The following is a 245,834-nucleotide window of genomic DNA, read 5'->3' as shown; positions in this document are numbered from 1 at the left end:
TCTAGTCGAGGCTAGATCTTGAACTCCGGGACCCGGTAGCGACCCGGTAGCGATAATTCACTTACATGGGACGGAAGGAGTTCTCTCATGTCTCCTGGCTCCTGGCTCCTGTTGGAGTTACGGCCCCACAACCCTCACAGGAGAGGCGTGGCTATCAGCCACTTAGGAATAGCACCAAGCCCTCCCACATGCAAATAAGGTTTCCCCCAAACCCCCAGTCCAAGCCAATGAGAGGGGCTTGCTGTCAAACCCTAAATCACCGCCAGAACTGTATATAGGAGAGCCATGCAGGGAATTAAAGGAATGCGAGTACTATTCCATTGTCTGACCCTTTTGTTCCAAGAGCTGTAACACTTGGGAAGAGATCTTCTCTCCCAAAGAGCTGCCCAAGGCCCCACCACATTCCTCACTGGATTGCTTTTTGACCCAGCTTGACTTGACTCAGTTCAGGGAGGCTCAGAGTTATTGGAGTTAGCTAGCGACCTGGAAGGCGTGGCAGAGGCTTTGTCTCCCTGCCTGTACTCACTTCCCCTCACTGGGGCCTTCCCACCCGGCCTGGGTAGAGATCTCCGTGGAAAACCTCTGGTACCCAGGCCCACAACACTTCATCTGGCTTCTCAGACCTTTTTATCTGAGACATAACATTTGAACATCACCAGTGGAGAACAGCCGAGAGAAAGATGCGTTTAGGGAATGGATCTGGGTGTAATGGCTCAAATCCCTGCATCCAGGTTGTCAGGCTTGGCAGCAAGGGCCCTTACTCACTGAGCCAACTCACTGACCCCCTTTTAAAAATTGCTGTTGTTTCTAATATATGTAGTGTGTGTGTGTGTGTGTGTGTGAGAGAGAGAGAGAGAGAGAGAGAGAGAGAGAGTGCACAGTCTGTGGATGCCCATGGACTCAGCAGAGCGGACTGTATTTCCTGAAGTGCTTAGTCACTGAGCCACCTCTCCAGCTCCCTGTCAGCTGATTTTGATAAGGTACCAAGACCTTCAGTGGGTGAAGGGATAATCTGATAAACAGATGAGTCCTCTAGTGGATATCCACCCGTGTTATAGAAGCCAGTCTTCCAAACATCTCCAACAGATGAGCAGTGCAGATTTGCAGGAGACCTCTAGGGTCAGAGACCACAGGAGTAGACCTGTTAACAATGCGGAGGATTCATCAGAGAAGAAGGGGTTAGGGAAAGTCAGACTTTCACCTGAGTTGGCACCTCCCACACATTTGTCTGCTGTTGTGCCCTAATTGTGAGTGGCCCCTGGAGCAAACAGTGGGAAGTCAGTGTGAGTGAACTCCATTCACAGAGATTGGGGGAAGCCATCATCTAGCTAAGTGAGACTTCACACTACTGCAGGCTCCTGTCAGCAGTCCCTCGCCCACGCCCTGTAAACAAGCCCAGTAAACTCATGGGCTCCCCAGCTTGAATTTTGTTGAAGTTGTGATTTGGTGCATCCCTCGGACCATATAGGTGGCAGATCGTAATATCCCTTTAAGATGGCTGTGTGTGAAGAAACCAGGTCACACCCTTCTCTATTCTCTCCCTGGTACAGAATTAAGAAGCAACCTTCCTGTGGCCAACAGCTCTTGATTTGTGATATTTGGCTCCCCCGTGCTTTTTGCTGTGTATACTATGTTGAACTAAATCACATGGTAAGAAACCTCCTAGTGAAGAATGAAAAATTACTGGCCTCTTGTGAGAACATGAACTTTCACCTCGGAGCCCACCCCCTCCCATCTAGAAAACATTTTTGAGATAAAGGCCTCCTAGAACAACCTCAAAATGAACCGGGTACATTGCCAAATGATAGGACATGACTCCTTAGTTGCGTAGATTCCTTGATAGGACATGACTCCTTAGTTACGTAGATTCCTTGATAGGACATGACTCCTTAGTTACGTAGGATCCTTTGGCAGAACCCCTTGTCCCTTGGCAGAACTCCCTAGTGATGTAAACTTGTACTTTCCCTGCCCAGTTCTCCCCCCTTTGAGTTTTACTATATAAGCCTGTGAAAAATTTTTGCTGACCGTCGAGACTCCTCTACCCTGTGCTAAGGTGTATGAGTTTCGACCCCAGAGCTCTGTGTGCTTCCATGTTGCTGCTTTATTTCGACCCCAGAGCTCTGGTCTGTGTGCTTTCATGTTGCTGCCTTATTAAATCTTGCCTTCTACATTTTATGTATGGTCTCAGTGTCTTCTTGGGTACGCGGCTGTCCCGGGACTTGAGTGTCTGAGTGAGGGTCTTCCCTCGAGGGTCTTTCATTTGGTGCATTGGCCGGGAAACAGCGCGACCACCCAGAGGTCCTAGACCCACTTAGAGGTAAGATTCTTTGTTCTGCTTTGGTCTGATGTCTGTGTTCTGATGTCTGTGTTCTAATGTCTGTGTTCTGTTTCTAAGTTTGGTGCGATCGCAGTTTCAGTTTTGCGGACGCTCAGTGAGACCGCGCTCCGAGAGGGAGTGCGGGGTGGATAAGGATAGACATGTCCAGGTGTCCACCGTCCGTTCACCCTGGGAGATGTCCCAGGAGGAACAGGGGAGGATCAGGGACGCCTGGTGGACCCCTTTGAAGGCCAAGAGACCATTTGGGGTTGCGAGATCGTGGGTTCGAGTCCCACCTCGTGCCCAGTTGCGAGATCGTGGGTTCGAGTCCCACCTCGTGTTTTGTTGCGAGATCGTGGGTTCGAGTCCCACCTCGCGTCTGGTCACGGGATCGTGGGTTCGAGTCCCACCTCGTGCAGAGGGTCTCAATTGGCCGGCCTTAGAGAGGCCATCTGATTCTTCTGGTTTCTTTTTTGTCTTAGTCTCGTGTCCGCTCTTGTTGTGACTACTGTTTTTCTAAAAATGGGACAATCTGTGTCCACTCCCCTTTCTCTGACTCTGGAGCATTGTAAGGAGGTGCGGGTCAGAGCCCACAACCAGTCGGTGGAGGTCAGAAAGGGTCCGTGGCAGACCTTTTGCGCCTCCGAGTGGCCAACGTTTGGAGTGGGCTGGCCACCTGAGGGTGCTTTTGACTTGTCACTAATCGCCGCCGTCAGGCGAATTGTTTTTCAGGAGGAAGGGAGTCGATGTGGAATCCGACCCCGTCAGGCTTCTTTTTCTCTGTTGCTATCTTGTTTTTGTTTGTGGTTTTTGTCATGAGACACAGACACTGTACGTCGGAGATAAAGTGGGATCCCTCCCTGTCTGTATGTCTGTGTTTCTGTGTGTCTTGTTCACTTGTGTGTCCTCCATTGGACCACCTTCTGATTCTGTTTTGTTTTTGGTTTGTCTGGTTTCAGGTCTGGTCTTGGTCCCAAGGAGTTGACTGATTATCTTGGTTTGGTTTTAGGCCGGTCTCAGGTTCTGGGGCCTTCCCATGGAGACAGGTCCATTTGGGTTGGTCATAGTGACAGTAAGCTTCTCTGGAAATCGCACTTGCCCTGTATTGGTCTTGCTTGTGTTTGTCATTTCTGTGGTACTGTGATTCTATAGTGGTTGCCTGAAAAACGGTTTCTGTGTGTGTCTTTTGTGTCTCTTTGTGTTCGGACTTGGACTGATGACTGACGACTGTTTTTAAGTTATGCCTTCTGAAATAAGCCTAAGAATCCTGTCAGATCCCTATGCTGACCACTTCCTTTCAGATCCTCAGCTGCCCTGCCTCCCACTCCAACTCCAGGGAGCAGCCAGCGGGTCACAGTGGTCCCGCCCATGGACCTGGAGCCTAGAGAGAAATGAGCTCGAAAATCCGGAGCAAAAGAGGAGTGGTCCCTAAAAAGTCAGTGGCCTGGATGTTGTGACTGCTGAAAAAAAAAAAAAAAAAAGAAGAGGAGGCTGTGCGAGTAGCCGGCCAAGAAGGCTGCAGGTTCCCAGGCAGCTTCTCATTCCCCTGTCCCTTACATCCCGTCTCTTGTTAACAGAAAAACTGCTTTCACTTTGAGATATGAGTGGCCCGATACAGCCAGCTGTGAGAGCTGCACTCCCTTCCCTGCCCCACGTGTTTTCTCTTCTCAGGCGACCCCTCCCTGAGCTGCTGACAGTGAGTCTGTTCTAAGCTCCAGTGAGGGAGGCATCCGCCCACTTGGGGCTTCTGTCCAAGGTAAAGAGCACCTGTGAGTCTAACTGCCAGGCTCTGATGGGGGTCTCGTCTCTGTGGGACTAGAAAGTCCCAACAATCTGACCAAGGTAACAGGAAGTTACAAAAGCAAAGAGAAGGACAGGTTAAGTTGGTAAAAAAGTTAGTGTAAGTAGATAAGAAAGTGCAGAGGAGGAGAAACAAAGGAAGGACAGAGGTCTGCAAAGAAGTAAGCTAAAAGCAAATCTTCAGCAGACTCAGGAGAGATAGATGACAGTGGCAAATAGAGAGGTTAACAGTAAAGAGAAGTGAAAATAAAGATGAAAGAGATTAGAGAGGTCTAAAATGAGAGAGATACTCTGAATAAAAAAATATTTAGAGGAAGAACCAGTAAATAAGAGTCAGACAAAAAGAAGAGTTAAAAAAACATGAGGCTGACAAAGACAGAGACCAGAGTCAAAATCAGAGCTGTGCTGTGAGACAGAAAGATAAGAGAAATGAAATGTTGGTCACAAAAGTCAGGAAAATTAGAAAACTTAGATAGTACCTGGCAACAAAAGAAAGCTTTTTGGCTAAAGATCAATGTGTTTAAGAGATAACAAAAGGGGTGCTAATACAGAAGCTGAGTCCTTAGAAGAGTCCGGTGGCCTACCTGTTGAAGCAGCTAGAAAAAGAGACTGTGTTTCATACTCCTCCACCGACCAGTGCAAAACAAGCTAAAAAGTTCCTGGGCACTGCGGGCTTTTGCAGATTGTGGATTCCAGGTTTGCTGAGTTAAAGAGATAAACAGCCCTTCGTATAAAGAAAAAAAAAAAAGAACAATCTTAGATGGCCTTGGATGCTCTTGAGACTGCCCTAATGTTATCCCCAGCTATGGGACTCCTAGATGTGACTGAGAACAAAGGTATTGCCAAAAGAAGTTCTTACTCAGAGATTGGGACCCTGAAAAAGACCTGTGGCATACTTGTAAGAAATTAGACCTGGTGGCTGTAAGATGGCCTGCTTGTCTGCACATAGTGGCTTCTGGTCAAGGACGCAGATAAATTGACTCTGAGACAAAACTTGGCACATGTCCTAGAAAGTGTGGTTCAGCCCCCATGACCGATGGCTGACTAACGCTCTTAAAAGCATTATCCAACTGTTCCCCTGACCGATGGACACATTGTCAGAGCTTTGACTGAACGAGTGACCTTCGCTCCCCCTGCTATCCTCGATCTCACTACTGCCTGAGACTTCACCTACTCATCATTGTGCTGACATTCTGGCAGAAGGAACTCATACTCGAAATGATCTGAAAGATCAGATCAGCCTTGGCCTGAGAGTTTGAGCTGGTACACGGATGGCAGTAGCCTCGAGGTTAAGGGTAAGCGGAAGGCGGGGACAACAGTGCAGTGGTGGACAGAAAGCAAGTGATCTAGGCCAGCAGCCTCCCTAAAGGGACTTCAGCCCAAAAAGCCAAACTTGTGGCTTTAATACAAGCTCTATATATATAGACAAAGAGAGCTGTTGACATCTGCAGAGAAAGACCTAAGATGCTGTGGCTAAAAAAAAAATCAGATGGCAAATCTAACCGCCCAGGCATCCTAAAGAGCAATGATCCTGACAGTCTAAAGACTATCAAGTTATAGACAAATTAAGACTGGTAAAAGAAACCCTGTATAAAATAGTAAAAACTGAAGAAAGAAAACTAGTCCTCTCATGAGAAGACAGACCTGACATCTACTGAAAAATAGACTTTACTGAAAAAATATGTGTATAAATACCTTCTGGTTTTTGTGAACGTTCTCAAGATAGATAAAAGCTTTTCCTTGTAAAAAAACGAGACTGATCAGATAGTCATCAAGAAGATTGTTAAAGAAAATTTTCCAAGGTTCGGAGTGCCAAAAGCAATAGTGTCAGATAATGGTCCTGCCTTTGTTGCCCAGGTAAGTCAGGGTGTGGCCAAGTATTTAGAGGTCAAATAAAATTGTACAGACCTCAGAACTCAGGACAGATAAAAAGAATAAATAAAACTCTAAACAGACCTTGACAAAATTAATCCTAGAGACTGGCACAGACTTACTTGGTACTCCTTCCCCTTGCCCTATTTAAAACTGAGAATACTCCCTCTTGATTCGGTTTTACTCTTTTTGAGATCCTTTATGGGGCTCCTGTGCCCATCACTGTCTTAAATGATGTGTTTAAACCTATGTTGTTATAATAATGATCTGTATGTTAAGTTATAAGGCTTACAGGTGGTGCAGAAAAAAGTCTGGTCACAACTGGCTACAGTGAACGAGCTGGGTACCCCAAGGACATCTTACCAGTTCCAGCCAGAGATCTGATCTACATACACCTGCGTCATGCTGAGACCCTCAAGCCTCACTAAAAGGGTCCCTGCCTAGTTCTGTTTACTAATCTGCCTTATTCTGTTTCTGTTCCCATGTTAAAGATAGAGTAAATGCAGTATTCTCCACATAGAGATATAGACTTCTGAAATTCTAAGATTAGAATTACTTACAAGAAGAAGTGGGGAATGAAGAATGAAAAATTACTGGCCTCTTGTGAGAACATGAACTTTCACCTCGGAGCCCACCCCCTCCCATCTAGAAAACATTTTTGAGATAAAGGCCTCCTAGAACAACCTCAAAATGAACCGGGTACATTGCCAAATGATAGGACATGACTCCTTAGTTGCGTAGATTCCTTGATAGGACATGACTCCTTAGTTACGTAGATTCCTTGATAGGACATGACTCCTTAGTTACGTAGGATCCTTTGGCAGAACCCCTTGTCCCTTGGCAGAACTCCCTAGTGATGTAAACTTGTACTTTCCCTGCCCAGTTCTCCCCCCTTTGAGTTTTACTATATAAGCCTGTGAAAAATTTTTGCTGACCGTCGAGACTCCTCTACCCTGTGCTAAGGTGTATGAGTTTCGACCCCAGAGCTCTGTGTGCTTCCATGTTGCTGCTTTATTTCGACCCCAGAGCTCTGGTCTGTGTGCTTTCATGTTGCTGCCTTATTAAATCTTGCCTTCTACATTTTATGTATGGTCTCAGTGTCTTCTTGGGTACGCGGCTGTCCCGGGACTTGAGTGTCTGAGTGAGGGTCTTCCCTCGAGGGTCTTTCACTAGTAGACCCTCAAAACTTAAAAATGCCAGCTATTTATTTCCCTACGTGATTTCTCAGAAGGTTTTTCTCTCTCTCTCTTTCCTATTTTCACTTTTTTTTAAAAAAAATTTATTTATTTATTATATGTAAGTACACTGTAGCTGTCTTCAGACACTCCAGAAGAGGGCATCAGATTTCATTACAGATGGTTGTGAGCCACCATGTGGTTGCTGGGATTTGAACTCAGGACCTTTGGAAGAGCAGTCGGTGGTCTTAACAGCTGAGCCATTTCACCAGCCCCCTATTTTCACTTTTAAAAACATTATTTTTTTGAGAGGTGAGAGAAATGCCTTGGCAGGAGTGTACGTTGTTCAGGCAGCTTACACCTACCTGTAACTTTAGCTCCAGGAGGTCCAATACTCAAGAATATATGTGTGTGCGTGTGTGTGTGTATGCTCGCGTGTGTGCATGCACACACAAGCACGCACACACAGGGACACACAAATAATCACATCCCAAAACATAATTACTTTGAAATTTTATCTGTGTGTGTGTGTGCAAGTGTTTGTATGTGCACCACATGCATGCAGTGCCCATGATGGCCACAAGAGGGCACTGGATTCCTTGGAGCTGGAGTCACAGACGGTTGTGAGCCTCTAATGAGGGTGCATTAGGGACCTCTTAGACTCAGGTTGTTAGCAAGAGATCTTAGCAGTTGACTCATCTCCCCATCCCTCTTTTCTCACTCGGAATGAAGCTCTTCTATAGACTCTCCTTTTCCTTAAGGTCATGATGAGCCATTTTAAAATATATTGTTCTTTCCAATAATTCCCTGTTCAAGGCCCAAACATGGTCTTGAGGCCCGTTTTCCTCATAAACTTGGAGGGTAACTATGGGTCAGCTCCTTTCCCCGAGCTAACAAAGGCTGATTCTCTTTCTTCTATTTATTAACGAGAGGAGAGAGGTAGACATTGTTTGAAGTGTTATGGGTATGGGGTCATTCAGAGATTTAGCAGCCTGAGCACAAATACATTTGAACAAATAAGAAACTTTTTTGTTTGCTTGTTTATTTGTTTGTTTGTTTGTTTTTTGAGACAGGGTTTCTCTGTGTAGCCCTGGCTGTCCTAGAACTCACTCTGTAGACCAGGCTGGCCTCAAACTCAGAAATCGACCTGCCTCTGCCTCCTAAGTGCTGGGATTAAAGGCGTGTGCCACCACGCCCAGCAAATAAGAAGCTTTTATGCAGATACTGATGCTATGGCTGACTGGTGCCTGGCACCTGGACTGCACCTGAGAATGCTCCCAAGAAGTGGCCCTCACGTACGTCACCCAGGCATGTCACCCAGGCATGTCAGTTAAGGGTTTATAAAGGCAAACCCCACCAAGTTACAGCTTTTGGGATCGGGTTAGCGCATAGACTGCTTTGTGTAGGCAGGGCTTTCTGTAGATATCTGGAGACCCCCCTCATTTATCTTGAGCAGGCAAGCAGTTTTTTTTTTTTACAAGAGCAGAACTAGCAGTTATCGCCTACAAACCTTTATATCCTGTAAGAACAGCCGAGGCAGTAAAAGATTTGATAAGATTGGACAGTTTTTAAGACTAGCCCAGCAATTCCAGGAAAGAGGAAGTGAGCTGACAGGGTATTTATACAATATTTAATATATATCATATAACTTGATGTTCTTTGTTTTTATAAGCTCCTGACCTATGTGGCTGCAAGTTACACTTGGGGAATCCCCAGTCTGAGTCTAGAGTCTAGACCAGTATCTCAATAAAAGTCCCTTTATTATTATTATTATTATTATTATTATTATATTATTATTATTATTTTATATTTATTTATTATTATATCTAAGTACACTGTAGCTGTCTTCAGACACACCAGAAGAGGGCATCAGATCTCATTACAGATGGTTGTGAGCCACCATGTGGTTGCTGGGATTTGAACTCAGGACCTTTGGATGAGCAGTCAGTGTTCTTAACTGCTGAGCCATCTCTCCAGCCCAAGTCCCTTTATTAAATAAAATATATTCATGGTCATGCTGGTGACTCTCTGGACCCCAGACCCATAAGACCACTACTGATATATGATATTTATATGATATGTTAATATGGTATATATTAATATATATAACACACATACACACATTTTAAGCATAGTAATTAAAACCATAAATGTAATGTTTTTGTTTTTTGTAAGATTTATTTATTTACTTTTAAGTATGAGTATACTGTAGCTGTCCTCAGACACCCCAGGAGCGGGTATCGGATGGCATTACAAACAGTTGTGAGCCATCATGTGGTTGCTGGGATTTGAACTCAGGACCTCTGGAAGAGCAGTCAGTGCTCTTAACCACTGGGCCATCTCTCCAGCCTCCCGTAAATGTAATGTTAAGCATCATAGCATCTCCCTGGGGAAGGAGTCCTGACTCCAGCACCCAGTAATCTGCAAAAGAACATGGTGTGAGTTTTCTCCAGTACAGTGTGCAAAAAAAAACCTAAAACTGGTCCCAGAAGTAAACGTGTTAGAATGAACTGTAGTGGTCTTAAGGACCTGGGGCCCAGAGAGTCACCAGCGTGACCGTGAATATACTCTAGACTTAGATTGGGGTTCTCCAGTGTAGCTTGCAGCCACATAGGTCAGGGGCTTACAAAAGCTAAGAACATCAAGTTGCATCCTGTTTTGCACACAGAGGCCTTTCAGGTGTCCTGGTTATCTCCCGCAAAACAAGATTTTCTTTACAGCATCAGAAACCAGGACTAACTTCATGACCTATTATCTTAAATAAAAAACAGTTTCATTAGAGTTGTACAAGGCCAGACACTTACAAAAAACACCCTTACCAGTTCTTAACCATCCAAGTTTGCTTTGTAGTTCTCTTAAAAACATTTATTTTACTTATTTTATTTCATTTTTATTAATCATTCCATTCGTTTACATCTCAAATGGCACCCCACTTACCAGTTACCCCTCCACAAGCCCCCACCCCAAAACCTCCCTCTGTTCCCTCCCCTTTGCCTCTACAAGGGTGCTCACCCACCCACCCGCCCTCTCCCACCCCACACCTCTAGCATCCCTCTATGCTGGGGCATCAAACCTCCACAAGACCAAGGGCCTCCCCTCCCATTGATGTCAGACAAGGCCTTCCTCTGCTACCTATGTATCTGGAGTTTACTGTTAACCTGGTCTACCAGGAGAGCTCCAGGCCAGAGAGGGTTTTGTAGACCAGGCTGGCCTTGAACTCAGAAATCTGCCTGCCTCTGCCTCCCGAGTAGTTGACCATAGTTGACCATTTTTTTAAAAAAAAGATTTATTTGTGTTTATTTATAGCTGTCTTCAGACACACCAGAAGAGAGCATCTGATCCCATTATAGATGGTTGTGAGCCACCATGTGATTGCTGGGAGTTGACCTCTGGAAGATCAGTCAGTGCTCTTAACCTCTGAGCCATCTCTCCAGCCCTTGACCATTTTTTTTTTTTTTTTTGGACAAGGCATCTCCATATAACCCTGTTGGAACAAGCAGAGAAGCATTTGCCTCTGCCTCACAGATGTTGGGGTTCCAGGTGTGTGCCACCAGACCTGGTTCTTTTCTTTTCTTTTCTTTTCTTTTCTTTTCTTTTCTTTTCTTTTCTTTTCTTTTCTTTTCTTTTCTTTTCTTTTCTTTTCTTTTCTCTTTTCTGTTTTTTTGTTTTTGTTTTTTTTCCAGACAGGGTTTCTCTGTATAGCCCTGGCTGTCCTGGAACTCACTTTGTAGACCAGGCTGGCCTCGAACTCAGAAATCTGCCTGCCTCTGCCTCCCAAGTGCTGGGATTAAAGGTGTGAGCCACCACGCCCGGCTCAGACCTGGCTCTTAATTTAAGAAAATTATCTAGGGACAGCATCACAGCATAGAGCCCAGGCTTATTCAGTAGCCCAGGCTAGCCTTGAATTTAAGTTTCCGCGCTCAGCGTCCACAGTGCAGCGATCACCGGCCACCATGCAGGGCTGAAACTGTCTTCTGCTTTTGTGACTATCCCGAGTGGAGGGATGAATCTGGAGCTTAAACACCTTCCGGCCTCCCAGTGTCCTCCGTGACAACTCAAGTCAAAATGGGTTCTGTAGAGTTGCCGCGGGAGAGGATTATCCCTTTTGGATTAGGGAGGGTTTGGGCGCGGACTGATGATGTAGGTGTGATTTTATTTAAATTTCCAAGTTCAGCATCACTCAGGGCACAGTCTTGGGGGGGACTCTCGAAGTGTTCGGACTGGTCGAGAAATCTGCTGCTTAGAGGAATTCAATGTCAGGTGAGCAAAGGGCCGAAGCTGCGTGGGGATGGGGTGGGGGTGGAGCGTGGGGCGTGGGGCGTGGGGGTGGAGTGGGGTGGCGTGGGACCGGTGGCTGTGGCTGCTCTAAGATGGGAGGTGTCCAACTTCTCTCGGAGTTCCACAGCCCGATCCCATCAGGGCTACAGACTCCGTTCTCCCCTTCCTTCCTAGCTTCTGGTACTGTGTTGTCTTCTGCTGCTTCTGCTCTCTGAGGCCGGGGCTGAGCAAGGATTCTACTGCTGAGCCATGGGCCAGCAATCTGTTCAACGTTTTAATTAATTACATGTATTTGTCTATGGGTGCGTAATTTGGAGTGTACCTGGAGACCAGGAGAGGGTTAGAGAGATCCCTGAGACAGAGGTCGTGGTTTCTGGGACTCAAACGGGAATTTTATTTGCAAGAACAGAATGCAATCTATTAGTTAAAGGTTGGAATCAGCTGGTGTGGGTGTTGGGGTCAGAACTGGAGTCTTCTGTAAGAGCAGCAAGGGCCACAGAACCATCTCTACAGTCCCCCAAAATATTTTTAAAATACATTTTATTTAAAAAAAATACATTTAGCCAGGCAGTGGTTACATGCCCTTAATCCCAGTCCTCTGGAGGCAGAGACAGGAGCTCTGTGTTCAAGATCAGCCTGGTCTACAGAGCTAGTTTGGGGATAGCCAGGGCTATATAAAAATTCAATTCCCCCAAAGAAACAAGCAAGCAAGCAAACAAACAAAGACATACATTTATCTCTCCATCTCCTGCACTTCAATTTTAAAAACTATTATGATATTCATTGGTATATATTAGTTGTACAAAATAACGAGATTCATACTTGTATACATGTTAGATAATATTTACTCCCCCGCTGCGGCCTCCAGGACACCCTCCATCTCTTTTGAGTGGTGTTCCCTTTTTTCTTCCTTTTTCTCTCCCCTTCCAAACTTCCTTCCCCTGTCTGGCAGGGTTTCTCTGTGTAGCCCTGGCTATCCTGGAACTCACCATATAGACCAGGCTGCCTGCCTCTGCCTCCCTAGTGCTGGAACTAAGACACGTGCCACCACTGCCTGGCTCCTTCCTTCTTCTCTCTTCTTTCTTTCTCTCTTTTTTTTGGGGGGTGGGGTGGCTGGGGAGGGATCAGGGAAGCAGGATCTCTATGTAGCCCTGAGTATCCTGGAACTTGTTCTCTTTGAGGCTGGCCTCAAACTCTTAGAGCTCCACCTGCCTCTGCTTCCTGAGTGCTGGGATTAAAGGCACAGTGCCAACACACCCTGCTTATTCACTCTAATTTTTAGTTTAGCTCTCAGAGGGAAGGAATGCGGTGTTTTTGTGAGTCTGGCTTACCTACCCTAACAGAATGATCTCCAGTAATTTGCACATGACAGTTCCCTCTCGTCACTGAAAACAACTTCCCAGCGACTTAGACCTTGTTTTCTTCACCCAATGATTCATCGATAGACCTCTTGGCTGATACTATCTCTTGGCTACTGTGAGTGTGGCCACAGTCGTCACGGGTGTCTGGGTGGCTCTCTGGCATTCTGATTTAGATCCCTTTGGGTATATGCTGAGGAATGGTACAACTGGATCATATGGTAATTCTAATTTTCATGTTCTGAGGACTTTCCATATTGGTTTCTATATGGCTACACTAATTTATATGTTCACTGATAGTGTGTGAGTAACGGTCTCCCATAATCCTCACACCTTTCCCTCCCTCCCTCCCTCCCTGCCTCCCTCCTTCCTTGCCTCCCTGCCTCCCTCCCTCCCTCCCTGCCTCCCTGTCACCCTCCCTGCCTCCCTGCCTCCCTCCTTTCTCTCTCTCTCTCTCTCTCTCTCTCTCCCTCCCTCCCTCCCTCCCTCCCTCCCTCCCTCCCTCCCTCCCTCCTTCCTTCCTTCCTTCCTTTCAGCGATTATCAGCTAGGTGTGGTGTATATTTGGTATATATTAGTTGTACACACTTTTTTGTTGTGGGGTCTGCTTAAATCCAACATAAACGACAAAAAGTTATTGTAATCAAGCCACTACTGATTGATCAGGGCCACGGAACAGACTCGGGAGCTGAACTATGACCCTGAAGGGACATTGCACAGCATATTTAAAGGATAAGACCATAAAGCAAGGAAGAGTAGGGTGGGCTATAGCACTGTCCAGTCATATTTTGACATAAAGAGTTGAGGTAGGAAGTTTCCATTCATCGGGATAGGAGTAGATTCCTGGGCCTGGGAACATGAACTTGACCTTGCCAAGCAAGATGGAGGAGTTGTCCTTGAAATGTCTGCAGTCAGACAACTGTGTTCTTACAAGTTGTCCCTGAGACGTATGGACTTCGACAACTGTTTCCTTATATTGGGAGCTGTTCAGCCACTGGGCCGTCTCCAGGTCCCCCTGGAACCTTGAGTCTAGTCTCTCCCTGTGATAGGCTAGAGCCTGAAAAGGAAACGGCAGAACTAAGAATCGTTTCTTTTGCTGGTTCGCAACGTTTTAACCCCTGTGCTTCTGAGGCCGAGACGGGGCAGATCTTTGTGGGTTCCAGGTCAGCGAGGACTACAGTGGGTAGAGCTCAAAAGGTTCTGTTTGCCTCTTTCTCCAGAGTGAGGGAATTAAAGGCTTGTTCCACTCTTACCTGGCCAGGATGAGGTTTCTAACCTCAAAGGATTTGGACTTAGGGTGGGTTTTAATATATCTAATAATCTAGAAAAAAAATCATCTCTTGAAAGTATGCCCAACTGCTTGGGTTTTAGTTAAAAATTCCAAATATGGTCAAGTTGACAACCAAGATTCTAAGTGTTTGCCTGCGGCACTGTCTGGGCCCTACAGATGTGAAGGACCCAGGGAGGCCAGAAGAGGGCAGCACATCCTTTACACTGGGAGCTACAGATGGTTCTGAGCCATCATGGTGGTGCTGGAAGCCAAACTGGGGTCCTCTGCAAGAGCAGCAAATAGCTCAGTTGGCAGAGTGTGTGCCTCTCTCCAGACCCCCTTTTTTAATTATTATTTTTAACTATGTTAATAAACATGTCTGTATAAGTACACGTGCGTGTGTGTGTGTGTGTGTGTGTGTGTGTGTGTGTGTGTGCTCGAGCATGCATAGGTGCCCAAGGAGACTGGAGAAAGGCAGGCAGTATGAGTGTTAGGACTGGAAACTGAATTCTGGTCCTCTACAAGGGCAGCAGGTACCCTAAACCACTGTGAAGTCATCCCTCCATCCTTCTATTGTGGTTTGTATTTGCATCCTTCTATTGTAGTTTCCCGATGGCTAGGATGTTGGAAGCTTTTTCTCTTGATTCCCAGTCATATACTCCTTTTGATGTGCCTGCCTCAGCCTCTCAAATGGTATGGCTCCTGGCTTGTCTCACCATGCTCTGCCCACATTAGGATATCTAAGAATACAAGGGTCCAGATTGTGAATAAGTATGTTGCCACTAAGTCTGGGGGTTGATTCCTATATTCTCCCGTGTGTAGTGTTGATAAAACAGTACTCCGGAGATTGAGTTGTTTTTTATTTTATTTTATTTGAGACAGGGTATTATTTTGCCCAGTCAGGCCTCAAACTTATATAGCTGAAGATGACCTTGACCTCCTGACCTTCCCATCTCCACCTTCCAAGTGATGGGCTCAAAGTTGTGTGCCACCACACGTCTGAGAATGTTGTCCTTGGTAGTCCAGAGCTGTCTTTCCTTAGTGTCTTGTGATCTCGGGTTGGAGCAGTCTGCCTGTTCCAGTCACAGAGGAGAGTCTCACACCACCTCCCTTCCTGGATCCAGAGTGAGGAGTCTAGAGGGAACATAATAGATAAATATGAGGAGACTAGGAAGCAGCTGGTCCCTCACCTGAGGAGAGTGCATTTCCTCTGGGTTCACTCGTTCCTTATCCTGCTCTCAGGGCAATGGTGATGAGGGGCAGCTGGTAGACCTGACTACCTTGTCTCAAAAAGCAAATGAAGAAAAGATAAATTGCTGGTGCTCAGTAGTTAAGAGCACTGGCTGCTCTTGCCATAGGAGTGGGTTCAATTCCCAGCACCTACATGGTGGCTCACAGCCACCTGTAACACCAGCTTGAGGGCATCTAATACTCTTTTGGTCTCCATGGGCACTGTATTCATGTGCACAGGAACATAATTAAAAATAACAATTAAAAATTTGTTTAAAATCCTGCATGGTGGCATATGCCTTTAATCCCAGCATCCAAGAGGAAGAGGCAGGCAGATCTCTGTGAGTCTGAGCCCCTCCTAGTGTACAGACTGAGTTCTAGGATAGCCTGGGCTACACAGAAAAACCCTGTCTCAAATATATATATATATTCTGGCAGGATCCAACCAGGCCACACCAGTGAGTGGTGCATGGTTCAACCAGACCACGCCAGTGAATGGAGCATTGATGAACCAGGCCACGCCAGTGAATGGAGCATTGATGAACCAGGCCACACCAGTGAATGGAGCATTGATGAACCAGACCACGCCAGTGAATGGAGCATTGATGAACCAGGCCACACCAGTGAATGGAGCACTGATGAACCAGGCCACACCAGTGAATGGAGCATTGATGAACCAGACCACGCCAGTGAATGGAGCATTGATGAACCAGACCATGCCAGTGAATGGAGCATTGATGAACCAGGCCACACCAGTGAATGGAGCATTGATGAACCAGACCACGCCAGTGAATGGAGCATTGATGAACCAGGCCACACCAGTGAATGGAGCATTGATGAACCAGACCACGCCAGTGAATGGAGCATTGATGAACCAGACCATGCCAGTGAATGGAGCATTGATGAACCAGGCCACACCAGTGAATGGAGCACTGATGAACCAGGCCACGCCAGTGAATAGAGCATTGATGAACCAGGCCACACCAGTGAATGGAGCACTGATGAACCAGGCCACACCAGTGAATGGAGCACTGATGAACCAGGCCACGCCAGTGAATGGAGCATTGATGAACCAGGCCACACCAGTGAATGGAGCATTGATGAACCAGACCATGCCAGTGAATGGAGCATTGATGAACCAGGCCACACCAGTGAATGGAGCACTGATGAACCAGGCCACGCCAGTGAATGGAGCATTGATGAACCAGGCCACACCAGTGAATGGAGTATCAATTAACCAGGCCATGCCAGTGAACAGAGCATTGATGAACCAGGCCATGCCAGTGAACAGAGCATTGATGAACCAGGCCACGCCAGTGAGCAGAGCATGGTTCAACCAGACCACGCCAGTGAATGGTGCATCGATGAACCAGGCCATGCCAGTGAACAGAGCATTGATGAACCAGGCCACACCAGTGAGCAGAGCATGGTTCAACCAGACCACGCCAGTGAATGGTGCATCGATGAACCAGGCCATGCCAGTGAACAGAGCATTGATGAACCAGGCCACGCCAGTGAGCAGAGCATGGTTCAACCAGGCCACACCAGTGAATGGAGCATCGATGAACCAGGCCATGCCAGTGAACAGAGCATTGATGAACCAGGCCACGCCAGTGAGCAGAGCATGGTTCAACCAGGCCACGCCAGTGAATGGAGCATCGATGAACCAGGCCATGCCAGTGAACAGAGCATTGATGAACCAGGCCACGCCAGTGAGCAGAGCATGGTTCAACCAGACCACGCCAGTGAGCAGAGCATGGTTCAACCAGGCCACGCCAGTGATAGGAACATCATCCAACCAGTCCACACCAGTGCATGGAGCATCGATGAACCAGGCCACGCCAGTGAACGGAGCATTGATGAACCAGACCACACCAGTGAGCAGAGCATGGTTCAACCAGGCCACTCCAGTGATAGGAACATCATCCAACCAGTCCACACCAGTGCATGGAGCATCGATGAACCAGGCCACACCAGTGAATAGAGCATCGATGAACCAGGCCATGCCAGTGAATGGAGCATTGATGAACCAGGCCACGCCAGTGAATGGAGCATTGATGAACCAGGCCACACCAGTGAATGGAGCATTGATGAACCAGGCCATGCCAGGGATAGGAACATCATCCAACCAGGCCATGCCAGGGAGTGAAGCATGGTTTAACCAGGCTATGCCAGTGAGAGAACCATTATCCAACCAAGCCACATCAGTGAGAAGAACATTGTTCAACCAGGCCATGCCAGAGATAGGAACATCATCCAACCAGGCCATGCCAGTGAGTGGAGCATTGATCAACCAGGCCATGCCAGTGAGTGGAGCATCAATCAACCAGGCCATGCCAGTGAGTGAAGCATTGATCAACCAGGCCATGCCAGTGAGTGGAGCATCAATCAATCAGGCCATGCCAGTGAGTGGGGCATTGATCAACCAGGCCATGCCAGTGAGTCAGGTATCAACCAACCAGATCAAGCAAAGGAGAAGAGCATCTTCCAACCAGAACCCACCAGTGAGAAAAGCAACTTTCAATCAGGCCAAGCAAAGAAGAAGAGCATCCTCCAACCAGGCCATGCCAGTGAGCAAGGCAGTGATCAACCAGGCCATGCCAGTGAGTGAAGCATCAATCAACCAGGCCATGCCAGTGAGTGAAGCATCAATCAACCAGGCCACGCCAGTGAGTGGATCATCATCCAACCAGGCCATGCCAGTGAGTGAAGCATCAATCAACCAGGCCATGCCAGTGAGTGAAGCATCAATCAACCAGGCCATGCCAGTGAGTGGATCATCATCCAACCAGGCCATGCCAGTGAGTGAAGCATCAATCAACCAGGCCATGCCAGTGAGTGGATCATCATCCAACCAGGCCATGCCAGTGAGTGAAGCATCATCCAACCAGGCCATGCCAGTGAGTGAGGCATCATCCAACCAGGCCATGCCAGTGAGTGGGGCATTGATCAACCAGGCCATGCCAGTGAGCAAGGCATCGATCAGCCAGGCTATGCCAGTGAGTGGAGCATTGATCAACCAGGCCATGCCAGTGAGCAAGGCATCGATCAGCCAGGCTATGCCAGTGAGTGGAGCATTGATCAACCAGGCCATGCCAGTGAGCAAGGCATCGATCAGCCAGGCCATGCCAGTGAGTGGAATATTGATCAACCAGGCCATGCCAGTGAGTCAGGCATCAGTCAACCAGGTCAAGCTAAAGAGAAGAGCATCATCCAACCAAAACCCACCAGCGATAAAAGCAACATTCAATCAGGCCAAGCAAAGAAGAAGAGCATCCTCCAACCAGGCCATGCCAGTGAGTGAGGCATCGATCAACCAGGCCATGCCAGTGAGTGAAGCATCAATCAACCAGGCCATGCCAGTGAGTGGAGCATCAATCAACCAGGCCATGCCAGTGAGTGAGGCATCATCCAACCAGGCCATGCCAGTGAGTGGGGCATTGATCAACCAGGCCATGCCAGTGAGCAAGGCATCGATCAGCCAGGCTATGCCAGTGAGTGGAGCATTGATCAACCAGGCCATGCCAGTGAGCAAGGCATCGATCAGCCAGGCCATGCCAGTGAGTGGAATATTGATCAACCAGGCCATGCCAGTGAGTCAGGCATCAGTCAACCAGGTCAAGCTAAAGAGAAGAGCATCCTCCAACCAGGCCATGCCAGTGAGCAAGGCATTGATCAACCAGGCCATGCCAGTGAGTGAGGCATCGATCAACCAGGCCATGCCAGTGAGTGAAGCATCAATCAACCAGGCCATGCCAGTGAGTGGAGCATTGATCAACCAGGCCATGCCAGTGAGTGAAGCATTGATCAACCAGGCCATGCCAGTTAGTGAGGCATCATCCAACCAGGCCATGCCAGTGAGTGGGGCATTGATCAACCAGGCCATGCCAGTGAGTGAAGCATCAATCAACCAGGCCATGCCAGTGAGTGAGGCGTCATCCAACCAGGCCATGCCAGTGAGTGGAGCATCAATCAACCAGGCCATGCCAGTGAGTGAAGCATCATCCAACCAGGCCATGCCAGTGAGTAAAGCATCAATCAATCAGGCCATGCCAGTGAGTGGAGCATCAATCAATCAGGTCATGCCAGTGAGTGGGGCATTGATCAACCAGGCCATGCCAGTGAGTGGAATATTGATCAACCAGGCCATGCCAGTGAGTCAGGCATCAACCAACCAGGTCGAGCTAAAGAGAAGAGCATCTTCCAACCAGAACCCACCAGTGAGAAAAGCAACATTCAATCAGGCCAAGCAAAGAAGAAGAGCATCCTCCAACCAGGCCATGCCACTGAGCAAGGCATTGATCAACCAGGCCATGCCAGTGTGTGAAGCATCAATCAACCAAGCCATGCCAGTGAGTGAAGCATCAATCAATCAGGCCATGCCAGTGAGTGAGGCATCATCCAACCAGGCCATGCCAGTGAGTGAAGCATCAATCAACCAGGCCATGCCAGTGAGTGGAGCATTGATCAACCAGGCCATGCCAGTGAGTGAAGCATTGATCAACCAGGCCATGCCAGTGAGTGAGGCATCATCCAACCAGGCCATGCCAGTGAGTGGGGCATTGATCAACCAGGCCATGCCAGTGAGTGAAGCATCAATTAACCAGGCCATGCCAGTGAGTGGAGCATCATCCAACCAGGCCATGCCAGTGAGTGGATCATCATCCAACCAGGCCATGCCAGTGAGTGGAGCATCATCCAACCCGGCCAAGCAAAGGGGAAGAGCATCATCTAGCAAGGCCAAGTCAAGGAGAAGAGCATTGTCTAACAAGGCTATGCCAGCAAGAGGGGCACCAAGCAAGCAGACCCAATCCCTGAAAGACGACCAGATCCCAACACCCACAGCTGACTGTGCTCATCTGCTGAATCCCAAGAGCTCAGACAACAGTGTCCAGGAGTCACAGAAGAATTTTGGAGCAAAAAAGCCAGAGGAAGCTGGTACCTCTGATTCTCAGCTTTTAGAGGTGGACCAAATCTGCCTGGGACATTCCCCACCTCCCTGGGCATCTATGCCCTTTGACATAGACACACTACTGGAAGACTATGCCTTGTCTGGGGATGAAGACTCCCAGAGTTTTGATAAGTATCTCTACCCAGGGTGCCTTGACTGAGGCAGAGAGGGTGGGATGAGTTGCAAATGACCTACAAACACATCCATAGCTTTGGAGAAAGATCTGAAAATCCAAAGCCCTGAGGGAGGTTACTAGAATCCTTTTTTTTTTTTTTTGGACAGGGTTTCTCTGTGTAGCCCTGGCTGTCCTGGTATTCACTCTGTAGACCAGGCTGTCCTCGATCTCAGAAATCCACTTGCCTCTTACTAGAATCCTCCTAACATGTTGTTTTCCTGAGTTTCCAAACTGCCTACTTCAGGGAGTGAAGAAAGCCGGGGAAGTCGAGGCCCTGAAGGCCTGAGCAGGTGCTGGGTATTTCCTATAATTTCTTCCTTGATTAACTCACACATTCAAACAGGCACGTTGATTAGACACACTGGTGGTTTAAATGAAAATGGTCTCCACAGGCTCATATGTTTGAATGCTTGGTCCCCAGTTACTAGAACTGTTTGAGAAGGATTAGGAGGGGTGTCACTGAGGGTTGGTTTTGAGGTTTCAAAAGCCCATGACAGCCCGGCTCCCCTTGAAAGATCCTGATAGAATGTAAAAGTCACAGAAGCCCTGAAATTGGCAAGATAGATTTCATTGTTAGCAGAACTAGCTTCACTAGTTTAGGAACATAGAGGTGCACAATGCCCTGGCCACTCCTTGAACCTGTGTGTCTGCCAATGTTTTGACCTTTCCTTGACCCATGTGTGTACCCACCGATGAAGCCCATTGCCAGGTGTTTGTGATATTGGTTGCTGAGAAAGACTCAAAAAATCTCCCCAGCAACCACAGCCCGGCCAATCCTGAGTTGCTACACCTGCACCAGACTCTTTCCTTGGACCCCTCCCATACCCATTTCTTGAGAATAGACATTGTTTAGATCTGGAAATCCCCTACTCCACCCCCTTCTCCTTTCTCCCCTGAGGGCCTATAAAAACTGGGACCCCTTTTCCCTCGAGGTCGACTCCTCTACCCCTGCGTGGGATACGAGTCATCCCCAGAGCTCTGGCTTTCCCCGAATAAAGCCTCATGTGGTTTACATCAAGCTTGGTCTCTCGTGAGTTCTTGGGTGTCCGCTATTGTCCTGAGGCCTGAGCAAGAGGCTCCTCTTGGAGTCTTTCACCCTCTGTGGGGCAATGGGCTATGCACAGACAGCCTCCAGTCGAGCTGAGGTGTGGAATCCCAGTGAATCCTAGTGGTGATCATTTTCACCTACATGGGACGGAAGGCGTTCCCTCATGTCTCCTGGACCCCTAGCTCCTGTTGAAGTTACCACAGCCCCCACAACCCCCACAAGAGAAGCATGTGGCTAGCAGTCATACACAATGATGTTCCAAGCTTCTGACCTTCAGGCTAGACTCCTTCCAGTTAAGATAACATGCCCACTATAAGAGGGGCTGTTTGGCTCCTCCTTGCTTTCTGTAGTGGCTATTCCTGGTTGTCGACTATATTTGGAATGAACTACAATCCAGAATTGGAAGGCTCACCAGTGACCCTAATCTGGAGGCTTGGAGATAGAAGTTTCTGATCTGGATCTTGGTATGGAGATCTTGAGGTATAGTGGCTATGGATTACAGAAGATTAAATCTCTGAGCTCAAGGTCATCTGGGATTAAAGGTGTGGTGGAACACACCTTTAATCTGGGCTACACCTTCTGCTGGAGACAATATAAGGACATTGGAAGAAGGGAGTCTTGCTCTTGCTCCTTCGCCTGCTTGCTGTGTGAGACTGAGTAACTGCTAGATCCTTGGACTTCCATTCACAGCTACTACTGAACTGTTGTTGGGAATTGGACTGCAGACTGTAAGTAATCAATAAATACCTTTACTATATAGAGACTATCCATAAGTTCTGTGACTCTAGAGAACCCTAACTAATACACTCTCTAAGCCCTCTCCTTTCTCTAAGCCTTCACCTTTTTTACTCTCTAACTCTTTCTCTTTTTCCCTTTCTCCCTCTCTCCATATGGCCATGGCCTGTCTCTCTCTCTTTCTACCTTCTCTCTATCCCCCTGCCTTTCTACAATAAAGCTCTAAAACCATAGACTGACTCTGTTCATCAAGGCCTGCTGTGCTTGCACAATGGGATAGGCTTTCTCCTAAGGAGCCCTGCCTAATCTCTGCTCTCTTCTCATATCTCCAGGGCCAAGAGTGTCACCCCAGGGCCCCTATTACTGGAGGCTGCCCCTTGTCTACCCTCCACCGTGTGGGGTCAGTGGCTTCACACATCCAGATGCCCACCAGAGTCCTCCCACATCTGCCTGCCCAGAGCACAGGAACTCTGGTGGGACTCAGGCTCTCTACCTCCCCCCTCTTCCCTTACACCCACAGTCCCACCCCCACCCTGTTTCCTACGAATCAGGACGTAATGCTCTCAGCTACAGCTTTCTGCCATAAACAAGCCCCAAATAATTGGTTTCTTTTATCAGTTGTCTTGGTTATGGTGTTTCTTCACAGCAATAGAACAAGAACTAAGGCAGCTGCCTTCAATTTATCTTTTTCTTGTGCTAAAGCTAAGGTTCAGAGGGATTGTAGCATGCTAGACATGGGTATACTAATATGGAGATACACCCCCCAGCCCCTCCCTGGGGGGATTCTAGGCAGGGGCTCTACCCTGAGACACACCCCCAGCCCCTCACTGGGGGACTCTACCCTTGAGCCATGGCCCAATACCCATACATTATTCCTGGAAGGAGTGCCCTGGCATTTATAGCTTCTCCCTGAGGGATCACATCCAAAGATTCCTGGATCTGAAAGGGGATAGACCCATGTGAGGAGTGTGCCTACAGTGTGCAAGATGAGATGTTTATAGAGGGATAAGGAAACACTAGTAGCTAGTGCTGAGCGGTTGCTGTAACCGGTGGATTCCAGTTTCTCCATGGGAGGAATAGCATGACTCTCTCACCCAAGCTTCGAGATTGTGCTGCAAACTCACCTACATCCTGGAGTTAGCTGGCCAGAAAGTGGGGTTCCGGAGGCCAGACTGATATAGTATGAGGTCATCTCTCTGAGCAACGACTGCTTTGAATGGGAAATAGGTTAGATCATCCCATCCCACAGTATGAAGACAAGATTAACAGTAAGCTCTCCAGGAAACATGGCTTCATCTTAAAGGTCACAGAGATGACAGAAGATATTCCTGTTGAACTGTATAGTTGAAGAGTGTACGTGTAAAATGTGCGAATGCCTAACCTAGCCTGTCCTCCTTCAGGGCCAAAGGCACACAGCGTGACTGGGGCATCTCACTGTCAGCTTTTCTGATGTCCTGTTCCAATCATCCTGGAACCTGTAAGTCTCCAGTCATTATCCTAGGCCTGAAGTCACTTTGACTTTGAGGAACAAAGAGTCTTGAAGACAGATTACCAACAACCCCCACCACTAAAGCAAGAACAGCCATCTCCTGAGAACCTGTTTTTTTTTCCCTGTGATGGTGTGTATATGCTTAGCCCAGGGAGTGGCACTATTAGAAGGTGTAGCCCTGTTGGAGTAGGTGTGGCCTTGTTGGAGTAGGTGTGCCACTGTGGGTATGGGCTTTGAGACCCTCCTTCTAGCTGCCTGGAAATCAGGATTCTGCTAGCAGCCTTCAGATGAAGATGTAGAACTCTCTGCTCTGCCTGCACCATGCCTGCCTGGGTGCTGCCATGCTCCCATCTTGATGATAATGGACTGAACCTCTGATCCTGTAATCCAGCCCCAATTGTAACCTCTCTTGGATTCAACTAGTTTCCTTTGATGTGACACTGTCTGCCACCTGCCATGAGGCCTAACCAGTTCGCCAAGATTTTCTGCAACCTGTGAATTTGGCAACTTTCTGCTAAAAGGCTGTGCTGACAACTTAGCATCTCAACATTAAGAAATTTGGCATGGTGGGGGATGGGCCTCCCCCTCTTCTTTATAAGCACGATCCTCATTGAACCTTTGAGCCTTGAACAGACTAGCTTGTCTTGGTTTCCATTATTTCTTGACCCGCCTAGGTTCCCCCTTCTCTTTCAGCTCCGGTTGCCTCCCAGGCTGGAACCTGGACATGAGAGCCACAGGCCAGCCCCAACAATTTGGCATACCAACGCGGGGCCTGGGAATGGTAGAAGACGCTGGAAGAAACACTGCTGGGATGGAGCTCCACAGATAGGAAAGAATTAACGTTGTGTTGGTTTGTTGTCTGTGTTTCGTCCCTTGTTTCTGAAGCATGGTGCAGTCTGAGTTTGGATCCACCTGAGTTTGGTTTCTCTGGTATTTATATAGGCAATGGGGTTTTCTGAAATGTGCACTTGGTATTTGCAGCTGTCCTTTCGGACCGTAAGGACCGGAGAACTATGGTCAGCAGATGTGCTAGGAAGACTGCTGCCACCCTGGGGGACACCCTGGGAAGTGGGGAGAGCCAGGGACCCCTGGTAGTCTCCCGAGATCCGTTGGTCAGAGAGACAAAGTTCTGAAGTGGAAGCTTACCCTTCCAAAATCGCCTAATTCTTTTGCCTGCTTGTGGAGGACGAGAAAGGTTCGAGTGTGTCTGGATCGGTTGGTCTCTGTTTTGTGTATTTTTGTGTATGTGTTTAGAGCTATGTGAAAATCTAGAGAAGTGAAGGTAATTCTCATAGGTGCCTTATACCCTGACTAGAGATAGTTACACATGAGAGAACAGGCTTAAGAAAAGCAGTACTCTGGACTATTTGGGGATAATTTGGTGAAAGAGAAAAAGAAAAAATAAACAGTATTAATTGGCCTTTGGAGCCCTGCACCTGTAGTTAGAAGTCTAGTGTGGCTGGAGAAGCCCCTGCTAGGAACTGATGGATGTTTTTCCTACAAAAATCTCTGTGCTTGTGATTATTGTGTTTAGCTGTATACAAGGTGCTTTTTATTTTATAATTATAGCTAGAAAAAATAAAATTCTCTGATTGGTCTAAGTGTAGCCACTTCATTTGGATTTTTACTGGTAATGTGCTCTGCGTGTCTTCACAAGAGTATCAGCTCATAAGTTATTGATTAGGATTAAATAATTGTAACATTGATAACAGAAGGTTAGCATTAAATTGGCAACTCAGGCCAAAAAACTAGGCCTCTTAGGGATACTTCTAGTTGAGATAATATCTAATGTGATTCTTATCCTAGAAAGTAGAAAGATAAGATTAAAGATAAGATTTAAAACAATGTCTCTTTAATGGAGCATTAAAATTCACACTGTCATACTTTCATAGGTATAAATTGGCAGCCAAATTACATAACATGACAGTAAAGTTCCTAATATTGGTTCTAAAGTGATATATTGCTTTGAAATTGGGTATTGCTTTCCCAAGGCTGTAGATATTATTCTAACGTTGTGTAAGAAACTTAAAAATTATGGTTAAAAGTTGCCAGTGTTCCATTAACTGCAGCTGGCAGTTTGATCGCAAATTTAAGATTTTATACTCACCCATATATTGTTAGTTAAGATTATTATGAGTAATCTGCTTATGAGAGTGCTACAAAACTAGACAGAGTTATCTAGATATGTTTGTTTTTTGAATTAGACCCTTAGACAGTAGATTTTGGCTATAATTGCTGCCTGGCAAGAAACTGCAGTACAGGCAAATTTTTCTCAGCACCAAGGTTATAAAGAAGGTTAACTATAAGTAATCTTAAGAAAGACTGTCCAAAAATTAGAAGCATAGACAGATAGTCAAATTGTTCCCCAAAATCTGTCCTTATTACAGGAGGGCCAAAATGCTTGGGTTAGAAATTTTTTCTTATGTTTGAGTTAATGCAAGTTCAGAGCAACCTCAGGGAAGTTGGCACAAAATCTCCTTTGTTTCACAAACTGTGACTAGGGAAGTTCTGAGAACCTCTCCCCTCCCTGCCTTCAGGGAAAATTCCTGTTAGCTAAAAGAACATTGTTACAGATCTAGCCAGATGCTGTTCTAATAAAGTTTTAATTCAAGATTTATGAAAGGTCAATCAGGCTGTAGAATTTATTAGGACATTGCGATTTGACTTGCCTACTTTATCTAAAGTTATAGATTGAAAAGTTTGTTTTTTCTTTTGCATCTGGATAAATTGTAATGGGTTTGCTTCTAGTGAGCTTGTAACCACTGGAAAATTTTGCCTCTAGGTGTGGCTTAAATAGCTTTACCTCATGTAGAAAATTTCTTATGGACTCTCCTTCAATACAAAAAGCTAAGAGTTTGAATCTTTCAGTGTATGTTGCGCTCACCCCTCACACGATCGGATTCTTCTCAACAGCTTTATTGCAGGAACGCCTCGATGCTATGGGAACCCCGGGAACCCAGGGAGGACTGCTTATATACACCCCAGCACTGGGGAGGGCTATGTGTCCTCCTAGGATTGGTCAGTCTGCTGGCACTTTAATTTGCATGCACCTGCTCAGGAGGGGTTGGCGCCAGATTCGGGCTAGCGCCTGCGCAGAGGTGTTGTTTACAGCGATGGTGTACCGGAGACCGGCACCATCTTTTAGGCGCCGGCTGCCTACATCTCCCCCTTTTTTGTTTAATAATATGATGCTGGACTAGGTCTGGGCAAGTCTGTCCATCAGCCACGGCTCCTGTCTTAGGTCGATCCTTTCATGTCACAGCCTTACCTGTCCTAGGGTTACCCTATCGCCTCCAGGCCCCATGTCTGTGCATAAGGAAAGTTGCCTGTTACTGGATACCGTGGATCTGTGTGACTACAACTGCCAGATGACCTAGGGTGAACTCTTAATTTTTTAAAGAGGCCAGCCAAACATTGGGAGATGTGCCATCTTTAATTGCCATCAATGCTTGGTACACCACTGCCTTATACTGAGAGTGCTCTCGGTTGAATCGACACAATAGTCAGATACAAAAGACACAACCCAGGAGGACTACTGCCCCCCAGGCCAACATTCCCGCCCATTCCTTAAAAAATGAGAAGGCATTGGTGATCCAGGAGGTGAAGTCCCCCAAGGTGACAGGGTCCAGTCGAGTGCTGTTGAGTTTGGCAATCTGGAGGAGCAGCTTTCTGGACAACTGCTCTGCTTTAGCCGACCAATTTCCTACTCAGATAAGAGGTGAATCTGTTCAAGAGACTGAGAGAAATTAGCTTGTACAACTTTATACAATTCTTCAACCTGTTCTTGAACTAAGTCTATTAAATAAGAGAGAGTCCCATCTGCTTTGATATGACTGAGGAGGCATACATGACAAAATGTGGCCTCAGCTTTTGCTACAAGTGTATTCATCAGAGTTTGGAGGACAATAATAGATGTCCCAAGTGTAATTATGTTGTGGACAATATTGACCATCTCTATCCTAATTTCTTGGTGAATGAACTCATTCTCAAACAGAAGCAAAGATTTGAAGAAAAGAGGTTCAAATTGGACCACGCAGTGAGTAGCACGAATGGGCATAGGTGGCAAACATTTCAAAATCTACTATAGGCAGGAAGGTGGGAAGTTTCACAACCACACAGTATACCCTGCCAATACTCTGCTAAAAAACATGTCCTTCTGGAACTATTACAATCTATATCTCTGTTGGGGGGAGCAATTTTTGCGTCAGCCTCTCTGGTACCCAAATCGGGTGTTCTTGACCCTGTGGAAAAACACAAACAGCTCCCCTGGATCTCAAAATAACAGGATCTGGGCCATATCATTTTCCAGTTAGGACATCTTTCTATTTGACATCCTGTTTAAGGATAGGTGAGGTCATGGCATGCCTATCTGCAGCCGAACGACCATGTTCATCCAGAATTTAAAAATTTAAAAAATTTAAAAATTTAAAGTAAAGAGGGCTAAAGATAATTGTGGCCGGCCATCAGCGATTCCCCCTTTTTGTTTTTATAAGAGTTATTTTAAGGTTCGATGTGCTCTTTCCACAATGCCTTGGCCCCGTGGATTGTAGAGAAGGCCAGTAGAGTGACTAACCTGCATTATTTTGCAAAAGGTTTGGAATGATTTTGATGTATATGTGGGGCCATTGTCTGTTTTTAAACTATCTGGCCTTCCCCAAGCTGCACAGGCTTCTAGGCAATGGCCAACCACATTGCGGGATTTCTCACCGGACATGGGGGAGGCAAAAATGACATCTGAACAGGTGTCAATTGAAACATGAAAATATTTTAATCTTCCAAATGCTGAGACATGAGTAACATCCATTTGCCACGGTTTTAAAGGAAGCAATCCACGAGGGTTAATACCAACATGAGGAGGGTGGTGAAATTGTACACACTGTGGGCATTGTAACACCACATCTCGTGCTGAGGCTTGAGAGATATCAAATTTCTGCTGAAGTGTGGCAGCAGGAACATGATACAATCGATGAAAATCTTTTGCAAGCTCCAGTGGGGTGGCGTGAAAAATAAATTCCATGCAAGTGCTAGTGTCCACTAAGGCATTTCTTTCAGCCATAGGGCCTGGCAAGGTAGAGTGAGCTTGAATATGTTGAATAAAGAATTTATGTGTTCTTTTCCAAGTCAATTTTTGTAACTCTAATAAGATGGTGCACACAGGGCTGGTGGGTCTAATGGGTTCTGCAATTTCTAATGCACGCACTGCATTTACTACATAAGCTGAATCAGAGACTAGATTAAAAGATTCCTTAAAAGCTTTGAATACTTCCAACACAATTTTACATTCAGTAAGTTGTGGGGTGCCAGGATTGTATTGAAAAAGAACGGGTTTTTGAGAATTAACTACATAGGCACCAACACCTGTTTTAGAACCATCTGTATAAATATCCAATGCACCCAATATGGGTTTAGATGCTGTGACTTTGGGGAAAATCACTGGATGTTCACTAAAAAATTGTAGCAAAGGATCTTTGGGATAATGATTATCTAATTCCCCATCAAAATTACAGCACAATAGGGCCCAATCATCTATCAAAGAACTTAGGATCTGTATTTGATTAGCATTATAAGGTGTAATGATTTTCTGAGGGGGTGCTCCAAAATGTTTAATACATGATTTAATGCCCAAAATCGCTAATTGAGCTACAGCAATGGGATAATATTCAAGGGTTTTATTGGGAGACACATGAGGATAAGTCCACAATAGAGGACCTGACTGCCACAACACTCCTGTTGGTTGACGGAATGTCTTCAAAACGCATAGGAGGATGTCCTCTCCTTCTTTCCATCTATACAGCTTGGCCTTTTCTAAACACCTTTCTACCTTTTCTAATGCTACTCGGGCCTCAGGGGTGAGAGCACGAGGTGACGAAAGCTGTGGATCGCCCTTCAATATATCAAAAAGAGGGATTAATTCAAAATTTGATAGCCTCATATATGGACGAATTCAATTTATATCTCTCAACAACTTCTGGAAATCATTCAATGTTTTCAAATGATCTTTACGTAATTCTATCTTTTGAGGTGTAATAAAATGTGGAGTAATTCGAGCACCCAAGAACTCTCCTAAATTTCCCATTTGAACTTTATCAGGAGCTATAAATAATTGTTTCATTTCTAATTCTTTTACTAGCTTAATATAGGCTTCATCTGAACTTTCTTTATTCTTTGAGGCAAGAAGGACATCATCTATATAATGTACTATCCTTAATTTTGGGAATGCATTATGGACAGGTTGTAGGGCTTCTCCTACAAAAAGTTGACACATAGTAGGACTGTTGGTCATCCCTTGAGGTAAAACTATCCACTGATACTGTTTATCAGGCTCTTCATTATTTACAGAAGGAAGAGTAAAGGCAAAGCGCTCGCTATCACACAATGCAAGGGGAATAGAGAAAAAACAATCCTTAATATCAATGATTATAATAGGCCACTCTTTGGGCAAACTAGAAAGTAGGGGCAGACCCCTCTGTATGGGGCCCATAATCTGCATTTGATTATTAATGGCACGAAGATCATGCAGGAGCCTCCATTTGCCTGATTTTTTCTTAATCACAAATATGGGTGTATTCCAAGGTGACTGGGAAGGTTTAATATGTCCTAATTTCAATTGTTCCTCTACTAATTCTCTGGCAGCTACTAATTTTTCAGAGGAAAGAGGCCATTGAGGAACCCATACAGGCTCCTCTGTTTTCCAAGTAATGGGTATACCACCCTCAACGGCCCCTAGGAAAAACCCAATCCCTTTTTATCTTGTTTGAACTTTGCAGGGACTGGCATAGTCATGCCTTGTAATGACTTTCCTAACCCTTTTCCTGGAGTGTAGCCCATACTAGACATAATTTCTCGGGCTTGTGGGGAATACTCATTAGTTAGTCTAAGATACATTTTGGTTAAGACATCCCTACCCCATAGGGTCACAGGAATATCCACAATATAAGGAAAACATTTCCCTGACTTACCATCCTCATTTTTCCAAGTCAATTCCTTAGCACTTATAAGGGGAGCAGTCTCATAACCTAGACCACGGAAGCTTTGAGATGATGTTTGTGAGGGCCACTTTGATGGCCAATCATGAGTGGAGATAATACTGCGATCTGCTGCACCTGTGTCTAACAACCCCAGAAAGGATCGTCCTTCAACCTCCAAAGTTAACATGGGGCGATCTCCTAATTCCATTGATAAGAAAGTGAACCTAGAACCTGTAGAACCTAGTCTACTCTCTCCTCTTATTTTATTATTTGCTGGAAAATATTTATGCAAACTTGGCAACAGTAATAATTGAGCAATTCTATCTCCTGGGGTGATAGCTGAAATGCCACTGGGGGAGGCCACTAAGATTTTCACAACCCCCATATAATCTGGATCAATCACTCCAGGGGTAATTTGTAATCCTTTGAAAGCAGAAGATGAGCAGCCAAGCAATAGTCCTACAGTATCTTTGGGAAGGGGGCCTTTAAAATCTGTATCTATGGGCTGTACCCCCATCTGTGGGGTTAATACGAGTCTGGTGGTGGAGTGGAGGTCCAATCCTGCGGAGCCAGTAGTGGCTCTCCATGGTCTCTCAGATGACGGAGAGACGGCCAAGGTTTCTTCTGGTCTTTCTGAAGAGCCCCATATATTTGAGAGCCCTGTGGACATGGGCCCCGCTGTCCGTTTTTTGGCCTAGTGCCACCATATCCTGCTTGTAATGGTTGGCCTTTTATGTCCTTTGTTGATCTGCACTCATTAGCCCAATGTTTTCCTTTTCTACATTTATGGCATATTCCTGGTTGTCTAGGTTTATCTAATGGAGTCCTTTTCTCATTTTCAGGGCATTGTCTTCTAAAATGTCCTCTCTGGCCACATTTATAACAAGTATCATTATTAGATCTATTTAATTGTATTACAGCTGCCGCTAGGCCTGCATTGGTTAACGGGCCCTCTAGTTCTCTGCAAACCTTCATCCAAACTTCTAAACCTTTATGTTTATAGGGTGTAATAGCTGCTCTACACTCCTTAGTGCATTGCTCATATACTAGCTGTTTTACCAAGGGCATAGCTGTATCAGGGTCTCCAAAAATTCTAGTGGCTGCTTCAACGAGGCGTGCTACAAAATCTGAAAATGGTTCTGTGGGACCCTGCAAGATTTTCATAAGATTGCCTGAGACTGCGCCTTTGTTCGGCAATGCCTTCCAGGCTTTGGTAGTTACCTCATTTATTTGGGCATAGATTGCTTCAGGATAATTTGTTTGATCTAAAGCAAAACGTCCTAAACCCAGAAGCATGTCTGCATCCCAATGTCTCTGAGGATCTTGTCCTGTGGCTAAATTTGCTGCTGCCTGACTGTTTGCATATTCATAGGACAAGGACTTCCAGTCTAAATACTGTCCAGATGACAAACAAGCCCGAGTAATATTATTCCAGTCCCCCGGGGTGAGGCAATATCTAGCAAGCGCCTCAACCTGTGCAACTACAAAAGCTGCACTCACCCCGTAGGTATGGACTGGCTCAGTCAGTTGCTTAATAGTTTTAAAATCTATTGGTTCATGATACCGTCGTCCCTGGCCATCTAAGAAGACAGGGAAAGTCAGTCCAACTTCCTTCCAAACCTCTGGGCAAAATGAGGTACCTTGTTTACCAGCTTTTGTGGATTCCTTTTTTCCTGTATACTCAGGGTTCAGAGGTGGAGCTGTCGGCACTTTCGATTTTACTCTTTTGCCAGCCGAACCCCCTTTTTAAAAGGATTGGTTTTGTATGACCAATCTGGATCATACCTATCCCTCTCATACCGAGCTGCCTCTTCTTCTAGGTCAGCTTCCTCATCTTTATCAAGCTCTGAGTCACTGGAGTCAGAACTTGCTGAACTTATTTTTAAGTCTTTTAATGAGGGATATATTTTTGCTATTTCCTTTTCTTTCTCATTATTTCCTTTTCCTTTTGAATTTGCCTTTTCTCTCTCTTTTTCGCCCCTCTTCTTTCTTTTGCTTATGTGTTTCCTATCTTCCTCTGACATACTTTCTTGTTCCGTGAGAATTTTCTGACCTGCCTTAACTGCTTCTATCAAATAAAAACAGAGGCCAGAAATTACAAAAAATGAAACAAAAACGCTAAGAGCTACCCACACTGGGTCCACGGGTGAGAAAAACATATCCCTCCTTTTAACCGGGGATCAATTTGGGAGACTTACTGGTACTGCCGTTCCTTAGCTGAAGAGTTCTGAATCCACGAGATCCTCGGGTCCCTGTGCAGGCCACCAATTTGTTGCGCTCACCTCGTCCGAAAAACGCAACACAGTCGGATTATTCTCAACAGCATTATTGCAGGAATGCCTCGATGTTACTGGAACCCTGGGAGGACTGCTTATATACACCCCAGCACTGGGGAGGGCTATGTGTCCTCCTGGGATTGGTCAGTCTGCCGGCACTTTAATTTGCATGCACCCGCTTGGGAGGGGTTGGCGCCAGATTCGGGCTAGCGCCTGCGCAGAGGTGTTGTTTACAGTGATGGTGTACCGGAGACTGGCGCCATCTTTTAGGCGCCGGCTGCCTACAAATGTATATTGTTTCCTAAGTGAAAAGTATTTTATTAGCTAATGATTTTTTAAGGGAAGTTTACTTTAAATCCTTGCTCTCACACAATGAGCTTTTTAATTCTGGAAAGTAGCTGTTGCTCCAGAAAAGATTTAGAGGCAATATCTTTTTAATACTTAGGGAATCGTGGTACAGAAAATCTAAGAAGGAAAAACTGATTTGCTTCAAAATTTTATTTTCAAAAGCTTCCAGGAGATGTTAATTGGCTGAGACCTCACCTTGAGGCCTTAAAGCAACTTAAACCTCTGTTAGGTGCTATCTAGTGAGATTCAAGATGACTGGTGAGAAGCAAAGAGGCTTTACAGAAGGCAAAAGAAACTTCTGTGATCAATTGTTATCAATTAATCATTGGTAATTAAGTATTACCTGCTTATTTTATTTAGGTGCCCACAGCAATTCCTTGGCAAGAGAAAATATTGTTGTAAAATCATCCTTCTTCACCTCAAAGTAAAGTTTTAACACCTATTAAGGCTACTGTGGTGCTAACAAAGAATTGTAAGATAAATTCATTTAGTTTGAGATAACCATAACAAAAATTGTGTCTTAAGAACCTGACTAAGTGTCTGTTCCTTCTTCCAAACAGCAATTAATTTGGTTATTACAGAATATTAATAATTGATCTATCGCATACCATCATTTTAAATAATAGATAAGTTAAAAATTGTTTTTATACATGCTTCTGTGTCTTCTATAAATTCATGCTGCATGCATCCCAGTTACTGTGTTTAAAAACAACCCCTCTATGGGAAATAAGTAGATGTGAATTAGATCACACGTTTATTCTTTTGAGTTTCCTCCTGTTTCAGCACAGATAATTAAGTTGTGTGCTGTGGATGGTGTTTTAAAACGCTGAACAATCAAACCTTAATTTGTATATTAATAGGCAATATTATATCTCAGAGCTCACAATTGCTTAAGATTGTTCATCCCTCGGATGCTATTAATTCTCAAATTTGCAATTGCTTATGCATATACAACTCATAAGAAAAAATGCTGTCCTTTTAAGAAGGCTGTTTTTGGACATTTAATAAATTGTTCTGGATTGCCTGGACAAGACATCTTAAGGCAATGCCATGCTGGATTTATATCTCAGGAAGTCTATAGGTCCTACATATAAGACGGATTGGATATATAATCTCGTTCTTTGTATATTCAAAACAGTTATGGTTTAAGATAATATATTGGTATTCTTGGAAAATGTGCATGTCAAATTGTAAAAAATTTTTTGTTCTTAGTGTCCTCAGTTCCTACTTGTTTCCACATAATAGTGTTAATTCTTGAGGACTTATACTTAATAAATTGCTGCAAATAAATGCTCTTATTTCTGATTTAATAAATAAATAAATTATACACACGTGACTATTAATAACTTTTCAAGCTTTCTAGTTACAACTGCTCTTCAAGAGAAACAATTGAAAGTGCAATTAGTCACTGCCCAAGTTACATTAATACTGACTATAACAGTCAAGTGTTTGAGGTGTTTTGTCAAGAAATTATTAATTCTCAAGGACAAGGTATTGTGGAACTTTAAAACTCTAGCTTCTTAGAAAACACAGAAGCGGGTGTACTGGCTAGTTTTGTGTCAACTTGACACAGCTGGAGTTATCACAGAGAAAGGAGCTTCAGTTGAGGAAATGCCTCCATGAGATCCAATTGTAAGGCATTTTCAATTGAATCAATTGAAAATGAAGCAAACCAGTAAGGAACATCCCTCCATGGCCTCTGCATCAGCTCCTGCTTCCTGACCTGTTTGAGTTCTAGTCCTGACTTCCTTGGTGATAAACAGCAGTATGGAATTGTAAACTGAATAAACCCTTTCCTCCCCAACTTGCTTCTTGGTCATGATGTTTGTGCAGGAATAGAAACCCTGACTAAGACAGGGGGAATTATATCCCCATGCACATTATTTAAATCATACTTTTAGAATTTTGAAATTTGGATGTCAAAGAACTTAATAAATGCCTTATAGTATCTTAAAAGGATCTACTTATTGACATATGGCCTGATCCTGGACAGCTACCTTATTGGTAGGGGGAAAAGCATAGGTTCTCTTCACAGAATGCTGCAGAAGCATGACGGCTAATTCATGTGACGAGCTGACAGATGAGTTCACTCAGTGCCCTGACTGTAGTGACAAGAAAGCTTAATTGGGTACATGTTTTTGACCCATCCTTGCTAATTAATTCCTAATTAATTCCTAATTAATCTGACTTAGAAAAATTAGTCATATAAAAAGAGTTATAGTGATTCTTCTCTTTCCCTCATGTGACTAGTTATTCTAACTCAATCTTAGACTGGTCTAATAATAATTCCAGTGCTAGAGATTCATATTGAATATAGCTAAATATTCTTATTTACCTAACAAAGTTAATTTGGAGCACAGCCTCCTCTCCCAGAAAGATTGCAGCCTTTCTGTGATTCTCAAGGCCAGCTCCTCCACACTGAGAGCTCAAGGTCTAGGTTGGTTGTTGTTAATTTGCAACTGAATAAAGTACCTGGACTTCTCCAAAGAAGCTTTTATACTGTTGCTTTTCACTGCCCCACCTTTGTTTTTCAAGCAGGTCAGTCAATGCCCTTCAGCCTGACTGCAGCAGGTGTACAGCCCCGCCTCCAACAGCGCAGGTGGCAGTTATTAATCAAGAAGCATTCTAAGTACATATTGTGGCTTTGGTCTGAATTGGGAATAAGGTGAGCTAATGAGGGCCGGACAGTCAATGACGGGCACCCAGATCTCAGAACCATACCAATCTAAGACAGAGGTACATGCCAAAAGGCCGTGGCTGTTGATAACACACCACAGAGCCATGTTTGTGTGAAATATAACACAAACTAGCTGCATGTAGCCTCCAAGACGGAATTGGATGGTTCGGGAAGATCTAAGATTTCCTAAGACAGGCGCAGCCGCCAGCCACCCCTCCCAGGCAGGACTATAGAGCATAAATAAATTTTATGCCTCAGTCCAGTTTTTTAAAAATATTATTTACAGGGGGGAAAATGTAACCTCCTTCAGCCTTGGCAGGCTGGTTCAGACCTTACAGCACTGAGGCTGGGCCACCTGCAGTGCTGCTTCTCAGACTCAACTAGTTTCCTTTGATGTGACACCGCCTGCCACCTGCCATGAGGCCTAACCAGTTCGCCAAGATTTTCCGGAGTTAACTGCAACCTGTAAATTTGGTGACTTTCTGCTAAAAGGCTGTGCTGACAACTTAGCATCTCAACATCAAGAAACTTGGCATGGTGGGGGATGGGCCTCCCCCTCTTCTTTATAAGCACGATCCTCATTGAACCTTTGAGCCTTGAACAGACTAGCTTGTCTTGGTTTCCATTATTTCTTGACCCGTCTAGGTTCCCCCTTCTCTTTCAGCTCCGGTTGCCTCCCAGGCTGGAACCTGGACATGAGAGCCACAGGCCGACCCCAACACCCAATTAAATGTCCTTTATAAAACTTGCATTGGTCTTGGTGTCTGTTCACAGTAATAAAATCCTAATTAAGATGTCTCCTTAAACAAATACACCTTGGATTTTTGTTTGTTTGTTTTGTTTTTGTTTTTTTTTTTCGAGACCAGGGTTTCTCTGTATAGCCTTGACTGTCCTGGAACTCACTTTGTAGACCAGGCTGGCCTCGAACTCAGAAATCTGCCTGCCTCTGCCTCCTAAGTTCTGGGATTAAAGGCGTGTGCCCAGCCCTACAAATACTCCTTGTTAAATCAGTGGCTATGTGTGCACATACACACAAAACACAAGCAAACTCCAAATCATGACTCCAAAGCATCCAGAGGACAATTTCCACCCTTTTTTCTTCCCTGTCTGCCTACCTAGTGTGTCCGTGTTAAATCTCAGCAAGCCTCATCTCTACTGAGCATGCTCTACTGAGCATCCTGTTCCTGTTTCCTTCGCTCTAATCTTTCTCTCAGTTTCTGCATAGAGTTTCTAACTACTCCTGTATGATCTGCATAGAAGCAGCATTCTTCTTTAAGGGCAGCACACAGTCCTCCTTCCTTTAGGAACAACAAATCAAGACCTCTCCTGTTCTGCAAAACTACCTCAGACAGGGAGGTCAAAGATTTTTCTAAAGCGTCAATGGACTTCTCTATTGCCACTAGGTTTTCATTGACAGCATTCCTCAAAGACTAAATTCCCTGTCTTCCTTCTATCAAAGCTGACACTCCTGTCCCCACTCCTACTGCCATACCTATTCCCATGAATGCAGCCAGGGTCAAAGTAATTGGTTCTCTTTTTGACCGCCGGCCAGCATAGCTTTCTTCTAAACTGGATGCAGGGTGATAATATAAGCGGGGTAACAGCTGGATCATGACACAAAAATCACGAGATGAATTAAAAACCTTAGTTGATACACAGGGAGTAAGTCCTGTATTGCAAGCCCACCAGCCAACCGGGGAAGGTACAAGATAGTAATTAGCTTCCATCCTGGACACGGACTGAATTTATCCGCATAGGTGTTTGTGGGTGGAAGGTGGGGTGCCTATACAGAGACCTGGACTCCTTGCAGATACTTCAGTCAGGGTCAGTTTTTGTCCTGTTCCCCAAGAGCAGGAAGTATGGCTGCTGGTTCTGTTGAAATCGCCATTGAAGGCGATTCCTTCATAATAAGGCGGACCCGAGGACAGGCATAGCCAGCAGTCCTCAGTAGCGCTTGGATCAGTTCTGTTAAGGGCATAAAAGGCTCCTCTCACTAGGTTAAACATCCTCTGTCTTGAAGGAATTGCGGGGGTAATAGTTAGAGGTACCTGAGGAGTGGGAGGTTGGTTGGGTGATAGCGGCCATATTAAGGGGGTCTGCAATCACCAGAGTAGGCTGAGCAATAGTATGGGTGAGGGGTGTGGACTTGGTTGGGGGGGCCTAAAGGATTGTAGGGGGTCTCTATTTTTAATCTGATAGTGAACAATCATCCTCATCATATCTTTCCTTGTAAATCCTAAGACCTCAGGTATACCCTTTTGTCCATCCCAGAGCTCTTTTCCCTGGTTCAGTGAAGGTGACACAGAGCGGATGGCACCAGTGAGTACACTCGTCTAGGTCAAATCCTCCAGTTATATAAGACGCTAGGGAATAGTTGGCTGTTACTCTAATATAGTCCCAGCTCGAGGAGGGCTTCCAGCGGGCTGTACCTGAAGTCTCGCAACCCTAGCTCTTGCAAAAGAAGTCAGCCTTGTTGGATTGAGGGACTTACTTCGGTGGGGCCCGGGGCAGACATAGAAGGGATGGGTTCGAAGCATGCTTCTATCCCTTTGGTTAGAGCAACCACCCCATGGGTCTCTCGAATGTTTTTCTACGTATGGAGGGGGTGTTAAAGGTGCCCTCTGAATGTCAGAGTACCCCTCCAAGTCCCATCCAGGAGGGGCTCCTATAGCCAACTTACAGATGTCAGAGAAAAGATCAGGCCACCAAGTCCACAGAGGGTGTACCTCGGCGATTGTCCATACAGCCCTACCCCCCTCATTGAGTACCCCCCACATTTGTTGAACAGGAAGGACTGTGGGGGTTGAAGTCCTTTGGGATCGCTCCTACGAAGCAGGCACAACTTAAAAGGGTTAGTAGTCTTCTCCAAAGTCCACTCATCATGGCTGACTCCAGGGGGTGCTCTCTTGACATGGGATGCGTGGACCCAAGTGGGGATTCCTTCCACTTTGACCGCGGTGGGCATTGTCAGTAGCACCAAGTAGGGTCCCTTCCACCTCTGCTCTAGGTTCCCTGCTCGGTGTCTCCTCACCAGGACTGCATCTCCTACTTCAAACTAGTGCGGCACCTGTGTGTCACCAGCAACATAGGTTTCTTTTAGCTGTTCCCAGACCTCTTTTCTTACTATTTTGAGAGCTTTTAATCGAGCCAAAAGACTAGAAGAAGGAGAGAAAGACACATCTGGGCGATTCTTATCCCCTACGGTCATAAAAATGGGCGGGGGACGCCCCTTACATTAATTCAAATGGAGTTAGGCCAAGGGGTCCAGGTGTATTCCGAACCCTGAACAAGGCATAAGGGAGAATGGCTGTCCAATCGCTCCCGCCGACCTCTAAGGCTATTTTAGTCAGAGTATTTTTTTAGTGTTCTATTCATCCTTTCTACCTGTCCTGAACTCTGGGGTCTGTATGCACAATGTAATTTCCAACTTGTCCCCAGTTGTCTGGCCAATCCCTGACTTACCTGGGAGACAAAGGCAGGTCCGTTGTCTGACCCCATTACCTTAGGTATCCCAAAGCGGGGAAGGATTTCTTCAAGTATCTTCTTGACCACTACATTAGCCGTTTCTTTCTTGGTGGGGAACGCTTCGACCCATCCTGAGAAGGTGTCTATAAAAACTAGGAGATATTTATTTCCATACCTAGCCGGTTTCACCTCAGTGAAGTCGGTTTCCCAGTAGGCTCCAGGTCTGACTCCCCGCAGTTGTTTTCCTTTCTGGAGCCTGCTAGACCCAGTGTTGGTAAGTGCACAAGCACGGCAGTTCTTTTATTGATTTCCTCAGCGGCGGGCTGTTGGGTTCCCACCACCAGAGTCATTGGCCCTTGGGCTGCTTTATTGGCTTCTTGGTCTGCCATTTGATTTCCCTTTTCAACGGGCCCAGTTCCCTTCTGGTGTCCTGGGCAATGGATAATTGCCACCCTACGGGGCAGATGGACAGCTTCTAATAAGCTGAGAATTTCTTCTTTATTTTTGATATCTTTGCCGGCAGACGTCAGCAGTCCATGGTGTCGGTATATTGCTCCCTGAACATGAGCCATGGCAAAAGCATATGGCTGTCGGTATAGACATTAAGAGCCCTTCCTTCTGCCAGCCTTAAGGCTTGAATTAGTGTGATTAGTTCTGCTTTTTGAGCTGATGTACCCTCCGGCAGGCTGCTGGCCCATATGACAGACTTTCCATCTACTACTGCTGCCCCAGCCGTCTGCTTACCTTCTACCACAAAGCTGCTTCCGTCGGTGAACCAGGTAATCTCCCCTGGCCAAGGTTGGTCTGTGAGGTCTTGCCGGATTCCAGTCTCTTCTGCCAGTATTCATTCACACTTATGTGCAGGGGCCTTGTCAGCCTCAGGTAGTAAGGTAGCGGGGTTGAGAATGGCTGGGGGTGCAAAACTTACTCGCTCTGTCAGCAATAGGCTCTGGTAGTGCGTCATTTGGGCGTTGGTCATACAGCGGTCCGGTGGTTGCCTGACAATGCTCTCAAGAGAGTGTGGGGCCACTATGGTAACATTCTGGCCCATAGTCAGTTTGTCAGCATCTCTTACTAGCACAGCCGTGGCTGCTATCGCTCGCAGGCAGGAGGGCCATCCACTGGCCACAGCGTCCAGTTTCTTTGATAAGTAGGCTACCGGGCGCTTCCATGGTCCCAAAACCTGGGTAAGGACTCCCCTTGCTACTCCATTTTTTTCATCAATGTATAGGGTGAAGGTTTGTTTAAATCTGGCAGGGCCAATGCTGGAGCCTGCAGCAGTGCCTTTTTGAGAGTTTCAAAGGCTAGCTGATGTTCTCCTGTCCAGGTGAATTCTCCTTTCTCCTTGGTTAGTGGATTCAAGGGAGCTGCCAGTGTGGCAAATCCAGGAATCCAGAGTCTGCAAAACCCGGCAGTCCCCAGGAACTCTCTTACCTGGCGAGCAGTGGTTGGGGCTGAGATCTGCATAACAGCTTATTTTCTGACTTCTGTGAGCCACCGTTGTCCATCTCTCAGGACATATCCTAGGTAGGTCACTTCTGTCTGGCATAACTGAGCCTTTTTAGCAGAGGCCTGATACCCCAGCTTACCTAACTCACCCAGGAGGTTTTGGATCCCAATTTCACAGTCCTCGTGTGTTTCTGCAGCTAGGAGGAGGTCATCTACATACTGCAGAAGTCACCTGTGGGTTATTGGCTCGGAAAAGGGCAAGGTCTCTATGTAGGGCTTCATCGAACAAAGTGGGCGAGTTCCTGAATCCCTGAGGCAGCCTCGTCCATGTGAGCTGTCCGGATTGTCTACTCTCAGAGTCTTGCCATTTGAAAGCGAACAAAGGCTGGCTGTTGGGGTGTATGTAACCTCAAACAGAAAAAAGCGTCTTTGAGATCCAGGACTGTGTACCATGTCCAACCAGGTGGCAAGGTGCTGAGGAGGTTATAAGGATTTGGCACCATGGGGTGTATGTCCTGAACTCTCTTTTTGACTTCTCTAAGGTCCTGGACTGGACGGTAGTCACTGGTCCCTGTTTTTTTTTTTTTACTGGAAGTAGAGGAGTGTTCCAAGGGGATTTGCATGGGACCAAAATCCCTTGTTGGAGCAGTTTGTTGATTTGGGGGTAAATATCCTCTTGAGCTTCTCTGCTCATGGGATATTGTTGGATCCCTATAGGGGTGGCCCCGGACTTAAGTTCAATTGCCATGGGGGGGACCAGTTTTGCCATCCCCACTCCTCCCATCTCTGCCCATGCCTGAGGATATTGATTCAATCAGTCCTGTAATCCCTCAGGGGGCTTTACTTTATTTTGGTAAAGTCGATATTCCTCCCCTAGTTGTAAAGACAGCTTTAGAGTCTGGGACGCTTTTATTCCCCAGAAAACCTCTGGTTGATGAGAGGTGAAAGTTATTTGTGCTTTTAACTTGGTTAGTAAGTCTCTCCCCAATAGAGGCATAGGACACTCTGGAATGACTAGAAATGAATGAGTTACTCGATTTCGCCCTATGTCTACTACTCGGGATGTGTTCCATGGATACAATTTTTGTCCTGTGGCCCGGATCACCAAGGCTTTTTTCGTTTTACTTCACTTTTTCTAGAGGTGTTTTGAGTACTGAAGAGTCGGCTCCTGTGTTGAATAGAAAGTCCATGGGGGTCCCCTCCACTTCTAAGGTTACCCTAGGCTCGGGGAGGGGAGGCCAAGCCCCGTTCCCCCTAGTCTTCATCTTCTCCAAGAGAAATCACCTTCACCTCTTGTTTTTTATTCAGACAGTCGCTCTTCCAGTGGCCCATTTCCTTGCAATATGCGCATTGGTTCCTCTCCGGGCGCTGCCCACCTTCTCTGGTGCCACACACTCCGGTCAAGTCAGCTTGACAGGCCGAGAGGCCTGGAAGCCACGCACGAGGCAAAGAGTTTCACGGAAACTCACCTCCTAGAGTCTGGCGTTCTCTTTAACTCATATACACATATTCCAATCCCGCGTTAGTCTGGTGTATGGATCCACGTGCTCTCTTTTAGTATTATCTTATTATAAGTGCCCTTTAAGATTGAATTCTGACATAGCTAAGCCTTCACCAGTGTTCCAACAGTCCTAGAACGTCCTTGAGCAAGACCATGGGCTTAGAATTCAGTAAGAATGTTGCCTATTCAGTGACATTCAGAATTGCCTCTGGCATTACACTATCACTTTGAATAAAAGCTAAGTCACTGCACTACACAGGAATTTACCATCTTCTAGGAAGAAGGAAGTTTGAGACCTAGAGAGGAACCAGAGTAGATACTTAGAACTTTAGATAGCTGAGTTACACCCATACACACGTATTTACAATGGCCTAGGGGGAAGGTGGACTATACAATAGACTAAAATAGGAACTATGGCAAGGGCATGAAGCCCTTGACCCTGGCTTCTAAGATTAAGTGAATCTTAGGTGGAGCTCTTTTTGATCCCAGTTGTTAACAATAAATTCTATCCCAGGTGGTTCCTGTTAGAATTTCTGTGTTTGTATTCCTCTGTTTTGTGTAAGAATCCAGTAACCTTTTTGTACCTTGCTGGTGTGTCACCCAACTTCCTGATTTTCTTCTGTATAAAAAGTTTGATGCTCAATTTGACAAATTACATTCAGATTCTATACAACCTCTCCTGTGTGCATCTGTCTGTCATTCAATCCAACGCTTTGCCCACCTGCGACTAGAGACCCATTCCATGCAGACAAAGGGGCCAAGAGGGTCTGCGGCACTCTGGGTCTCCTTGGTCCCTGCTGTCTTTTGTCTCCCAGGTTCCCTGACTGTCTACCTCTTCTTCCGTTATCTCTTTCTCCTACTGCAGCCAGGATTCTAGTCAAAACCTTTTCTTGTCTCCTGTCTCTCTTATCTTCATCCTCTTTTCTCTCTCTCTAACTTTTCATCTTCTGTTTCTCTCCTATGATACACTTTCTCTGCCTCTCTAACTACATCCCTTATGGTGTAATCCTGCAAGCCCTCAATTCTCTGTAACTTCTTCCTAATGTCAGGAGCCGACTGGCCAATGAAGGCCATAATCACTGAGGCCCTTTGACCCTCAGACTTGGGGTCGAATGGGATATATCTCCTGTAAACCTCCATGAGCCTTTCGAGGAAGACTTAGGGGGGCTCAGTCGCTCCCTGCATAACCTCTCTTACCTTGGCCAGATTCGTGGGCCACTGAGCAGCACCTCTGAGACCCGCCACTAGGGCCCGATGATAATTGGACAGTCGTTCCCTACCTGGTGCTGTGGGGCTGGGTTAGCGGGAATCCTTCATCTATCTCAGCTGGAGTTTGGACGGGGTGCCCAGCCTCCTCTCGGACGTTTTTTCAAGCCTCGAGGAGAATCCTCTCTCTCTCCTCGGTTGTGAATAGAGTCTGCAGAAGCTGCTGGCAGTCATCCCAGGTTGGGTGGTGTGAATACATTAATGATTCAACCAACCCAGTGAGTCCTGCAGGGTTCTCTGAAAAGGGGGGTGATTAGCTTTCCAGTTATAGAGGTCAAAAGAGGAAAAAGGCCAATACTGTAGGGGCTGTAGACTATTCAGATCGGTAGGGGGAGCCCCAATAGCCCTGAGGGGGAGCGCCACGGTTGAATCCGCAGGCTCCTCAGGGGCAACTCCTCGCCGGCTCCTTGTTCCTGTGGAGGGAACCCCTCCTCCTGCCAGGGCCTGAGGCAGAGGTCCCGAGGGAGCTGAAGGTTGGGGCTGGGGAGCATACGGTGGGGGTTGAGGGGTGTCGGGCCACTTAGGGGGTTCTTCAATCTCTGGATAGATCTTGGGGGGTTTCGTCACTGGTGTGCTGCATTCATCATCTCCCCCGAGCGGTGGTTTCAGTTTCTCTTTCTCACCATTTTCTTGGATGGCTAGGATCTTGGTGCCAGGGTAGAGAGGCGGGAGGAATGGGTGAACCCATGGGGGTGGGTAGTGTGCCAAGTCCTCCCATACTGTGATGTACGGTTCCTGGTCTGGATGCGACCCTGGCCCTTCCTGAAAAACAATGAGCTTCACAGCCCTTATGGTGGGTAAGTAAAAAGTTCCTTCCAGTGGCCAACCTACTCCAAAAACAGGCCATCCCAAGAAACAGAAAGTCATCCATGGCTTTTCCTTCACTATTACTGACAAATTTCGTCCTCTAGCCCTAACGTCTGTCCAATGGTCCTTAGTCAAAGATAAAGGAGTAGACACGGTCTGTCCCATAGTGAAGAATAAGAATAAACACAACACAATGACAGAGATGGAAAACACTAAGACATCTAAACACACTCGTCCGTTTCTGGACTTATACAACCAGCCAAACGCTACCTCTGACAAAGTGGGATTCCATGTCCACTCCTTCTCTGGCAGGAAGAGCACTCACTCTTCTTCACTCTGCCAGGCAACAGCCAGGTCCTCCTGACTGTTCCGTACCCCGGGCACTCCCTCCAGGGTTTCCCTCGGAATGTCTCCCAGGGGTGCAGCCTGTTGGGAAATAGACCGTCATCTTCCCACAGCCACTAGGGTCCTTACAGTCCACAGTGGCAGCTGCCAGAATACAGAATACCAGAACTGGTAACACAAGTGGGACTCAAACCCACAATCTCAGAACTGAAAAACTAAGACACAAATTCAGTGGTGCCACACTTAGACACTTAGACAACAGACAACATACAAGACTCACACAAACAAACGTATCTCCAAGGGGTCCTTCGGGGTTCCTGGGTGTCACGCAGATCTCGGTGGAACCTCCAAATGAAAGAACCTAGTGGGGAAACCCCCACTCAACTCCTGATTCGGCATGCACCCAAGAACCACGAACAGAACACAACACCTTGATGTAACAACACGAGGTATTTTAATGGCGGAGCTCCGGGTCGAAACGTATCTCACACAGGAGACAGTGGATTCGACCACGAGGCTTGGAAGCTAGGGGTTTTTATAGAAAAGGAGTGGGGCTGGGGGAGGAATTGGCGCGGTTTCACATGATTGGTTCATTTAAACATTAGCAGCCTGTTAACATTTAACTTAGGTCAGAGGGGTGGGAGATAGGGAGGCGACGGGCCTGCCCGGGCATGTCCTGGTCTGTTCTGCTATGTTCTCAGCCCCAGGTTTCAAAGCTCATAAACAACTCTTTGGGCTATTTGACATACATTACATGAATCACAGGTCTCAAGTTTTATTTCCTTTCACCTCTGCCTCCCAAGTGCTGGGATTAAAGGCGTGCACCATCTCGCCCTGCTGCAGTCAGTGTTCTTAACAGCTAAGCCATCTCTCTGGTCCTTTTTTTTTTCCTTTTCTTTTTTGGACAGGGTTTATGTAGCCCTAGCTGCCTGGAACTTTTTCTGTGAACCAGGCTGTCTTTGAACTCAGATTCCCCCTGCCTCTGCCTCCTGAATGCTGGGGTTAAAGGTGTGTATTACCATACTCCGCCTAAGGTGGAATTTTTGTGTTACAACTCCAGTAAGTCTGGAAAGCATCTCAGTGGTTTAGAGCACTGGCTTATTGTCCCATAGGCACCAGGTATCCATGTGGTGCACAGATGTACATGCAGGCAAAATACCCATACTCATACAACAACAAAGTCTAGGGACCAGAGTCATGGCTCAGTAGTTTAGAGCACCATTTACTCTTGTAGAAGAATTAGGTTTGATTCCCAGTAGCCATATGGTGCCTAGGAATCATCTGTAACTCCACTTATGTGAGCACTAGGCACACACCTATGTAGAGAGAATTTCTTGTACAGAGTATCACCTGTCAATAAAATAGTGTTGGCCTATTAGCTTAGGCAGAACATAGGAGATGGAAGTTCCAAAGAGGATTTCTCTGAATAGAGTGAAACACAAAAGGAATTGGCCCTCAGACACTGGAGGACTGCAGTCACATGAAAGGGAGGACCAGGTGATCAGGTGCATGGCAGATCTTAGAAAAGAATAATGGGGTGATAGATATGAGCTAGTCAGGGGGTGACCCAGGGCTTTGGCCTAGGCAATTAGTCATGAAATATTAAGTCTCAGAGTCGTTATTTTTGGGAACAGAGAGAACAGGTGGAAAAACACGAGGTTACAGATGACATTAACTACACACTTAGTGTACACAAATACATTTGGGCAAAGGGTGGCACACACCCTTAATCCTAACATATTGGAGGCAGAGGCCCTCTGATCGCTGAGTTTCAGGGCAGCCTGGTCTACATAGTGAATTCCAGGCCAGCCAGGGCTACATAGTGAGACCCTGTCTCAAAAAGTCTACAACTTGCCAGGCTATGGTGGTGTACATGTTTAATCCCAGCACTCAGGAGGCAGAGGCAGGCAAATCTCTGAGTTTAAGGGCAGCCTGGTCTACAGAGCAAGTTCCAGGGCAACCAGGGGTTCACAGAGAAACCTTTAGTCTCAGCACTTGGAAGGCAGAGGCAAGTGGATCTCTGTGAATTTGAAGGAAAGCTTGTTTACAGAGCCAAGGTTTGGAACAGCTAGGGCTACACAGAGAAACCCTGTCAAAAAAGCCAAAACAAAAATCCAGTTTGGGATGGGCTGGAGAGATGGCTCAGTGGTTAAGAGCACTGACTATTCTTCCAGAGGTCCTGAGTTCAATTCCCAGTAACCACATGGTGGCTCACAACCATCTGTAATGGGATCTGATGCCCTCTTCTGGTGTGTCTGAGTACACAGTGATGGGGTACTCGCATACATAAAATAAATAACATCTTTATTAAAACAATTTTTTAAAAAATTAGTTTTGGGCTAGTGAGATGTCTCACGGATTAAGAGCCCTTACAGCTCTAGAGGAGGACCAAGGTTTGGATCCCAGCATATACATGGTGGCTCACAGTTGCTTGTAAATTTAATCACAGGGGATCCAATGGCTGCCACAGACCCTCTGGGCCCCTTTGTCTGCATGGAATGGGTCTCTAGTCACAGGTGGGCAGAGCGTTGGATTGAATGACAGACAGATGCACACAGGAGAGGTTGTATAGAATCTGAATGTAATTTGTCAAATTGAGCATCAAACTTTTTATACAGAAGAAAATCAGGAAGTTGGGTGACACACCAGCAAGGTACAAAGAGGTTACTGGATTCTTACACAAAACAGAGGAATACAAACACAGAAATTCTAACAGGAACCACCTGGGATAGAATTCATTGTTAACAACTGGGATCAAAAAGAGCTCCACCTAAGATTCACTTAATCTTAGAAGCCAGGGTCAAGGGCTTCATGCCCTTGCCATAGTTCCTATTTTAGTCTATTGTATAGTCCACCTTCCCCCTAGGCCATTGTAAATGCGTGTGTATGGGTGTAACTCAGCTATCTAAAGTTCTAAGTATCTACTCTGGTTCCTCTTTAGGTCTCAAACTTCCTTCTTCCTAGAAGATGGTAAATTCCTGTGTAGGGCAGTGACTTAGCTTTTATTCAAAGTGATAGTGTAATGCCAGAGGCAATTCTGAATGTCACTGAATAGGCAACATTCTTACTGAATTCCAAGCCCATGGTCTAGCTCAAGGACGTTCTAGGACTGTTGGAACACTGGTGAAGGCTTAGCTATGTCAGAATTCAATCTTAAAAGGCACTTATAATAAGATAATACTAAAAGAGAGCACGTTGATCCATACACCAGACTAATGCGGGAATGGAATATTAATGTATGGGTTAGAGAGGACGCCAGACTCCAGGAGGTGAGTTTCCATGAAACTCTTTGCCTCGTGAGTAGCTTCTAAGCCTCTCGGCCTGTCAAGCTGACTCGATCGGAGTGCGTGGCACATGGCCTCTGTGGACACCAGAACACATGGACACACAAGGAGACACACATACACACAGGAAATAGCAGCTGTCAGAGCTTTTGTCTGAGGTGAATCCTCATGGGCTTCAGTTTTTCCAAGTGAAAGATCTCTTGGGTCTCCTGGGGCTTTGTCATTATACTGACTCTGGATCCCAGCCACAGCTGACCTGTGCCCGCAGGCTGTTGGGGAAGCATTCTAACTTCCTGCTCCCACCATTATTCTCTTTGGGATTAGTTGTCGTTGCCAAGGTCTGTGCCAAAGGGACACTCCCATGTCCAGTTTGCAGAGCTCAGTGACCCAGCGTCTTCCCGCTCATAGATACATATTGGGGGTCTCATGTAGCCCTGGCTTGTCCACTCTGTACGTAGACCAGGCTGGCTTGGAATGCACAGAGAATCCTCTGCCGTTGTCTCTCGAGTGCTGGGACTAGTAGTGTGCACTTCAGTGCCTGGCTATTGGATTTTGAGATAGGGTAGCATGTAGCCCAGGCTGGTCTCAAACTAACTTTCTTGCTTCCACCTGAAAAATATTGGCATTATAGGCAGACACCACGATGCCCGGTTTTGTCGCTCTGTTTGGGCTCCTTGCCACTGTCAGCACAGGGCCAAATATGAGCCCAGTCTCCCAGAAATGTCTGTTCCTGGGTGTGTGTTTCCAGGCATGGCAGGTGAGTTGTTGACGTCAGTGGCTCCTGGTTTCTGTGACTCCCGACTCCTCTGTACTCTGAACACTTTTCTCATCCTAGATGTTGGTTTCACCTTGAGTAACAGATTTTCTTGGCTAATGGTGCTTCTTCTGGGTTCACCAGGGTCAGGAGCAACCTATATCCTTAGCCCTGGTCCTGATTCCTTAGCCCGCTTTGGGAAGTGACTGGGGCTAGAAAATCTGCAGTGTGCAAAGCAGCCGCCGGGAGGCGACAAAGGGCAACAGGGGACTAGGAAGCATGCACTCTGAAAGAGTCAAAGGGCCGTGAAGGAGATGGCTAGGTGGCTGTGGGTCGTTTGGCACCCTTAAGCATGGTGGGGTGAGGAGCCATAACTGACTGGCGTACGGCGGTAATCCCAGCCCAGGGAGGAGGAGGGGGTATCACCGGTTTGAGGCCAACCTGAGCTACAAAGCCCCATCATGTTTCTTCTGGCTGGAGACATGGCTCAGCGATTAAGAGCATCGCCTGCCCTTGCAGAGGTCCCTGGTGGGATTCCCAGCGCGCGCGCGCGCGCACACACACACACACACACACACACACACACACACACACACACAAGAGTTTACAAGCGTTTGTAACTCTCATGCACACAAATAAACCTAAATCAAAACAAGACCCACACACCAAGCAAGGGCTGGGAGCGGCGAGGTGTGGTGGTGCTTGTATGTAATCTCAGCACTTGGATGGCTGAGGCAGAAGACTCACCACGACAAGTTCCAGGCAGAAAAGCCAGGGCTACAGAGTCTCAAAAAGAAACAAGTAAGCAACCAAGCAAAATGAAAGGTCGGAGATGGAGCTCAGTGGTGGCGCCTGGCTTTGGGTCCTATTCACCACTCAAAATAGCAGACAACAAAATACCACAAGTGGGTCTGAGAAATGGGTCTCTTGGTAAAGTTTGTTCTGCAGGCATGAACATGTGAGACTGGATTCCCAGGTGTAGTTTGCACCTATGGTTTGCACCATAGCTGGGGAGGTGGAGATAGGGGGACCTTTGGGGCCTACTGGCAAGCTAGGCTAGCTGAGCTGGTGACCCTCTAGGTTCAGGGAGAGAGCTGTTAAAGATGGCACTCAATGCTGAGCCCCAGCCTACACTTGCATGTGCATATATGTTCTCCAGCTGCCCACCATGCATGTGTGCATGCATGCTGCATGTGTGCATGCACGCTGCAGTGGCTCTTCCTGGTTGTCAACTCGACTATATCTGGAATGATCTACAATCCAGAATTGGAAGGCTCAACTGTGATCCTAATCTGGAGGCTGGGAGATACAAATTTCTGACCTGGATCTTGGCATGGAGATCTTGAGGCATAGTGGCTATTAATCCTTGGCATGGAGATCTTGAGGCATAGTGGCTATTAATCCTAGAAGATTAAGACAGGGAAATCTCTGAGTTCAAGGTCATCTGGGACAAAGTATGGTGGCACACACCTTTAATCTGGGCCACACCTTCTGCTGGAGACCTATGGAAGCCATTGGAGGAAGGTAGATTTACTCTCTCCTTTGCCTGCTTGCCTTGTGGGACTGAGCGATTGCTAGATCCTTGGACTTCCATTCACAGCTGCTGCTGACCATTGTTGGGAGTTGGACTGCAGACTATAAGTCATTCACAAATTCCTTTACTATATAGAGACTTCCCATAAGTTCTGTGACTCTAGGGAACCATGACACATGCTTTCCCCCACTCACACACAGGGGAAGGCAAAGGGAGAGAGGGAAAGAGGGAGGGAGGGAGCATGTCATGAGATTGTCAATGGCATCATATACTCTCCATCCTTATGGAGGCTGGAGGCAAATGGACCCCTCAGAAGATGTCCCATCCCAGCAATAGGTGTTCCTGTCCAAGGCCCTAGCCAACCCCGCTTATTGGAAAGAAAAATCCTGAAGGATTCCTAAAGGTATTTTTGATAACAGGACAACTAAGCTTCAATTTCCACTCTTCCCAGCTGGATGATGTTGCTTCCTGGCCAGGGGCAGGCTGGGAGGTTTGCAGACTATGTTGGCTCTGCCCTGCACTTCTTCGGATGGATTCATACTGTGTAGTCCAGTCTGGCATCCAATTCATGATCCTTCTGTTCTCGGTAGAGCCCCTGCCTAGAATCCCCCAGGGAGGGGCTGGGGGCGTGGCTCAGTGAGAGTACTTGCTTATATACAAGGTTCTGGGTTCCATCCTTAGAGCCATGGGGATGTGTGTGTGTGGGGGGGTGAAGAACGGAAAAAAAATGTCTGAAATTTGACCTCTTGTAGTTTCCCCACAATGAACCATGAGCTGTAGAAGATTGCAGAAGTTTTTCAAGAATGAACCATTAGCTCATTGCTCTTGAACTTGAACTAGAGCTTGGTTGTTCACATCTTTTCTCTATGATGGGATTAGAAAGGACCCCTGTACTAGCAGCGCTCTCCATAGTGTGTGTGTGTGTGTGTGTGTGTGTGTGTGTGTGTGTGACAGTTCAACAAACAGAATCAGGAGTTGGGGAGCTCCTGTTTCCACTCCTTGGGTAAATACCTACATATAAATCTTTAGGTCCTGAAAGTTCTTAGATGTCCATGGATGACGTCATGGTTTTCATTGTGGTTATGGTTTGGCAAGTGTCATATATAAAAACTCATCGGATTTTATGTTGTAGCTATAAACTGTGTGATTTCACCAAGGTGAAATGTGCAGAGGAAGGGAGATCCACACAGAGACACGGGTATGTGGTTTGGGGGTTGGGAGCTGGCAGTGACTGGTTCAATGAGTCTTAGGGTTTTTTCTTAGTCAGGGTTTCTATTCCTACACAAACATGACCAAGAAGCAAGTTGGGGAGGAAAGGGTTTATTCAGCTTACACTTCCATGTTGCTGTTGATCACCAGAGGAAGTCAGGACTGGAACTCAAGCAGGTCAGGAAGCAGGAGCTGATGCAGAGGCCATGGAGGGATGTGACTTACTGGCTTGCTTCCCCTGCCTTGCTCAGCCTGCTCTCTTATAGAACCAAGATTACCATCCCAGAGATGGTACCACACATAATGGGTCCTACCACCCTTGATCACTAATTGAGAAAATGCCTTAGAGCTGGATCTTGTGGCGGCATTTCCTCAACTGAAGCTCCTTTCTCTGTGTTAACTCCAGCCTGTGTCAAGTTGACACACAAAACCAGCCAGTACAGGTTTCCTTTGGGTAAGAAGGGAACAGGGGGAATGACGATGTCTGGAATTATGACTGATGGCTGCAAGACACTGGGGACATGTGCAATTACTGAACTTGTGTGTGTGTGTGTCTGTCTGTCTTTGAGATAGAGACTCATTCTATACCTGGGGCTCATCTGGGATGCATGGCAATCATCCTACAGCGGCGTCCCAAGGACTGGAGTTACAGGTGTAGGCCACCATGTCTGGCTTTCAAGAGTGAATGCTACAATACATAAATTATGTCTCAGTCTGTGCCACCAAGACGTTTCCTTCAGATATGTGCAGTCTATGATATATCAATCACATGTGATAAAGATGTGTAAATCAGGGCCAGGCGAGATGGCCATCAGTTCTGTTAGCCACTGGGCCATCCTGTGTTTTCTAACATGTTTATCTCCTGGGAGCTCACTGATCTTTGTGGGTAGGCCTCCTGAAGAGGGTGTCAGATCTCATTACAGGTGGTTGTGAGCCACCTTGTGGTTGCTGGGATTTAAACTCCGGACCTTCGGAAGAGCAGTCAGTGCTCTTTCCTGCTGAGCCATCTTGCCAGCCTGACCTTCCTCTTTAAAAGATTAGTTTTTCAAGATATATGGGGTGTTTTCAGCTATGCTCATAAAATAGTGTTTTGGGAGGTAGGGTCTTGCTCTATAGCCCGTGCTGATCTTGAACTGAGGGCAATCCTCTGGCCTCAGCTTCTGAAAATGTAGGATTATATGTGTGAGCCACCGTACATTTTCTGCTCACTTTTCTCTGTCCACTACTGGCGCTCCCACAAAGAGAATTTGTAATTCATATGAATGGATTTGTTCATTTTTTTCATATTCTTTTCTCTCTCTGTTCTTTATACTACATAATTGCTACCTTGAAGTTTGAATAACACTTTCCTGTTATTTTTGGATCGACTGTTGCTTCTCTAGGAAACTTGTGTGCTGGCTAAAGAAGCTCCATTTTAGGCTAGGTATCCATCTTGGTATTCAGTAGCCATTTGTCTCCGACTCCAGTCCCTGGAAGTTAAGTTCCCATAACTCTGTGATGCTCGCCCAAAGTGTACAGCCATGGCGAGCTGCTCATCATGATATGACTGACTGCTTTGTTTTGCTTCTGTAACTTCCTTACACAGATACCAAAGATTGTTCTGAGTCGCCTTAAGCGCTCAACTTTGTAGAATTGAACAGTTTTTTGCTTGCTTGTGTAGATATTGAAGGTCTGCATGTGGCTTTCCCCTTATTTATTTATTTTTAAGATTTATTTATTTTATCTTATGTATGCGAGTACACTGTAGCTGTACAGATGGTTGTGAGCCTTCATGTGGTTGTTGGGAACTGAATTTTTTTTTAGAAACTTTGCTCACTCCGGTTATTCCCACCTACTCAGTCCCTGCTTGCTCTGGCCCAAGGATTGATTTATTATACATAAGTATAATAAATTAATATAATAAAAGGATTGATATTATATATAAGTACACTGTAGCTGTCTTCAGACACTCCAGAAGAGGGCGTCAGATCTCATTACCAGTGGTTGTGAGCCACCATGTGGTTGCTGGGATTTGAACTCCAGACCTTCGGAAGAGCAGTCAGTGCTCTTACCCACCGAGCCATCTCGCCAGCCCAGCCTTCCCCTTTAAAAATCCTTCTCCACCTCCTATGTTTTTGCAGTTAGTCGAAAAATCTTAGCCCGGCATGGTGGCGCACACCTTTAATCTCAGCACTCAGGAGGCAGAGGCAGGCGGATTTCTGAGTTTGAGGCCAGCCTAAAATCTTTTAATTATAATGGACTGTGTCTCTGGTCTTTTCCCAGGGCTCACAAACTTGGACTTGACTCTGTTTTATTTTTTGAGCCCCACGTTTGCACATTTGTTCTATTTTTAACATTTTATATATTTTTTTAAGATTTGTTTTGTTTGGGTGTGTGTGCGCGTGCGTGCACGTGAGTGCACATGTGTGACTATGTGTATCTGAATACAGATACTCACGGAGGCCAGGGACATCAGATCCCCTGAAGTTAGGTTCTGAGTAGTGAGCTTCTCCGTGTGGGCCCTGGGAACTTCAGCTCTGCAAGAGCAATGTGCACAATCTCTAGCCCTGAGCAGGACACACTCTTAGCTGCTCGACCGTCTTTCCAGCCTCTTTAAAGGTTTGTCTTATCGTCAATTATGGGAAGTGGAGGTTTCTGGTTTCTTTGGAGATTCAGTTGTGTCACGTGGTGTTTCTTCTGGCGCTGTTGTGTGAGAGAATGTTTTGCTGAAGCAGATGCTTGAGAGAGCGCATGACGTTTGGAAAGAGTGTAAGTAGAACCCACAGTGAGAGCATGCGCAGTTCCGTTGCAACACCGCATGCGCAATGCTTTGCTGCTCCTCGCTGCTCTTCACTTTGGAGAGAGAAAAGCGCCAAAGAACTTCTCATGAGTGATTTCTTGCTGCTTCCGCTGACTCCCGCCGATTCGGTGGCTGGATCTGCTGGATCGAGTCACTGCTACTCATTCGTGTTTGGTGTTTGGGCTGGACTGCTGATAACCTGACCACAAAGATTGGAATCACCCCAAAGAACTACTTCTAATCAGGTCCACAGCCCCCGTTTCCTAGCAACCTCTTTCTCCTCTAACCTCTGGTTGGGGTGCTAGAGGGCAGGTTGAAGTGTTTAAGAACCATAAATAAAATAGGTTTAGGAAAATCTAAGCCTACAAATTTTATGTGTCTCCTGGCTTGTCTCTATGTGGAGATGTGCAAGTAAGCACAGGCATTTGAAAATGCCCGAGGGTGTTGGATCCCCTGGCACTGCGGTTACAGTGCTGTCACCCATGCGAGTGTTGGAAACTGCACGTGGGTTCCGTGGTAAAGCAGTCTGCACTTTGAGTTTCTAGGCAGTCTCTCCAGGTCCCCATCTGTTCTATTTCCTAATGTTTCTTTATTGTTACTCTGGACTTGATCACATTTTCTTTTTACTATTTTATCCATTTAAAGAACCTTAAACACTGTTTAAGATGTACAGCTATTCTGGAACTCAATCTGGCTGTTTCTCAGAAAACTGGAAATAGTTCTACCCGAACACCCAGCTATATAGCTCCTGGGCACATACTCAAAAGATGCTCTACCATACCACAAGGACAGGTGCTCCACTATGTTCATAGCAGCTTTACTCATAAATGCCAGAAACTGGAGACAAGTCAGATTTCCCTCAACTGAAGAACGAATAAAGCAAATGTGGATCTTTTACATAATGGAATACTATTGAGTGATTAAAAACAAGGACATCAGGCTGTTGAGATGGCTCAGCGGTTAAGAGCACTGACTGCTCTTCCATAGGTCCTGAGTTTAATTCCCAGCAACCACATGGTGGCTCACAACAATTTGTAATGAGATCTGACACCTTCTTCTGGCACTTCCGAAAACAGCTACAGTGCACTTATGTATAGTAATAAATAAATCTTGTGTCAGAGTGAGCAGGGCTGACCGGTGCGAGCAGAGGTCCTAAAAATTCAATTCCTGTCCGGGCAGTGGTAGCGCACACCTTTGATCCCAGCACTTGAGAGGCAGAGGCAGGTGGATTTCTGAGTTTGAGGCCAGCCTGGTCTACACAGTGAGTTCTAGGACAGCCAGGGCTATACAGAGAAACCCTGTCTCGAAAAAAAAAAAATCAATTCCCAACAATCACAGGAAGGCTTACAACCATCTCTTCAGCTACCCATATACATAAAATAAATAAATCTTTAAAAATAAAACCAAAAAATAAAAATTTTGCAGGCAAATGGATGGAACTAGAAAATATCATCCTAAGTGAGGTAACCCAGACCCAAAAGGACAGGTGTGGTGTTGAGGCCTGCCCACCCTAGCATAGCTGTAGCCATTTTGTTTCATGCCTGCCAGTCATTAACACAGAAAAATAACTCGACTCAGAGCAGGGTCATGCTGACCACATACCCTGTTATGTTCTGTAGGTTATGAGGTTTGTTAATCTTAAGAAATTCCACAAAGCTTTACATAAGATCCATCAAATCAAATGTCAATATGAACTGTTAAGTCTGAAATATCCTGAGTTATAGCAGACTACCAGGCAGCACTTCCTGTACCCATGGATGGCTCATTGTGGGTTTTGTGGGTTTTGTTTTTCCTTTTCCTTTATAAGCTGACAGAGAAAGATGTTCGGGGACCAGAGCCTCAGCTACAACCCTGATGGATCAGAATCAGGGTATGCATTCAATAAACCATCCCTGTCTGACTGAGCTCAGTGTTTGTGTGGTTTGTGGGGCGACTTACAGACCCCAACACATGGTACATACTCACTGATAAGTGGATATTAGCCATAAAGTACAAAATACCCATGATATACCCCACGGACCCAAAGACATTAAATAAGAGGGAAGGCCCAAGCAAGGATGCTTGGATCACAGTTAGAAGGGGAAACAAAACAGTCATAGGAGGCAGAGGGAGGGAGAACTGGGTGGGAGAGGGGAGTGAGAGGGGAATGGAGAGGCGGGATCGGGTGCAAAGGGAGACAGGAGAGAGGCCCAGAGGGCCAGGAGAATGAATAGAAATCTGCAGCTGTGGGGGTGGAGTAAAGTATGGGGGTATGGGGTGGAGTGGGGAGGGGAGAATCTCTAGGAAGTCCCAGAGACCTGGGATAGGAGAGGCTCCCAGGAGTCAGTGTAGGTAATGTTAGCTGAGATGCCTAACAGTGGGGACATGGAGCCTGAAGAGGGCACCTCCTTTAGCCAGGCAGGACTCCCAGTAGAGGGATAAGGACACCATCTCGCCCAAAAAACTTTTGATCAAAAATTTATCCTATCTAAAAGAAATGCAGGAATGGAGCAGAGACCAAATAAAAGGCCAACAAATAACTGGACCAATAAGAAACCCAAACCATGGACAAGCATCCATCACTGCATTGTTAATAATATTCTGTTCTGCTTGCAGACAGGAGCCTAGCATGACTGTCCTCTGAGAGGCTCCACTCAGCGGTGGGCTGAAACAGATGCAGTTACCCACAGACAGACACCAGATGGAGGTCGGGGACACTTATGGAGGAGTTGGGGGAAGAACTGAAGGCCCTGAAGTAAGTGGGAACCCTATAGGGAGACCAACAGAGTCAAGAAACCTGGACCACTGGGAGCTTCAGAGTCTGAGCCACCAACCAAAGAGCATACAAGGGCTGGAACTAGGCCCTGGGCGTGTATGTAGCTTCATGGCTGCCCTGTCTGGTCTCAATGGGAGAGGATGCGCCTAACCTTTCAGAGACTTGAAGTGCCAGGATTGGGGAGTACCTGGGGGAGGGCACCCTCTCAAAGGAGAAGGGGAAGGGAGATCAGAGAAGGAGCAGCATTTGGGATGTAAATTAATTAATTAATTAATTTTAAAAAAGAAATTTAAAAACTGTTAGTGTGTGTGTGTGTTCTGGGACTGCAGGGTACACCACACCAGGCTTCATGGGTGGTTCTGACACATACCACACATACCACAATTTTGAAAGTGATTTTCTTTAAATATAAGGAATATGCAGAAGAGAGGCTTGAAAAGGTTCTAAGAACCAGGGGTGGTGGACAGTTTTCAAGAAAACAGCATTCCAGACACAAGGCAGGTGCACATATGAACTCAGAGACGGTGACAGCATCCACAGGACTTGTGCAGCGTAGGCCAGACAAATCCCTGCATGGAGGAGGGACAGTGGGCACAAGTCCCATCCCTAGCCAAAAAGCTATTCATAAACTACAGCCTCTGGGAGAGGGAATTTCTTCAATGGAGAGACAGAATTCACATCAACCACACCCTAGGGCAGGCCCCATGCTCAGTAAGTAGTAGGCTAAAACAAATTCGACTCTCATGTTTTTTTCAGTGCCTTTTTTTTTCCTGTTTCCTTCCCCCACCCCCACCCTGCTTGAAACAGGGTTTCTTTGTGTAACAGGGTTTCCTGAACCTTCACTTTGTAGGTCCTCCTGCCTTTGCCTCCTGAGTGCTGGATTAAAGATGGATGCTACCACTGCCCATGGGATGGGTCTCAATTTGAGTCAATTATTGATTGACCATTCCCCCAGTGTCTGCTCCATCCCCAATCATTGCATTTGGACACACAGGGTATGTTCTCTCTTGTAAGTGGATATTAGCTATAAAATACAGGATGCCCATGCTGAACTCCAGACACAAGGAGGCTGGACAGGAAGCACAAGCAAGAATGCTTGAGTCTCACTTGGAAGGGGAATGGAAAGGTGGTGGAAGGCAGATGGAGGGAGGGAGCTGGGTGGGAGAGGGGGAAAGGGAGTGTGTGTGGGGGTTGGGGTTGGGCTGGGGAGGGCAGGGGGATGGCCTGATGGCCATGAGAATGAATGGAAATCTGCAACTGACAGAGGTGGGGAGGCATGGGACATCTCCAGGAAGAGATGGAGACCTGGGATAGGGGAGGCATGGGACATCTCCAGGAAGAGATGGAGACCTGGGATAGGGGAGGCATGGGACATCTCCAGGAAGAGATGGAGACCTGGGATAGGGGAGGCATGGGACATCTCCAGGAAGAGATGGAGACCTGGGATAGGGGAGGTGTCCAGGAATCAATGGAGGTGTTCTTAGTTGTGATTCACAGCACTAGGGACATGGACCCTGAGGAGGCTGCCTCCTGTGGCCAGGCAGGAACCCCAGTGGAGGGATAGGGACAATAACACACACACAAAACTTTTAACCCAGAACTTACCATCTTTCTTTTTTTCTCTTCTCTTCTCTTCTCTTCTCTTCTCTTCTCTTCTCTTCTCTTCTCTTCTCTTCTCTTCTCTTCTCTTCTCTTCTCTTCTCCTCTCCTCTCCTCTCCTCTCCTCTCCTCTCCTCTCCTCTCCTCTCCTCTCCTCTCCTCTTCTCCCCTCCCCTCCCCTCCCCCTTCTCTTCTCTTCCCTCTCCCTCCCTCCCTCCCTCCCTCTTTCTTTCTTTCTTTCTTTCTTTCTTTCTTTCTTTCTTTCTTTTCTTTCTTTCTTTTTTTTTTTTGAGACAGGGTTTCTCTGTGTATCCCTGGCTGTCCTGGAACTCACTCTGTAGACCAGGCTGGCATCAAACTCAGAAATCTGCCTGCCTCTGCCTCCCAAGTGCTGGGATTAAAGGCATGCGCCATCACACCTGGCTCATCTTTCTTTTTTTAAGAGAGAACATGGAGTTGGGTCAAAAAGGATCTGGGAGGAGTTAGGGAATGGAAAAGAATATATTACAAAATACTATATAAAATTACCATTTATAAGATGATATAATTATACTATACAGTAGTATAATAGTATATATTATATAAAATTATAAAATTCTATATAAAATAAACATTTTAAAAGATTAAAAATTAAGCAAACAAACAGCAAAACAAAACGAGGGATTGGGGGGACAGTTCAGCAGTTAAGAGCACTGACTGCTCTTCCAGAGGACCTGGGTTCAGTTCCCAGCACCCACACACGTGACAGCTCCCAACTCTCTTATCTTCAGCCCTAGGGCATCTGATGCCCTCTTCTGACCTCTGCAGGAACTGCATGCACTCATTGTCTAGACATATAAACAGGTTTAAAAAAAAAAAAAAGGAGCGCGCGCACACACACACACACACACACACACACACACACACACACACACACGAGCCAAAGACCACTGTTAGGCAAAACCTCGAGTTCTTCTCACAGGTCCACACATTCATTCCACCCCCAACCCGACCCCAGTGACCCTTGCTCATGCTCTGCTCAGCCACACTGACCTTTGGGTCCCAGCCAGGAAGGCCGAGTTACACTTTGGAAGAGGTTTAATTGGCTCTTTATTTAAGACAGCTCGTATTAGCAGGTCCCCTGGGGATTGAGTAAGGACTTGGGTGGGACACCTGGGGTTCCAGGGATGATGTGGTAACTGCAGCTCCCCAGGGGTTGGGAAGAAAGGCAGCTACTTATATAAGAAAGCTGGAGCCATTTCTGAAAGGCGCCAAAAAAGGAGCAGGAGCGGTGGAGAGAACCATCAATCAGGTGCTCTGAACAGGTGGAGGCTGGGGCGGCTCGCAGCCGAAAGCCCTGCTCAGAGCTCCAGTTACCAGCTGTGGGAATCTAAGCGTGACAGCTGAAGCCAAAGGGGAGGGAGAAGGGACAGAGGCCTGAGTCAGGGGAAACATCGACTGTGGAGCACCTGAGGTGAGGAGCCACCAGGCAGGGAGCTGAAGACCAGTACTCACAAGCATCCCGTGCCGTGGGTCAGAAGCAGCAACGTGATCAAAGGCTTCTTAGAATCGTGTTCTCGAGCTTCCCCTACTGAGTGTCTGGCAGGGAAAAGAAGGGACACCAACCTTCTTCAAAATCTTCTTCTTGGTCTCCCCCAAGCCCCATCTGTGAGGGCTGAACACAGAGCCTCCTGAATATTGGTCAGAGTTCTACCACTGAACCACGCCCCCAGCCCCTCACTGGGGGATTCTAGGCAGGGGCTCTACCACTGAGCCACGCCCCCAGCCCCTCACTGGGGGATTCTAGGCAGGGGCTCTACCACTGAGCCACGCCCCCAGCCCCTCACTGGGGGATTCTAGGCAGGGGCTCTACCACTGAGCCACGCCTCCAGCCCCTCACTGGGGGATTCTAGGCAGGGGCTCTACCACTGAGTCACACCCCCAGCCCCTCACTGGGGGATTCTAGGCAGGGGCTCTACCACTGAGCCACGCCCCCAGCCCCTCACTGGGGGATTCTAGGCAGGGGCTCTACCACTGAGCCACGCCCCCAGCCCCTCACTGGGGGATTCTAGGCAGGGGCTCTACCACTGAGCCACGCCTCCAGCCCCTCACTGGGGGATTCTAGGCAGGTGCTCTACCACTGAGCCATGCCCCCAGCCCCTCACTGGGGGATTCTAGGCAGGTGCTCTACCACTGAGCCATGCCCCCAGCCCCTCACTGGGGGATTCTAGGCAGGTCTTCTGATGCTGAGTTGTATATCCAGTCTTTATTTTCTTTTGGGCCTTTTTTTTTTTTTTAATTTAAATTTCTTGAGACAGGGTCTCACTATACAACTCTGGCTGGCATGGAACTTGATATGTGGCTAAGACTGGGTTGCAATTCAAAGATCCACTTGCTTCTGTCTCTCAAGTGGTGGGATTAAAGGCATGCACCCCCATGCCCAATTTTTCTTTTTTCTATCCTCTTTTTTGTGTGGGTGGGGAGGAAGGGTTTGGTACAGGGTTTCTCTGTGTAGTCCTGTCCTGGAACTCAAGGTCTGTAGGCCAGGCTGGCCTTGAACTCATAGAGATCTGCCTGCCTCTGCCTCCTGAGTACAGGGATTATTAAAAGCACGTGCCAAGGCTGGTGAGATGGTTCAGTGGTTAAGAGCAATGACTGCTCTTCCTGAGTTTAAATCCCAGCAACCACATGGTGGTTCACAACCTTCTGTAATGGGGATCTGATGCCCTCTTCTGGTGTGTCTGAAGACAGCGACAGCGACAGTGTGCTCACTACGTAAAATTAAATCTTAAAAAAAAAAAAAAAGAAAAGCATGTGCCACTATGCCCAGAATTTTTGTTTTTAAATAAAAAGATCACAACCCAAAGCAGGAAAAAAAGTCTCCTTAAGTTGTTCAGGTTGATTTTGCGTTCAGAAATTCACCGTGGCTACAGCCAGGTAGACTTTGAACTTGAGGTCCCCAAGTACCCGGGATTACAAGACTGTACTAATAGGGCTGGTGGCTTTTGTTCCCTTTTGCTATGTAATAATTTCTGTTTTTGTTTTATCAAATTTTGTTTGACAGTTTTAAGCAAATCTCGCATCTTTGGTTCCTCGCTCCTCCCCGTCCTTTACTCCCTCCCATCCCCGCCTTTTTCTTTTTGACTCATGCTTTCTCAAACTCACAATCCCTCTCCCTCTGGCACCGAGGTGCTAGCTAGGGTCACAGGCTTGCCGCACTATGCCCAGTTGCAACCAATGTTTTAACAAGCCCTCTAGTTTGAGTTCATTGTTCAGTGAGTCTGAGAATCACGGGTCTCACATGGAACTTGACTCTAAACAAGGCACCGTTTGGAGAGTTTTTAATCTGTCGATTCATCAAGTCACATAACAGCACTATAAAACAGAAGTTCCCCTGGTGAGTGGGAAAACATAGGGCAAGTTTAGTGTCCTAGGACTCCACTTGGCTTGGGCTGTAACTAACTGCAGGCTTTCCCACTAGTGCCCAAGTTCCCAAATAACAACTTGGAGGCTTATTATTTATGAATTAATGCCTAGGCCTTAAACTAGGCTTGTTTCCTGGCTAGTTTGTACCTGAAATTAGCCTGTTTATACCATTTTATGTCTGACACACGACTAGCTACCTCTCCTCAGCTTCAGGTCTGACTTCCTCAGTCTGATGGAGAATCTTCTCAACTTTCTCCCAGAGTTCCTCTCTCCCTGCCACATCCCACCTTCTGATCCTGCCTCAGCTTAGCTGCCATCAGCTTTTCATTGACAGGTGATGCTTCCACAGAGTACACAAGAGAGGATCCTGACATATATCCACACTTTTTCATCCAATGGGCAGCCTGAGATGCTTACTTACCATCATTTGTACTTAGCAACACAGGGCTCACACCTGCATCCAGCTACAGGCACACCCCTTTTCTGAACAAGGGAGTAAGTTTTCCCTCCCCTTAATAACCGTCATAATTAGATTCTATTCAGTTGTCTTCTTCTTCTATCTCTGTATGAGACCAGAGAGGCCTATCCAGCCTGAACTGGTTCTGGGTGCATGTGGTAAGGAAGAAGTGTCCTTAAGTGAGTCCCGAGGGAGCACCTTCTAGCTGCTTACAAATCTGCACAATTGGACATGCATATGATTAAACTCAGATGGCACATATGCAGTAGAGAAATTATCATTTTAATCAAAATAGAGGACCAGTAAGATATGGTGATACAAGCTGCTTTTTATTTGTTTCTTGAGACAGGGTTTCTCTGCGTAGCCCTGGCTATCCTGTTCTGGAACTCACTCTGTAGACCAGGCTGGCCTTGAACTCAGACATCTGCCTGTCTCTGCCTCCTGAGTGCTGGGATGAAAGACATGTACTACCACCACCTGGCTTGTGGCACAAACTTATGGTCCTAACAGGAAGAGGTAGAAGGATTTAAGTTTGAGGCTAGCCCAGTCTTCATTCTGAGTTCCAAGACAGCCTGGGCTACATAGATAAACCCTGTCTTCCCTCTCCAAAAGACCACCCAAATCATACCTCTTAGTAACTAACCTCTCCTTCCTTTAGACTTCATAAAAAGAAGCCCTAGGCTGTGATCCAGGACATTTTAAAGTAGTTATTTAAAAAAATTAAACATTCTAGATTTCAGTGTATGATTGTTTTGCCTGTATATGTATACCATGTATGTGCCTGGAGTCTTCTAAGGTCAGATGGCGGCACTGGAACCCTGGAACTGGAGTTATAGGCAGCTGTGAGTCACCATGTGGGTTCTGGGAACTGAACCCATTCTTCTGTAAGACCAAAAAGTGCTCTTAACTGCTGACCAATCTCTCTAGCCTCCATTTAATTATTTGTGTATGTGTGTGCGTGCACATGGTTGCTTGTCTGTAACTATACTGCGTGTCCTCTATCTCGCTGGGTAGAGGAATGCATTTTCTTTGGTTTGAGTCTTTTGGAGCCAGGTTCTTCTATTTACAGCCAAACACATCTTGACAGATGTCCACAGGTGAGTGCAACCTTTTGGGGGAACTTGTATCAGGCCCTGTATTGAGGCTTGAAGACTGAGCAGGAAGACTGCAATTTGAAGGGAAGGCTATGTTACATAGTAAGTTCCAGGCCAGCCTGGGCTATATAACAAGCACCCAGAAAATAATAAACAAAACCCAAAACAAACCATCATATAGTAGTATGCAGGCATGCATTTCCATTACCTCGTCCACACAAGTGCTCTGTGGCACTGAGGGGACCAGCCAGCATCACTCAGTCCTCCTGGGAAAAGCAAATGTGTGGATCCTGCCCCAGTTCCACCCAGTGCTTCTGGAAGCCCCGGGTTGTGAGGTCAGAGCATCCTTTTGGAAATGCGAGTGGTGAGATGTCCCACTAGGTGCAGATCTCTGACTAGTGCAGTTGCTGGTGCTGGTCAGGGTTTGAGTTGGGTGTTTCCAGGTTCATAGGCTTCTCAAGAATGAACTAGGGGGCTGGAGTGACGACCCAGTGATTAAGAGTACTGCATTCACTCTTCCAGAGGATCTACATTCAGTTCAGCACACACCAGGTGAACCTCCTGACCCTCCAGCCTTGGGCTCTGACACCTCTGGCCTCCATGGCTTCTGCACTGGTGCCTTCTCATGCATATTATCCTCCCATAAACAGAGAAATGAAAGCCCACACAGATCGCAAAGTAGCAAGGCAACTATTCAAAGCCAAGTGACAGTACTGCCACAATACACTGCATGACAGCAGAGGGCCACAAGAGCTAAGACACCTAAGGGCCGGGCTGCTGACAGCTGAGCTCTTGCTGAGGACCTAGCACCGAGATCAGGTGCCTCACAACTGCCTAACTCCAGTTCCCGGTGACCCAATGCTGCCTTTTGCCCTCCACAGTCACATCCACATAAATAATAAATCCTTAAAAATAAGGTGGACAGCACGAGGTACAGCACAAGTTGCCTTTTAGTCTCACATGTATGCATACATGAATGTGCACGCACACACACGAACACATGCGTGTGCACGCAACAAGCATATGAATGTAACTGGAGATACACCAATATTGCTTTGTGTGTTCTGCCTGCACATATGTTTATGCGCTACACATGTTCCTTGTGGTGAGAAGAGGTATCAGCTACTTTGTGCTGCATTTACAGAAGGTGGTTAACAGTCACATGAGTACTTGGGGCCAAACCTGTGTCTTCTACAAGAACCGCAAATGTTCTTATCCACCAAGTCATTTAATCAGCTATCCAAGAGGAAGATTTTTGGTGATTTTAAACTAGGTGGTGGTTGTAGCTGCCTATATTCCCAGAAACCAGTAGGCAGGTTGGGGCTCCCTGGAGGAAGCTGGCTAGCCAGAGTAGCTGTCAGTGAGCTGAGTTCAAGTGAGACACCTCAATGCCAACTCTGGCTTCTACACACATGTACATAAAATGCACAGACACTCCACATGTGAGTACTTGGGGCACACACACAGATGCTGACAGTGGCCAGGGGAACGCACAGAGCTGTGGAAACCCCACAAAGCTCCTGGAAGCTTCCTTGAAAGGACCACGGGAGAAATCTCTGGATGAGACCACTTGTTGTGAGACAGGATCTCATGTAGCCCAGGCTGGTCTCAAAATTGTGGTCTTCCTGCCTCAGCCTTCCAGAGGGCTGGGAGTATAGGCGTGTGCCACACCTACCTAGGAAGAGACATACCAACAGCCAATCCAGACACCTGGATTTGGTTACAGGGAAAAAGGAGAGGAGGATGTCGCATAGAGAGGGCAGTCTTGAACGCTGTGATCACAACATGGAGTTCAGAGCGCCCTGGACTCAGACTCAGCAGGAGTACATCTAAAACACAGCAGCCAGTGCAATTTCAATTTTATTATTAAAACTTTATTGCATTAAAAACGTATTCATGCCCTTCTACCCCTGCAAAAACCAAAACCAAAACCATATTCCTCTTTGTACGGATGTTTGGCACGTGCCACAGCACCTGTATGAAAGCCAGAGAACAAAGTGAGGGGCCGAGTCTCTCCTTTCAACATGTGGGCTCTGGGGCTTGAACTCAGGTCATCAGGTGTGATGGCAAGCATTTTCACTTGCTAAGCCATTCTGATGGCCCGAGTTTAAACTTTTTGTTTGTTTGTTTTTTTCGAGACAGGGTTTCTCTGTGTAGCCTTGGCTGTCCTGGAACTCACTTTGTAGACCAGGCTGGCCTCGAACTCAAAAATCCGCCTGCCTCTGCCTCCCAAGTGCTGGGATTAAAAGGTTTAAACTTTCTAGTAGCCACTTAATAAAAACAAATATAAATTAATTTTAATAATATATTTTATTTAACCCAAGATATCCAAAATATTACCATATCAACATGTGAGCAATATAAAAATTATTTTTTGTACCACATCTTTCAAATCAGGTGGGCGTTTTACACTTAAAATATATCTCAATTCACACGAGCCACATTCTCAAGTGCTCTAAGACACTGGTCCTGGTCACTACTGACTGAACAGCACATCAAGGCCCTTGCTGTCTCAGGCCATCACATCTTGGGCCCCTTAGAAGTGTGGTATCTTGGGCCCTTCCCATGTCCCAGAGAATTCAAATGCACATTCAAGGCTGAGGAAATGGGCCGGTTCTGCTGCACACACTTCTGTGGCTGCCTATTGCTTTCATGGTAAGTGGCTAACTTCTGAGCTTGACAAGCATCCATCCATCCATCCCACCCAGCCACCCACCCACCATCCTAACATCACTCATTCTGGACATGGCTCCTGAGCACTGAGTGCTGGGCCCCGTGGTGGGTGGTCTGGGTGGTACTGGGACACAGCAGGGCAGACTGGCCTCATTTATTCCCTCTTGAAGCTCCCAGCAGGCAACGGCCATCATTCATGCTCCCTTTGACTAGTATGGATGCTGTGTGCTCTGCACAAAGTTACAGCGGGCGAGAGAGCGAGCAAGCGAGGTGCACCCCAGGAGGCCTGACCTGGCCGGAGTGGACAGGGATCCAGAAACGAAGCCAAATAAGGGAAGAGGCCACAACCGTGGCAAGCCGCCACGGGCAGATTAAATGTCCTACTCCAGGGGACATGACTGCCAAACAACCTGGCCCATCTTTAAGAAGGATCACTTTCAGCAGAGAGTCGAGGAGACAGGCCCTGAGTGTAAGGTTACAGGAAGATCTCCAGGGCGACACGACACCATGCAAAGAAAAGTAGGAGAAAGGGAACCGAGGACTAGGAAGGGACTCAGCTGGCCAGCAGATGAGTAACTTGGGTCAAAGAATCACATCATGGTGAGCCTTTCCTTAAAAAGCCCTTCCAGTAGCCAGGCCTGGTGGGACACACTGTTAATCTCAGCACTTGGGAGGCAGAGGCAGGTGGAAGCTCTGTGAGTTCAAGACTAGCCTGGTCTACAGAGGAAGTTTTAGATCAGCCAGGGCTACACTGAGACAGTCTCAAAAAGGAAAAAATAAAATAAAAAGCCCCTTTATTAGACATACTTGAGTTTGCTAGGACAGCAAGCAGAGGGGTTGGGGAGGGGTGAAGTCAGCAGTTAAAGATGACAGCAGGATTTATATTAGGACAGGAGTATATTAGGGCTTTCTGCTTTTAGGTGTTTAAACTTCCCTGAAATGAAGAATTCCTTTTTCTTCAGGACAACTGAAGACAAAGGAAAGTTTTAGCCGCTGGTGAAGGAAGGCACTGAAGCTCTTCCTAAAGGGAGAAGTCAAAAAAAAAAACCAGAGCTCCAAGGAAGAAAGTGGTTAAAGGCACGCCCAGAGGCCCAGGATGCCTGCCTTTCTATCTGAAAAAGGCTTGAGCCTGGTCATAGGCGCAGGCCTGGAGACCCAGCAGGCTGGGAGGTGGAAGCAGGAGAGTCAGGGGTCAAGGTCAAACTACAGTGAGTCTGAGGTAAAGCTGGGCTCCCCAGCCTTGCCTTCTCTCTTTTTTTTTTCAGACAGGTCTCACTGTGTAGCGCCCAGGTGCCCTGGAACTCTCTCTATAGATCCAGGCTGGACCTGAATTCAGAGCTCTGCCTGCTTCTAGCTCCCAAATGCTGGGATTAAAGGCTGATCCACTATACCTGGCTTTTAAATAGTATCTTTTGTGTATGAATGTTCTGCCTGCATATATGCATGTGTGCCTGGTGACTATAGAGGTCAGCAGAGGGCATTGGAGTCTCTGGAACTAAAGTTATGGATGGCTGTGAGCCGCCACATAAAGAGCTGAAGCTCTGTCCTCTATAGAGCATCAAGTACTCTTAATTGCCTAGCTGTCTCTCCAGCTCCAAGACTCCTGTCTTAAACAAAACAGGTGATAAGTTTAAACTCCAGATGCCTTATTGAGAGCCTGTTCCAAGGTGACTGAATCTTGTCTATGGTATGGCTGAGTCTCCAGGCCCAGGCCCTATCCCCAGCACATCTTCTGGGAAGACTAAGCAGTAACTGAACACAAGCCTACAAAGGCTCAAGCCTGTGCCTGGCTTGGGGAAGCTACTGTGACATGGTCGGCAGTTATTGGTATACTTTGGGCTTCTGAAACCAGGCTGGCCTCAAAACTTGTGATCATCTGCCTCTCAAGTGCTGGGACAGGTCTGTGTCACCACACTGGTCATTCTAAGATGGATCAAATGGCCATACTGACAGCTCATGGTCACCAACTTGCTGTCCTCACAGCCAGACTCCACAGTGGCAGACTTGTAATGTGGCCAACACCCAGAGAATCTGTCAGCTACTCTGGATGCTGTGACACACAGCAGAGCCCTGACTCTAGGCAGGGATGGTGACATCTGAAGGTTCCTGGAGGGGCAGCTCCAACATGTATTAAGAGACAGGAGCTGTGGTGCAGATGTGACTCAAGAGGACACCCAGGGCCGACCATGACAGACACAGAGGCAGACCTCCTTTCCCCCCACTCTATAGGGCCTCTGCAGGAATGAACAGACTCCTGGAGGTCTGTTTCCTTGTGGCTACACACTGGGGAGCTTCTGAGTTAGTGGTTTCCCACAGAGTTTAACAGGGCTGAAAATGGGGGTTGGGAGTGGGAGGACGGCAATGGGTGAGGCAGAGTGGCAGAAGGGAGATGCAAGCCCCTGTGGACAGGCTGGGTGAGCCGGTGGCCACTCAAGGGTCACTCTGAGAGAGGGCAGGGTGAGGCAGCATACAGAGCTGACAGCCCAAGGACTACCAGGGGCAGAGGGTGTTTCACAAGCCTCGAGAGTAGGAGGAGACGAGGAGACATACCAGCACAGGTAGGAAACAAGACTGTGATTGTGAGACTGCTAGAAGTTGAGGCGAGCGAGGAGAGCTCCCAGACAGTAAGTAAATGGTGAAACACTGGGACTTGCTAGATGCTGTCTCTGGGGTCAGCAGAATGGCAGGCAAAGTCTGGCTGCAGAGAGAAGTGCTTCACATGCAGGCCTGGTCATGCTGCTAGCTTCTGCCAAGATGACCAGACAAGAACGAAAAGCACACAAAGGAGTTTGCTTGCCATCTAGAAGGTCCCAAGGAAGCAGGAATCTGTGTGGCTCCTAGGTGCTGACCTGAGTCAGAGGCATGAACAGAGGGATACAGAGATGTGCGTGTGGGAGGCTACAGATGAGTGATACCCTAGGCAGCACCAGCTAGGACAGGAAGTAGTGGCACACCCCATGCCTAGACCTGAGTCTAACACTGTTCTCCAGTAGAAGGGATCAGAGCTGCCTGGAAAAAAGCCCATGAATCTGTGACACGGTGCAGGGGCACAGAGAAAACACAAGGAGAGAAAACAGGGAGGATGCAGGAGCCTGCCCGGAAGGCAGCAGCAGCTTGGACAAAACAGTCAGAGCAACACTGGGTCAGACAGCTACGAAATGGACACCTTGAGTTCATGCCAACACAGCCACTATAGAAATAAACTAACAACAACAAAAATACAATAATTCTTATTAGAATGTCACAGGCCAGAGCCACTGGTGAGGAGTGCCAGCAGTGGTGACACTCAGGGGCAGGGGACAGTGTCACAGCCCCAGTGTCCTCTGAGTCTGCCAATTACTGTATATTAGCCCTGGAAGGTGTGAACAGTGCTCAGAGGGGCATTTACTGGAAGCTTCATCTTCACCGTAACGATGTCACTGGGGGTGTGCTCTCTATGAGACTCCAGTTAGTCCCCATGAGCATTATACAAAAGCAAGCCTGGCCTTTCCTCACTGTCTGGCTGCCTGTCTTACTGCTGACCCCTTTCAGACATGGTGGCATCTACCTCAAGTCTGAACTGAGCTCTTTATACATGACCTAGTCTCAGGTACTTTGCTATAGTAACAGAAAGCAGGCTATTGTGCTGGAGTAGTTTTAACATATGGACACAAATCCTCGTGACAGTTTTCTCTCCAGGAATTAGAGCTTAAGTGTCCCTTACTTTGAGTGTGAGATGAAGTTCGTGACCATTCTTACAGAAAGACAGTGGAAGTGGACACAATAATCCTAGAGCCGGGGAAACCTGTAGACACCCTGAATGAAGGCCAAGGTCAACTACCTTAGTAGTCTTTCCAGCTTTACATTCCCTATGCAACCCTGAGGAAATGCTTAACAAACGCAGACAGAGCGGCACTCTGACTGCTGACTGCCACCACTCAAGACTGCCCTAGAGAAGAGAAGGCTGGAGGGATCGCCCCGGAGTGGGACTGACGATCAGTGCAGTGTGGCCCCGGGGCCAGAGCTGGAACAGAAAAAGCATGTTCAGAGGCAAATGGGAGAGATAGGCTTAGAAAACGGGAGCAGGCGCGGATGTCCTAGCTTTGGTGGGTATGTCCTAGAAGACACTGACACCAGGGGAGCGGGGTACATCTGACACTGACACCAGGGGAGCGGGGTACATCTGGGGACAGTTTCTGCACAATCTCTGACACTTTTCTACAAACCTAAAATTACTGAATGACAGTTTCCTCCCTACTGACTGGGCTTCAGTGGTCCCCAGCCACCATCTGACTCCTGTACGCCTCACTCCCATCTCCTATCTCAGATACCTCGGACTGGGCCAGGCATGGCCTCCAGGTTCCCATAGCCCTTTGCAACCTAAAGATCTTGCCACCATGACTCACTCAAGTCTGTTTGCCCATCTCAGCCTTGACCACTGTCTGCAGACAGCCTGCCTTCCCACTGGCTCGTGTGTTTGGTGAAGGCAGAGGCTGGCCAGGCCTGCCATCACTATATCTGGGTCACAGGAACACATGTGGGAAGAAATGCTCCTGACCTAACTGTGAGCCTTTCTCAGCTCAGAGCCTGCTAGACTATGTTCTACAGGCATGCCTACCACTTCTCAGATTCACACACATAAGAGGACCTCCCCTGCCAAAAACAACCCCCCCCCAAAAAAAAACCAAAAAAAATAACCAAACAAAAAGAAACAACAACAACAACAAAAAAAAAAACAGGTTCAAATCTTTGACCAACTGTCAGTACATTGTAACTGAGACTCGGGGTCACAGAGCCCTTTGCAGTAGATATACATCAGCCACTGCAGACCTGAACTCCTGGCCCTTGCAATTCAACCCTGGTTAGCTGAAGTGGGACCAAGAGTGGAAGAGTAGCAGGGAGCAAGACAGGAAGGCCACACAGAGCTGGGGCAAGAGTTTTCCCCAAGAGCAGCTAACCACCTGCTCAGAAAGAGGAAGCAGTAGATGCTGAGGCAGGGGCCAGCCTCAGTCTAGCAGCCAGAGAGTCAGGTGCTGTCCCAGGTTCTGACTCAAGCTCTACTCCCAGGAGGGACTTCTCTTGCTTTCAAAGCTCAGGACCAACCAAGAAGAGGTAGGGAGTTCTGAATTCAACACTATTCAGACCCAGAAAGCTCCACACTAGTCATCCTACACAGAGGTTAATGTGGCTTTCCAGTCCTGGGCTCCGTCTTCCCCTTCGGCGACCTCTCAGGGATTTCACAGTAGCAATACGGTGACCATTGTCAAATGTGCCTATACCTGCTGCTCTTTCCCATTCATAGGCCAGCATCGTTCCTCCTTCCTACACTCAGGCTGCTGTTCCATCCCACACCTAACTGACCACCTCTTCTGCTACCACTAAGGTCAAAACAAACCACATGCATCAACACCAGCTGGACTAGCCACTGGGATGCTTCCAACCTCTGCCCACACCTCAGAGCTCAGTGCTCAAAGAGGCTGTTGCTTTCCATGTTATTCAGTGCCAGAGTCAAGCCCTTATGACATCTCCTCATGGACTTTGTCCTGGTCCTCTTCACTCTTGTCCAATTTCTGTTCTCTCTAGCTTTCTTTTCCTAGCGGGGATGTTTTCCTTCCCTTTGGCCTAGTTCTTTAACGTTTTCCTCAAAGATGCCCCCCTTATAGAGCTCTCCTGTCTCCGGCCCTCCGACTCTCAGTATCCATGGCTCTTTGCTAACATTCCTCTTGCCTCTGGGATGCAGGCTTTGGAATGGCAGGGCACTTGTCTGCTGTAGCACTGGCATCCCCCAACAGTGCTCACAAAATGGCACTGTGATCTGAAGAATCAACGAACAGGAGCAACAGTTCACTAGGACATCATGGCTTCCCAGTAACAAGAATCCCAATTTAACTTGGCTCTACAACAACCTGCTGCATTCCCTATGAGCAAGTCAGAAGCAAACTGACTCCATGGCATTACGATACCACCAAGGATGGGCTGCTCTTCCCATCTTGCCAAGGGAACAGCCTACAACTACTCTCCTAGGACTGCCGCTCACCCGCCCACCACCTCCTCAACACCTATAAAGACCTTAATGCTGACAGATGCCATGTTGATAGTAATGACTGAGTCCTTGGGACTTACTATGGATAAGGATCTTGCAACACTTTAGTGACACCTGTTCTGTGCCTTCATTTTTCATCTGTAGGATGGATATGACAACAGTACTACTTAGTTATGAGGATTCAGTTAGCTATCATATAACATTACACAATCTTACCATTGTATGACTGGTTAGCTAGTATTGAGAAGCAAATCATCCTGAACAGTGTAATAAAACCACAATTGCTTATTTCATGATTCTGGGATATGGGCAAGGCTGAGGAGTGGCTTGAGGACGACTCACGTCTATGCTCTAGGGATATTGTTGCCTAAGTTAGAAGATCCACCATGCCATGCACATGCCTGGCACAGCTGAAATAGGTAGGGCAGATGCTGGACCTCTATAAAGAAATCAGGGAGCCAGGTGGTGGCGCACACCTTTAATCCCAGCACTTGGGAGGCAGAGGCAGGCGGATTTCTGAGTTCGAGGCCAGCAGCCTGGTCTACAGAGTGAGTTCCAGGACAGCCAGGGCTACACAGAGAAACCCTGTCTCGAAAAACCCAAAAAGACAAATCAGGACACCAGGAGTGACACAGAAGGCTGTCAGACCTGCTAAGGACACTTGGCTCAGTGTTCTTGTGTTGATTAATACTCTGGCCCAGTCATTACTCAAGAGGAAGGGATTCCTCATCTTGAGCAGAAACACCAGACAATAGGGACTGTCTTTAAGTGTAACCATTGTAATACCCATCCGAGGATACCTTTAAAAATATACAACTGGGGCTGGAGAGATGGCTCAGTGGTTAGGAGCACTGGCTGCTCTTCCATAGGACCTGGGTTCAGTTCCCAGCACCCACAAAGAAGTCTGCAACTATCCCTAACTCCAGGTCCAGGGGATCCCATGCCGTCTTCTGACTTCTGAGGGCACAAGGCACAAACACGGCAAAATATGCATGCACACAAATCTAAAATGAACAAAATGCCAACACAGCTAACCTTACACTCTGTCCCACTGATTAAAATTCTGCTGCAACTCTCCACACATGGGGCGAGGTAAGGTGGGGTTGGTATGGGACAACGTGGGGATGGGGATGAGGGAGAACACAGGGGAGGGGGGATAGATGAACACACAGGATGGACAAGGTATGGCCCCATGTTCGATAGCCTCTGGGTGCCAATCATCACATACACGCACACTTCTCTCTGAATAGAGCTGATGCTAAGCCTATGGTCTAGACAGTCTTCCCAGGAGCCAGATTAGAAATCCCTAATCCAGACTTCAATGCTTTTGATCCTAGTCACTCCCCACTGCTGTGCCACCTGACTCTACCTTGAGACTGAAGTCTTTCAAGGCAGAGCCAACCATCCTTTCTTCTCTGTTGTGTTTCCACATTGTTCACCACTGGAGTATTCAGCAACGTTCACTATATAGAAGGGGATGTGGGACATCCCAGGAGACTGGAATCAGGATCTACTCTTGAAAGTACTCATCTGACAGTGAGCCTGAGGGGGTGTTACATATTCTTCAAAGTGGGAGATAAAGCATAAAGTGACCCAAATACTTGCTTCCAAGAAGTTCAAGGCCTCCCAGAAGGGGAGACAGTTGACAAGATAAATTTTAACATGTGCCACACAATATAACTGATACAAGGAAAAAGTTAAAGGAAGAATGATCAGGGATGTTAGAAGTGTAATTCAGAAGAGCAGTCAGGCAGTGAGTCTGGGCTGTCTACAGAGAAATGATCCAGGCACAGAATACCACGTGCAAAGGCTGAGCCCATTGCGGCTGGAGCAGAGGGAGCGTCAACTAATTCAGACAGGTGATGAGGGTGGATGGTGAAGACCCACCCAGTGGTCATGGAAAGGATGGACTTTTACCCTGAGTGAGATGGAGTCCAGAGGGATTCTCAGTAGGGAGGGAAAATAGGTGCTCAGAGTCTCTTTGGTTACATGGGGGATGGTGAGGGCAGAAGACCAATGAGGAGGATGCCACAGACTTTCACCTGCCTGAACTTCTCAAGAGTACCCTGCAAATACCAAGGAGGTATCAGCTAGTCAGTCAGCCTGGCGCTGGGCACTGGTGCTCAACCACAGTATAGACAACACCCATGCCCATCCCACAGTCCTCACAGGGTCCGCAGGAACCAGCCCTGCTCATGCCTCCAGGCTCAAATACACCTTGTTCAATTGACAACTAGATCTCTCTCTCTCTCTCTCTCTCTCTCTCTCTCTCTCTCTCTCTCTCTCTCTCTCACACACACACACACACACACACACACACACACACACACACACACACACACACACACACGAATGCACGCACACATGCACAGCAACCTGAGCCTACTTCCTAGTTGTGTGACCTTAGAAAAGTAACTTTATTTGCCCACATTATCCCCAAATTTGGAAAGGTCACTGCAGTTCCTGTCTTCTAAAACTGTTCATTCAAAATCCTTTTACTGGGAGGCTGAGTACGCAGAATACTTGTCTAGCATCTGGGATTTCCTGGATTCCATCCCCAGCACCAAGAGAACACATAATTAAAAAACAAAACACTAACCAAGACTCTGTTAATAGGGGCTGGGGTGCTCTATATACTGGAGCCCTCCCCTCCTCTGCTTGTCTCCGTCTCTTCCTTCACCTCAGGTGTCTGGAAAACACCTGCCCTTTCCTGGTCTTCTTAGCACCCCCCCCAACCCATGGCCGTCACATCTTGCCTAGGGGCCTGCTACAAGCTACCTTTTCCTGGCAACATACTTCCATGTTGTGGCAAAACTGGGCTGTGCACCTTCCTCTCATGGTGTCTCAGTCCCTGTGAAAAAGTCCAGCTTTCTAGATAACAAAAGATCTCTGATAAATCTTAAATGGCATTCTCAAAATGACCACTGCCATCAGTTTCCACAACAGGCTCTTGCTCACCAGAGTTCTCTACATGGAGCCTCCACTGCTTGGCCCTGTAAGGCTGGCTGACTACTCTCTCTCCCTACCCATCCTACTCCTGGGCACCAGCAGCATCCAATCAACCTGTACTATGGATCCTCCAACATCTAAGCAATAATGCCCTACAGCTTATTGAACACCAGTCCCCAGCCATGTGTGCAGAGACTTCTGGGCTTTGTAGTTCCCAAAGAAAAGTGAGCAAAGAGCTGGCCTTGTAGAACTCCATCTCCCAGGAGTCACCACACCCTCCCTTGTGGGAGAGCCAAGTGAGTCTTACAAACTGGTTGGGAGACAGTTGGTTCCAAATTGCCATGGAAACAAAAAAATCACTTACCTGGAGGTCAGGGAGCGTCTTTTTGCTCGAGAATCTCAATACTCGAAATGACTGCAGAGTGGGGCTGGAAACGGGTTGGGTAAAATCTGTACCCACTGTCTGTCTGCTCCCCCGATGGTACCTAAGGCAGCCTGCTGAATATACCCACAACCTACCGAATGCCTGCCTGACAGGAAAAAAAAAAAAAAAAAAAGAAAAAAAGCCACTTCTGCGTGGACTCTGTGGAAGCCCTGACCGATGAGGGCAGACCATCACATTTCCTAGCAACAGGCCAGGATTCTTGTATCCAGGCTTCTCAGCCCACCAATCTCCTGCTGCCCCATGCCTGCACCAAGAACTATGATGTCCCCAGAAGGGATATACCCACACCACAAAGCACCCCTTCCCCACACAACCTTCCCCACCATGCCTCTGAGGGTCAGGGGAGGGAGCCAAGGCCCTGCAAACGCTCAGGCAGGCATGTGAGAAAGCTTTTTACTGGGGGGTACAGCGAGGAGGAGCAAGGCCATCTCCCCCTACCTGCCCCCACCCCCTCCTAGGGCCCTGGGTAAGGGGGAATCTCCCCTCTACCGGACCACCACTGTCTTTGGTACAATAAATAGAAAACAAGGGGGGAGGGGGAAGAGAGGGGCCAAGGGTCCAGTCTTAGTGGGGAGGGTGCGGCCAAACTCCTCTCCCTTGACCCCCTGCCCTGGGCCCCAGTCAGTGCAGGCCTCACCCACCCCAGCTGGGTAGCAGCAAGTCCAGTCAAGGGGAGAGATGAGGATGGGAGCCCAGGGCCCCCATATGGGGGGGTATGGCTTCAGGAGGGGCCCCAGGGAGGGGGCAGGGTCATGAGCTGGCTGCTGTGCTCTGGGGTACACCATGGAGACCCAGGCGAGGCCCCAGAGTGGCAGGGTCATCAGGGGGTGGGAGAGGTGGTCGACCTCCTGTCATCCGAGTCCGGAGGGCTGAGGCAGCCGGGTGCTGGGGGGCAGGTGCTGGAGGAGGTGGAGAGCAGTCTGGAGGGCTGCCCACCAGGCTCACATCCATCAACTCTGGGGGTGGTGGTGATGTTGGTGATGGGGGTCGTCCAAGGCAACGGGGCAATGGGGGTAACTGAGCCCCAGTCCCCGGCAATGTTGAGGCAGAGATAGGGGCTTGATGTGTCTTGTGGGGCACATCACCCCCTGCCCAGGGGCGCAGAGGCTGGGAGGGTAGGACCTAAAAAGGCAAAGGAGTCATGAGCAGTGAGATCAAGTCCTAGGCACCTACCACCCTCTTCCAAAATTTCACAGCTCCAGTACCTGGGGGCTGTTCATCTCACAGTCAGTGATGGGGGGCCCTGGGCCCCCACAATATCGGTTGCTGTATCGGTAGGCTCTGTTGTCGTTGGAGGAGCCACTGGAACCTCCTAGAAGCACCAGGAAGGAGAAAAGAGGACATAAGTGGTAAGATGGGGGCAAGTCTGTCCTCCACCCCAAGCTTAGGCTTTGAGACCAGAGCAAGTGTGAATGACGGCTGTCAACAGCCCAAGTTTGAAATCTAGGGTCAGAGTTGTGTGGGAGGGTGGAGTCAGATCTAGGGACCGAGTCTCCTGCCCCAATTCTGAGAACCTGTTGGGTCATGTAGGACTGTCCCACCCCACCTCAGAATCTGGTAGTTCTAGGGGCTCTATGACAGAGGCCCAGTGGTTAGGCCACCCAGGCTGGGCCCTGTGGTACACATGTGACATGGGGCACCCACCAGAGCTGGAGATGGAGCTGGCGGTGCTAGAGGAGGGGCAGGTGTCAAGGGGCGCCGGCGAGGTGGAGGCACTGCTGCCTGCCGGGCCCGTGTTGGTGGCCTCGTCGGCCGTGCGGCGGAAGAAGCCATGCTGCAGAGCGCCCAGAGGGCTGATGCGGGCGGCGGGCTCATATTCCAGCATGCGCAGCACCAGGTCCTGGAAGCGGAGGTAGTCGGCGGGGCTGTGGCCGGGCTCCCCCGCCCGCCGGCCCCCGGGCCCGCCCGTCTGCACGCCCAGCACCTCCTGCAGCCGCCGTGTCCCAGGGCCCTGGTAATCCTGGCAGGGAGGGGGTGGGAGGGGGGGCAAGAGAGTGGCCGTCAGTGGGCAGGAGGGGCAGGGAGACACACACGGGGAAACAGAGGCACAAGAAAGAGAGAGGGAGAGAAAGCTAGCAAGAGCTGTGGGGTAGGAGGGCGATGGGGTGGGCAGGGGAGGAAGGAAAGGACAGACAAGGGGGAGAGGAAGACAGGGAATGACACCGGGAGAGGGGAGCCCCAAGTGTGAGTGAGGGGACACCCAGGGAGGGAGAAGTGGCACAGGGCAGGGGCCGCACCTTCCTGAGTTCCTTTGTCCTTCGTAGGGTCCAGCCACCCCCAGGCAGCCGCTCAAAGTACTTTCGAGCCTTGGGTGCCTGTTCCAGCATGGGTGCGGGAGGGATGCCCAACACCTCCACAATACGGCTCATCTGGTCCACCTACGGGCAGGCGGCGGTCAGGGGAGCCAGGTGGCCGGGCTCCACCCCTCCACCTCCAGTACACCCCTTCCAGGGGCACACCTCATTAGAGCCACTGAAGAGGGGCTCTCCGGTGTGCATCTCCACGAGGATGCAGCCCAGGGACCACATGTCAATGGCCAGGTCATAGGGTGTACCCAGGAGCACCTCGGGTGAGCGGTAGAAGCGGCTCTGGATATACTGGTAGATCTGGGGGAGGGGACAGTAGTCAGGGCACCAGCTCCCCTGCTGGTTCCACTGGGAGAATCAACTGAAGACAAAGCCCCCGCCTGAAAACAGGATGGAACCTCTAGGTCGGGAGGCTCTGAGCAATGTTGCACAAGCCACCAACACTGTCCTGCCCATGAGCCTCCAGTCTTCAATGGCCTTTCTGCCTTAACCCGCCTCCATTCCCAGCTCTGGCCCTTCTTGTTTAAGAGAGGCTGGCCATCATGCACCGTACTATATGAGTATAACCACAGGCTTCAGGGCACTCTCCCTGTGAGCATCAGCAAAGCAGCCTGAGGCTCAGATCACAACTCCACTCCTCTGAGATGGCCTGGCCATCAGCTTCATCCTTTCTCTTCCTTGCTTGGGTCATCTTTGCCCCTTCACCTCCCACCACCTCTCTCCAGGTGGGCCTTCCTATGAACAATATCATCCCTTGGCCATCAGCTTCCAGGGCCAAAATGAAGCCATCCCACCCCATCCCACCAAAGACATCGGCCCTGCCCACAGTCAGAACCGCACCCGCTGGCCAAGCTGGCAGGAACTGCCGAAGTCCACGATCTTGATGGCACTGCGCTTGGGGTTGCAGAGCAGGATGTTCTCAGGCTTGAGGTCGCAGTGGATGATGCTGAGCTCGGGGGTGGCCAGAAAGAGCAGAGCTGTGCAGAGCTGCTGTGCCAGCTTCCTCGTCAGGTTCAGTGAGACACCCCGAAAGTGTGTGTTGCGGAGGAGGTCGTACAGGTTGTAGGACAGCAGCTCAAACACCAGGCACAGGTGATTCCGGAACATGAAGTGCCGCTTAAGGTGTACTGCGGGCAACGGTGACAGTGGGGAACAGGTTAGACACACTGATGGCAGGTGGCTTGGGACTTCACAGTGACCACCTCTGGTAACCTGCAGTGAGCCCTCAGGTGTTTCTACACCAACTCACTGGACTTCCAAGGCATGTTAATTCTCTTGCGTCTCTCACACCTTCCAGTTCCAAAACCCCAAAGGATGATATAATCTAGGGTTACTCTAGCGTAGATTATGGGATGACCAAAGGGCAGCAGCACGCTTGCCTAGCAAGCACAAGGCCCAGGGTTCAGGCCCCAGCACTGCAAAGGGAAATAAAAGGTACTGTTCCCTCCTAATAAAGCGTCAAAACAGCTCCACATTTACTCACTTCATTTGACAACACTGAATCAGGCCTGGGGTGTAGGCATGGAGACCCAGGTCTTTGTACACTGATGCACGAAGACTGTTAGCTCAAGGTTCATCTGGATATATTTACTGAGACCCTATCTCAAAATAGTCAAGTAACAAAAGGTCTGGAGATGTTCTGGGGTGGGGATGGTTGAGGGGAGGACCTGTTTGCCTATTACATATAAAGCACTGGGCTCGATCCCCAGAATAGCAAAGCAAAACCTCCAAAAGTATCACCATCACCAAAACCCGAACTACCAAAAGAGCCTGCTCTCGTCTTTGCTGTGTCTACCCATGTGCCAAGGGATACTGGCTGTCCTCTACAGAGTCCCTTTCCAGAGGAACTGAAGACTGGGACATATCTCAAGAGCCAGAGCTCTAGAGGCCACTGCTTTTCACATCCTCAGCTGTTGAGTCTGATGTGAGAGCACTGAGTGCCTCAGTCTCTCCAACATGTACTCAGAGCTGCCCCGTCCCTCACCAGCTGCGGGGAGGTAATTCAAAGCAAGGGTTTGCAACACAATCTGGCCCTCAGTGAGCACAAGAGAGAAATCCTGAGCACAGCAGGAGAATCAAAGGATGAGAAGCCCAAAGACCCTCGTGGAGGTCTCTCTCCCACAGGCACCCTGCACCTGCCCAAGCCCAGGCCTCACCTATGTAGTACTTCATCTCTGTATCATGCTGGTTCATCAGCTCCAACAGCCGTAGCTCAATCTGTGCCTGGTTCAGGAAGGCCTTTTTGTTCTTGATGATCTTGATGGCCACCAGCTCCTGAGTCTGGTGATCATAGGCTTTCACCACCTGTCGAGACAAGGAGAGTTACCTGGGAAGGTGGGAGGCCCACCAGCCACACCTTTCTAACAACTCACAGCCCAGTGCTCACATCCCTTATACTGGATACAAAATAACAGTTTTCTTACAAGAAGCCTTGTGATTTATACTCATACAGAACTAAGAGGGAAACTAAGTGGCTTGACTGGCTGGTCCAGGACAGAACTTGCAGCAAGTGAACCAGTGAACCACTCGGGGAGGAGGGAATGTTGGGAATGTTAGTGGTTGTCTGCATCCAGATACTGGATGAGTGGGGAGTCCCACACCTGGCCAAAGGAGCCTTTGCCAATAAGAGAGTCAATCTCATAGCGCTCTAGCCAGCGCTCGCCACTGCGCACAATGTAGTCGTGGTTGTCGTCATCATAACCGTGGTTCAGGACCTTCTTCTCCTTTTTGGTGCTCGAGTCCTGGGGTGGCGCCTGTTGGGCCCGCCGCTTCTTCTTCGCATAGTATACCTGCTCAGGCAGCCAGGAAACCGGACCCTTAAGTGACCCGGGCAAGAAGCCAGGACCCTTTGCAACACCCAACCAGGGAAGTCCATTCCCCGCTTTACCTCATTGATGTGCTTGTAGGTCTTGATGAGGTCCACCGAGAGCTTGCGCAGCGGGGCTGAGGCCGCATCCCGGAAGGCCAGGGGCAGTCTCCGGGGCAGGAGCCGCACATCAGGTAGTACCTGTGGTAGAGCGGAGCAGATGCTGAGCACAAGCCTTCACCTCAACTTCCAGGGAGAGAATGGGAAAGCTGACGACTCACTGACCATGCCTACATTTCTCTAGCTCCGATCCCACCTGTAGAGCACAAGCACACTGTGTGGGCTCCCCATTCATCTGTTCATTATGTGAAATGAGTGATTTACCTCTGGCCTTCCATTCTGCCCCAGGTCAGCTCTTTTGCTCCATATCTGGGTGTTTACCCCTGAATCTTTGCACCTGAGACCACCATTATGGGGAACCATGCCAATGAATTCCCTGTATCCATGTCCTCACTCTCAAGTGAGTGTTTCTGCCCAGTTACAAAGCTCCTGGACTGGGTTAGTCTCCCTGGTCTCAGCTTATTCTCATTTCCACCCCCCTCGACATCTCTCTCATGCCCCTTACTCCAGACCTCGTTCTTGTTGTGAACCTTCAGACCTGTGTTCCTGTCTGCTCTGTGCCAGTGACAGTTCTGACCCAAGACACACATTACACTTCAAAACCATGCTGTGAGAGGGCAGGCCACGGAGAAGCTCAAGGATTCCGTCCTCAGCAGGAATGAGGGTGGACTGTGAGGCCTCCAAAGTCCCCAGAGATCCTCCAACAATCATGCTCTTGTCTGGAGACCCTTCAATCCTCAGGCAGGTGAGAAGCCAGCTGAATGCCTACCTGTGTGTGTTCCTGGGGCCCCGGAAAGCCAGAGAAAGGACCATGGCCTGGTGGGACGGCCATGGTGGGCTCAGAGGGCCGCAGGGGCGTGAGGCCTGGAGCGGGAGCCCGGCCGGGGGGCGCCTTCTCGCATCCTGCACCTCGGCTGCCACCGCCGCTGAGACCTGAGAGCAGGTAGGAAGTGGGAAGACAACATGGAACAAGAAGGCATGTAGGTCAGGGTCAGTCAGAAGAGGTGGGTATGAGTTAGGGGCAGGACCAGGGGGAGACAGGGGACAGGGCAGAGCACCAGCACCAGGTAGCCATGTACAAACAGAAAGGGTAGCAAGTGGGTTAGCACAGCGTGTCTCTCAACAAATGAGGAGCCAAAAAAAATGAATGAAGCATCACATCCAGAGATGTAAAAGGGAGCCATCAGAGCCAGACAGGGGTGGGAGAGGGTGGGTACAAGGCCAGGGCAGGAGGGATAGAAAGAGGCCAGGAATTAGGAGAGCAAAAGAAGGCAGAAACCGTGTAGAGTCTGGGCAGTAGAACTCAGTCCTTCAAAATTTTACTGGTGGCCAGCCTGAGTCCCTCAGATAAGGCCCCGCCCTCACACCGTCTTCCCTCAACACCAAGGGCCCAATTTCAAGCCCAGTCTACCCACTAGTTTCTTTCTATTCTAAAGAACATAGCAGTCCTTATGGACCTCCCAGCAAACCCAAGGTTATCTGAGAACTCCTTTACATGCAAGCTATAGATGTTTCAACCACCTCGGCACTTTCCCCTGGGACCGACTCCATACTCCAAGACCGCTCCCTGCTCCCTATATGAGGTCTCTGGAACCAGAGATCCTTCTTTTAAGCAGTCTATATTTATCCCACTAGGATTCCCCCATTACTCCAAGACCCCTACTCCTCAGGAAAACAAGGGAGAGGTGTCATTTTTCAACATCTAAGAGTCACGGTCTTTTTCTTCTTTACCCTGAGGTCCTTGCTAGCTCCTCTATTTCTACGCTGGGTCATTCCACAATTGAGCCTATTCCTAGAAGGGCCTGACAGCCAAATCCCTAAATATCGCACAAGACTTCACTCACTAAAAGTGTCCTTCGGAACAAAATCCCCTTCTTAGGAGCCTCCCCCTTGTCAGATCCCCTTCTATGCTATGTCTTGCCACTCCAGGTCCCCTTTATTGGGGCTTCACAGATAAACAACCTCTTCCCGAGCCCTCCCACACTAGGACCAGCTCTTACAGCTCCCACCCCTACCCGGGTCAGGGATGGCGCTGGGCCCACGGGGGGCTGGAGCGCGATGGGGACCCCAGTGCGGTGGGCGAGCGGCCAGCATGGCGGCGGTGGTGGTGGCGGCGGCGATGAGGAGGTGGCCGCCTGTCCCCGGCCCGGCTAGCCTAGCCAGCCCCGCGGCGGTGAGGGCAAGCGGGACAGGCGGCCCGGTGGGTGACAACAGCAGCCGCCGCCACTGCCACCGAGGGGGAGGGGCGGGGAAAGGAGGGGACGAGGGTCAGACCAGGGCACGCGGGGGAAGGGGACAGCAGGTGGACGGGGGAGGGGCGGGTTAACCCTCGCCCTACGGCCCAGCCCCGCCCCGCGTGGCCACCCGCCCCCAGGGACCCTGGCGTCCCGCCCCCCACCCGGCAGGCCCGCCCCGGCCAGTGGAGTCCCGGCGGGCGGGGCCCAAGAGAGCCCGGCAGGCCGCACCTCCCATGGCAACAACCGCGCCATTGGTTGTTGCTGCCAAGAGCTTAACCAATTAGCACTCAGGGCAGCTGTTGCTAGGCGACAGCGAAGCGGCCAGCGCAGCCGAGCCCAAACAAAGGGCGGGAGTGGGGCCTGGCTGCCCCCTCCCCGACTCCCTCTCAGGACGGCTCCCTCGGGCTCAGCCTCTTCCAGGAATCCAGCTATGAAGAGCCGGACTCCGCTGCAACGGCCCAAAGCCCCCTCCTTTCCCTTGCTAAATCTCGCGGGGACGGGCAGGGCGGTTCCCGGCCTGCCCCCCACCCAAGCGTGCCGCCCCGCCCGTCGCAGCACCCTTACCTGAGGGCGTGGGTAAGGGGATTCAAACTGCTCGGGGAGCCCGAGCTCAGACCTGCCCACTGGCTGAGGGTGTCCGGTGGACGCGGCGAGCCAGGGCCCCGATTACCCAGTAATGCAACCAGCAAAATGGCGACCACAACAAACCGGCCCCCCTGCCCCGGCTCCGCCCCCACATCATTCACGTGACCTAGCGGAGCACAGTGCGCCTGCGCCTTAAGGGTGCTGAGCCGCGCACGTGCGGAGCAGCCACCAATGGAGCATGCACCATGTGACCGGATGAAACTTTCCAGGCACCACCCCCCGAAGCACACAAAGTTGATCAAGGGCGCATGCGTCTCGAGGCCACTTAGCAATAGGCACCAGACAGGGGAGACAGATGAGTCTTTTAATAGAAAAACAAAACAACTCCCCCGCCCCCAAAAAATCACAAGCCACACGTGCAACAGTAACAACACACATCTCTTCAATCCAGACAGCTCTGAGTTTCAGTTCTTCACCTTGGGAGGTGGCCTGTGAGGAAATCAGAGGGGGTCGAGTTGTAACCACTTTTGGCTTCTCAGGGCCACAGGTAAGGGAGAGGTCTGTTGTGACACTCACCTGTACACACCGACAACCACGGCGTGGTCTCGCTCATAAGGCTCTAGCGTCAGCTGCTCCTGCGGCTTCATGTTCTCCTGCTGCATCTTCTTCACTTCAGATGCAAACACAGCCTCTGCTGACGCAGTGGAGTCAATGCAGTTGGCCTAGAAAGGAGTCAGGACTAAGTTACAGATTTGGAGACCCAGGCTTTCCCAATTTTCTAACTTCATTAAAGAAGTTTTAATTTGGCTCACATTGGAAACAGGTTATTTCATTTATCTAAGGCAGTGTTTAAGGTCAGGAATTTTCTTCCATATCCTGGAAGCCCAGCTGGCAAAAACAGAACAAATGTAGCAATAGCAGCCTGGTCTACAGAGTTGAGTTCCAGGACAGCCAGGGCTATACAGAGAAAACTCTGTCTTGAAAAAACAAAAACAAAACAAAACAAAAAAAAAACCCAAAAACAAGTGTAGCAATAGGTTGGCCAGTTTTGAACATGGTGAGGATGCGCGAGAGTTTTCCCTATTTAAAATTAAAATGTTTTGAAAAATGTACCTGCTGCAGTTAATATTGTACCCCACAATCTGCTCCAAATGCTTAGCAGCTATCAGTCTTTATTTCAGCCATAAGGAGGACTAATAAACAAGTCAGATAGGCTAAGGCGCCATAACCTGCTCAGCCACAGAGACAAAGCACCCACACCACACTCTAGGGTTACTCAACCTTACATGGCAAGACCCATACCTTAATGGAAATCACAAAGTGTCCTCCATTCCGCAGGAAGGTGTGGGCGTTCAGGGCCACAATTCGGGTTTGGTCTGGCTGGGCCACATCGGCAAAGATGACATCCACCATTGCTAAGGAAAAAAGGGACAGCGGTTACTACAAACAAGGCAGCAGAGAGCTCCCCAGAGCCTCCCAACAGGGCCTGTGCTCCTTCACCACCAGGTTCCTGGGACTCTCTTGCCTCCAGTCTTACCCCCCACCACACAGCCTCCCTCCAAAGCACCCCAAAGGTGGATCCAGAACACGAAAGTCACATCACTCATCCACTCCTGTTGTAAACCAATGGTTGCCACCTACTCTGTGGCCAGCCCTGGGCTGGGCGTGGGGGACACAGAGACGAGTCAGACCCGGACCCTGCCCTCGAGATCCTCCCGGGTCTGGGGGGAGACAGACATGTCATCAAAAAGACAAGTAAATGTGAGCAGTTAAAGACGAGTCGTGGGCAGGGCTGTCAGATGACAAGGACCAGAGGTGCACTGAGAAAATGCACAGGAAAAAAACCAAAAACAAAGCCAAACCCCATAAAAAACCAAACCAAACAACCAAAACCCCATAAAAACCAAACCAAACCAAACCAAACAGTGCAATGGAAAGGTAATGCTTTAAGGTAGCGTGACTTAAAACTACAACAAAGAGTGTGATGGAGTGAAAACGCCCTTTAAGGATTTGGAAAAGCAATGACAAGTACCGAGTACCTCTGGGAGAACTCACACCCTCTCTACTTTTATACTAGACCTTAGAGGTGTTTTTAAAAAACAAAGCCATTGGGTTATACTTGCTGTGGTCAGGGCTGGAATCTCATCAGACAATGGCTTTAAAACACAAACCAGGGCAGTGTAAAAAAGGCGCCAAGTGTTAGAGGGGAACAAAACTGATCCTGGACACAATCTCCACCTGCAGGTCCTCACACTGCCGCAGTGAAGAGGCCTGCTCGCCACTCTAACTCCACCTAAGTCAGGCTCCATCAGCATCCTCCCCGGGGCCACTCCCGGGCCCTCACCGATAAGCATGCGGTATTTGTGTGGGTGTCGAGCATCTTCAATTACAGGAATAATGTTAGTCCTCTTCTTGGCCAAGTTGATGAGGTCACGGCCAGAGCGGTGGGAGAACTCAACTGCGTAGACCAGACCATCCTAAAATTAAGCAAACATCTGTGAGCACACACTGGTGCTCCAGCACAGTTGCTAACACCGTGCTTGCGCCCCTCCTGTAGCAGGTTCTCATACCAGCAATCAAAACCCTGCTTTGAAATAACTATCATTATGTCTATAGCCCAGATGAATAAATGGTCCCAGAGACAAGTCATGAGCCACGGTTATTCATAAGCAGCAAAGCTTTAAGATCCCAATTTATCTGACCCACAAGCCCAGGCTCCCAACACAGGTAAAAATCCCGCATCCAGGGTAGTTAGAGACAAAGGAACAGAGCTCATGGCATTTGCAATGGACCAGTACTTGAAATATGGGATCCTATACTGCCACAAAGAACATAAGCTCACTGTAACTCAGTGTTAGCACACCTGCCTAGCCTTTCAAGAAGCCCTAGGCCCAACACCCAATACTGGATGGGGCTAGGGCAAAAAACTACATTTGGGGGACATTGTTTTGTCTGTGTGGAAGCCAGAGGACAGTGTGAAGCGACAATCCTTCAGGAACTCTACCCATCCTTTTTTCTTTTTCCTTGAGACAGGGTTTTTGTGTAGCTCTGGCTGTCCTGAAACTCACTGTGTAGATCAGGCTGTCCTCACGAGAACTCATGAGATCTGCTGCCTCTGTCTCCCCAGTGCTGAGATGAAAGGCAAAACCACCGCCTTATTTTTGAGACAAGGTTTTTCATGCGCTGATGGCTGGGCAGGCACCAGAGGCTGGCCTGCCACTGCACTCTCCTGCTGTCACTATGAGGGCATACTGCCACACCTGCTTTGTTGTAAAAGTGGATTCTGAGGGTCAAAATCAGGTCCTCATGGTTATGTGGCAACCAATGACTGAATCACCACTTTTAACCCTTGGACATAAAATTTTCTACCAAAACTGTTTGGTATTTACATTCCTACCTCTGGGTTACTTTAACACTGACTACACTCTCTGGCTCACAACGAAAATCAGGAACCCAGGAGTGGTATTGAAAGAAAAGCTCTGCTTCAAGCTGTCCCTGCCACAGAATGAGGGATGAGTCTGGCTCCATCGACATCACACAGTGCAGGGAAATGGCCAGGCCCAGCTCCCTCATTTCCACCACTTGTCCACTCACCGGGCCGACAATATCAGAGACGTGGGAGACGGTGGTGCCTGAGGCTGCCCCAAGGTAGAGCACCTTGGCTCCTGGCTTGATGTGGATCTGGTCTACGCCGCCCAGGATAGCTGCTGCCAGCTTGGAGCGGAAGGGGTTCCAGGCTCTGTACTCAATTTTGTCATCTCCTTCCTGAGCCAAGAGAGATGGGGACAGAATCAGTGCTGGGTTCTTGTGCAGGACACCATTCCTGGTAACCCTAGGACCCTCAAAAGAAACTGTGCAGTCAAATCACTAAGTAAGAACCAAATGCAGATGTATAGCAGAGACCAGGACTGAAGCTGCCCTGCTCTCTCATGAAGGCTGCTGACTTGGGGAGGGAACAACAGAAAGTAAATACAGAAGTGAAAGATGGAACTGGGCACTAGGCACACACAAGTGCTGGAACAACAGTGAACGGGACACATATCCTGCCCTGAGAGAGAAGTACTCACTGAACTAAGTACAAACCGACACAGGAGATGGTGACAGGCTATAGAGACCACACAAGGAGAGAGGACATGAAACCAGAACAGGGCAAGGAGAATGTGAAAAAGAGAACACGGACCAGGAGGGTGGTGGACACGTTTGAACCAGATATGGAGGTGGAGAGGGAGCCACCCACACCACCCTGGGAAGAACACTCAAGGCACAGTGTGGGAGGTGAGTAAGGAGGCTGACGTCTGGCCACAGAGACAAGGACATGGGAGAGGTAGGGCTGTGGCAGTGAGGACCGCTTAGACAAGTGGGCGATGTCACAGAGCCTCATCAGAAGGAACAGGCAGTACCTGACCAGAGGCAGGTTACAAGGACAGTTTAGTATGGAGCTGGGAACTGGGACAGCTCTGAGGCTACAGCCTGACTTATACATCAAGACATCCATAACAGCAAGAAGACTGGCAACGCTATCAGTTGGGACTTGGACTCACTGAAATAGAGACTCTCTTCTCTCCATACACAGACTCTCCAGGGACCAGATTCTTTGTGACAAGGGCATCCTCCTTTCCGCGACAGATAAAGACACCTGGTGAAGGGAGGAGAGCAGAGTGTGGCTGGGGACAGTGCAGCCATGGCCCACCTCTGGCTTCAGCCAATTCCCTGCCTGCCTCACTCACCTTCATGACGATGCGGCTCCACCATCACATTCTTCCCTGACTGGTTTCCTCTCTTGCCTCCCCGGCCACCACCTCGACCCCGGTTGCCCCCAGACTGGAAGCCCCCACCTGTAAGAGAGAGCTGCAGTAGGAGAGGGAGGCCCCCACATCTTCCCTCCCTTCATCCTTCGAGAACCTGCTCCAACCCCCATGTCAACCTCACTTACCTCGGCCACCGCCACCTCCTCGTCCCCTGAAGCCACCACCCCCTCCGCCTCGACCTCGACCTCCACCGCCAAAGCCTCCTCGTCCACCGCCAAAGCCTCCTCGGCCTCCTCTTCCACCTCCTCTACCGCCTCTGTCACCAAAGCCGCCTCTGCCACCAAAGCCACCCCCACGGGGGCTGAAACCTGTAGCAGAAATGGAAATGGGGATCAGGGCAAAGGAGCTTAAGAAGGACCCTTACCTGTCAGGTCCACAAATGTGAGAAATCAGCAAGGCACAGGCTCTGTGCTCAGGGAAATGTCCTCCACACCCAGAACCCACCCGATGTCCACCACAGAATGGACACATAAAGGAGGCGCAGCAATCAACAATGGAAGTGACCCTCAGTTCTACAACACAGACGGATAAACGGGAACCTCCCAGAAGTGAAGAAACGAATCCCAGAAAACTAAACCCAACCAGAGTTTTCTTGAAAAATGGTATCAAGTACCCTAAGCTGGCAATGAAGTCACCACATGGATCCCGGTTCTCCTGCCGCACTCGCCAAGTACTGTGTTTACAGGCCCAGCACTACAGCCTTATGAGGTACATCAGCGCAGGGCCGCTGAAGGCAGAACACGCCACAGAGCTTTTAATTAGGGGTGAGGTAGAATGCAGATATTCTAGTTTTCTTGGGACAGCGCCACACAACTCATTTTATCCCTTGTGTTAGTGAGCCCCGCACACGCATATGCCCTCACAGCATCTTCCAGACCTCTGGATAAAAGTGCCCCCGAGTCTGATGCTTGAGCTCTGCTCAAGACTGCAATACTCCTCCCCGCACAGGGGGGAAATTAAGGAAACCCCCAAACTGTCCTCTTAAGGATGGGCACTAGTCTAGATGGGCAGGCTAGAGCACACCAGTACGTCAGCTTGGCCTTAACCCCAGGTGTAGCAGACCATGCCTGGGACTCCGGTACTCTACAAGGTGGAGGCAGGAGACCCCAGTGGGGCTCATGATGAGACCTTGCTTCAAAAAAAGAATGGTGGGGCTGGGGGTGCAGCTCAGTAGAAGAGTGCTCAAGGGCTTGCCCCTTACCCCCAGCTACAGGAAAGCAAGCACTGTCCACAGAGCAGTGAGTGGGACTGGACCCAATGCTGTTACCTTAGCTTTTTCATGATGGTTCCCAAAAACTTTTTGGTATTATTGGAGGTGGGACACAAGAGTTTTCCTGAGGGCTGGAGAGGTGGCTCAGTGGTTAAGAGCACTAACTGCTCTTCCAGAGGTCCTGAGTTCAATTCCAGCATGCCGCATGGTGGCTCACAACCATCTGTAATGGTGATGCCCTCTTCTGGTGCATCTGAAGACAGCTACAGTGTGTATGTATGTATGTGTGTGTGTATATATATATTTATATTTATTTAAAAGTTTATCTGATAACACAGCTTGAAGATTAGGGGTGGTTCAAAATGATCTCACTGGATGTAAACTGTCAGGTAAAAACCTGCTCAAATTTTTGTCTCAGTCCTGTAACTATACCCCATCGACAGCATCAAACATTTTTTTGTTTTGTTTTGTTTTTAAAACGTTTATTGCCAGGCCAGCCATGGTGGCACATGCCTTTAATCCCAGCACTTGGGAGGGAGAGGCAGGCGAATGTTTGAGTTCAAGGCCAGACTGGTCTACAGAGTAAGTTCCAGGACATCCAGAGCTACAAAGAGAAACCCTGTCTCAAAAAACAAACAAACCCTTTATTGCCACCTTTTAAAAACTTTGTGAACATTAGTGTTTTGCCTGCACATTTATCTGTATGTGGGTGTCAGATCCCCTGGGGCAGGAGTTACAGACAGTTGTGAGCTGCTATGCGGGAATTGAAGCCGGGTCCTCTGAAAGAGCAGCCAGTGCTCTTCACTTTCAGCCTCCTTTAGCTGTGTTCAGAGTCCAGGTCTCACTACCTATCCTGACTAATCTGCAGCTCCCTAGGTAAACCAGGCTGGCTTCAAACTCAAGGACACACAGGCTCTCCTCTAGGTGCTGAGATTAAAGGAGTGTGCCACTGCAACAGTACTCCTAATGGTATTTGAAACAAAACAAAACAAAAAAAAACTTTGTTCTTTTCACTTTTTGTTTGCTTGTTCTTTGTCCTTTCTAACACACTTCACTTGAGGGGGGGGGGCACTGCAGCTCTAATAGGCCAGGCCCTGAGTTCAACTCCCCAGAATTCAAAAACAAACAAAAAACCCTGTGCAACTTGGTATCTATTTCAAACTAAGTTTTTGATTGTTTGTTTGTTTTGGGTTTTTAAAGACAGGGTTTCTCTGTGTAGCCCTAGCTGTCCTGGAACTCACTCTGTAGACCACGCTGGCCTAGAACTCAGAAATCCGCCTGCCTCTGCCTCCCAAGTGCTGGGATTAAAGGCGTGTGCCACCACGCCCAGTTCTAAGTTAAGTTTCAGCTTCAAAACTCTCAGACACCCCCAAGCCCCATCTCTACCCTCCCTACCTCACTATCCACAACAAAATCAGAATTCTTTTCTTGACCACGATTCCCTGAGAAGGGCATTTTTTTTCCTTTTTGAGTTCCCTGCAGGACCTTAATGTATAGCCTAAATTGAGATTCATCAACCCAGGCTGTCCCCCATCTGCAAATGGCAGGCTTTGAAATCTCATGCGAGCTGCCCCTCTTCCCAGCTCCCGCAGGCAGGCACAGCACTCCCGCACTTGGGTGTCTGACTAAGTGGTACAGACTCAGCCCACTTCTTGTCACGTTACATTTAACTGTCAGTCTCACTGGCACCCACAAGTTCCAAATGCACAAAAGGCTTTGTAATTATTCTGGTTACAGCATCTCAGCACAATCCAATGCTGACACCAACAATCAGTCAGCAAACGTCTGCCGATGACCTTGAGACAGGGTCTCCAGCTGCAATGGTTGATCAATCTGAATTTTTGACCCCCCCCACCTCGAAGGCAGGAAGATGGATGTTCACCACCACACCTATCCCTAGGTAGCACAGGAGAATAAAGCTATTGTCTCCCGAATGCCAGGAAGCACTTTATCAGCTGAGCCATATCCACAGCCCTGGATTCTGCCTCAGAGAAACCACTTGTTTTCATTCAGAAGAGAATGGTGTCCTGTAGCTCATATGGGAGGATGGCTATGCTACTGTTACTCAAGACCCTAAAGTAGCAAAGGTCTATGGGAATGATAGAAAAATCAAGGAACTGTATACACAAGAGTACTGAGGAGAAGAGCCACTAGCTCCAACCCTGGGCCTGACAGAACAGAGATCTGGCAAGCTGTTGGCATCCTCATGGCGACCGGTAGATAGCAGGGTCAACTCAGACACATAATACTCAATGTGTTATCAGGATCCATTTCTGGTCCTGGGGTTTTGAGGAAAATGAACCGAAAGGACTCACTACTCAACAAGACTTTTATGTTCACACACAGTCTGCTGTTTTAGAATCTGCTTTTCTCTACAAGTCTCCCCACCTCCAAACTAGCAACTCCAGCAACTGCTGCAATCACATGCCTGCAACCCAGCCACTTGGGAAGCCGAGTCTGAGGCTAGCCTAGGCTATTACAATAAGATGCCATTTCAATACACAAACATGAAAATAAAGGACCTTGTTGAGAATCGTCCACCATACTTTGTAGCACACCTCTGTTTAAAACAATCTCCCCCAAAGCTGCTTCGTATTCAAGACACAAACTGTCACAGAAGATTCGACTGTTCAACAATTCTCATTCTATCGTGTGATGGAGAAAGGTTGAGGGGAAAGCACAAATCACAGGATGCCAGGAGAACATCCAGACTAGCAATCCCTCCACCTTACTTCCCCAGACATCCAGAACAGAGCCCCAGATAGATATTCAACATGTCTGGGAGGGAGAGATGGGTCACTATCGCCTGCAGTGACTTACTCTCCATCTGTCCACAGGAACATGTGTGTCCACGCCAGACAAAAACCTGCAGTGGTGAAAACTGATCCTTCGGCAACAGGAAAAGCTCATGCTATCACGACTAATGTAGAACAGACTGGTGTTACAAACTCATTATCTAACTGTCTCCGCTTTCCGAGTGCTAGGATTGACAGCCCAGAGTAACCTATCACCAAGAAAACCACTTATCCATTAAGAACTCAAGAGAGAAACGAGAACTTTCTATTGTCAAAGCCAGAACTCTCGCCATCATCCACCATACAGTGGGCTCATCAGAAAAAAACGCGGGAAATAGGTGAGATGGATACATTTGTCAGGCCAGCCGTGGTGGCGCACGCCTTTAATCCCCGTACTCTGGAGGTAAAGGCTGGTGGATCTCGGCCAGCTAGGATCACGTGACAAGACGCTCTCAAAATCCAAACCTAAACCAACCCCTCTCAATTCCAATCACCTACCCCGCTAATAGCCGGGCTAGTAAAGTCGCTCTCACTACAGAGCAGGGACTCCCAGGTCCCCAGAGCCTCTACTCCTACAAGCCTTGGGTCCCGCCCCTCCCGGAAGCGCGGCGAGCGCCAGCCTGTGCACGCGAGCGCCGCACACCACGGAGCCGGAGATCCTCATTTACCCGGGGGGAAGCTGGGTTGGGGACCAAGGTATCGTTGACAGGGAGTGACAGTGGGTGACGGCGGCAACAGGGAAGGCTTGGGGTGGAGACAGGGGCCCTTTCATCTGCGACCCAAGTCGGATCCCCTAAAGCAATGCTCGGAGATCCAAGCCCCAACTCTGGGTCAGGGTCTGGAGGGCCGCACCGGCCGCTCTGAGGCGGCAAGCTTGTAGGCCGGCCGGTGAGCCGAGCTCACGGCCACATCCCCCGGCCCCGAGCGGCCGCGGTCCCCGCCCGCCGCGCCTAGAGCCCCCGACTCCTGCCCGCACCGTGGTCCTTACCTGGCTTCATTACTGCGTTCTGGTCGCGCGATTCAGGCAACCTGCGGCGTCCCCGACTCCACGAGTCTCAGGCTTTCGCACGTGGAAAGGAGCGCCTGCGCGCGGTGACGCACGGCGAGTGACGGAAGCGCGTAACCACGCCCCTTAGACGCGCGTCCCGTCTCCCGGAAGTCGGAGTCGGCCCCTTGGGTGGGAGTTCTGAATCCTTTTCCGGCTCTGTCGTGTCTCTACGCTCCTCACTTTTTCCTAGAGTGGCAAATTTTATCACAAGTGCGCTGCGACTTTTCCTCTCACTTATGCTAGCACTCCAGGAATCAGGGGTTATACCGATTTTTAAAAATTTATTATTTTTCAAAGACTTTAAATTTTTAAAATTTTATCCTTAGAAGTGTTTAGCTTGCATATTCGTCTGTCTGTGCACCACGCATACGCCATGGAAGTCAGGAGAAGGCGTCAGATCCCCTGGAACTAGAGTTACCGGCAATTAATTGTGAGCCGCCAAATAGGTGCTGAGACCCGAACCTGAGTCTTCATCAAGAGCATTATGTTCTCTTCACAGCTGAGCTATCTCTCCAGCACAGCCTTATGTTTCTGTTTGTTGTTGAGGTTTGTATTTTATGACAGGGTTTTGCAGTGGGGTCCAGGCTGAGCTGGAACTCGGGATCTCCTATGGTACACTTCGCTTTTCTATTTCTCCTTCCTTTTCCTTTTCCGCTCAAAGAGCTCCCTCCTTTACAGCGAAGAACAGGCATCTCACTGCTTCTGCTCTCTACCCCTGGCCTCTTACTGGAAATCTTCACTCACCCAAATGTTGTCGCAGCTGCTCCCAGGCCACTGCTGGTTTGCAGTTGTTTCTGCCTCTGTTCCTCCTCTTCAGGTCATGAATTCAGCCCACCCTACTGATAAAGATCACATCAGTCGAGCAACAACTGTTGCAGAAGGCCCAGTGTTAATGTTGCACCACCAGGAGGCAGCACAGGAGCGACCGGTCTCCAGAAGAAGCGTCCTAATAGCCAGAACTTACAGCCTTCCGTGCAACTGAAAGATCATTTGCACTAACCGCTGACTTTTTGTTGGGTTACCAGGGGAAATGGTTTCCCTCTGGCCTTGGTGAAGTGGCTGCCAAGGATTATAGAGGCTTCTGATGGCAAAAAGTCCATGTTAAACTCTTGGGGATAGTCAGGGCCAGGATAGTGCCTCCTAGAGCAGGAGTTGTCTTTTAGCATTAAGTGGTGGTCCATGCAGTATAGCTTCCTGGAGGTGTCTGTGGAGCATTCAAGAGCTGCCAGGCTGCCATGACAGTAGACCAGCTGGCTGCCAAGAGGGGTTTGCTTGGATGGTAGTCATTCAAGGCAGCCAAGTGCCAGGGAAGGGCTGGATGGTTGCCAGGGTGACAAATCACCCTAGCATCCAGCACTGGTTTTTGTTTTGTTTTAGACAAAATAAGCATTAAAGGGGATTCTTACAAGCCTGTAAGACACTGAAATGTTTTAGTGCTTACACATTGTGTGTGTATGTGTTCACGAGTGTGTGTGTGCCCACACACATGCAGGTATGCAGAGAATGGAGGAGGATGTACGGTGTTCTGCTCTATCACCCTCTCTCTTATTCTCTTGATTTAGGATCCTCACTGAACCCGGAGCTAGGCTGGTGGCCAGAAAGTCCCCTGTCTCACCACTACCACCCCAGCCCTGGTGTTACAGACACACAGGTGACCACTTCAATTTTTTAAGACAGGCATTAGGATTTGAACTCAAGTCCTCATGCTTGCTCAGCGCAAGATTTCTTACTTGCTGAGATACCTCCCAAGCTCCTAGGATTTCTTAAAAAATTAATTTAAATTCTTTCTTTCATTCTTTTTTTTTTGTTTGTTTGTTTGTTTGTTTGAGACAGGGTTTCTCTGTGTATCCCTGGCTGTCCTGGAACTCACTCTGTAGACCAGGCTGGCCCCAAACTCAGAAATCCGCCTGCCTCTGCCTCTCAAGTGCTGAGATAAAAGGCGTGCACCACCACTGCCTGGCTATTTTTATTATTATTATTATTTATTTAAAAAGTTCAATAAGGTCTGAACTTGGCAAGTACTATGTAAGAGTCAGCTAGGAAGTACTAGTTGTGAAGGTATGAGAGGGGTCGTGGAGAGCAGCTGAGATTTGGTAACATATGGCGGTGTTAGAGTCCCTGTGGAGAGGTCACTCGTGAAGGTGTGGCCTCAATTACAAAGGAGGTCCCAGGTTACTGCAGATGCCAAGACTGCTGAATGTCCACCAAGAACAGCGGCAGGTGTGATGTGGAACCAGGTTAAACCTGAGACAAGCTGTGTGCTGAGGACTGCAGAGTTGGAGAAGCTGGACTACCCAGGCTTTTGGGTGCTGGTGGGACTGATATAGGGCTGAGCCCTGCACTAGTGCTTGGAATTTTTAAAGAAACCTTGGACTTTTAGACTGCTGAAAAAATTTAAAGACTTAAATGTTTGACTGTGTTTTAAATTATGACATTCACACAAGACTTTGGGGGACAAGGAATTAAATGGTTATGCTTAAGGTGAAGTTTTTGTGGATCAACTTGATAAGGGATGGAGTGTCCTAGAAGAGTCCACTGGGGGTGGTACCATTCCTAGGCATGTGGTTGTAGGCTGTATAAGAAAACTCGGTAAGCACAAGCCTGGAAGGAGCCAGCAAGCAATGCTCCTCCAGTGTTTCTACTCTGATCTTGCTCGGGTTCCCAACTTTCCTCAGTAATTGATGGCAACCTGCAAAATGCAGTAAAGTCCTTACCTCTCCTAAGTTGCTTAGGCCATGGTATTGGACATAGCAACAGAATGAAGCTAGAATATAAGATTGGATCCTCACTCTCCTCAGTGCCCTTTCTCTCTGTGACTCTCTCCACCCTTGGGGATTGTCCAGCCATATTGGTCCACAAGGTGGGGTGTGTGTCAGAAGCCCTGTGAGTACATATGGTGAAGGGTGGCACTGCCACCACCAGATGCAGGGAGACAGATCAACTTTACTTGGGGTGATCCAAGGCTTATATAATTTTGGAGACTGGGCATAGGATCATCCAGGTTGGGCAAACATCACTGGCTGAAGGCTTAAGGTACCGAAATGTCTCATTAGCATGGGGAAGCATTTCAGGAATCTAGGGTGCTAGCTAACCAGGTTCTTCACAGGAGAAAGGAAGTTGAGCTTAGGCTATGTGATATTCCACAGGTAGAGGGGTGTGTGTGTGTGTGTGTGTGTGTGTGTGTGTGTGTGTGAACTTCCCATGCAAGGTCAGAGAAGGAGAATCCCTGCCAATGAAGGGAGTCCTCCATATTTCGCTGAGCTCCAGAAGGCTCTCCGGTCAATGGTGGACTTCAACCTTAATTAGCAGAGTTTTCCTGCACTCTCTGCCTCTTGGCTAAGCCAGTAATTTTGAAAGCTACTAGGCTGTGCTTTCATTTCCCTCACCAGAACTATCAATTTCCAAGTTATGTCTACTCTGTTGGTGATTTTTAAAAAAGGTTTATTTATTTATTATATGTGAGTACACTGTAACTGTCTTCAGACACACCAGAAGAGGGCGTCAGATCTTATTACAGATGGTTGTGAGCCACCATGTGGTTGCTGGGATTTGAACTCAGGACCTTCAGAAGAGCAGTCAGCGCTCTTAACCACTGAACCATCTCTCCAGCCCCCTGTTTGTGATTTTAACTTGCCCCAAACTCCAGCCCAGTCGGAAGCTCAGCTCTGTGTATCCCATTTTCCACCCATCCCAGGCTGTCTCTCAACCTTACGCCTCTAGTGGGGAAGTTCCAGGCATCATCAGGCCCATCGACCCACTGACCTGCTTACCTCTTCATCATGCCTTACCCACTTGGGACCACACTGCCCCCATTGCTATCAATCACACAACTTCACTCCTACTCAAATTGTAGAACTGACGCCCAACTCTCCAGTCACACTGCCCCAGCATCCTAGAAGCTGAGGAGACTGGATGGTTCACAGTAAAACTCTTGACATACATTTTTATATTTACCCCTCCATCATTCCACCAGAAACTCAGTAAGGACTCAAACCAGTGGTGTCATCTTATTCTGATACTTCACGTGATGCAGCACGACCTTGTTCTCTTTAAACCTGGCTCTCTGAACTCTCCTATGTTCTCCGTGGTGGGTTGAATGGGAATGTCCCTCATGTGCTCAGGAATTCGAACACTTGGTTCCCAGCAGGTGGCGCTGTTTGAAGCAGACTTGTGGGAGGAAGTACCTCCCCAGGACAGGTTTTGAGAGATGAGATCTTTGCCCAGCTTCCTGTTTCTCTGTTTGTATTTGCAGCTGAGATGTGATCTCTCAGCTTCCCACTTCAGCCTCCTATGGTATACTGCTTCTCCTGTTACGCTTCTCCCCTCTGGAGCCATAAACCAATAGAAAATCTTTTTTGCTATAAGTTGCCTGTGGTCATGGTGTCTTCTCATAGAAACAGAAAAGAACTGATTCATTTTCTTAGTGTCATCTCTGTTCACATTTTTCTTGTTGCAGGGTTCCTACACTAATCTTCACTCAGACTCCATGAGAGCTCATTCTGTTTAAAGGTCAGAGAGAGACTGGGCGACTCACCAGGCTTATAAACGGTGAGGCCAGAGTCTGCTTGTCTTTCTTTCTCCACCTTTATACCTCTTCTCCCATCCATCCATCCATCCACTCATCTATCCATCCATCCATCCAACCATCCATCCATCCATCCATCCATCCATCCATCCATCCATCCACTCATCTATCCATCCATCCATCCATCCATCCATCCAACCATCCATCCATCCATCCATCCATCCATCCATCCATCCATCCATCCACGTCTCTAACCATCCATCTGTGGCTCTCAGTCTCCCATGTCTCTCCCACTCTGGCCATCTGACCCTTCATCTGCTCATGTACCCACACATGCACCTTTTGTCTTCTAATAAGGACTTGTCACCATCCATGTCCCCCACAGCGGGGAGAAAGTTGGGGAGACAGCAGGAGACACACACTCTGTGTCTAGGTATTTATTTACTCGATGCTTTCAGGTTTGCCTCAGTGGCTCAGCAAAGGGGGAGGGACAGGGAAGGGACACACAGGGCATCTTCCAATCACTGTAACTTCTGGGAGGGAGCAGGTCTTGATGCCTTCAGTGCCAGTGGTGACTGATCAGTTGGCACTGCAAGAGACAGACACTTAGCACTTGATCCTGCACAGTAAGCATCCACCCACACTACCTCTTTCTCTAATTCCCAAAGTCTGGCCTCCATTCTCCATCCTCACCATGGGGAGAAGTCCTGTGCTCTCCACGTCTCTATTGAAATTGTCTTCTGATTTTTATGAACATCATTATTCCGGTCCCCATCAAAGTTTCCACAGGCCCCACACAACATGGCTGCATGGTTATCACCAACCATCACATCCAGAAGCCCGTCTTTTCCAAGCCACACCGTGACCCCAGCCTTCTGGTGGACAAGCATGGAGCCGTCGGGCATCCTCCTCACAGACACAGATGTTAACACAGTAGCTGGGAGATCCACGCGGAGACCATTCACCTGGTGGAGGGGGAGGGGAAATGAAGAAGTGAGACTTGAGTGACAGAAGAGCTGAGGGATCACCAAGGCTGGAGTCCTCGTGCACAGCAAAGGTTCAAGCAAAGGGGCAAGTGCTGGGAGAGATGAGGGTTACATGGAGGGACAGACAGGTGGGAGAGAGCTGGGGTGTGTCTACACACAGCTCACTATTCTGCTTATGCCCATTGCATTATGACTCTCAGATTAACTTACTAATATTTCTTTGTTGTCAGAGGGTGGAAGGATGGATCCTCATGGTATTCCGAAGGTAAGGGGAAAGCTCCTCAGATCAGACAGACAAGGAAGCAATTGAGCGAATCTGGGGCCACTCTTCAGGTTCTACTTTTTGGGATGTAATAATGACTTAGAACTTGTGTTTGACTTCTTTTTCCCATTTGCATCGTATCTTCATAACCTCTCATTGTAATAATTCTTGGCTATCAGTACAACTATGTACTGAGTTCTTAGTGGGGATCGTGTGGCCTGGAAATTGGCTTGAGAAATCCCAACACTTCATGTGCTGCCAGCCTGGCTAAGCACAGCGTCCCACCCCCAAGACTAGAAGTGGACAGGTAGGCCAAACTGGCTTAGTGGAATTCAGGCCTGGAACTTTTGTTGGACCAGTTTCTGATAAGGTGGTCAGGGTGGGACAGGGGGTACTTTTCATGAAAACAGAAACAACTGTCTAAGAATGAAGATGAAAAGCTAGGCATGTGGACTCTCCCCTTTAATCCCAGCACTTAGGAAGTAAAGTCAGGTGAAGGGTCTATGTGAGTTTGAGGCCATTCTGCTTTACATAGTGAGTTTCAGGACAGCCAGAGCACACAGATACATTCACACATCCTGGAGAGAGAGAGAGAGAGAGAGAGAGAGAGAGAGAGAGAGAGAGAGAGAGAGAGAGAGAGAGAGAGAGAGATAGATTGACTTCAGAGACAAATTTGAAACCTAGAGGTGGAAACTCTGACAGTATAGCTGGACTGTCTGGGTCCAGACACTTCTGGGGACCATCTCTAGGTTTCCCAGATGTTTCCCGTCACTGCTAACCAGTGGATCAAAATCAATAGCAAAGCTAGCCTATGACTCGAATGTAAGAACTCAGGCCAAGGTGAAGGACCCAGGCTGACATGGAGAGACAGGTACAAATCCAGAGAAAAGTGTAGAGACCTGGATGGAGAAAACAGACTTCAAGGTCACTTGGGGAGACAGGATGTAGGACATCATGACAGGGAGAAGGAAAGCCAGGGAAGATGGCCCTGCCCTCTGTGCCCAGGCTTACCCATGTGCCCTTGCTTGGGATCACAGTCACCATGCCATCCTGGAAGAAGATGTGGACCTTGCTCACGATCTTGTCATTGTCATGGCAAGGCTGGACATCAGCAAGCACTCGGTACCAGGGCACATTCTTCAGGAGTCCCGGGCATCGAGAAGAAAGCTCATAGACACCAGGGGAGCTGATAGGATTGAAAGCCCCATCAAAGGTGATGAGGTTGCCACCCACAGAGAAGGTGCAGAGACCTTTGGCTGGCCAACAACCCCGGACTCCAGCCTGGATCTCACAGACGCGACCAGATGGGCAGCCAGCTTCATGGCACGTCAGACCGTTGTTTGGGGAGCAGAAACAGCGCTCGCTGCAGTCTGAGGACATCAGGGAAGAGTCCACCTGTGCACAGAAAGTGATGGATGCTATGCATTCACACAGAGGGAAACTCTAGAGTTCCCAGTAAGAAATGGCTTGTGTGTCCTCTACCCAGGAGTCTCAGTGACCCTCAGCCTGTGATCTGCAAATGAAACACAGCAGAGGCCAGGCTGAGTGGAGACAGCCCACCCTGTCACCACTCTGTCTCTGCCTCAGACTGTGCCCAGTTACAGTGAGCACAGGCCTGGGCTAGTCCACTGAAGGATGAGTCACCACGTGGTACAGACAATGGTCCCAGCTCAGGCCACTTGCTTTGACTTGAATATGACTTGTTCCTCTAAAGCATGCAGGACTTTAGTCCTCAAGGCTTTGTATTCATGGTATGAGGAGGGCAGAGACTTTATCCGTCTATGGAGTTTGTAAGTAAGGACTCTGGCTATGTTGGGGAAGTATGAATGATCCTAAAAGCTCTTGCAAAGCTACTCTTGGCCAATGGCATGTGATCTTTATAACAGCAAGATAATCTAGGTCATAACGACTATTCGTGAGCCACAAAACCACCTTTATCCACAAAACAGTTCTCCTCAGGTATTATCATGCGATGGCAAAAGGTTTAGTGGCCCACAGTAGCACACTTCAGCTGTCCCATTAGGTAACAGATGAGCTCAGAGGACCCCCACCCCAAACTGCAGTCACAAGATTAGAAACACAAGCAGTGATTGTTTTAACCTATTACATTTTGTAGTGATTTGTTAACATGAATTATATGAAGATACTTATTACTACACTACATAAAGAACTTACTGGAGTAGATAAGGTGGGTGCTGGGGACATCTCAGCATCCCTGTGCCCGTGGCCCGGAACGAATGGCCCTGGCAGTGCCTCTCCCTGAACTGAGTGTCTCTTTTCTGATCATCTTCTCCCGTTTTCTTGCTTCCCCAGACAGAGGCCCCTCAACCTGTGCTCAGTCCTCAGGCCTAGGCTTTCCCGTTTTCTCCCTGGAGGGCTCAGTAGAATTTATGAACAGAAAACAGTGTCTGCCTCCTCACAGTGCTGGGTCAGAGAGGGTAATGATTACAGATGCTTGTGTTGAAATAACCGGTGAAATCTGGGTGAAGTCACCTGATAATGGTATGGAATAACTGTGAATTTCCTGGTTTTGATCATTATCCTCTGTCACGTGATCGAATTCCTTATTGTCACAGAACCCAGACTTAGTTGCTTAGGGATAAAGGAGCCACTGTGTTTGCAAGAAAAGGTCAAATGGTTGCTAGGAAATAAATAACAGGCACACACACACAAACAGAAGGTGGTAAAATGGGCGTGGCTTCCGTGGAAGAGCCCCAGGAAAGGGTACTCCTCCACACACTTGCTTACAAGTGTCCTAACGTTAGATTACTTAAAAGAATAAAAGTTTGAAAGAAAACCATAAAACGTTGAAAACTTTGGAAGAAAAAAAAAAAAACCCAAACCATCACAAAACAGTCACCCCTTGATCCAGAAGCCCTGGAGGGTACCGGACTGGAGGATGCTAAATCCATTCTGTACAGTGGTATCACTTCTGCATGCAAACCACCACATCCTACTGTACACCTTACAGCACGCCTAATGTAATGCACATGCTACAGACATACTTAGACAGTGTGGCACTGACTAGGAGATCATGACGATAAAACAGTTCTGTACATGACCAGGACAATCGTCCCCTAATAATCTTCATAGGGTGGAATCCATTGACATGAACTAAGGTTCAGTGAGTTGAGTGTCCTACTAGTACCCCAAGGTCTCGAATGCTTGTATCTCTCTGTGGACTTTCCTCTAGGTGTCTGCTTCACAAATCCAAAATGGCTGAGCAGGGCAGAGGTCAGGGATGAGGTGGGAAGGCACAGAAGGAGTCAGGGACAGAAGGGAAGGTGTTGGACTGGAACAAGAATAGGGTCAGGGGCTGGTGAGATGGCTTAGTGGGTAAGAGCACCCGACTGCTCTTCCGAAGGTCTAGAGTTCAAATCCCAGCAACCACATGGTGGCTCACAACCATCCGTAACAAGATCTGACTCCCTCTTCTGGTGTGTCTGAAGACAGCTACAATGTACTTACATATAATAATAAATAAATCTTTAAAAAAAAAAAAAGAATAGGGTCAGACGGCTTTCAGGAGCAATTGAGACCTGAAGGAAAGTGCAGCGCTAACCACACAAGTTAGCACCGGTTGGCTACTGAGTAGCTGTGGGATGGCTTCTGTTTCACAACCTTTGTGTGCAGCCTGTTTCAGAGGGATGCGATCACAGGACAAAGGAATGTTTCAAACAGACTTATGCACACAACGCTTTCAAAAAGCATTAACAAAGGATATTAACTATAAAATCCCAAATCACGATGTTGAATGATTGGTAGCCGAGCCACCTACTGCACTATTGTGAATTCCATTCTTTTGGCTGAATGGGATGCACAGGAAGATGAGGCAGACCCTCACTGGGTACCAGCTGTCCTGAGCATCAGGATGCTGACTCAGCCATTCTGCAGGTGAAGGAGTTCAGAGAGGCAGGGTAGTGGAGGATTGGCCACACAGCAAAACAGCAATTCCCACTTTCTGAGAGCAGGTGTACTACCTTAAGTGGAAACATGTTTGCAGTGTGACTAATACTGTTTAGATGGAGAATTTATCCTGATTATCTAGGTAGGAAATCCCATGGGTGTTATGCCATACAGAGAAGTGATGACAGAGATTGGAGTGGAGTGACCAAGGCAAGGACTGACCGAGGCCACATAAGGGGGTGGGAGAGACAAGGACTTGATTGTCCTCTTAAGACAATCCAGTGTCCCCTTTCATCACTTTGATGTCAGTGCAGTGAGTCTGGTCTTTGACTCCTGGCCTCCAGATCTGCTGGGAACTAAGCTCTCACATTTGACCTGCTGAGCCTGGGGTGATCAGTACAGCGACCACTGCTGCAAGCAGGTGGTGTCCTTCTGTGTCCCAGTCCTTGAACAGAAGCCCAGAGCACAGCAGCTCTGAATGTCCCTCCAGTCCCTCTACCCACACTGCCTGTTTAGAGACTGCCTCCCATCCCCTCCGCTCACCGGCATATATTGGTCATTGTAGAAGCAGCCACAGTCCTGGGCAGGAATGCACACACCCTGGGAGAGCAGGAAGTGGTCATCGCACTCACACCCTTCAAAGCACTGCGTGGTGCAGCCAGTGAAGCCAGAGATTGCAGCACAGGAGCCCTGGCAGGAATGTGTACAGATAGAGTAGTGGCTGTGGGCAGGACACTCGGCAGCTGTTAGGGAGAGGAGACAAGGTGAATGTGGCAGGCAGTCTCCAACCCTGTCTTACAAAACTCACATCCAGGTATACAGACAGTTACAGCTGCCATACTGCACTGGGAGAGAAGAGGTATAGGGGCTGGGGAGAGGAGACATCTGAGAGGAGAGTGTCAGGCCTGGGAAATGGAAATGCTAACGGAAGAAGGCGAGGCTTGGCCTTGAAGGACCAGCCAGGAGACAGGGATGGGATGAGGAGGCTGAGGATGGGATGCAGCGGACAAGCAGGCTGTCAGGATGGGCCAGGGAAGTGAGGCAGAAGATTCGGATGCACTGGGAGGCTCGGGCAGATGGGATGGATGACCCGGGGAGGCTCTGACAGGGTTCACTTGGGACAGGGGAAAGCAGAGTATCTAGGTGAGCGGATAGGTGTGTGCAAAGGGTTGGGATAGCACAAGAATGGGTTTGAGGATGGGGCAAGGGAAAGACAAGGATATGTGAAAGACACAGGAAGACATCAAAGATTAGGCTCTGGCTTAGTGCTGCGGACGGGTGTGGCTACCATCAGATAATAACTGGGGCAGGAAAGGAGAATCAGGTTTGGGGTGAAGTTTGATTTCAGTTGGAAATCCGGCTGGTGCAGAGACCTTGAGGGCCACCAGGGTAAGCTCAGAGAGCACAGAGTGCATGACCTAGCCTACTGTTTGAGCTAGTGATGGTGTCCACAGTCAAACTGGGACTCTTTCAGTTCCTTTGGGTAGCTGATGGGACTCTGGGTCTAGGTATTAATAGGAAACTGAAGGAGAAAAGGCTCTTTACTAAAGTGCTAAGGACCATTGCTTTGGCACGGGGCATCTGAGGGGACTTGTTGTTATCCAATAATTTGGAAATAGGTGTGTAGTTGGGGGGGGCATCTATTGCCTCTGGCCTTGCACTGAGGATGTGAGAAAATACAGAGTCTGTGGGAAGGGCCAGTGACTGTGAGACTCAGGACTCCCGTGGGCTCTCAGTCCACCCAACTCCATTTCAGGTCAGTATGGAAAGAGCTGGGAACAGCCCTGGGAAAAGGTGAATGTCGAGGCTGGGGAGTGTGGACTCTTGACTGGAGTCTGAGACCCCAGAGCCAGAAGGAAAGGAGGAAAGCCATAGAGGATGCAGGGCAGGGCTGGAAGAAACCCTGTTACAGGCAGGGACTTCTACAGGAAAGGAGGGCCTGGGGTCACCCAAGGGGTCAGAGACACTCACGGCAGATGCTGTCTGTCCTCCAGGGCTTCACTGCTGCCCCAGCTGCCTGACAGGCTGCAGTATAAGCAGCCAGGCTACGGCAGAGGTAGTCTCTGTCTCCGTGATGGGTACAAAGGTCAAAAACACATTGGTGGAAGTATTCCGAGTGATTCAGAGCCTTGTGGCAAGCTGCAAAGGGGCCTTGGGGGTCTCGGATCTTCCCACAGGCATCGTTTTCCTCATACAATTCTCTCTTTTCTGCCGAGCACACTGGGCAGCCTTGGGGCCCGCAGCCTTCACCACAGCCCAAGGAGGAGCCGGGAGCTCGCCATGCAGCTCCAAAGGCCTCCACGTTGGGGGCCACCACTCCGCTGGGCAGCACAAAGTCGTCACTCTGGTTCCCATTGAAATTCCCACAGAGGCCACAGAGACGCCCACGGAAGGGACTCGGGATGGATATAAGGATATGGTCATCGCCATCAAAAAGAAGTTTTAGCCCACTTTTTGTCTGCAGAAATACGTTTCGGTTTTCAGCGGTTATATATATGGATCCTACAACCATGGGTAGTGCCACCACTTCACTGTCCACGGTCACCTGGATGCAAAGGTCAATTAAGTTGGGGGGGGGTCAGAGAACATCCATTTAAGGAAGGCAAAGAGCACTGTCTCTCTTAAACCCTCATGGCAGAGCTAAGTGCTTTTTCGATAGACTGGAGTGAGGTCATTTTAATCTCCCAGGGTAGGGATAGGGCCATGTCTCCAACAGGCTTCAGGGTGGTATCTTTGCCTTCTAAAACAGCAATTTCTGGGTGCTTCTCTACTTCATGCTCCCTACTGTGTGCTCTCTACTGCATGCTCCCTACTGCGTGCTCCCTACTGCGTGCTTCCCACTGGTGTTTTTCAGTGCTCTTAGGACTCTCAAGTTGGTCAGTGTCCCCCCCAAGACCTTCCCAAAAAAGGGGGCATGACTTCAGATGACCTCATAGGTGGGGCTGTGTCCCTGTAGAACCATGGGCAGGGTCGTGTGCACTCACCTGTGGCCCTTTCGCCAGCACCACGACCTGGCCTGCCACGGTCACCACCACCCGCTGGGGGTTTCCAGCTAAGTCCTTCTCGAGCACAATGGAGAACGCCTCCTCTCCATGCTTCGGAAAACAAACTTGGGCCAAGATGTAGGAGCAGGAGCCATAAAGGTCATAGACCAAGCCATCAGGCGTAGCATAATGGGTACCATGAAGGACCAGCATTAGTTTAGAGCTTTTGGGATGGCAGGACCGGATGCCATCCTCTATCCGGCATTCCTCATGGATCCCACAGGTCTCTATCCTGCAGGTGACCTGGTCATCAGGCCCGCACTCACAGAACCACTCACACTCATAGCCGGGGTAGAAGGTGGCACCTAACGCATAGTAGCGCCCTTGGTGGAGGCAGCCACACTGGCCCACAGGGACACAGGTGTCACCACTGAGCACGAAGCCAGCATCACAGACACAGCCCTCACGGCAGATGGTTTCACAGCCCACAGGGGCGGAGAGGCTCGGGCAACTCACAGGGCAGGAGTCACCACAGAGCTGGTAGTGGCTGTGGGCAGGGCACTGGAGGGCTGTGGAGAGAGAACAAGGAGGAGTCAGGCAGAGGCGATGGTGGGATCAGGAGGGCTTGGGGGTGAGAGCCTGACTGAGGCCTGCTGCCTCTGACTTGGCATGTGACTGGACCTAGAACATATGACAGGGGCACTGGTATGGTCTCCCTGAGGAGAGTGTATCACCCTGAAGAGTACTTCTGAAGCAAGTGTCTGTCTGGGGATATGGCCACACACCTATGAGCAGGACAGTCTAGAACCGACCAGGGCTTTACTGATGTGGGTGTGTGGGAGGCCAGTCATCCTGACTGAGGACAGTGCAGGCATGACTGGAGCACCCTCGGGCCTCTCTGACGTGCTCTGTTTCAGGATGCCACTGTGGCAGTGTGTATGTGATTGGGTGACACTGACAGGTTGGACCTGACCCAGCAGATCTGCCTGGAGGAGCTGTCCCACCACTTCTGAGTCAGAAGTCAGCTTGGATCTGCTGGGGACAGGTGCTGATCCCAGCGGAGTGTCTGATGTCTGACCTGCATGTGGCAGGCCATGTAGTGTCTCCCCAGACACCACTGGGCTATCTGACCACCTCTGTGTGGCTATCTCTATTCCAGTGTGGGAGATGGTCCAGGGGCTTGAGATGTGGCCTCTGACAGGGGTTCCTTGCTGAGTAACTGTCACTATCCAAGTCCGTTAGGAAAATGAACCTCCAGAGTGGTCTACACGCAGGGTTTCTGACTTTGGGTGTGCCCTGGGTCCTTCTGTACTCCACTGGAGTTTTTCCGTAGTAGTGCCAAGGTGTATCTCTGTCAGGAGGTGGAGGGGATGCCTTGTCTTATGGAGCTACATGGGTCAGTACTCACGACAGAAGTCTGGCTTTCTCCATTCTCTAAGTCGGACCCTGGCATCCTGACATGCTGCCACATAGGTGGCTATAGCAGGACAGAGGCCTCCTGAATGTCCCTGAACCTGACAGGTGTCCAGCAAGCAAGCCTCGAAGTACTGCGTGGGTGGCACAAAGCTGTGGCAGGGCGCTAGTGGGCCTTCGGGGGCCGTGATAATGCCGCAGGCATTGGGGCCACCAAAACGTTTCCGTTCCTCAGGTGTACAGGGTTTTGGGCAAGTCCTAAGCTGGCATTGGTCACAGTCTGGAAATCCGCCCACTTTCCAGCCCTCAGGTTTCCCGCCCACTGCAGTCAGGTCATCGTTGGGATTCTTGTTGTAGTTGCCGCACAGGCCACAGAGGGTGCCAGCATAGGCTGCGGGCACGCGCAGGCGCATGAAACTGTTTCCATCAAAAGTCAGGGAGAGCCCCCAGGAGGTGTGTACCACCAAGCCCATGCCACTTAGGTGAACAAGGAGCCGTGATTGCAGCTGGAACGGCAGCTTGACCATCTCTCCATCCACCTGTGGATGTGGAAAGGGGAACCAGCTGAGTCCAGTGTGTTTGTGCTTCAATCTTACCTACACCATTCAGAATCAGTTGTATTAAGACACATGATTTCTGGTTATAGTAATAGCACAGACTAGTACATTGGCTCTTTGTGCTACCCTTAAGCAGGTACCTTTTAACAATCTACCCTACAGAGGAATACTGGAAGGCTGAGCCTGGGGAAACCACTGCCTCCAGTCTTCCTGGTCCCACAGGCTCTAAGCTGAACCGGTCTCACACTCCCGCCATGCTGGGAAAGATGCTCTGTACACCAGAGACTGGAATGGATTCTGTGGGGCCACAGCCCACTCACCAGTAGGTTCTTGGGCCAGTGGGCACTGAGGGTCAAGCTGAGGCCATAGATTCGCAGAGTGATACTTCGTGTGTAGCTGACAGCCTGGCTGCACCTATGCTCATTAACCACGGTGACATTGAAGTATTCAGTCCCTGTGGGTGGTGCATGGCAGGGTGCACTCAGCAGGTACTCGCAGGTGCCTTGGAAGTCAAACCGGTGCCCATCTAGGGTGATGTATGTGGGATCACCCAGTATTTGACATTCAGCTATGCTTATAGGTTGGCAGCCGATCTCTCCAGAGGCCAACAAGGCACACTCCTCACCCAGCCCACAGCTGGCAGGCTTGCAGACCAAGGAGTCACCTCCAGGTCCACAGTGACACCTCTTAGAGCAGGTGGTATCAGCCCAAAACTCAGTGCCTGCTTCATAGTATGTGCCATTGACCCAGCAGCCACAGCCACCATCCAGGGGAACACACTGATCAGCACTCAGGACGAAGCCCTTGTCACACTGGCATCCCTCCACACAGGGCCCATCACATGCAGTTGGGGCTGTGTGTCGTGCAGGGGGTGGGCAGCTGGCTGGGCAGGGTGGGCCACAGAGCTCGTAGTGGCTGTTGACAGGGCAGGTGATCTCTGTAGATGAAGGAGAGAGAAACCAAGAACAATGTTGAACTGGCCTATGGGGACAGAGTGGGGAGAGACATCAACAGAGACAGAAGGGGACAGAGAGACTTGCAGATCCAGTGACATAGTCAGAGAGGGACGAAGTGACAAAGTAGAGCTGATGGCGTGAAGGGCAGACAGAGAGAGATGAGCTGCAGACCAGACAGACACAGCCAGGAAACAGGCATGAACAGAAACCAGCTGAAAGACTGCAAAGGGTGAGAGTGAAGCCAGCCCAGCCCAGCAGAGCCAGTGTCACGTGCCCAGGCCTTGTCCTGCTCCCCACCACTCACCACAACCGGCCTGAGTCCTCCAGTCCTCGATTTTGATGCCAGCAGCTTGACAGGCAGCAGCATAGTCAGCCAGTGCCTGGCATAGTATGTCTTTGACTTGACCACCCAGGCAGACGTCCAGCACACAGCCCTCAAAGAAGCTTTCAGGAGGCACATGGGCATGGCAGCTGGTAAAGGGACCCACTGTGTCGTGGTCCAGAGGTCCACAGAAGCCAGGACCCCTATACTCCTCCACTCTGTCCTCTGGGCATGTGGGACAGGACCCCTGACATTCATTCCAACAAAGAGGGTCCCACCCTGGAACTTGCCAGCTGCCACCCCAGGTAGGTATTGAGGGTGCCATTGTGCCATTAGGGAAGACTTGGTCATTTTGGGGGTTTTTGTCCATGTTCCCACAGAGCCCACACACTGCACCATAGTAGCTGCTGGGCAGTGTGACGTGTACCCTCCACTTCCAGTTGTAGGTGACCTGAAGCCCAAAGTTAGTCTCCAGCACAGCCTTTGAGCCTCCATTAATCACTGAAATCCGCCCACCAGCCAAGTACACAGGCAAGGCCATGAAAACTCCATTCACCTGGGGAGAGAGGGAGTCCAGCAGGGGTCAGGGAGCAGTGCGGGTGGAGCTGTATCCTCTGTTGTCCCGCTTCCTCCATTACCCTGGCCAAGGGCTTTTCCTGGCTGACATTCTAACCCACTATTTCAGGCTCTTGGGAAAGAGATCTGCCATTGGGGTTTATTTTAGATCTCTTGATTGATCAAGGTCTCTCCCAACGCTGGCCTTCTTAGAGTCTTAGGTCCCACTAATCATACCTGAACTCTGCCAGTCTTTTTCTCGTGGATGGTGATGCTGGTGTTGTAGGTTTTCACGGTGACCTTCCTCACGTAGGACACCTTAGGGTCGCTCTGGCTCTCATGCTTGGTAATGACACTGAAGGGGGTCAACCCCTCAGCACCAGTGCCAGGGCAGCCAGTTCCTGCCATCAGGTAACTGCAGGTCCCGTGGAAATTAGTGTTCAGGCCATCAAAGGAATGGTAGTGAGGGTCTCCCCACACCCAGCACTTGGACTCATAGTTGGCTCTGCATACACCCTTGCCATCTTTCTCTGTGCATGTTTCCTGTGACCGACAGGTAACACCTTGGCATGGGTCTATGGAAAGAGGAGACAATATTCTTGAGCTGCTGCCTACCACCAACACGGCTGTTCCCAGAATCTACCCCACGAGGTACCGGGCATATTGGCTCTGAATGTGCTAGGAGGGAGACCAGATTCCAGGCAACAGTGTTGACACCTAAGTCCTAGGTCCTAGGGTTGCTCTGGGGAAAAGCCAGAGAGATGGAGTTCAGCAGTTATGAGCATGTGTTGTTCTCATGGAGGGCCTGGAGTTGGCTCATTACAGCCACATGGAGGCTCACAGTCGTCTGTAACTCCAGTTCCAGGGAGGATCAAACACCTTCTTCTGGACCCTATGTCTCTATGCTCAAGACCCCAGTCCTGGGATTTCCTGGTGAGATTTCCGTGTCTGGGGTCCCAATGTCTCACACTTTGAATTGGTCCCCAGTCTACATCTTATGGCCTGAGGCACTAGCTCCATTTGCAGGTGGCACTGTGTTCTGCCTCAGGAGTCTCAGTACTGATGATTACGTTGGAGAGCTTTCATGTCCAAGACTCCGTGTTAGTGCCTCTATACTTCCTCCCCTAGGTTTCTAGTTATGGGGTGCACATACAATCTCTGTGTGTCATCCTCAAGCCTTCAAACTTGCTCCTCTGTCTTGTTTCCTGTTTGAAATCGGTCTGGAAGCTTTGTCAGCAGAGGGCGCTGGGGAGTCTGCGGGAGGCAGGGGCGCCTGTCCTCACAGCCTGCGCTGCTCATCTGGCTGCTGCTGCTGCTGCAGTGGGGGTGACTCCGTGAGGCCTGAGGCAGGTTGGATACTGGCTCTCTAGCTGGTCACTTAGATACATAGCTGGCTGCTTCCGGCTGAGTTTTCTCAGCACTTCAGCCAGGCTTTCGCCAGTGAGGTCTGAGACAGCCTCAGGGTATGTCACTTCCCTATCCCTGCCTTCTTATGTGGTGAAGGAAACCCTGCAGGGGCCACTCAATGAGTCGTCTGTTGCATGCGCTCTTCCTTACCCTATAGCAATCGGTGTTGGCAGTGCCCTTCCCCAGCCCCAGAGCTGTGGGTGGACTCCAGGGTGCAGCATATGCTAAGCAGGGACTTAGCCGCACACATCCTCAAATATGTGAATCCCTTGCCATAGTAAACTTCCTTTCTCCTGCTGGGACCCTGATCAATGCAGACTTTCCCTCAGCGACCCTGCAGTCCTGCTCATCATTTCTGAGAACCCCAGCCCGGCCCTTAACTCTGGAGTCCTCCTCCTTCGTTCGTTGCACGAGAGGGTTGCCTTCCTGAGAAACCGTTTTGAGGTTAAAACTGTGTCCCCAGTTTTGAAGGAGGGGCGCCTCTTCTGAGACCTGCATCTCCAAAATCATGAGCCTCTGCTTGGACGGTACCATAGTCAAGGTTCTTCTTTGATTTTGTTTCTGCTTCTACCCTGGGGACAACCACCTTAGAATCTCAGAGCTCTGATTAGCCCAGCGATTCCTGGACTCCGATGCTGGTTTCTGAAGCCCCATGTCCAACCCAATGAGCCCCTGGGCAAGAACTCAGAACCTTCTGGTGCTTGCAGTTGTAAATAAATCTGCTTTTCAGTGAGAAGTTTTACTCCAGGCCATGTGGCCTGCAAACTTAGGTAATTGTCACTGCATTTGAGAACAAAAGATCGCCCAATCCTGCAGTACTCCAAGGGCCTCTGACCTCCACCATCAAAATCTTGCCCCAGGGTTCCCGCAGCCTTAAAGCCCCCTGACACCCAGCCTGCATGACCTCTGCCTCTGGCTCCTAGAATCGCAGCCTAAGGTCTGGCATCTCAATCCACAGCCCTCTGAACCTCTCACCATGAAGCTTGTCACCCTCAGCTCCCAGCCCGTGTCCTGTGTCCCCCTACACCAGCCCAGCCACACAGCCCGTGTCCTGTGTCCCCCCACACCAGCCCAGCCACACTGCCCAGCACCTTTGGTGACGCAGGTCAGGACGCCTCCTGAGGGCTCGCACACCTGTCCTGGTTTGCAGCTGTGATCCTGGCACATCATGCCTTTGCCTGGTTGGCACACACAATGTTGCTGGCAGTTTTCAATGAGAACTGACTCCTCTGGCTGTGGGGACAGAGAGCATGCTATCAGTAACCAGAGGCGGAGGCCGATTCCCAGTGTTTCAGGCACAGAAGGAACTGGAGTATACAAAGCAACTGCAGCAGTGTGGTCCATTGCCAGTGAGGCTGAGGTACTGCATGGCTTTGGGGCTCAACTCATCCATCCATCCATCCATCCATCCATCCATCCATCCATCCATCATCCATCCATCATCCATCCATCCATCCATCATCCATCCATCCATCATCCATCCATCCATCCATCCATCCATCATCCATCCATCCATCCATCCATCCATCATCCATCCATCCATCCATCATCCATCCATCATCCATCCATCCATCCATCATCCATCCATCCATCCATCCATCCATCATCCATCCATCCATCCATCCATCCATCATCCATCCATCATCCATCCATCCATCCATCCATCCATCCACTTCATTCATTCATTCATTCATTCACCCATTCATTCTAGAAAATTCACTGTTTAGGAGAAGCAGAGTTTAACAGTCAATGCAAACAAAGCATGCCGGGCATATTATCCTATCACTAGGGAGGCTGAGGCAAGAGGATTGTTGAAAGTTTGAGGCCAGTCTGGACTACATAGTGAGTCACTTAGGGCCACATGCCAAGACCACCAAAAAAGAAAGAATGAGTAACATTTGAAATGTAAATAAAGAAAGTATCTCATTAAAAAAGAAAGAAAGAGAAAGGAAGGAAGGGATGGAGGGAGGAGGAGGGAGGAAGGAAGGAGGGAGGCAGGAGGGAGGAAGGAAGGAAGGAAGGAAGGAAGGAAGGAAGGGAGGGAGGGAGGGAGGGAGGAGGAAGGAAGAAGGATCAGGGCAAAGGCTCTGGTGCAGGCTCTTCCCAAACTCTAAACAACGCAGCTCAGTTTCTTTATGTGTCATTTTTCTCATTGGCAGACAGTAGATACTTAATGATAGGACAGAACTAATAAAGTACAATGAGCGGGGTCGTGGTGATGGTGCACACCTTTTAGTCCCAGCACTTGCAAGGCAGAGGCAGGTAGACCTCCGAATTCAAGGATAGCTTGGTCTACAGAGAGAGTTCAAGGACAGCCAGGGCTACACAGAGAAACCCTGTCTTGGGGGAAAAGTGGCAAGTACAGCTGCCTTAATACAATGTGTGAAGCACAGGTGACAGTAGAGAGACAGCTTTTCAATAATCCAGGCTGCTTTGTAAAGGGGTGAAGGTGAAGCAAGAACAGATCATAACTGTGCAAGCTAAGCAACAAACAGGTGTATGGCGGACACTTTCTCTCATCTCTTGACATCACACATTTGATTTCATAACCAAAAGTCTATCTGTGTACATCACACAGGTCCATGAGCATTGCCACACACCCACACATTTGCTTTTATTACTACACACACACACACACACACACACACACACACACACACGTTAAGGCAGTCCTCCGTGTGGGGGAGCAAAAGGAGGAAGCAGAGGAAGTGAACAGCTGCTATAACAGACAAGGCTCCTCTTTGTGGTCATGGGGCAGAAGATGGGGTACGTCTCTCCTCGAGGCACTGGCTAGTTGCTATAAACCAGGGCTAGAGAGGTGGCTCAGTCATTAAGAGCCCTGACTGCTCTCCCAGAGGACCTGAGTTTGATTCTCAGGACTCCCATGGCATCTCACAGGCACCTGAAGCTCCAGCCCTAAAGGATCTGATGCCCTCCGTCCACAGCTTCTTTGACGACACCCACCAGGAACACTCATGGTGTGTAGACATGCATGGATGTTCATACATAACATAAAAATAATTCTTAAAAACTATTATAATCATATTGTTACGACTAATGCTTTGTTCTCAGAGCGTAAGCCCCGTGTTCACTTTTCCTGTAAGATATTGGACGGTAAGGATATTTGATTCCCTACTTGGCAGCTACTGGACTCTCTTGTTGCTGTGGCTGTCTTGAGCCAAAGGACTGTCCCTCAAATGAGCCAGCCAGATTAAGCTCACAGATCAGCATCCGTGGTTTTGAGCAATCCATGGATCTGTGGAGAAGACTTTTGGTTTTCACTAGACTTTATCACAGATCTCTGCGAACTCTAGATGCAAGCGTTTCTAGGCAGGAGCTGAAGTGCTCCCCCTGGTGGCCTGGCAGGGAATGTTGTTGACTGGTGCTGAACAGGCAAAGCTAAGATAGGTCTAAAGACCCCTGCACTGTGTGTGGTCTCAATACCCCTGCACTGTAAGTATGCTATTCAGCTCACCTCCTGAGGCAGCTGGGAGACAGAGCCCTGTGCCACCTTCCATGGCCTTACCAGTAGGCCCAAAGAAAGGCTGCTTCTGGGTGGTCTTTTCCTGCTAGCTTTTTAGTATTGAGGGCTGAGCAGGCAACACAAAGAGAGTGAAGTGAGGAGGAGGGGCGGGGAGTGGCCGGCTGAGCATTGGGAAAGAGCAACTGGGGTGAGGATGGAGGGGATGGCGGAAGGATGAAGAACTGAAGTCAAGGAATGGCAGGAGGCTGTAAAGAACCAGAAGAGAAACAACAGGCTCTGTTTGTTGGGAAAATTCCACAGAACTTTACGTGCACAGGACTCTCGTACCCCAGGCCTATGGTGTAACACTGGCTGCTGCTAAGGGCTAAGGAAGCCTTGGCCTCTTAGGCCTTTGTAAGAGCTGTGACACTTCTTGAACCAGAGCTCTGACATTAGCAGCTCTGGCTTGTTAGACCCCTACCAAATACCTGTGGATACAAAGTGCCCAGGATCAGCACTTGAAATGCTTTCCCTTTCCTACCCATGATCTTTATCTTAGCAGAACAGAAGGACTCCAGCTGTATGATTCACAATAGGGGAGCCATCTTTGTCCAGATGTGACACACAAAGGTAAGTCTTGACTTTGGGAGCCAGGGAAAGAGTTTAAAACATCAATACCTATGGTGACATTTGGAAAGGTCTTTTCTACTCCTACGAGGATGGTAGACCAGAGGGAGGAAAATTAAGGACTGGACGAGGTGTAGCAAGTCAGGGTGAGGGGAGGGGACAGATGTGGGCAGAGAGGTATTCAGAAGATGGAATGGTGGGAAGGCTATAGGTCCGACAAGCAGTGAGGGCTGGGTTCAGGAGGAAGTCCGGGGCTCTGTCAAGAAGGCTGAGTTCCTACCTCATAGTAGACTCCGTTGTAGTGGCAGCCACATTTCTCCATGGGCACACAGGTTGTGATACTCTGCAGGAAGTCAGTGTCACATTCACAGCCCTCTGAACATGGCGTCAGGCACTGCATAGGAGTGGTGATTGCTGAGCAGTCCAGGGAGCAAGTGTCTGCGCAGACCTCATAGTGGCTGTGAGGGGGGCACTCCATTGCTGCCAGGGAGAGAGGGAGGGCTGACTAGGACATCAGGGTGTGTGTTGGGGTTCTACTCCTGTCTCCCAAGCTTCCCCTCTCCCTACCCCTCAGTGTCCCATCACTTACGACAGAAAGTCTGGTTTCTCCATGGCTTGACAGTGCCCCCAGCCGCCTGGCAGGCGCTCACGTAGGCATGGATGCTGCTGCAGAGAATGCTCTGGTTCCCACCACCCAGGCAGAGGTCAAAGACACAGCTTTGCAAGGGACCCTGGGGGTCCAACAGTTTGTGGCAGGCAGCCAGTGGCCCCGTGGGGCTGGTGATCAGCCCACAGAACTCTTTCCCGCGGTACTTCTTCTCCAGAGTTGGGTAGCACTTCGGGCTGCAAGCCTGTCCCGGTTTGCAGGAAGGCCGCGGTGTGCAGGAAGAACCTGGCACAGCTTTTTCCCAGGAGTCTCCCAGCTCATTGGAACTGGCTGCCTGTGAGCCATCGGACTTCTGGAAGTCATTCTTGGGGTCATCATTGTAGTCCCCACACAGGCCACACATGTGTTTATAGTAGTTGTGGGGAACCTTGACACGCACGCTGTATTTGAGATCGTAGGACACGAGCAGGCCAAATTTGGTCTCGATTACCATATCTGTGCCATGCCGGAAGGCCTGAACTCTATCCTCATCCAGCAACACAGGCAGCTTCATGTCCACACCGTTCACCTGGGAGTCAGGGAATGCCAAGCTTCAGAGGGCGCGCTTTGAGGCAGTCTGTCACTAAGTGTCCCTAGTCTGTTTTAGATGTTCCTGTCTGACACTGAAATCCTGAGCAACCCTTTGCTCCCCCCCATTTTCATATTTGTAAAACATGTAGAATAACAGCATCTTATATGAGCCAGGACCTTGAAATGTGAACAGATTTTAAAAAAAAGGGTCTTTGTTGGGGTAATAAAAAGTATAATCTTGCCAAAAACCCACCATGGATCCAAGTGGACCCTGAATCAAATGGCAAGTGTCCTGTGAGGCACTGGGATAGGACAGAGACCATAGAAAGAGCATCATGGGAAGACCCTTCTGTGCCCTTGGGCAGGAGACTCACCTGTATTTCTGCTTCCTGTCTGTCTAGGAGGGACCAGGTGCCTTGTCTCCAGAGTGTCATCTAGTGAATCTGATACAGGACGCCTGCAAAGGCTTTGGCTGTAGACACGCCCTGTGGCTTGGGACTGTGTATGCAAGTCATCCTGGCAGTCAGGGGCACTCAGAGTGGCTGCTGTAAGTGTGGCTGGATGCAAAGCCAGGCTCCATGCCTCATCTGAGGATCACCCGAGGGCTCTGCCTGGTGCACCCCTGATGTCACCACATATGTGCCCTTCCTCATCACACTCCTGGCCGACTGGCTTTTCATAGGTGTGAGGAGACTGGGAGGAGGCAGGGGAAAGGCACAGTCTAGGCATGTCTAGAGTGTCCAAAAGACATTAACACCATTCCTCCCCAGGCTGGTAGTGAATAAAGGCAAGTCACTTAACCCTCTGGGCTCAGTTTCTGGCGCTGCAGTGAGGGACAGCCACAGGGAAGCTAGGGTCTGGTGACAGGAACAGAGACTGTTCCCACGAGTCTGGAGCTGCTCATCTGTCAACTGCTAACCTCAGAGCCTGGGGCTTGTTAGGGAAGAAGCTGCACCTGCAACCCACATACAGCCCGTGTGACAGCTCTTGTACCTCCTGCTCCCAGGACAATGGCTGTGTGTTGCATGTCAGTGGGGGATATTCCCAGTGTATTCAAATGCCACTCTCCTGTGAGACTCAATCTTCCTGTTCAGAAAAGCAATAGGGTGTGGTGCGGGACCCAGTGTGCTGTTTCTTAGCAGCAAATGCCTTGCCTTTACTAAAGAACTTCAACACAGTGATGGGACTTTGTCTTCCAAAAAAATGAATCCAATCATGGTGCCTTCTTCAGCTACCATTGCAAGGTTAAATTGATGGTGAGAGTGCCAGTTGCTTAGCAGCCAATGGGCCTGGGGCAGCATGCAAAACAAGCAGCTGGTTTACTGTTGTTGCTATGGTTGTTAAGGGATGATGGGGGTTACAGATCCTTTCCCACCTCTGAAGTTTTCTGTGTTGTGACTACCTCAAGTGCTCCTTGTGGGTAGGAAAGTAACCACTGCTTGGGCAGTGTTGGGTAGCAATTTCTCATAAATATATTTCATCCTTGAGGGATGCAGAAGTTCTAAAAAGGAAGCTCTATAAGACTAAGGAAGTAAGTAACTCACACGTCTCAGGAAGTTCCTAAAACTTAGCAGATATTCAAGGTCCCTCCCTCCTCAAGGTTATATAAGCAATGGGGACTGTTTGGAGACTCCCCTCCTTGTAGAGCTAGCTGAAGGTGCTTCAAAAAACCCCAGGGTTTCAGCTTTGCTCAGTTATCATCTGTGCTGGGGTGAACTTCTGTTTTCCCAGTTTCCTTTGTGTTGTTTATGATCCATGAGTTTGAATTCCTTTAAGAAACCCATAAACTCACTGGTTCATCAAGTTAAACTTGGGTGGTATTGTTATTCTGGCCCGTTATTAATTTCCATCTAGGGGTGAGTTGATGTTTGTTCTAGTCTTCTCAGAAATTGTGTCGTACAACAGGGAGGGAGCAGGTATAGTGGGAGGAAGATGGAGCACATAGGAAGATGAGGAGAGGATCAGTTAAGAATAGAACAGGAAAGACAAAGCAACATGGGAAAGGCTCCAGGTCCCCGAGGCCTCCTTACTCTAGGATTCCTATCCGTTTCTCCTCTTGTTGAGGTCACACTTTCTCACTTATTCTCTTGGGTCTCTAAGCCCCCTCCTGGACTGAGCACTGCTCATGCCCCACTCACATATCAACCCCTGACTGAGATCCGTGTCTCCTCTAGGGCCCCACCTCTGCTCTCACCTTGACCTTCCACTGATTCTGCTCCAGCTGCAGGGTGTAGTTGGCTACCTCGATGGTGATCTTCTTGGTCACACTGACTTGCTTGTTGCCCTGGACTGCGTTTTCCTGCAGTATTGTGAATGGTTTCAGGCCAGGTCGGGTCCAGCAGGTCTGGGCCAGCACGTGCACACAGGTGCCCATGAAGTCAAAATGGCGGCCATCAAAGGTAGTGTAATGTGAAGCCCCTGATACCTGACAGGTGGCAGAGCCCTCACCCACACATCTCAGGATGCCATCCAACACTTTACAGACTTCATGTGGGCTGCAGTGTGAGGGTTGACAAGACACCAGGCCACCCTTATCACAGTGGCAGAGGGAGTTACATTCAGGGCCAGGATAGAACTCATCACCTGGCGCATGGTAAATGCCCTGGTATACGCAACCACAGGATGCCAGGGGTACACAGGCCTCACCGCTAAGGACATAGCCCTCATCACAGACACAGCTCTCGTAGCAATCTGAGCCACAGCCTCCTGGCACTGGCTGGTCTCCACAGGTCAATGGACAGCCTCGCTGACACAGCTCATAGTGGCTGTGAGGTGGGCAGGTCATTGCTGCAGAGAGAGGGGTCAACAAGACCAAAGGCTTTTACTTTGGGGTGGACACAGTTGATTCCACAGCGCACACGTGCACACAATTTAAAAAGACCACTGTGTTTAGTAGCTTCAAGAGAATATCCTTTTATACCCTTTTGTTATAGCTTCTGAACCTCAGAAATAAGATTCAGTTCTGATGCAACTGTGGTTTGGGTAAATCTGTAATATCTTTAATAACACTGCTAACATTGGATATAAATGCTAATTTGTGTTACATATTTTAAATAAGCTTACACATGCCTGTATGTAGACACTATGCAGTATATCAGCGACTATAGCATTAGTTTCTTCATTTTATTGTATTATTAAAATATAAGTTTAGTGATTTCAAGCGTTAAGAAGTATTTAGTAACTAAAAGTTATTACTTATACTACACTTTAGTGAGAGCATTTAGTGTTACAATGAACAAACAGACCAACAATCAAGCACAGGGCTGGAGAGATGGCTTAGCTGTTATGAGCACTTACTGCTCTTGTGGAGGACCCAGGTTCGATTCACAGCACCCACATAGTGGTTCACAAACATCTGTAAGTTCAGTCCCAGAGCATCTGATATTGTTTTCTAACCTCCTTGGGATCTTCAAGCCCATTGGTGAGTAGATTTAGATGCAGGCAAAACACTTACACACATAAAATAAAAATAAACCTTAAAAAAAAACAAACCCCAAACCCAAGCAAATCAAACCATTTCTTGTTCCCCCTTCCTAAACAGGAATCAATCGTATCAGGCAGGTGGCTCTGTAAAAGCAAAGAGAAGCAGCCAGCCAAGCAGGCTGTGCGGGAGCTCTCCAATACAACATGCCATGCTTACGTCTGGCTCCGTGTTCATACCTCAGCACCTCATAGCAGCCTCATTGTGAATATACAGCGGCTTCCTATGATCTCAGCTTCATGGTATAAGCATAGCTCCTTCCTCATCAGGCAGCATAAGGATCAAACAATGCTACTTATAAGCTAACGAACAAGCATTAGACTCAATCCCCAGTTGATACTCTTGGTACTCACGGCAAAGTGTCTCAGTCCTCCATGGATACACAATGACTCCAGAAGATTGGCATATGGCGGTGTATGTGGCCAGTGTGTCACACAGTGGCTTAGTTTGGCCTGGCATACGGCAGCAATCATAGGCGCACTCTATGTAGGCACTGTTGTAGGCAGGCACTCTCCAACAGTGCTTGAAATGACCTGATATGTTAGTAAATATTCTGCAGTTTTGTGTTATATTTGACACTAATCCTTTGTTGAAGTCAGGACACAGATGTTGCTCGTCTGTCCTGCAGCCGAGATGTGATGATACCAGCCACTTCTTTCCAAAGTCTCGAGGGTCAATGGCTTCTGCTCTAATCTGTTTACCCAAGTCATCACGTGGGTCCCCGTTGAAGTTCCCACAGAGCCCACACACACTGTTAAAATAGTTGCTGGGCACCTTGGCAGTCACATGGGTGTCCCAGTTATAGCTGACAGACAGGCTGAAGTTCGTGCGTAGGATGGCGTACTTGCCTTGGCGGAACACTACGAGCTTCCCACCTAGGGCTTGAAAGGGCAGGTAGTGAAGGATGCCATCCACCTGGATAGAGATGGAGGAGGACCAACAGGTCAGGGTACCTGCCTCCTATCTCCCCAGTACGGGTACCACTCTAAACCTCTCCATTTAGTCTGGTCTAAGGCTATTGCGTTTATTTGTTTTAATACATATTGTTAATTAATATTCCAGCCTTAGGTAAAGTGAGAGGTGGGAGAACAGTATTAATACCTATCAATAATTTTGCCCTATCTTTATATAGAGCCTTTCCATACCCAACACTGGGGAATCAGAAGCTGATCCATGGAACGTTCTCTTTCCCACTTTGACTTGTCCACCTTCTCTCTCCCCATGGCACAAGCTATTCTCTAAGATAATTATGAGACATTGTGTGAGTATCTAACAATTCATTTCTACACAACACACACACACACACACACACCACACACACATACACACACAACACACAACACACACACACAACACACATACACACAACACACACAGATTTTTAATTTTAATTTTTATTAGTTTTTAGACAAAGTCTCTCTGTAGCATTGGTTATCTTGGAACTCACTATGTAGCCCAGGCTGGCCTCACAGAAATCCTGTCTCCCAAAATACTGGGATTAAAGGCATACACCACTATAAAAAATAATAAGTACTGTCTGTCTATCTATCTATCTATTTATCTATCTATCTATCTATCTATCTATCTATCTATCTATCTATCTATCTATCTATCTATCTATCTATCTTTGAAGTAGGGTCTCAGTGCGCATTAATTGGCCTGGAACTAGATGTGTGGCCAGTGTGAGAACCACAGTGATGACCCCAAGAATGATCTCCAGAAGTGCGGTGGCTCACAGGCTAGATTGGAATTTAGAGATCTGTTGTCCATCTCTGCCTTCTGAGTGCTGGGATTGGTTCGTGCACAGTTTGGCTTTCACTCTTCTTTCCTTTCTCTCTCTCTCTCTCTCTCTCTCTCTCTTTCTATCTTTCTTTCGTGGGCAAGGGGTGTCTATAGACTTTCGATATAGAAAGACTAAAGAATGTCAGAGAAGCTATCTTTGACCACAGGATGGGACTTATGGTGGATTTGCAAAACCTAAATTAAGAAGACTTGAAGCAGAATTGACACGTGTGTGTGTGTGTGTGTGTGTGTGTGTGTGTGTGTGTGTGTGTGTGTGGTTGTTCTTGAACCCTTGTCTAACTGGCTGGTCCAGAGCCCTGGGTTTTCAGTATTAGTGAGTGAGAATAGTTTGACCCTCAGGGCAGCTGGGCCAAGTTCTGGCCAGTACAGCAGACAGCCTGGTGAGCAAGTCTAAAAAGAAGTGATGGAGAGGCACCCATCCTGGGGAGAAAGAGGACACAGAGAAGAGGCAGCCTGGCAGCACGGCTTTTGTTTTGTTGGGATTTTTGACAGTAGAACTCACCATGTGTGGTCTTGATGTTGTCTGGGTGGACAGACATTTTCTCAGTCTTCGAGGTTAAATGGGCATCTCCACCCCCCACCCCCACCACAAATGCTCACTTTGTACCGGACATTTCACATCACCTGTTACCTTGCTCTCTGGTCCATTCTTTAGACACAAGTCAGTAATTCTAAACTTTCATAAGGACAAAACTAGGAAATTCTAATATCTACTGAGCACCAAGACCTCTTTTTGAGACCCTGAAGATGTGAATTCATCACATCCGCAGAACTGCCCAGAGACCAGAGGCTCCTGGTGGAGAACTATTTGACTATGATCTCTGACCGAGGTAAGACAGTCTGAGAGACTGTCACAGAGACAAGAAAAAGTAACAGGGCCTGGACCTTAGCCACAAGGTCGTTGAATGAATCCCACTCTGCTTCCACCACAGCCTTTGATCTTCCCTGGATTTGCCCCCCCCCCCCCCGTTCCCGCCCTGCCGCACTCACCAGCACTTTGCCTTGGTATTCCCGGCGCACCTCCAACTTGATTCCTAAGGCCTCCAACTTCACAGAACGCACAAAGCTTACGCTTTGACTTCCACGGCGTTCATTTTCTATAAACACTTTGAAGTCGGGGAGAGATGGGTGCTGGCCACAGGAGGCAGTAAACAAGTATGTGCAGGTACCCATGAAATTGAAGATCCGCTCATCTAAACTCATGTAGTGTGGGTCTCCGGATGCCCGGCAGATGCGGAAGTATTCCGGGAAGCAACCAAAGGAGCCATTCTGTACCCCACAGTGCTCCTTAGGCAGACACCCTGTTGTGTTCCTACAGATCACCTTCTGAGTGGCTCCATCACAGGTGCAGCGGAGGTGGCATTTTTCGTCCGCGTACACTTCTTGACCTGGGGCCAGCAGGCGGTCCTGGAAGATGCACCCACAGGATGAGACAGGCATGCAAAGGCCACGACTGGCCACGAAGCCTGGAAGGCACACGCAGCCCTCCACGCAAGGGCGCGAAGAGCAGTTGGTCGGTCTGGCTTCTGAGTTGCAGGAGGGTGGGCAGGCAGGGCTGCAGAGCTCATAGTGGCTGTTGGCTGGACAGGTCAGGGCTGGAGGGGTTGGGAGAAAGGGTGGGTCATGCCAGGTGTGGGGCTCCCCGAGACAATGCTGCTTCATCAGAGGTCCACACCCCTCAGTTAATGGCACTCCTCCTTTCCTGATGCTCAGGCCCCAGTGCCCCCTCCGCCCCATCCCTGGACAACCAACCTGGCAGTGGGCAAATCTCATAGCTTTCACCTTCCAAGCCCACGCAGAATCTGTGTCCATGACCCAGGAACCACAGCAGCCTCCTGCCCGGTTCCCTGCTCCCGGAACTGTATGTGCTCCTCACAGCACCAGAGGGACTGTGAATGCAGGCTCAGCCCAGGGACCTCGACCTTCTGTGACTTCAGTTCACTCAGGGGAAAGCAGAGTCCTCCCGAGGCCCAGGGGTTCCCCTATGCTCCCCACAATCTCCCTGTCCCCATCAGTCTCATTCTCCTACTGGCACACTCTGCACACTCAGTGGGTGGACAGGTGCCTGGTCCCAAGATTCCCCACTGAGATCTTTGCGTTAGCATTTTCCTCCTACCATTATTATATTTTCCACAAACAGACTTTGCAGGTAAAGACGAAGGCTCCTGGAGTCCAGGGGGCTAGATTTGAAATGCCAGCTCCCCCCTTGCCAACACTTTATGAGCAAATGACTCTGTATCTGTCTGTATCTGTATCTGTATCTGTATCTGTATCTGTATCTGTATCTGTATCTGTATCTGTATCTGTATCTGTATCTGTATCTGTATCTGTATCTATCTGTATCTGTATCTGTATCTGTATCTGTATCTGTATCTGTATCTGTATCTGTATCTGTATCTATCTGTATCTGTATCTGTATCTGTATCTGTATCTGTATCTGTATCTGTATCTGTATCTGTATCTGTATCTGTATCTGTATCTGTATCTCAGTCTTGCCAGGAGTAAATTCGAGAAAGCAATACTGATTTCATTGGCTACAGGGATTGAACTGTAGAACTGTAGCTGGGTACTCCAGGGCCAACATTGTGATGACTCAGCTGACTCCATGGCCTGGATGTGACTCGCTCCAGGGTCCACTGTCATTGGCTTCCTACATCTTCACTGAGCTTCCAGATACTCTCATAGGATCTTGCTCTTTGAAGGTGTTTTCTAGTAGATCTGCTAACTCTCTGTCTCTCCCTCCCCACCCAAGATATAGGTTCTGCTGGGGTGGGAACACAGCTTGATTTGGTCAAGTTGAATCTTCAGCATGGAGCACAGGGCCTACGAAATGGACAGGAGGGGCGATAGACTCATTGGCTTCTCCGTTGGAGTTTGGGACATGTGGAGAGGAAGGCTTACAGGACACTGGGACATAGTAGTGATGCAGGAGAGTCCAAGCAGTGTCTTTGTCTCCCTCTGGACTCATTGCCCCTCTGAATCCCTAGTCTTCAGCTCTGGCCTGACATCGGTTTCACCCCTCACTGGCCTGTATGCCTCTTCAGCATTTCGCTGAGTTGTCTACTACATGGCAGACAAGTCACCGTTGGCTCCTGCTTTGTCCTCCACATGGCCAGCACAGATACAGGCTCTTGTGGAGTTATGACAGGTTTATTGACTGAATGGATGGGCGCCTGGCTAGTCGTCTTTGATATTTTTCAGAGGGCATTGGGAGTCATGGGAGTGTTACAACCAAAGAATAATCACTGAATTTGATCTTGCAACTTGACAGACTATCTTTCGTGACAAACCTCTGTGGTTCCCTGGGTCAGGAAGGAGCCCACATCCGTTTTCCCCTTTTTGGATATTCCAGTCCTTCCCATGAATTTTAGATTTGAAAATTTTATTCTAGGAAAATCTTCTCTGTAACTGTCCCCTACTCGCCCTCTAGCATCCTTTATCCCTCTTGAATTCCCCTAGTGTCTTATCCTGCATCCCTCTCCAACTAATCTCCAGATATGCTAGAGTGCCCTCTTGTGGCAACCTCAATCACTGTGGTCTATCCTGTTCACTACTGTGTGTGTCCCTGGAGTGTCTTGGATGTCTCAGTGTTTCTGTCATTGCCTGTCACTGGACTGAAGCGTAATCAGTGCTCTGGTACCAAGCAGACACAATGGGTTCCCCACCTCTCATCAAAATTCTCTACCCTGTCTTGAACTCACGGCAGTTGGTTCGTGACCTCCATTCGCGGACAGAGATGCCCAGGTCCACACAGGCTTGTGCATAGGCATTGAGGCCACGGCACAGGGTGAGACGTTCCCCTCCCGTCACGCACATGTCATATACACATTCTTCCAGGAAAGGCTTGGGGTCCAGAAATTGATGACAGTCAGCAAATGGGCCTGAGGGCAGAGTTAGCATGCCACAGAAAAGGTCTTTCTTAAAGAGCTGGGCCTGGCTTGGGATGCAAGACGGACAGTTGCCATAACAGCCATCATCACATAAGAGGTCTTGATCATTCACCTTCCAGCTTTTGGTGAAATTTAGAACATCAGGAGCTTGCTTCCCATCAGGCGTGAGGAAGTCATCTGCAGGGTCTCCATTATAGTTGCCGCACAGCCCAGACACCTGGTCTTGGAAGCGCTTGGGCAGGCTCAGGGTCAGCTGGCCATCCCAGTCATAGGTGACCACCAGCCCAAAGTCCAGTTCTAGCACACCTCGTGTTCCACTCTGGTGCACACGCAAGAGACCCTCACTCAGGGAGACCGGCAGGCTTGAGTACTGGTAGTCGATCTGCAGAGAGGTGACAGTGGTCAGACTCGTGTGTGATCTCTCCTTCAGACCTTCATCTCCTTTACTGAAATCCCCAGCTCTAGTCACATAGGGTGCCTTCCTTCCTTTGTCACCAGCTGAGCCTAGGGATGTGGCCTGAAGTGTTCTTCCCTGAGATGTGCATGAAGACCCCCGCCCCCTCCCCAACAATGTCTGCTGAGGTGTCACTGGCTCAGTGAGGCTGTCCCTGGTCACCCTTTCAGTAGCCCTTTCCTGTTGCCCCTCCTCCTCTGCTTCCCAGTTCCCACAGCTCCTGGCCCTCTCCCACAGTGTGCAGGTTTGCCACATGCTCCACCTATCAGAACCACTGGGAGCCCACCTCATGGTTTTATCTCCAGTGCCTCTGACAGTGGCTGGCAGAACGGCAGGCTCATTACAAGAATGAAGCCAGTGTGAGGAAGGAACCTGGCAGGGTTGGTGGCAGCAAGGGGCAGCTGTAGGAAGCCAGTGAAACAGTGGGATTCATGTTCATGACATGAGGAAGCAAGAGTCAGGAGGCTATGGGCAGAACCAGTCAAGACCTACAAGCACCAAAACGGTGACAAATCCGGCAGAGGGCTGCCAGCCTCTTTAAACCACCATCACTGGGTAGCAGTGGGCTATTTTCCTTTCTGCTGCTGTGACACAGCGCATTTGTCAGATGCAACTTTGGGGGAGAAAATTACAACTCATCTGTGAGGGAAGCCAGGCTTGAAGCAGAAATAATGAGGAATAACTGCTTGCTGGTTGGCTCACTGGCTCACTCTTTAGTTCTCTTATATAGACCAGGCCCTGGTGCCTAGGGATGGTGCTACCCACAGTGGACCGGTCCTTCCTACATCATTCAAAAGCCAGCACAATCCCTCACAGACAGGGCCACAGGCCAACCTGGTTTAGACAGCTCTGCAATTGAGGGTTCTCTCAGATGACTTTAAGCTATGTCAAGTTGACAATTAGGGCTAGCTAGGACAATCAGCATAGGCATTGTTGGGCACAATGAACAGGTTAGTCCTCAAATGGTAACACCAGCTTGCTAGTAACCCCAGTTCATCCTCCATCTCCCTAGTCCTACATTTGGGTCCCCTGGGATACCAGGAGCAACTTTGGAAGATTCTCGCCTCTGAGGAACAAAACTAAATGCTTGTTGCTATCTTTAAAATCCCTCATCATATAGGGGTTTTGGGTCCTGCAGTGGCTTTGGGGTCTTGATTTATTTGAATTTGAGATCTGATCTGCTTATGTGTGGAGAAACCCTGATTCTTACCTAACGTCCTGGACATTACCTTACCTAAAGGTAAGTCTTACCTAAAGGTCCTCTGGACTGAGGGATCTGGTTTTCCACTACCCTGTTTCTTCTTGGTGGTGAGGACATCTATATCAGCTCCAGATGCCTCTTCCTCTCTGCGTCACTCAGACTGTGACTGAGCTGGCCGACATTCTGTTGGCTGTTTTAATGTACACAGCTGCTGGGGGTGCCTCTTGAGCCCCAGCTGGGAAGGAATCAAGACCATGACTGGACCTGCCTAGAATGGGCTTGAAGTCTCTGAACTAGTTGCAACAGACATTTTTAAAAAATCCATGCTATTAAAAATTAAATATAAAATTTCCTGTTGGGGCACAACACTGTAGTCTAATATGGCTTAAGTGTGCATTATATGAAAAAGACACTTGACTCTTAAATGGGCCATTGAACTTTTATAGTATCTTGAAGTTGGAATTGTTTCGACAAATTAAGGTATGTGGAATTAGATATCCACCATAAGTATACACACATATATGTGTGTATATATACACATATATATGCTTCTAAGTATATACATATATTTATATATGTGTGTATTATATATATATATACATTATACACACACACACACACACACACACACACACACACACACACATATATATATATATATAAAATGTGTGTTAGAGAGAGACAGAGACAGAGACACAGAGAAGGTGTCCACAGTGCTTAGAGGCATTGAATCCCCTGGAGCTCGAGTTACAGACAGTTAGTTGTGAGTCACCTTATGTGGGCAATGGGAACTGAATTTGGGTCCTCTGGAAAAGCAGTATGTTCTCTTAGCTATTTTTATATAATCAAGATTTTTTTCTAAAAGATGGGAGCAAATCTAGGGCATAAAGATCCCACACGTCAACGATACCCCCCTCCTAGTTCACAGCAAAGACCTTGAAGGGACAGGACCAGTGTTACTCTAACCTTAAGCCCTGGAGTTCCCCGGTTCTCAAAGAGCATCTTTTCACCTTTTGATGGATCTGAGTTGGCTCCTCTCCCCTCCACGCAGCTGCTGGAACATCTGGAGAGAACACCTACTTAATGTATTGGTGACTCTGAAATGGTCTCTTCCTTCAGAGTTCATGAAGGTACCCAGTTTTCTTAGGGTCTTCAATTGAGTGCAGCAGAGGGCAGCTCACTGAGACCTCCCTGGCAGGTTAGTCCAATGCCCAGGGATGACCCACTTGGATCCACTTCCCATTTTGTTGGGATAATCTTTTTGTACACTGTGCATCTCTGTCCTTCCTTGCCTGTCTAAGGCATCTTCTGATTGATGTAATAAAGATCTGATGGTCAATAGCTAGGCAGGAGAGGATAGGCAGAACTTCTGGGCAGAGGTAGGAACTCTGGGAAAGAATCAGGTCCCAACCAGACATGGAGAAAATTAGGCATAAGGGGTTGAGGAGAGGCAATTGGGCCATGTTGCAAATGTGGGCGAGTATAGACAGGGTTAATTAAGTTATATGAGCTAGTTGGAAACAAACAAACGTAAGCTATAAGCCCTAAGCATTCATAAATAATAAGAGGTCACTGTGTCATTATTGGGAGCTGATGGGTCAAGAGAGTTGAAGACACTATTTCTACTTCTAACCCATTAAATTGGTCAAAGGCTGGTGAAGCTCCTTGCCGGTGTTTCAGCTACACACCACCTGTCTGAAGTTCTGTATAAGTCCTTGTCTTAAACAATGCTAGCGAGATAACTGTCAGGCTACCTTCCAGCTCCCCATAGTCAAGTGACAGAACAGGAGGGACTCGTATTCCAGCAATGACAGGAGCTGGTTGGTGCTATCACAAAAGTAACCTGTTAGGCCCTTAAGCCAAGACGCTTGAGTAAGATGAAAGTTGCGTCTGGTAGAAGCATCACCTGTGCATTGTGCAGGTTCTAACAGGCTGCAGGGCCTCTTCTGCTTGGTGACAGAGCTCTAGCTCCACGGTTCCAACTCCGGATGCCCTGGATGAAGGTGGGGGCTTGTTTGCTCCTTTTATTAATAACAGGATAACTGAAGACTCTTTTCAGCCTTGTCATAAAGACTGTACCAAATAACAGATGAATTAAATTACATCCTGAAGCCTCCAAAAGTGTATGAGCAGTCAATAAATTATAAACAATTAAGGGGGCAGAGGCATGGGTCTTTCTTGATTGGTAGACTCAGTCTATAATGACTAAGACTATAATGACTATGAAAAGATCATACCAGCCCCCACCTTCAGAGCATCCAGAGTTGAAAACGTGGAGCTAGATCTTTCTCCCCAAGGGGAGGAGGCCACTGCACCCTGTTAGAACCGGCATGATAGACAGCTGAAGCTCCAGATCACAGGAGCCCATGATAACTCAGCTAAGGACAGAGGAGGCTTGGGGACCCCCACAACCCAGTTAGCTTTAATCGTGTCTTCCCTGTAACGGTGGGGGACAGAGGGACAGGACGAGGAGGGGAGAGGGAAGATGATGACAATTGATCATGAGGTGTACACTCAGAAGCTTTGTGACTGACACAGAGTTGTTTTTTTTTTTTTTTTTTTTTTTTCGAGACAGGGTTTCTCTGTGTAGCCCTGGCTGTCCTGGAACTCACTCTGTAGACCAGGCTGGCCTCAAACTCAGAAATCCGCCTGCCTCTGCCTCCCAGGTGCTGGGATTAAAGGTGCGCACCACCACTGCCTGGCTGACACAGAGTTTTAACTACCCTCGAGCAACAAGAACTAGTCCTGCTGTGTCCCGTTATGAGAGTACTCAGGAAGTCCTACAGCCATTACAGTGCACTCTGGCTGACCACTCAACTCAGTTTCCTGTATGGACCAGAATGTCCAGTTTCACGGTCCACAACAGTGACTCACGTTGTGAACTCAATGCTCAAGTGAGTTTGACCAGAGAGGCAGAAAATGCAAGTAAAATAACACGGAAGTGAAGTGTACCTAGGAAGAGGGTGACTCCGCCCCCGCCCCCTGCCCTGAACACCACCATATTGCTGACCCTGCAGAAAGGGATGATGGGATTCCAGATGGAGCCTGTTGGGGGTTCTTCTAAAGAAAGAGCACCATTTCCTCACTTAAAACAGCAATGCTTTGTGTAACAGGAGGTGCTCAAGGAAATCCAAACCACAGTTCCAAAAGTTTGATCACCTGACTGGTCACTTTATAGTACTCCCATGCTGACAGTAGAGTGCCACTAAGTTCAGGACATACGCTGCTAATGGATGGATATGAACATACTCACAGTGCCCACAGAGGCCAGAAGAGGGCATCAGCTCCCCCAGAACTGGACTTGCAGGTGTCTGTGACCCACCTGACAATGGGGGCTGGGCATTGAACTCCAGCCATTTTGAAGAACAGTGAGTTCTGTTAACTGCCAAGCCATCTCTCTAAGCCCTCTTCTTTGATCCTGCCGAGCCTCTAATTTTCATTTCTCTCCTCAAAACACTCTCTATGCTTCTATAGACCAATAAACATCTATATAACAGGGAGGTTGGGGGTGTGTGAAACTACTCATACGCAACAGCAAGCCTCACAGGACTGGTTACCACGTTGAGATCACCCCCAGATGTGAACTACTGTGGTCAAGGCACACATTTTGGGCCAAAGTAATCACTTTGAGGGAAAAAGATTGATCCCCTCAAGAAATGACAGTGATACCATCTTTTCCAGAGCCCTTGTAGAACCAGAGCTGAATAGCATTCATTCAAACCTTAAGCATGGCTAACAGCGCTCTCTGCTGTGCACAGCTCAAGCACCTGCTTTGTTTCCTGCTCCTTTTAGGCCACAACATCCTTGTCATTACTTTCAAGAGAGATTTCAGGGTTACTTCCCAAAGTAGTCATGTTGAGTGACTCTCTTTCCAATGCTCACTGCCACCACCACCCATCCCTTCAGTTGGCTTATTTGGATGGTGGTGAAAGGGGATGGTTTGGGGTCTAACACCAAGGCTATAGCTCCTTTTGCTTTTTTGGCTTGGTTAACCTTAAACTCACAGCCTTGGGGAACTCACCTTCGCAAGGCCAACTTCTCCATAGATCAGGGACACGGTGTGGTTGTAGGCATGCACAGTGACTAAGCGCACGTAGGAGACTTTGTTGGAGCTCCGGTGCTCATTCTTGGCGTCTACTTTAAAGGCCAGCAGGGAGTCCTTGCTGCTGCGCAGCTCAGCCATGGTGTAGGTGCAGGTGCCCATCATGTCATAGCGATGGCCATCGAAGGTGGTATAGTGGGGATCACCCTGGGCACGGCAGACAGCTGTGGACTCTGCCAAACACTTAGCCTTCCCACTCACCATCTGGCAGCGCTGCCCAGGTGCACACTGAATGCCTTGGCAGGATGCCTCTGCTGGGGTGAGCAGAGCTGTGGAGGGAAGAGAGTTGGAGTTAGAAATGTACCTGAGACAGACACCTGCGGCCTCCTACAGTGTGGACTATGCACTGTTGGCTCAAGAACACCCCTTGTACAGGCATGGAAACTGAGGTTTGCAGGCTCACAGAGAAAGCTCCTCTCCCAGGGTTTCTGCTTCCACAGTTCAACACAGCTTGGTCCAGAGCAATGTCAAGTAGTGAAGAAGGACCAGGAGCAACTGATGAAACATTAAACTGTTTATAGTTTGATATCCCACCAGGCTAGAAGTTGCCAGAGGATAGGAAATGAAAGATGGAGTCTTTAGCAAAATGGAGACAACTGTCGTAGAGGTGACCTTAGTAGAAGTCCTAGCTCAAGCGTCCACCACTGGGCCATTGGAGAGATTATGTTCAGTGCTCTGGCTACGGTGTCCTGTGATATGGGTCTGACAATCACAGTTTCTCCACAGACATTTGAGGGAGACATTGGCATATTTTAACAAGTTAAAGCATAGATTGCTTATAACTGAGCCTATATAATTAATTGCTGTTCCCAGGCTGTGAATTCTGCAGGAAGGCCGTGAGGAATTCTTCCCCACCAGTATTCCTGGGGTCTTCTGTGGCCTCCCGGGTCAACCCTGAAGAAAACGCAGTTGTGGGTCCAGCTACCTAGTTCCTCCCCGTTACAAACCCAGCCCCTGGGCCTTCCTGAGCACCAGTTGAAGTAATTCTCCCTATGCTTCCATGTCCTTCCTAACGTATGCAGCATCCACCTCCGAGCCTTCCTGGCTTTGGCTGCCCCAAAGCCTGAGCACCTTGTACAGGGCTCTTGAACTCAGACACTGCAGGGTCAGACGAGGGACAGAACGGTGTGAGACAGTCCAGGTGGTGACTGTAGATGCCAAAGCAGCATACTCACCTCGAGTAAGGTGCCACTGTTTTTGTTTTTGTTTTTTTTTTTTTTTTTTTTTTGCTGACTGCACTTATGGTTTAGTAACTAAGTATCCCTGGCTGATCTAGAACTCACTCTGTAGATTAGACTGGCCTCAAATGCACAGAGATCCACCTTCCTCTGCCTCCTGGATGCTGGGATAAAACAGCAGCTTGCACCACCATGCCTGGCTGTGGTGATTTATTTTTGATGCTACATTTTCTACTTTTCTGATGAAACTGGTTGGTTAGCCGACTCTTTACATGAAGTCTGAGACCCCACACCCCCTTTAAAGTCCTGTGAGAGCATACACTCTGACCGGATTCAGTTGCTGGTATGATTCCTGTTTTAATAGATCTTGGTGCAAGATGATGAAGGGAAGTTGAGGATCATGGAAGTTTAGACAGAATCACGTAACAATCGAAGCAGGTAGACTCTCAACACTCCAAACATGGAGTGGGGGCTCCCACCTCATTTCTTGCATGTTCTCACTTCCACTGCAGCCTGGGAGGGGCTGGGACAGGGTTTATGAAAGGTTTACAAATGAAAGATGCCGACCCAGGCAGGTCAGTTTCCCATGGTCCAAGGCCCCAGGACGTGGATGAGGTTCAATCTGACTTACCCCATAGGAGGGTTGCTCCAGCCCAGAGTGCCCAACAGCTCCACAGGGATCCCATATCTGCAGCAGGGAGAGATGGAGGCTCAGATAAGGCTGTCCTACTGTCCTGTTGGAGACTGTCATGGAGATCACAAAAGGGGGCAGACCCAGCATAGTGGGTACTTGGAGGCAAGGAAGGCTGGGGTAGGGACAGAAGTTGGGTGGATAGGACCAGGTGTGAGCAGGCTGTGGGGAGCTGTCCAGTGTAGCAGGGAGTGAGCTAGAGGTTTTGAATCCAGGGAAATGGGTGGGAGAACTGGATATTCAGATGCCTTGAGGGGAAAGATAGGAGGTCTAGAAAGAAAGGCAAGAGAGGACAGTATCCATCCTACTTCCGTAGAGAGCCCCATCTCTTCTCACCTGCAGGTCCCGGAGCTGCGGGAACAGGCTGGGGACTGAGCTATATAGTCCCGTTTCTTGTTCCCTCGGGCCACACCATTGGCCATCTTCCAGGCAGATGGTGCCAGCTTCCTGGAGGAGGCTGCTGATATCAGGCCAGAGGGAATAGTGAGTCCTGAAGTCTTGTGAAGGGCAAAGGATAAGTCTACAGCCTGTGTTCTGAGATGACTGTGAGATCAGATGGTGGCTGCACCCCAGGAGCTATGGAAAACTCTGGTCTTGAAAGAGTGCTGTCTTTAGAGGGACAGCTGGAGAGTAGTGTGCCAGTGGACTGGGTTCCCTGAGCAAGGTAATGGGGATCGGAGGGTGATGTAGCATTGGTTATGTTTGTTGGCTTCCTGGCCAGATTCCGATCTTTAGTCCTTACTTATAACAATATCTAAAGGTCCATATCCGGGTTCTGGCTCCTTACAGTCCCCATGGGCTGATCCCTGGTCCGAAGCCACCCACATCTTGTTTCTAAATACCAGTGAGTATAGTTTTCTAGGGATGTATAGTCTGAGGCCCTGGCTTTGAGTCTTGTGTAGGGCATGATGTTCCAATCTCAGAAAATTATTTGGTTTGGTATTTGAGATATCCCCTAACCCATCTCTCTCCATGAAGAAGGGACTGGCTAATCTTGGGGTGAATATATGCCTTCCTCTCACCTAATCGAGAATTTTCTTAAGATATGATATGGAACATCAGGGTGCAGAAAAAGTAGCAGAGGGAATTTGAGCTTTCTGGGATATAGTCAGTGACTCCCAAAAGGCCAGTACAAACCATGACATTATTGGTTGAATCTGAAATGTCTTCCCAGGCTATTGTATTTTAACATGTGGTTGTCAGTAACCAGTAACTTTGTGAAGTTGTGGAATAGGAGGTTTCGGACATAAGGCCTCATAAATAGAAGCAAGCTACTAGGGTCAAGCCTCGCAGGTTATACATGTCCCTGCTTCTGTCCTGCTCTGATTCTTGCTTGCTTGAGGTGACCAGCCACCCATGCTCCTGCTTTGGAGGGAGTCACTCCAGCCATGATGCCCCATGATAGACTGTACTCCCTCAAACCATGAGCCAAAAGAATTTCTTCTCTCATTACTTCTCTCAGGTGTTTTATCACAACAAAGATAAATGTTACAGATACAGAAAATTGGTCCAGAGAAGATCAGGTTTTAGTGTAATTAAACCTGACCATGTGGTTCTTGTGCTTGTGGAAGGATTTTGGGGGTGGTAGCTGAGCATATAGGGCTAATGTGATGGAAAAATTTGAAGTTGGCCAAAATGCCAATAGAAATGTGGACAATAGAGACTTGGGACAATAGAGACAATTGGGAATTGGGGTAAAGGCTATTTATGCTCCATTCTGGTAAAGACCCTTGCTACATGCTGCCCAAGAAAAATCGAGTTGAGGTTGAATCTCAAAGTAATGGAGTGATTTGGTAGAGGAATTATCACCGGCTGCTTCTAGCCAGGTATAAAAGGAGAGCAGACGGAGAAAGTGGGGCAGCGAAGTGGAGTACTGTGTAGTTTGGGAACCCAAGAGCATTTAAAACTACAGACAAGGTGAGTGATAACAGATGCAATTGTCCAAAATACCAGTACAACTGAAGAAAACCTTCACACAATGGGGAAGGTGCCTCAAGGAAGACACTCCTCCCACCGACGTTTTCAGGGTATGACGTGAATGGAAAGAATCTTCTTTAAAAAGAGACATGTGCAGAGGAAGGGGTGTCTTGCTCAAAAAATGACCCCTCAGGGGAATGTTTCTCTGTTCAGAGGCACAGGAACTAAGAAGCCACTGTAGCTGTGGTCCAAATGAATTCAGCTGCACCCTGAGTTGGCAGCGGACCTTGGCATCTTGCGCATTAGCGCTGGCTCTGCAGGTGTGCATGGGGACTGAACAGTGAGGTGATTACTAAGGCTTGCACCACCAGAAGAAAGGCTCTATCAGGCTCTATGTAGCAGAGACAGCGTCCATGTGGGGTAGTCCTCATAAGTCAATGCCTGAGGTAGTGGAGCTGAACCCCAAGTTGCAATGGACACTTAGGATGATGGTGGTGGTGCCAGGAGCATTGTATGTATGTCAAGGAAGGCTTCCAGCAGTGACTGGAGACAGTGCTGCAAATGGCAACGCCACGGGGGTCTGACCAAGCCCATAAGAACCAGGGTGGAGCCAATGATGCAATCATATGCTCTGCATTCTAAGCTGTAGCTATGAATATGTTTAATATTCATCCTGATGGTTTTGAGTATGTCTTTTGCTCCAGTCCTTCCTTGTTACCATTTTTCATAGAATGAGAATATTTACTCGATGCCATTGGGTGATGGAAGAATGTAACATTTTATTACTGAAGGGCTCATAGCTAGCAGTGCCTTGAGTCCCAGAGGGGACTGTTGGACTTTTGACTAATACTGCAACTGCTAAGCATTCGGGGACTCTCGGATTATGCATTTTGGCACTTTGCATTATCAGATGGCCATGCCTCTCCTGGGACCAGAGGTGAAGTGTTATAGTATGAATCTGAGACACTCCCCAGCTGACATGTTTAAACACTTCTGTGTAAGGAACTGTTCACGGCTGGAGCAAAAGTGTCTGAATCAAACAACCCAAGGAGGAGAACTGAAGGCTTATTATCACTCACAATACAGTGGTGATTTTAGTTCATCATTACCCAGGTCCATTGCTTTTCAGCCAGTGGCAAGTCAATAACATTATGACAGTGGGCCACTGTAGCAGAAAAGATAGGTAGGTAGGTAGGTAGGTAGGTAGGTAGATAGATAGATAGATAGATAGATAGATAAATAGATAGATACCATTTTAGGGCATGCCCTACTTTCTTTAATCAGGCTCTGCCTCTTAGTTCTATAAGCTATCAAAAATTCCATAAATATCTAAGTGTACTGATGGGTTAATCCACTGATGATGTCAATACCCACACAATTCAGTTGGAGAAATTGAAGCTGGGAAGACGTGTGAAGTGAAGGAAACTGCAGGGTTTGTAGCTTTGTCCCCAGCAGGCTGACGTGCTCTTGAGTTGAAGGTCCTCTTATGAGAAGCTACAGTTAAGGTCTTTCTGCTGTGTTGAAGCTACCGTGCCAGGGACCTTCCTCAGCTGCTGAGCATGCACTCAGATGAAGGCTCTGCATCCTCAAAGGAGCCTGGCTTAATTATAATACCTTGTATTTTGTGGTTTAGACCCTATCTTGAGGGCCTTGGAAGAGGCTCATGGGGAGAAACGCCCTAAAATGGAGATCCAATCTGCTATGATTGGATATATGCATAAACCACTTATATGAATATCAAACCTATGCTTTCTTGTTGTTATCCCTGCATAACTGTATAACTCAGCAGTATGAGTATTCCAGGGCCATACTTTCTGTGAAGTATATGTCTCAGGCTGAGTGTGTACTCTCTGTTCTGGCTTGTTCTGAAACTCTTTTTCTGTAGGTATTTCAAGGACCTTGCTTTGTGTGAGTTGCAGTCTTTGAGTAGGGTCTTCTCAGGCAGCAGCACGGCTGAGCTATATCCCCCCATTGTTGTTACAGAAGACCACCTAGTATTTAATGGATGCCTCTAGTACAGGGAACTGTGGGAGATTTCCACTCCCCATTCCTGAGTTAGATGGAATAATACTCTTGCTTGAGAGGACATGGGCACTGGAGGGTCATCTTCCCTACAATGCCCTGAGTTACTTTATTGTGTTTGATAAACACCAGGCCAGCCACATGAGACACTGCTAGATGAAACAGCTCTAAAGTGACCCCATAGAAATTAGCACAGCGCTGGATCCCTAGCACATGAAGGTGGCCAGTCCTGCCCTCCAGTACCTGTCTTGCAACTGTGTGCTTCTCATTCCGACGTCATGCACAGCCCTTGCTCAGTGTCCACTACCACCCAGCCTCATATTTCATTTCTTCCTCTGACAGGTGTAAAACCCCTTAAGTGGCCAGATGACCAGCCATTTACCAAAGCTTTTTGTAGACCGTGTGTGTGTGTGTGTGTGTGTGTGTGTGTGTGTGTTTGTAGGGCATGAGTAGTTTGACTATAAGCCCTATTTGAAGCAGGCCCAGGATCTCAAACTTATCCCTTCCTCACATGCTTCGTCAGATGCTAACACACTGGTGTGGGGTAATTATGGTGTGTCCCATGGGGGAGTCAGTGCAGCTTACCTCAGCTCAGACAGGCTCTAACTTGGTTTTCTTTGGATATTTCAATCTGGCTACTTACCCAGGTGAGCACTGTTAGGCCCTGCCATAATTAAGGGGACTGGGATAATAAAAGAGGGTAGAACTTGCTGGATGCCCAGTCTCAGGAATTGTATCCAACTCTGGTCCCTTAGTTACAGTATGTGTCTGTGGAAGCACAAGGAAGAGGGTGACTAAACCCAAGGCTCCTTAGGTGCAGAGCCTGCTCTCACTTCTCATGCCCCCCCCCAGAAGGCGTGTCTGAGGGTTACCTTCCTCCTCACATTGTCCTGCTTTTCTCTTTTGGATGTGGAACCAGCTCTCCATCCCCCAGGACTGGCCCTTTGGCTACATCATTAAAAAGTAGAATCAAATATAGACCCCAATTGCTTAAGGAAAAAAATGCTTGCAGCTTCTCTGTGACACAGCCTGGATGCAACAAACTGAAGGGTGTATGTGTGGGTCTGGCCCAAGATCAGGAGCCCAGGATTTTTGTTTTTTTTTTTTTTTTTGTTTGTTTGTTTTGTTTTTTGAGACAGGGTTTCTCTGTATAGCCCTGGCTGTCCTGGAATTCATTTTGTAGACCAGGCTGGCCTTGAACTCAGAAATCCGCCTGCCTCTGCCTCCCGAGTGCTGGGATTAAAGGCGTGTGCCACCACTGTCTGGCCATGGAGCCCAGGTTTTAACACTATCTTCTAGGTGTATCTCTTTTCCCTGAACTTGGGCAAACGGACAGAAGTTCCTCCTGTTCTGATCTTTATGGCCTTAAAGCACAGCCCTGATCTCTGTAAATGCTGCAAGTTGGAGCCAGACTCGTATGCTTTCTTCTTGTACGCAAGCCTTCCCTCTTTTTTTTTTTTTTTTTTTTTGTTTTTGTTTTTTTGGTTTTTTGGTTTTTTTTTTTTTTTGAGACAGGGTTTCTCTGTATAGTCTTGGGTGTCCTGGAACTCACTTTGTAGACCAGGCTGGCCTCGAACTCAGAAATCCGTCTGTCTCTGCCTCCCAAGTGCTGGGATTAAAGGTGTGCGCCACCACCGCCTGGCTAAGCCTTCCCTCTCTTACTTAACGCACTTGTCACCAGATAAAAATTTGGTGGGGAGTGAAATTAAGCGTGATCTCATTTTATAAATGCTCCATTTGAAAAGCATTCCCTGGTCCCCCTAACACCAACCCCCCAGCTCTTGACAGCTTTTCCCGATTCCGATTCCTCCTTGGAAAGGATGAGCGTGCAGATGGGACACAGGGAGGATGGATACTTAGGTAGATGCTACGTCCTGAGATCTACACCCCAGGACCTTAAACCCAAGAAGGGCTGCTCTGGAGACTGCAGATGCTGGGGCCAGAGGGCCAATGCCAAGTCACTGGGATGCAAAGGTTCCTGGATTACCACTAGCTAATTCTCTATTAAGCAGAAAGTACTGTAAAAAGGACAAGTGTTCTGGGCTCATCTTTCTATTACAGACTCAACAGTGAGGCTCCTGTTCAGCTTGTACCACGGTGTTCTCTCTCCCTTGGGTCTTCTATGAAAAAAATAACCATTTGCTACGCCCTCCAGCCCCACAGGGGAACCTGCAGTGCCCTAAGCTACAGTTACAGGGGTACCATATAAAACTTGGTTTTTCTTTGTGTGTTTTCTCTTCCTTCTACTTTTTCTTGCTAATTGTTGGTAGTGAGTTCTTCAGTTAGGTGTCCTTTGTCCTTTGAGAGCTTTGTTATCATGGGAAACTCTTGAGGGAATTTAACGTACTAGATATGTTAGCTCGTGTCTTAGACTCCGAAGTGGAAGGAGATTCTGTCCAAGACTCTCAGTAGACAAGACCCTCACACTCTGACGTCATGAGGACAGCTAACTGTAGTTTCTTTTATTCTGCAATAAATGTGATTTGAGTTCAAGGTTCCTTTTTTCACATTCAAGTTCATAAAAATATGGAATGCCTCACAAATTTGTGTGTCATCCTTACGTAGAGGGCACACTAATCTTCTCTGTGTTGCTCAAGTTTAGTATATGTGCTGCAGAAACCAGCACCGGCTTCCTTTGAATAAGCTGGTACACATTGTGGTGTTGTTCTGTTTCATTAAGGAAGGGAACAAATGTAGAAAGGAGCCAAAAAGTAGAGGATAGATATAGAAAAGGCCGTCGGATGTGTTTTTGGTAAGAAAGGATAAAAATAAAATATTTTTGAACTCGGCATGTTGCAGAAGGTCCAGGTAAGAGGGCAATGGAACTTCAGGAATCTCTGTCTCTGTCTCTCCTCTCTGTCTCTGTCTCTCCTCTCTGTCTCTCTGTCTCTCTTCTCTGTCTTTGTCTCTGTCTCTCTGTCTCTGTCTCTCTGTTTCTGTCTCTTTCTCACACACACCACACTACACACACACACACACACACACACACACACACACACACACACACACACACAAACGATTTAAATTTCCTGCTCGATAGTGGTGGCCCATGCTTTTGATTCTAGCACTTGGGAGGCAGAGGTAGACAGATCTCTGTGAGTTCTAGGCCAGCCTAGTTTACAGAGTGAGTTCCATGATAACCAGAACCACCCAGAGAAACCCTATCTCAAAAATCAAGAACATTTTTACAAAAGGGTTTAAATTTCTTACAGTCAAAACTCAGCACACTTATAAAAACTAAAGCCTGGTTCTTTATTTAGAACAAGGAGGTTTTCTTAAGATATTGATCTGTTCTTGGTAACATTTATAAGAACTGGCTTAAAGAACAAATATACAAATATTTCATGTTTATCAAGATAATTACTTGTGTTTTCTGTTGTTTATCAGGCTTTTTAACTGTGTAGGAACTCAAGTCTTTAATAAAATCAGGACAGACTTAAAGCCATGTTTATTTTGAATGTTACAGGAGAGTTGGATGAAGGCCCACCATGACCTCCTCAGGAGAACTGCAAGTTTCCTTTGGGGGTTCATCTAAAGCTTGGAGGTCAAAGCCAAAGAGGATACAGGGACTAAGAGGACACCCACATGTCCCTTGCTATGCAAGGTCATCCAGGACCTAGGAGATGACATGAATTCTCTAAAGTGGCCCTAAAACTCTGAGAAGTCACCTCTTCCGTTGATCAGAGAGGCCCTGGAGTCACCAGAGTTTAGATGGCAACTGCGTATATCCTGTAAAGAGAGCCGGTGAAGGAAGACATGTCCATGGTCACACTTGTGCCGTATGCTGGGAACTGTGTGGAGTGTGATAGACCCTGATCCCAGCCTGCTGGAAATTGCTCATCTCTAGACAGAATTAGCTCCTGAGAGCCTCAGTTCCAGACCTGCCACTTTCTGCCCACCAGCTTCTAACTCTGCACCTTGCTCTCTGTAGTACTAAAACTCGAAGCATCCTCCAGTTCCAGCTTCCATTAAGCTGTCCATAAACGTGTGCCGCTGCACCTCCTCATGCGCACGCTGCCCTCAGCACCCATCCAACCCCACTCTCATCATCACACACCTTTACTCACATCTCAGACTGTAAGCTGACTCCAGCTCTCCAACTCCTCTGTTCTTGCATCCTAGAAGCTGAGTGTGGAGGGGTAAAACACAGGACCACTCTGGCTCATTCATAATGAAACTCTCTGGAAGAAACTTTTGTACTTGTCCCATCTCTTATTTCTTGGACTAATTCCCAAGTTTTTCCTTACACCAGTTGACCAAAAGCTGCAAAAGTCCTTCATGGTACTAAAGCCAGTGGTGCATCCATTTTCTGTCATCTTAATGGCCAGCGGCAGTGTTTGACAGCCGCCTGCTTTGCATATGTGATTTCCACTTGGCCTCCAGTGGTCTCTATCAACTTCATTCACTTTTGCCTTCTTGATTGGATTCAGGAATTAAGGGAATTAAGTCCTCACTCTAACTCTATGAGAAAACATTAGCCCTCCTCCGGTTTAAAGGTGATGAAACCAAGTCAGAGAGAGACTGGGCGACTCACCAGGCTTATAAACGGTGAGGCCAGAGTCTTCTTGTCTTTCTCTCTCCACCTTTATACCTCTTCTCCCATCCATCCATCCATCCATCCATCCATCCATCCATGCCTCTAACCATCCATCCATCCATCCATCCATCCATCCACGCCTCTAACCATCCATCCCTTCACCATCCATCCATCCATCCATCCATCCATCCCTTCACCATCCATCCATCCATCCCTTCACCATCCATCCATCCATCCATCCCTTCACCATCCATCCATCCATCCATCCACTCATCTATCCATCCATCCATCCATCCATCCATCCATCCATCCATCCATCTGTGGCTCTCAGTCTCCCATGTCTCTCCCACTCTGGCCATCTGACCCTTCATCTACTCATGTACCCACACATGCACCTTTTGTCTTCTAATAAGGACTTGTCAACCATCCATGTCCCCCACAGCGGGGAGAAAGTTGGGGAGACAGCAGGAGACACACACTCTGTGTCTAGGTATTTATTTACTCAATGCTTTCAGGTTTGGCCTCAGTGGCTCAGCAAAGGGGGAGGGACAGGGAAGGGACACACAGGGCATCTTCCAATCACTGTAACTTCTGGGAGGGAGCAGGTCTTGATGCCTTCAGTGCCAGTGGTGACTGATCAGTTGGAACTGCAAGAGACAGACACTTAGCACTTGATCCTGCACAGTAAGCATCCACCCACACTACCTCTTTCTCTAATTCCCAAAGTCTGGCCTCCATTCTCCATCCTCACCATGGGGAGAAGTCCTGTGCTCTCCACTTCTCTATCGGTGTCTTCCCCTGAGAACCATATGCGTCGTTGGTTTGGTCCCCATCAAAGTTTCCACAGGCCCCACACAGCATGGCTGCAAGGTCATCACCAACCATCACATCCAGAAGCCCATCTTTTCCAAGCCACACCGTGACCCCAGCCTTCTGGTGGACAAGCATGGAGCCGTCGGGCATCCTCCTCACAGACACAGATGTTAACACAGTAGCTGGGAGATCCACGCGGAGACCATTCACCTGGTGGAGGGGGAGGGGAAATGAAGAAGTGAGACTTGAGTGACAGAAGAGCTGAGGGATCACCAAGGCTGGAGTCCTCGTGCACAGCGAAGGTTCAAGCAAAGGGGCAAGTGCTGGGAGAGACGAGGGTTACATGGAGGGATAGACAGGGAGAGAGCTGGGGTGTGTCTACACACAGCTCACAGTGCATGCGTCTACTGCTCTAATATAAGATTAATTAATTTATTTATGTGTATGCATATGCCCTGATACAAGTATGGAGGCCATTTGGCAACCTGTGGGAATTGGTTCTTTCCTTCCACCCTGTGGGTTCCACGCATCAAATTTGGGTCCCATCAGGCTTGGTGGCTTGTTTCCTCACCAAATCATTCTACTGGCCCAATAGTAACTTATTAATCTTTGAAGAATATCTTTCTGTATACATGGTAAGGATAGGAAGAAGAGGGGGAAGAGGAGGAGGAAGAAGAGGAGGAGGAGGAAGAGGAAGAAGAAGAGGAGGAGGAAGAGGAAGAAGAAGAGGAGGAGGAAGAGGAAGAAGAGGAGGAGGAAGAGGAAGAAGAGGAGGAGAAAGAACAGGAAGAGGAAGAGTAGGAAGAAGAGAAAGAAGAGGAAGAGGAAGAAGAGGACAAGGAGGCAGAAGAAGATGAAGAGGAGAAAGAAGATGAAGAAGAGGAAGAGGAGAAAGAAGATGAAGAAGAGGAAGAAGAGGAAGAGGAATTAGAGGAAGAAGAGGACAAGGAGGCAGAAGAAGATGAAGAGGAGAAAGAAGATGAAGAAGAGGAAGAGGAGAAAGAAGATGAAGAAGAGGAAGAAGAGGAAGAGGAATTAGAGGAAGAAGAGGACAAGGAGGCAGAAGAAGATGAAGAGGAGAAAGAAGATGAAGAAGAGGAAGAGGAGAAAGAAGATGAAGAAGAGGAAGAAGAGGAAGAAGAGAAAGAGAAGGAGGAGGAGGAGAGATTGCCCAAACCATCTCTCTACAACTTTCCAAGGCTGGTACAACACTTTTTTTTTTTTTTAAACCAGACAGTTAAATTAAGAATTTCAGGCTTAAACTATTAAGTTATAGTTTTCACAATGACTCTCCAGATTGTCTATAAGTAACTGGATCTCTAATAAAGGCAACTTTATCAGCTATTTTTTTTGGCTTATGTCTGAATGAAGATAGTGATCCTAGCAATATAATAATCACGCAGGAAATTTTCAGTGTCTTATCAAAGGCTGCAGACTCAGCAGTCTGTTCTCCCTTGTGGATTAAGCTTCCTGATGGTCGATTCCTCCGGTGAAATTTCTTGGAAGGACATGTTTCCACTCTTTTTTCAAATGTGTTTGCACTTTGAGTTTCTCTGTCACACAATTTGGAATCTAGATACACAGATGTGAAAGGCATATACAGATCTGAGAAAACGGATGGGCGGGTGGGAGGAATGAAGGGAGGGAGGGAGAAAGGGCCAAAGAATGAGTGGGTAAGGCGCCAGGAGCAAGGAGGGGAGGAGAAAGGACGGATACAGAAGAGGATGGAAACAGAAAAGGGCACACGGAAACTCAGTGGACAGAACGTCTCACTGGCTGCACGCTTTGAAGTGAGAATTGAGTCTTATCAGGGAGCCAGCACAGGGCCTTGCACACAGAGAGAAGGGCTGAGTTTTTTTTTTTTTTCACAAAAGTCAAGATTTCATGGTACCTCCAGGCTACCAGGCTGTGCTCTGGGTACTGGCAGGAAGTGGTCTGGACTAGGAAGAATCCCTGATGACCTGTGCCTACCCTCTCAGGCCGACAACAGTGCTGAACGCTTGCTGGTTCCTCCTGAGAGCTTTCTCCATGCTAGTCAGACAGTGCTGAGGTAACCAGCAACAATGGATACTTGAACTGATGCTTATGTGAACTCCCCTGAAAATATTTCCCAGGCTTTGCCGTGACTATTGCCAGAGGATTTGAGGACTCTGTGTGATTCTGGGAGTAGGGGTCTCTTTGGAGGAGTGTCTGTGTCCCTAGGATTGCACTGGGTGTGGCTCCTTCCCTCTTGCTGCTTTTGCTTGAGTCCCTTTTCTGCAATCTTTCTTAGCTATCAGCACAATGGTAGCACAACTCTCTGCTGAATCCTCTGCGGGAATCACGGCACCTCCCTGTGACCCCAGCCTGGCCAATCATAGCATTCTATGCTGAAGACCACAGTGATTAATTCCAGGAGTGGGCGTATGTTCCAAACCTGCCTAGTGAAATGCACTGTAGGGACCTTTGTTGGGTCACTTTGTGCTGAGGTAGCAAAGCTGGCAGACTATAAGCCCAGGGCAGACGCTGGCTACACTTTGCCCCTGTCAGAGGAAACTCTGAGAATGGAGTTATCGACTGGTAAATAGATTCTGACAGTAGAGCTGGAGTGTCTGGGTCCAGACACTTCTGGGGGGCATCTCTGGGTTTCCCAGATATGGAGCCAGTCCATTCATTTCCCCTCAGCCCTCAGGTTTGTATTTGGTTTCCTGTCACTGCTAACCACTGGAGTCTGGATCAAAATCAATAGCAAAGCTAGCCTGTGACTCGAATCACAGGTCAAGAACTCAGGTCAAGGTGAGGGACCCAGGCTGACATGGAGAGACAGGTACAAATCCAGAGAAAAGTGTAGAGACCTGGATGGAGAAAACAGACTTCAAGGTCACTGGGGAGACAGGATGCAGGACATCATGACAGAGAGAAGGAAAGCCAGGGAAGATGGCCCTGCCCTCTGTGCCCAGGCTTACCCATGCACCCTTGCTTGGGATCACAGTCACCAGGCCATCCTGGAAGAAGATGTGGACCTTGCTCACGATCTTGTCATTGTTGTGGCAAGGCTGGACATCAGCAAGCACTCGGTACCAGGGCACATTCTTTTGGAGTCCCGGGCATCGAGAAGAAAGCTCATAGACACCAGGGGAGCTGATGGCATTGTGAGCTCCATCAAAGGTAGTTAGGTTGGCTCCAACAGAGATGGAGCAGAGGCCACGGGCAGCCTGGCACTCTCGGACTCCAGCCTGGATCTCACAGACATGGCCAGATGGGCAGCCAGCTTCATGGCATGTCAGACCGTTGTTTGGGGAGCAGAAACAGCGCTCGCTGCAGTCTGAGGACATCAGGGAAGAGTTCACCTGTGCACAGAAAGGAATGGATGTTATGCATTCACACAGAGGGAAACTCTAGAGTTCCCAGTAAGAAATGGCTTGTGTGTCCTCTACCCAGGAGTCTCAGTGACCCTCAGCCTGTGATCTGCAAATGAAACACAGCAGAGGCCAGGCTGAGTGGAGACAGCCCACCCTGTCACCACTCTGTCTCTGCCTCAGACTGTGCCCAGTTACAGAGAGCACAGCCAGAGTTAGCAACTGGAGAATCAAAGACCATGCGGAGACAACGCTCCTGATTCAGGCTACCTGTTATGGTTTGATTAGGGCTTGTCTTCTTGAACCTATGCAAGAGTTTATTCCTAAGGCATTATGTACAAAGAGGCTGGGAGCTTTGTGTTTAGAAGGGAGGAATTTGGGAGGTGATTAGACCAGTAAAGTCACCAAGAAAGAACCCTTGTGATTGATCCATGGTGGCCTTCCCCTTTGGTCTGGCAGCTCTTTACGCACAGGAAAGGACACTGGCAGAGGAATACACATGCTCCTCCCAAGGTGCCACGCAGCCAAGGAGGCTTCATGAAAGCCTTCGCTATGACTGCTCTTTAGATTTCTAGCATCCAAAACTGTGAGCTTCATAAACCTAGTTTCTCCTCAAAGCAGCTTGCATTAGGTGGTTTCTTACACCAACGAAGCAGATACATTAGTCTAGAGACCAAACAATTTTAATTCTCCCTATCAGGTAAGTATGACACACAAGGCAAAGTGAGGACATGGTGGAACCCTTGGCCCGTTCTGGAAACAGGGTTATAAATCAAATAGACTCAGCCTAGAGCAACACATTAGGAATGATTTGCAACACTGCAAGAGCTAACTTCATACGCAATTTTGTGTATCCCACACAGTGTGTCCCCACAGTGTACTGGTGGCCACAGCACAGAGGACCGTGTCCTGGGAATGCATTTCTTTGTGTAACAGCTCCCTAAACTTTAACACAACTGATGTCGTGTTAGAGACACCGTTCTGACTTTCAGACCCAGCACAGAGGCCCCCCCGATCCTTGCCAAAATGGAAACAAAGACCTAACCCATCAAAGACCTAGTGCACAGCTCCAGGAAGGCCCCTAAATGCACTGACCTTGCCTTTGGCTTTAGCAGCTCTGCTTCTTGCTACTGAAGTATGACAACCAGAATGTGATTTTACAACATAAAGGATGCCGGGTGGTGGTGGCGCACGCCTTTAATCCCAGCACTAGGGAGGCAGAGGCAGGCGAATTTCTGAGTTCGAGGCCAGCCTGATCTACAAAGTGAGTTCCAGGACAGCCAGGGCTATACAGAGAAACCCTGTCTCGAAAAACCGAGAAAAAAAAAGGTTTAGAACATAAAGGACAAAGTGCTGTAAGACTTGGGGCTACCAGTCTTGGCCAAGTTCCCCAGGCAGATGATGGCTGACAGTAGAGACTTTGTTTTCAGCTTTGAGAGTGTCTGTGTGGTGGTCTCTGGTGGGCTCACCTCACAACACATGGAACCTTCCCCAGTGCCCCTTCCCTAGCCAGCTGCTCCTTCTCGATGCCTAGCAAGGTTCCTCTGCTCCCGCAGCCCCTGTCTCTGGTTGTGGGCTCTGTCGACGACTGTTTTCTAACTACTTTCACTACCTGGTGAGTTCATCAGAGTTTTATGGAAACAAGGAGAGCCTGGTCCTCAGTTGGCCCCTGTCCCGGAGAGAAGTAATTGCTGTAGATGACTTTCCTGGAACAACTGGGGAAATAGGGCTGAAGTCTACAGATTAGATGATAGTGTTGAGTCAACATGACTTTCCTGCTTTTGATAATTGTCATCTGTGTCATATAAATAAATTTCCTTATTTTTAAATGTGAGATTGGGAGATGCAGGTAGATGGTCAGGGATAGAGTAGAAGGTAAGGGAAGGAGGCCGGCCTGGGATGAGGAGCAGAGCTGCCTGTGAGAGTCTCAGGAGGCTGCGGACCTAACCTACGGGATCCTGGATGGCTCCCAGCAGACAGCGAGACTCAAAGGGAGGAATGAAAGTTTGGCTGTCTTTGCAGTTGGTATGTATTCTCTGTGGTACACATTTTCTCTGCAAAATTGGAAGAACAGTAAACGTATCTATGTTGTTGTTGAACTGTTATGAATATAAAGTGAATTAACGTTTCAAACAGACTTATGCACACAAAGATCTTCCAAAAAGCATCAACAAGAATATTAACAATTAAATCCCAAATCACACTGTTGAATGATTGGTAGCTGAGCCACCCACTGCACTGTTGTGAATTCCATTCTTTTGGCTGAATGGGATGCACAGGAAGATGAGGCAGACCCTCACTGGGTACCAGCTGTCCTGAGCACCAGGATGCTGACTCAGCCATTCTGCAGGTGAAGGAGTTCAGAGAGGGCAGGGTAGTGGAGGAATGGCCACACAGCAAAACAGCAATCCCTACTTCCTGGGAGCAGGTGTGCTAAGTGGAAACATGTTTGCAGCGTGACTAAAGCTGTTGAGATGGAGAATTTATCCTGGTTATCTAGGTGGGAAATCCCATGGGCGTTATGCCATACAGAGAAGTGATGGCAGAGATTGGAGTGGTATGGCTCAGCCAAGGACTGACTGAGGCCACGAAGGGGGTGGGAGAGGCAAGGACTTGATTGTCCTCTTAAGACAATCGAGGGGCTGGAGAGATGGTTCAGCAGTTAAGAGCACTGACTGCTCTTCCAAAGGTCCTGAGTTCAATTCCTGGCAACCACATGGTGGCTTACAACCATCTGTAATGGGATCTAATGCCCTCTTCTGGTGTGTCTGAAGATAACTACAGTGTACTCATAAAACAAAACAAAACAAAACAAAACAAAACAAAACAAAACACAATCCAATGTCCCCTTCCATCACTTTGATGTCAGTGCAGTGAGTCTGGTCTTTGACTCCTGGCCTCCAGATCTGCTGGGAACTAAGCTCTCACGTTTGACCTGCTGAGCCTGGGGTGATCAGTACAGCGGCCACTGCTGGAAGCAGGTGGTGGCCCTCTGTGTCCCAGTCCTTGGACAGAAGCCCAGAGCACATCAGCTCTGAATGTCCCTCCAAGGGCCCCCACTCACCGGCATATATTGGCCGTTATGGACACAGCCGCAGTCCTGGGCAGGAATGCACACACCGTGGGAGAGCAGGAAGTGGTCATCGCACTCACACCCTTCAAAGCAGCGGGTGGTGCAGCCAGTGAGGCCAGAGAGAGCAGCACAGGAGCCCTGGCAGGAGCGGGTGCAGATGGAGTAGTGGCTGTGGGCAGGACACTGGAGAGCTGTGGGGAAGAGGCAAGGTGGGTCCTATGTAAGATGTTGGCCACCTGGATCTACTGGATCTCAGGCCTGGGATGAGGGACTGGGATGAGGGACTGCTGTAGTCTGGATGCAGTGCTCCCTCTTCTGACCTCTGCACCCCAGAAAATACCCAGTTGGTTTCCAGCTGCTGAATGTGACGTCTGAGAGGCCTCTAACCTATTCAATGAATTCATGTTTGCAGAGAGTACTGGGAGACTGTAAAGCCTTTGGTGTCTGTCCTATGTAAGTCACTAGGGTTCCCTCTTGCTCCAGGCCTTTCTCTTACTGATTCCTGGCCACTGTGAGATGAACGCCTTTGTTCTCTGTGTCCCCTCTCCTCTGATCTGCTTCAGCACAAGCCTCACTAACAGGCAAGTCAGCCCCACACAGAAACCTGTGTGATCACAAACCACATCAGAGATGCCCTCTTTTTCAGATTTCCAGGCATTACTCAGGCCCACGAGGAACTAACACAGCTAAGGAGATGGGAGCTCTGTGCTGTGATTTCCTGGCTATGTGTCTCATGTGTTTTTAACAATGGTTTCTGGGAGGTGTTTGGGGAATTGGGCTAACAAAACCTCAAGTGCTGTGAGTGGGGCTTCCTGTGAGTTCTGGTGGGAGCCCAGAACAGAAGGCCAACAAGGTTTCAGGTTGTACTTGAGGGGCTTCAAGGGTAAAACAAGGCTCTTGGAAACTGGAGTATCGTCCATTGGTGTCACAACATGCCAACAAGCTTGTCTATATTTTGCCCATGTCCAGAGTCATCTAAGACAAAGGAAGTAACCTCATCAATAGGCCAGAGGACATCAGGGCAGCACAGCATTCAGCTTGTGGCATAGTGTTCCTGGCTGGGTTTAGTCAGGTTTGTAGTCGGGATCAGGAACAAAATCAGAGCATAAATATTTGACAAACTTGTAGGTTGGTCAGAAAGAGCCTGTGTATTTAGGGCTAAAAAGGCACGATCCCTTTCTAAAGGGATCAGAGGTCCCAGAAGAAAGCCAGGTATGTTGCACTTGGACAACAGGAACCATGATTTGAAGGTGTCTTGAGAATCATCAAGACATAGCTGTCATAGTCTGAAAAGGGGAACTTGTGGGGAGCAGGTGTGGCGGCAGTCCCAAAGGCGCCAGGGACTGCAGCTAAGTCATATGACTTGCACCTGACTTCCTCATACAAGACACAAACATCTTGAGTGCTGCGCAGGTGCACCAGGATACAGGTGAATCCAATTTGGTGGAGATTTGCCCCTGCTGCCCTGATTAGCTGAAGCTGCGTGCCTGGTGAGGTGGCATGGCCTGCTGTGCGTGGATGGGAACTGAGAGTATAAAAGAGTGAGAGGCCCAGGGTTCGGGGGAGATATAAACAGGGGAGATATAAACAGGGGAGATATAAACGGGGGAGATATAAAAACAAGGGAGATATAAAAACAAGGGAGATATATAAACAAGGGAGATATAAACAAGGGAGATATAAACAAGAAGAAACAGGACTGAATAAACGTGTGCAGAAGGATCCTGTAGCAGCGTCGTTCTTCCTGGCCAGTTGGGCGAACGCGGGTAACAGTTGGTGCTGAGACCCGGGACGGGACGAGAAGACCTAGGACGAGAAGACCTGGGACGAGAAAACCTGGGAAAAGAAACATCTTCAGGCATGAGTGAAGACCCCCTGCTACAGGGAGGATTCAGAACTGCATAACGGGGAAGAAGGGGTTAATGAAGTGTTCCTGTAAAACAGACTGTTGAGAAGGATCCGGCGTGGATTCAGAACTCTTCACCTGGGGAACGGTACTGATGAAGAGAAAGAAGAAAGATGAAGACTGAATAAACTGCTGTTAGAAGGACTGGTGGTCGCGTCGTTCTTGCTGGTCGAGAGCGGGCGCGACAATTGGTGGCCCGTACGGGGAACCGACTCCCCCACCGAGTTCAGAACTTTCAGCAGTCAGTGGTTGCTGGCAGGGTAAGTTCACGGTGAGTGAAACTTGCAACCCCAGGAGTTTGGGAAGGACCTCGGATAAAATAGAGGCAAGCATAAAGTTGCCAGGAAGCAGGCACAAAGTAACGATACGTTCCCGGTTTTGGGACAAGTTAAGGTTCCCGGTTTGGGGACAAGTTAAGGAACTATGATAACCTCAGTGTAGTGATCAATAGATCCTCACTGTGTAGTTATGCTTTTTTCTCCCATTGACCCTTTGTGGGTAGGTCTGATAGTTTTGGTCTTGTTTGTTCTGATATATGGACTCTGTTACTGTTTGAAACTGTGTGTAGAGGCAGTCAAGACAGGTCAGAAAATCCTTATAGAGCAACAAGAAAGTATGTCAGAAGAGGAAAAGGGCTTAAAAAGAAAAAAGAAAAAGAAAGGAGACACAGTGTTATCAGGTGGACAGAAAGGACAAAACAAAAGAGCCGAGGTGGAGGAGGAAGGCGAATTAGCTTTTGTGCCGCCTCCCTATGCCTCCTCAGCAGCCACCTGTAGGTGGACCTTCTGTCCGGAGATTTGGAGAGGATCGACAGGATCAGGTGTTGACGTGGGCGAGAGGGTCTGTTTGTGTGTTTCCACAGGACCAGACAGAACCTCTTTGGGTGCCGGAGAGATTGGTGAGACGCTGCAAGAATGAGGCTCCTGATCCAGTTGCCCCTGTGGATGTGGTGGATGATCCCACAAGCATAAGGGATGGAGCCGAGATGGGAGATCCTTTCGGTATTCCAGAAGCCGATACCAGCTCGACATGACATTCAAATTTTTCCACGCTTTTTGATCCCTGAATTTCCCTTAAAGAGATAGCCCCTCTGGCTATCTATCCCTTGCTTCAGAGAAGATGAGCGGGGATGAGAGCCCTGGGATGTATGCTTGTTATAGTGTGTGTGTGTTTTGTGTTTGGCACATGTGTTAGGTGCAGAGTGTGCGGCCCGCACTCTCACCATGGTAGCATAGGCTTTTGCTGCAGTGGAGGCAGGACAATCTCCTCAGATTCGGTTTGCCCCTCTAAAAGAAATTATGCTGCGTTATGCCGTGGGGTGCGAGGCTAAGCACTGCACAGAGGATAGCTTGCTGTTGGCATCCTGTGGAAGGCATGTCTGATTGCATGAAGGTTCAGTGTCCTAGTTCCCTTCCCTCAGGAAAAACGACACGGGAGCTGGCCAAGACCTCTCTGGGTGATGAGCCTAAGGGATGGTTTTGTGTAGGGCCCCTATGCTTGCACACTGGGGATCAGACCTCTACCTTCACCCATGAGGCTTGCTTGCAGCAATTAAGATCTGGCCATAGATTAATCAACATCCTGGCCTTTTGATGCACCTGCCACAAGCAAAACAAAATCTCCCCAGGTGTGGCTTGGCATGATTGAGAGGTAGTCAGTGATAAGACTCCCTGGGCATGTCACCAACCTAAGACAGGGATCAAACCAATGCTGTTTGTCTCCCAAAGACGGGTAAGGGGCATGGTTGCGAGGGGCTATCTACAGACATTCTCTCTGCCAAAAAAGAAAAAAGGGGGAATTGTGGGGAGCAGGTGTGGCGGCAGTCCCAAAGGCGCCAGGGACTGCAGCTAAGTCATATGACTTGCACCTGACTTCCTCATACAAGACACAAACATCTTGAGTGCTGCGCAGGTGCACCAGGATACAGGTGAATCCAATTTGGTGGAGATTTGCCCCTGCTGCCCTGATTAGCTGAAGCTGCGTGCCTGGTGAGGTGGCATGGCCTGCTGTGCGTGGATGGGAACTGAGAGTATAAAAGAGTGAGAGGCCCAGGGTTCGGGGGAGATATAAACAGGGGAGATATAAACAGGGGAGATATAAACGGGGGAGATATAAAAACAAGGGAGATATAAAAACAAGGGAGATATATAAACAAGGGAGATATATAAACAAGGGAGATATAAACAAGGGAGATATAAACAAGAAGAAACAGGACTGAATAAACGTGTGCAGAAGGATCCTGTAGCAGCGTCGTTCTTCCTGGCCAGTTGGGCGAACGCGGGTAACAGTTGGTGCTGAGACCCGGGACGGGACGAGAAGACCTAGGACGAGAAGACCTGGGACGAGAAAACCTGGGAAAAGAAACATCTTCAGGCATGAGTGAAGACCCCCTGCTACAGGGAGGATTCAGAACTGCATAACGGGGAAGAAGGGGTTAATGAAGTGTTCCTGTAAAACAGACTGTTGAGAAGGATCCGGCGTGGATTCAGAACTCTTCACCTGGGGAACGGTACTGATGAAGAGAAAGAAGAAAGATGAAGACTGAATAAACTGCTGTTAGAAGGACTGGTGGTCGCGTCGTTCTTGCTGGTCGAGAGCGGGCGCGACAGGAACTATGAACTTGAAAGGTTTTGTTCCCTTGAGGAAACAGGGCAACTGGGACACCTCACTCTTACAGGACCTAGATGTTGTTTCCGCAGAGTTAATCTCACCGTGCTCACCCGTCCAGGCACTCTGAGACCACTGCAGACATGGTCAAGGGAGGCTGACGGCTGACAACTGCTTGAGCTGGTGCCAGACGCTGAAGTTGTCTGCATGGAGGTGAGTTTGTGGGGATGTACAGTGTAAGAGTGATGGGGCTCAGTGGCTTCACCCAGATTTCAAGAATATCCCTGAGGGACCAGGCAAAGTGTAGCGGGGATAGGATCATGAATTGTAAGAATGGAGTTAAGAATGCCAGGGAGTTACAGAAAGCAAGGATGTGGAACAGGGGTGGGGGTGGGGTGGGGGAACAGCAGGCAAGAAGCAAGAGAGGGAGGCCATGAAGCTTGTAGATGGCAGGGTGTAGAGGCTAGAGGCTCTTTGCTGCTTACACTGTGCCAGTATTTCCCCTGCTGGGATTTGATCTTACATTGGTCCCATCTCTCCCTTATATGTGTCCAGCCTTTCATTTTAGTGTAGGAATGTGTACCATATTACACCATTGGGTGCTGGACATATAGAATTGTATTTTTATGTTTGCAGAGGCTCACATCGAAGGGTCTTCACTTCATTTTGGGAAACACTCTGGACTCAGACATTTAAGCAATCTGGGAACTATAAAGGTTTTGCGGACTCCGGGAAATAAATTGGATGCAATTCTTATTATCATGCAGATAGGAGTCCGTTGGGATCAAGGGTGGAATGTAGTGACCTGGAGATGAACACTTTTCCCCAAGACTCATATGGTGAAGACTTAGTCTCCTTGGTGGTTGAATCATTGACTGGTACTTGAGTCATAGATGATCTGACTCTACCAATGACTAATCCATGGATGGAAACATATGGCATTACTCCAAAAATAATGGATAGTTTTGGAGTTTGGGATTGGTCGTACAAACCAGGTCGGCTAGAATGGGCCTTGCAAGGGTATCTATTGCCTGCTCCTCCCTTCTTTCTCCGTGCCTGACTCTGTGGTCACCATCTTCCCTAGCTGCAGTAAAGGGACACATTGCTACAATGTGTCTGACCTCAGGCCCCAGAGTGCATTCAGTTACCTTGAACAGAAGTGTCTGAAACCTCCAGGCAACAGAAACACTCAAAAACTGTTTCTTTCAAGCCTTTGCCACAAAACCTAACACACAATGTTGCAGAGACCACAGGCTCTGAAGAAAAAGGGTTTGCACCATAAACAGCTATAGCTAAAGTGATCATGGTTCTCTGAGAAAGTCAGATAGAGGCTTGAATGGGATGGGGAGTCACAGGCAGAGGGCTGAGGTAAGGACAGTGGAAAACCAGGCAAAATGCTAGGCTCTAGCTAAGTAATTCCAGGATGGTGTGGATGTCATCAAATAGGCACTGGGATAGAGGAGAAGAATCAGGTTTGGGATGGGATGTTGGATTCAAATAGATCACAGGGGAAATTTCCCAGGAGGCCATGGGTACACAGGCCTGGTACTCAAGAGGAAGCTCAGAAGAGGAGACAGGGTCTACTGTTGTCATTGGGACAGTTGCTATGTTACAGTATGGCTCCGTGTCAAGGTTCTGCTCTCAAGAGACTGGAAGAGAAGTGGCTCTTCCATAAAGCCAGTGTCAGTGGCTACAGTCTTGTCATGTGTCTGAGGTGACCTATTCCTGCCCTGGAATTTGAAAAGAGGTGTGTGGTCCTAGATTAGGGAGGTCTTTTGCCTGTGCCGTGGCATTGTTCTGAGTATGTGAGAAGACATGGGATCTGTGGGAAGGGCCAGGACTCAGGTCTCCTGTGGGCTCTCAACCCAGCCACCTCCATTTCAGGTCAGTATGGAGAGAGCTGGGAACAGCCCCGGGAAAAGGTGAACTTCAGGGCTGGGGAGTGTGGACTCTTGACTGGAGTCTGAGACCCCAGAGCCAGAAGGAAAGGAGGAAAGCCATAGAGGATGCAGGGCAGGGCTGGAAGAGGCCCTGTTACAGGCAGGGAGTTCTCTTGGGTAGCAGACAGGGAAGGAGGGACAGGGGTCACCCAAGGGGTCAGAGACACTCACGGCAGACGCTGTCTGTCCTCCAGGGCTTCACTGCTGCCCCAGCTGCCTGACAGGCTGCAGTATAAGCAGCCAGGCTACGGCAGAGATAGGCTTTGTCACCCTTATGGGCACACATGTCATACACACATTGGCGGAAGTATTCCAAGGGGCTCAGAACCTTGTGGCAAGCTGCAAAGGGGCCGTGGGGGTCCCGGATCTTCCCACAGGCATCATTTTTCTCATATGCTTGTGTCTCCTCTGCCAAGCACACTGGGCAGCCTTGGGGCCCGCAGCCTTCACCACAGCCCAAGGAGGAGCCGGGAGCTCGCCATGCGGTTCCAAAGGCCTCCACGTTGGGGGCCACTGCTCCACTAGGCAGCACAAAGTCGTCACTCCAGTTCCCATTGAAATTCCCACAGAGGCCACAGAGACGTCCACGGAAGGAACTCGGGATGGACATGAGGATGTGGGCATCGCCATCGAAGAGAACCTTCATTCCCTTGTTTGTCTGCAGAACTATGTTTCTGCCTTCGGCTGTCACACTCACGTGGCCTGTGGCCACAGGCAGGGTCACGACTTCACCATCCACAGTCACCTGTGTGGAAGGGTCAGTTAGGATGAGGATGCCAGTGCCTCAGCTTGAGACAGGCACTCTCAGCTCCTTCAGAGAGCGATGTATCTTCTCGGAGGAGCTAAGTCCCTTTCTGACTAGAATCAGATGTGCTAAACCCCAGGATGAGGTAGGTCATGACTTGAGTAGACTTTATCCACAAACCCAGAACCATAATGGTAGGGCAATGCTATTCTCGAAGTCTGGAATTCTCCAAGGTCTACTGAGACCCTATAGGGTAAGGCCCAGCTGAGGTCATGTCCCTATAGAACATGGGCAGGGCTGTGTCCACTCACCTGTGGCCCTCGAGCCAGGCCCACAACCTGGCCTGCCACGGTCACCACCACACGCTGGGGATCTCCAGCTGAGTTCTTTTCGAGCACAATGGAGAACTCCTCATCTCCAGGTTTTGGGTGACAGACGCTGGCCAGGACATAGGAGCAGGAGCCATGAAGATCATACACCCGTCCATCAAGAGTGACATAATGGAGGCCTCCGTTGGCCAGACAGTGGCCACAGCCAGTGGGATGACAGGCCTGAACGCCATTCTCTATCCGGCACTCCTCATAGGGCTCACAGTCTGCCCCTTCCTGGCAGGTGACCTGGCCATCAGGCCCGCACTCACAGAGCCGCTCACACTCAGGGCCTGGGTAGAAGGTGGCACCTAACACATAGTAGCGCCCTTGGTAGAGGCAGCCACACTGGCCCACAGGGACACAGGTGTCACCACTGAGCACGAAGCCAGCATCACAGACACAGCCCTCACGGCAGATGGTTTCACAGCCCACAGGGGCGGAGAGGCTCGGGCAACTCACAGGGCAGGAGTCACCACAGAGCTGGTAGTGGCTGTGGGCAGGGCACTGGAGGGCTGTGGAGAGAGAACAAGGAGGAGTCAGGCAGAGGCGATGGTGGGATCAGGAGGGCTTGGGGGTGAGAGCCTGACTGAGGCCTGCTGCCTCTGACTTGGCATGTGACTGGACCTAGAACATATGACAGGGGCACTGGTATGGTCTCCCTGAGGAGAGTGTATCACCCTGAAGAGTACTTCTGAAGCAAGTGTCTGTCTGGGGATATGGCCACACACCTATGAGCAGGACAGTCTAGAACCGACCAGGGCTTTACTGATGTGGGTGTGTCATCCTGACTGAGGACAGTGCAGGCATGACTGGAGCACCCTCGGGCCTCTCTGACGTGCTCTGTTTCAGGATGCCACTGTGGCAGTGTGTATGTGATTGGGTGACACTGACAGGTTGGACCTGACCCAGCAGATCTGCCTGGAGGAGCTGTCCCACCTCTTCTGAGTCAGAAGTCAGCTTGGATCTGCTGGGGACAGGTGCTGATCCCAGCGGAGTGTCTGATGTCTGACCTGCATGTGGCAGGCAATGTAGTGTCTCCCCAGACACCACTGGGCTATCTGACCACCTCTGTGTGGCTATCTCTATTCCAGTGTGGGAGATGTTCCAGGGGCTTGAGACGTGGCCTCTGACAGGGGTTCCTTGCTGAGTAACTGTCACTATCCAAGTCCGTTAGGAAAATGAACCTCCAGAGTGGTCTACACGCAGGGTTTCTGACTTTGGATGTGCCCTGGGTCCTTCTGTACCCCACTGGAGTTTTTCCGTAGTAGTGCCAAGGTGTATCTCTGTCAGGAGGTGGAGGGGGTGCCCTGTCTGTGTGGAGCTTCATGGGTCAGTACTCACGACAGAAGTCTGGCTTTCTCCATTCTCCAAGTTGGGCCCCAGCAGCTTGACATGCTGCCACATAGGTGGCTATAGCAGGACAGAGGCCACCTGGATGTCCCTGAACCTGACAGGCGTCCAGCAAGCAAGCCTCGAAGTACTGCGTGGGTGGCACAAGGCTGTGGCAGGGCGCTAGTGGGCCTTCGGGGGCCGTGATAATGCCGCAGGCGTCGGGACCGCGGAAGGGTTCTTGTTCCTCAGGTGTGCAGGGTTTTGGGCAAGGCTCAGGCTCGCATTGGTCACAGCCTGGAGCTCCGCCCACTTTCCAGCCCTCAGGTTTCCCGCCCACTGCAGTCAGGTCATCGTTGGGATTCTTGTTGTAGTTGCCGCACAGGCCACAGAGGGTGCCAGCATAGGCAGCGGGCACGCGCAGGCGCACGAAACTGTCTCCGTCAAAAGCCAGGGAGACCCCCGAAGCAGTGTTCACTACTACATCTGCTCCACTTATGTAAACACTGAGTTTCTGGTCCAGATGGAAGGGCAGAGCCACGAACTCTCCGTTCACCTGTGGGGCGGGGAGGACGTGAGAGGGGAGTCACTTGAGAGTTTCGCATATGTACCATGGTTTATAAGCTATGGTATCCAAAGTAGGTTACTTCCCCTGCTGTTGTAAAAGTAAAGAGACACGGAGCTATGGACTCCTTTTTGTTTTTGCTTATATTTTGCTTGTTGCCCTGTAAGAAGGGACAATTATCGTAGCCTAGGCTGCTCCAAGTCTCTGCAGCAGTTGTACCTCAGTCTCTGACAGCTGAATTAGCAGAAGTGGAGCACCACCATCAGACCACATCCTTGGCTCTTTGTGCTACCCTTAAGCAGGTACCTTTTAACAATCTACCCTACAGAGGAATACTGGAAGGCTGAGCCTGGGGAAACCACTGCCTCCAGTCTTCCTGGTCCCACAGGCTCTAAGCTGAACCGGTCTCACACTCCTGCCATGCTGGGAAAGATGCTCTGTACACCAGAGACTGGAATGGATTCTGTGGGGCCCACAGCCCACTCACCTGTAGCTTCCTGGGCCATTGGGCACTGAGGGTCAAGCTGAGGCCATAGATCTGCAGAGTGACACTTCGTGTGTAGCTGACAGCCTGGCTGCCCCTGTGCTCATTAGCCACGGTGACATTGAAGTATTCAGTCCCTGTGGGTGGCTCATGGCAGGGTGCACTCAGCAGGTACTCGCAGGTGCCTTGGAAGTCAAACCGGTGCCCATCTAGGGTGGTGTAATGGGGATCACCCCAGGCTTGGCATTCAGTTATGCTTGTAGGTTGGCAGCCGATCTCTCCAGAGGGCAACAAGGCACACTCCTCACCCAGCCCACAGCTGGCAGGCTTGCAGACCAAGGAGTCACCTCCAGGTCCACAATGACACCTCTTAGAGCAGGTGGTATCAGCCCAAAACTCGGTGCCTGCTTCATAGTATGTGCCATTGACCCAGCAGCCACAGCCACCATCCAGGGGAACACACTGATCAGCACTCAGGACGAAGCCCTCGTCACACTGGCATCCCTCCACACAGGGCCCGTCACATACAGTTGGGGCTGTGTGTCGTGCAGGGGGTGGGCAGCTGGCTGGGCAGGGTGGGCCACAGAGCTCATAGTGGCTGTTGTCAGGGCAGGTGATCTCTGTAGATGAAGGAGAGAGAAACCAAGAACAATGTTGAACTGGCCTATGGGGACAGAGTGGGGAGAGACATCAACAGAGACAGAAGGGGATAGAGAGACTTGCAGATCCAGTGACATAGTCAGAGAGGGACGAAGTGACAAAGTAGAGCTGATGGCGTGAAGGGCAGACAGAGAGAGATGAGCTGCAGACACAGACAGACATAGCCAGGAGACAGGCATGAACAGAAACCAGCTGAAAGACTGCAAAGGGTGAGAGTGAAGCCAGCCCAGCCCAGCAGAGCCAGTGTCACGTGCCCAGGCCTTGTCCTGCTCCCCACTACTCACCACAACCGGCCTGAGTCCTCCAGTCCTCGATTTTGATGCCAGCAGCTTGACAGGCAGCAGCATAGGCAGCCAGTGCCTGGCACAGTATGTCTTTGCTGCCCCCACCCAGGCAGACGTCCAGCACACAGCCCTTGAAGAAGCTTTCAGGAGGCACATGGGCATGGCAGCTGGTGAAAGGACTCCCTGTACCAGGAGCCAGAGGTCCACAGAAGCCAGGACCCTCATACTCCTCCACTCGGTCCTCTGGGCATGTGGGACAGGACCCTTGACATTCATGCCAACAAAGAGGGTCCCACCCTGGAACTTGCCAGCTGCCACCCCAGGTAGGTATTGAGGGTGCCATTGTGCCATTAGGGAAGACTTGGTCATTTTGATGGTTTTTGTCCATGTTTCCACAGAGCCCACACACTGCACCATGGTAGCTGCTGGGCAGCGTGACATCTACTCTCCAGTTCCAGTCGTAGGTGACCTGAAGCCCAAAGTCAGTCTCCAGCACAGCCTTTGAGCCTCCATTAATCACTGAAATCCGCCCACCAGCCAAGTACACAGGCAAGGCCATGAGAACTCCATTCACCTGGGGAGAGAGGGAGTCCAACAGGGGTCAGGGAGCAGTGCAGGTGGAGCTGTATCCTCTGTTGTCCAGGTTACCTCCCTCCTCCTAAAGCGCTTCCTCCTGACTGTAGGGGTCAGTACCTTACACACCCCATGGCCATCTAATCCAGCCCCTGAGAAACGAACCCTCCTCTTCCACGCCTTTTTGGGTTTTCCTCTAAATTCACTCTCTTCCTTCTCCTCCAACCCCTCATTCCTCCTAGCCACCCTCTTCCTTTAGGTCTTTCTCTTTAGAAGTCCCTTTCTGGTCTCTGTCTCTTTGCATCTCCTACCCACATTTTTGTTTCCCTTCCTGTCCCTCTCTTTCTGCATCTCTGTTCTATATGTCTCCCTTGACCAGAAGGCTTTGACTCTGTCCTGGCTCCAGCCTCTCTCTAAGTCACTGTTTCCCTACACCCTCATTCCATCTACAGAATGTTTGGTTTATGCTTGCCGCCCCCCACCCCCACCCCAGTTCCTCTGATGTTCTCTGAGCCTGGGCCTCTCGTTCGTTCCCGACCACTGACAGATGCTTGCTTAAGGAGTGGGGCTCTGAGCTGAGCTCTAACTGGTACCACAGTGCTGGGTTTTCGGGCAGAATCAAGGCCTGCCGAGTTCAGTCCCTTGCATGGTGTCACAGACCTCATCAGGAGGGGACCTGAGCTCAGATCTATGTCTATTCTGGCAGTTCTCAACTTATAGGTTTGGGGGTCAAATGACTTTCACAGGGGTCACTTTAGACCATCAGTAAACACATTATGATTCATAACAGCAAACTTACGGCTATCACTCACAAACAAAAATAATTGCATGGCTTTGGGTAACTGTAACATGAAGAACTGCATTGAAAGGTCACATCATTATGAAGGCTGAGAAACACTGGTCTATGTGAAGGAGGACGTCATGGGTCTACTTTAAGCTCTTAGCAGAGGGCTGCGCTTGACTACCAGGTAAAGGGTGCCCCATTTCCTGCAGTTTTCTCTATGTAGTTTCATGCCTCTGTGGAAATGGTGAGTTTCCAGCTCCTCACTGCTGCTTTTAACACCAGGGTTCATTTGGCCCCATGCCCCAGGGTGTTCCAGGACCATCATGCTAACATACCCGGACTTTGCCGATCTCATTCTTGTGGATGGAAATGTTGGTGTTGAGAGTGGTCACAGTGACCTGTCTCACGTAGGACACAGCGGGGCTACCCCGGTTCTCATTCTTGGTTGTGACAGTGAAGGGAGTCAGGCCCTCGGCATTGACCCCAGGACAGAGCGTTCCTGCCAGCAGGTAGTTGCAGGTGCCCTGGAAGTCAAAGCTCCAGCCATCGAAGGAGTTGTAGTGAGGGTCACCCCACAGCCAACACGTGGAATTATAGTTGGGCACACACACACCCTCACCACCTTGAACTTTGCAGGTCTCCTGTGGTCGGCAGGTGATACCATGGCATGGGTCTGTGAGGAGAGGAGAAAGTACCGTGAGGGGCTGCCCACCACAAGCATGTCTGCTCCTGCCATCTGCCTGTCTGTGCTAGGGATGTCATCTCTGATGGTTGCTGCAGCTGTGACCAGACCTTAGTGTCTTGACACCTTAGCCCTCATTCCTGGAGTTGCTGTGTGTTACATCTGAGAACCCACCACTAGGGGTCCAGAAATTTCGTATCTCATGTCTAGGGTCCCCGCGTCTAAATCTCTCAGTTTGGATGGCCCACATTACAAAATTCAGCCCCTGGGTGCTAGTCCAGCCTCAGGAGTCTCTGAAGACTGGTCCCCAGGGACTTTTGTGTTTGAGACCCCTCTAGTATCACACTCTCTGTGGCTCCAGCTCTGTGTCTGGGTGTCCAGCCTTCAAACTTGCTCCTCTTCAAACTTGTTTCCTGTTTGAAATTGGCCTGGAAGCTTTGTCAGCAGAGGGCGCTGGGGAGTCTGCGGGAGGCAGGGGTGCCTGTCCTCACAGCTTGTGCTGCTCTTCTGCCTGCTGCCGCTGCTTGTACTCTGTGAGTAGAGGCAGGTTGGACCCTGGCTCTCTAGCTAATCAGCTAAACACCTCAGGTGGCTGCTTCCAGCTGAGTTTTACCAACATCAGTGGGGATTTCACTCCTCCAAGTCCAACCTGCAGGATCCCGCACTCTCCAGTATGGTCTATGGTGAGGCCTTTTAAGTCCCAGCCTTCTTCTCTCAGCATTGGGGATCAGCTCTAGGCAGGACTCCTGTGAGCACTGTTTCCCTTATCTGAAAGCAGCCAGGAAGGAGGTGGACTGTTCACACATACTAACTGCTATCATTTCTGAGGAGTGAGTCGGGGACAGCAGGAAAGCAGCTAGCCACTGAGGTGGGTGAGGGCAGAAACACATGCAAACCTTGGTAGTGAACAGACACAAACTCTGTCTGTCTGTCATTGTCTCTGTCTCTCCACAGCCACCATGTGGGTGCTGGGAACTGAACACAGGTCCTCTGAAAGAACAGCCAACAGCCAGTGCCATCTGAGCCATCTCTCCACTGAGCCATCTCTCCAGCCTTAACCCTTATTTTTTAATCCCTTTTTTCCTTCTCCCTCCATTTTTTTTAAAAAAAAATTTCCTGTCTTTGGTCAAAGCTTCCTTTTTTCTCATCTTTCCCCTTATAGAAAACAGAAACCTCTCTCTCTCTCTCTCTCTCTCTCTCTCTCTCTCTCTCTCTCTCTCTCTCTCACACACACACACACACACACACACACACGCACACCCCACACTACCTTGTAAAAAAAATCAACTTAAAATGGATGACAGGCCTTAAGGTCAGTCCCTAGATTATAAAACTGCTAGAGGACACAGTGAAAAAACCAGGACCAGTCGCTAACAGCTCAATGAACTCTTGAGGAGACGGTGTAGAGAACTGGTAAATAAAACTTCACTAGATCAAAAAGCTTCTGCATAGAGAGTGAAGGGAAAGGCCACAGAACGGGAGAGAAGTCGTTAGCCATTAATCTGACAGGAGACTAATATCCAGACTACATAAAGAACTCAAAAAAAAAAATTAACACAAGACAGCAAGTAATTTAGCAAGTAGATGGGCAGAAAACAAACTTTTCAAAGGAAGGACACAATCAGCGAGCAAGTGGCCAAAATCCTTGATTTAACTTAAAACGAGAATTCATGTCAGCCCAGCCAGAATGACCGTCATCACGGAAATGAGCAAGTGCTGGTGAGGGCTCAGGGCAAGGAAAGCCTTATCCACGGCTGGGGGGGACGTTAGCTGATGCAGCCCCTGTGGAAATCAGTGTGAAGTGCCTGGAGTGTGAAGTGCCTCAGAGACCCTGCGTGCCTGCTCCACCGCTGGGTATGTGCCCGAAGGCGGGCAAGCAACCACACCACAGAGGTCCCTGCACATCCATGTCTGCTGTTCACTGCTCGAAGTAGCCAGGTGATGGGGTCAGCTTAGGTGCCCATCAGCTGACAGGACAAGACATGCGGCACACATACACAGAGGAGCCTTACTTAGTCATGAAGAATGTGATCGATCACGCCGCTTGCGGGAAAATGGATACGACTGAAGGCCGATGGTGCCATCATTATAAAGTTTTCTCTCACGCGTGGAAGTTAGGGAAGGAAAAGGACGTGAAACTGGAAAGTCAGGGTCGGGGACAGATAGAGACGTGGAAGAGAAAGGAGACAGAGAGGGGGAGTAACACAGTAACACAGTAATGAAAAGATGCCTGGAGTGAGATCACAAATGCGCTCCTTTTCTGTAGTTGACCTATGTTAATAAAGCATAGTTCTTAAGAAAAGCAGTGTTGCTGGGACGTGGTGGCGCATGACTTTGATCCCAGTACTTGGCTGGCAGATTTCTGTGAGTTCAATGCCAGCCTGGTCTACAGATCGAGTTCTAGGACAGCCATGGCTACACAGAAAGGAAAAAAAAAGGAAAAACAAATAAACAAACAAACAAAGTGAAAAGAAAAGCAGTCCTTTTGTTTAGTGAGGGAATCTAGAGCTTTGTGCATGGAAGACAAATATCCCACCACTAGCCTGGACACACTCAGACACACAATCATTCACTGCATGGACCACACTCAGACACACAGTCATTCACTGCATGGACCACACTCAGACACACAATCATTCACTGCCTGGACCACACTCAGACACACAATCACTCACTGCATGGACCACACTCAGACACACAATCATTCACTGCATGGACCACACTCAGACACACAGTCATTCACTGCATGGACCACACTCAGACACACAGTCATTCACTGCCTGGACCACACTCAGACACACAGTCATTCACTGCATGGACCACACTCAGACACACAGTCATTCACTGCCTGGACCACACTCAGACACACAGTCATTCACTGCCTGGACCACACTCAGACACACAGTCATTCACTGCCTGGACCACACTCAGACACACAGTCATTCACTGCCTGGACCACACTCAGACACACAATCATTCACTGCATGGACCACACTCAGACACACAATCACTCACTGCCTGGACCACACTCAGACACACAGTCATTCACTGCCTGGACCACACTCAGACACACAGTCATTCACTGCATGGACCACACTCAGACACACAGTCATTCACTGCCTGGACCACACTCAGACACACAATCATTCACTGCATGGACCACACTCAGACACACAATCACTCACTGCCTGGACCACACTCAGACACACAGTCATTCACTGCCTGGACCACACTCAGACACACAGTCATTCACTGCCTGGACCACACTCAGACACACAATCACTGCCTGGACCACACTCAGACACACAGTCATTCACTGCCTGGACCACACTCAGACACACAGTCATTCACTGCCTGGACCACACTCAGACACACAATCATTCACTGCATGGACCACACTCAGACACACAATCATTCACTGCCTGGACCACACTCAGACACACAATCATTCACTGCATGGACCACACTCAGACATACAATCACTCACTGCCTGGACCACACTCAGACACACAATCATTCACTGCCTGGACCACACTCAGACACACAGTCATTCACTGCATGGACCACACTCAGACACACAGTCATTCACTGCCTGGACCACACTCAGACACACAGTCATTCACTGCCTGGACCACACTCAGACACACAGTCATTCACTGCCTGGACCACACTCAGACACACAATCATTCACTGCCTGGACCACACTCAGACACACAGTCATTCACTGCCTGGACCACACTCAGACACACAGTCATTCACTGCATGGACCACACTCAGACAAGTCATTCACTGCCTGGACCACACTCAGACACACAGTCATTCACTGCATGGACCACACTCAGACACACAGTCATTCACTGCCTGGACCACACTCAGACACACAGTCATTCATTCACTGCCTGGACCACACTCAGACACACAGTCATTCACTGCATGGACCACACTCAGACACACAGTCATTCACTGCCTGGACCACACTCAGACACACAGTCATTCATTCACTGCCTGGACCACACTCAGACACAAAGTCATTCACTGCCTGGACCACACTCAGACACACAGTCATTCACTGCCTGGACCACACTCAGACACACAGTCATTCACTGCATGGACCACACTCAGACACACAGTCATTCACTGCCTGGACCACACTCAGACACACAATCATTCACTGCCTGGACCACACTCAGACACACAGTCATTCACTGCCTGGACCACACTCAGACACACAGTCATTCACTGCATGGACCACACTCAGACAAGTCATTCACTGCATGGACCACACTCAGACACACAGTCATTCACTGCATGGACCACACTCAGACACACAGTCATTCACTGCATGGACCACACTCATACACACAGTCATTCACTGCCTGGACCACACTCAGACACACAGTCATTCACTGCCTGGACCACACTCAGACACATTTTCACCCACTGCCTGGACCACACTCAGACACACAGTCATTCACTGCCTGGACCACACTCAGACACACAATCACTCACTGCCTGGACCACACTCAGACACACAGTCATTCACTGCCTGGACCACACTCAGACACACAGTCATTCACTCCCTGGACCACACTCAGACACACAATCATTCACTGCATGAACCACACTCAGACACACAGTCATTCACTGCCTGGACCACACTCAGACACACAGTCATTCACTGCATGGACCACACTCAGACACACAGTCATTCACTGCATGGACCACACTCAGACACACAGTCATTCACTGCCTGGACCACACTCAGACACACAATCATTCACTGCATGGACCACACTCAGACACACAATCACTCACTGCCTGGACCACACTCAGACACACAATCACTCACAGCCTGGACCACACTCAGACACACAGTCATTCACTGCCTGGACCACACTCAGACACACAATCATTCACTGCCTGGACCACACTCAGACACACAGTCATTCACTGCATGGACCACACTCAGACACACAGTCATTCACTGCCTGGACCACACTCAGACACACAGTCATTCACTGCATGGACCACACTCAGACACACAGTCATTCACTGCCTGGACCACACTCAGACACACAGTCATTCACTGCCTGGACCACACTCAGACACACAGTCATTCACTGCATGGACCACACTCAGACACACAGTCATTCACTGCCTGGACCACACTCAGACACACAATCACTCACTGCATGGACCACACTCAGACACACAATCATTCACTGCATAGACCACACTCAGACACACAATCATTCACTGCATACATTAAGCTTTCCCTGTTCAGGTGAAGTTGTGGCATCTCTCTCCAGATAGGACCCCTGCTATGGTGTTTATCACTTCTGTGAGTCTCAGCCCAGCCTCCAGATCCTAGTTCCAACTTTGTTACTCTCCTGGGATTCTCTGGCCCCCCCAACTTAGGAAATCAATTCGAGGGAGGCCCCATGTCACAGCTTTAAACTAGCAATGCTAAACAGAACCCTCAGCGATCCTTATCCCCAGTGTGAAAGGTTGTGCTGTGGCCCAGTCCTGCTGGGCTCTAGGAGGCCTCACACTCTGCTTCCCCTGGAAACCCACGATCAAGTTCAGCGTCCTTAGTCATCAGGGAAATTAAAACAAGATTTCCCTTTAATGACAAACTGCCCTTTAGTGCTGGTGTCCAAAGCCCCAGATAATCCAATGAGCCAGAGGGCAAGAAGTCATGAGACCAGCTGGCGCTTGCTGCAGGTAAAGCTGTCTTGCCTCTCTGTCCCTCCATACACAGTCTATGGTTGTTTTACATCATAAGGGTTCAGAACTTGTGCTGAAAGCTCCTTAGCCTGAAAACTGAAGTATTGACTATAGGGCCCTTAAGAAAAAGATTCACCTATCCTGCAGTACTCTAAGGGCCTCTGACCTCCACCATCAAAATCTTGCCCCAGGGTTCCCGCAGCCTTAAAGCCCCTTGACACCCAGCCTGCATGACCTCTGCCTCTGGCTCCTAGAATCGCAGCCTAAGGTCTGGCATCTCAATCCACAGCCTTCTGAACCTCTCACCTTGAAGCTTGTCACCCTCAGCTCCCAGCCCATGTCCTGTGTCCCCCTACACCAGCCCAGCCACACAGCCCGTGTCCTGTGTCCCCCCACACCAGCCCAGCCACACTGCCCAGCACCTTTGGTGACGCAGGTCAGGACGCCTCCTGAGGGCTCGCACACCTGTCCTGGTTTGCAGCTATGATCCTGGCACATCATGCCTTTGCCTGGTTGGCACACACAATGCTGCTGGCAGTTTTCAATGAGAACTGACTCCTCTGGCTGTGGGGACAGAGAGCATGCTATCAGTAACCAGAGGCGGAGGCCGATTCCCAGTGTTTCAGGCACAGAGAGGTTGGGGACAGCTCTCAGCAGTGAAATTGAGGCATGGCATGGCTTTGAGGCCCAACTCATTCATTCATTCATTCATTCACCCATTCATTGCAGAATATGTGAGGAATTGCTGTTGCTTAGAGGAGCAGAGTTAAGTAGTCTCTCAGAGCAAACTTTGTGGAGCACATTGCCCAGCTGAACCTGGTTCCACTCTTTCCAAACTGAATGACTGAACATCACTGCTTAGCCTCTTTATGCCTCAGCTTCCTCATTTGTAAATGACAGCTAGTAACAGGAGCAATCTGAGAAAGCAGTCGGAGTTTATAATATGTATGAAGTAGAGATGGAACCAAAGGGTGACCTCTTCAGTGGTTCACACTGGTTTGCAAAGGAATAGAGACAGGGCTGGGCTGGGGAGTGATGGATAGGAGTGTAGTGATTCATTTCAGTGCTCTCAGCATGCACAGGTTTGAGAATTATCAATGTGTGTATGTGTGTGCAACATGTAATAATAAGAGAGGTTCACGGTAAGCAGCATGCACACATGTTCAAGAGGCTGAACAGAGGAAAAGCTAGAGTGCTAATGAGCAGTAGAAGCGGGGTGGGTCTGGGAAGAGGCCCTGGGTTCTGTATGGCTGGGTTCTTACCTCATAGTAGACCCCATTGTGGTAGCAGCCACATTGCTCGATGGGCACGCAGGCTTTGCCGTTGTACAGGAAGCCAGAGTCACATTCACAGCCCTCAGCACACCCTTCTGGGCACTGCTGGGGTGTATTCAGAGCCCAGCAGCCCAGGGAGCAAGTGTCTGCACAGACCTCATAGTGGCTGTGAGGGGGGCACTCCATTGCTGTAAGAAGAGAATGCCCATCAGAGAGCGGGGTGGGGTTGGGGATCCCACCCCTTCTCTGGCCCAACCTCCCTCACCCCTCCTCAATGCCCTGTTACTCACGACAGAAAGTTTCCGTCCTCCATGGCTCCACTTGCCCCCCAGCCGCCTGGCAGGCGCTCACGTAGGCATGGATGATGTTACAGAGAATGCTCTGGTTTCCGCCACCCAGGCAGAGATCAAAGACACAGTCTTGTAAGGGACCCTGGGGGTCTAGCAGCTTGTGGCAGGCAGCCAGTGGCCCTGTGGGGCTGGTGAGCAGCCCGCAGAACTGCTCCCCATGATATTTGTCCTGCAGCTCGGGGCTGCACTCGGTGTCACAGTCATCTCCTGTGCAGGGAGGCACTGGTGCGCAGGGGGAGTCGGGCACAGCTTCCTCCCAGGAGTTACCAAAGTCACTGGGGTCTGTTGTCTGAGAGCCGTCGGGCTTCTGGAAGTCGTCCTTGGGGTCCCCGTTGTAATCCCCGCACAGACCACACATCTGCTTGTAGTAGTTGCCTGGGATGGTTACCCGAACATAGTACACAAGGTCATAGGCCACACGCAGGCCAAAGTCGGTTTCAATCACGACGTCGGACCCGTGCTGGGAGACTCGGATCTTGCCTCCATCCAGCATCACAGGCAGCTTCGTGTCCACACCGTTCACCTGTGAGGCAGAGAATGACAAGCTTCAGAGGGCGCGCTTTGAGGCAGTCTGTCACTAAGTGTTCCTACCTGACACTGAAATCCTGTGTGACCTCACGTCTGTAGGCCCTAGCTCCCATATTTGTAAAATATGTATAATAGCAGTGCCTTATAGTTGGGTTTAATGGTGGTTTCCAAAAGGTAAATCTCTCTCGGAAGCTGGCGAGAGGGGCCAGCGTTAAGAGAACATTTACTGCTGTATCAGAGGACCAGAGGTCAGACCCTAGCACCCACACCAAGCTGCTCACAAACTCCTGTAACTCCAATTCCAAGGGACCTGATGCCCCTCTCTGTCCTCTGTGGTCACCCACATGTACATATGCATACACACAGAGACATGCATAAATAAAATAAAATAATAATAAAAAGATGAGTCTACCCAGAACCTCAGAAAGTATTTTTGAAGAACGGTCATAGCAGATGTAACTAGAGCTACTATCTTGAAGTGAGGTAATCATACATCAGACAGGACTCCAAAGCCAATGGCAAGTGTCTTCAGGTGAGATGAGAAGAGAAGAAGACAGGAGAGGGAAAGGGAAGGGAACGAGGGCTGGAGAGATGGCACTGACTGCTCTTTCAGAGGTCCTGAGTTCAATTCCCAGCAACCACATGGTGGCTCACAACCATCTGTAATGGGATCTGATGCCCTCTTCTGGTGTGTCTGAAGACAGCTACAGTGTAGTCACATGCATAAAATAAATAAATAAATATTAAAAGGAAAGGAAGGAAGGAAGGAAGGAAGGAAGGAAGGAAGGAAAGGAAGGAAGGAAGGAAGCAAACTTCAACTCCACAGGGTTAAAAGGACTGTGTCTGTGCCAGCAGTCTAGGTGCAGTGTAGCTGCTTTGTTGTTGTTGCTCTAGTTAAGGGGATAATGGCATCACAGATTGCCCCCTTCTTCGAACCTTTCCCATCTCTGAACTTCCACTGTGTGATTATACCACATCCTGTCTATAGTGAGAGCAGGGAGGTGCCTGGGGCAGACCCTATGTGGGGTGCAGGACGATTGTGTCCATGAGGAGAGAAGGATAGAGAGCTTCAGTGGGGACAGTCAGTGGTGTGTGACAGAAGAGTCAGAGCCATGGAACGTTCCCTGCCTCCTTGCTTTCTCCCAATATGTCCTCTGATTGGACCCCTGTTTCACACTTTCCTGCGGACTCTGCCTGCTCTCTGTGCATCATACATACACATGGCCCTCCCCTCAGGAGCCTCTGCTCTCACCTTGACCTTCCACTGACTCTGCTCCAGGCGCAGGGTGTAGTTGGCCACCAGGACGGTGATCACCTTGGTCACACTGACTTTCCCATTACCCCAGGCCTCATTCTCCTGCAGGACAGTGAACTGGTGTAGACCAGGCCGGTTTCCACAGGTTTGCGCTAGCACATACACACAGGTGCCCATGAAGTCAAAGCGGCGGCCGTCAAAGGTGACGTAATGAGGGTCTCCTGATGCCTGGCAGGTAGTAGTGCCCACAGCCACACACCCCAGGACTCCATTGGATGGTTGGCAGGCCTCCTGTGGGCCGCAAGATGAGGGCTCGCAGGAAACCAGGCCACCTTCCTCACAGTGGCAAAGAGAATCGCATCCAGGTCCAGGATAGAAGGTTTCTCCTGGTGCGTGATAGGCGCCCTCGTGTACACAGCCGCAGGAGGCCAAAGGCACACAAGACTCACCACTGAGGGCAAAGCCCTCATTACAAACACAGCCCTCTCGGCATTCTGAGCCACAGCCTCCCTGCACTGGCAGGTCTCCACAGGACAGTGGGCATCCGTAGGAACATTGCTCATAGTGGCTGTTAGGTGGGCAGGTCAGTGCTGCAGAGAGAGGGGCCACCAAGATCATTAGCTCTTTCAAAGGGTCACAGTGGATCCCCTGTACACTTCAGTCTCTCATACACACATACATGCTGAGTCATCGACAAGAGGTCTGTGTGCTCGGTGGCACCAGGAGATCATCTCCCAACACATTTAATTGGATTTGTCAATGAATATTTGATTCTCACACCACTCAAATTTGTGATTATCTCTGTGTATTCAAGTTGGGCATAAACTGCATGCAATGCATGTTTTAAACACGCATGCACATGTACATGTGAGTAATCTATGCAGTGTGCCTGCAGATGTTGTCTTTCCTCTCCACCTTCTGCCCTCCTGCATACCCTTCTCCTGCTTCTGGGTTTTCTTTTTACTCAGAACCTCTGATAGTCAAGAAAAGCATTCCACCATTCCCCAGCAGTAGCATTCATACACACACAGAGACACAGACACAGACACAGACACACACACACACACACACACATAGACACAGACACACACAGACACAGACACTCTCTCTCTCTCGTCTCTCTCTCTCTCTCTCTCTCACTGTAATAGCAGTTTGAAATAGTACCATGTTAATCTTTGTAGAACCTGGATGATGGACATAAAAGGTCCACTGTCCTGTGTTTTTCCCACAAGCAAAGAGATTCTTAGAAGTCCAAGATGCCACTTGCTGGGAGTTTCAGCGTTTGCAATTATCTATACTCAAGATGGAGCAGCTGGAGGTGCACATTCCACTCACAGAGTTCAAGCCCTCAAGAGCGAAATGGCAGCTCCCTCCAGGACAGGGAGCCTAGCACTATTATTTACATTTGTGTTCCCGCTGAAAAAGCTAGTAAAGCCGTTTGTTCCTGTATGCCGTTAAAATATGCATCAGAGGGCACACTCGACTGAAGTTTAAAACTCGGGAGATGGGCAGATGGCTTTCCAAATCTCTGTGAAAGGCAAGCAAAATGTCTTCCCAACCCTTCCTGCACCCACATCTGCAGCAAAGAGCTGTGGCTGGGTAAAGTGGCCAGATAGGACCAAGGACAGCTGCAGAGGGGTCCGGGCTCCCTTCCAATGCAGCACCACCAAGTATCTCTCAGTCAACAATGTCGCTGCGCACTGCTGCCTCTGACTTCCTAGCTGTCTTGAGAGCAGGCATGAAACTGCAAGTTGCTACCTTCAGTCTCCTCAGCTCTTCCAGGGCACAAGCACAGGCCATTCCTCACTAGGCATCATAAGGATTAAATGATGCTACTTGTATGTTAATGAACAAACATCAGACTCAACCCCAGGGATGCTATGCTTGGTACTTACGGCAAAGTTCCTCGCTCCTCCAGGGATGCACAGTGCCCCCGGCAGCCTGGCATGCAGCAGCATAGGCTGCCAATGCATCACACAGTGGCCCAGACTGACCAGGCAGCAGGCAGAGGTCATAGACACAGTCACGTATGGCACCCTGGGGGTTCAGCAACTTGTGACACTCCCGGAATGGACCCTCGGGATCAGCAAGGATTCCACACTCCTTTTTGTCTTGAATTTGCTGGGTCACAAGGGAGTCCAATTGGGGACAGTCACCAGGTTCAGTTGCTCCACACCCAGGTATTATCTCTTCTTGCCAGCTGTTCCCAAAGTCCAATACATTGGAAGCTTGGCCTCCACCCTTCAGAGCCAGGTCGTCATCTGGGTTCCCATTGAAGTTCCCACAGAGCCCACACACATCTTTAGCATAGCTGCTGGGCACCTTGGCAGTCACGTGAGCATCCCAATTGTAGGTAACAGTCAAGCCAAAGTCTATGCTCACGATAGCATCATTGCCCTGGCGGTACACCTGAATCTTCCCACCTGCAGCCTGGAAGGGCAGGTACTGAAGGACGCCATCTATCTGCAGAGAGATGTGGGAAGAACAACAGGTCAGTCAGGGTTTTCGTGTTTTCACTCAGCTGGCTCTGCCCCCCACCCCTCCTTGGTTCCACCTCAGGACTTCATGATGGCTGTTCCCTCTGTCTACCACGCCACCCATCACCCCTTATGCTTGAAACTCCAACCCAAATCTCTGACTGCTACTTCTCAAAGCCTACCTCACCTGTCTCCCTGGAACTTATTTTAGTGTGTTCGCACAGACTGCACTGCCTCTGGTTAACCCTTTCTGGAACAGTGCTTCCCACCCCCACCCTGCTCCCTGCTCTCTGTGTTTCAATGCCAGGCTTGAGCCAAACCTCTCAGCTCGGCCTCAGAAGACCCAGATGATCTGAGTCCCACTGGTCCCTATTCAATCTCCCAGCTCAGCCCTACCCCTTCATCCCAGCCATACAAGCCACACACATGCTTGAACTCAGAGCTCAGACTTAGGGCTCTTTTCCTTGCTGTACCCCTGCTTATGACACTCTCACTCACCCCTACACCTGAGTTCCACATCCATAGCTGCCAATGTCTCCTTCACATCCTGTGTAAAAGCAAGATTCTCTACCCACTTGGCCCTACCCATGCCCAGCTTTCTGACCCACAATTCCGCCTGCTTCTGCTTCTGCACGCCACCTCCCAGCGTGGACCTCCCAGCGTGACTGGCTATTCTTGTCACCTGGGTGCTGTTCTATCTTCTTCAAGACTACCCAGCCTCCGGCTTCATGTTTGCAGTTCCCTCTGCCCTGAGGAGGTCATTGTTTACCTGGTGGCCTCTTCATTGTTCTCCAGGCCTCATCTGAATCCAAAGGCTTGGTTATAGTTAGCCCCTGCCTAGGCTCTGAATCCAAAGGCTTGGTTATAGTTAGCCCCTGCCTAGGCTCTGAATCCAAAGGCTTGGTTATAGTTAGCCCCTGCCTAGGCTCTTTGCTCACCGCCTCTGGTTCCCTCACTCACGCCCACTAGCGTCCTTGCTGAGTCTCACCCCTCAAGCTTATTCTTTACACATGCTGTCCCGTTCTCCTGGAACTCCTTTCTGTCGGTTCCCTGTCTGTCTTCAGGACAGGTGACAGACTATAAAAAACTCCTGCAGGCTGGAGACATGGCTCAGTAGTTAGCAGCGTGAACTGCTTCTGCAGAGGACACGAGGACTGAGTTAAGTTCTCAGGATCCATGGAGGGCAGCACATCTGTCCTGGGCAGCCTGTAAGCCCAGACCACAGGGATCCCAGACCTGTGGGCCCCTCTGGGACTTTTGTTCACAGCCCATGTGTCCCTCCCCCAGTTAAAATAATAATATAATATATTCATTTATTCTTTTGGTTTTTTGAGACAGGGTTTCTCTTAGTAGCCTTGGCTGTCTTGGAACACACTTTTTAGACCAGGCTAGCCTCAAAGTCACAAAGAACTGCCTGCCTCTGCCTTCCAAGTGCTGGGATTAAAGGCAAGTGTCACCACCGCCAGTTGTTTAAAAAAAAAAATGGTTTTTGTTTGTTTTTTTTTTTTTTTTTGAAAGTATGAACTCCAGAGCAAAACACCTGGGTTCCAAATTCTCACTCTTCAGCATCTTAGACTCACTGAGGTCCTCTCGGTGCACATAACTGTGAGCCGCAGTGGCTGGCTCAACCTCTCTACTTCAGTTTTGTCAGGCAAAGATGAGTGAACTTTCCTTCCTTGCTGTGGAGAGGAGGAGGTGGGTGAGCGTGTGCTGTCCATTCAGGTATTGAGCTACTAGTATACAGGCCTCAGGCAAATGTCTTTTCAGATAAGTGAGAAAACAAATACCTATTAATAATTATTCCCTCTCCTTATCTGGAGCTCTGTACCAAACTCTTGCTGGCGAGCAACATTTTCTTCACTTTGGGGGCCATGTGTGAGAGGTGCACAGGATCGGGAGCACAGAAAGTTCTCTTGGTCTCCCGTTTCCAACGTGTACATCCCACTCCCTAGGGGAGAGGCCAAACTCCACCTGTTACCCAGACTTCTTTGTTATAAGAATGGGATACTGTGTGAATATCCGACTGCTCCCTTTCCCAGTTTTACCTTTGGATTCTACAGAGAAAATGAGTGCTTCTCTACTCTCAGTAGGGCTGGGTCCTTCGGAAGACCACCTGGGCACCTGTAAGCCTTGCTCCATCTTGCTCCTCATCCCAGAGGCCGGATGAGGATCTGTGTCATCCTCAACACACACACCCACCTGGATACTGACATTTCATCTGTCACGTTGCTCTGTGAAGCGTCATCTTCCAGAAAGTGCATAAGCCTACAACTCTGAAATTTCAGAAGACAGCAACTGCTGACATCCACTGTGCACTTCATGGGCACCACGGCATCTTTTTGTTTGTTTGTTTGTTTTGTTTTTGTTTCTGGTTTTTTAGGGTGTTTTGTTTTTGTTTTTGAGACAGGGTTTCTCTGTGTAGCCCTGGCTGTCCTGAAACTCACCCTGTAGACCAGGCTAGCCTTGAACTCAGAAATCTGCCTGCTTCTGCCTCCTAAGCGCTGGGATTAAAGGCATGAACCACCACGGCATCTTTTAAAGGCCAGGCAGGCATAAATTCATCCAAATTCCACAGCCACCCAACCATGAGCTGCCGCTGCTTCTGCTGCTGCTGCCCTAGTATGAAACATCTTACTATGTCCTAACTTCCTCAGAGCAAAATGCAAAGGCTAGAGACAAGTCAGAGCTGAGAAGAGAGGGTACTGCCGGGCTCCTGTGCCCCTCCTTTAACCACAAGTTTTTTTGTTTGTTTGTTTTGTTTGTTTGTTTTTTTTTTAATTAGCCCATTCCACTCCAACTATAGTCTTTCAGGTTCTGCCTGGTTCCTCCCCCTGGTTCCCTGCCCTGTGGAACTTACCAGCACTCTTCCAGGATTCTCCCTTCGCACAGCCACTTCTACCCCATGGGCCACCACACGCACAGCTCTTGTGTAGCTCACGGTCTGACTGCCTCGGTGTTCATTTTCCACCAGCACCTTAAAGGCAGGCAGCGCAGCGTTCTGGCCGCATGAGCCCACCAGCAGGTATGTGCAGGTACCCATAAAGTCAAAGCGCTTTCCATCGAAGCTCACATAGTGCGGGTCTCCAGATGCCTGGCAGCTGGCGAAATTGTCTGGGTAGCAACCCAGGAGGCCATTCTGCACATTGCAGCGCTCACCACTAGGGCATCCTGTTGTGTCCCTGCAGGTCACCTTCTGAGTGGCTCCATCACAGGTGCAGCGGCGGCGGCATCGGTCATCATCAAACACTTCCTGACCCGGGGCCAGCAGGCGACCCTGGTAGATGCACCCACAGGATGAGACAGGCACACAATCACCACCACTGGCCACGAAGCCTGGAAGGCACACGCAGCCCTCCACGCAAGGGCGAGAAGAGCAGTTGGTCGGCACAGCTTCTGAGTTGCAGGAAGGCGGGCAGGCAGGGCTGCAAGGATCATAGCAGCTGTTGGCTGGACAGGACATGGCTGAGGAAGGACAGAAGTTGTGTCAGGCCAGGGTGGGAGGCCCACACCTCTCAGTTAATGGCACTCCTACCTTCTTGATGCTTAGGTCCCAATGCCCCCTCCACCCGGGACAACCCTGGACAACCAACCAGGCAGTGGGCAAATCCTGAGACTTTCACCTTCCAAGCCCTTGCAGAATCTGTCTCCACAGCCCAGGAACTACAGCAGCCTCCTGCTTGGCTCTTTGCTCCACTGCACCAAATGTGCTCCTCACAGTACCCGACAGACTGCAAACGCAGGCTCAGACCAGGTACCTCACCCCCCACCTCCTGTGGCTCCGTCTCACTGGGGGGGGTGATAGGGGGTAACAGAGTCCTCCCAAGGCCCAGGGGTTCTCCTCATCATCTCCTTGTTCTCATCTCTCTCAACCCCTACCCATTTGTCTATGCCTTCCCTATCATAACCTCCAGTCACTCTGAACTCTCACTTTCCAGTGCTATGTCTGTCTCTAACTTTGGCAAAGCTTGGATGTCTTGGCCCACCTGTGTCTCTGTCACTGTCCAACATCAGGCTAAATCACAGACATGATTCAGATATTGGGCAAATGCCCCTCATCGTGGGCTCTCATCCTAGGTGCTACTTACGGCAGCTGGCTGGTAATCTCCAGTTCTCAAGGGTGACACCCAGTTCTACACAGGCCTGGGCATAGGCGCTAAGGCTCCGGCACAGGCTGAGTCGCTCCCCTCCAGTGACACACAGGTCAAACACACAATCATCTAGGAAAGGCTTGGGGTCCAGGAATTCATGGCAGGCAGAGAAGGGGCCTGTGGACAGAGTTAGCATGCCACAGAGACGGTCTCCCTTGTAGTGTTGGGTCTGCCCTGGGGTGCAGGAGGGACAAGAGTTGTGGCAGCCATCATCACACAGGTAGTCCCCATCATCCAGCTTCCAGCTATTTGCAAATTCCAAGGCATCGGGAGCCTGGTCCAAGTCAGGCGTGAGGAAGTCATCGGCAGGGTCTCCATTATAGTTGCCGCACAGCCCGCACACTTGGTCTTGGAAGCGCTTGGGCAGGCTCAGGGTCAGTTGGCCATCCCAGTCATAGGTGACCACCAGCCCAAAGTCCATCTCTATCACACCTCGTGTTCCACTTTTGTGCACACGTAGGCGACCCTCACTCAGAGAGGCAGGGAGGCGGGAGCGCTGATTGTCGATCTGCAGAGAGGTGACAGTGGTCAGACTCCTGTGTGATCTCTCCTTCAGACCTTCATCTCCTTCACTGAAATCCCCAGCTCTAGCCGCACAGGGTCCTTCCTTCCTTTGTCACCAGCTGAGCCTAGGGATGCTTGCTCTTGCACTTCCAGTGGCCTGATGTGTTCTTCCCCAAGATGTGCATGAAGACCCCCCCACCCCAACAATGTCTGCTAAGGTGTCACTGGCTCAGTGAGGCTGTCCCTGGTCACCCTTCCAGGATCCCTTTCCTGTTGCCCCTCCTCCTCTGCTTCCCAGTTCCCACAGCTCCTAGCCATCTCCCACAGTTATCTCCAGTGCCTCTGACAGTGGCTGGCAGAACGGCAAGCTCATTACAAGCGTGAAGCCAGTGTGAGGAAAGAACCTGGCAGGGTTGATGGCAGCTAGGGGCAGCTTCAGGGAGCCAGTAAAACAGTGGGACTCATGTTCATGACATGAGCGAGCAAGCGAGAGTCAGGAGGTTGTGGGCGGAACCAGTCAAGACTTGCAAGCACCAAAACAAGTCTCCCAGAGGGCTGCCAGCTCATTAAACCATTACTGTAGTATGTCAATCAGCACAGTAAAATTCCTGCCCAGGGGCAGCTTTAACTCAAACACTGGCACATTCTGAGCTGTGTAGAAAATGGCCACGTTCCTGAACGCCTCCTCCTTGTCTATGCAGCCAGCAGCCCGCTGCCACTATTTTCGGGAACACACCCTCATTTTCCCTCACTTTAGAGGTATCTCATCTCTGCCTCACTCTAGCCTGTGACACCTGCTATGGCGCAAACTCGTTGTGCTCTGGCCCTGTGCAGGGAGAGCACCAGAGACAAAGCATTGGGACAGCATCTGCCAGCAATGCAAGCCGAGGAGGGAGTCAGGACCAGGATGGAGGAGGCACTGGCAGAGGCCTTGGGGCCAGATGAGAAGCCTTGAGAACAGGCCATACTGAATTCTGCCAGTTAAGGAAGGCTCCCCAGAGAAGGGACAGTTGGGTCAAGCCTGGGAGGACTGATAAGAGTCCCAGATACTCTAAAGGAGATAGAAGGCAAGTGTGAGACCACCCGGGGAAACTTGGTGAACCCTGTCTCAAAGTAAAACAGAGAGCTGCAATGTAGCTCTCAGCAGTACAGAGCTCAGCATTGGGAAGGCATTGAGATCAAAAGTAACATTAAAAAAAAAGACAATATTAAACAGAAGTACTGTTAAACTACTCACAGAGGTAGTTTCTTGTGTGGAGGAGAAAAAAGATCATTATGTCATAGGCACAAATGGTTATGTTTTATCCTATACCCTTTCAGGAAGTTCTTTGCGCATCTCTATACTCATTACATAGACGAGGCTGGCATCAGCCTCACAGAGGTACCTGCCTTTGATTCCCAAATGCTGGGAAGAACAACCAATCTAAGTGGGGAGAAGAGATCAAGACTGTGGTGGCCAAGAGAGACTGCATGAAGACTGGGAAGTTGCTGTAGGGAAGGGTCTTAAGTGATCAAGAAAAATCTCCATCTTGAGAGGAGAGGTGTCCACCCCACCCAGGAGGGCTTTGCCGGAGCATCCGGGAGAGCCATCTTCCTTCCCGGATCCCGCCAAGACTAGTCTGCACAGGTGAGAGTGTGGACTACAGAAGCTAACAGCTTCTGGGACAAGTGGGAGCCACAGAGCTTCTAAGGCAGGCCCCATTTCGGGTTCCAGACATCTGGGCACCTTCCCTGCCAGAGGAGAGGTGTCCACCCTGCCCGGGAGGGTTTTGCTGGCGCATCTGCAGGAGCCATCTTCCTTCCTGGATCCCACCAAGACTAGTCTGCACAGATGAGGGTGTGGACTACAGAAGCTAACAGCTTCTGGGACAGGCCCTGTTTCGGGCCTTCATCTTCTGCCAGGAGGCAAATCCATCTGATCAACAGATATCTGTGCACCTTCTCTGCAAGAGGAGAGCTTGCCTGATGAGAGTGCTCTAACCACTGAAACTCAGGAGAGATCTAGTCTCCCAGGTCTGCTGGTAGAGGCTAACAGAATCACGAAAGGAACAAGCTCTAACCAGAGACAACTATAACAACTGACTCCAGAGATTACCAGATGGTGAAAGGCAGACATAAGAATCTTACTAACAGAAACCAAGACCACTCACCATCATCAGAACCCAGCACTCCCACCTCAGCCAGTCCTGGGCACTCCAACACACCCGAAAAGCTAGACCCGGATTTAAAGGCATATCTCATGATGATGGTAGAGGACATCAAGAAGGACTTTAATAACTCACTTAAAGAAATACAGAACACTGCTAAAGAGTTACAAGTCCTTAAAGAAAAAGAGGAAAACACATCCAAACAGGTGATGGAAATGAACAAAACCATACTAGACCTAAAAAGGGGAGTGGACACAATAAAGAAAACCCAAAATGAAGCAACGCTGGAGATAGAAACCCTAGGAAAGAAATCTGGAACCTTAGATGCTAGCATCAGCAACAGAATACAAGAGATGGCTGGGCATGGTGGTGCATGCCTTTAATCCCAGCACTCGGGAGGCAGGCAGATTTCTGAGTTCAAGGCCAGCCTGGTCTACATAATGAGTTCCAGGACAGCCAGAGAAACCCTGTCTCAAAAAGAAAAAAACAAACAAACAAACAAACAAACAAAACAGAATACAAGAGATGGAAGAGAGATTCTCAGGTGCAGAAGATTCCATAGAGAACATCGGCACAACAATCAAAGAAAATGGAAAATGCAAAAAGATCCTAACTCAAAACATCCAGGAAATCCAGGACACAATGAGAAGACCAAACCTACGAATAATAGGAATAGATGAGAATGAAGATTTTCAACTTAAAGGGCCAGCAAATATCTTCAACAAAATTATAGAAGAAAACTTCCCAAACCTAATGAAAGAGATGCCTATGAACATACAAGAAACCTACAGAACTCCAAAAAGACTGAACCAGAAAAGAAATTCCTCCCGACACATAAAAATCACAACAACAAATGCACTAAATAAAGATAGAATATTAAGAGCAGTAAGGGAAAAAGGTCAAGTAACATATAAAGGCAGGCCTATCAGAATTACACCAGATTTTTCACCAGAGACTATGAAAGCCTGAAGATCCTGGACAGATGTTATACAGACACTAAGAGAACACAAATGCCAACCCAGGCTACTATACCCAGCCAAACTTTCAATTACCATAGATGGAGAAACCAAAGTATTCCACGACAAAACCAAATTCACACATTATCTTTCCAGGAATCCAGCCCTTCAAAGGATAATAACAGAAAAAAACCAATACAAGGACAGAAACCACGTCCTAGAAAAAGCAAGAAAGTAATCCTTCAGCAAACCTAAAAAAAGACAGCCACAAGAACAGAATGCCAACTTTAACAACAAAAATAATAGGAAGCAACAATTACTTTTCCTTAATATCTCTTAATATCAATGGACTCAACTCCCCAATAAAAAGACATAGACTAACAGACTGGCTACACAAACAGGACCCAACATTCTGCTGCTTACAGGAAACCCAACTCAGGGAAAAAGACAGACACTACCTCAGAATGAAAGGTTGAAAAACAATTTTCCAAGCAAATGGTCTGAAGAAACAAGCTGGAGTAGCCATTCTAATATCTAATAAAATCGACTTCCAACCCAAAGTCATCAAAAAAGACAAGGAGGGGAACTTCATATTCATCAAAAGTAAAATCTTCCAAGAGGAACTCTCAATTCTGAATATCTATGCTCCAAATACAAGGACAGCCACATTCATTAAAGAAACTTTAGTAAAGCTCAAAGCACACATTGCACCTCACACAATAATAGTGGGGGACTTCAACACACCACTTTCATCAATGGACAGATCATGGAAACAGAAACTAAACAGGGACACAGTGAAACTAACAGAAGTTATGAAACAAATGGATCTAACAGATATCTAAAGAACATTTTATCCTAAAACAAAAGGATATACCTTCTTCTCAGCACCTCATGGTACCTTCTCCAAAATTGACCATATAATTGGCCACAAAACAGGCCTCAACAGATACAAAAATTTTGAAATTGCCCCATGCATCCTATCAGATCACCATGGACTAAGGCTGATCTTCAATAACAACATAAATAATTGAAAGTCAACATTCATGTGGAAACTGAACAACACTCTTCTCAATGATACCTTGGTCAAGGAAGGAATAAAGAAAGAAATTAAGGACTTTTTAAAGTTTAAAGAAAATGAAGCCACAACATACCCAACATATGGGACACAATGAAAGCATTTCTAAGAGGAAAACTCATAGCTCTGAGTGCCTCCAAAAAGAAACTAGGGAGAGCACACACTAGCAGCTTGACAACACACCTAAAAGCTCTAGAACAAAAGGAAGCAAATTCACACAAGAGGAGTAGACGGCAGGATATAATCAAACTCAGGGGCAAAATCAACCAAGTGGAAACAAGAACTATTCAAAGAATCAACCAAATGAGGAGCTGGTTCTTTGAGAAAGTCAAAAAGATAGATAAACCGTTAGCCAGACTCACTAAAGGGCACAGGGACAGCATCCTAATTAACAAAATCAGAAATGAAAACGGAGACATAACAACAGATCGTGAAGAAATCCAAAACACCATCAGATTCTTCTACAAAAGGCTATACTCAACAAAACTGGAGAACCTGGATGAAATGGACAAATTTCTAGACAGATACCAGGTACCAAAGTTAAATCAGGATCAGGTTAATGATCTAAACAGTCCTATATCCCCTAAAGAAATAGAAGCAGTCATTAATAGTCTCCCAACCAAAAAAAGCCCAGGACCAGATGGGTTTAGGGCAGAGTTCTATCAGACCTTCAAAGAAGATCTAACTATTCCACAAAATAGAAGCAGAATGTACTCTACCCAATTCATTCTATGAAACCACAATTACTCTGATACCTAAACCACAGAAAGACCCAACAAAGATAGAGAAATTCATACCAATTTCCCTTATGAATATCGATGCAAAAATACTCAATAAAATTCTCGAAAAACCGAATCCAAGAACACATCAAAACAATCATCCATCCTGACCAAGTAGGTTTCATTCCAGGGATGCAGGGATGGTTTAATATATGGAAATCCATCAACATAATCCACTACATAAACAAACTCAAAGACAAAAACCACATGATCATCTCCTTAGATGCTGAGAAAGCATTTGACAAAATCCAACACCCATTCATGATAAAAGTCTTGGAAAGATCACGAATTCAAGGCCTATACCTAAACATGATAAAAGCAATCTACAGCAAACTAGTAGCCAACATCAAAGTAAATGGTGAGAAGCTGGAAGCAATCCCACTAAAATCAGGGACTAGACAAGGCTGCCCACTTTCTCCCTACCTATTCAACATTGTACTTGAAGTCCTAGCCAGAGCAATTCTACAACAAAAGGAGATCAAGGGGATACAAATTGGAAAGGAAAAAGTCAAAATATCACTTTTTGCAGATGATATGATAGTATATATAAGTGACCCTAAAAATACCACCAGAGAACTCCTAAACCTGATAAACAGGTTCAATGAAGTATCTGGATATAAAATTAACTCAAACAAGTCAATGGCCTTTCTCTACACAAAGAATAAACAGGCTGAGAAAGAAATTAGGGAAATAACACCATTCTCAATAGTCACAAATAATATAAAATACCTTGGCGTGACTCTAACTAAGGAAGTGAAAGATCTGTATGATAAGAACTTCAAGTCTCTGAAGGAAGAAATTAAAGAAGATCTCAGAAGATGGAAAGATCTCCCATGCTCATGGATTGGCAGGATCAATATAGTAAAAATGGCTATCTTGCCAAAAGCAATCTACAGATTCAATGCAATCCCCATCAAAATTCCAACTCAATTCTTCAATGAATTGGAAAGGGCAATCTCCAAATTCATCTGGAATAACAAAAAACCTAGGATAGCAAAAACTCTTCTCAAGGATAAAGGAACCTCTGGTGGAATCACCATGCCTGACCTAAAGCTTTACTACAGAGCAATTGTGATAAAAACTGCATGGTACTGGTATAGCGACAGACAAGTAGACCTATGGAATAGAATTGAAGACCCAGAAATGAACCCACACACCTATGGTCACTTGATCTTTGATAAGGGAGCAAAAACCATCCAGTGGAAAAAAGACAGCATTTTCAACAAATGGTGCTGGCACAACTGGTGGTTATCATGTAGAAGAATATGAATTGATCCATTCCTATCTCCTTGTACTAAGGTCAAATCTAAGTGGATTAAGGAACTCCACATAAAATCAGAGACACTGAAACTTATAGAGGAGAAAGTGGGGAAAAGCCTCGAAGATATGGGCACAGGGGGAAAATTCCTAAATAGAACAGCAATGGCTTATGCTGTAAGAATAAGAATTGACAAATGGGACCTCATAAAATTGCAAAGCTTCTGTAAGGCAAAAGACACCGTCAATAACACAAAAAGGCCACCAACAGATTGGGAAAGGATCTTTACCTATCCTAAATCAAATAGAGAACTAATATCCAATATATAAAAAGAACTCAAGAAGGTGGACTCCAGAAAATCAAACAACACCATTAAAAATGGGGCTCAGAGCTAAACAAAGAATTCTCACCTGAGGAATACTGAATGGCTGAGAAGCACCTGAAAAAATGTTCAACATCCTTAATCATCAGAGAAATGCAAATTAAAACAACCCTGAGATTCCACCTCACACCAGTCAGAATGGCTAAGATAAAAAATTCAGGTGACAGCAGATGCTGGCGAGGATGTGAAGAAAGAGGAACACTCCTCCATTGTTGGTGGGATTGCAAGCTTGTACAACCACTCTGGAAATCAGTCTGGTGGTTCCTCAAAAAATTGGACATAGTACTACCGGAGTATCCCGCAATACCTCTCCTGGGCATATATCCAGAAGATGTCCCAACTGGTAAGAAGGACACATGCTCCACTATGTTCATAGCAGCCTTATTTATAATAGCCAGAAGCTGGAAAGAACCCAGATGCCCCTCAGCAGAGGAATGGATACAGAAAATTTGGTACATTTACACAATGGAGTACTACTCAGCTATTTAAAAGAATGAATTTATGAAATTCCTAGGCAAATGGATGGACCTGGAGAGCATCATCCTGAGTGAGGTAACTCAATCACAAAAGAACTCACATGATATGTACTCACTGATAAGTGGATATTAACCCAGAAACTTAGAATGCCCAAGATATAAGATACAATTTGTGAAACACATGAAGCTCGGGAAGAATGAAGACCAAGGTGTGGATACTTTGCCCCTTCTTGGAATTGGTAGCAAGGCACCCATCGAAGGAGCTACAGAGACAGAGTTTGGAGCTGAGATGAAAGGATGGACCATCTAGAGGCTGCCATACCCGGGAATCCATCCCATAATCAGCCTCCAAAGGCTGACACCATTGCATACACTAGCAAGATTTTGCTGAAAGGACCCTGATATAGCTCTCTCTTGTGAGACTATGCCGGGGCCTAGCAAACACAGAAGTGGATGCTCACAGTCAGCTATTGGAAGGATCACAGGGCCCCCAATGGAGGAGCTGAAGGAAATACCCAGGGAGCTGGGGGGATCTGCAACCCTATAGGTGGAACAACAATATGAACTAACCAGTACTCCCCAGAACTCGTGTCTCTAGCTGCATATGTATCAGAAGATGGCCTGGTCGGCCATCACTGGAAAGAGAGGCCCATTGGTCGTGCAGACTTTATATGTCTCAGTACAGGGGAACGCCAGGGCCAAGAGGTGGGAGTGGGTGGGTGGGGGAGTGGGTGTGGGAGGGTGTGGGGGACTTTTGGGATAGCGTTGGAAATGTAAATGAAATAAATACCCAATAATAAAAAAGTAAATAAAAAAAAAAGAAAATCTCCATCTTAATGCGGTTGTAGTGGAAGCACACACCAATGGTGTGGGAATTTGATTTTTAGAGGGGATGTGTGTGCTTCTGTGGGTTGAAACTAGTGCTTCCCAGGTGTGGTGCACACACTTTCAAACCCAGCAGTCGGGAAGCCGAGAGGTGGATCTATGCAAGGGGCAGGCCACTGAGCCTGCACAGTGAGTTCCAGGACAGCCAGAGATACATAGTAAGACTCTGACTGAGATAAAAATTAAACCAGAAACTAGGACTTTGTAGGTTCCAGGCGAGCACTCTGCCAGTGACTGCATACCTGGTCCCTCACTTGCCGTCTAAGCAGATACCACAGCACTCAGCTACTTTCCCATCTTCTCTTTGCTTTGCCTTTCCCAGCCTGGCTGTGCTCACCACACAGCCTCCCCTGTAGCTTGGATTTAGGCCTATCCCATATGGCCCAGCTCCAAGTTTTAATACATATAAATTTATCCAGAAATTAAGCAAATAAAATTACTTAAACATTGCACTCTAGTTAACAATATATATATATATATATATATATATATATATATATATATATATATATATGTTGAAGTCTTTTTGGTGACATGTTCTGGTGACTGGAATCGACTTTCAAGTACATTAAAAAAAAGAGAAACTGCTAGTCTGACAGGAATGTACAGATGGGTATCTCTGGTAAAGGAAGAGTTAATTACAGTGTTTAGAATCTGTGCAGGGGTTGGCATCCTAGTGGCCATTGTCTGGATTACATACCCTTGACTCCAACATCTGAAATCTGAAATAAATGAACGAATCAGACACTTTGTGAGCATTAAGAAGATGCTACACATGGGTTCATTCCCTGATACCAGGAAGATGAATAAGCTTCAAAAATTTGTGCGCTGGACACAGTGTATAAAATTATCTCTAGGCTCTGTGGTTAGGACTGTATGAAAACTGAATAAATCTTGCGTTCAGACTTGAGTCCCTTCACAGTATGTATATTGCAAGTTTTCCAAAAGTTTTAAAAGTTCAAAACCTGAAGCACTTCTGGTCTCAGCATCTCAGAGAAGGGACTCTCAAACTAAATGGCGACTTCAGCTTGTTTGGAGGCTTTGCCATAATTCCGCAGTGATGTGGCATGGAAGGGAGAGAGCTGACGCTTGCCCTGACTACAGAGCAGTGTCAGTGTCATCTCAAAGAGATCTTGTAAGTGCTGAACATGGCATGTAGTGAGGACGGATCTGGCACAGCACATGATCACTAACTGATTATGTCACATCACAGCTCCCCTATTTTCGGACAGTTAGTACATCTCTCTCTCTCTCTCTCTCTCTCTCTCTCTCTCTCTCTCTCTCTCTCTCTCTCTCTCTCTTGTCACTTTCTTTTTAAAAATTCCTTTTTGCTTTTCCAAATAGCATCAGATATTTTTTTTTCTCTCTAACCACATCCTTAACATTTCTAGAAGTGGCATTTGTGAGGGAAAGGTTTTAAAGATCTGCTACTGGCTTTCAAATCTCACCAGTTCCCTACCACCTCACCTATAAAAAAGGCCTTGAGTTTGAGGGGTCTAACACCAGGGATTTGGCTCTTATTTTTTGACTGCTCATGGGTGTTAAACTTTGAACACTTACCCGAACGAAGCCAATTTCCCCACGAACCAGCGACACAGAATGGCTGTAGGCATAGACTGTGACCAAGCCCACATAGGAGACTTGGCGGCTGCCCCGATGTTCATTTTTGGCTTCCACACTGAAGGCTGGCAGGGTCTCATCTGATCCACACAGTTCAGCCATGGTGTAGGAACAAGTGCCCATCATGTCATACCGACGGCCATCGAAGGTGGTATAGTGGGGATCACCCTGGGCACGGCAGACAGCTGTGGACTCTGCCACACACCTGGCCTTCCCACTCACCATCTGGCAGCGCTGCCCAGATGCACACTGAATGCCTTGGCAGGATGCCTCTGCTGGGGTGAGCAGAGCTGTGGAGGGAAGAGAGTTGGAGTTAGAAATGTACCTGAGGTCAGACACCTGCGGCCTCCTACAGTGTGGACTATGCACTGTTGGCTCAAGAACACCCCTTGTACAGGCATGGAAACTGAGGTTTGCAGGCTCACAGAGAAAGCTCCTCTCCCAGGGTTTCTGCTTCCACAGTTCAACACAGCTTGGTCCAGAGCAATGTCAAGTAGTGAAGAAGGACCAGGAGCAACTGATGAAACATTAAACTGTTTATAGTTTGATATCCCACCAGGCTAGAAGTTGCCAGAGGATAGGAAATGAAAGATGGAGTCTTTAGCAAAATGGAGACAACTGTCGTAGAGGTGACCTTAGTAGAAGTCCTAGCTCAAGCGCCCACCACTGGGCCATTGGAGAGATTATGTTCAGTGCTCTGGCTACGGTGTCCTGTGATATGGGTCTGACAATCACAGTTTCTCCACAGACATTTGAGGGAGACATTGGCATATTTTAACAAGTTAAGATACAGGCTGTTTGTAACTGAGCCTATATAATTAATATGGTTATTAATATAAACCCATGCCCTATTCCAATATTCAAATACAAACATCCCTTGAAGTGGGCTGCCCTCTTTTGACAACCCCTGGGTCTTGGTTCCCAGTTTGAAGAAGACCATCTGGGAAGAAACAGCCCTTCCAGTTGGCCTCCAGTCCTCAAGAACTCTCGTTCTGACCCTGACCTCTCTCCCCACAACAGCTCATCCTGCACCTCCTGATCTCTTGCCACAAGCTAATCTAGGGACTTCTATGTGTTAGCTTGATAGAAACTGAAGCCTGGAGAGGTGGAGTGACAGGCCGAAGGCCACTCAGGCACAGCTGGAGTTAACCCCAGGCCCTGTGGCTCTGGCTCTGCGTCCTCACAACACCTGAGCTGCCTGGTGGCAGCTTCTGAATGGGCTGAGCCTGAGGTTGCACACAGGGTCCAGGCTCTGTTCCCTAACTATGTGAAAGCACGTGAAGCGCCCAGGGAGGCTGGAACACAGAGATGCCCCATCCTGGGATCCTCACTGTTACTCTCTCTGGATCTCCTGACTTTGTGCATCAGCAGTCTCGCGTGAGGAGTGCAGAGTTGCTGTCGGCAGCAAGTATAACTGTATTAATTCTTAAAGTATCAAAACATTGACCAACCCCTCCATCCTGGCTCCCTGCGTCTCCCCCAGACAACCTCACCACAAACCAATAGAGTGCACAGTACGGATTCCTGCTTTAGAATTAGTTCTGTGGGGGGAGGGAAAGGACTAAGAATTAAGGAATTAAGGATGGGTGCCATGGAGGACAGAGTGAGATAGGAAGGTTAACTAAGTCAAAGGCCAGAGAGGAGAGGTAGGGAAGGCATGGCCAGAGGCCAAGGCAAGGGATCATTTCCTATCTCTCACTCTGGCCACCAGCAGCTTTTGTCCCACACCCCACAGCCTGGGCCAGCCCACAGGTGAGCAGCCCAAAGCTGGTAGGGGCCTTGGCTGTGTGCATATTGTCAGTAGTGCCAAGGTCCACTTCTGCAAAGAACTCTCTGCCTTGCACAGCTGCTCATGTGAGTTCGACCCCCAATGCCTGCCCATCTATGGTTAGCTCACTGGTAGCCTTTGTATGTATAACCAGCAGGGCCACACCCTCAGTGCCTGGCATATTTATGATCACACAAGCCGGGTGGTAGGATGCTTTATCTGGGATCAGGACTAGATAAGGCTCACCAGTCACTTGATCCTTTATGGCCCCTGTGCCAAACAGCACAACCTGATGCCCACATCTCCAGACAGGTAGAATGACCCAGTTGGCCATTCACCCTGGAGATGACCCTCAACCATGTTACCCTGGAGACCCTGGGAACCAATGATAGCCCCCATGATTAGCTCTGTGGCCTGGGTGCCTACAATGGGACTGGGAGGCTAGAGTGGGGACTACATAGTGTGTTCCCCAAGCAGATGTGGGTAGCAGTTGCTCCACCACACGGTTACAATTTGTGTGCTTGTAGGCACAACTGTGACCAACAAAAACAGCCACTGGGCCGCTGGCTGTTACCCTTGATCCAGAAAGATCTGCTGTGCTCTGTAACTGAACTACTTCAGAAGGCTGCAGCGTCACACTTATGACACCACCAGCTGGATGGACAGTGCCCTGGAATGTCACCGCTGCCTTCAAGCCCATAGTAACTGAGGCACCTGCTCTGCCAGCCACCACAGCAAACTCCTTTGCGTATTGGTCAGAGATGCTGGGAATGTGAGCACAAAGTACTCTGTGCCCAGGGCTCCCACAGGCCAGAGCAATGTTAGCTCTGCTGTGCCGGGCTTAGAGATAGGGTGGTCCACTCTGACCCACTACTGCATGCTGGGAAGTGCCACTGCAGTCATCTCTGCTTTAGCACTGGTGTTGACCATGACTGACTCCCCTGTGACCTTCTGTGAGGTGTCATTGACCTGGCTGAGGATAGAGACACAGCAGTGCTCTCTGACAGACTGAAGATGAAGAGGCAGAGACTGCTGTTCTCGGGCTGGGAATTCTGCAGGAAGGCCATGAGGAATTCTTCCCCAACAGTATTCCTGGGGTCCTCTGTGGCCTCCCGGGTCAACCCTGAAGAAAATGCAGTTGTGGGTCCAGCTACCTAGTTCCTCCCCGTTACAAACCCAGCCCCTGGGTCTTCCTGAGCACCTGTTGAAATAATTCTCCCTATGCTGCCATGTCCTTCCTAACGTATGCAGCATCCACCTCCGAGCCTTCCTGGCTTTGGCTGCCCCAAAGCCTGAGCACCTTGCACAGGGCTCTTGAACTCAGACACTGCAGGGCCAGACGAGGGGTAGAAAGGTGTGCCGTAGTCCTGGAGACAAACCTGGACACTGGAGAACCACACTCCACCTGAAACAGCTTTTGCTGGTTGTTATTATGAAAGACTGAAGCCTTTTTTTTTTTTTAAATGGCACACATTCACATTTTTCAAGAAAGTCTGTCAGGCTACCTGAAGTTCTGAATGCAAGCTTCATCCAGTCTGTGTGGATTCTGTCTCAATATGACCTGGTGGTTTATGTGAAGGATACGAAGGGGAGAAGACCGTAGAAGTGTGGACACGATGTCTGTGAAAGCTAGAGTAGAGCTAGTGGGCTTTTCAACATGGGTGTATGCATGTGTGTATATGTGTGTGAGAAAAAGTAAAGACAGAGATGGACAGAGAGAGACAGAGACACACAGAGAGATGTGTAAATGAATACTAACACACTTCGTTCAGTGCCTAAGGCTGTCTCCAATTTCTGCTAGCCTCTGTCTCATTTAAGTTAGCCGGGTTGCAGTGAACAGTGAAGGGAGGTGGTTTGTAGAGAGGACTAAAACTTGAGGGTGCTGACGCAGGCAAGCAGGAGAAGCTTCCCAGACATAAATGGGGGGCTCGATTTGACTTACCCCACAGGAGGGTTGCTCCGGCCCACAGGGCCCACCATTTCCACGGGGATCCCATGTCTGTAGTAAAGAGAGAGGGAGATCAAAAGGTGCTGTCCTGTTAGAGACCATTCCAGAAGGCAGAGAGGGGTTAGAAGGGGGCAATCTCAGGACAAGAGCCACCTGGATGTAAGGAAGGCTCAAGTGAGAAGGGAAGTTGACTAGATAGGACTGGGTGGGCTTGGGGTGGGGGTGAGGCTGGCCATGAGGTAAGGGGGTGAGGATCAAGGACAATGCATGGCATAGTGGCTATCCCCTAAGAGTAGAGGTAGAAGAGGCAGTCTAGGGCCTGGATGCAGAATAGGGCGTTAGTTGTCCCTCTTCTGCAGGGAACCCCAGCCCTTCTCACCTGCGGGTCCCCGAGCTGCAGGACCAGATTGCAAGCTAAGTTATATAGTGGAGATTCCTGACTCCCCTGGCCACACCCCGGGTCACCTGACGCGCACACGGTGCCAACTTCCTGGAGGAGGATGCCGATCTCAGACCAGGTGGAAGAATGGGGAGCCCTGAAGATCTGCCAAGGGTGGAGAATGAGTCTTCAGCCTGTGTCCTGAGATGGGTGTGAGAGCAGCTGGTGGCTACACCCTGGCAGCCTCTGGATCAATTCAATCATGGAAGGGCGTCGTCCTTATAGAGACAGCTGGGGAGCAGAATGCCGAGATCCCGGCTCCCTGGGCATGGGTAGGGTAGTGGGCAGGGTTTGAACTTGAGATGGGAGGTGGTGACTGGTCATGTTTGCTGGCTCACCGGCCAGATTCATTTCTCTGACTCCTGCCAGGAACAACAGTAAAGGACCCATATCCGGGTCCTACTTCCTTGCAGTCCCAATCTGAGCCCTGGTTCCAGGCCATCCCACATCTTCTTTCCAGTCACCCGTGGAGAAGAGGTGTCTGGGGGTGACGCGGGGTCTGAGGCCTCGGCCCAGGCCGGTGATGTGGATCGTAACAGTCTTACCCCAAGTTCATCACAGTCTCCTGGGTTTCTCTCCTGGGAAATGGAAACAAGAAAACCTGGCTTTGCTGGGCTTCTGGGTGTTCTGAATACTCTCGCTCCTTGTGATGGAGCAGGGGTGGGTGGGGGTTCTGGGGCTCGGGGTGTGTGTAATGAAGGCTCAAGAGCTCTGTTTCCTGATTCCATAAGATCGATCATGGAGGTTTCACTTCCTGGAGAACTGTTTGGTTTGGGATTTTTTTTTTTGCTTTGCTTTTTGTGGTTTCATTATCTTCTCTCCTTTTTTCCTTCTTTCCTTCCTTCCTTCTTCCTCTCTCTCTTTCTTTCCTTCTTCCTTCCTTCCTTTCTCTCTTTCTCTCTCTCTCTTTCTTTCTTTCTTTCTTTCTTTCTTTCTTTCTTTCTTCTCTCTCTCTCTCTCTCTCTCTCTCTTTCTTTCTTCTCTCTCTCTCTCTCTCTCTTTCTTTCTTTCTTCTCTCTCTCTCTCTCTCTCTCTCTCTCTCTCTCTCTCTCTCTCTCTCTCTCTCTTTCTTTCTTTCTTCTTTTCCTTTATACCCTTAGAAGGGACTGGTTGGACAGGTTTGGAGTGACCCTGTTCCTCTCCAGTACCCTGCAATTAGTCTGAACTGAGGCATGGGGACCAGGTGGCATAGTCGTCTGGGCTGGAGTCAGCATGTCTCATAGGACTGGCCTGGCCCTGGCCATACTCTGCTAATCCCTACTTTGGGGACTATTGTTTGCTGAGGAGTCTCCTCAGAAACAGCAGCTGCAAAGCCTGGTGTCCTCTGTCAATACCCCCTCCCAGGTAAGGAGGCTCCTTATCATTGAGGCTTAGACTTCTGTGCAGCCAGAGTGGGTGGGGGACCCTTCTCTCAATAGGGCTGTGACTTTCTCAGAGGGAAAGATAAAGCTTTGGTACTGATAGGGTCCTCAAGGCAACCAGGAAAGTGTGGTGAGTAAACAGAAGGCTGGGTGGGAGCCAGAGAGAACAAGAAACCCAGTGGAGTGTGGGTGACCCATGGACAGCTGGGAGAGAACCCTGAAAAAGACCCTGAGGGAAAGATGGGCGGGGAGGGACGAGACCAGGGATCCCAAGGAAGAATGTGAGTGCAAGCTAAGATGTCAAACCCCTCTATGTAGGTACATCTCTCTCTTGAGACACTCAGAGGCATGAGATGTGCGAAGGAAAACAGTAGGGTGAGTTTTCAGAGATAATTCTGGCCCTCTTTCTGTGCACTCCTCTGAGCCTTGATGCCTTCCCTGACTGAAACCAAAGAGAAGCCTACCCCTGTGATCATGGCTCTCTGCAGATGGAGACCTCAGGAACTAGGGTGGGGGAACAAGTTTTACAAATACTTTAACTTTATAACCCTCTGGGACCTTGTTTGTTACTCCTTTCCAGGTTCTCTCTCTGTGTGTGTGTGTGTGTGTGTGTGTGTGTGTGTGATGATACACTTGTGTGCCCTGCCCCAGATTTTTTATATTCTCAGGAATTTCACTAATAACCCCGGAAATGACCTATGGGGACACTTCCTTATGGTCAAAAAACCATTTATTCTGCCAACAGCAGCTTTCTTGTGAGCCTAAGCAAAGGGTGTTTACATTTCTACTTTTGGGCCTCTCCCTATATAAGGCAGGCCATTCCAGACACTGGGGGGGAGGTGGGGAGGCTGACCTGTCACAGGACACAGGACATAGGGCAAAGTATTCACTGTGTTCGTCTAAGTCCAGGTTTTGCTAGAAGTTTCTAGCTTTCTTCCTTCACATCTGGACCCAATGATCTGGCATGCACAGGTAGACAATTCACATCTGGACCCAATCACCTGGTGTGCACATGCAGACAAGCTGCTCTAGGTTCTTCAGTAGCCTGGTACTTGTCGCATGGCTCCAGCCCCTTCCCTGTAATATCAATGTTTCCTCATTGAAACTGTCTTGGCTTCTGTGGCATCACGTTCTGCATTTTTGTGCTACTTTGGTCTGTTTCCTACATGCACACTTTCTTTTTTCTTTCTTTTTTTTTTTTTTTGAACCTCAAAGACAATTTTATTAGAGTTTAAATGAAAAAACAAAAAACAACGAACAGTATGCAAATTATAAGTTTCAGCAGCTTCCCAGAGGAGGAGAATGGAGGAATAGCAGAAAAACCCTTGCCGGTTGATTTATCAGAATTAAGGTGTGCCGCAAGGCATGGCCACAGCAGGGGGGACACTTTAGAAAAGAAATAAGAACACCTGAAGTGTTATAGAAAGAAGAAAAGGAAAAGTTTGGCTTCTCTGAGTAAGTCAGCAAAGAGGGTCAAAGGAAGCTACACACCTATGTCTGAAAGAAACTATCCTAGAGATGGGAATTCTGGGAAGGAAAGGAAAGTATCTCTTTTTTTTTTTTTCCATTTTTTATTAGGTATTTAGCTCATTTACATTTCCAATGCTATACCAAAAGAAGTGGATGCTCACAGTCAGCTAACGGATGGATCACAGGGCTCCCAATGGAGGAGCTAGAGAAAGAACCCAAGGAGCTAAAGGGATCTGCAACCCTATAGGTGGAACAACATTATGAACTAACCAGTACCCCGGAGCTCTTGATTCTAGCTGCATATGTATCAAAAGATGGCCTAGTCGGCCATCACTGGAAAGAGAGGCCCATTGGACACGCAAACTTTATATGCCCCAGTACAGGGGAACGCCAGAGCCAAAAAGGGGGAGTGGGTGGGTAGGGGAGTGGGGGTGGGTGGGTATGGGGGACTTTTGGTACATGCACACTTTCAATGCTGGTGAGTTTTAGATTCTTTTTATGTTCTTACCATAACTACTTCTCCAGATTGCAGCCATATCTGCCCATGCCATCCAGCAGAACATTCTATGATGTTGGGCACTCTCTCCCCTTTGCCTGTGGTAGACAATCGAGCTCCTGAACTCCTGTGGCTGCTGAGCACTTGAAATGTGACAAGTGCAAGGGAAGAGCAGATTTTTTTTTTAATTTAGTGTACTTTTAAACGATGGCTGTGCCCAGTGTTCGCATTAGCTCTCACACAGCACTAGAGCACACTACCAGCACAGGTTCCATCCCATCTCCTTACCGGGGCGTGTTTGCTCTCCCTACTCACATCCCTAATCAGTTACTCTTCTATGCTCATTTTTCATCCCTTTAGTTTCCTTATAGACAACTATTCTGATGTGACCTGTGAGTCTATTTTTTCAAGTATCTGATTAAAATAAGACACTGCTAATAAGTAAACAAATCATAAATGTATATAGCTCATTAAGCTGTCTTAGATAAACACACCCTTATAATCTTCAGATGTGTTTTATAAGCCCAGGCAAAGGTAAAGCCTTCACCAAGAACACTTCCGCATCTCAGAAATTCTTTGTTCTCCCTTCCAAACACTAGTTGCTCCCTCTCTTGAGAGGTAGCATCTATTTTGGCTTCTAACACCATAGGCTACTTTAGTTTTGAATTCTGTGTAAATGGCTGAATGTCTTTCTGTCTTGCTTTCTAATTGACTACTTTCAATCAATAGTTCTTTGCCCAAGTAACTAGAGTTTATTTTCAGTGAGATATGCCATTCAGTTATATTAAACCATACTTATCCGTGACCGTTTGGGTTGTTTCTACTTTAGTTAATGGATTTTTGTAAATGTACACAAATTCTTTGGAAAATAGTATCAAGTTCCTGATTGTAAAATTTCCAGGTAACTGGATTAAGATTCAGATGCTGTCAATATTTTTCAAAACTAAGGTACTAATTTCAGCCTGCACAGTGTGTGTGACCACTTTAGCTGCTTCCGAGCTGCACCAATCTTTTCTGAAAGTGTAGAGGTGTGGATCTGTGGCTCTAAATATTAATTTTTCACATATCTGTGCCTGAGTATATGTCTGTACACCACATATGGGCAAGAGCCTCAGGCATTCAGAAGATGTCAGATGCCCAGAACTGGTGTTACAGAGGGTTGTCAACCACGTGGGTTCTGGAAACCAAACTTGGCTCCTCTACAAGGGCAGCCAGTGTTCTTAACAGCCCAGCCATCTCTCCAGCTAGTGACCCGTGGTTTTAATGTGCGTTTGTCAGTGAGGTTGAACACATTTTCATGTGTTGATTGGCCATTTGGATATTTTTCTTGTGATTTTAGTACTATACTTCCTCAAGTTTCTTTCCCAACCATTTTTATTGCATTTCTTACTGATCTGTACAGATTCTTTATATATTCTGAACATAAACTGTTTGTTGGTTATGTGTTTTGCAAATATTTTCCACCTTTCTGTGAGTTGGCTTTTTAGTATTTCTAAGAGTGAAAAGGACACTTATTTTATCAGTCTGTATTTTGGGGACGGGGGCACTGAACTTTTCTTGTGACAATATTGAGTCTTCCAATCCATAAACATTATTTTTCCATCTATTTAGATATTCATTTCATCAGTTTTTGAAACTTCTCGGACTATAAATCTTCTACTTATTCTGTTAAATTTACTAATGAATTTTAACTTTTATCCAGTGAAAACGGTATTATGCTTCCAATCTCAGGTTCTATGTTTCCATTGTCAGTGTACAGAAACACATCCAGTTGTTGTCATGTTGAGTCTCCTGCGTGCAAACTTGTTGGATTCACTAATCTCAGCAGTTTTTCAGTGGGTCGTGGGACTGCTGAATGCTGTTATTTACCTGAAAGTAGAGACAGTTTTAGTCCTGGTTATATATTTTATTTAATATTTTTTCTTCATTGAGCTGGGTAGGAGTTCTAGCACTGTGCTGGGTGGGAGAGATGAGTGGGAACAGCCCTTGGCTTTTTCCTATTCTGGGAAACACTCCTTCTACTGTTACACACACTTCAAGTTAGAGCCTTTGGTAGATGTCACTGGATTGCCGCAGCTCTCTCCTACTTCTAATTTACTGAAAGCGCTACCATAAACGAATGTTGATATCACCAAATACCTCTCCTGGGTCACAAAACCCTCCTCTAACTTCTGCTGAAATGGTGAATTACACTAGACTCTTAAAATACTGAGCCAGCTTTGCATACCTGGAAGAAACCACACTTATATATGGTATGTATTAAAAATACTTTTTACATATTGCTGGATTCAATCTATTAATGTCCTCAAGAATTTTTAAATCTAAGTTCATGAAACATACTGTACTTTTTTCCCTCTCTTCTCTCCACTGTTTCTTCTTTCTGTAATGTTCTTGGTTTAGGTACCTAGGTAATGCTGGTCTCAGATTGAGTTGGCAAATGTTCTTTCTGCTTCCTGGGAAATGTTGCATAAGATTGTTTCATATTTCATCTGCTTGGAGATTGCTTTCTCTAAACAGTGTGTGTGTGTGTGTGTGTGTGTGTGTGTGTGTGTGTGTGTGCTGACTTTTTTCCTGTTGCTGTGATAAAGTACCCTGACAGAAGCAACCTGAAAAAGTTTTACCAGTGCATGGTGCCCGTCTTTAACTCAGCACCCAGAAGGCAGAGGCAGATTGATCTCTGTGAGTTTCAGGCCAGTCAGGGCTACACATTGAAGCCCTGACTTAAGAAAAAAGTAAGCAAGGAAGGAAGGAAGGAAAAGGAAATTAGAGAAAATGAGGAAAGGAGAAGAAAGGAAAGGAAAGGAAAGGAAAGGAAAGGAAAGGAAAGGGAAGGGAAGGGAAGGGAAGGGAAGGGAAGGGAAGGGAAGGAAAGGAAAGGAAAGGAAAGGAAAGGAAAGGAAAGGAAAGGAAAGGAAAGGAAAGGAAAGGAAAGGGGCAGAGGAAGTATTAGAGTTCACAGTTCAAGGTGCAGTCTGTCTTGGCAGGATGTCAAGGCAGCAGATGCTTGCAGCAGTTGGTCACATCACACCCACAATCAAGAAACAGAGAAAGGTGAATCCAAACTAGTGTCCATCTTACTCTCAGTGTGTAAAAACAGGATTGCCTGCTCAGGGAATGGATTCACCTACGCTTAGCATGGGTCTTCCCACATCAATTAATGCCATCATTGACATCTCCAGAGGCTGTTCTCCCTGGCAAGCTGACAGTTAACACTGCAAAGGCATGAGTGTGTATGTGCATGTGTGTGTAAGTGTGTGAGTTTGGAGAGAACAGAAGTAGACATTGGATGTTCTTCAACCTTTTTTTTTTTTTTTTAAAGAGAGAATCTCTTATTGGCACTGTTGATTACTGATTGGCTAGAATAGCTGCCAGTAAGCTGTGGAATTGGCCTATCCCTGCCCCAGCCCTGGGCACTAGGGTGACAGAGTTGCACCAACATGCTCAGCTTTATACGTGGGTGCTGGGATCCGAGCTCAGATCTTCGTGCTTGGGGGGGGGGGCAGGTACTTCACCAGATAAGGCATCTCCCCAGCTGCTAATCCTTTCAAATGATAAATTCCAAGTCTTTGGTGAATTTTCAGATCGTTTTACATTGGTTACTTTTAGAGTTTGAGGAACTTATCTGTTTCATCTAAGACAGCAAACGTGTGAGAATATAACTTGTCTCATATAATTTTTAATACATAAAGGTACATACATAGCAACATCTCATTTTCCATCTTGGTATTGGTGACTTGTGCCGTCTTCTCACCATCTTCCTAAATGTTTATTCATCGTGATATTGGTTGGTTTGATGATTTTCTCTCTTTTGTTTAATTTTACTAATTTCCACTCTTCCCTCTGCTTGTCCTGTGTTTACTTTGTTCTTCTTTTGTTACTTTCTTGGTCAGAAGATTAAATGATTGGTCTGAGATTTTGTTTTCCATTGTAAAAAGCAAATTGAAGTGGAAACTTCTGATTTCTTTAGAAAATCAGTTATGTCAAATGGTGTTTTGCTGGGGCACACTGGAGTGAAAGGATGTTTTGCTAAAGCAGGCACTTGAAATGTTTTGCAGAGCCAGGCAGTGGTGGCACACGCCTTTAATCCCAGTACTTGGGAGGCAGAGGCAGGCGGATTTCTAAGTTCGAGGCCAGCCTGGTCTACAGAGTTCTAGGACAGCCAGGGCTATACAGAGAAACCCTGTCTCAAAAAACCAAACCAAAAAAAAAAAAATGTTTTGCTGAAACAGACACCAGTGAAGAAATTTTTCTATAGCAGCAGACACATGAAAGGATGTTTAGAAGGAATATAAATAAGACCCCATAGACAGGAGACCTCGCGCACCGGCTCCACTTGCTCCACCTCACTGCTCTTCCCTGATGACATGCACGTATCGGTTCGCCTTACATTGCTTTGTTGCGCTTTGTTGCTGGTGACTTGATGGAGAGAGAAACTTGCCAAAGAAACTTGAGGTTCCTGCGGCATCTTGCTGCTTCTGCTCGAGCAGATTGGCGAGTCTTGCAGTTTCTTCTGGATTGAACTGCTCTAGCTGATGTGTGAGTGGTGACTGCCGAGTGGACTGGACTGCAGCTTCTGATTCATGTTTGGTGTGTCCTAATAACTTTTCTTTTCCACTGCCTCTGGTGGCGTGGGCTAGAGGCGAGGCTGCATTTCTTTCGGTCCATCATGTTGTTACAAATTATCAGATTAAATTCCTTTTACAACTGATAGTATTCCAATTGTGTGTATGTGTATACATCTTCTTGAGTCATTCGTCATTTGCTAGACACATTATTTCTATGAACACGCAATTTCTTCCTTTCTCTTTCTCCCTTTTTTTAGTGTCCCTTTCAATTTTACCAATGTTTAGTAATGTTCATTATAAAATTTCTTAGAGTTATTCCTTGGTAATATTTTTAGGATTTTTAAAAGCATGGTGTGTGTGCGCGCTTGCACATCAGGTATCTGTAGAGGCCTGCAGTGGTGAACATCACTGGAAATGGAGCTCTAGGGAGAGGTGGATTCTGGGATGTGAACTCAGGTCTTCTGTAAGAGCAGCATGTGTGAGCTCCACTGAACCGTCTATCCAGCCCCATTGTTTATAGCTACTGCTCTCTTGATCTGTCTCAGTTTATTTACTGCTGGTGTACTGCTGTGCCACTGAATCATGCGTCTTCATGCTGGGAACTGAATCCAGGTTCCTGTGTATGCCAGGCTAGCTAGCACTCTCACACCGAGTTACACTCTCAGCACAGTGTTGCTCATTTTTGTAAGTTTTTATATTCTGTAATTCTGCTAAATTCATTTACTAGTTCTAATGAGGTTTTTAAAAAAGGGGTAGAAACCGAGATTTTCTATATATAAGATCATGTCATCTGGAAGAATAGCAATTAGACTTCCTTTTCATGTAGTTGATTTCTTTCTCTTGCTTGATGATGGAAGCCAGCATCCTAGTCTTATCTCCAATCTTAGAAAGCTTTCAATTTTACTCCAGTCTTTATGTTAGACACTGACCTATCATGCAGGATATACTTGTTCTATAAGTAATCTCTTCAGCACTTCATTTTTAAACTTTGTGATGTGTGTGCTGTGTGAGTGCATGCACGCCATGGCAGGTGCGAAGGACAGAGAACAGCCCCAGATATGCAGGAGCATAGTGCACAGACATACATGCAGGCCAAATACCCATACACATGAAATAAAAGGAAAGGAAACATTGTAAGTTAACTTACCTTAGTACTGATTGTTGGACATTCACAGTTGTTTTCCCTGGAGTTGAATATCTCTTCCTCTTGCTCATATTCTTGCTGCCTTCCGAACATTTCAGAGCATGTAGAGTTGCTTCTGTCTTTTCGCCTTGACGTGGCTTCTGGGGATCAAACTCAGGTCATTAGGCTTATGTGGCAAAGGCCTTCGGACAGTGATCCATCTTGCTGGCCCTTGTTCAGCTCTTTAGCATGAAGATTTTATCAAATGCCTTTTTGGGGATATTTTGAAGTGATCTTATCATTCATTGTGCTGTGTTGTGCCATGTTTATTGTTTGTATTGAATCATTCTTGCATCCTTGAAATTATTCCATCAGTCATCTGATCTGATTCTGTTTACTAATCTTTTGTTTAGGATTTTGTTTTTTGTATCCATGTTCATCAAGAATATTAGCATTCTGAGCCAGGCGTGGTGGCGCACACCTTTAATCCCAGCACTTGGGAGGCAGAGGCAGGCGGATTTCTGAGTTGGAGGCCTGCTTGGTCTACAGAGTGAGTCCAGGACAGCCAGGGCTATACAGAGAAACCCTGTCTTGAAAAACCAAATATATATTAGCATTCCTTTTTTTCTTTTCTGCCCTGTCCTGTCCTGTCCTGTCCTGTCCTGTCCTGTCCTCCCTCCCTCCCTCCCTCCCTTCCTTCCTTCCTTTCTTCTTTCTTTCTTTCTTTTTTTTTTTTTTCTTTGAGACAGGCTCTCTTTACATTGCCTTGGCTGTCCTGGAACTTACAATATAGACCAGGCTGGCCTCAAATTCACAGAGATTTTCCTGCCTCTGACTCTTGAATGCTGGAATCAAAGACACTTGCCACCACACCAGGCTATCCTGTCTTTCTTTTTTAATTATGACTTGTGATCATCAGTCTTTATTATTTACTAGGCTGGATATAAAATCTCCTAGAAAACACAACTCCGGCCATGTCTGTGAGGACATTTCCAGAGTGTTTTAACTATTCCTTTTTATCCAGTCTGGGACCCCACCATAAATGTCGATGGCACCACCCATGGCTGGGGTCCCAGACTGAATAAAAAGGAATAGAAAAAGCAAGCTGAACACCAGCACTCAGGTCCCCATGTCCTGACTGTGGCTGTAATGTGACTAGCCTCCTCACGATCCCATTGCCATGCCTTCTCCACTATGACAAACTATTCCCTTACACTGTGAGCTAAAACAAAAACAAAAACTATTTCATGAGTTGCTTTTATCATAGCAACGATAAAAACCTAAACACAGAAATTTGGCACTTAGAATTGGGGCTGTTGCTATGACAGACCTGATCATGTGATTGGTAGTCCTTCAGTACTGATTTTTCTGGAGAAATGTGGAAGAGTTAGAATGCGGTCTAAGGAAGCCCTAGATGCTATGAGCAGTGCTTAGTAGGACATTCTGGAAAACCAGAATGAAGACAAAAAGGGAAAGGCAAGCAGGGAAAACTGTGCTTAAGAGACTTTAGAGTGAGGACAAAGTGTCTACCAGAACTGGCTACGCACTGTTAAAAACAACAACCAAGCAAGCAAGCAAGCAGGCAGGCAGGCAGGCAAGCAGGCAGGCAGGCAAGCAGGCAAGCAGGCAAGCAGGCAGGCAGGCAAGCAGGCAGGCAGGCAAGCAGGCAAGCAAGCAAGCAGGCAAGCAAACAAGCAGGCAAGCAGGCAAGCAAACAAGCAGGCAAGCAGGCAGGCAGGCAAGCAGGCAAGCAGGCAAGCAGGCAAGCAGGCAAGCAAACAAGCAGGCAAGCAGGCAGGCAGGCAGGCAGGCAGGCAAGCAGGCAAGCAGGCAAGCAGGCAAGCAGGCAAGCAGGCAAGCAGGCAAGCAGGCAAGCAGGCAAGCAAGCAAGCAAGCAGGCAGGCAGTCAGGCAAGCAAGCAGGCAAGCAAGCAGGCAAGCAAACAAGCAGGCAAGCAAACAAGCAGGCAAGCAAACAGGCAGGCAAGCAGGCAGGCAGACAAGCAAACAAGCAGGCAAGCAAACAAGCAGGCAAGCAGGCAGGCAAGCAAACAAGCAGGCAAGCAAACAAACAGCAACACAACCCATGTCTTGTGAACTTCAGTGAGGCTGAATTCAAAGGTGGCCAACTAATTTGTTTAAAAAAGGGAATTTCAAGGCTGTGGCATTCAGCCTGTGCTACAATTACTGCTCACCGCTCTTATGAAGATTATAATGAGAAGGATCAGGATCAGGCAAGCTGTCATGAGAAGTATGAGTTGTGGCAGGGAAAGGACATGGGCAAGTTAAAGTTGCAGATGTGGGTGAAATCAGTCTCGATGAAGGCAGACCTTGGACTTTGCGCTGTGATCACAGGAAAGCTGCGTGTAGTGTGAGAGCGAACTCATCAAAAGCTCCTGCTTTATAACAATGGCAGTTCACTGAGAGACTGAACTGAGAACTCAGGTGAAGGGGTCCTCTGCTCAAAAGGATGCTGCTGAAGGCAATCTCTGCTCAGAAGCAACCACCTGAGGAAGTATTTTCCAAGGTACACAAACTGTAGCTGCAGCGGAAGACAGCTAGATAATATCTCAAGGTGGCTGCAGAACTTGGCAACACTGTCCAAATGGTATTATCTTGGCATGCATGTAAAATACAAGAGTTGCAGGATCGTGGAAGATTGCACCAAGGTTCCAGAAAGATGCTAAGTTCAGGCTGTGTTACACCTGAGGGTACTGGGAACAAGCCAAAGGAACTTGTCCTAAACGCCGCCATTTTGTTTTCAGACTCCATTTTGTCATAGGGTGAAAGTAAGTTCAAGGTCCCAGGCCCTAGGGGAGCTGGGGACTTCCCAATAGCTGAATGGCTTCTGTTGTAAAGAGATGTCTGAGTCCAGCCATCCCAGGGACAACTTATAAAAAGACAATTGTTTGAGTCCAGCTGTCTCAAGGACAATTTTTCCATATTGCTCACAGTGTTAAACTAAGTTCATGTTCCCAGGCCCAGGAACCAACTCCTATTCTGATTGGTGGGGAAAAAGTAACAATAACTTGGCACAGATGTTTGTTGTCTGCAAACTTAAATATTCTGTGATATTTTGGCTTGTTGTGGCAGTTCCACTCCCAAGTGTGTTTTGTGGTCCTGATTGATCAATAGCGGCTTGATTACAATAAATTTTTGTCATCTGCTTTGACCTGGTGATTGAGTTATGTTAGATTTAAGTGGATCCCATAACAAGGGGAAAATATTTCCTAATGCAAGTGTTGCAGCTCTGAAGGGAAAGGCATCCTGGCATAAGGTGGAGGTTTCTGGTTGTGTTGTATGTTACAGACTGACATACTTTGATGATGCTTTGCTGAGGCAAGACCTATTGGGAGGACCCTTGATGTTTGGAGAGAGTATGAGTGGGACTCAATGTGTGGCAGTGATGGGGGACTTGCAAAGCTAGCCTTGCAGTGCTTTGTTGGTCTCCAGTCTTTACTGATCTTTACTTTATTGAGAGAGGTACTGAAGAGAATTTTTCCTGGCTTCCTTGGCTGGTTCTGGTTCCTCCTGCTGACTCGTTCCTATTCTGTGGAGTCCTGGATGTTTCTGTTGGATCGTGCCACCGCTGCTGATTCCTGTTTGGTATCCCAACACTACTGAACTGGACTGCTGGTATCTTGACAACGGAGATTGGAATTGCCCCCAAGGAACTACTTCTGAAGAGGTCTACATTCCCTGTGTCCTATTTACCATCTTTTCTCCCCTACCTTTGGATGGTTTGCAAGAAACAGGGGTGGAAGCACTTGAGAACCCTTATTAAAGTAGGTTTTAAAAAATCTAAGGCTACACTGGCAGTTAGGAGGCAAGGAATACCACAAAGTGACACCACACACCAAACCTCACATAAGAGATTTATTGGGTAAGACACAAGACAGTGGCTGACTCTGCTTGGGAGAGAAGCAGCAGAGAACTGAGTGGGAGGCAGGCTTATAGAGGGGTTCTTGGCAGTGGAGTTTTCCACAGAGGAACTAGTGGGTCTTCAAATCCTAAGCTTGGGATGAGCTCAGGGACTGTTGGGTTTCAAAACTGGGAAGTGAGCTTGGATTTTTTTTTTAACTCTACACAGGCAATGTGTGATAAAATCAGGTTCCATGCAGAATATTGCACTATGCAGCTGGTGAGATAGCTCAGCAGTTAAGAGCACTGGCCTTTTTTCTAGTGATCCTGAGTTCAATTCCCAGCAACTACATAGTGGCTCATGACCCATACAGGGATCTGATGCCCTCTTCTAGCATACAAGTATATATGCAGACAGAACATTCATACACTAAACAGACAGACAGACAGATAATATTTAAAAGTCCCATTACGTAGGGTTGTGAATGTGAAACCTAAGTTGCAGTGTTGGATGTTGGAGGTGCTAGCACCATGGGATGTCTTTCAAGGGAAGCTGTAGGTATGGAATAAAATTGGCCCAGAAGAGGAAGGTGAATATAGCTGCTGGAACAAGATGATGCTACAAAGAGCCCAAGATGCCAAGCATGAAGCTGTAAGATTTGGCGTTTATTCTACTAGATTTCTATCTTGCTTTTATTTTCTTGCTATGTCCCATTCTCCTCTTTTGGGATGGGAATATTTACTCTGTGTAGTTATGTATTGAAAGTATAACTTCTTTAAAAGAGACATTCAGAGTTAAAGAATCACCTAGTTTCAGCAGAGAACCCCGCCTTTACCATTTTGAATAATACCACAAACTGCTAAGCTTTTGGAGACGTTTAATGATCTAAATTTATTTTGCATTGTGAGATACACATTAGATTTTAGGAGCTAAAAATGAAATGTCATGATTGAAAAGTGATATGTTCGTGTGTCTAGTTGACACTAACTTGTAATAGTTAATCTTTATCTTCATTGTCTGATAGACTGGATTTAGAATCTAGAATCAACTAAGAGCTGTGTTCCTGATACATCTGTGAGGGTGATTCTAGAGAGTTTTATTTGAGCAAAGACTCACCCTAAATGGGATGGCACTATCCCACGGTCTGAGGTCCTAGGCTGCACCATCCCATGGTCTGAGGTCCTAGGCTGCACCATCCCATGGTCTGAGGTCCTAGGCTGCACCATCTCATGGTCTGAGGTCCTAGGCTGCACCATCCATGGTCTGAGGTCCTAGGCTGCACCATCCCATGGTCTGAGGTCCTAGGCTGCACAAGGATGAACAAGGGAGACAGTGGCATGAGCACCAGCACTCGCATCTTTCTGCTTCCTAGCTGTGGATCTATGGCCAGCTGCCCCACACTGCACTACTCCATTATCAAAGGTTACATAGCAGTATGCATGGTATGAATCAGAAGCGCCCATGCTACTACAATGTCAAGTCTTCTTGCGTACAATCCTCATAGGAATTCTAGCAGGGCTTTTGGTATACTGTGGAAATAGGTATATGGTACATGTGTGGAGAGAATCTGGGCTAAGACTGTGGGCAGTTTTTAGAAGTTTTAACTCTGAAAATTCAAACTAAAAAAGACTTTTGATAAAGACATAATTTTTTCACTGTGTGGCCATGGTTGGCCTAGAACCTGGTATGTAGACCAGACATCTGTCAGCCTCTGTTTCCTGAGTGCTGGGATTAAAGGCATATGCTACCACACCTGATCTTAATTTTTCTTTTTAAAGTATTATTTTGTGAATACTTCACTAAATTCCTTTAAATTGTATTATAGGCCATAATAGATGTCTCAAAATACTCTTGCAGAGGACCTGGATTCCATTCTCAGCACCCACATGGTGGCTTATAACCAACTATAACTTCAGTCCCAGGTGATTAGACTGTCTTCTGACTTCCTTGGGTATTGCATGTACACAATGCATAGACATACATACATGGGAAACATGCATATAAGTAAAATTAAAAAAAAAGAAAAACAGTATTCAAGTTTCTGTTATTAGATATTCACAATTGCTTTTTCCTAAGTTCAACATTTCTTCCTTTTTCTATTATTCTTGCTGTTTTCTGAAAGGGTCAAACTTCTGCCATTTTTCACCCTAACACTGGAAAAGGCCTCCATTCCTGGGTCTTGGGACCAGGGACAAGGTGACCCTACATCAGGACTCATGTGACAGTTGACTGAAGTACACAGATGCTTCTCTTTTAACCTGCATGGTATTTGTTGAATTTAAAACTAAACGCCAACATTTTAAAAGTCAAAGATTTTAATTAATACTCTGTGTAGACATAAATTTTTTGTAACCTACTTTTAATAAGGGTTCCACCTCTCCTAGCCCACCACCCCGCAGAGGTTGTGGAAGAGAAAGTTATTAGGATGTGGGGAAGGGGTTCTGCTCAGCAGTAGCTCTTTGGAGGCAAGCTCCATCTTCTTGGGCACACTTCAGTCTCATAGCAAACACCAAATGCGACCGAGCAGTTGCAGACCAGTCCTCTAGGCAGGCAGACACCAGGCACAAACCAGCAGCTTCAGTTCAGTCCTTCCAGCAAGCAGACACCAGGCAGCAGTCGTTTGATCCTGAAGAAACTGCCAGGCTCACCAACAGGCCTAAGGTGAGGCCGCTGAAGTTGCAAGCTGCTGCAGGAACCTTACGAGCAGTTCTTGGGAGAGTTTCTCTCACGAGTTGAGCTCAATAACACTATGTAAGGGGGAACCAATATGTGCATGTCTTTAAAGAAGAATAGCGAGGCAGAGCAAACCAAACCAAGGCTCAGTGCTTGTCACCCACTGTCTGTGGGGTCATATTTATACTCCTTCATTAAGTGTCCTTTTATGTGTTCGCTATATCAAAACATTCTTTCACCTGTGTGTGCTTCAGGAAAACATCATTTGACATAACTTTCCAAAGAACTAGAAGTTTCTACTTCAAGTCTGAGTTTTCAGCCATTTTGAGGGAGTTCTGGGCATCAACATGTGTCGACAAGCAATCTTCCACTGAACTCCACCTCGGACTTCTTGGAACAATGAGCCAACATTCTGTCACAGCTGTCGTCAAGGGAGCTAGATGCTCGTTGTTTCTTGAGGGCGAGGACAGTCTTCTCAGTCAGCCTGGCAATCTCTACTTACTTGTTTACCTGCTCTTGTATACCGAGCCTCTCCCAGAGCACCCAGGTCCTAATTATGGGAGTAGTCAGGATTTCTTTTAGATGATGGTGGAATAGAGAGAAAGCAAGCCCTGGGCTTGAGTCTGAATAGATGAAGTTAAGTGGGCTTTACTAATTCTAGTGTTCCTGTTTTAAATGTCTCCCGGGGGCTGCTCTGGACAGTTAGGGAGGGGTCTTAATAATACAGAGCAGGGAAAGGCCCCTTTAGCTTGAAAAACTCCTGAGAGCATTGTTTCTCCTAATTCTTGAGAAAGATGGGCTTACCTGTGTACGATGCCCAACACATCAATAATAATTATCCAGTGATGTTAAGACTCAGGACTCTGACTTCGGTGCCATCTCTGTGATTACACGCGGAGTGCTTGGAGTGCTTGGAGTGCTTGGGTAGTAATCTCACCTTCTGAGCATGGTTTCTCTTGTAGGACCTGAGAACACGGTTAAACCAGAGTTCTCACTTCCAGTATCACTCTGGGGATAAATCCAAAGGTATGTATAAAGTACTTAAGAATCAGTGTGGCTGGTTTGATGCATGCCTTTAGCCCTAACACTTGGGAGGCAAGGCAGGTGTTCCAGGCCAGCCTGATCTATACACAGCTACATAGAGAGATCTTAAAAATCAAAACCAAAACAAATTACACAACTACTGCTTGCTGCTGCCATCAAGTTTTTAAGGTTGCTGTGGAAGATAAGAAAGTGAGGTAAAGTATGGCCCCTCCCCCAGACCTTAGCACAGCCGACTCCATGAGTGAAGTATCATTCACGTTGTAAAACTCAGCACATAGGCAGTACCACCTGCCAAAATGGAGACAAAGGCCCAGTCCATCAAAGTCCACAGTTCTGGGAAAGTCTTTTGGCTTCTGTAGTTCTGCCTCTGGCGTCTTGTAATCTGAAAGTTTATCGGCCCCAGGGTATGGTTTTTATGCTTACCTGGATCTTGAACACCCAGCGTAGTCGCTGGTTGAATGATAAAGACTTTCTGCTGGCATAAACCCATGTTCAGGCAGTCTTCTCTGGTGGGTACACCACACCAGTGCTGGTCAGGACCACACAGAACTGGGCACGAGGCTTGGAAACTGGCTCACCAGAAGCAGAGAACATACAGTGGGTTTTAAGTCATGGCTTTTAAGCCATAAGTTACAGAATGTCTTTTAGACCCAAGCTGAAAGGTAGAATTAAAGAGATGCCTAACCCTTTGGGGGAAATTAAAGGTGTCTGGCTAAAATCTGAGTTCCCTGAGCATAGAGCTGGCACTGGGCTTTCTTTGTGAACCACATGCACATCAGTTCCTCATTTGCAATGTTTACAAAGATCAGGAGATCATGGGTTGGAATTTGTCTGGCTAAAAGCAAGTACTGGCAATGTTCCAGGTGACGATCCAGCATAAATGTGCTGGATAGGAAAACATTCTGGTCACTGTGTATGAAATTGTAAGGGTAACTGTTGTGTTACTGTTATGACAACTAAGCTAAAAACATACTGTGCCCCTATGACCTCCAATTCTGATTGTTTTAAAAAGTTCATTTTCTGTATGTGAACATGTGATTGGCTATGTGTAAGGCTAAACAGTGACCCTGGGTGTCATCGTCAGGAAGGTCATCGTCCCCCTTTAAGGCTGTCTCCTACTGACTGAGCCATTTCCTCAGACAGCAATTCCACTCTTGGGTATGTCCCCCTGATAAATTTGTATATGTTTACTGGAAGAAATCTACTTGGATATTCCCCAGTGGAAACCATTCAAAAACTAAAGAAACTATTTTTACACATAACAGAGTCTCACTGATACAAAGATAACTTTCTGAACAGGCAAACACACAGTGCACTGTACAAGTCCAGAGAAAATTGAAAACAGACCAATGTCATGTTTGCTAGTGTGAGTGAACCCTTCATTGGGTGGGGGAAGGGAAACTCTGAGGTGCTTTGGGAGCTGCGAATGCTTGGTTGCTTGGTCTGGGTAGTAACAATTTAATACAAAGTCCATTGTATTGGCGAACTGTCGTGGGATACTTGAGCTCTGTGTGGAGTTGACTCTCCATTTCAGACCCAAGCAGGTTTGTCTCAAGTTGTCCTCCCTAAATCCCTGTCCTAGGGGAGGTTGATCCCCTAACTCTGTAACTAGGAGGAAGGAAAACAGCAAAAAGTAGAATTAAAAAAACTGTCCAGAAGAGGGGGCTAGAAAGATGGCTCGGGGCTGGAGAGATGGCTCAGTGGTTAAAAGCACCAACTGCTCTTCCAGAGGTCCTGAGTTTAATTCCCAGCAACCACATGGTGGCTCACAACCATCCATAACGAGATCTGATGCCCTCTTCTGGAGTGTCTGAAGACAGCTACAATGTACTTACATATAATGAATAAATAAATAAATAAATCTTAAAAGAAAGAAAGAAACAAAGAAGAAAGGAAGAAAGAAAGGAAGGAAGAAGGAAAGGAAGGAAGAGAGAAAGAGAGAAAGATGTCTCAATGGTTAAGAGCACTTTCTGCTCTTCCAGAGGACCTGGGTTCAATTCCTGGCACCACTTGGTGGCTCACAGCTGCCAGTAACTCTAGTTCTGGGGTTTCTATCGCCCTCTTCTGATCTCCAAGAGCTTTGGCATGCATGTACATAGTGCACACTCATACACATGAATAAAAAAGAACTTAGAAACATATTGTTTCAGGGTCAGTGAAGTGGCTCGATGGATGAAGGTGCTTGCCTGAGTTTCATTCCCACACCCCCACAATTAAAAAAAATGTAATGTAAAATAATAGCAACAGCAGACCATTGTGTTCTTGTGGACAGCCGGAGGGCACACAAATTCCACCAGAGGCTGCTGCTTATTCCGTGGTATAAAAACACCTGCAGCGGGAAAGGGAAGCAAAAAGGCTCAGCCTTGGTGAGAGTCCTCTACTCGGCTGGAACTCAGGCTGCAGTGGTTTCTGCTGGGTGGCTGAACGAGCCCTCTTTGATGTTATTTACCCGCTGCCTGCATTTGTTCTTGTCTTTGGAAGCCTCACCCTACAGGAGATTACTCTGCCCACATCTCTCCAGTGAGAAGCCCAGCTGGCTGCCTCACCGGGGCTTTCCAGGTGATTTTTGAAGGATGACTATGAGCACCCAATCTGATGGTGATATCTGTAGGCTTGCTTGTCTTGCTTTTCCTAGGAAGCATTACTCAAGAAGACGCCCGGGACTCTCCATGGGGATTCTTCCAGCTGCCTTGATGGGGAGTCATCTATATGGTGCTTCTACTTGTTTTAAATGGCTTTTTGCCTCCAGTAGTGAGTTTCCGTAGGCTTTTGCCCCATCAGTAAATTTCCATTTCTCTGAGACATATGCCACTCCCCTCTAATGTACTGCAGATCTCTTACCTGTTACACCACAGAGAGGAGAGAGTGCTGGGGTGCCCACACTTACCTCAGCCAGGCAACAATTCAGTTATTTCCATGTCAGTGGACCAAGACATAGGCCTGCTACAGAAGAGCTACATAAGCACCATTAGATCAACAGAGAACAGGTGGCGTGGAACTCACCAGCGGGACACCTTAAAACCAAAGAAAAACACAGCCTCCTAATAGCTGGAGAGCTGCCTCTCTCAACTATTTGTATTGCCTGCCAACAAACTTCACCTTTACTTTGTGGTCACTGTTTTTCTGTCTTTTAATTCTTCAACTGATGGAGGGAAGGAACCCACCTGCTAGCCAGTGTGAGAGCTACTGTAGATTCTCCATACCATACAGAACAGATAGGACGTTCAATTTGTGCAGCATTATGTAGCTAGAAAATAATGATTTGTGCCTGCTACCTATCTGTGCCCCAATAAAAAGTTTACTTAACAAAAACTATAGCTGTTATGAAGTGTGGTAGTGTATATCCCTGGTACAAGGAATACAGATCTAGGTTCTAACCCTGCTTTACCAGTTGCTCAAGTGACTTCAGTGCTTGGCACCAGCTTCCTTCTTTGTAGAAGAGAATATAATACATACTAAGGATTTTAGCTGGGCTTGCTTAGCATATCAAAGTTCCTGAGCCATAACAACAATCAAAACTCAACAGGAGGCTGAAAAGATGGCGCACACAGTCTGTAACTCCAGTGCCACAGATTCCTATGCCCTTTTCTGGCTTCTGCATGTACTGAATCCAGGTGCACAAATTCGCACTCCGATATACACATGTACACGTAACTAAATATAAAATCCTTTCAAAACGTTTAATTATGTGTAAGTGTGTTTCTGCTAGCGGGGACGTGTGCTTGAGTGCAGGTGCCTGCAGAAACCGAAGGAGTTGCCTACAGATGCTAGTGAGCTGCCCCACCTGGGTGCTGGGAACCGAACTCGGGTCCTGTAGAAGAGCCACAAGTGTTCTTCAGCACTGGGCCATCTTGACAGCCCCTAAAAATAATGTGAAGAGGACAGAGAAGAAAAGATTCGACAGGACTCCGCAAAGATCTGCATTCGCAGCTGCCTCGGTTTCTCCAGCTTTGGTACGATCTGATTGGCTCCTCGCCGTTCTGTGACCTCTGCTTCTCTCTTCAGGTGGCGGCCAGAGAAGGTCAAGAGATTCTTCTGTGGAACTAAAGGCTTCTTTAGTGCCTCTCGTTTCTTATACTTAGTTATGTCTGCGAATTCCTTCTAACAAAGCTCTGGAGTTTTTAACAAGTTAGGACAGGACTTGATTAATCTTCATATTCTCAGTTCGGGGCTGGCTTTGTAAAGACAAGAAAGTAAAAAAGTGGATAATATTAAAATCAATCAATCAATCCTCTGGAGACTTTTCTTCAAGAGCAACTCGGCCGCGCCATCTACTGGAGAAACCTTCACAACGCGCGACGGGCCGCGAAGCAGGATGGCGCCAGAACAAGAGTTACTGCGCACGCGCAACATCCTTGCGGGTCCGCGCGCGCGCGCCTGGAGCGCAGAGCGCAGGAACCCATCTTGGGGGCGGAGCCCAGGGCTAAGAGTTTCCCGCCCTTCCTGTTATCCGGCCCGTCAGGTCAACCCGCAGCGGTACCTTAAAAACTACGTTTCCCAAGATGCTCTATGTGAAGGACTTCCGTTGGCGTCAGCGGAAGCCGTGACTGGCCGGGCTGCACTGAGGCCGGCTTGGTCACTATGGAGGAGATAGGCATTTTGGTGGAAAAGATTCAGGTGCAGTGGGGATCTGGGTTTCTTAGCGGGAGCTGGACATGAGTGGGGTGCTGAGGGGTTCTCAGGATCCCAGCTCTGGGCTGGGTGGTTTCAGAGGCCTCGGTGTCGAGCTTTGGGTGGTCCCGGGGCCTGGCGGGGTAGTCATGTTGTCAGGAGGGCGGCAAAGCTCAGAAAAGCAGAGCGGGAGGAAAGTGGCGTTGAACTTAAAGACTTTTCAGACAGAACGGTTGCGAGGCCTGGAGAGCTGTGCTTACTAGCTTTTCGGTTTGGGGTCTGGACCAGGTGGAGGATGATGTATGGGGGCCCCGTGGCCTAGGTATGTTCGTGGCCAAGGGACCAGTGGACTCACTGTGCTTGGGACGTGAACGGTGAGGCGTTAAGTATTGGTTGTGGTTTGGCTGAGTGACCTTTGGCTTTAACGTGAGTTGGGAATCTGACATGAAAGCTTTTGGGGGGGGGAGGGGAAGAACTGGGTAATGAGACTCTGAATGTGACTCTGACTTTAAAATCCATGGGACTTTTAGAACCTCTTGAGGGGACTGGGATGCTAAGGTTCGGTATGGAGCTGCTGCAAAACTTTCATGATGAGTTTTGTTTAAGGGGCCTACTATTAGCAATCTACATAGGGGACTGAGCAGCTCCTGTATCTATTGAGAGATAGTGAATGATGTCAGGTACTGGAGACATAGGTGACTTGGTGGCGAAATAGGAAGAACGCTTTCGCTGATTTCACGAGATGATTCTCTGCTTCCAACACCAAGTTGTCTTTACCGTCTACAGGATGAGATTCCAGCACTGTCCGTGTCTCGGCCGCAGACCGGCCTGTCCTTTCTGGGACCCGAACCTGAAGACCTGGAGGACCTGTACAGCCGCTACAAGGTGTGTTCAACCCTAAGCTGGCTCCTGCATACCTCCCATCCCCCATCACATACGCCCCCCCCCCCACCTCCCACTGTGGTACGGCAAGGCTGCAGCCAACCCTTTGCCCTCCCTGTGCGTGCAGAAGCTGCAGCAGGAGCTGGAGTTCCTGGAAGTGCAGGAGGAGTATATCAAGGACGAGCAGAAGAACCTGAAGAAGGAATTCCTCCACGCCCAGGAGGAGGTGAAGCGGATCCAGAGCATCCCCTTGGTCATCGGTCAGTTCTTGGAAGCTGTGGATCAGAACACAGCCATCGTGGGCTCCACCACAGGTGAGTGGTGAGGCAGGCTGGGAGCAAGGCAGGGTGATAGAATGGCCAGAGTACTGACCGATCCAGAAGTGGATACATACTTTATTTTCTGAATGTCTCTTTCTGCCTCTCAATTCACGTGTGTGCGTGTAGTTTCACCATCCAAGTGTGATGGTGTACGCCTTTAACCTCAGCACTTGAGGAGGCGGAGGGACAAGAGGATCTTTGTGTGTTTGAGGTCAGCCTGGTCTACCTAGTATGTTTCCCGGAGTACATACAGAAACCCTGTCTCCAAACAAGAAGAAATTTACCATGTGGGTTGGAGTACCTTTGATGTTTGTGGTTCTAGTCTGTTTGAGTTGAACAAACTGGTGGTCACTTCCCTCGCCTGAGTTAACGCCACAACTGCTGCTGGATATGGAGCTGCTGTCTGGAAGCATCGGTTGTGTGTAAAGACGTTTGGCTCTGTTGAGGACTCAGCATACAACAGATGCTAGTGACATAAATCCATACCCTGCTCTTACAGTAGCTGACGATTCTGGTGTCTTACCTGTCTTTTCCTGCTGCTCGACTGAGCCGTGTGTTTATAAAGGCTCTAGATAAAGTCGTGTAACCATGTGGGATTGGACAGGTGGGCTTTGAGGAAGTGAAGGGAGAGTAATATCCAAGATGAAGGCTGTGTCTTTGAAAGTGAGACTTAAGACGGTGGGGCTCCCTGAGATAGTGGTGTGATTGGAGGGGTGGATTTGGAGGCAGACAGTGGGGAGCTGAGGCTGTGGAAGATGTCTGGGTGGCCGCTGCACTCACAAGTCTTGCTGTAGAGAGTAGATTGGAGAAAGGAGATGGAGGCTGCTGACCAGGAATTTATATGGAGACTTAGGCAGGGGATAGTTCCAAATGAGGGCAGGGTTTGGTGGTGGGCTAGGTGAGAGCAGAGGGAGGTGGGGTAGAGAGAGTGAGTGACTGAGGGGGCCAGAACGAGGCTTAGTCCTCTGGCTGGCAACTCGGGGACAGCACAGTTGAGTGGAGAACACCAGGACTGTGCTGGGAACACATTGAAAGATTCCCAGGGCCATCCAGGAGACCACATGTGAGATGCACAGAGCTGGACCTCAAGAAGGAAGCAGGGCTGAAGACCAGCAGGGAAGTCATTAGGATGAGCATGGGGGCTAAGAGGGGATGACCTAGGGCCAGACGTGGGAAACGTGGAAAGTGCCAGCTGTGTGTAGAGGGAAACGGGGAAGGAGTGACGTCAAGTCTCTGGCATTTCACTTCGTCTTCCTTCCTGTCTGCTCCCAAAGGCTCTAACTATTATGTGCGCATCCTGAGTACCATCGACCGGGAGCTGCTCAAGCCCAACGCCTCGGTGGCCCTGCACAAGCACAGCAATGCCCTGGTGGACGTGCTGCCTCCCGAGGCCGACAGCAGCATCATGATGCTCACCTCAGGTGAGGGGGGCACCCGGGGCCCTGGGAGTCCCACGGGGACCCTGGGGGCTGAGCCGCAAGCCCTAGCTCCACTCTCCCACCAGACCAGAAGCCAGATGTGATGTATGCCGATATCGGAGGCATGGACATCCAGAAGCAGGAGGTGAGGGAGGCTGTGGAACTCCCGCTTACACACTTCGAGCTGTACAAGCAGGTGAGGAGGACGAGGCGGCAGGGCAGGGAGAGGTCTCTGGGCCTAGGGTTGGTGACATAATCCCTTGGCTCATCCTTTTCCCGTCTCTTTTAGATTGGCATCGATCCTCCCCGAGGTGTCCTCATGTATGGCCCTCCTGGCTGTGGAAAGACAATGTTAGCAAAGGCTGTGGCACATCACACGACAGGTGAGCCTCTCACGGCCTCCCCCATGCTCTTCCTGCCTTGTTTCCTGCTTCCTTGGGTTCCGTAAGGAATGACATAAGGGTAGTGTCTGTAAATAGAGGCTCTGGGACCATAGCCCAGGTGGCAGTCCTTTACAGGATATGCAGTCCCCGGCAGGTGATTACGCCTCACTGTGCCCTGGGTTTCTCAAAAGTGGAAACTAAGGAGCCAGGTGTGGTCTCATATACCTAGAATCCCAGTGCCCAGGAGATAGAAGTAGGTGAGTTGCTGTGAGTTCAAGGCCAGCCTGGTCTGTATGGGCAGTTCTTGGCTGGCCAATGCTAGATAGTGAGACCCTGTCTTAGGTGAAATAAAATTTAAAAAGCCCATCTGGACATTCTGGCAAATATTCTTTTTGGGGGATTCGGGGGTGGGGTTCGAGACAGGGTTTCTCTGTTTAGCTCTGGCTGTCCTGGAACTCACTCTGTAGACCAGGTTGGCCTTAAACTCAGAAATCCGCCTGCCTCTGCCTCCCAAGTGCTGGGATTAAAGGTGTGCGCCACCACTGCCCGGCTTCTGGCAAATATTCTTAATCTTAACTCAGGAGACTGTGGCATTAAGATAAACATTTAAGGTTATTCTGGGTTACCTAGTGAGACCCTTCTCCAGACAAGCAAAAACCAAGCCAATAAACAAACATCCCACCCTGATTCCATAGGATGATGACGAGTTAGAAAAGCGATGCAGTGTTTCTATGGTGGGTTCAGACTTGGTGACTATCACCTGGCTTGCTGGGCAGAAGCCACAGGGGCGAGTGGTTAGAGGTAAGGTCAGGGCGAGAGTGGTCCATAGAGAGAGTACTCTAGGGAGTCGGGGTGGACGGTGAGCAAGCATGTCCTGGCTGTGCTGTCAATCCTGCATAGACTTCTCAGGAAGGGGTTTCCAGAAGCTGGGGGTAAGGAGCTGTCAGGCACAGAGATTGGGAGTGGGAATTTAGGTCAGGAAATACACTTGTGCAGAGGCCCAGCGGCTGAGAGGAACTCATGTGCAGACTCATGGGTAGGCTGCAGATGCCGCTAGAGCAAACTCATACTTGTGGTTTTGTCCTGGTGAGTGGCTGTGCAAGCTACGTTTGGCAGCACAAAGGGATGAGTCTGGAAAGATGGTAAGGTGCCCGATTAGAAATAGACTAAAATAGTTTTAGTCTAAAAGAAACCTGAAAGCCAATCAGAAAACGTGGTTTGGGGACCCCCCCGATATTTGCCTCATGCTGTGTGCTTAGGGATGGATGACTAAGGGTCTGGTGTCGCTGAGATTTGCCAGTGAACTGGGTGTGGTTGGCAGGAGGTGGGCATTGAAGAGCAGTTGTCAGTTCCTGGTTTGGGCCCTGGCGTCCTTGTTGGCTTCATGGGGTAGAGGGATGAACTGAGGAACGTGAACAGTGGCTGCACTCTGGGACACACTGAGATCTCACGACCAGGGAACACTCAGCCAGAAACATGAAACACCGAGGCACTGTCCTTTGATGTGAGCTCTGAGTGAGATTCAGAAGTCAACAGTGTGTGTCCTCTTCAGTTCATCTTTATGTATAAGCCAGGGTTTTAAAAAGTGAAATAAGAATGGTAATAGCAGTGGTAAATGTGGGTCACAGTGCTAGCTAGACATCTGTAACGTTCTGCTCTTCTTGGGAAGTCGCACCCGCCTTTCAGAAGTTGGCATTGGACCACATTTGCTGAGTGTCTGCCCTGTGCCATGTGTCACCGGCTCTAGTTCTGAGACACTGCAACAAGCAAATGTCCATTCCTGGGGCCTGCGTCCTCGAGGACAAATAGGGGTGGGGAGATATCTGCAAAGGGAAGATTTTACTGTTACAGCTGCCTTAGGGAGGGAGCTAGTTGCCTGGAAAAGTTGGTGATCCAAGCAGGAAGAGAGGCGGTAGATGGGAGATGTGGAGAGGTGGGAGATGGAGCTTAGACGGGAGGGTGAGGGACGGTACCGCCCTGACAAGGAGGACGGAGCCGAGCAGTCACCTGAGGGCTCAGAGGTCTCTGTGGTGGCAACTTAGGCTTAGGTGACGTTGAAAAGGCAGATGGAGGGGGCAGCGTCCATGGATGATTTAAACACCGCCTGTGGAAATGCAAGACTGTTGTATGGGAGACTGCAGGCTGGTTCCTGGGCTGTGTTAAAGACCTAGGGCAGCTGAGGAGAATTTGGCATCATCTCTTCTGTCCTCTGGCCTTTCTCCATAACGGCTAGCCCTGGGGTGGCATTCCTGTGGTGATGCACTGAATCCCGTCTATGCTGTTTAATAGGAGTAGCTTTGGTATTGCTGCCTGCTGCAGCCCTGTGAAAAAGAAATGTGTCACATAAGAAAGCAGGCTTACAACTTGTTCAAGGTCACCAGCTGACCAGCTGTAGTGCTAGGATTTGATGCCAAGACCTCTGACCCCCAAACTGCTGGCCCTTGATGCTCCACTGATTTCCTTGAGCTCAGTGAGACGCGGGGATGTGTAAGCCATACACTTGGTACAGAGGGTACATTTCTTGCTGACTATTGAAAAAAGTAATAATAAAGTCATAAAGCTCTGTGTTACATCTGGGATTCAGGAAATCTGCCATGTTACTTCATGTCCTCTAGAGTCACAGAGCAGTTAGAAAGGCAGGACGTTGACATTGCTAAGGTGCTCTGAGCTGGAGAATAGACAGTTTTGAAATTCACTAGCGGTTCATTAGCGTCCTTGTTCTGCCCAGGTTTCAGTCCAGCAGGTGAGTGTGGCCAAGAGCAGACAGAAAGTGAGGGGCTCTTCTATTCTGCGTGAATCTGGAAAAGGCTTTTTCAGTGGAAGAGGGGCCAGGGGTAGAGCAATGGGAAAGTCCCTGAGTTGTCTCCTTGAAGAAGGAAAGTCCTGGTGGAGACGGGATTCTGTCTCCTTGACTCGATGGCCACTGAGAGTGAGTGACTAAGCAGGGGAGTGTTCATGGTGGAGGAATGGCAGACACTGACCAGTCTAAAAGAGAGACAGGAGGCTGGGAGGGTGAGGAAGGACAGGAATGAGGTGAGTGAGTGAAGGCCACTCTAGAGATGGGTTTCCTGTGGGCAGGGGGAATGTGGTGAGATGTGTCTAGGACAGAGTCAGCAGTCGTGAGCTTACGGTGTGTGGGAGCCCTGAGGTGATGCAGGGAAGTGGGTGGGTGAGTACGTCTTCATACCTTCAGCCAGTTGCGAAGTGGCCTGAGGGGTTGTTGGGCCACAGCCTGCAGCCTTGCTCAGATCCTACTTGGCCTGTGTGTACGAGTTATGTCTCCTTGCTCTGGTGGCAGGAAGGAGTCCCAGGAGTATATTACACATGGCATGCAGCTGGTCACCTATTAGGGAACAAGTGCAGTCAGGGCCCAGAGCAAACCTGGTTCAGCCTGGCTGCCAGCTCTCAGTTATGTGAGAAGAGAGCCTTAGAGCCTTTGGTTCTTCCAAGGCTGGGGAAGTGGTTCAGAGCTGGGCAAATGTGTTTAATCCCAGCCCTGCAGAGCTTGCAACAGGAGAATTACAAATTCAAGGCCAGCCTGGCTACATACATAACCCCAGGCAAGGCTGAGCTGTGTATCAAGGTCCTTTCTCAAACAAACAAACAAACAAACAAACAAACAAGCAAGTATGGCTCAAAGAGCAAACATGAATTTAAGATTATCTGTTGGTCAGGTAATCTTAGTCTCTGGACATTTCTGTTTTGTTAACTGATTCTGCATGTGTTCTAGAAATGTGTGCTTTTAATTTTTGTTTTGTATTTAATATTCTGATTCTTTTAAAAAGCCCACCCCCCACATGTACCTGTAGGGTTTGATTGGGGCTTATCTGTCATTGTGAGGCATGAGCGGTGGCTGGATGTGGGGACCCAGCCCTGTGCCTTAGGCAGCTTCTACGGGGAGTTAGCCAAGAAAGGGACATTTTCAGGAATTCCCAGAGGCAGGTAAAGCACAAAGGACCCCAGAGGAGGACAACCCCCCATTCTAAAATCCTTGTCATTCTGCCCTCAGCTGCATTTATCCGTGTGGTGGGCTCGGAGTTTGTTCAGAAGTACCTGGGTGAGGGCCCCCGGATGGTCCGGGATGTGTTCCGCCTAGCTAAGGAGAATGCACCTGCCATCATCTTCATAGATGAAATTGATGCCATTGCCACCAAGAGATTCGATGCCCAGACAGGAGGTGAGTAGTGCCCAAATGGCCTGGATCTTGTGCAGGCTTGTCCAAGGATGTGTTCTGAACTGACCATGTTTCTTACTCTTAGCTGACAGGGAGGTTCAGAGGATCCTGCTGGAACTACTGAATCAAATGGATGGATTTGACCAGAACGTCAATGTGAAGGTTTAGGGCTCAGGATTGGCAAGGGGTGGTATGGCCTAAGGACTGGAGAAAGACAGGGGATGGCTCATGGAGGCCAGATGTCACGACAGGAAAAGAAGATGTAGGAATGGCAGAAGCCTAAGCTGGTTCCTCCCTGTGCCAGGTAATCATGGCCACAAACAGAGCAGACACCTTGGATCCAGCTCTACTGCGGCCAGGACGCCTGGACCGAAAAATTGAATTCCCACTCCCTGACCGTCGCCAGAAGAGGTTGATTTTCTCCACCATCACCAGCAAAATGAACCTCTCTGAGGAGGTCGACCTGGAAGACTGTATCCTTCTTTGGAAGTGAGAGGGGAACCCAGCAGGAAATGAAGGTTGGGTCTTCATGACCACCACCATTTGGGGAGGACAGGGAAAGGTCCAGGGAAAGGGGGTGATGACCAGGACAGCGTCCATTTCAAGAATTGACCCCATCATATGAGGACAGGTTTCTTTAACTCAGCTGCTATAGATGTGGCCCGTCCAGATAAGATTTCAGGAGCCGATATCAACTCCATCTGTCAGGAGGTGAGTGATAGTCTCTTTGACCTGAGTGGGGGTGTTTGAAGGTATGTCCTCTTTTCCAGTCTCCCCTTGTTGCCTCCCTAGATTCTTGAGTCTCATATTTCTCTTCCTTCACTGTCATGGGGTTTAGGGGGTTGGGAGGACGGTACTTAACATACAGTTTTCATTCCCATCCCTTCCTAGAGTGGAATGTTGGCTGTCCGTGAGAACCGCTACATTGTCCTGGCCAAGGACTTCGAGAAAGCATACAAGACCGTGATCAAGAAAGATGAACAGGAACATGAATTTTACAAGTGACCTCCTCCCCACACTTCCCCAGGCACCTGTCCCAAAGGCTAGTTTTCTCTTTACCCAGGATTGGTTTAGTCAATAAATGGACGTGATTGGATCTATTTAATTTCTTCTTAGGTGTTTAACTCCTTTAGGGAATATGGACCTTGAATAGGATCCTCTGGGTCCCTCCTTGTCTCCTGACAAGGGATTGCAGCCTGGGAGAAGAGCAAAGAATATGAACCAAATGGCTTCGAAGATTTTAGAAAATGAACCTCAGCCAAAGCCGTGGCCACTGACTGAAGCCCCTCTGTCATTTCTACAAGAAGATCATTTGGGTTTTCAGTAGCTTCTGCTCCTGATATGCACAAGGGCCAGGGGCAGAGGTAACCCCTCAGGCTCTTGTACACAGCAGTGTCAGAAAGCACAGGTGTATTTGGTTGCCAAGGAAACAGTTAAACCCCAGTGCACATGTCTGTCTGCCCATTAAGATACACTTAATGTTCCCGAGATACACTCTTCAATGCCTGGGCACACTGAGTCTGTTGGGTGTGTTACCCTGTGTATGAAGACTAAACTCTGGCAAGGGAGACTTTCTGAGTCACTTGTAACTTGGCAAAATGTCTTCCACCTTACTTGAAGGTTTGCGCTCAGTTTGTCTTGCTGTCTCCAGGGTTCTGTTTCGGTTACGCTTTGCCCACCCTCCCTGGATGTGGTGCATCCTTGGTTATCTGTCTGCAGAAGCTGTGTGTCCTGCACTTCTCTGTCACCTTCTCAAGTATTAACTAGAGTTTAATGTGCTTTTGAGGCTTTGGTCTGACCCCTGCCTGCCCTCCTGTTAACCCTAGCTGGCTGCTTGCCCCTGCAGGGTTCTGAAGACTAAGGCCAGATCCCAGTTTCCCTTAATCCTGTTTAGATCTTTCTCCCTCTCCATAGCTACCCAGCCTGCTCCCACTCACCCACGTCAGGAAGGAATCTCTATGCCATCCTCTAGGGCCTGTCCATGTTCTGCTTGGAGAAAGCTGGCATGGTTTAGAACAGTGGTTCTCGACCTTCCTGATGCTGCGACCCTTTAATACAATTCCTCATGTTGTGGTGCCCCCAACCATAAAATTGGTTTTATTGCTACTTCATAGTGCTAATTTTTCTGGCTGTGAATGAGAATTAAATACCTGTATGTCCCACTGCTCAGAGGTGATCCCTGCGAAAGGGTCATTCATCTCCAAAGAAGTGACAGGTAGAGGGCCACTGCTTTTGACTGTTACTTTCTCTCTCGTCCCCTCCAGCCTGGAGTATAGAGCTGTCAGGGAGTGCAGATTGATAACGGCATCCACCATCCCCTATACATACTTGAATATTTGGGTGTTGTTTCAAAACTTAGTATGTGTTTCAAAGAACAATGGGATCCTGCAATAAAGAACAGAAGAGAAGGGGCTGGACAGATGGCCAGGTGGTTAAGAGCGCTTGCTATTGTCCTGAAACTCACTCTGTAGACCAGGCTGGCCTCAAACTCAGAAATCCCCCTGCCTCTGCCTCCCAAGTGCTGGGATTAAAGGCATGTGCCACCACTGCCTGGCCTAAGAATAAATTTTAAGAAAGCAAATATCAGGGAAAATAGTTGGAGAATATCAGGTCCTTGAAGGGAAGGAGGCCCTTTCCACAGTTGGCAGGATAACAAAAGACACCCCCACACCTGCCCCCAGACCACATGTAAGTGAATCAAAGAGTCAGGGGTGAACTACAGGTGAGGTAGAACTGGTGGCTGATCGAGCACTTGCTTAGCAGAGCCAAGGAAATGAACCTGAGCAGAAAGGCAATGCGGAATGTTCCCTTTCCAGAGGAGCCAGGAAACAGGTACCATCCCAAGGTAAGGGCATGGGGGTATTGCCACAAGCTTTACAGAACATCTTGTCCGTTTCCCATAGCTGTGTAGCTTGAAGCATCAAGTAAAATGGGCACAACCCAAGTCCCAACAATAGCGAGAGGAGGCCAGCATAACCAGCATGGAGCTCTTGGTAGGGGACAGAGAGAGCACCCACAGCTTTCCAGAACCCAGGGCTTTTGTAGCAACCCTCTCTGGCCCTGATTGCCCTCAACAGGGTTGCAAGCACCATGGTTGATTTTGCTGCTGAGAGCTGCTTGCTTGGTATGGCCCCCTGGTGCACTAGAGGGACTGAGTCAGACTCTGTCTCTGTTGCCAAAGACAACCAACCAAGTAATCTAGTTCTTAAGGTCTTCATTGTCCTAATGGCTGTACACTCCTGGGGTCAGTGTCAGTGGATTACAGATGTGTTAACCACACGGTTTTACAAGCTAGTGGTGCAGAGGGCTTTTACTTGATGGAGATTGGGAATGGACCTGAAAAATAATTCAGATAGAATGCACTCTAGTGTTCAAACTCAATCTTCCCTGGCCACTTATCCTGAATTGGGGACATCTCTGAAATGGTGAACCTGGTTTTAATTTTTTCTTCTTTGAGTTCACTTGATGCTTCACAGAGATACCATTTCATGTAAGTAAAAGGACCCAAACTCCTAATCAACAGTGACCTTGGTATACAATTCTATGTGTTTGGGCGTCCTACACAGGTTCACCAGAGAACACTGGGACTCAGGTTTAAACCAACAGAAAGTCTACTAGCCAGCTTTTGACTACACTTTATTTTGGGATCCCAGTATAGCCCCGAGGCTTTCTCAAGGTGACCCTTTAAGCGCAATAGCCATATCCTGGATTGACATACTTGAGTTAATAAGAGCAGTTAGCCTGAAGCCGAACTGTAGAAGCCAAAAAGCAAGGTTTGTACATTTAGAGACTTTCCCAGAACTATGGATTTGATGGATTAAGTCTTTGTTTCCATTTTGACAGATGTGCTGTCTGTGTGTTACATTTTATGGCCTGAGTAGCATCATGGAGTCTGTTGAACTAGGGTCTGGGAGCCTGTGGCAGTTTTCATGTATTCTTTAGTAACATTTCTTCTATTTCCTATCAGCACATGTCAGGTGAAGTGGCAGTGTGCATGCTGCTAAGTAAAGACGATTCTGTTAATCATAGAGTAATAAACACCAACGTGATGATGTCACTATTAAGTTTACACAGAGCAGAGGACATGCCACGATGACACACACCTTACTACAACCATCCCAAGACTACTCAAACACAGTCTCCCTTGAGGGAAGAGGAGAGATAAAACAAGAATTTTCATCTGGAACGTGCTGCTCCCTCTCCCGAGAACTGCATCATCCCTTAGACTTTCCCTCACAACTAATCTTCCCTCAACATTGCCCTTTTTCTTTGGAATCGCAAGATGCATACACTTAATGTGGTGGTATACAAGGTCCCAGTGAGGTTGTTCCCTGCTGAGCAGGGAAACATCAAGCAGAAGCCAGGCCAGCTTCAGAATGCAGAGCTAGAGACTAAGCTGGCTGTCCTCTGGACCTGCCACGGATACATGCTTTTTCTTTTCTTTCCGTTTTTTCTAATTTATTTGCATTCCTTTTGTTGCTCCCTGCCTCTTGGTCTCCTCCCGTAGTTCCTCATCCCATTCCTCCTCCACCTTGCCTCTGAGAGGGTGTTCTCCCCCACACCACCAGGCCTCCCTCCTTCCCTGGGGTCTCAAGTCTCCCACTTACACTAAGACCTGGTCAGGCAGACCTCTGCTATATTTGTGCCAGGGGCCTCAGACTGGCCCATGTATGCTCCTGGTTAGCGGCTCAGTCTCTGGGAGCTCCCTGGGGTCTGGGTAAGTTGAGACTGCTGGTCTTCCTATGGGGTAGCCCTCCCCTTCAGTTTCTTCAGTCCTTCCCCTAATTCAACCATAGGAATCCCCGACTTCAGTTCAATGGTTGTGTATAAGTAGCTGCTTCTGTCTCAGCTGCTGGTAGGGCCTCTCAAGGGGACAGCTATGCCAGGCTCCTGTCTGTAAGCACTTCATAGCATCTGTAATAGTGTCAGGCTTTGGTGCCCTCCCATGAGATGGATCCCAAGTTGGGCCTGTCATTGGACTGCCTTTCCTTCAGTCTCCTATCCATTTTTGTCCCAGCAGTTCTTTTAGACAGGAACAGTTCTCGGTCAGCAAATCTGACTATGCGTTAGTAGCCCTGTCCCTCCGCTCGAGGCCCTCTCTATCTACTGGAGGTACTCTGAGTTCCCTCTCCCTAATTGGGGATTTTGCCTAAGGTCACCCCCACTGAGTGAGTCCTTAGAGTCTCTCACCTCCTGGGTCTCTGGTACATTCTAGAGTGTCCTCCCACCCCTGAGGCTGCTTATCCCCATTCATTCTCTTGGTTTCTCTCCTACCCCCTCCATACCTGATCCTGTTCCCAATTTTCCCCTCCTCCCCTCTCCCACCCAGGTTCCTCTGTCCCTCTGCCTCTGTGATTATTTCCTTCCCCCTTCTAAGTGGAATTAAAACATCCTCACTTGGGCCTTTCTACTTATTATACTTCTTATGCTCTGCAGGTTGTGTCCTAGGTATTCTGTACTTTTTGGCTAATAGCCACTTATCAGTGAGTACATACCATGCATGTCCTTTTGGGTCTGAATTACCACACTCAGGGTGATATTTTCTAGTTTCATCCATTTACCTGCAAAATTCATGATGTCCTCATTTTAAGTAGCTGAATAATATTCCATTGTATAAATGTATCACATTTTCTGTAAACATTCTTTGGTTGAGGGACATCTGGGTTTTTTCCAACTTCTGGCTATTACAAATAAGACTGCTATGAATGTGGTGGAGGACGTGTCCTTGTGGTATGGTGGGGCATCTTTTGGGTATATGCCCAAGAGTGGTATAGCTGGGTCTTTAGGTAGAACTGTTTCCAATTTTCTGAGGAACTGCCAGATTCATTTCCAGAATGGTTTTATCAGCTTGCAATCCCACCAGTAATGGAGCAGTGTTCCTCTTTCTCCACATCCTTGCCAGCATCTGCTGTCACTTGAGTTTTTGATCTTAGCCATTCTGACTGGTGTCAAGTGGAATCTCAGGGTCCTTTTGATTTGTATTTCCCTGATGATTAAGGATGTTGAAGATTTATTTAAGTGCTTCTCAGCCATTAGAGATTCCTCTGTTGAGAATTCTCTGTTTAGTTCTGTACCCCATTTTTAATTGGGTTATTTGGGGTTTTTTGGAGTCTAACTTCTTGAGTTCTTTGTAAATAGAGGATATAAGCCCTCTATCAGATGTAGGGTTGCTAAGGATCTTTTCTCAGTCTGTAGGTTGCTGTTTTGCCCTGTTGACAGTGTCCTATTGGCAGTGTCCTATTGACAGTGTCCTTTGCTTTACAGAAGCTTTTCAGCTTCATGGGGTCTCATTTTTGATTGTTAGTCTTAGAGCCTGAGCCATTGGAGTTCTGTTTAGAAAATTTCCCCCTATGCCAATGAGTTCAAGGCTCTTTCCCACTGTCTCTTCTGTTAGTTTCAGTGTATCTGGTTTTATGTTGAGGTCCTTGATCCACTTAGACTTGAGCTTTGTGCAAGGAGATAAATGTGGATTTATTTTCATTCTCCTAGCCAGTTATACCAGCGCCATTTATTGAAGATGCTTTCTTTTTCCCACAGTATGTTTTTGGCTTGTCAAAGGTCAAGTGTCCATAAGTGTGTGGGTTTACTTCTGGTTCTTCGATTCTAATCCATTGATCAACTTGTCTGTTTCTCTACCAATACCATGCAGTTGTTTGTTTGTTTGTTTGTTTGTTTGTTTGTTTTCATCACTATAGCTTTGTAGTACAGCTTGAGTCAGGGATGGTGATTCCCCAGGAAGTTCTTTTATTGTTGAGTCCACAGAAGTGGCAAGAAACAGCAGCACACCACCAGAAGTTTTCTGGCATGTTTCTCTCTAAGGAGTCCTGACAAATGCAGCTCAACTGCACAATGTAAGGCTGATCAATGCACACATGCCATTAGCAAAGAATCTTTCATTACGTGTCTTTTCACATGCTTGTTTTAGCAGAACATCTTCTCTCTTGTGTCTGCTTCAGTGAAAAGTTCCTTCATGAGTCTGCCTTAGCCTTTCACCTGTGTTGACTTCAGCTAAAAGTTCTTTCACGTGTTTGCCCCAGCAAAGCACCATCCAACTGGCATTCCAAAGAACCCATAAGTTTCTACTTCAAATAGGATATGGGGGATGTGGACCTGTTTAGAAGTAGTTCTTTGGGGTGATTCCAATCTTCATTGTCAGCAGTCCAGTCCACTAGCCAAACACCAAACATGAATCAGCAGTGGCAGCTCAAAACCAACCAACCAATCAATCAATCAAACAAACAAACAAACAAAAATCCCTTGAGGCTCTTCTGTCCTTGAAAGCAGCAAAAAGCAACTGGAATACCACCAGAAGTTCTTTGGTGCATTTCTCTCTATGAAATCAAGACAAGAGAAGATCAGTGAAGAAATCAAGGTGAACTAATGCAATCTCATTTTTGTCATTAGCAAAGACTAGCATCAGTGAAGCCCAATGAAGACCAGCAAAAAGTTGCAAGATGAACCAATGCAAGAGTGACATCAGTGAAGACCAGCCTCAGCAAAGACTTGCCAGGCGAACCAATGCAAGAGCATTGCCCACTGTCTGTTGAGTTATACTTACTCTCTTTCCAAGTATCACATGTTCTCTCAAGGATCTGCTCCAGCAAAACGTCACATGCCCTTTCACCAGGAAACTTCCAGAAAACACCGTGTATCTGCTTCAGCAAAACATCCTCTCATGTGTCTTCATGAACATAAGATCCTCTGATAAGAGAGTTTCCAGAAGAATATCATGTCACACAACTGAGACTCCAGTGAAACCAGGAATTTCCACTTCATAATATCTTATTAAACAAGCATTGTTTTGAAATCTTATCTTTCACAAAACTTGTTTTCTGGACAGCAATTATCATACAAATATCCTTCCTAGTCCAAAATATGTTGGAAACATGTTGTTGTCTCCTTGGTTGGTTTATACCATGTGGTCACCTTTAATCAAGATGGTAGTGAAGTCACATGACAGTCACCATCTCCAGCCTTAGCAAAGATGGCTGCCAGCCACATTGCTGCCTCCATTCTGAAGGGGAACAGAAGATGGCAGCAAGCCACATGTTACTTAACCCCAAGATGGCATCACATCACATGGTTCCTTTGAGATTAGCTAAGCATAGATTTTTAACTATCAACCCCTGTGCTACAAGTTTTAAACTTTGTCAGGAGCCATCATAGGACAAGCAGGTATCTTCCTAGCAGGAATAACTAGCAGGTGATCTTCCTTAGATGGTCCACCTTGGATTAAAAAAGAAAATCCATGATGATTTACTCCAATAGGCAAGACCCAAGAGAAAATCATTTTAGGAAAGATTCCTGCTACTAATACACTATCATTATTATTAAATATATAACAATCACGAGGTACCATGCTTTTGAGCAGACCTGATAGCAGACCCTAAGCGTTTGAAGATGACTGGAAGAAGAAACAGAAGAAGAATAAATAATCCTATAATTCCCAAATTTATAAGAAAATTCCTCATTATATATAGATTTTTTTTTGAGACAGGGTATCTCTGTGTAGCCCTGGCTGTCTGGAACTCACTCTGCAGACCAGGCTGGCCTTGGACTCAGAAATCCGCCTGCCTCTGCCTCCCAAGTGCTGGGATTAAAGGCGTGCGCCACCACTGCCCGGCTCCTCATTATCTTTAACAAAATTTATGGTTGAATTTGAAAAATAATCAGCCAGTTCTGCTGCTGAAGAACTCTTCAGTCTGGAGTGACTGATGGCACTGATCTGGGAATGTAAAGTATCCCTATCAAGGGGAGTTGTGAATTGTCCCACACACCATACAGATGTGCTTGTATCTGTTTCCAGGACATTTCTGACCCATTGTAGGGCAGAGGGTGATACAAATCCATTTATAATTGGCATGGCATGAGATAGTTAAACATGCTTTAATATTTTGAAATTTAGTTCCTATGTAAAGAACCGCTTCCTCTAAAGCATTGATTTGGTCAAGTCTCTATCGATCCTATCCTGAGTAATTAGTGCTAAGGAAATATTTTTTGTCAAGGAATTTACATGGTTAGAAGTTGGACTAGAGAGGCTGCAGAAGCTGCAACTGGCTCTAAGATAACAATTACGGCTGTAATGCCTAAGATGAGTTCGGCTATAAATCTTTTAGGCCACAAAAGAGAATTAACAGTCTGTGTCAATGCAAACATAGCAGGAGCAGTACACCAAAGCTGTGAGAAAGCAATTGGTAACAAAATGTAAGGTATACAATAGCATACAATGAGAAAAGGCAGTCTGACACCTGGTGAGAATATACAATTAGTCAAAAAGTATTCTGGTAGGAAATTATACATATAGATTTATATCTATCAATTTTATATCCCCTGAATTCCCTGGATATAGGATTAAAAATCCAGTCAGATGCAATCAGAAACCACGTCTTCAGTATCTTCTTTTGCTGGGGTCTCTGGGATGGGTGGAGAGTCTGTAGACGATGACGGCTGAAGCGGGCTTGAAGGAAATGGCAGGTATGGAAGTCTCTGCCCATGGAGAAGGCCTGGCACAATCACCTGGTCTGGCATCTACAGGGTCCTGTAAATATATAAACAGAGCTTCTCCTGGAGAAAATCCAGTCTTTTTCTTTTATCTGGTTAGTAGGTCTTTGTTTTATTCGAAGCTTGAGGTGTTTAAAAATGGACTTTTTTTGTTTTCTAATGTATGATAAGGAGATGAATAATTGGGATCTTATTTTGTAATTTAGATGTCTATGTCTTTTAAGGTCTGATAAGCTCATACCACAATAACATGTCCCTGTGAACTATAGGGAATGTCAGTGGAGTTTGAGAAATTAAGAGTCAAACACCAATTTTAAAAGGCTTTTTAATTTTCAACAAGGGCATTGTCTGATTTTAAGCGCTTGGTATTATAAAATAATGAAAAAAAAATACTGTATCATATCTTTGAAAGTTTTCCCAGGTTAGGCAGAGGCATAAATAACAATGAGAATTAAGTGTCCACACATACAGGAACTTTTCAAAGGACGGGACATATGTAACATTTGTCTATTTTAAATCACAAGGACACAGGCTCATCAGGGTTAATTCCCAAGCTGAGCTGACAGCTTTGCAGGAATGCAGGAGCAGTTTCTCTGAGTGCGGGGGTGACTTGATGATGATGTACGATTTCGATAAGTTGCCTTCGTAGGAAAAGCAACACATTTTTGTAAGGAATTAAATTAATCTTTACCTTATGAACTTGAACATCTCCAATAGAGAAAAGGCAATTTCTAAATTGAAGCAAGACTCGTAATTCTGAAAGTTGGAGCTAAAATTGTGAAATAGCTGTAAAACAGTGAAGCAGTTTTTTTAAAAAAGGTCTTGTCCTTAGTTTTTAAAAGACAACAACTAATGTCATTATCTCCATTTGTCAAAGGTTTCTTTTTTGTTGGCTATTTTATTTATTTTCATTTCAAATGTTATTCCCCCTTCCCAGTTTCCCCTCCACAAACTCCCTATTCCCTCCCCTTCCCTGCCTCTATGAAGGTGCTCCCCCACCCACCTACCCACCCACTCACTCACTCCAGCCTCAGTGCCCTAGCATTCCCCTACCCTGAATCATCGAGCCTCCACAGGACCAAGGGGCTCCCCTCCCAGTGATGCAAAGGTTTCTTGTGTGAGGAAAATTTCTATAAGATCTTTAATAGTTGAGGTAACCTGTTTGAGGAGATGTCATGAGTAAATATTTTTTGTGGAAGTTCAGTCCTGAGTTGCCTGGGGTTGCCTGCTACAGCTGTTGGACAGTCCTTCTTTGACAAATGGATTGGTTGCCTGAGGCTGTTGAATTACCTTTATTTGAGGGGCTGAGATAGGTCCCTCACGAAGTGTCCCTGATTTGATAAGATTCCTGTACTATTAGGGGTTACGGTAGCACCAGAAAAGACAGTGCCATTTTTATGAAAGGTAGTTTGGCACTCCTTATTCCAGTGGTGCCCTTTCAGACAAGGAAGATACCTGGTTAGATTTCTGCTCTGAGTGAGACCAGGAGCATTAGCATTTATGGTGCCTCCTGCCTTCTGTACATCGCATGCTAATATGTCCAGGCTTGTTACTTAAATAACTTTTGTGAGCCATGCCTGATTCATTAATTTTTTTCTTTCCTTGCTTAGTAAGATTTTGGATAGTGTTCTGGCTTTGTGAGGTTGTTGTAACGGGTACACCGTGAAGATATGAAGAAGCAATGTCAGCATGAAGAAGATATGAAAAAGCAATGTCAGCACATACTTTATGTATTTCCAGATTTTTAAATTGTCTTTCAGGGAGATTGACAAGCAAGTGCAGCATTCTCAAAGGCCAGTTGTTTTAAAACAGCATCTTCTGCCTCAGAGCTAAGAACCATTCTGTCAATGGCCTCTGTCAGCTGAGCAACAGATTCCTCAAAATGGTTTTCTGGTTTCGGTATGATATTAGTGAGCCTTTTGGTATTTGCATCTCTATTAGACAAGCACCTCCATGTTTTTAAGGCTGCAGCTGAGAAATCTGCCTGCCTCTGTCTCCCAAGTGCTGGGATTAAAGGCGTGTGCCACCACTGCCCGGCCATGACAGAGACTTCTTTGCAGATGTTATTAAGCCTAAGCTTACTCTTAAAGAAAAAGGCACTAAGGTTAGCACTAGTCAGCTGACTAACTTTCTTCAGTTTATACAGTCAGTCCTTGGTTTCCAGGAAGGAGGACTTTAGATGTGGATATGTGTGAGAAAGTAGGGCCAGATATTAAAAACTGGTTACAGGGAATGGAGGAAAAGGCATGCCCCTTACAGCGTCTGCTATTTGACATGTGCTTAAGCAAACATTGGCAGATGACAAAAAAAGCTCAGAGACAGCTCCACAGGTTCATGGAGAGTTGAAAAAACCATAACTAACTTGTTAGTGAAGTTTTGTATAGATAGACCCAGTCAATATTTTATCTTTTGCCTTAACACCTATAATAAATCACAGTTCCCTTTTAATGACCTTTGGTTAATGGTTTTACAACTTTTTGGAATGTGCTCTGAATAGTAGAATGTCTCCTTAAAATCAAAAGCAATTAACTGGTGACACTTGGATACTGGCAGAGTACTCATTGTAGTTTTGATCATCAGAGAAAACCTAATAGCAGTTCCACTATAAAAGAGCTTAATAAATACTGATATAATTTTGGGAATTCTAATAGGATCATCATTAAGAATTGAGAAGTCATCTATTTGTCTATATAGCATCACTACAAGACAGTACATCTTTGTTGTTCTGCAGAGGTCTGCTCAAAAGGGTGGGCTAGTGTCTAGTGATTGTCATATATGTTTAATAATAACAGGAAAAGCATATTAATAGCAGGAATCTTTCCTAAAATGAATTTCTCCTGGGCCTTGCCTATAGGAGCAAATCTAGCATGGATTATTAATCTAAGGCAGTCTCATCACAGGGAGATCACCTGTCCTATGATGGCTCCTGACATAACTTAGATTTATGTTACAGATATAACATATTTTTAACCATACCCAAGAAACTTATAAATCTTGAGGTATAGAAAGTTCACATAATAGTCTTACAAATCTAGATATAAGGTTTATAGCTTTACAAAAGTCTTTGGCAATTAAATGAAACCAATAATTTTATAGCTGTTTTACTTTGGTCTTTTTACCTTGCCACAGTCAGGTGGCTTACCTGACACAGGACACAGAGGAAACTTAACTAAACATGCGGAGTCTAGAGAAGGGAGAGCTATAATTCAACTCTATAGCCTCTTCTCAATAAAGTAGAACACTACAAAACAACCTGAATGTTATCCATTACACAAGGACATTAGGATTCTTCTGAAACTGAATCCAGTAACCAGAAAGCTAGGAGGTAAATTCTGAGCCTTGGCCATCCAAGTAGCAATGGCAAGTAGCATTAGCAGTGGTGGATCATAACTGGCAGCAACTGAGAAAGCAAAACCAAAACCAATAAACACAGAACACAGAAAGCTCACATGCTCAAAGGAGATCAGCCAGGAACAAAACATGCAGAAGCCATGATCATTCATAGTCATACATTCAACCGAGCCTGCTCCATACCAGTCTGGGCTCCCATGCTTGCAACAAAGACTTCTGTAAGTTTTAGACACAACAGAAAACATAAATCTACCTCCCCACACAAAGCAGGCAAAAATTTTAAACAACCTGACAAATGACGTCTTGCTTCTTGCTCTGGATAGAAGAATATTTTGAGTCCCCATTGAGCCCCCTCCACATGGAGTACATATACCAGAACCAAACTGCAACTTACCAGGAGGCCTCTGTGGATGCTTGCTGCTTTTCTCAGCACAGCAGTACTCTTAGATGGTCTGTGAAACTATAGGCCTGCTCAGAGCCTTGGAAAGTCTCAAGGCACATGCCTCCTGAGGTGGCCTCTCAGCCCTAGAGCTGGAGTTCAGCTTTAGGCTCTGGGTGAGTCTGAATCTCACTGGGGGCCTCCAGAAAAATGTTAAATATAAAGATTGTGAGGAGAAAGATTGAACCCATGAATGTCTGATTGAAGCAAGCTTTATTAAATACTAGTGTAGTCTTAGATTTTTAAAAACCTACTTTAATAAAGGTTCTCAAATGCTTCAACTGCCCCCCCTCTTAGCCACCATCCAAAGGTAAAGGGGAAAAGATGGTAAATAGGACAAGGGGATGTGGACCTGTTTAGAAGTAGTTCTTTGGGGGGTGACTTTAATCTCTATTTGCCAGGATACCAGCAGTCCAGTTCAGTAGTGTCAGTATATCAACAGTCCAGTTTAAAGGTGTAACCGAATCAGCATTGGTGGCACAATCCAGCAGAAACCCCCAGGCCTCTGCCAAACTGGCATGAGTCAGTGGGAGCAAGTCAGCTGGAATGCCAGGAGTCACTCTTTGCTGTGCCTCTCTCAACAAAGTGAAGATGTGAGACCAAAGAAGCTTTGCAAGGCTAGCTATGCAAGTGCCCCATCACTGTCTATTGAGTCCCATTTATACTTTCTCCAGATATCATGTGTCCTCCCATGGGTCTTGTCTCAGCAAAACACCACATGCCACAACCATAAACTTACACTTCATAATGGCCAGGAGATGGATACTGGCCAAGTCCATACACAGGATTCCCAGAGAAATAGTGTGGAATGCAGAGGGGAGCAGAAGTTAAGTTTATGATATGAGTCACAGCACTGGCCAATTATGTTAAAGGCCACATTAGCTTTCCAATTAGATGCTTGCACACTTAGCCTCTGCTTGCTGCTTACTATAAAGCCTTGCCCTGATAGACATCCAGGGCTCCCCCCCCCAACCAAAACTGTCCTGCATGACAGTGGTGCATTGGAGGGGCCCAAACTAGCTCAAATAGAATAAAGACCCTGCTGTGAGTTGCATCAGATCGATTCCTGTCTGGTTTTGGGGGATCACTAACATTTCCCGGGTACAACATCATCAGTCCAGGAAGTTATCTGACTTTGGGCAAGTAGGGCTTACAGGTTAACTTTAGCCCTTACAAGTGATTCCCCTTATAAGATCCTTCATGTTCTTCTCCTCCAACTAACTTGTACAGAGGATGGGAACCCAAAGCCTTGTTCATTCCACACTTCCAGCTCCACCTTAGGAAAGGTGCTCTACCACTGAGCCATATCCCGTCTCTCCCTTCGGAAGTCTTGGCAGTTATACCACCACAGAGCCACACTGCCAGAAATGGAGAGCACACCTGTGGTCTGTATCTCAGAGCAGGAAGGGTACATGCCTTTGATCCGGATCTTTAGGCTGGAAGACACATGCTTTTGATCCAGATCAACGCATGCCTTTAACTAGATCTTGAGGTATAACGGCTGAAGAATAAAAATTTTTACTGAACTCTTCTTCACCCCAGAGCCCGACCCCTCCCATCTAGAGATTGTTCCCGGAACACTCCTGAACTCTTCACCCCAGAATGCATTCCTGAACTCCTCACCCTAGAGTTCGAACCCTCCCAACTAAAAACTGTTCCAAGAACATTTTTGAGATAAGGGCCTCCTGGAACAACCTCAAAATGAACCGGGTACATTGCCAAATGATAGGACATGACCCCTTAGTTACGTAGATTCCCTTGGCAGAACCCCTTGTCCCTTGGCAGAACCCCCTAGTAATGTAAACTTGTACTTTCCCTGCCCAGCTCTTCCCCCTTGAGTTTTACTATATAAGCCTGTAAAAAATTTTGGCTGGTCGTCGATTCTCCTCTACACCACTAGGTGCATGAGTTTCGACCCCAGAGCTCTGGTCTATGTTCTATGTGCTTTCTTGCTGTTGTTCTATTAAATCTTGCCTTCTACATTTTGAGTACGGTCTCAGTGTCTTCTTGGGTCCGCGGCTGTCCCGGGGCTTGAGTGCTTGAGTGAGGGTCTCCCTTCGGGGGTCTTTCATTTTGGTGCATTGGCCGGGAATCAGCGCGACCACCCAGAGGTCCTAGACCCACTTAGAGGTAAGATTCTTTGTTCTGTTTTGGTCTGATGTCTGTGTTCTGTTTCTAAGTTTGATGCGATCGTAGTTTCGGTTTTGTGGACGCTCAGTGAGACCGCGCTCCGAGAGGGAACGCGGGGTGGATAAGGATAGACGTGTCCAGGTGTCCACCGTCTGTTCGCCCTGGGAGACGTCCCAGGAGGAACAGGGGAGGACCAGGGACGCCTGGTGGACCCCTTTGGAGGCCAAGAGACCATTTGGGGTTGCGAGATCGTGGGTTCGAGTCCCACCTCGCGTTTTGTTGCGAGATCGTGGGTTTGAGTCCCACCTCGCGCCTTGTTGCGAGACCGTGGGTTCGAGTCCCACCTCGCGTTTGGTCACGGGATCGTGGGTTCGAGTCCCACCTCGTGCAGAGGGTCTCAATCGGCCGGCCTTAGAGAGGCCATCTGATTCTTTGAGTTGCTTGTGGTCGACGCAGAGTCGCCGCCGTTTCTGGTTTCTTTTTTGTCTTAGTCTCGTGTCCGCTCTTGTTGTGACTACTGTTTTTCTAGAAATGGGACAATCTGTGTCCACTCCCCTTTCTCTGACTCTGGAGCATTGGAAGGAGGTGCGGGTCAGAGCCCACAACCAGTCGGTGGAGGTCAGAAAGGGTCTGTGGCAGACCTTTTGCGCCTCTGAGTGGCCAACGTTTGGAGTGGGCTGGCCACCTGAGGGTGCTTTTGACTTGTTACTAATCGCCGCCGTCAGGCGAATTGTTTTTCAGGAGGAAGGGGGTCACCCTGATCAGATCCCCTACATTGTGACCTGGCAGAATCTCGTCCAATTCCCACCTCCATGGGTCAAGCCTTGGACCCCAAACTCTTCGAAGCTGACGGTAGCGGTTGCCCAGTCTGATGCAGCCGGAAAGTCCGGCCCATCAGCACCCCCCAAGATCTATCCAGAGATTGACGACCTCCTCTGGATGGACTCCCAACCTCCCCCTTACCCCTTGCCCCAACAGCCACCTGCAGCTGCCCCACCACAGGGACCAGTAGCGAGAGGGGCTCAGGGACCGGCGGGGGGGACTCGGAGTCGCCGAGGCCGAAGCCCCGGGGAGGAAGGGGGGCCAGACTCAACAGTTGCCTTGCCACTCAGAGCACATGTAGGAGGGCCAGCACCAGGACCTAATGATCTCATTCCTTTACAGTACTGGCCTTTTTCCTCTTCTGATTTATACAATTGGAAAACTAACCACCCTCCTTTCTCAGAGAACCCCTCTGGACTTACTGGGCTCCTTGAGTCACTTATGTTCTCCCATCAACCCACTTGGGATGATTGTCAGCAGCTTTTGCAGGTTCTTTTTACCACAGAAGAAAGAGAAAGAATCCTGATGGAGGCGAGAAAAAATGTTCTGGGAGAGGACGGCACACCCACTGCCCTCCCTAACCTCGTGGACGAGGCTTTTCCCTTGAACCGCCCCAACTGGGACTACAACACCGCGGAAGGTAGGGGACGCCTCCTTGTCTATCGCCGGACTCTAGTGGCAGGTCTCAGAGGAGCCGCTAGATGGCCCACCAATTTGGCTAAGGTAAGAGAGGTCTAGCAGGGGCAGACTGAACCACCCTCAGTCTTCCTTGAGCGTCTAATGGAGGCATATAGGAGATACACCCCTTTTGACCCCTTGTCAGAGGGGCAGAGAGCCGCTGTAGCCATGGCCTTTATTGGTCAGTCCGCTCCCGACATTAAGAAAAAGCTGCAAAGGCTGGAGGGGCTCCAAGATCATACGCTCCAAGATTTAGTAAAAGAAGCAGAGAAAGTCTATCATAAGAGGGAAACAGAAGAAGAGAGGCAGGAGAGAGAGAAGAAAGAAATAGAGGAGAGGGAAAATAGACGGGATCGCCGTCAGGAGAGAAATCTGAGTAAAATTTTGGCCGCAGTTGTGAATGATAGACAGTCAGGAAAAGGTAAAATAGGGCTCCTGGGCAACAGGGAAGTGAAACCGCCAGGTGGCAGAAAGATACCACTGGAAAAAGACCAATGCGCCTATTGCAAAGAGAAAGGACACTGGGCTAGAGATTGCCCTAAAAAGCGGGAGCGATCCAAGGTCCTGACCCTAGAAGATGATTAGGGAAGTCGGGGCTCAGACCCCCTCCCTGAGCCTAGGGTAACTTTGTCCGTGGAGGGGACCCCTGTCAACGTCCTGATAGACACCGGAGCAGAGCATTCAGTACTCACTAACCCCCTAGGCAAGCTGGGCTCCAAAAAGACCATGGTAATTGGAGCCACTGGTAGTAAATTTTACCCCTGGACGACCAAACGAGCTCTTCAGATAGACAAGAATATAGTGACCCACTCCTTTCTGGTGATACCTGAGTGCCCTGCTCCCCTCTTGGGGCGCGATCTGCTAACCAAACTAAAGGCTCAAGTCCAATTTACTTCAGAAGGCCCACAAGTAAGCTGGGGAAAGGCCCCTGTTGCCTGCCTTGTCCTCAACACAGAGGAAGAGTACAGGTTGCATGAAGAACAACCCAAAAATGCAGTCTCTTCAGGTTGGCTAACTGCGTTCCCCAATGTCTGGGCAGAACAAGCAGGAATGGTGTTGGCTAAACAAGTGCCTCCGGTTGTGGTAGAACTTAAAGCTGATGCCACCCCCATTTCGGTAAAACAATACCCCATGAGCAAGGAAGCTAGAGAAGGCATCCGGCCTCATATCCAGAGGTTGCTGGGCCAAGGAGTTTTAGTGGCCTGTCAGTCCCCCTGGAATATACCACTTCTGCCGGTTCGAAAACCAGGGACCAATGACTATCGCCCGGTACAAGACCTCCGGGAGGTTAACAAAAGGGTCCTGGACATTCACCCCACAGTCCCGAACCCGTACAATTTATTAAGCTCTCTCCCACCTGAGAGAACATGGTATACAGTTCTGGACTTAAAAGATGCCTTCTTTTGCCTGCGTTTGCACCCTAAGAGTCAGCTCCTGTTTGCTTTTGAATGGAGGGACCCAGAGGGCGGACAGACTGGTCAACTAACTTGGACTAGGCTACCACAGGGGTTCAAAAATTCCCCCACCCTGTTTGACGAGGCCCTCCATCGGGATCTCGCGCCTTTTCGCGCTCGAAACCCTCAGCTTACCCTACTACAGTATGTGGATGATCTCTTGGTTGCGGCGGCCTCGAAGGAGCTGTGTCACCAGGGAACTGAGAGGCTCCTCGCAGAACTGAGTGACTTGGGGTATCGAGTTTCGGCTAAAAAGGCACAAATCTGTCAAACTGAGGTAACCTACCTGGGGTATACCCTCCGAGGGGGCAAAAGATGGCTCACAGAGGCCCGGAAGAGGACTGTTATGATGATCCCATCGCCAACTACCCCACGGCAGGTACGTGAGTTTCTGGGGACTGCTGGCTTTTGTAGACTCTGGATTCCAGGCTTTGCAACCCTAGCAGCACCTCTATATTCTTTGACTAAGGAAGGGGTTCCTTTCGATTGGAAAAAAGAACACCAAGGAGCTTTTGAGGCTATCAAGTCGTCTCTAATGACTGCCCCCGCGCTAGCATTACCAGACTTGACTAAGCCTTTCATCCTATATGTGGACGAGAGAGCGGGTGTAGCCAGGGGAGTGTTGACACAAGCACTGGGACCCTGGAAGAGACCTGTAGCCTATTTGTCAAAAAAATTAGATCCTGTTGCTAGTGGATGGCCCACATGTCTGAAAGCTATTGCAGCAGTAGCCCTGTTGATCAAAGATGCTGACAAATTGACAATGGGACAACAGGTGACTGTTGTGGCCCCTCATGCCTTTAGAAAGTATCGTGCGGCAGCCACCTGACAGATGGATGACAAATGCCCGAATGACACACTATCAGAGCCTGCTGCTAAATGAGCGTTTAACCTTTGCGCCCCCTGCCATCCTCAACCCAGCTACCCTTCTCCCTCTAACAAATGATTCCGTCCCAGTACATCAATGTATGGACATCCTCGCTGAAGAAACTGGGACCAGAAGTGACCTGACTGACCAACCCTGGCCTGGAGCTCCCAGTTGGTACACGGACGGCAGCAGTTTCCTGATAGAGGGGAAGCGAAAGGCTGGAGCTGCGGTGGTAGACGAGAAAAAGGTAATTTGGGCAAGCGCTTTGCCTGAAGGAACGTCGGCACAAAAGGCTGAACTTATAGCGCTTATACAACCCCTCCGAGAGGCTAAAGGTAAGATCGTTAACATCTACACTGACAGCCGCTATGCTTTTGCTACCGCACACATCCATGGGGCCATCTACAGTCAGCGAGGGCTATTGACCTCAGCTGGTAAAGACATTAAAAACAAAGAAGAAATTCTGGCCCTGTTAGAAGCCATACATGCACCTAAGAAGGTAGCCATCATCCACTGCCCCGGCCACCAAAGAGGAGAAGACTTGGTGGCCAGGGGCAACCGAATGGCAGACTCAGTAGCAAAACAAGTTGCTCAAGGGGCCATGATCTTAACTGAAAAAGGTGATCCGCCCAAAAGCACTGAGGATGAGAGGTATAACATAAAAGAGCTATGGTGGACCAGAGATCCCTTCCCATATTTTTTTGAAGGGAAAATAGAATTAACTCCCAAAGAAGGAATAAAATTTGTGAAAGGACTACACCAATTCACCCACCTGGGAGTTGAAAAAATGATGAGACTAATTAAAAATTCCCGATACCAAGTCCCCAACCTGAAGTCAGTGGCTCAAAAGATTATAGACTCCTGCAAACCATGTGCATTCACTAATGCAACTAAAGCCTACAGAGAACCTGGAAAGTGACAACGGGGAGACCATCCTGGAGTGTATTGGGAGGTAGACTTTACTGAAGTTAAACCTGGAATGTATGGTAACAAGTATCTGTTAGTATTTGTAGACACCTTTTCAGGATGGGTCGAGGCATTTCCCACTAAAACAGAGACTGCCCAGATTGTGGCCAAGAAGATCCTTGAAGAAATCCTGCCAAGATTTGGAATCCCTAAGGTAATCGGGTCCGACAATGGACCAGCCTTTGTTGCCCAGGTAAGTCAGGGCTTGGCCACTCAGTTGGGCATCGATTGGAAATTACACTGTGCTTACCGCCCTCAAAGCTCAGGACAGGTAGAGAGGATGAATAGGACCTTAAAAGAGACCTTGACTAAATTAGCCATTGAGACCGGCGGAAAAGACTGGGTGGCTCTCCTTCCTCTTGCGCTCTTCCGAGCCCGAAACACCCCTGGTGGTTTCGGGCTCACTCCTTTTGAAGTTCTGTATGGAGGACCTCCCCCCTTAATGGAAGCTAGTGGAACATTAGTTTCCGACTCTGACCCTGTCTTACCCTCCTCTTTGCTTATTTATTTAAAGGCCCTAGAAGTGATTAGGACCCAGATTTGGGACCAACTGAAAGCAGCCTATACCCCAGGGACCACCGCAGTACCCCACGGGTTCCGAGTTGGAGACAAAGTCTTGGTCAGGCGGCATCGAACCGGCAGCCTTGAGCCACGGTGGAAGGGACCCTATTTGGTGTTACTGACAACCCTACTGCGGTAAAAGTTGATGGAATCGCCTCCTGGATCCACGCCTCCCACGTCAAGAGGACCGCCAGCCAAGATGAAGAAAACCACGACGACAATTGGACAGTGGCAGCCACTGACAATCCTCTTAAGCTTCGTCTGCGTCGCAGGCACCACTCTAGACCTAGGGAATCTTAACCCTCATGCTCCAATTCAACAGTCCTGGGAGGTGCTTAATGAAAAGGGAAACATTGTATGGGCAACCACTGCAGTCCACCCCCTCTGGACTTGGTGGCCTGATCTCACGCCTGACGTCTGTAAGTTAGTGGCAGGATCCCCCAATTGGGACCTCTCAGATCATACTGATCTTAGCAACCCACCCCCTGAGGAGCGGTGTGTCCCAAATGGGATAGGGAGCACATATGGGTGTTCGGGGCAGTTCTACCGAGCTAATCTTAGAGCTGCACATTTTTATGTTTGCCCTGGTCAGGGTCAGAGCAAGAGGCTTCAACAAGAATGCGGGGGAGCATCAGATTACTTTTGTGGTAAATGGACATGTAAAACGACAGGGGATGCTTACTGGAAGCCCTCCTCTAAATGGGACCTAATCACGGTAAAACGAGATAGTGGCTATGATAAGTCAAACGAAGGAAAAAGAAACCCCTATAAATATCAAGAGAGTGGGTGTGCTTTTAAAAACAGAGCACCCTCAGGACCATGCAAAGATAAATACTGCAACCCCCTACGTATAAGGTTCACCGAGAACGGAAAACAACACCGTCTAAGTTGGCTTAAAGGAAATAGGTGGGGTTGGTGAGTATACATTCCACTAAGAGATCCTGGGTTCATTTTCACGATCAGACTGACAGTGAGAGACCCGGCAGTGACACTCGTAGGGCCCAACAAGGTCCTTATAGAACAGGGCCCCCCAGTCATACTGGCTCCCCCAAAGGTCCTGACTGTACCAGCTCCACCAACTCCACAGCCCAACACAGTGGTACCCTCCCTAGGAACTAATACTCTCCTCATAAAGCCTACCTTGGCTTCCCCACCGCCCCTAGGAACAGAGGACCGTCTGGTCAGTCTAGTCCAAGGAGCTTTTTTAGTTCTGAATAGAACTAACCCTAATATGACTCAATCATGCTGGTTATGCTATGCCTCTAGCCCCCCTTATTATGAAGGAATAGCTCAGATCAGGACTTATAATACTACTTCAGATCATTCTCAATGCCTTTGGGGAGAAAACAGAAAGTTGACTCTAGCAGCAGTTTCAGGAAGAGGGCTTTGTCTGGGCCGGGTACCTCAGGATAAAGGGCACCTCTGTAATCAGACCCAGAACATCCAGTCTAGCAAAAGTGGTCAGTATTTGGTACCTCCCCTAGACACAGTGTGGGCTTGCAATACCGGTCTCACTCCTTGTGTGTCTATGTCTGTTTTTAATAGTTCCAAAGATTTCTGCATTTTGGTTCAGCTTATTCCCAGACTCTTGTATCATGATGATAGCTCTTTTTTAGATAAATTTGAACATCGGGTCCGCTGGAAAAGAGAACCCGTTACCTTAACTTTGGCAGTTCTATTAGGATTGGGAGTAGCAGCTGGAGTAGGTACAGGAACCGCTGCCTTAATTAAGACCCCCCAATACTATGAAGAACTACGTGCAGCTATGGATATTGATCTTAGAACTATAGAACAGTCTATAACCAAATTAGAAGAATCTTTAACTTCCCTGTCCGAAGTGGTGCTGCAAAATAGAAGGGGATTAGACTTATTATTCCTTAAAGAAGGAGGACTCTGTGCTGCCTTAAAAGAAGAATGTTGTTTTTATGTTGACCATTCAGAAGTAATCAAAGATTCTATGGCTAAACTTAGAGAACGCCTAGATATACGTAAAAGAGAAAGAGAAAGCCAACAAGGATGGTTTGAAAGCTGGTTTAATAAGTCCCCTTGGCTCACCACTCTCCTCTCCACTATAGCAGGACCTTTAATTACACTTATGCTTTTGCTTACTTTTGGCCCATGCATCCTTAATAAGTTAGTAGCTTTTATTAGAGAAAGGATAAACGCAGTCCAAGTTATGGTACTAAGGCAACAATATCGGGTCCTTCAGGAGGTTGAAAACTCACTCTAAGATTAGAGCTATCTCCTAGAAGAAGTGGGGAATGAAGAATAAAAATTTTTACTGAACTCTTCTTCACCCCAGAGCCCGACCCCTCCCATCTAGAGATTGTTCCCGGAACACTCCTGAACTCTTCACCCCAGAATGCATTCCTGAACTCCTCACCCTAGAGTTCGAACCCTCCCAACTAAAAACTGTTCCAAGAACATTTTTGAGATAAGGGCCTCCTGGAACAACCTCAAAATGAACCGGGTACATTGCCAAATGATAGGACATGACCCCTTAGTTACGTAGATTCCCTTGGCAGAACCCCTTGTCCCTTGGCAGAACCCCCTAGTAATGTAAACTTGTACTTTCCCTGCCCAGCTCTTCCCCCTTGAGTTTTACTATATAAGCCTGTAAAAAATTTTGGCTGGTCGTCGATTCTCCTCTACACCACTAGGTGCATGAGTTTCGACCCCAGAGCTCTGGTCTATGTTCTATGTGCTTTCTTGCTGTTGTTCTATTAAATCTTGCCTTCTACATTTTGAGTACGGTCTCAGTGTCTTCTTGGGTCCGCGGCTGTCCCGGGGCTTGAGTGCTTGAGTGAGGGTCTCCCTTCGGGGGTCTTTCACGGCCATGCATATTTATGTAATGAAAAGGAGTTAAAGACTTAGGTCCAGGGGTAGTGGTGCCTAACTTTAATCCCAGCACTTAGGAGACAGAGGCATGCAAATCTCTGAGTTCAAGGCCAGCCAGGTCTACAGAGCACATTCCAGAACAGCCAAACTGAGGCAGTGAAGGAAGTCACTGAAAAGAGAAAGCTGGTAAAGAGGTAATTGAACAAGGGAGCCATGTTCCAGCCCCAGCAAGCAGCAGAACTTGGCAACTTTGGCCATGTGGTTCTGTCTTGAGAATCAAGGATGGAATTTCCCTTTGTGACTAAGAAAACCCTCTGACCCCATGAATGAGTTGGGTGTCCTTGCATGGAGGCCCAGAAAGGCAGCTTGTGATGCAGCCAAGGTTGCCCCTTGTGCTGGCAGCTGGACTTGAGAATGTGTAGGACTCACCCAGGTGGTACTAATTTTGAAGACATGATGAAAAGGTCATGAAGAATAGCTGAGGCTTGGCACTGTGAGAGGGTAGGAGAGGTCTTAGGTGCAGTCTCGGTGGCATTTGAAGGTCTAGGATGAAGGGGTCATGCAAAGAAGTTGAAGGTTGGCATCATCAAGAAAGCCTTTAGGCCAAGGAGCTAAAGGGGTCTGCAACTCTATAGGAGCAACAACAATATGAACTAACCCCAGAGTTTGTGTCTCTAGTTGCATATGTAGCAGAGGATGGCCTAGTCGGCCATCAATGGGAGGAGAGGCCCTTGGTCTTGTGAAGATCATATGCCCCAGTACAGGGGAATGGCAGGACCAGGATGCGGGAGTGGGTGGGTTGGGGAGCAGGGCGGGGGGAAGGCATATGGGATTTTTGAGATAGCATTTGAAATGTAAATGAAGAAAATATCTAATAAAAAAAAAAAGAAAAGAAGATGCCCCACTAACATGGTCACAGCTACTCTGTTGGAGATAATCCTCCAATTGTGACATCTCTCAAGTAACTCTGGACCATAATATGTTGACAACTGATCTTTGCCACTCTGAATGACCGAAGGTAAAATCGCAAAATTGTTTTAATTGGACCATCTTAAAGGGATAATAAAAACTTTCTAACATTAAAAAAAAAAGGAGAGAGAGAAAAAAAAGAAAGCCTATGAGAAGCTATTGGTGAAAGTGGAGCTGAATTGCAGAAGATCCCATTAATTTGAAGCTTCTAGTACCATGGGATGACCACAAAGTACAGCAGCAACAGAAGCTGTGTTCTGGCGAGATGGCTCAGTGGGTAAGAGCAGTGACTGCTCTTCCGAAGATCCTGAGTTCAATTCCCAGCAACCACATGGTGGCTCACAACCACCCATAATGAGATCTGATGTCCTCTTCTGGTGTGTCTGAAGACAGCTACAGTGTACTTACGTATAATAATGAATAAATCTTTGGGCCTGAGCAAGCGGGACTGACTGGAGCAAGCAGGGGTCCTAAAAATTCAGTTCCCAGCAACCACATGAAGGCTCACAACGATCTGTACAGCTGCAGTGTACTCACATACATAAAATAAATAAATAAATCTTTAAAAAATTAAAGAAGCTGTGCTCTAGAAGCTGTGAAGGTGAAGCCTGGATTGCCTTGAAGACCCCAAGGGTTT

The 245,834-nt window shown here is 48.1% G+C and overlaps 5 protein-coding genes, 2 long non-coding RNA genes, 1 other non-coding gene and 3 pseudogenes across 17 annotated transcripts; 5 read left to right on the top strand and 6 right to left on the bottom strand.

The window, feature by feature from the left end:
• On the top strand, positions 19,916 to 20,410 carry Gm38591 (predicted gene, 38591; annotated as a pseudogene).
• Positions 27,510 to 27,781, top strand: Gm18672 (predicted gene, 18672; annotated as a pseudogene).
• Positions 65,522 to 83,985, bottom strand: Dyrk1b (dual-specificity tyrosine-(Y)-phosphorylation regulated kinase 1b). Of its 9 annotated transcripts, none has more exons than XM_030242084.1 (12): positions 83,792 to 83,974; positions 81,760 to 81,923; positions 80,952 to 81,071; positions 80,665 to 80,853; positions 80,221 to 80,368; positions 78,905 to 79,191; positions 78,218 to 78,364; positions 77,996 to 78,136; positions 77,683 to 77,718; positions 77,403 to 77,598; positions 76,964 to 77,070; positions 65,522 to 76,880 (listed from the first exon to the last, which is right to left on the bottom strand). In XM_030242084.1, the coding sequence occupies exons 2-12, from the start codon at positions 81,820 to 81,822 to the stop codon at positions 76,509 to 76,511; spliced, it is 1,806 nt and encodes a 601-aa protein (XP_030097944.1). In that variant the 5' UTR covers positions 81,823 to 81,923; positions 83,792 to 83,974; the 3' UTR covers positions 65,522 to 76,508. The 9 variants fall into 9 exon arrangements, 6 of the variants coding, with proteins under 6 accessions (XP_030097944.1, XP_006539589.1, XP_006539590.1 ...); XM_006539526.3 differs by lacking the exon at positions 83,792 to 83,974 and adding an exon at positions 83,006 to 83,340; XR_003946385.1 differs by having other exon boundaries at positions 76,783 to 76,880; positions 78,218 to 78,444; positions 83,792 to 83,985.
• Positions 83,986 to 84,162: 177 nt separating this feature from the next.
• On the bottom strand, positions 84,163 to 94,539 carry Fbl (fibrillarin). 2 transcript variants are annotated; one of them, XM_030242131.1, is made up of 10 exons: positions 94,418 to 94,539; positions 93,614 to 93,859; positions 88,746 to 88,928; positions 88,540 to 88,647; positions 88,354 to 88,448; positions 87,407 to 87,577; positions 86,157 to 86,289; positions 85,115 to 85,227; positions 84,389 to 84,534; positions 84,163 to 84,301 (listed from the first exon to the last, which is right to left on the bottom strand). In XM_030242131.1, the coding sequence occupies exons 2-10, from the start codon at positions 93,621 to 93,623 to the stop codon at positions 84,277 to 84,279; spliced, it is 984 nt and encodes a 327-aa protein (XP_030097991.1). In that variant the 5' UTR covers positions 93,624 to 93,859; positions 94,418 to 94,539; the 3' UTR covers positions 84,163 to 84,276. The 2 variants fall into 2 exon arrangements, with proteins under 2 accessions (XP_030097991.1, NP_032017.2); NM_007991.3 differs by lacking the exon at positions 94,418 to 94,539 and having other exon boundaries at positions 93,614 to 93,684.
• A 30-nt stretch (positions 94,540 to 94,569) lies between these two features.
• On the top strand, positions 94,570 to 96,159 carry Gm31024. Its single transcript, XR_001778069.2, has 2 exons — positions 94,570 to 95,324; positions 95,507 to 96,159. It is a non-coding gene; the product is annotated as a predicted gene, 31024 (long non-coding RNA).
• Positions 96,160 to 98,620: 2,461 nt separating this feature from the next.
• Positions 98,621 to 133,966, bottom strand: 9530053A07Rik (RIKEN cDNA 9530053A07 gene). Its single transcript, NM_001164655.1, has 20 exons — positions 133,950 to 133,966; positions 133,554 to 133,610; positions 131,664 to 132,013; positions 125,799 to 126,369; positions 123,088 to 123,692; positions 120,648 to 121,209; positions 119,008 to 119,600; positions 116,226 to 116,811; positions 115,917 to 116,116; positions 112,638 to 112,779; positions 110,377 to 110,714; positions 109,567 to 110,140; positions 108,627 to 109,243; positions 107,745 to 108,288; positions 106,337 to 106,905; positions 105,324 to 105,897; positions 103,896 to 104,095; positions 100,458 to 100,841; positions 98,892 to 99,163; positions 98,621 to 98,787 (listed from the first exon to the last, which is right to left on the bottom strand). Exons 2-20 carry the CDS (start codon positions 133,606 to 133,608, stop codon positions 98,778 to 98,780), a joined length of 7,746 nt encoding a protein of 2,581 aa, NP_001158127.1. The 5' UTR covers positions 133,609 to 133,610; positions 133,950 to 133,966; the 3' UTR covers positions 98,621 to 98,777.
• Gm38976 lies at positions 114,930 to 117,337 on the top strand. Its single transcript, XR_881918.1, has 3 exons — positions 114,930 to 114,999; positions 115,569 to 115,639; positions 117,215 to 117,337. It is a non-coding gene; the product is annotated as a predicted gene, 38976 (long non-coding RNA).
• Gm21925 (predicted gene, 21925) lies at positions 115,917 to 170,120 on the bottom strand (annotated as a pseudogene).
• On the bottom strand, positions 140,073 to 140,178 carry LOC115486571. The gene has a single exon (XR_003946921.1). It is a non-coding gene; the product is annotated as a U6 spliceosomal RNA (small nuclear RNA).
• On the bottom strand, positions 142,568 to 192,196 carry Fcgbp (Fc fragment of IgG binding protein). The gene is made up of 20 exons (NM_001122603.1): positions 192,180 to 192,196; positions 191,795 to 191,851; positions 188,025 to 188,374; positions 177,940 to 178,510; positions 176,712 to 177,316; positions 173,273 to 173,840; positions 171,375 to 171,967; positions 169,535 to 170,117; positions 169,233 to 169,432; positions 168,393 to 168,534; positions 161,897 to 162,234; positions 160,205 to 160,778; positions 159,264 to 159,880; positions 158,224 to 158,767; positions 156,823 to 157,394; positions 155,938 to 156,511; positions 149,305 to 149,504; positions 145,848 to 146,231; positions 142,841 to 143,112; positions 142,568 to 142,736 (listed from the first exon to the last, which is right to left on the bottom strand). Exons 2-20 carry the CDS (start codon positions 191,847 to 191,849, stop codon positions 142,727 to 142,729), a joined length of 7,752 nt encoding a protein of 2,583 aa, NP_001116075.1. The 5' UTR covers positions 191,850 to 191,851; positions 192,180 to 192,196; the 3' UTR covers positions 142,568 to 142,726.
• Positions 192,197 to 213,339: 21,143 nt separating this feature from the next.
• Psmc4 (proteasome (prosome, macropain) 26S subunit, ATPase, 4) lies at positions 213,340 to 221,730 on the top strand. Its single transcript, NM_011874.2, has 11 exons — positions 213,340 to 213,449; positions 214,230 to 214,328; positions 214,453 to 214,639; positions 215,920 to 216,066; positions 216,150 to 216,259; positions 216,353 to 216,446; positions 220,456 to 220,623; positions 220,706 to 220,782; positions 220,925 to 221,093; positions 221,276 to 221,331; positions 221,512 to 221,730. The coding sequence occupies exons 1-11, from the start codon at positions 213,414 to 213,416 to the stop codon at positions 221,623 to 221,625; spliced, it is 1,257 nt and encodes a 418-aa protein (NP_036004.2). The 5' UTR covers positions 213,340 to 213,413; the 3' UTR covers positions 221,626 to 221,730.
• The last annotated feature ends 24,104 nt before the right edge of the window (positions 221,731 to 245,834 follow it).

The sequence above is a fragment of the Mus musculus genome, chromosome 7 (assembly GCF_000001635.26).
Source record: "Mus musculus strain C57BL/6J chromosome 7, GRCm38.p6 C57BL/6J".
Taxonomy (NCBI): domain Eukaryota; kingdom Metazoa; phylum Chordata; class Mammalia; order Rodentia; family Muridae; genus Mus; species Mus musculus.
This window is presented reverse-complemented; position numbering and strand designations above follow the sequence as displayed.

Coding starts and splice junctions, on each gene's coding strand:
- Dyrk1b (NM_001271370.1), bottom strand. CDS start 83,084: ATGCTGGCCGCTCGCCCACCGCACTGGGGTCCCCATCGCGCTCCAGCC. Junction 77,719..77,995: donor GGACAAAGGAACTCAGGAAG/GTGCGGCCCCTG, acceptor CCTCCCTGCCAG/GATTACCAGGGCCCTGGGAC. Junction 76,881..76,963: donor GTGAGATGAACAGCCCCCAG/GTACTGGAGCTG, acceptor TTGCCTTTTTAG/GTCCTACCCTCCCAGCCTCT.
- Fbl (XM_030242131.1), bottom strand. Junction 88,449..88,539: donor GGAGCCGCATCGTCATGAAG/GTGAGTGAGGCA, acceptor TCCCTTCACCAG/GTGTCTTTATCTGTCGCGGA. Junction 84,535..85,114: donor ACTTTGTGATTTCCATTAAG/GTATGGGTCTTG, acceptor ACTCCTTTCTAG/GCCAACTGCATTGACTCCAC.
- 9530053A07Rik (NM_001164655.1), bottom strand. CDS start 133,608: ATGGGATCCCTGTGGAGCTGTTGGGCACTCTGGGCTGGAGCAACCCTC. Junction 116,117..116,225: donor GAGAAACCAGACTTTCTGTC/GTAAGTGATGGG, acceptor TCTCCCTGGCAG/CAATGGAGTGCCCCCCTCAC. Junction 106,906..107,744: donor GAGAAAGCCAGACTTCTGTC/GTGAGTACTGAC, acceptor CTCTCTCCACAG/CCCTCCAGTGCCCTGCCCAC.
- Fcgbp (NM_001122603.1), bottom strand. CDS start 191,849: ATGGGATCCCCGTGGAAATGGTGGGCCCTGTGGGCCGGAGCAACCCTC. Junction 159,881..160,204: donor GAGGACTCAGGCCGGTTGTG/GTGAGTAGTGGG, acceptor CTTCATCTACAG/AGATCACCTGCCCTGACAAC. Junction 156,512..156,822: donor GCCTGGCTCGAGGGCCACAG/GTGAGTGGACAC, acceptor CCTTCCACACAG/GTGACTGTGGATGGTGAAGT.
- Psmc4 (NM_011874.2), top strand. CDS start 213,414: ATGGAGGAGATAGGCATTTTGGTGGAAAAGATTCAG. Junction 214,329..214,452: donor ACCTGTACAGCCGCTACAAG/GTGTGTTCAACC, acceptor CTGTGCGTGCAG/AAGCTGCAGCAGGAGCTGGA. Junction 221,094..221,275: donor GGAGGTCGACCTGGAAGACT/GTATCCTTCTTT, acceptor CAGCTGCTATAG/ATGTGGCCCGTCCAGATAAG.